The sequence below is a fragment of the Triturus cristatus genome, chromosome 10, assembly GCF_964204655.1.
Source record: "Triturus cristatus chromosome 10, aTriCri1.1, whole genome shotgun sequence".
NCBI lineage: Eukaryota > Metazoa > Chordata > Amphibia > Caudata > Salamandridae > Triturus > Triturus cristatus.
In genome coordinates this window covers 1,213,438,822-1,213,678,103 of record NC_140593.1, presented here as the reverse complement: position 1 = coordinate 1,213,678,103, position 239,282 = coordinate 1,213,438,822, and the positions used below count along the sequence as shown (strand labels likewise).

The window sequence follows — 239,282 nt, the reverse complement described above, 5'->3', positions numbered from 1 at the left end:
ATGAAATGGTAGAGTTGTTCTTGGAAGGGGGATTTCTCCTTGAATGAAATGTACAGTAAAAGTGAGACTTTCTCTTTGAAGATACTTTAAGAGTTACTCTTGGAAGTTAAATATATAATTGTTGATCTTTGAAGACAATGTAGGAATTACTCTTAGAAGTTAAATATGAGAGTTCGTTTTGGGAGGGGAGTCTCTCCTGAAATAAAATGTAAGTCTTGGAAGTTTAAAGTGAGGCTAGCTCTTTGAAGACAGTGTGAGAGTTGATCTTGGAAAGGAGTTTCTCTTGGAAATTAATGTAAGAGTAACTTTTTGAAATGGAAAGTAGGAGTTGGAAGAGTGTAAGATTTTCACTCGTGGAAGTAAAATGTGAGAGCTACCCTTTGAAACCGAAGGTTGATTTATCAGGGAATCAAATATGAGAGTCGCTTTTGGGCATGGAATATAGAAGATGGTCTTGAAAGAGAATGTAAGAGCTATTCTTGGAAATAAAAAGTGAGAATTGATATTTGAAATGGAGTGTAAGAGTTGCTCTGGAAGTCAAATGTAAAAGTAGCTCTTGGAGTGGAATATAAGAGCAGTTCTTTGAAATTGAATGCACGATTTGGTGTTGGTAGGGAATGCATGACTTGCTTTCTGAAGTCCAATGTAAGAGTTACTCTTGGAAGTGGAATATAAGAGTAGATGAAATCAGGGAATGTAAGAGTTGCTATTTGAAGTATAATGCAAGAGTCGCTCTTGGCAGGGAATGTAAGACTCTTTTTGGATGTTGAATGTAAGTGTTACTTTTGGAAGTCCAATGTAAGAGTTACTTTTGGAAGTCCAATGTAAGAGTTACTTTTGGAAGTCCAATGTAAGAGTTACTTTTGGAAGTCCAATGTAAGAGTTACTTTTGGAAGTCCAATGTAAGAGTTACTTTTGGAAGTCGGATGTAAGAGTTACTTTTGGGAGTGTAATGTAAGAGTTACTTTTGTAAGTGAAATATAAAGAGCTACTTTTGAAAGCACAATGTAAGAATTACTCTTGGAAGTGGAATATAGGAGTTGACGAAAGCAGGGAATGTAAGAGTCGCTATTTGAAGTATAATGCAAGAGTCGCTCTTGGCAGGGAATGTAACACTCTCTTTTTGGAAGTCGAATGTAAGAGCTATTTTTGGAAGTTGAATGTAAGAGTTACTTTTGGAAGTGCAATGTAAGAGTTACTTTTGGAAGTGCAATGTAAGAGTTACTTTTGGAAGTGCAATGTAAGAGTTACTTTTGGAAGTGAAATGTAAGAGTTGCCGTTAGCAGGGAATGTAAGACTCTCTTTTGGAAGGTGAATGTATGAGGTGCCTTCTTGGAAAGTCAGACTCACTTTTGGAATTGAATGTAAGAGTGCTCTTGACAGGAAATGTAAGAGTCGCTCTTCTGAGGGAATGTACGAGTCACTACTGGAAGTGGAAGAAAATCGTAGCTCTTGAAAGCAATGCAAGAGTTCTTTTGTAAGGAACTGTAAGACTATTCTGGGAGTGGAATGTAACAATATCTCTTGGAAGGGGAATTTTTCTGTAAAAGTCTGTATTGGGAATTAAATTTGGCCTCATCAGGTGCTCCTGGAACTGGGATAGTCAAGTATTTCGTGCTCTTGAAAGTGGAATAACCCAATAAGTTGATTTTAGAACGTGTCTGGGGACTGTTACATCACCCAGAAATAGTAAAACACTTGATGCCCTCCAGAGCATTCCTCACCTATCACAGACTGGAACACTAAACTGATGAGAGAGAGTGTCCCAGATGTTGTTTGTACGGAGAAAATTCCAAGGAAAAGGAGGAGGCTGGAACAATTCTCCAAAAAGCAATTCACATTTACTGTCCATGTGATAAAACTCATGGCTTAAAAGATTCAAGTCAGTCAGAGAAAATACTTTGATTATACATATGTAACCCCAATAGATGCAATCCATCAAACACATACATTAATATTAAACCTTGTTAATATTGCGTGGTCACACAGCAGATTTTAAAAGAAGACCAGGAGCCTAGATGAGACCAGGGGCAAAGGCTGGCGAGACCTGAGACGGACGAGTCAAAGATCTTGACTTCCACTTCACGTGGAAGAGGTTGGCATCAACATTACAGGCCTATGGCTGGCATTTCCACAAAGGGCCGACTCAATTACAAGGTGGGCCCAAAACACAAAATTTGATTTTGTCTGGGACTCAAGAAGTTCTTGCTCTGGAGCTGGGTTGCTGAAGATCATATCACGCTAATTGGGTGCACTATACCAGCTAAGGAAAGTGGAGAAGACCCTTCAGGGAACTATCTAATCTGATGTGGATGTGAGTCATAGATTAATGTCTAAACTAGGTCAGTAGCCCAACTGAGCCATCCGAGAAGGAACAGGGCAGCGGCAGGACAGATGTGAACTATAACGGTGGAGGAAAGACAGAAACAAATCCAAAATATAGCAATTTGAGCTACGCATGATGCACGAGAGGAACCACATGGAGAGAGTCCAGTCTTCAAGCAAGGTGTTAGACTTAGGCTTATCTATACGCATTCCCTGTATCAAGGCAAGGATTCAACCAATGGCTGCAGGCTTGTGCAGAGTGTTTGCAGGGAAAAGACACCAGGCAAAGACAACCGTGAGGCTGCAAGTGCAGCACTTAGGGCATTTTTGGGAAATAAGTTTGGACACCATTGCAAAGCATGCAGTGGTGTTTAGTAAGGCGTAAATACTCTTGCCACGACGGATGGCGTCAATGTTTTCCATTGACTGTGCCACTACTATGTGCCACACAACACCAGAGTTTTTAGCCTCCTGAGAATTCTGTGCAAGTGTGCTGTCCTGTACTTGCACAGAAGAAACTTGCTCTCCACCATAAGTGCTAGCGCTCAATGACTGATGGGCACTGCGCCTGCACCCGCGTGTTCCCAACAGTCATTACTTACATTCAGTGGATTTGCTGCGCGTTGTTTCTTACAAACTGTGAATGACTTCCTGCTTCGAGTGGTTAGGACTGAAACTGTTACTTGTAGGGCAAGCAAACAATAGAGCATTAAAAATACAACATATAGATATGTATAAATATATAATATGAACAAAAGAAAGAAAATCAATGGACGTATATTACCGGTCCTGAACCAAATGGCAAAAAATATAATCTAACCGTGGTATGATGAGAGGGTCCTCTGTAGCCTTACATCATGTGGTAGACTGCACTCGGACACTGCCATGTCCACTCCTGAAGATTTTTACTTTGATAAGAATAAGTAGTAGTTCCAACCACTAGTTGTGGGACAAATGCACCTAATGTGAATCTGCAACACAACAAGTTGCAAATAGTGGGTCAAAGGTAAGTAACATATTTCCTTTTTAGGTCGAGTATTCGAGACCTGTTGTAATTTCTCATGTTGGCTTAAGGCCATCCCCCTGCTTTTGATTTGCTTGTTTCAGTGTCATTTAGAAATTCTTACTTGTTTATTAAGGCAGCAGGCGGGTTGCCAATAATTCAACTGAAAAAAATATTTCATCTGCATCACTTTATTTTTCCGAAATGTCTTTCCGTTTTTTTGTTTGTGTCTTTCTTTTCATTCCTGACAAAATTTTCATTGGTAATTCCATTCACAACACTTAACTTTCACAAAGGTCTTGACAGGAAAGATTTTTTTATTAATATAATAGTTATTAACATTTAATTTGTTTTCCGCCAATTGTCGCAGCAAAAAAAAACAAATAGACAGTGGAAAAAAAAGGTACAATAAAAATGTGCTCTTATTGTGGAAAATTGTCTGTCTGTCCTTAGCAAGGTAACTCTGTGAACACTGGAGTTGCATGTGTACTTAGATTTAAGAGATTTTGAGGGCTGTTTCTTTAGGATTGCTGCACTGAGTTATGGTTCCCAAGCTGGATCACGTGAAACTCACACCGGGGGGGAGGGGGGCGACACTCCGTCCCAAGACCGGTGGGTGTTATACTAATATTCTAAGTTATATCTTGGGGTTAATTACACCTTGTATACTGGAAATCTGCTCTGTGCTTTGTCCTGTCCTGCCTTTGCCCCCTCTGATTTCTTGGTTTTTGTGTGTTGGCCTCTGCATTGTCCCCAGATGAAAGTGACAAGTGGATGTTGTCCATTTACTGTGTATTTGACCACAATAGTACAAATAAAAACATTGTGGAAAGAATACCACGAGCTTCCATTTGTTGTGTCCACCACATGCTGTGTTTGTCTATCTTCCAAGTTGAAGGCAGAAACAGAGGGATAGTAGTAGGTGAGTGAGGGTAAAGGTGGAGGACTGTATCCATGCCCCATTTTTAGGATAAACATAGATAATCATCGACTATATAAATGATTTACATTCATGCTATGTGAAAATTTGCCGGTGTGGCTGTAGATCAAATGTTATGCATTACCCAGCCATCTTTTGTAGGGTTCTGAATATTCCGATGTGTTTACTCCAAAGACTGAGTATTGCTTTCAGGAATTACCCATGATCTCATACCCACAACTTTATAGCACTAAGAAAGTCAATTATCCTGAACACAACACAATGTGTATCATGAAATCAATGTCCAATCAGTCTTCTTTCCAATTCCGATGATTTTATTCTTGACGTATGATAAAATCTTCTCCAGATCGCACAATAGCCCAGATCGCACAATAGCCAACACGTGTTTCGTCAGATCTGATGCCTCCGCTTGCTGCAAGACGCTGGTGTAACGAGTGGGGAGTACTCTTCGCTGCTCGGGTCAGAAAAGACCTATTATGGTTATTTATTACCTTGGATAGAGGACTTAAGAAGGTCTACGATTTCATATTAATTTATTACAAGTATCTGACAGTTGGAATACAGTGGATTTGACATATGGATTGGGATATATCTCTAAGCCCTGATGAAGTCAGAGATGCGGAGGCATCAGATCTGACGAAACCCGTGTTGGATATTGTGCGTTCTGGGCTATTTTGCGATCTGGAGAAGATTTTATCATACTTCAAGAATAAAATCATCAGAATTGGAAAGAAGACTGATTGGACATTGATTTCATGATACACATTGTGTTGTGCTCAGGATAATTGACTTTGTTGTTGTAGGACCGGTTTTCTGGTCCTTTTTCTGGGGGTATGAGTGGCTGCCCTCTTCCTTTGAACACACAATATAATTAGCTTGCACCTGACACCGGGGACTACTAAAAATGTTTGCGCATAAGAGCCTTGCCACATTGTGTTTTGCTTTCCTTTATAGCACTAAGACTCCAACTTAGATTATTAACATTCTGTAATTGAGCTGGTACCTATATGTTGGTGATGCAGCTTTGAAACTGTATTACAAAAATAAAATCAACATTTTATTAGCTAGAAACAAATTCAGATGGTACCAAACGGCTTTGAGGACCTCGACTACACATCTGGCATGGAATAACACCAACTCGACAAGTGGATACTTTACAAATCCTGCATGCTCATCTTCCAGAGAGCGTGAGAATGACACTTTGGAGTGTGGGGGTGGAAAATACACAATTTTTGATTCCGCCCTCAGTCATTGGAATCCGTGCTTTCCTTGAGATCACGATGAAGAAGGCTGTTCGGCTTGTCAGCATTTGAAGTGTAAATGAACTATGTGTAACTGTTGTGATCACAGGGGGGGCTTACTCTGTCTACAGCGTCGGGGCATAGGAGGATAATGATGTCAACAAGATCTCTTATGGTCCTAGAAGAGCACAAAGAAGCACATTTTTTAAATAAGGTCTCTGAGCCCGAACTGAGACTCGAAAAAGACCACAGAGGCTCCATCGCTGTTTTAAAAAAGCATTGGCAAAGCCAAGAAGTCTCACTTTTTGCATTTGCCAATTCAGACCTATTTGCTGTCTATTTTTTGCCAGTGCTATACCGCAGCAGCAGAAGAAAAAGCAATAAGGCACTGAGACTCTAGTATTATGAGAGTGGTGGCTAAATTGTGCCATGTGGCGCAAAGTATGTGTCACAATAGGAGTAACTTTTACTAAATGTGACTCCATTTGGTTTAAGGATTTTCATGTGTGTGCAATTATTTGAAACTCTTATGTTAAAAGCATGCTGCAAGCACTTTTTACACACAAAATATAAAAACAAACTTTTCTTTGTATGTTGTAATGAGGAAACATGATGCAAACGACTAACAAAGCCACAAAGGATGATTCTGAAAATAAATAATGATCACATTTTGGAAGAATGAAAATGAGGACAGACACTTCATCAATCCCTCCTTGTCCCAACCCTCCTGCACAGCATTCTGGGACAATCCAATATGGCAACTTCAAATTGTCTGTCGAAAGAGCACCCCTGAAAACCTCCGCTCTGAAGCTTGATGACACAGCTGCCTGATCCCTTCCCACAAAAACTACAAATGCAAGCCCCTCCTGTGCTTGCTAAAGAGGTCTGGCCCTCCTTTGTTGCAATGGGCCTGTGCTGCCCCTGTCCAGGTGTAGTGTGACAAGCTAATTAACAGATGCAGATTTCCTCCCCATCCCTTCCTTTCCAAGGAAGTGGGTCACGCACTGTCAATTGTGGGAAGGTCTTTGATCCCTCTGCAGGGAAAAGAGTCATTAACTTGGCCGAGTAGGGGGGAGAAAGGCCAGGAATCTGATTCTGAGCTGAGCCAGGGAAATATGACAAATCTGAAAGTGCCATAAGGTTTGTATGTGAGGTGTTTGGGACTGCACTTTCACACTTGGGGTGAATGTTTATCCTCAGATTGGTACCTCGCTGGACAGTGCAGGCCATAATAGTGCAACACTGTAGGCCAGATTTGATCTTAACTGTGTACACTATGCAAGCACCACAGACCTTCAGTAAGCACTACAGACCTACACTATGAATGCCAACTCACTTTATAAGGCCTACCCTATGTCAGCACCAATCCCTGAAGAGTTCCTTCTGTACGAGCTACCTGTGTGCAGATAATGGGTTGAGCAAGATAGTAGTCTCACATCGCACTGGTGTATGCATTTGTGAAAGCAGGACTGGGACTATTGCCCTATCTGTGCAACATTAGCCTTGTCTTAAAATGCGGACACTGGTGGCTAGCGTACTCAGTCCAATTACCATGAATTTACCATAACTGAGACTCCGGTAGTGAGACTCGCACTAAAAGTCCAAAAAATGGGTAGTTCAAAGAGAAAACTCCTGGGAGACTGAATGGGTGGAACAGATTTACTACATATGGACACTTCCACTTCAGGGTGCAGCCGCCATTCGTGATCTGCCAGGGTCTGCCGGCTACGCTCGTCTGCCCTGGCGTTCAATGATCCCACCAGATGATTTGCGATTAGGGAAATGCTCTGACATTTCAACCACCTCCAGAGGTGTAGAGCCTACTGGTACAAGACCCAGGACCCCAATTCGCTGTGCTTGTTGCAGTGCCTCATGGCAGTGGTATCGTTTTTGTGACTCTGTACCAGCTCCCCTTGATGGACGGTAGCAAGGCTTTCAAGTCAGACGAAGGGCCCGCAACTCCAACAGGCTGATATGGAGCTGGGTTTCTGCTGGAGATCAGAGTCCTCTGATCTTCACCTGTCCCAGATAATCCCCCAAACCCAGCAGTCAATCTGTCACCACTGTCAGCTTTGGGTGGGGAAGAGAGATGAGCTTGCCACTGTTATGTTTTGGTAGAGAAGCCACCACTGCAGATCTTGTGCAGTCTCCTCTGAGACCTGGATGACATCGGACCAGTTTCCTTGCTACTGGGCCCACGGAGACTTCAGGGCCCACTGCAGACCCTGCGTATGCCACCTGTTGGCGTAGACAAGTAGGATGCATGTGGCTAACAGGTATATAAGCCTCAGAGCGGCTCCCACCGAGGCCAGGACCAAAGCTGAAACATCAGAATCATATCCTAAATCTCCAGAACTCTTTGCGATGGAGGGAAGGACCTTCACTGTACTGTGTCCAAGTCAACACGTATAAAAGGAAGCCCCTGAAATGGAGTCACACGTGACTTTGGCTTATTGAGTGAGACGTCCAACAATGTCAGGAGGTGGTCCATCATCTAGATGTGGACTACGACTGACTGTGGCGAGCCCGCCTTCAAGAGCCAGTTGTTGAAGTTGTTGAAATAGGGGAAAACTAGTATTCTCAAAACCTTTGAAGATGGCCAGCTACCGCCACCACCATTTGAATAAACCCCTGAAGGGCACTGGTGATGCCGAATGGGAGCACAACAAACAAAAATAACTCCTAGCCAACCTTGAAATGCGGGTAACGTCTGTGGGGCTGCAGGACAAGCACATGAAAGTATGCGTTCTGCATGTCCATGGCTACCATCCAGTTACCTGGTTGGGGCCACACAGAACCTGGCCATTGTGAGCATTTTCAATATGTCCTTCCGCAGGAAGACATTCAGAGGGTGAAGATCCAAGATAGGATGAATCCTTCATCCTTTTTCGGGATAAGGAAATAGGTGGAATAACAACTGGTCCCTAATTCTGAGTCTAGAACCTTCTCCATTGCCTCTTTGGTCAGTAGAACTTGCACCTCCTTCAGTAAACGGATAGGTGCTCCTCGCAGAGCTGCCATGTTGTGGGAGTATGCTGTGGCTGGGTGGAAAGCAACGGAAGGGCGTAGCCCTGCAGAACGATCTGGAGGACCCATCCGTCAGATGTGATGGATTGCAACCGTGGAAGACCGTGTTGGATCCTGCCTCCCACAGCAGTTGTCGACCGCTAAGTGTGAACTAAAGTGGCTTGGATATGATGCATCAAGGGATGGGGACTGGGAAGATCAATCCCCCTGATGACCTACGCGTTGCCTGCCTTATCCTCGGCCACAAAAGGACTGGGGAAACTGCAGTGGGGGTGGGGATGGTGGGCCCTGGCATTGCCTCTACACCAACCCTCTGGAGTAGTCTAGGAAGGGCCAAAAGTGATAGGAAACTGGCAGGGTTCCGGAGACCGACTTTCCTCAAAGTGTTAGAAGGTAGAGTCAGCTTTTTTGCCAAATAGGCAAGATCCACTGAAAGGCATATCCATGAGGGATGCCTGCACATCTGGAAAACCTACAGCTTGAATCCATGCTAGGTGATGGAGCACCACACTAGGGGTTCCATAGCTCAAACCATGTCGGAGAATTTGAGCTAGTGAAGGCCTACATTTTTTTGTGACTTCTGGCAATACCGTCAAAATGCAAAACAACGCAAATCACAAACAGAATTAGAAAAAAAGAGTAAAAGTTAATAAACAAAATGGCACAAAAATTAAAGAAATCCCACAAGAGGAACCGGATATGTGATTTTTAAGGTAACAATAGCACCAAAAAAGCACAAAGCGCCGATCATAGTCCATGGCCATGGTGCACAGGACCTAGGAGCAATTTGAGGCTCACCGCAAAGAGCGTGCGCCCGGTACTCTGTTGCCCTGACAGTTCCTGGCTGCCAAATTTCGAGATGTCTGCCAGCTCAGCGGACATCTCCAGCAGTAGCAGAACCCAAAGTGTGATTTTGCTTTGGAAAAAAAAAATCAATGCCTCTCTCGCAATGGTATTTTTCTCCCATGAAGTGAGGGCATTTTGCAGTTTTCATTGCCCCTTACCGCCATGTTTTAGCTGGCGGTGATGGACAGTGAAAACTAGCCCTTTGTTCGCCCAGTGGAAGAAAGCTTCCTTTCTACCACTTCTGAAGAAATCTAGTCTGGATCCTAATGACCCTTTAAACTATAGACCCGTCTCTAGGTTGCCCTTCCCGGCAAAAATTATAGGAAGGTTTCTAAATGAAGAATATTCCACCTTCATTTTGGAAGGTGACATCGTGGACCCTTCACAATATGGATTTCGGGCCCATCATAGTACCGAATTGGCGCTAATAACGGCCACAGAAGAGCTTAGGCGGACTCTCGACAGGGGGATGGGAGTGATGCGCTTATCCTTTTAGTCCTGTTTGGGTCTCTCGCTATGATTCGGTCTCCAGGGCTCTCACGCAGCTGCACTGGCTGCCCATCTGCAAACGTATTCAATTCAAAGCATTATGCATGGCTTTTAAATCTAGACATGGTCTTGGTCCGGGGCAACTGTCACAATTCTTCAAATCTTACATTCTAGCCAGACCACGTAGATCATCAGACAGTGGTATTACGATCATCCCCAAGGCCCAGAAAGTAAAATGGGGAGGAAAAAGCTTTGCCGACACTACCACTAGGCTCTGGAATTCCCTTCCTGTATCTCTAAAAAAAAAGAACCCAATTTGCTTAAATTTAGGAAGGGACTGAAAACCTGGCTGTTCGAGGGTGCCTCCATTGTAATGTGTATCATCTGTAAGCTGATTAAGCGCCTAGACAACTCTGGATATACGTAGCGCTTTACAAATTCTTCATTTCCTTTCACTCTAAATCAGGTGGGCAGACCCATGGCCGAAGCTCTGAAGGCCCTTATTCTGTCGGGCCACCGGAGGCTTATGTCAGTGGCAAAGACGGAGCAGCATCGGCCATCTTCACAAGCAGGGTCCACCCAGCTCTAAATGAGGCGAGCGGACCTTCGCTTTGGCAGAGAGGTACTCACTGCACATGTGTTGCTCTCTGTTCAGCTGCCATTGTCAAGCGCTCGCCTTGGTACAGTTGCTGCATGTACTTCTCCTGTTGGGTATCTGGGGCTGCCTGACGGTGCTGAGGGCACATGGAGTTCAGGCCTGACGAGGCTCTATCGGACCATGGCCAGGACGTCACGGGTGGTGCTCTGGGTGCTTGCACTGCTGAGCTCAGAGGTTGCTGGGTTCCTGGTGGGCAACACGCACTTTTAACTCCAAGTCCAGGTCCGGGAGACAATCAGGACCCCTGATGCACAGACATGTGACGGATTGGACCGCGGTAATGCGAGATCCCTGGTGGGAGTCACATCCGGGCTGCCAGGATGAGGACTTAGGAGAGGAAAACATCCTGCACTCTACTAGTGGGAAGAACAAATGTCCACAACCCTCTGTGGCCCTATCACAGTAGACAGGGGGGTCACAACAGGATATCATCCCCACATGAAAAGATAAAGCAAGAGCTGGACTCAGAGACAACTCTCCGTCTGTTACAATGTCATTCCAGACATTAAAATTAATAATTTACCCGGGGCCAGGCTGAGATTTAATTTCTATAGCAACCAAAGTCACCTGGGGCTGTAAAGTCCTAGTGCTAAGTTTTCAGATTGCTGATGTGTAAAATCTCCGTGGGTTCAGTGCACTTATGAGTGACATTGTATTATCTAAATAAGTGACACTTTAAGACACACTTATACTGTGCCTAATTTACATATTCACAGTGCCTTCTCAGATGCAGGTTGGAAAATTGTAACACAATAAATACCTAAGTCGCTCGCTAATCCCCACAGCGCCAACCAGGATTCAATCCTCTCACACAACCAGACATCTGCAGGGGTTTCATTCATCAAATGACATTTCGTAACATAATAGAGTGCATTTGCCATTAATTACTTTAACTAGCACTTATCTTTCATTTAAGGTGCGTGTGTTTTTATAGGCCGTTACCTTCGTGTATCACTGAAAATATATTTTTCGAGCCCTTGTTTTACTCTTTTTTTACTCTAACTCTCTTTGCGGCAGCCCATCTTATAGTGTTGTAATACAATTTTAAATAATGACTTTCATATTCATGGTGCCTTCTCAGTTGTAGAATGGGGCCTTCTAGTACCATAAATACACAAGTGACCATTCCACACTGTGTTAACCAGGATCTAATTCTGTTTGTCTCTGGTTACACACAGACATGTGCAGTGATTACATTAACCAATTGAGGTTTTATAACCTATAGTGAGTTTCTCCCGCTACTTTAACTTGCATTTATCTAAGCTGTGAGCACTATTTTATATGCAGTTATTTGAAAGTGAAAGGACACCATAATAGTTATACAATATTTTGTCATTTTTATCTACGCCTTTGACCTCGACTTCACTGCACACAGGATGAGTTTAGTGTTCTGCTGAGTTCAGCTGTTCCAACCAGAAGTGCCTCCCCGGTGACTGCCAGGCTGAGCCAGAGGGGGTCTTTGAGCTAGGCTGGGGGCCACAAGGCTGCAGACAGAGCTGATTATAAGAAGGTCTGATGGCGATTGGCCTGATCATTGACTGGGGCAGAGAGATCTGAAGAGTATGGGCTGCTTTTGTTTAATTATATCCCGCAGCGCCTCATTGTAGGAACTGTAGTATGTGTGACTAATGCATTTTAGTGGGGAGATGGACACCATCTCTAAAATGCGTTGCACAAATCCCTGATGCATGGTACTTGTATAGCTAAGTTTCCCAGGTCCGTGTGATGTGCTACTCCAGTCCAGGTTGTTGTCTTGTAGCCATGTTTTATAATAGAATAAACAAAAGTATCTTCCCAGAATTCAAAGAAAACAAGAATTTGCAATGCAATAGGTCTTGCATTTATGAGGGTTTGAGCTATTGGCAGTTCGGGCTGGACTGTTCCCATGAGGCACAGGGTCAAGACTGATTTGCATATGGCCATGTCTGAACTGGGGTGGCGTGGTGAGCAAAATAACGATGGAGTAAACCCAGATCTGTGACTGGGGGTGAATGTTTTGCCATTGTGCAACATTCCGTCCATGATCTTGTGTGTTTTGCTGTTCGCCCTATGTGGGAGGGGTATGCCCAGACGTGGGTCCCGTGCTCACTTCGCCACAGGACTCAATCTATCCTGGCTGAAGAGGGGTGAAACCCTGAAACCGGTCCTAGGATGCTTGATTCCGGTTCAGGGAAGACATGGCTTGGCAGTTCGGGCTGGACTGTTCCCATGAGGCACAGGGTCAAGACTGATTTGCATATGGCCATGTCTGAACTGGGGTGGCGTGGTGAGCAAAATAACGATGGATTAAACCCATATCTGTGACTGGGGGTGAATGTTTTGCCAATGTGCAACATTTCGTCCATCATCTTGTGTGTTTTGTATATGACAATGCCAATAGCTTGAACTCTCGCAAATGCAGGACCTTTTGCATTGCAAATGCTATTTTTGAAAAAAATGCCCTAGCCGCGCTTTCACGTTAGTGGAAGGTGTGCCCCTTTCTCTAGACCCGCCTAGTCTAAAGAAAGGGGTGCGACCGCCATTAAAGTGAAAGCACGGTATGGGGCACTTTTACAAAATAAAAAGCATCTGTCAAGTTTCACTTTAATAACGGTCGCATACCTTTCTTTAGACGAGCCGCGTCTAAAGAAAGGGGCGTGGGCGACATTAAAGTGAAAGTGCCGTATGTGGGCGCTCATAAACAAAAAAAGTAAACAAATAGTAAGAAAACAACAAACTGTGTCCCTCAAACATAAGAAATTCTAAAACCAAAAGCAGCTTTGGTGAAACACATGGCAGCTCGTGCAAAGTCTCACAAAGCTACGAAACACCACTTGCGTATTCAAGTATACAAGCACTTCCTGTTGCTCTCTGCTGATCTGCTGCTGCATTGGTGTCCCAGGATACAAGAGGGGTATTGCAGTGAGGGACTGAGGGTGTGCAATGAAACCTGAGCAAGATGCCTGCAGAGACACAGAGCTTCGCAGTCTTGGTCTCATAGACCTGGCGTGCAGCCATCGGAAGCTTCAGCCCAAATACAGTTTAGCTTCATTAGTTGTCTCATGTTTCGCTATTTTCCCTTTCCTGCGTCGACAAGCAAAAGCAGTATATCTGTTTTTACTCCATCTGAGACTTCAGGCGAGTATGCTTACAGAATTGTGCAGCCCGGCATCAACAGGGCGACATTGTGGGCACACAGAAGCATGCCCACCTGGCATTAGTAGATTATTCTAATACCATACTGATGTGAATAAAACGCTGATTGAGATCCACCTGTACAGGTGAGTAACATGTTCATCTAACTCATTCTTGCAAAGTCATAGCAAGGGGCTTTACTTTAAGCACCCCCTCCACCAAGTTGCCTGCCTCCAACGCCTCTCTCTTTCTCTGTCAACCTCCCCCACTCTGCAGGTTTTCTGCTCTCGCTCGTATGACGCCACCACCCACTTCGAGACCACCTGCAACGACATCAAGGACATCTACAAGCGAATGACCGGCACGGACTTTGATTTTGAGAACATGAAGCGCAAACAGAACGACGTCTTTGGGGAAGACGAGCAGTGAGGCAGGAGAGCGGGACCTCCTCCGGCCCCCGCTCTACCACCACCACCCACCTGCCCACCTACTCACCCCGGATCTAGAGCTGCTGCTTCCCATAACTTATGATGACGACGTCTGTAACCCCTTAAACCCCTTTTATCCTCTCTTGGCCTGTCCTTTCTCATTCCAGTCCACATAACCACAGGCTGCTGGAAGGGCCGTATACAAATATTTACGTATATACTGTCTACCACTTACAGAAAATAACCATTCCACTCTGAGCTAACCTACTACTGTTCCTCTTCTTTCTTCTTTGTGTTGCCTTCTCTCCTCCCCATTCACCCTTTCATCCTTCACTTCAGTTTCTATATTTCATGTCATTGGAGGGGAGGGGGGGGTGTCATTTTTTTAACTTGGTAATTATGCTGTATTTATTTCTTTCGTGCAAAAAAATAAATAATTAAAAGAAGGTTCTGCCCAGTGACTCCCATCAAGCATGGGACCAGGTGCTATGTCATTCCCTGGCACAGGTCCTATTAACTGGCCTTTTTCTGCACACCTGTCTCGGTTTGGAATCACTCCTAGGGTCAAAGAGTTTCCTGATGTTGGAGGTGTTGGTGTGTCCCTCTGGCACCGTGTGCTGTGTCCCAGTAGCCACAAAACTGCTGTTCTCCATGTGCCTCGACCAGTTAGCACCTTTGGTAATGGTGGGGTTTGCAGAATGTGTGTTCTGGATTCTCATATGGTGCTGTCTTGTAGTTTTGTGTTTGGAATTTTAGAACCTGTTTTTTTCCATTATTCTTTTGTTTCTTTGTCAGGGTTTGCATTTGCAGTTAGCTCTGCAACTAGCGAGAGAGGAGTAGGAAAGCTCTTTAGAATCTCGTTGCCCACCTACTGCTCTGTCTTGGACTTTCACTTCTACTGCAGGATGGTATACCAGTAGCAGAAGCCACTTAGTGGGGATTGCTTCATGAAAGCAACCATTGGTCCTTAGACAATCCTGTTGCTTGGGTGATGCAATAGATGGGATGGTATTGACCCAACACATTGCCCTCATGACCTACATATTTTGAGGCTATTACAAAGGATGGCTGCCATGCCACTCATGCATTCAAGCTTGCAGAAGCAACTCTCTGTGTAGTGTCTGATCATGAAGCTGTGTCTTGCCTTGCTGCCAACTTCATAAAGTTCAGGCAAGGGATATTTTGAGTGCACAAGAGGCATACTCTGTAATGGCAAAAATAAATATGTAAAAAAACATTTACATATAGCAACTAGAGCTTTGAGGAATGGGCAGGCCTTCCCTTAAATGTGTAACCGTAGTGTTGAGAACGGATTCACTGCTGTCTGAGGACATCGTTGCATGTCTTATGAAATTATCAGGTGTAGCAATTCCACTCTTCTCATTGGTTGAGATGGCACTGGGTAGTGATGGTTCATAAGGTCAGTGCTCCCCATTTCTAAGGGGTGCAGTCTGGATGCTCCCTTCAGCTTCTGGGGGTGCCTTATGGAATGACCATAGGACCTTCAGCAATAAGGCAGGTCTCCTGATATATCCCCTTATAAGAGGTGAGCACCAGACGAAAGAGGAAGAAGGGTTGAGTGGTTCATGACGGAAGTATTGTTGCAAGAGGATCTGATCCTGCTGAAGACCCCGTCCGAGCTCCCTAACGGCAAATATTCAGTGCATTAGTAATACTGTCCAATCTGGAGGTGGGCAGGCCTTCTGAAATCTCGACAAGTGCTTTGACGGTTTGTGCCAAGGGTAGAATACTGTCAAAAAAGTTGCTGTGCTTTGTTTAAGTAGTTTGTGTCATTAAAATCATCATAATTGGTTTTTTTTATAGAGGTAGCGGGTTGTGATAATTGAGCAGGTACTCGTGGCAGGGAACGGGTAGTCTTGTGGAATAACTTTGGATGATTCCTCAAGCACTAACATACTGGTATGGAGTACTTCCACATCTTTTCCGTACTCCTCCAAGAAGGCACATCTCACCAAAAGATACAAAACAAATTTCAGGTTGAACATTGATTGCAATGTGTATGGGAGAATCATCCAAAGCTATGGCCGATTGGAAGTAGAATGCACCATAACATTCGCCATAGGATTCGGAGAGTTTTAGGGATAGTCACTTCTTGAAAAAGGTATATTCCTACGCATCAGTCTTACAAAACCTTTTCCATTGGTTTCTCTTGAAGTGGATAATCAAATTGATTTTTCAGGAAGGGGAATGCTCAGATATTAATTGTTCATAGAAGTGAAAAGTTCCAATGTTGTTCTCTCTTGGAAGGTAATCGAGCTAATATCAGTCATTCTTGCACAGAGATTGATCCCTCAACCGATGCTCTTGTAAAGAAGATCTTGCAAAATGTCACTCTTGGGTAAAGTCTATTCCCAGAAGTTGCTCTCTGTGGACAATATTCTAATTCGCTTTTGGGTGGAAATACACCCATGAGTTTCCCTTGGTTTGAAAATTTTCCCATAAATCTCTCTTGGGTTGAGAATAATTCAGTAAGTTGCTTTTATGCAGAAATAGCCCCAAACGCCAGGAGTGGCTGGAAGAGTTACTATATTGATAACAGAAGTCAATCTAGGGCGGAGAAGGTACCTACACATTGTAATTGGGTGAACAATATTCTAATAACACTCTTGGAAGTGAACATTCTTATACTAATTGCTTCTGGCAGGGATATGCTGTAATAACTGTCCTTTGAAACTAAAATCTTTTCATATGTTGCTCCTAGAAGGCAATATAAGAGTTCCTCGTGGCTTTGAAATGCAAAAGTGGCACTTGGAAGATGAATGTAAGAGTTGCTTCAGTTAGTGGAATGTACAAATTACCATTGTAAGTTAAATTGGAGAGCTTCTCTTTGACGACAATGTATGAGTTACTCTTGTAAGTTAAATGTGAGAGTTGCTTTTGCTTTTTGAAGATAGTGTAAAAGTTACTCTTGGAATTTAAATATGAGCATTACTCTCTGAAGACTATATAAGACTTACTCTTGGAAGTTAAATGTGAGAGATGCTCTCGGGGGGGAGTTTCCCCTGAAATGAGACGTAAGAGTCTTGGACGTTAAAAGTGAGAGAGATGCTCTTTGAAGACAATGTAAGAGTTACTCTTGAAAATGAAATGTGAGAGTTGTTCTTGGAAGGGGGATTTCTCCTTGAATGAAATGTACAGTAAAAGTGAGACTTTCTCTTTGAAGATACTGTAAGAGTTACTCTTGGAAGTTAAATATATAATTGTTGATCTTTGAAGACAATGTAGGAATTACTCTACGAAGTTAAATGTGAGAGTTCGTTTTGGGAGGGGAGTCTCTCCTGAAATAAAATGTAAGTCTTGGAAGTTTAAAGTGAGGCTAGCTCTTTGAAGACAGTGTGAGAGTTGATCTTGGAAAGGAGTTTCTCTTGGGAATGAATGGAAGAGTAACTTTTTGAAATGGAAAGTAAGAGTTGGAAGAGTGTAAGAGTTTCACTCTTGGAAGTAAAATGTGAGAGCTGCCCTTTGAAACCGAAGGTTGATTTATCAGGGACTCTAATATGAGAGTCGCTTTTGGGCATGGAATATAGAAGATGATCTTGAAAGAGAATGTAAGAGCTATTCTTGGAAATAAAAAGTGAGAATTGATATTTGAAATGGAGTGTAAATGTTGCTCTGGAAGTCAAATGTAAAGGTAGCTCTTGGAGTGGAATATAAGAGCAGTTCTTTGAAATTGAATGCACGATTTGGTGTTGGTAGGGAATGCAAGACTTGCTTTCTGAAGTGCAATGTAAGAGTTACTCTTGGAAGTGGAATATAAGAGTAGATGAAATCAGGGAATGTAAGAGTTGCTATTTGAAGTATAATGCAAGATTCGCTCTTGGCAGGGAATGTAAGACTCTTTTTGGATGTTGAATGTAGGAGTTACTTTTGGAAGTCCAATGTAAGAGTTACTTTTGGAATTCCAATGTAAGAGTTACTTTTGGAAGTCCAATGTAAGAGTTACTTTTGGAAGTCCAATGTAAGAGTTACCTTTGGAAGTCCAATGTAAGAGTTACTTTTGGAAGTCGGATGTAAGAGTTACTTTTGGGAGTGTAATGTAAGAGTTACTTTTGGAAGTAAAATATAAGAGCTACTTTTGAAAGTGCAATTTAAGAATTACTCTTGGAAGTGGAATATAGGAGTTGACGAAAGCAGGGAATGTAAGAGTCGCTATTTGAAGTATAATGCAAGAGTCGCTTTTGGCAGGGAATGTAAGACTCTCTTTTTGGAAGTCGAGTAGAGTTGCCGTTTGCAGGGAATGTAAGAGTCGCTATTTGAAGTATAATGCAAGAGTCGCTCTTGGCAGGGAATGTAAGACTCTCTTTTGGAAGGTGAATGTATGAGGTGCCTTCTTGGAAAGTCAGACTCACTTTTGGAATTGAATGTAAGAGTGCTCTTGACAGGAAATGTAAGAGTTGCTCTTCTGAGGGAAAGTACGAGTCACTACTGGAAGTGGAAGAAAATCGTAGCTCTTGAAAGCAATGCAAGAGTTCTTTTGTAAGGAACTGTAAGACTATTCTGGGAGTGGAATGTAACAGTATCTCTTGGAAGGGGAATTTTTCTGTAAAAGTCTGTATTGGGAATTAAATTTGGCCTCATCAGGAGCTCCTGGGACTGGGATAGTCAAGTATTTTGTGCTCTTGAAAGTGGAATAACCCAATAAGTTGATTTTAGAACGTGTCTGGGGACTGTTACATCACCCAGAAATAGTAAAACACTTGATGCCCTCCAGAGCATTCCTCACCTATCACAGACTGGAACACTAAACTGATGAGAGAGAGAGAGAGAGTGTCGCAGAAGTTGTATGTACGGAGAAAATTCCAAGGAAAAGAGGAGGCTGGAACTATTCTCCAAAAAGCAATTCACATTTACTGTCCATGAGATAAAACTCATGGCTTAAAAGATTCAAGTCAGTCAGAGAAAATACTTTGATTATACATATGTAACCCCAATAGATGCAATCCATCAAACACATACATTAATATTAAACCTTGTTAATATTGCGTGGTCACACAGCAGATTTTAAAAGAAGACCAGGAGCCTAGATGAGACCAGGGGCAAAGGCTGGCGAGACCTGAGACGGACGAGTCAAAGATCTTGACTTCCACTTCACGTGGAAGAGGTTGGCATCAACATTACAGGCCTAAGGCTGGCATTTCCACAAAGGGCCGACTAAATTACAAGGTGGGCCCAAAACACAAAATTTGATTTTGTCTGGGACTCAAGAAGTTCTTGCTCTGGAGCTGGGTTGCTGAAGATCATATCACGCTAATTGGGAGCACTGTACCAGCTAAGAAAAGTGGAGAAGACCCTTCAGGGAACTATCTAATCTGATGTGGATGTGAGTCATAGATTAATGTCTAAACTAGGTCAGTAGCCCAACTGAGCCATCCGAGAAGGAACAGGGCAGCGGCAGGACAGATGTGAACTATAACGGTGGAGGAAAGACAGAAACAAATCCCAAATATAGCAATTTGAGCTACGCATGATGCACGAGAGGAACCACATGGAGAGAGTCCAGTCTTCAAGCAAGGTGTTAGACTTAGGCTTATCTATACGCAATCCCTGTATCAAGGCAAGGATTCAACCAATGGCTGCAGGCTTGTGCAGAGTGTTTGCAGGGAAAAGACACCAGGCAAAGACAACCGTGAGGCTGCAAGAGCAGCACTTAGGGCATTTTTGGGAAATAAGTTTGGACACCATTGCAAAGCATGCAATGGTGTTTAGTAAGGCGTAAATACTCTTGCCACGACGGATGGCGTCAATGTTTTCCATTGACTGTGCCACTACTATGTGGCACACAACACCAGAGTTTTTAGCCTCCTGAGAATTCTGTGCAAGTGTGCTGTCCTGTACTTGCACAGAAGAAACTTGCTCTCCACCATAAGTGCTAGTGCTCAATGACTGATGGGCACTGCGCCTGCACCGGCGTGTTCCTAACAGTCATTACTTGCATTCAGTGGATTTGCTGCACGTTGTTTATTACAAACTGTGAATGACTTCCTGCTTCAAGTGGTTAGGACTGAAACTGTTACTTGTAGGGCAAGCAAACAATAGAGCATTAAAAATACAACATATAGATATGTATAAATATATAATATGAACAAAAGAAAGAAAACCAATGGACGTATATTACCGGTCCTGAACCAAATGGCAAAAAATATAATCTAACCTTGGTATGATGAGAGGGGCCTCTGTAGCCTTACATCATCCCATGTCCACTCCTGAAGATTTTTACTTTGATAAGAATAAGTAGTAGTTCCAACCACTAGTTGTGGGAAAAATGCACCTAATGTGAATCTGCAACACAACAAGTTGCAAATAGTGGGTCAAAGGTAAGTAACATATTTCCTTTTTAGGTCGAGTATTCGAGACCTGTTGTAATTTCTCATGTTGGCTTAAGGCCATCCCCCTGCTTTTGATTTGCGTGTTTCAGTGTCATTTAGAAATTCTTACTTGTTTATTAAGGCAGCAGGCGGGTTGCCAATAATTCAACTGAAAAAAATATTTCATCTGCATCACTTTATTTTTCCGAAATGTCTTTCCGTTTTTTTGTTTGTGTCTTTCTTTTCATTTCTGACAAAATTTTCATTGGTAATTCCATTCACAACATTTAACCTTCACAAAGGTCTTGACAGGAAAGATTTTTTTATTAATATAATAGTTAATAACATTTAATTTGTTTTCCGCCAATTGTCGTAGCAAAAAAAAACAAATAGACAGTGGAAAAAAAAGGTACAATAAAAATGTGCTCTTATTGTGGAAAATTGTCTGTCTGTCCTTAGCAAGGTAACTCTGTGAACACTGGAGTTGCATGTGTACTTACATTTGAGAGATTTTGAGGGCTGTTTCTTTAGGATTGCTGCACTGAGTTATGGTTCCCAAGCTGGATCACGTGAAACTCACACCGGGGGGGAGGGGGGCGACACTCCGTCCCAAGACCGGTGGGTGTTATACTAATATTCTAAGTTATATCTTGGGGTTAATTACACCTTGTATACTGGAAATCTGCTCTGTGCTTTGTCCTGTCCTGCCTTTGCCCCCTCTGATTTCTTGGTTTTTGTGTGTTGGCCTCTGCATTGTCCCCAGATGAAAGTGACAAGTGGATGTTGTCCATTTACTGTGTATTTGACCACAATAGTACAAATAAAAACATTGTGGAAAGAATACCACGAGCTTCCATTTGTTGTGTCCACCACATGCTGTGTTTGTCTATCTTCCAAGTTGAAGGCAGAAACAGAGGGATAGTAGTAGGTGAGTGAGGGTAAAGGTGGAGGGCTGTATCCATGCCCCATTTTTAGGATAAACATAGATAATCATCGACTATATAAATGATTTACATTCATGCTATGTGAAAATTTGCCGGTGTGGCTGTAGATCAAATGTTATGCATTACCCAGCCATCTTTTGTAGGGTTCTGAATATTCCGATGTGTTTACTCCAAAGACTGGGTTTTGCTTTCAGGAATTACCCATGATCTCATACCCACAACTTTATAGCACTAAGAAAGTCGATTATCCTGAACACAACACAATGTGTATCATGAAATCAATGTCCAATCAGTCTTCTTTCCAATTCCGATGATTTTATTCTTGACGTATGATAAAATCTTCTCCAGATCGCACAATAGCCCAGATCGCACAATAGCCAACACGTGTTTCGTCAGATCTGATGCCTCCGCTTGCTGCAAGACGCTGGTGTAATGAGTGGGGAGTACTCTTCGCTGCTCGGGTCAGAAAAGACCTATTATGGTTATTTATTACCTTGGATAGAGGACTTAAGAAGGTCTACGATTTCATATTAATTTATTACAAGTATCTGACATTTGGAGTACAGTGGATTTGACATATGGATTGGGATATATCTCTAAGCCCTGATGAAGTCAGAGATGCGGAGGCATCAGATCTGACGAAACACGTGTTGGCTATTGTGCGATCTGGGCTATTGTACGATCTGGAGAAGATTTTATCATACTTCAAGAATAAAATCATCAGAATTGGAAAGAAGACTGATTGGACATTGATTTCATGATACACATTGTGTTGTGCTCAGGATAATTGACTTTGTTGTTGTAGGACCGGTTTTCTGGTCCGTTTTCTGGGGGTATGAGTGGCTGCCCTCTTCCTTTGAACACACAATATAATTAGCTTGCACCTGACACCGGGGACTACTAAAAATGTTTGCGCATAAGAGCCTTGCCACATTGTGTTTTTCTTTCCTTTATAGCACTAAGACTCCAACTTAGATTATTAAAATTCTGCAATTGAGCTGGTACCTATATGTTGGTGATGCAGCTTTGAAACTGTATTACAAAAATAAAATCAACATTTTATTAGCTAGAAACAAATTCAGATGGTACCAAACGGCTTTGAGGACCTCGACTACACATCTGGCATGGAATAACACCAACTCGACAAGTGGATACTTTACAAATCCTGCATGCTCATCTTCCAGAGAGCGTGTGAATGACACTTTGGAGTGTGGGGGTGGAAAATACACCATTTTTGATTCCGCCCTCAGTCATTGGAATCCGTGCTTTCCTTGAGATCACGATGAAGAAGGCTGTTGGGCTTGTCAGCATTTGAAGTGTAAATGAACTATGTGTAACTGTTGTGATCACAGGGGGGCTTACTCTGTCTACAGCGTCGGGGCATATGGGGACAATGATGTCAACAAGATCTCTTATGGTCCTAGTAAAGCACAAAGAAGCACATTTTTTAAATAAGGTCTCTGAGCCCGAACTGAGACTCGAAAAAGACCACAGAGGCTCCATCGCTGTTTAAAAAAAGCATTGGCAAAGCCAAGAAGTCTCACTTTTTGCATTTCCCAATTCAGACCTATTGGCTGTCTATTTTTTTGCCAGTGCTATACCGCAGCAGCAGAAGAAAAAGCAATAAGGCACTGAGACTCTAGTATTATGAGAGTGGTGGCTAAATTGTGCCATGTGGCGCAAAGTATGTGTCACAATAGCAATAACTTTTACTAAATGTGACTCCATTTGGTTTAAGGATTTTCATGTGTGTGCAATTTTTTGAAACTCTTATGTTAAAAGCATGTTCCAAGCACTTTTTACACAAAAAAACAATAAAAACAAACTTTTCTTTGTATGTTGTAATGAGGAAACATGATGCAAACGACTAACAAAGCCACAAAGGATGATTCTGAAAATAAATAATGATCACATTTTGGAAGAATGAAAATGAGGACAGCCACTTCATCAATCCCTCCTTGTCCCAACCCTCCTGCACAGCATTCTGGGACAATCCAATATGGCAACTTCAAATTGTCTGCCGAAAGAGCATCCCTGAGAACCTCCGCTCCAAAGCTTGATGACACAGCTGCCTGATCCCTTCCCACAAAAACTACAAATGCAAGCCCCTCCTGTGCTTGCTAAAGAGGTCTGGCCCTCCTCTGTTGCAATGGGCCTGTGCTGCCCCTGTCCAGGTGTAGTGTGACAAGCTAATTAACAGATGCAGATTTCCTCCCCATCCCTTCCTTTCCAAGGAAGTGGGTCACGCACTGTCAATTGTGGGAAGGTCTTTGATCCCTCTGCAGGGAAAAGAGTCATTAACTTGGCCGAGTAGGGGGGAGAAAGGCCAGGAATCTGATTCTGAGCTGAGCCAGGGAAATATGACAAATCTGAAAGTGCCATAAGGTTTGTATGTGAGGTGTTTGGGACTGCACTTTCACACTTGGGGTGAATGTTTATCCTCAGATTGGTACCTCGCTGGACAGTGCAGGCCATAATAGTGCAACACTGTAGGCCAGATTTGATCTTAACTGTGTACACTATGCAAGCACCACAGACCTTCAGTAAGCACTACAGACCTACACTATGAATGCCAACTCACTTTATAAGGCCTACCCTATGTCAGCACCAATCCCTGAAGAGTTCCTTCTGTACGAGCTACCTGTGTGCAGATAATGGGTTGAGCAAGATAGTAGTCTCACATCGCACTGGTGTATGCATTTGTGAAAGCAGGACTGGGACTATTGCCCTATCTGTGCAACATTAGCCTTGTCTTAAAATGCGGACACTGGTGGCTAGCGTGCTCAGTCCAATTACCATGAATTTACCATAACTGAGACTCCGGTAGTGAGACTCGCACTAAAAGTCCAAAAAATGGGTAGTTCAAAGAGAAAACTCCTGGGAGACTGAATGGGTGGAACAGATTTACTACATATGGACACTTCCACTTCAGGGTGCAGCCGCCATTCGTGATCTGCCAGGGTCTGCCGGCTACGCTCGTCTGCCCTGGCGTTCAATGATCCCACCAGATGATTTGCGATTAGGGAAATGCTCTGACATTTCAACCACCTCCAGAGGTGTAGAGCCTACTGGTACAAGACCCAGGACCCCAATTCACTGTGCTTGTTGCAGTGCCTCATGGCAGTGGTATCGTTTTTGTGACTCTGTACCAGCTCCCCTTGATGGACGGTAGCAAGGCTTTCAAGTCAGACGAAGGGCCCGCAACTCCAACAGGCTGATATGGAGCTGGGTTTCTGCTGGAGATCAGAGTCCTCTGATCTTCACCTGTCCCAGATAATCCCCCAAACCCAGCAGTCAATCTGTCACCACTGTCAGCTTTGGGTGGGGAAGAGAGATGAGCTTGCCACTGTTATGTTTTGGTAGAGAAGCCACCACTGCAGATCTTGTGCAGTCTCCTCTGAGACCTGGATGACATCGGACCAGTTTCCTTGCTACTGGGCCCACGGAGACTTCAGGGCCCACTGCAGACCCTGCGTATGCCACCTGTTGGCGTAGACAAGTAGGATGCATGTGGCTAACAGGTATATAAGCCTCAGAGCGGCTCCCACCGAGGCCAGGACCAAAGCTGAAACATCAGAATCATATCCTAAATCTCCAGAACTCTTTGCGATGGAGGGAAGGACCTTCACTGTACTGTGTCCAAGTCAACACGTATAAAAGGAAGCCCTTGAAATGGAGTCACACGTGACTTTGGCTTATTGAGTGAGACGTCCAACAATGTCAGGAGGTGGTCCATCATCTAGATGTGGACTACGACTGACTGTGGCGAGCCCGCCTTCAAGAGCCAGTTGTTGAAATAGGGGAAAACTAGAATTCTCAAAACCTTTGAAGATGGCCAGCTACCATTTTAATAACCCCCTGAAGGGCACTGGTGATGCCGAAGGGGAGCAGCACAACAAACAAAAAATACTCCTAGCCAACCTTGAAATGCAGGTAACGTCTGTGGGGCTGCAGGACAAGCACGTGAAAGTATGCGTTCTGCATGTCCAAGGCTACCATCCAGTTACCTGGTTCGAGGCCATACAGAAACTGCCCATTGTGTGCATTTTCAATATGTCCTTCCGCAGGAAGACATTCAGAGGGTGAAGATCCATGATAGGATGAATCCTTCATCCTTTTTCGGGATGAGGAAAAAGCTGGAATAACAACTGGTCCCTAATTCTGAGTCTAGAACCTTCTCCATTGCCTCTTTGGTCAGTAGAACTTGCACCTCCTTCAGTAAACGGATAGGTGCTCCTCGCAGAGCTGCCATGTTGTGGGAGTATGCTGTGGCTGGGTGGAAAGCAACGGAAGGGCGTAGCCCTGCAGAACGATCTGGAGGACCCATCCGTCAGATGTGATGGATTGCAACCGTCGAAGACCGTGTTGGATCCTGCCTCCCACAGCACAGTTGTCTACGGCTAAGTGTGAACTAAAGTGGCTTGGATATGATGCATCAAGGGATGGGGACTGGGAAGATCAATCCCCCTGATGACCTATGCCTTGCCTGCCTTATCTTCGGCCACAAAAGGACTGGGGTAACCTCAGTGGGGGTGGGGGTGGTGGGCCCTGGCATTGCCTCTACACCAACCCTCTGGAGTAGACAAGGAAGGGCCAAAAGTGATGGGAAACTGGCAGGGTTCCGGAGACTGACTTTCCTCAAAGTGTTATAAGGCAGAGTCAGCTTTTTTGCCAAATAGGCAAGATCCACTGAAAGGCATATCCATGAGGGATGCCTGCACATCTGGAAAACCTACAACTTGAATCCACGCTAGGTGATAGAGCTCCACACTAGTGGTTCCATAGCTCAAACCATGTCCGAGAATTTGAGCTAGGGAAGGCCTACATTTTTTTGTGGCTTCTGGCAAGATCTTTCCCCAGAGGACATGGATATGTCGGCCTAATAGGCAAACTGCAGTGACCGACCTCAAGGCTAAGCTGGCAGAAGAAAACATTCATTTTCCGACAACCTCAATTCTTTTTTGTAATCCTTGTCTAGGCGGGGTCGTGGGCAATAAATTAGGATTCACCTTTCTGGTAGAAGCTCGGACCACTAAACTGTCAGCAGTAGGATGCTACAGAAGAAGATCAGGGTCACCAGGTGCCAGTCTCTGGCGTCCGGCCATCTGCCGGTTCACCAGTGGGCAAGATCAAGGCTTAGACCAGGTGCCCATCCGTGTGTCAGGACTCTGTTGAACAGAAGTAAGGGCTCGGAGGAAGCAGGCCAGTTTGCAAGGCTTCCTTAAGGAAATTTCTCTTAACTTCAACGCAAGGCAGTTGTAGGTCCTGGGCCTCAGCAGCACAACAAATTACCGAAGCAAAGGAAGAACGCTCTTCCATTAGTGGCTCAAGTGGGGAATTAACCCTGCATCATGGGAAATGTCATGTCCACTGGCCTCCGGCCAATCCATGTAAACACTGTCATCATCATGGGGGGAAGGAGAGAGGTTAGAAATGAACCCATAGGAAATTAGATAATTATTTGGGGTGCGTGACCTCCCACTTCAAGGAACAATCAATCCTGGTCCGGGTGAACCATCAAAGTCCATAAACTAACCTGAGCTCAACCCCCTGGTAGGTACGGTACACAGCAGACCGGCTTAGCTTAGGGCAATGTATAAAGTATTTATGGAGCACCAAAACAGTAATAACGTCAACATGCAAAACAACGCAAATCCCAAACAGAATTAGAAAAAAAGGGTAAAAGTTAATAAATAAAATTACACAAACATTATAGAAATCCTACAAGAGGAACTGGTTATGTGATTTTTAATAGCACCAAAAAAGCACAAAGTGCCAATCATAGTCAATGGCCATGGCCATGGTGCACAGGACCTAGGAGCAATTTGAGGCTGACCGCAAAGAGCGTGCGCCCGGTACTCTGTCACCCTGACAGAGTTCCTGGCTGCCAAATTTCGAGATGTCTGCCAGCTCAGCGGACATCTCTAGCAGTAGCAGAATCCAAAGTGTGATTTTGCTTTGGAAAAAAATATCAATGCCTCTCTCGCAATGGTATTTTTTTCCCATGAAGTGAGGGCATTTTGCAGTTTTCATTGCCCCTTACCGCCATGTTTTATCTGGCGGTGATAGACAGTGAAAACTAGCCATTTGTTCGCCCGGTGGAAGAAAGCTTCCATTCTACCACTTCTGAAGAAATCCAATCTGGATCCTAATGACCCTTTAAACTATAGACCCGTCTCTAGGTTGCCCTTCCCAGCAAAAATAATAGGAAGGTTTCTAACTGAAGAATTTTCCACCTTCATTTTGGAAGGTGACATCGTGGACCCTTCACAATATGGATTTCGGGCCCATCATAGTATCGAATTGGCGCTAATAACGGCCACGGAAGCGCTTAGGCGGACTCTCGACAGGGGGGAGGGGAGTGATGCGCTTATGCTTTAAGTCCTGTTTGGGTCTCTCTCTATGATCGGTCTCCAGGGCTCTCACGCAGCTGCACTGGCTGCCCATCTGCAAACGTATTCAATTCAAAGCATTATGCATAGCTTTTAAATCTAGACATGGTCTTGGTCCGGGCAACTGTCACAATTCTTCAAGTCTTACATTCCAGCCAGACCACGTAGATCATCAGACAGTGGTATTATGACCATCCCCAAGGCCCAGAAAGTAAAATGGGGAGGAAAAAGATTTGCCGACACTACCACTAGGCTCTGGAATTCCCTTCCTGTATCTTTAAAAAAAAGAACCCAATTTGCTTACATTTAGGAAGGGCCTGAAAACCTGGCTGTTCTATGGTGCCTCCGTTGTAATGTGTATCATCTGTAAGCTGATTAAGCGCCTAGACAACGCTGGATATATGTAGCGCTTTACAAATTCTTCATTTCACTCTAAATCAGGTGGGCAGACCCATGGCCGAAGCTCTGAAGGCCCTTATTCTGTCGGGCCACCGGAGGCTTATGTCAGTGGCAAAGACGGAGCAGCATCGGCCATCTTCACAAGCAGGGTCCACCCAGCTCTAAATGAGGCGAGCGGACCTTCGCTTTGGCAGAGAGGTACTCACTGCACATGTGTTGCTCTCTGTTCAGCTGCCATTGTCAAGCGCTCGCCTTGGTACAGTTGCTGCATGTACTTCTCCTGTTGGGTATCTGGGGCTGCCTGACGGTGCTGAGGGCACATGGAGTTCAGGCCTGACGAGGCTCTATGGGACCATGGCCAGGACGTCACGGGTGGTGCTCTGGGTGCTTGCACTGCTGAGCTCAGAGGTTGCTGGGTTCCTGGTGGGCAACACGCACTTTTAACTCCAAGTCCAGGTCCGGGAGACAATCAGGACCCCTGATGCACAGACATGTGACGGATTGGACCGCGGTAATGCGAGATCCCTGGTGGGAGTCACATCCCGGGCTGCCAGGAAGAGGATTTAGGAGAGGAAAACATCCTGCACTCTACTAGTGGGAAGAACAAATGTCCACAACCCTCTGTGGCCCTATCACAGTAGACAGGGGGGTCACAACAGGATATCATCCCCACATGAAAAGATAAAGCAAGAGCTGGACTCAGAGACAACTCTCCGTCTGTTACAATGTCATTCCAGACATTAAAATTAATAATTTACCCGGGGCCAGGCTGAGATTTAATTTCTATAGCAACCAAAGTCACCTTTCCTCAACCAGGTCATTTCTTTTGCTTGGGGCTGTAAAGTCCTAGTGCTAAGTTTTCAGATTGCTGATGTGTAAAATCTCCGTGGGTTCAGTGCACTTATGAGTGACATTGTATTATCTAAATAAGTGACACTTTAAGACACACTTATACTGTGCCTAATTTACATATTCACAGTGCCTTCTCAGATGCAGGTTGGAAAATTGTAACACAATAAATACCTAAGTCGCTCGCTAATCCCCACAGCGCCAACCAGGATTCAATCCTCTCACACAACCAGACATCTGCAGGGGTTTCATTCATCAAATGACATTTCGTAACATAATAGAGTGCATTTGCCATTAATTACTTTAACTAGCACTTATCTTTCATTTAAGGTGCGTGTGTTTTTATAGGCCGTTACCTTCGCGTATCACTGAAAATATATTTTTAAAGCCCTTGTTTTACTCTTTTTTTATGCTAACTCTCTTTGCGGCAGCCCATCTTATAGTGTTGTAATACAATTTTAAATAATGACTTTCATAATCATGGTGCCTTCTCAGTTGTAGAATGGGGCCTTCTAGTACCATTGTGACTATTCCACACTGTGCTGACCAGGATTTAATTCTGTTTGTCTCTGGTTACACACAGACATGTGCAGTGATTACATTAACCAATTGAGGTTTTAAAACCTATAGAGAATTTCTCCCGCTACTTTAACTTGCATTTATCTAAGCTGTGAGCACTATTTTATATGCAGTTATTTGAAAGTGAAAGGACACCATAATAGTTATACAATATTTTGTCATTTTTTTTATCTACGTCTTTGGCCTCGACTTCACTGCACACAGGATGAGTTTAGTGTTCTGCTGAGTTCAGCTGTTCCAACCAGAAGTGCCTCCCCGGTGACTGCCAGGCTGAGCCAGAGAGGGTCTTTGAGCTAGGCTGGGGGCCACAAGGCTGCAGACAGAGCTGATTATAAGAAGGTCTGATGGCGATTGGCCTGATCATTGACTGGGGCAGAGAGATCTGAAGAGTATGGGCTGCTTTTGTTTAATTATATCCCGCAGCGCCTCATTGTAGGAACTGTAGTATGTGTGACTAATGCATTTTAGTGGGGAGATGGACACCATCTCTAAAATGCGTTGCTCAAATCCCTGATGCATGGTACTTGTATAGCTAAGTTTCCCAGGTCCGTGTGATGTGCTACTCCAGTCCAGGTTGTTGTCTTTGAAATCTGGGACTTGTAGCCATGTTTTATACTAGAATAAACAAAACTATCTTCCCAGAATTCAAAGACAACAAGCATTTGCAATGCAATAGGTCTTGCATTTATGAGGGTGTGAGCTATTGGCAGTTCGGGCTGGACTGTTCCCATGAGGCACAGGGTCAAGACTGATTTGCATATGGCCATGTCTGAACTGGGGTGGCGTGGTGAGCAAAATAACGATGGAGTAAACCCAGATCTGTGACTGGGGGTGAATGTTTTGCCATTGTGCAACATTCCGTCCATCATCTTGTGTGTTTTGCTGTTCGCCCTATGTGGGAGGGGTATGCCCAGACGTGGGTCCCATGCTCACTACGCCACTGGAGTCAATCTATCCTGGCTGAAGAGGGGTGAAACCCCGAAACCGGTCCTAGGATGCTTGATTCCGGTTCAGGGAAGACATGGCGTGGCAGTTCGGGCTGGACTGTTCCCATGAGGCACAGGGTCAAGACTGATTTGCATATGGCCATGTCTGAACTGGGGTGGCGTGGTGAGCAAAATAACGATGGATTAAACCCAGATCTGTGACTGGGGGTGAATGTTTTGCCATTGTGCAACATTCCGTCCATCATCTTGTGTGTTTTGTATATGACAATGCCAATAGCTTAAACTCTCGCAAATGCAGGACCTTTTGCATTGCAAATGCTATTTTTGGAAAAAAATTCCTAGCCGCGCTTTCACGTTAGTGGAAGGTGTGCCCCTTTCTCTAGACCCGCCTAGTCTAAAGAAAGGGGTGCGACCGCCATTAAAGTGAAAGCACGGTATGGGGCACTTTTTACAAAATAAAAAGCATCTGTCAAGTTTCACTTTAATAACGGCTGCATACCTTTCTTTAGACGAGCCGCGTCTAAAGAAAGGGGCGTGGGCGACATTAAAGTGAAAGTGCCGTATGTGGGCGCTCGTAAACAAAAAAAGTAAACAAATAGTAAGAAAACAACAAACTAAAGGCACAGCCACCACTATATCAGCGTGGCATGGCATGCTATAAAAAAAAAAGTTGGGGGAGAGCCTGTCCTGCCTGCTCAAAACCATTTAACCAAATAGTGTTCGGAGTCTGTAATTAAAGTCTACCTAGTAACAATACATGTAACTGGAGGTGTCCTGATGGGAGGTTACAAAATGGGACAAGGCGGTACTAAGGAGGGACTACTGAGCCTATTGACCAATAAAAAGCCACAGTTTACAAAGGACAATTACACAAGCCAATTAAAAATATGGGCGGAGCATCAAGTCCATACCTGAATACAGCATGCCTCGCAGTGCATGCTCTGCCCAGGCTCGACCTAAAAACCGTGGATTGGAGCAGCACATCACTCACCCGACTTCATCAGTGACCAATATTCGCAAAGCGACAGACAGATCTTCTTGGGAGACTTCAATCTTCACTGGGGCTCGCTGGAAGATTCCTCTGCTAGTAGGCTTGCCACCTTTCTCGCAGCAAATGATCTTATCCAACACTGCACTGAAATAACACACTCTAAGGGCTCAATTCTGGACCTTGTTATATCTAAAGCAGACATGCTTACTATTGCTATCCGTATTCATGTAGACTGGTCTGACCACTTTCTCATCCCCTTTTCTCTTCACTGTCACACTCTATAACTCTTGGCCAACCTAAAAGGACTACTACCTGGTTCTGTAAAACTAAAAACATTGACCTTGACACTCTCTGTGATTCTGCTATGCTAGCACTTCCAAGGCTAGACCCGAACTTGGATGTCAACAATCTCAACTCCCAATGCCTCTCAGTCCTTGCAGTCGAAATTGATAATGTCGCTCCACTTCAAAGCAAAAGGAAAAGGCCTATTCCTTCAGCACCTTGGTTCAGAAAATCCCTTTAGGAAGAACCTGAGAATCCTGGAGAAACAATGGAGACAATCTCCATCCACCACTAATCTTGCTACTCTACGTTCAGCAAGATCAAATTACCACAAACACATCTTCCATGAAAGAGCATCACACTTCAGAACCCTCCTCGACTCAGCCAAAAACAGACCCAAAAAACTATTTGACCTCATCAAATATGCAAACTGCTTTCCCCCAACCATCAAGCCTGACGATTCTCCAAAGAAAGCAGCAGAATTCGCTATATTCTTTGACGAAAAGTGATTTCATTGGTGGATCAGGTCATGCATCCTACCCCCCTAGAAAAGCACAAATCATTAGTCATTTGGCAGAACTATGATGTCATCTCTGAAGATGCCCTCCTCAAATGCATCCTCGAAACAAAGCCCTCCAACCATTCTTCTGACCCCATCCCCTGTGACATTGCCATTGACTTCTACACTCATACTCTTTCCTTTTGGACCAGTCTGGTTAACCTCTTCCTCAGTCAAGGCTCCCTTCATGTTGCCCTTAAAACAGGACAGGTTACCCCTCTTCTGAAAAAAACCACCGCTAATGCGAACGACCTCAACAACTTCCTCCCCATCACTAGCCTCCCTTTTCTTGCGAAAATCACAGAAAGATGTGTAGCAAAACAACTTTCCCGTCATATTAAGGATAACGATCTACTTGACAATTTTCAGTCTGGTTTCATTCAAAATGCAGCACTGAAACAGCCCTGCTGCGAGTGATCGACGATGCGCTGCATATACTCGATTCAGGGGAGTCTTGTCTTCTGATTCTTCTAGACCTTTCTGCAGCCTTTGACACTGTTAATCACAACATTCTCCTTAACACTCTTCAACAGAGAATGAGTGAGGAAGGCACAGTGCTTAAATGGTTTGCCTCTTTCCTCTCGGACAGATCCCAAATGATCAAAAAGAGAACAGTCTTTCATCTTCATTGGCGGTAGGTCAAGGCGTCCCTTAAGGCTCTATCCTTGCACCCACTTTGTTCAATCTCTATTTGGAACCATTGGGAAATCTCCTAAATAAATCTGGGATCCTCTACCATCTCTATGCGGATGACACTCAAACCTACATTAAGGTGTCTTCCACACACGATATCTCAATCCTCACCTCTACTCTATTCAAAACTGGATGTTAGCTCATCAACTCATTCTGATTCCCTCCAAAACTGAATTCCTCCTCCTCTCTACCTCACTCTCTCCTCCTCCTGTTCAATCTTGAATGGATCAACTGAATCTACTTAACAATAAACCCATTGTTGTCGAAAGCGCAAAATCCCTTGGTGTCTTACTTGATAAAAGGCTCAATCTACTCTCCCACATCAATTCCATTGCAAAGAATGGTCGATACCAACGGGGCCTTCTTTGGGGGATTTGACGCTTCTTTCCGGAGCAAGACCTAAAAACCCTTGTCCAATCGCAGGTTCTTTCTAGATTGGACTATTGCAATTCTCTTCTTACTGGCCTCCCCAAATCCCACCTTTCCCCTCTTAAATCTGTTCTCCATTCAGCGGCTCATTTTATATTTGAGGCCAAAAGAAGTGACCACATCACACCCATTTTGTCTTCCCTCCGTTGGCTTCCCATCGAGGCAAGATCAATCTACAAGACTGCCTGTATCACCCACAAAGCCTTGCACACTTCCTCCCCGCGATGCCTGGCGAATAAACTGAAAATCTCAGAGGCTCTAGACCGTCTCATAATGTGGAAAATGTCATGTTGAGCCCCCCACTTTCAAAAGGGAAAGATCGATGGCTCAATCCTTCTCAGGCAATGAGGTGAGAATCTGGAACTCGCTTCCTTCACTGCTCCATACCACCACCTCTACCCGGGCTTTCAAATCTGACCTCAAATCTCTTCTCTTCCAAAGACACTTCCAGAACTAATACACCCCTTTGCAAGTCCCTCAAGGAAGTTCTTTCTCTATTGTAAATTTGTTTTTTATGCCCGTACAAGCGTCATCCTAGTGTGTTTTTTGTGTTTTTGAGTGACTGCCATCTATTGCTGTATTATACCTCTTCTTGTATCTCTTTTGCTTCTGTAACATGTACATTTGTAACATTCTCCTCATGTAACGTACTTGGTTCTACTGTGAAGCGCTCTGACACCTTTGGGTAAAGTCTGCGCTATATAAAAATGTATAAAATAAATAAATAAATAGATAAAATGGACCTGGGAAATTTGGCAGCACTGAATGGCAAGGCTGTAAGGTGGTCTGGCTACCAGTGCTAACCACCACTTTGCTGCTCCGAGAGCTGTTGCAGTGCTTTGTGAGTCACCATGTATATTAGTGAAGTAGTTAATTATGCATGACAGCATGTCAGTGCGGTAGGGAAAACACTAAAGATACATTTCATGATACTAGCAGACCTTTTCTTTCTTCGAATTGTGGGGCTTGTAGTCTTGTTCATTCATCCTATAAAAGACTACTACAATTCCTAGAATTCAAAGAAAAAACGTGGACTGGAGCAGCATATTACGCATGGTCCTTGTGTAATGTAATTGGTGTTCTGTAAAGTGCTCCAATACCGGGTGGAGTTCACGCTATATAAAAGTGTAAAAAGAAACGAAAGAGAAAAAGAAACACACGTGGCAGCTAGGTACTAACCTGAGATGCGCTGTAAGCGATAAGGCTAAAAACTCATGCACCCCTATTGAGTGCTCAAAGAAAAAAGTAATTTCATGATGTGAGCTGTGGAAAGATGCAAGCGATCCAATGAAAAGGATGGTTAAGAATCTACACTGCAGCAGTGACACAAACAGGACAAACAAGCATTGAAAATGCAATAGGTCTCGCCTTTGATTAAGTTAAAGCCATTTGCTTTGCTAATAGTATTCTATCGCAAAGCAAATGGCTTTAACTTAATCAAAGGTGAGACCATTTGCATTCTCCTTGTGGTTTACCACGTGCTCCACCTGTACTGACCCTTCTTTCCATAAATGTCTGACGTTCTTTTTGCTGTATTGCTGCATTTTACCCTGGGCGCGTGGGGGCAGGGAAGGGGTGATCTGACTGGGGGGTGGGGAAAGAGCACAAAGTCAGGAAGGGCCAGGAATTGGAGGTGTAAATCAGGGTCTGTCACCGAGACAGTGGGGCCACCGGATGCTGGTAACTCAATAGCCATTCACAGCTGCAGCAGATGGCAGCAGAAGAACGGGGGAGGGAGGGTCCAAACACACACCTGTTAGCATTAAGATCAGGGCTAGTTTCGCTGTCTGGAACACTGTTTTGGTGTCCAGTAGGACATTAAACTGCGTTGAAAGGCAATATTCTCCTCTTCGCTTCCCTCCAATGTCGTAAAACATCCTGGTTTCTAAAAAACACACTGTCACGCATGCTTAAACAATGTAAGCAGATTTTATTTTCGTGACATCACAACTAAACTGCCACTCGACGCTATTAGTCTTGCATGCAGCGCTGGTGCAGTTGCTCTATATATAAAGCATTTTAAGACAGCTCTGTAAATAAGTGACCGAGCCCCTGTTCTCGGGGGTATTCTGCGCCGTCGGCCCTGGCACGTGGCCCGGTCGTCACTTTATAATAGCTGGCCGGGGGCAGCGCCAGCCGGCTCTCAGGTTACCAGGCTTAGGTTAGCCCAGGCATTATTGTGTTTACAAGGGTTGCCATGGCTACGGCTCACTCCGCTGCGGCCCCTCGGGAACATTCTGCCGTTGCTACCGCGTCATCCAATGGGAAGCGCCAGCGGGGGTCACGTGATTTAATCAGTATTCAAGTGAGTTGGTGGCGATAAGGCTCCAAGAGGACCTAGGCTTTGCAGGGGAAGTACAGTGTATTGCGCTCAGACCACGAGAGAGGTGCCGTCAGTGGCCTAATTCTGAAAGGTGGGACCGAAGGGCCTTGGAGAAAAAAAACGCAGCGTGATTACCTGTCGCTCAGCAAGGCATTCAGCAGCAATGATCGGTCGCCTTCTCCAAGAGTTTGACGAAGACCCTTTCTTCTTGTGAGTATCGCTAACTGGAAATATTCTGTGGGAAACACCCCATGCCCAGGTTCATTCCTGAATCAGATTGTCTAGTGTACAACACGCTAACTGGAAATATTCTGTGGGAAACACCCCATGCCTAGGTTAATTCCTGAATCAGATTGTCTAGTGTACAACACCAGAAGGGGCGCTAGAAGCTCACACCGAATTAGAAGCAATTTGAAGAGGCACCCACGCCGAAAAATCCAGAATGTAGTTCGTAGTTACATTTACAGGTTTATTTTCTAACTGAGCCATATATTACAATGGAAATACATTTAAAAAACACTATTAGAATCTTATTTTAGCTCTGCATGCTTCCATTCCGACCATCTGAGAAGACAGCGAATTATTTTGAAAGCTGTGCACACTAAAACTATCTCTCTTTATATAGAAAGTCATTTAACTTGCTGCATTCTCAAAAACAAGGCAGAGCAACGCGGTCCCGAAAGTGAAAGAGGACCGCGCTGCAGCCGATCTCTTGTCTTTATGGGGCCATATGTTTGAAACACATGGCCCCATAAAGATAAGAAAAACTTTTACCACAAACGTAAAGCAACCGAGCCAGTCCAACTTGGACAGCTCTAAAAGAGAAAACTGTATGTCACTAGACGCTCTTTTCCAATGGCTGGCCACCGTTTAGCATAAACGGTGACTCCAGCCAATGGAAAAGAGGGGCGGGGCTTAAAGCCCACTAGAGAAATCTACCCTAACTCATTAAATCTCGCCAGCGAGATTGCGCATGTCTGCGCAGTCTACGCCAGGCGAGACCTAAAAATGCATAAGAAGCATGCACATTAAAAATATAAGACCCACCCAGTGATAAGCAACGAGCTGAGAAAAATACACTCTATTATGTTGTGCACAATAAATCGTAGACATGAAGGAGCTAAAAGCTGTCCATAGGCGAGACCAAATAAAATAAATATCTAGTAAGATGGCGCCCAGTCCTGGTCCACTCAGGTAACCTTAGTAAGCACTCTAGCTCTTCTTAGAAAAGTCCTGAGCGCGATTTTCGCACGCCCTCTTGAGGGTGGCAGTGCAACTGCTGAACTAGCCTGCTTCTGATTGGTGGCGTATTTACGTGTCTCCGGAAGCTTTCGGAGTTTTTCCTTGTACCGCTCCAATCTAAAGATGGCTCCCGCGCCTGCGCAGTGGTTCACGGCGTGACGCAGCTGCGCATTAGTGTTGTTGTAGTTGTATCCCGAGCTGTGTGGTTGTACCGGAGCGTTAAGCAGCGGAGACCGGCGGCACCGGCACCGGCACCGGCACCATGGCGCAGTACAAGGGAGCGGCCAGCGAGGCCGGCAGAGCCATGCAGCTCATGAAGAAGCGCGAAAAGCAGCGCGAGCAGATGGAACAGATGAAACAACGCATAGCCGAGGTTAGAGTTGAAGGTGCACGGCAGGGGTCAGAGGTCACGGGGCACAGGTGTCAAATAAGCAATTGCCATGGGGAAGAGCAAGTGGCAGTGTCCCTAGGGCTCTTCGAAAGAGGAGAACCAGGGATAAAAGGGGGTAGAATACTGGTGTTCTGTCAAGGGGCACGAAAGTTAAATGGTTGAAGGGGAATGACTATTGATCACTCTAGGAGCTAGGGGAAGGGTCAAGGGGAATGGTATAGGACCCACACGAGGAGCGTCATGGGTCACGGGGGGGGGGGGGGGGGGATGCTGGATAGCTAGAGTAGGGTCTAAGATGAATTTGAATGAAAAATGTCCTAGTTAACATGAAGTTTCAATTCTATTAGGGACGCGAGGATTATGCATAACTTTCTTCACTTTTTATTAACAGCATGTTCAAAGATAAAGTAAAACAAAACACATCACTGAACTGCAACTCCCATGAACACCAGGAATAACCATGGCCACCAATAGTCCAATCACATAACAGTCCGATAGTCCACATAATACAGTCCATGCCGTAGTCCTTCCTCTTCTTCACTGAAGGAAGTTAAGCCCCCGGACCTCATTCCGGTTTAGAACCCAAACCTAAGAAGACATGGATAGAAGGTTATAAATCTATCACATAATTGATTCCTACCATTGCATCCAACACTCAGGAAAATTTATCAAATACCATGAGAATATCAATAGACATGACAATCATTATCATACTGTATTCTAGGCGTTCCATTACCCACATTAGATACGGACGTACATAACATGTTTGGTTATAGGGTGGAAAACAATGTTTATATTAAACCACAAATGCAAAAAAACAATTGATGGACAGAATGCAGAACAATGTCATACATTCACCCCAGTACATGCAGTACAGAGATCTGGGCCTAAATCCATCGTTTTTTTGCTCGCCATTCCAGTTTGGACCCAGCCATACGTAAATGAGTCTTGACCCTGCGCCCAATGGGAACAGTCCAGCCTGAACTGCCAGGCCAGGTCCTCCCTGGACTGGAACCAAACATCCTGGGACCAGTTTCGGGCTTTCAGCCCTCATCAGCCAGGTTAGCTTGACTCCAGTGGCATGGAGAGCAAGGTACCCACGTCTGGGCATACCCGTCCCACTCGGGGTGACAGATGCAAAAGAACAATTGATGGACAGAATGCAGAACAATGTCATACATTCGCCCCAGTACAGAGATCTGGGCCTAAATCCATTGGTTTTTTTGCTCACCAAGCCATTCCAGTTTGGACCCAGCCATATGCAAACCAGTCTTGACCCTGCGCACAATGGGAAATGTCCAGCCTGACCTGCCAGGCCAGGTCCTCCCTGGACTGGCAACAAACATCCTAGGGCCGGTTTCGGGCTTTCCGCCCTCATCAGCCAGGATAGCTTGACTCCAGTGGCATGGAGAGCACGGGACCCACGTCTGGGCATACCCGTCCCACTCGGGGTGCCAGATGCAAAAGAACAATTGATGTACAGAATGCAGAACAATGTCATACATTCACTCCAGTACAGAGATCTGGGCCTAAATCCATCGTTTTTTTTGCTCACCATGACATTCCAGTTTGGGCCCAGCCATATGCAAATCAGTCTTGACCCTACACCCAATGGGAACAATCCAGCCCGAACTGCCAGGCCCTCCCTGGAAGCAAACATCCCAAGACCGGTTTTGGGCTTTCAGCCCTCATCAGCCAGGATAGCTTGACTCCAGTGACATGGAGAGCACGGGCCCCACGTCTGAAACCGGTCCCAGGATGCTTGTTTCCGGTCCAGGGAGGACCTGGTTTAGCAGTTCAGTCTGGACTGTTCCCATGAGGCACAGGGTCAAGACTTGAAACCGGTCCCAGGATGCTTTTTTCCGGTCCTGGGAGAACCTGGCTTGGCAGTTCAGTCTGGACTGTTCCCATGAGGCACAGGGTCAAGACTGATTTGCATATGGCTGGGTTCAAACTGGGGTGGCGTAGTGGGCAAAAAAACTATGGATTTAACCAAGATCTCTTGACTGGGGGAGAATGTTTGAATCTTACAGCATTCCGTCCATCATTTGTTGCAGTTACACTTTTCGCCCTACGTGGGATGGGTATGCCCAGACATGGGTCCCTTGCTAACTGTGCCACTGGATTCAAGCTAGCCTGGCTGATGAAGGGTGACATACCCTGAAACTGGTCCCAGGATGCTTGTTGCCGGTCCAGGGAGGACCTGGCTTGTTAGTTCGGTCTGGACTGTTCCCATGAGGTACAGGGTCAAGACTGATTTGCATATGGCTGGGTCCAAACTGGAGTTGCGTAGTGGGCAAAAGAACGATGGATTTAACCCCGATCTCTTGACTGGGGGAGAATGGTTGAATCATTCAGCATTCCGTCCATCATTTGTTGCAGTTACACATATTAAACGACAAGCACGACAATATATAAAAAATCATGTAAAATTTCAGTACTTCCCTGATAATCGTGGGATCCCGTTTTCTAACCTGTAGAAGCTATGTAGATCATTGCATAAGTTACCCCCAGGGAGGGTGGCATAGAGATATCATGCCAGGGGGGATAATCCTCGCCTCCGCATTCTTACTAGAATTGAAACTTTCCTTCATGCTAACTAAGAAATTTTTCATTCTATGTCAGGACCAGAGGCGAGGATTATGCATTTTTAAAGCTTACTTTCCACTAGTCATCTGCGCCATGGATTGGTTTAAAGTAAAACTTTTTGAAAGTGGAATCAGAGGACCAATCTGCCGCATTCATGATATCTTCCAATCTGCCCCCTACCTGGAAAGCCTTGGAAACCATACCTCCTCTAGTGGAATGTGCCCCAAATTCACTGGTATCGATGCTGGCCTCTGTCATGACCCATCTCAGCCACCTGGCAATGGTCGGGGAAAACACAGCCTTGAAGGTTTTTTTAATGGCAATCAGCAGTTGCCGCTCCCTTGGAGGCCGCACCTCCAATGTCATGTATTCGTAGGCCTTCAGGCATCTGACCACACACAACTTGGGAGTCTCAGGAAAAGCTTGATAGGATAGAGGTAAAGATTCTAGCAGATCTAATGCCCTCAGATCTGAAGATCTCTCGCATGAGATGAGGCAGAGCAATATTTCCAACTTCACCGATATTTCCTTCCTGGACCGATATTGATTGTCCTGCCAAGTTGACAACAAGTGTAGGACCAAATTCACGTCCTAAAGACACGTGTTGCGGAGTTCGGGGGAGGGCAGGGATGAGAAATTCTGATGCGCGTGAGGAGTTTATTTACCATGGGGTGTCGTCCCCCCCCCCCCCCCCCCGCCCCGTGTATGGCCGGCTGAGATAGACGATCTGAAGGCGTTGATGGTACAATCAGCCAATCCTTCCTGAAAAAGGTCCGTCAAGAAGTTCACTGTCAGTAACACTGGTGCCCACGGTATCCAAGTGTCTCTCCACACACTAACGCACCCATTTCCTCCAGCCATTCTATACCTCTTGGTGGTCCCCGGGGCTCATGCATGTTGGATAAGAAATTCAGCTCCCTGCAAAAGTCTGATGTCCTGCCAGCGTTGCCTGAAATCCTCCATGCCATGAGATGAAGATGGCCCTGGAGAACCAGTGGGTGTGGCTGGCCCAGTGGGTCCAACATGATCTCTTCATATGATGGAAGTCGTACCGGGGCAGCCCTCGCCACTTCCAGGAGAGAGGGGAACCATGCTTGAGATCGCCATGCCAGCGTGACCAGATTAGCGAGGCTCTCTGGCGCCAGTCTTGCGCTGCTACCCGCTGGATGAAGAGAAAAGGAGGGAAGGCATAGACCTGATCCGCCGACCAATCCTGAAGGAAGGCATCTACCGCCTCTGCCTCCAAATCCGGTCTCCAGCTGAAGTAGCAGAACAGCTGAGAGTTCCATCTGGAGGCGAACAGTTCCACCTGGCACGGCCCCCAAAGTGCCATCAGTGCCTGAAATACTTTTGGGTCAAGTCTCCAGTCGCTGGCATTTCTGAGGTACCTGGAGTTCCAGTTCGCAATGGAATTCTGCACTCCCGGAATATACTCCGCTGTTCAGACCCTCCAGGATTTCGCGGTTTGCCGCGAAATCGGCACTTTTGTAAAAATGGCGCTATTTTTATAAAAGTGCCCGCGAAATCGGCACTTTTGTAAAAATGCCGCGATTTTTACATAAGTGCCGGCGAAAATGAAGGAATGCATTACTTTGTACTTCATAGTGAATGTAACAGTTCAAATGTTACCCGCAGGAGTCATTTCACTGGCACAGAATACATAAACCCATTTACAGAACTTCCTGGCATCGACAAACATGACCGTTCAGGCTACACAACTATGTTCTCTATTTCCATTAATTTGCCATGCTATAAATTATTGGGACTAAACTGATACCTGGCAAGGGTCCCAGGACGCGTAGCAGCAGGTACATTTACCCTCCAAACTATAATACTCGTATTGGAGTACTGGCCTGCAGGGTACACACAGATACTTCTGCAGTTGCATTAAAGAGGTATGCTGTATGAGTGAGAATAGACCTGGCAACGTGCAGATTGCAGAAACATCTCTGTTGGAAGTGCATTAACCCATCAATCAATTGTATTGGAAACTCTGACCTGCAGGTTACACGCAAATCTCTCTGGGAGGTGCCAAACCTCTGAGTTATCTTATTGAAGTTTAAGGACTATCTTTCTGTAGGTTGCATGGTTCTGGCAATATGAGTTCACCTCGAGGGGCTATTAATAGTTTATCCAAAGGCCGCAACACTAGGATGTCAATGCACAGTGCCCGGTAATATAAATGAGAACTGTGAGGGTCCTGTACAGCCCAGATTGTCATTTTGATTTCTGCACGAACTCCAGATTATTTAAGGGTCAGAATTCTGAGCCCTGAAGCGTTCTGCACAATTTCCCCCAGGCTAGTTTTGGCATGTTAAACGTGCCACAGGCGGAAAAACGCACAGTGATTACCAAGACATGCGGTATGCAGCGACATCTACATGTTATGCCTCATGCCCAAATAAAATGTTCGAACAGGAGGTATTTCATGACCCCAGTAAAGTCCTCGCGTCAAGGTGACAGTATTTACCGGATCAAGTAAATGACTTAACTGTACACAAGACACTTATAGTTGCTTCTGTGTGTTAGTATTCTAATATAAATGCAGGCAGCATGAACCCGCACTGCAGTGCTTCATTTGTAATAAAAAAAAAAAAAGAATAAGTGTCAGCGCTCTAATCAGCAGGACACTTCCGCTTGCACTGCCCATTTTCACTGTCAATTTCAGAAACAGCATAACTAATAAGTCACTCTCCTACAAGTGTAACAATTCTGATAATTTCAGGACCCCAAAGTTAAAAGAATGGATTTGGCAGCAGGTATTAGTCATTCTTAATGCGCTATCAGAGTGGTAATTGCACACCCGGTAAATACCGACACTGCTGGATGCAGCATTTACAGAGCACGTGATTTCTGCACCATTTCTAATGCGTGGCGCGTGCCCGTTTAAGCTGCAGCAGATTTCACAGGGCAAAAATTATATATGCAAAACCTGCATGGTGAACTGCCTCTAGGGCTGGGTAGTGCAAAACGTGCCATGCCAAGCCACTGGTGACGTTTGGTACTTGCAATTAAGAAAAAAGCACATTTCCTTCACTCAGTGTTCAGAATTACAAGCTGCCCTGGTGGTAACAATGAGGACTCATTTGAAGCGTCACGCCCAGTCACAGGTACAGGAAGAGGGATAAAGTCTTTCAAATGTCTCCCTCTCTCACTCGGTGTGCCGATTACAAGAATGGGCTAAGCAAATTGAGGATTGCATTTCCAAGGGATAGCAGCCTTCACCTGTGGGCTCCTTCCTCTGTTCCATATCCCAGGTTGCCTATTTCCAAGTGGAATACTCTGCGAAAACAGTTTCCATTGTTTTAAAGCTGAAAATGGATGATTATGAGTAAAATATAGAGCCGCAAAAATGCCGCTAAATTTCCATATTTGTGCCGCTAAATTTTCATATTTGTGCCGCTAAATTTGCTAATCCATGCCGCAATATCCTGGGGGGTCTGGCTGTTACAGAAATCTGATGTTGGAGGCAATAATGCCAGAAGTCCATGACAAGATCCGCTAGGGCTCATGCACCACTGTCATGTTGTCCATCCACAGAAGAGCACAGCACGATACTCTGTCCCTTGTAAGGGATCGAATAGCAAACGAGCCTGCTAGAAACTCTAGACAATTCATGTGGAGAGCTAGTTCCTCCTCCGTCCATCTGCCTCCCATCGAGGTCGACCCGCATCTGGCGCCCCAACCTAGGCGACTGGCGTTTGATTAAATCACCAGGTCCGGACGGGATCCGAAGATCGCCCGACCGTTCCATGCCTCCATTTGGTCGATCCACCATCGGAGTTCCGTCCTGGCTTCCTGAGTCAGTCACTAGCTCGGAGTACGTGAGTCTCCTCCGAGGGCTCTGTAGTGTAGCGGTCTAAGGAAGATGGCCTGTATCGAGGAAGATAACAAACCAAAAGTCCTGGCCAGCTGACGCAAAGAGATTGTGTCCCGTCTGAGAACCATCCTCAGTTCCTTCTTGATTTTGGAAATTGGTTAGCTCCGGTAGATTCAGGGTCACTGGCTTGAAATCTATGTGGAAACCCAGGTAAATCATGCTCTGTTGCGGAACCAGGTCCGACTTCTGTTGGTGGATGATGAACCTTAAGCTCTGGAGAAGAGACAGACGGTGGTATTCAGATGAGCCATCAATCGGTCTCGGGACTGATCCATCAGTAAGATGTCGTCCAAGTAAATGATCAACTTGATGCCCAGTGTCCGGAGATGCTCCACAACTGGTTTGAGGAGTTTGGTAAAGCACCAGGGTGCTGATGACAGGCCAAATGGGAGAGTGCGGAATTCAAAGACCTGACCTCGCCACTCAAATTGGATAAACCTGCAATGGGGAGGATATATGCGGACTGACAGGTAGGCATCTTTGAGGTCCAGTCGTCCCGGAGAAGTAGATCTCGGGGTAGGGGAATCCCTTCCATCTTGAAGAGGCGGTAGATAAGCCACTCGTTGAAGGACCTGAGGTTGATGGGGCGGAAGCTCTTGTCCTTCTTTTCCACTAGAAACAGGTTGCTTAGGAAACCCCCAGGGTGTAAAACTGAATGACATATCGCCCCCTTGGCCAGAAGGTCCTGAACTTCCACATAGATAAGGGATGTGTCCTGCGTGGAAAACGGGGACCGGGGTTTTACTGCTTGGACTGGGGTTCTGTAAATTTCTATGTGGTACCCGTGTACGGTCTCCAGAACCCAAGGCTCTGTTGTGATCCCTACCCATTTGTTCAAAAACATTTGCAGTCTCCCTCCCAAACGAAGAGGTGATAACAGAATGGGGCTTACCATTGTATCCATTGTTGCTGTTGTGGGCATGGTTGTTTCTTCCTCTTCTGCCGCGGGAAGGGTAGTAAGTTCCTTGCCAGCCATTGTTCCGTCTGGCTTGGACTCTGTTAGGGGCCTTGATAGTATTGGCGACTGGAAGAGCGACCGCTGCCTCTTCCGGCCCCACCAAAAACCTTCCCAGGGAAGATCTTCTTCATAGACGCCTGGGCCTTGTCAAGGGCTAAGAACGTTGACACAAACTTCCCTAACTCTTTGACAAAAGGGTCGACGAAGACTGTACCCTGGGCTATGGGACCTGCTTCCGAGGACAAAAGTTCCCCCAATTATGGATCTATCTGCAACAGCAGCGAACGACGACGTTCCGCAGAGAGGGCGCAGTTGGCATTGCCGAGGAGACAGGCTGCCCTCTGCGCCCACCCCGCTACATCATCCGAGGGAAGGGGTTGCCCTGAGTCCTTTGCCTGTTCTGCAAGCTCTCTAATCTTCGTCAAGGGTCCCACCACATCCAGAAGCTTGTCCTGGCAAGATCTCCAGGATTGGTCAATCCTCTTTTCGGGATCCTTCATATACTTGCCGAAAAAGGTGCACAGCTTAGTGTAGATGTTGGGGGTTGCTGTGACCTTGTCGGCTAATGACGGTGTGGGACATTCTTCCCTGAGACATGCCCTCAGCTCCTAAGTGGCTGTCTCATTTTACTACCCACGTACTCCGCCACCTTCCTCTCGGGGACCCACTACGCAGAGTGCGTCAGTAAATGCCCTCTGGGTCAAACATATCTGGAGGGGCAGTGTCCCCTTCATAAGGGTCAGAGTTGGATGAGTGTGGGTGCCAAAACCTGCCCAATTCCTAGGTCTCGTCAGAAGAACCCTCTTCGTCTTCCATGTCACCCTCCCCCCCCCCCCCCCCCCCCATGTCGGCAAACCCCTTCTCGGGGTCTAAGTCTGTTGCGTCGTCGTTGCCCATTATCCTGGGAATGTCTTCCTCTCGGTAGGGTGCTTCCTTGGGGATGTGCGTACTCTTATGGAAGACTTCAGCCAGTCTGCTAAAGCCCTCCAGGTGCCGCGCGTCATGCTTGCCATCTTTAAGTGTGGGGACTGGGATCGCCCTACTAGGCCCAGCCCCCCCTTACCCCAGGATCCCCGTGCCCTTGAAGATCCCGGCAGACAGTCTATTGACGCTCTCCTGCAGGGGGGCAAGCGCCTGGGCAATGGCATTCGAGAGGAGCTTGTGCACCCCTGCAGGAAGGTGCCTCGGGGGAGGGGGGGTCCATTCCTCCGAGGCAAGTGAGGGTCCAACTTGTGGTCCTGCTGGGACTGCATCATTGGAGGATGAGAGCACAAAAAAAGCACTGTAGACTTAAAGCGGGCAGCTCCCTCGCCGGCACTCTAAAATACCTTATAAACTATAGTCCTGTCATTAACCAGGCTCATACAACAGTGCTAGGTTTTTATGACATAAATGTATTGATGGGCTAAGTGCTTTGTTTCCTTACCGCAGCGCGGTGTCAGGCGAGGGTTGGGAGGGAGGCAACCACTGAGCGGGAGGCCGCTCAAATACCCTCAGTGCGAAGCTGCCACAGGACCGGGGATGAGCAGCTGTGTGGTGCAAAGCGACGAGCTTGAAAGTGCGAAAGTGCGCCACCTAGCGCACTTTCGCTGGATCAGAAAAGACACACTTGGGCCAAAAAAGCCTACCGCGCTGGCATATGATGCAGATAAGACGCTGCAGCAGGAGCGCTCGCAGAGTGTATCAAGATACTAGCAAAGCATAAGCAAAGGCACAATAAATAGTCAGAAAAAGCCCTAAATCTAACAACCCAATTCAGGAAGAAGGAATGAAGGGACTTAACTAACGAGGCAGTAGTGAAGAAAGAGGAAGGACTACAGCATGGCTGTGATATATGGACTATCGTACTGTTATGTGATTGGACTATTGGTGGCCATGGTTACTCCTGGTGTTCATGGGAGTTGTAGTTCAGTGATGTTTTGTTTTACTTTATCTTTGAACGTGCTGTTAATAAAGAGTGAAGAAAGTTATGCATCATCCTCGCCTCCGGTCCTGACATAGAATTTGGACTTTAAGTCCATTTTCTTCAGGCACCTTCAGGGGGTTGTGGTGCAGGACCTGAATCTGGCAAAGGTAGACTTGATTACTATCGCTTGTTACCAGACTGTGTTCCTTTCTCACTACACCGCTTATAGAAAACCAGTCACTTGTGGGTTCCTCAAAGTTCGAAGTGACTAAGCTTACTTACCCCTCTCCTTTGTGTTCACCCCCTCTTACCTCCTAAAGACGATATCTCTGTATGAACCTTGAATTGGAATCTCTTTCTGAGTAATGGGTAAAGTCTCAGCTGTACCATTGGGGATACAAACCTGTTTTTAGGAGAAGCCCCTTCATATCTAATTCCAGAGCCAATCCTAGATGAACCTGTGAATTTTGTGTTTCTAAGTTGAAAACAGAGGTTGTGACTGTGATATTCAACAGCGGCAGCTTCAACAAGACCATTTGCTCAATAGTGGGAATATCTGCACAGTCTTTTCAAAGGACACCACCTACATGACCCTCCTCACAGACATTGTCAGATCCCACGGCCTCAACATAATTTCCAATGCCGGGGACTCTCAACTTATCCTCTCACTCACCGAAGATGACTCCACCACCAGAACAAACTTCTGTGACACCATGACCAATGTAGCCATCTAGATGAGCCATTGGCCTTAAACTCGACTCCGACAAAACCAGAAGTACTGAAAACCACATCCATATGGGACCACAGCTGGGGGCCAGCAGAACTCGGACCTACACCCACTCCAACAGACCATGCACACAATCTCTGCATCATCCCCTCGTGCTTCTAGGCCCTCTGCACTCTCAGCAGTATCGTCAGCTGGATCCCAGTCAACATCAGAAACACGGTCACTCGGGCCCTCATCACCAGCAGCCTCGACTACGGCAATGCACTCTACGCCAGCATCTTTGCCTCAGAGCTTATGTGACACAGTCACTTTCTATGTTCAAGACCAAACTGAAAGCCCTCCCCTTTGAAAGATATTTCATGTAAACCCTATTCCCTGTACCGCTCACTGATTGCCCTCTGACTGTTTCTATCCAACAATGACACCTCTTTGCTGGGGTCAGCTTTCAGTCTTGAGCCTCTTCTTTCCTTCTTGTCTCCCCCATACTCCTGGCTGCTTCGCCACTTCACTTCAACCTACTGGATGGTGCTGCTTGTTAGAGTGCAGAATTTGAAATTTCATGGCGCCTTGTTTTGCTGCTTACCCATCTCCCTTTATTTTGTAGAGATTTGTACCTGTATCTTGTCACTCAAGTAATGCTTGTGGATTTTCTTATTCTTACGTAATGTGCTTCTTCTTTTGTAAAGCACAATAACACTTTGGTTATTGTCCCTGCTATATAAAATTGCACAAATAAATAAAGCTTATTTGTTCCTTTGGCGTTCGTTCTGGGCCTGTGCTGATGACACATGGCTCATCTTTCGTCTAAGTGGGTGAGTCTCCTAACAGACAATTTGTAGAGACCGGTTTAGATCCATTACCCCTCTGATGAATTCTAGCTTTTGGCGCTTGAACTCAGGCCAAGCTGAAATAGTGTCATTTGGATGCAATAGTGACTGGTGGTCGGGCAATTTGAGGGATTCCCAGAAGGGCCTGCTAACACGGCCTGTAACACAAAGTTTACCTAAAATAATACATGTGTCTTCAGTGAAACATGTACACAAGTTAATTACTCCTTTATTTTGCTTTCCATAATTCCTGCAAGATTAATTAATGGCCCTAGCAGGCATTCCTGCAATGGCTCTGAATGGCCAAATGTGCTACTTTTAAGACCATCTGTGGAGGTCATCGCACTTGTGGTGGAGGCCCTGCATGGATCTAGTTTGTTTAGGAAACCCTGTCCCCTGCAGTCTCTTAGATCTTCTACAGCCAACCTTTTTTCAATTCTACTTTTTCGGGGTGTGTATTGATGGCAAACCATTTTCCTTTCTCATTGCACAAGTGTGCATTGTGCTTCCCATTGCCCTTGGAGCCACTGACAATATGCTGATGACACTCACCTTGACCTTTAAAATCTCCTAAATTCCACCAGTAACATTCAGTAACTCCAAACCTCTGAGCTAAACCAGAAATTAATATCCAGCACCTACCTAAAGCTCAGTTTGACAAAGAGCAAACTCCTTATTTGCCAACTCTTCTAAAGGGTCACATCTTTAATCCTTACTCTCCTGTGGTAGCCTAGAAGACTTCACCACCTCTAAGGGACTCACATGTTTGTTTTGAGCTATGTGACTTCCCAGCTAAATTTGTGTTCTACCCCATTTCGATACATACATAGATACCTACGCTGATACTATCCATGATTAAAAACATCTTGCCTTTATTGCACACATCCTGCTTTTTGTAATTTATTTCTTGATATTATCAATACATAAGTGGTAGTCAATAAAATCGCCTAACAGTGACGACAAACTATTAGGTCTACAACAAATTTAAACAACAATCCCACAGTATAGAGAGACTCAGCTTCGCTATTTTAAAAAACGCCTTATTCCTAGCAGTTTAATTACAGCAGTCAGCTAGAACTTTCCCATATTGTAACATCCACATACTAGGTTAGTCATAATGCAGTATAGTTAACTGTTCTCCAATGAATGTTCTTGGATTCACATTTTTAGACAGGTGAACCTGCAATGGTGCCCAAAAAAACCTTTAGATCTACGCGTGACTGGCAGCAGTTCAGAGTATTTTTCAGCTTAGATGTTATATGGAGCCATTGCCCAACTGTAGGGTAGGGACCTTGCATCCAATAAATAGCTATTTCTCTTTTGGCTGGTGTTTGGAAAATCACAAGTAACATTGGCTAGATAGCCTTGCAGAGTCACAACTGGAGCAGTCTGTATTAAATGATCTCGAGTAGCTCAGAAATTTCCTGCCAGTAGTTTAAAAAAAATATGCATTGCCAAGCGAAGTGAGCAGGGCTCTGCTGGCATTCATGGGGTATTGAACAATCTGTTTTATACAACCTAGCAGGTGTAAAATACAGTAGATACAAAAATGTAAAGTGAAGTAGCCTGTGGTAGTAATTTATTGATATAGCAGCCGTTTGTGTACAGCTGAATTTTAACCATCTAGTGACAAGTCCCCACTCAAATCTGCCTTCTAGTGCTGCATAACCAGGACATATATCTTTGATCTAATTAGTCTAGATAGCCATCCGTCGCAATGTGCGAAATTTCGAACTTCAGTGAGCATCAACATTTCTTGTGGCTCTCTGGGAAAGTCTTTGTACATGGCATGGACAGCATGTCTAATTCTAAAGTGTAGAGAGATGGTAAGCTGCTTGGTATCATCCATCGCCTGTACTGTTCTAGGAGGATAAACCGATTATCTTGATGTAGGTGGTCAGTTGTGGTCAATTTATGTTAACTGAGAGACTTATTAACTGCCATTTCTACAGTAATGAGCGCAACCCGGTCATCTAATAGCGGTGCCATTTGGGAATATGAGATCATGTGTCTGGCTTGTCCAAAAAGCGCATGCCCCGCTCGGACCATCGAGGTCACATGGTCCTGATTGAATGTGGTGATGACGCAAAGTGGCTTGCAGAGTGCCAGTATTGATTCCTTTACTGCAACAATATGGGGCATAAGGGGTGGGGGCAGATGGATGTATATCGCACAGTATGTTTGGCGATCTGGTAATACATTTGAGGATCAGGAACTGAAAAGCCTTCCACTTTAAAGGCAGGGTAAGTATTCTTGCATACTTGTGTGCACTCACTTTGCTATGTGATGTGGAAAAAAGGTTTGGGATTGAGGGAAAGGTAGATTAGGAAATAGATATAGTAACTTGGGCAATATCAAAATTTCTGTCCGTGACATGGGCTGACCCAACCGTCTGTCAGTTTGCGTATTGATATTGTCTAAGACTGCACCATAGTTATCTTTTAAAACCATCTCACGATTAGGATGAATTTGAATAGCAAGGTACCTCACACACTCCTTAACCTCATGAAGCACACACAATCATTATCAAAAAGTTCATTCACAACATAAAATATGAAGAGCATAGAGAGCTTCTTGTCTTGACTCGTGTCATAGTTTTATTTTCAGTTTTGTTAGACCTCCTTTAGCCAACACATGCTTCGTTGTCTCAGGGAAGTATCCCTTTCAACTTCATCAACGTGATTCTGTCTAAGTGTCCTCTGCATTCAAACCTCCTATGTGGTGTGAATAAACCGCACCGGAGGTCGTCGGTTCGTTGTGCCTGTCACAGGCGCTAATGTCATGAGTTGATATCCTCTGATGCAAAAATGTGTGGTTGCGGTATATGGTTGAACATTCTCTCAAGTGTAAGTTTCCAGACAATCTATAGTAAGTGTCTCGTACTGCTTCACTCTGGTATAATAGTGATACCTCTCTTCTTCTTACAGATACATTTGCACCACCACTCTCTGTGAGTATAACTAAAGCCTCGTGGAGATGTAGTCCCTGAACGATTGTATTGTTGTGACGAGTCTGGGCGAGTCTGCACCAAACAAGCTCGTCTCGAGCAGACTTGCCTGGATTCGTCACAGGAATATACTTGATTGAAGCAGTGCGAGACAGGCACAATGAACCGACGACCTCCCTTGCAGTTTATTCACACCACATAGGAGGTTTGAATGCAGAGGACACTTAGACAGAATAGCCTTGATGAAGTTGTAAGGATACTTCCAAGAGACAACGAAACACGTGTTGGCTAAAGGAGGTCTAACGAAACAAGAAAAAATACATAAAATAAAACTACTTCACGAGTCAAGACCCGAATCTCTGTGTTCTCATTATATTTTATGTTTTGAATGAACTTTTTGATAATGATTGCGTGTGCTTTATGAAGGTGTTCAATCCTAGAATTGTAACTAGGGGAGTAGGGTGCATCTTCCCATCATTTGAGAGCACCGCGGGCTAAAACCCTGTTCGTATACAACTGTATGAGATGGTATTATGAGCGCCTCGACCTCACAAACACCTGATTGTTAAAATTAGTACCTCACACAATCGGTGCTCCTTTGCAAGGGGTGATCTAGTTTCATAGGTTTTAAAAAAAATATTTGTGAATGAACTTTTTTTTTTTAAATTTTGTTTGAATGCTTGTTTCTCTATTTTTAATTTTCTTTTTTATTGTATTGTTTTGCAGTTCCAATCATTGAATTTGCTTAGTCTGGGTCCTCGACTTCTGGTAATGACTCTGTGTTCCATAGTGCTTCACAGGGGGTCCCTGGGTTCCAGCTATGATTACATGGGGGTCCTCAGAGGTCAAAAGGTTAAGAACCACTGGTCTGGTGCAGTGGTAATTTTGTTCAGAGTTAGAGGGTTGTTGAGAGTTAACCTATCGTTTCCTCAGCCTACGTCATGGCCACATTCTCCAAGAATTCAATTATTTGGGCCCTGGACGTCTGTTTTTTTTTTTGTATGTGTAGAGCATAAATGTTGAAAGCTGCTGCTATTTGTACATTATTATAATGCGCGTCTCTGATACGAGAAATTTTGTTTTGGAGCGATCTTAAAGTAGGCGTGCAAGGTCCTACTCAGCCCCTCACCCTCTCCATGCGTTCAAGATTTAGTCTCCCTATTCATCAAATCGCATCTGTTTCTGCCACTTGCAGTATTCAGTAAAAACCTCATTGTGCTGTCCAGCATATTTTGCTTCTCCTTGCAGGCTGCCTCTGGTCCAGGTCCTTCAGTTTTGCCTCATGCACCTGAAGTTTTTCTGTTTTTTATTTTAACCGCTTGGCCTACTTTGATATTGTGACCACTAATTACTGCCTTGAATGCTTCCCATACCAGGCAAAGTGTGAAAGGTTGAGCTCCAAATTGTCTGTAATGTCAACTGCAATTTCGCTCATTTTTGCCAAGATCTTAAAGCACAATCTTCAGAGCGAAATCTCAATAGTTTGAACGGCTGATGTTCAGCAGGTAAGGTATGCTGCAGTGTCAGTGAGAAATGCTCCAACTGTGTGAGTTGAGTACGGTATGTTGGTGATCCATGTCAGCATTGGGGTGTCACTAATAAAGCAATCAATACAAGACGTAGTGATGTACTGTAGAGTAGGAGGAGTAAACCGGCCATCTTCCCGTGCCTGACTTCTCGCAGACCCAACATTCTATATTTATTAAACAACTCTTTGGTTGCGATCTGATCTTAGCTGTTTAATTGACGCATATGGCTTTATGGATTTGTCTTTTTCAGAATTTAGTTCTAAATTAAAATGCTTCCCACCAACAATTAATGGCATGCATCATGATGACTGATAGGTTGGCAATCTCCAGGAATGTATTGATGTCCGATGTAATTGGACAATAAATGTTGATTAGTGTCAGCACAGTGTTGTGGAGGAGACCCATGATGAGATACCTGCCCACTGGGTCGTATACGGCGCGTTAATGCATATATTCTAAATGCGTAGTTATTAATATGGCTATATGCATTCGTATATGATCTAGGAGGTAAAATATGAATTGCTTCCCCATCTGTTGGTGGGCTTGGGCAGCCTGCTCGGCTTAAGATGCGTCTTCTGAAGTAGGGCAATATCGATTTTGTGTTGGTTTAAATACGCCTCGGCGCATTTTGGGCGTTTTTCATTCCATGATAAGTCTGTGGTCTTGGTGCACATAGCATCATTTTTAGGGCTAGCCGTGTGGATATTCATGACTTGTTTGCCGTATAGTGCAGGAGTATCAATAAAATCTGTGATCGTGTGAGGGGCACAATAAAAAGGGATACCAATAACCTTGAGCCCATCCCTTCCACAACAAAAATACATTTACATGTACCCAAAATACCATCTCTAAAATGTTATGAATTTGATAGTGTTACACACATTAGGGCGAATGGTAGGCCATGCTACGCCAAAACCCATGAACCTTTGTCTCCAAGAACCCACCTAGCAGTCGAAAAAAGGGGGAGTTAAAAATCGTGTACTGGTACACTGTTTCTATCAAGTGTGCGTTAAGAGCATAATCATTATTATATGTCCGCAATGAGAAAGCGTGACAGTAGTGACCGTATTACCATCCTCCACAATTTCCTCAATTTTTCTTTGCTTCTCGCAATGTGTAGGGCTCTATGAGGTGTTGGGTTCATACAGACTAACTTTCAGAGCCTTTATTTTTTCATTGGCAAATCTATTCACCTACTGGTCTGTTTTATGAACAACTCAAGCTCAGAAGAAGCCGATAAGACTCTCTACATTATACATACGAATCAACAGATTAATTTATGTCCTAGTAAAGAATGATGGTCCACCATTAAGTTTGATTGCATATTAAAATGTTTATCCAGTCTGGTTTTATCCCCTTGGTACTCCTAGTCTGTACATGACCAGCGATTATTCCAAAATAAACATCTTTTGCTTTTAAATTTGAAACCGTTACTTGCGATCCATTAGATACTACATCACCAGAACCATACGTTGAAACAGTTGGGTGGTTCCCCCGGTGATAGTGGTGTTTGGGGGATTATCGATGATCAGCATTCCTCCAGTTGTTAGCACCCAGTATAATAAGAAATTGTGTAAAAGTGAAACTAAGAAAGGTATATGTTCACTTACTGAGAGAGTAAACACTGTAGTAGTAATGCATTTTTGAATCAGAATAGCTCTGCCTCCTAATCACCAGTATCCAATTCATGTGGCAAATCACTGTTGGTTTCCTATTTAGTAGGATGTGTAGCTGTGGTTTAGTTGAACTAACTATGTTGACCTAGCCCAGAAATTCCTCGGATGTTAAGGCAGAACGACAGAAGGGAACTTGTAGCGCACGCAGCACAGAACTTTCAGTGTCCTAGCAGTGTGCCTGTCTGTGATCACAACGCTGCACTGTCAGCTTGCCCTATATATACACACACACACCCACATTTATATATGTTTAATGTGCACATATTAAAAAGTTGAGTTGCAACAGCAGCTCTAGTTATGGTTGGGTACAAGTTTCCATTGGAAAAGCAAGTTTTGTTTTACTTATAACTTTGGTGCCCTACCTCGCTCGCCACTATTGAATCAAATATCGAAACTGGCTAGGTTTTGGCGTGTTAAATTTCGTGCAGACATGTCCAGGATGCGAAAAATGTAGATAGAGGGTCAGAAAATGAGTGCTTTCTATTTTAACTCTCAAAGGAGACTAATCCCTCTGCTACAGTAAAACCAACTGAATGGAACTACACTATGGCCCAGCTTGCAAATATAACTTTTCTCAAAGATGTGCTTGGTTTGTTGTAAATCTATCAGTGGTTCATCAGAAATTAGCATTATAAACATGTGTTCATTGTCCTTTGAAGGATTAAATTATCGAGAGATGTTGCTGGTTAAATAGCAGCTCCTCTGTAGATTTGCAAAACCATGAAGGATCCTCCTATCCCTTACTAAAAAGGTACGTAAAGGGACAAGTGAGCTTTTTCTCCTATTATCAATTGAAGATCTGGAGCTGCTGTCACAGAAAAATGTTTGGCAGTCACCATTACCCAGCACTGTGCGCAGAGTGCCACTTTGGTAAACATTAAACAAGCTACATAAGGGGCAGGTTGGCCCCTAAAGAGACTCATTCCCACAAGAATTAAAAATAATTTGTAAAAATTGATTTATCTATCCAGAACCCTCCCTAAACTACACAGATCCTCCGAGAGGTCTCATAATCCACAAATACTAATTACAACATTTATCAAAACAAAAACCAGTTCTTTCTACCTCAGGTGTCTACGGCCGAAGGCCATGCGTGGCAGGAGTTGCTAGGGCCAACCCGCTTACGCTCCGCATTCAGGGCATTGCTTTTCTAGAAGTTGAATGGAGCACATTGTCACAAAATAAGAACAAAAATTCATAGAAACCAGCACGGATAAAATAACACTATGGTTTGCTTTGGTCATAACGCAGTGTTAAAAAAAACAAATTCACTTTAAACAAGCATTGGCATAGCCAATAGGTCTCGCCTTTGGGACCTTATAAGTGCTTAGCCATGCAACAGTTGCAAAACAAAATACTTATAAGGTCCCAAAAGCGAGACCTATTGGCTATGCCAAGCGGCCGTGCGGCCGCGAAAGTGATCGCGATCAAACATCAAAAGTAACGCGAAAGTAACCTCGGTCAAGCGCGGCACGCGTGCCCGAGCACATGCACTGTAGCTCTAGGCTGGCTTGGTAGCACTTTTTGGAGCCCTCACAAAATGTCTCGCCAGACCAGCGCATGCGCTGGGTCAGGCGAGATCTAAAAACTAATTAAAGTGCAGTAATGGTTACAAAATAAAACTAAAAATTCTTACATTCCCCAGTTAACCCATAGCTTGCACTCCTGTCATACAAACAATAACTGTTAAACCAACTGCAACTATTATGACTTGACAATGGAGCAACAAATAAGAGAACTTTGCACAAATACAAAGAGCCCATGGTCCATCCATCCGTGCCATTTCTATACCTATGCTCTATACCTTTCATTTGTCGAAGTACTGAGCAGCAGGCCAGTCATCCACCACATTGCAGAGAATCTAACCTGTAAGTTGTTAAATTGTTATTGAATATGACCTCTGACAGGTGTTAATGTAAAGAGTAGGGAAGGGGTTGTGAGCGTATGTTCCTCCTTTTCAAAGGTGTGTGTTCCGGTCAGTAGTGTAATTCCTTATTTAAATGCAGCACAATACAAGTTGGTTTGAGTGAGAATAGTTCTTTTTATTCACCAGTTGATTAAATCCATTTCACTCATTATACATTTTTCATAGAATACGTTAAGGAAAGAGAACAGCAGACACGTGTTTCGCCCTGTGTGGCGGGTAGAGCCAGGGCTTTCTCAAGGCTAGTCATATCATTCCAGCAAACATTGTCTTAACGTTTAGTTTGTTCATTTCCAAGATTGTAACGGAACATTATTTTTTAACATCCAAATTTCAAAGTAGATCCAATGATAGTCTCACTTTTGAAAAGGAGGAACATACGCTCACAACCCCTTCCCTACTTGCTTTTTGGAGGCTGAAAAGGTCCAGAGCCTTGAGCAAAGTTCCTCCAGCACTCTAGGGATTCGTATCCGGAATCGGGATCTTTGGGCCATCTCCTTTACCTTAACGTTAAAGTAAAGAGTGCCTGGCGGTGTGTATATATATCGACCTGCCCTGACTGCCCTGGTCACTCATTCAAGATGTTTAATATTTCTGCCCATGAGCTGTGAAAGCATTAATGATACATAGAAACCACTGTGTTAAAACCCACCTGGTCTTTGAGTGGCGGGCTTCAGGGTCAAGGGCTGAGACCAGGTGGCGGAAGAAGGAAGAGAAAGGGTTTTGGATCCAGGGCAGAGTAGAAGGCAGTGGAAGGTACAGGCTCTATGGATCGCAGGGTTTTGGGATCGAGGGGCGATACCAAGTGGCAGGCAATGTTAAGGGCGCTGTGGATTTAGTCCTGAACAGTCTAGTAACATACAATCCTATCCCATACAGGAAAATGATGTCAAGTCCAACATCAACAAGAAGTTTTCTGCACATTACGATGCGGTGGAGGCTGAGCTGAAATCCAGCACAGTGGGTAAGTGCGGAATGACTCTTTAATGGCCCTGTTTTTGTACCCCCTGCCAGCGATCTCCCTTCAGTGCCACTCGTGTGTACCTCCTTCATCAACCAATAGTGTGCTGCTCGGCTGATCGTATGGTATGCAGAGAGTCTACATTTTCCTCTAATGTCCATCCTCCCTCTCCATAAGCCAGGAAAGATGCAGCGTAGTACCACTCCTTCTGCATCTATGATTAGTACTGTGGTAACATTATTGGGTAGGGCTAGTTTATGTAGACGTGCCTGGTTAAATGTGCCTGAAGTCTCTTTTAGCTTGACATCTACAACTTGTTTTGTCTTCAGAATCTCCAGTGTCTTGATTCTATTACCCGCCGGCATGGTGGTGACTTTTACTGGCATGTAAGGAACTTGAGAAAAGGGCTTTGCTGCTGCCTGCCCTGTCCTGAGTATATGTCTTGTTTTGTTTCTCTCCCACCAGGGTTGGTGACCCTGAATGATATGAAAGCCAAGCAGGAGGCTCTGGTGAAGGAAAGAGAGAAACAACTGGCCAAGAAAGAGCAGTACAAAGACCTGCAGCTGTGAGTATACCAGTGACCCCTCCCATTAGTGCTTATCTCTGATGTGTACGACCCCTCCCGTGAGTGCTTATATCTGATGTGTACGTGCCCCTTCCCTTCTTCTCCACTCTGAGTGTGGCAGGGTGCGTCTCCCATACACTGCGCAGCTCCCCACGAGTTCCGATTTGAATGTGGCTTTATCCCACCCTCGTCTCTATATATTTCTCCAGCATGCCTCCATATCTCGGGTGTTAGCGTACCGCTCCCTTTCCATCTCTCCAGCCTTTCTCCTGATTTCAGCTGTGAATGGAATAGTGTTCCACCACTCCGTCTCTTCACTCCTCGTTCTTCAGGCTTCATTATAAGTCAAGTCTCTGTTTTATTTATTTATTTTGAGTTTTATATAGCGCTGGCTAGACCCGTAGGTATCGGAGCGCTTTACATGAGGATCGTTCCGTTACAGATTACAAATTACATACGTTACCAGAGCATAGTAGAACATGGGCAGAAAAACAATGTAACAGTAATTAGACGAAGGGTGAGGGAGAGAGTAGACAACGGCGGGGAGACGTTAAGAACTGTTCCCAATGTCCAGCTGGGTAGTTGATGGCCGAGGTGGTGAGCCAGGGCGGATCTCCTTTATAGCTGTCTAGCAGCTCCACCGGGCATCAGCAATGGTGCTCAGGTTTCAGCGGTCAGGAAAAAGAAAAACAGTTTTTCATGGTTACAATAGTTACAGTTGCAAAGTCCAATACAGAAGAAACAAGTCCCCAGGAGAGGAAAGAGGGAAGGAGGGTGGCGGGGGGGGGGGGGGGGGGGGGGGGCAGGGACCTGAGAAACTGATATGATCTGGCAGATCAGCAGTGGGAGTGAAAAACCTCGTGGGGGCCCAAGAAGGTAGAGTAAACGGGCCCAATGCTTAGATGGGGTCTCATAGTCATTAAGTCCAGAGTCAAGTTGGGTCACCGCGTTAGGTCATCTCAGCAATGTAGGGCTGCCGTGCCGTGTCTTGTTCCGTGTCTCCCTCAGCAGATCCTGTACTTGAGACCGGACCATCATTGCGATAGGGAGAGGTTAAGCAGGCTTCTGTACTATCTGGGACAGAAGTGCGGGGTTGCTGGGTGTACAGTCACCTATGATGTGGAATGTCAAGCTGCCACCAAGCGTGCGCCATCTTATATGCCGGGAGAACAGATTCAATAATGAAGATTGTTATTGTACCCACGGAACACATGGGCAGCTGGCGAGCGGTGAGTTGCGGATCAGGTACGAGTGAGGCAAGGCGTGGGTACAGATGAAAAACAATCTGGAGATGTGCGAGCGTTACAAACTCTGTGCCATTTTAGGGTCAGGCAAAGTTAGGGGATCCATTGTCCCATCGATGATAATAGGTTATTGAAGGTAGGAAATAAAAAGGGTACCTTCAGTAACGATTGGCCTGAGAGTCATTGAGAGGCCTTCTTTCAGTGGAGCAGCCACTCGAGGGAAACCGGAGCTCAGTCAGGCTGCAAGCACTGCAGTCAGACACACCCGGGAATCCACCGCTCAACGAGGACTCATTGGTGGAATTGAAAGTAGAAATCAACACCGCTACTGGCGTGTTTCAAAGGCGGATCAAGAGGATGTCGCTGTATGATCCGGAAGGGGTCCGCAGTAGACTAAGCAAAAGGTCAAGTCCTCGTTGTGGATGTCAAGCGACAGATCTGGAAGGCATCGCGGGGCATTTCTGGAGGGGTCCACAGTGAGTAAAACAAGATGTCGAGTCCTGGAGGGGTTAGGCGGTCGGAGGGGGGGAGACCCGCTAGCTCACATTCCCACAGCAGCGAGGCATCTCTGCCGAGCCAGTGGCCAATATGGCAAAGGCTCCATAGGCGCTCCCTCGGGAAACTCTGAGGTTGTGAAGCAGGCAACCCAGATCATTCCTGGGGTCCGCAGTGAGTAAAGCAAGAGGTAGAGTCCTGGAGGAGGGTGGCGGTCGGAGGGGGGGGGGGGAGAGCCGCTAGCTCACATTCCCACAGCATCGAGGCATCTCCGCCGAGCCAGCGGCCATGATGGCAAAGGCTCCATAGGCGCTCCCTCGGGAAACTCAGAGGGTGTGCAGCAGGCCACCCGGATCATTCCAGGGGGAAAGGAAGGCACCGGAGTGCGGGCATAAGATCCACAGTAGGTGAGGAGGCAGAAGGGGGAGAGAGACCCGGGCCAAATGCCAGAGGCAGTTCCCAGTCGGAGGATCTCCCGGCCGGAGCTCCTCACCCGGCGGCCATCTTGGCAATCAATCCTCTGTTCCTCCTCATAATCTACTGCCTCACCATCTCTTAGGTGGGTGTTGAGGTATCCCAGCCTCCTCAAGATGTAAGCTGCAGCAGTGTTGTGCCTCCCAGCCCTTTCAACCGGAGCCCAAATAGAAAGCAAGGCTGATTTTATTTCATAACTGACTTCACTTGCTCACATGGAAAATCATAGGATTTCAGAATGCAGCCTGAAAAAGACACGTTCACCCACTTAGTACGTCTCGTCTAGTCACTGATGTCATTTTCCCTTATGATCCAAAACAAAAATGGATAACTTAGACAATTGCATCTGCCTTTGGTTCTTAGAGCTTAGAACCCAATTATCGGGACTTTTCATTGATTTAAGGGTCCTGACTGCTGTTGATGTTCAGGAGACTTTGGGGGATTTAAACAGAACGCCCCCACCCCCTTTATTTTTTACTTTTAATTTGTTCCATTAAATTTATTTGTCTCCACAGTAACATTTAGGTCAAAGTTGTTTCTCTCAAACATTTGAGTATCGTACTGTCCTGAACGTGACCATATAAAATTCTTAAACCATGGACCCTTTGCTAAAGGAGGCCACTTGTTGTTTTAGTAAAGGGAGCAAAGCTCAAGAAGGAATCGTTCAGATCTTTACTTTCTCCCTCAGTCGAATCTGATGCTTCGAGGAACGCAGGGCACTCATTGAGTCATATAGAGTGAGCAAACTGAACCTTCTTTATCTAAAATGATACAGCCTGGTTGTCTACCACTAACACTTTGAGGAGAGTGCTCTCAAAGTCCCAATAGCTGCTGGTGATGAAGATTGTTTTTAACATCAGAAATTACCTTTGACCTTGCTCATAGCACCCAGACAGGTTATTTTGAGAGAGGGGAGTTTTCACCCTGGGATTTAGCTTTGCTAAGATATTTGAAATTTCCTGTTGTAGTGCAATATGACTTGGAGAGGCCATAGTTTTGGTTCGAACAAATATGACCGATAACGCCACCCTCTCTTCTTTAATGGGCCTAGGCTTGTTACTAAGTCTTTTATGTCCCTTCGGGTTCTGAGTAAACTGCAGTAGAGCCGTGAAGAGATCAGGAAGAGGCCTGGAGGAACTATTGTTCAACCACATACTGTGTGATCTAGATACAATTTAATTACATCTCTTAGGAAGACTTGCATGCTGGTGGGGGCAGCGGAGGATCTGTAATAAAAGATAAATTGTTAGACATAACATGTGGGCACCATTCTTACTCATCCTGAAATGGGAAAGATTTCCAGTCTTGCTCAAAAAATTATCAATGAAAATATGGTAAACAGGAGATTGCAGTCATCTTACAGAAAAGAGCAAACATTTGAGAGGTGTTACTGACCTTTATTAAGAAGAGAGGCTCTGAAAACTGCAGGAACTGAGTTCATACCTCCTGGGCAAAGCAAGTGAAATACTATCAAAACAGAAAACAAATTTGAATTCCCCTGGGGAGGATTGAGCAGAGTGTGCGCGGCTTCCCTGGATTCATGGGATCCAGCTGGAGCCTGGAAGAACATATGTGACTCAAGCGCAGGAAGGGACCCATCTGAGTAACCACAGCTGGGTTGGAGGGTACTCTTAGGCACTTCCTATTTCCTTGTGGCCCCTCGAGTCGCTGGCACGTAGCCAATCTTGGTCACCCGAGTCGAACTAAGGTGGCTGCTAATTATTGGTGTATGGCTAACAGAGATGGGCAGGAAGACCCTCTTGTTGCTACTGAACTACTGTGAGGATAAGGCAAAACTTTTGAGGTGGCATGCACCTAATAATGCAGACTGTCAAGACCCTGGCACAAGTGAGAATACTCTGGTTGGGGTCCCCCATGTTATCCCTGTTGGCCCCAGAAGTTTGATTCCTCTGTGTCTGCTACACAAAATTAAGCAACAGTCATTTGTTAATTAGAAGGGACCTGGTAGGTACTTGGGGGCATCAAGGCAGGTGGGGTGGGCTTGGAGGTGATGAATGCAAAACATCCAGAGTCCACATGTAAAGTGTAGCCACCGGTTTGGTTGAGAGGGAAGATAATGGTCTAGATTTTGGACTCAATTTATGGTTAGACCGTACAGTAATTTGCAGCCCAAAGACTGAGGGCTATGACTGGGGAGACTGCTAACAGAGGCAGGGTGTAATTTATAGTTCTTGAAGTGATGATGGGGTGTGGACTTGGTCTTTCCCCATCTTCCCCAGTGAAACACCAGAACAAGGGGCCCAGCAAATCAAACTTGAAAAATATGCAAGGCTCGCTCGCCAGACCTCCGCCCTAAAGTCCATTGTGACGGAGATACCAGAAACGGCGACTGCTGCTACTGATGATATCCTGCCAGCTATCCTGGCCTCCAGTGTATCAGTAGAGCACAGCATTGAGAAAGGGGCCACGGATGTTTCTTTACTCCATCAAGTCGTCTGCAATGTGGTGTACCGAGTGACCACAGCAGAGGGTCAGCTAACAGAAGTTGAAAACACCCTCCTCACCCTCAAAACCAAGGTGGCTCATCTAGTGGACTCAACTAAGCACCTGGAAGACTGTGTGGTGAACTCTGAACAGTGTACATGGTGCGAAAATCTAAGGATCGTGTTGAATCCTTGAGGAAGGGAAGGGCTCCCAAGAGCCCTCCTAGCAAGGCTCCGGAACGAAATGGACCAAGACGGCCTACTTGGTGCAGCCCGATAAACTGGTGAGGTCCAAGAGGAGGATGATCTTCCTGGACTACACGAAACCAGTCCAAGAGCATCCAAAAGCCTTTGTTGGCATTACACAGCTACTGAAGTTGATGCAACTGGACAGCACATTACTATTTCCCACTTAACCCTAGGTGATCCTCCATGGCAGATGTCAATTCTTTGACACCCCTGGTGTTGCATGGCATTGGTATAAGGAACTGAAGGTCCTGCATGACCCTTCCCAGGTAGTGAGCAGTAGGGACTGCAGTCTTGTAGAGGCTCGTCCAGAGGGTAAGAGGAACTTTGGACGAAGAGGTGCAGATCTGCGCGAAGGTCCAACCTAAGTAACTGCTGAATTAAATAGTTTATCGAGTGATAAAGGAGAGACTTGAGACACCTATCGGGAATGCTCTTGATTGTAAACTAGACCATTGATGGTGGATCCGGAAACTCATTAAGAGACTTGTTTGTTCTTTTTCAGAACTGTTTTGTTTCTTCTCTGATATCCTGATACTGACTTGCACACATGAGCTACACTCACTCTACCCATCTGTTACACCATTGACTGGCTGACCGTGTCACACGCCGTAAATTGGTACGGGGATGTGTTGACACACTGTTTAAACTGACTGGGTGTGGTAGATGCATCTGGGTTGGGGGAGGAAAGCTACAGATAGTATATCCCTACCCTTCAGCCGCCTCAGCTGCAAGACATGGATGAAAGTCTTCTCCTCTTAGGGATGGTTTGGTTTTATAGTCCTTGCGCTTGTGTTACAATAATAGAAATTAAGATTAGTCACGCTGACTTGAAAGAGTTGGGAGCGAGCGTTGATTCTAATTGAGGCATTTGGCTTGAGAATGGAGGGGTGGGAGACCAAAGAGGGTCTGTGTTACAAATGGGGTTTCTGGGTGGCAGAGTATGCCCCCCTACCAAGCAGGAGCCACAATCTTAGTCAGGGTAAGTCACTACACAACCTAAATTATCCTGTACTCACCCTCTGGCAGCTTGGCACAAAGCGGTCAGTCTTAACTTAAGAGGCAATGTGGTAAAATATTTGTGCAACACTTGAACAGTAAAACAGTGAAAACACCCACAAAAAAGACTCCATAACAGTTTAGAAAAAAAAAGTATAATTTTGTAAATAAAAAAAGACCAAAGCGAAAAAAATACAATATGTAGAAGTTGAGATATTATTATTATTATATATATTTTATTTTTTTATTATTATTTTTTTTAAAAGAGTTTTAGCGCTTTAAAGCAAATAAAATAGCCTTTTAAGGGTTACTTGAGAAATCGCTGGACCGGGCAAAGTCAAAAGTTCAGGCAATCCGCGAGGGAGCGCAGGCCGGCTACAGGACCCATGTGGGCCCGGTAAACAAAATACCTTATCCCGGTCGCATCAAGGAGGTGCAGTTTAGCGATGTGTCAATGTTGATTCCGCAGTGATGGCAATGCGTCGATTCTGCAGACGAGTTGCCGAGCTGCGATACGCCAGGTTTCTCCACGCAGTTGAAGGGATGTGTCTATCTCACCAAGCTGCTGTGGTCGCAAAGCGAGGTTTTGCAGCGTGAATCTTTCTGGATTCACTATGCTGTGCATTATTCCGCGATCTTGTGGTTGGGTCCGGATTCGTAGTCTTCTTTTTTTTTTTTTTTTTTTTGTAGCCCAGGTGGGCGGCGACGACCACCATTTGGTGCACCTTCCGTGACGTCGTCGTGCTTCCTGCGGAAGTCCCACCTTTGGGGCGCCATCTTCAGATTCTTTTTTCCGCCGTTGGGTCTGGATCGTCATCGAGAAGCTCCAGAGTTACAACCGAAGGAAGAAGAAAGAAAAGCGAGTTTCGTCGACAAATACATCGGAGATATCACAGGAAAGGAAGATATTTCATCAGGAGCGCGAAGAAAGGAAGTTCAGCGCCCTTTTCTTCGACGACCTTGGAGAATGCGAACTCAGAGGCCCTGAGCGCAATGGACAAGACGCCATTCAAGTTCTGCCCAAACTGCCACCACAAGTTCGCGCAGAAGGACCTGCATCCGGTCTGCAACCTCTGCCTACCGGTCGAACACCAGAGTAAGGACTGCAACGCCTGCTCAGCCTTCGCGCCGAAGACGCTCAGGGTGAGAGATCGGCAGAGAAGAGCCAACGCCAGCATGGAGGGCAAGGGTAAGGCCCCATCGCTCCACGATCTGGGCCTCTCCACGGACGACGAGGACAACGTCGCCGAGACAGCCGAAAACTTCACGGTCGTAGAGACCGACAAGAAAAAAGAAGACGAGGTAAGAGAATCGTCGAGCGCAAAACAGAAAGTACCTCGAAAACACGAGGTTGACTCGAGAAAATCTGAGTCAAAGTCCACGAAGGGAGCCCCGGCGCCGAAAACTTCGACGACCAAAGGGGGAACCATGGACAAGAGGCCGAGCGGATCCTTAGAGAAGGACTCCCTGGTGCCGAAAGACGCCGAAAGGCAAGGGTCGTCAAAGACAACCCAGGAAACGGGCCGATCGACGCTGAAAGAACGGTCGACGTCGACGCAAGTTTCGACGAAAAGACCCGCGGTCGACGCCGAAAGCATCTCCGAGATGGAGAAAAAGAAGAGGCGGCTCGAGGCCGAAATGGAGAACATCCTTCAAAGGAAGAAGGAGTTCGACGCCAAGATGAAGGAATTCAAGATTCCAACGGTTTCATCGGCGGACGTCGTCGAGGTCGAGGACGAATTCGACACCGAGGGACTGATGAGGGATCTCGAAGAGGAAGACGAGACCTATTATAACGAGGAAGCCGAGGAAGAAGACCAACAGTCGGTCTACGACTCGGCACCATCTACCAGCCACGAGATCGAATGGCAGGATCTCGACACCGAAAACCCGGAGGAGACCGTGGACACGTACCCTTCGAGGCCTTCGCCACCCGACGACATCGGGGTGTACAATATGGTGGTCAGGAGCGCAGCGACAGCCTTCGGCGTCAAACTCGACGAAGAGAAGCCGAAAGCCGATTTTCTCCTCGAGACCCTGCTCCTCATCCAGACGAGGAGCCAGTTCCTCCCCATGCTACAAAGCGTGATGAATCAGGGGAGAGAAGCCTTCAAGGAACCAGCGACCTGCCGGTCGATCACGCCCAGGACTGAGAAGAAGTATAAGCACTCTTCCCTGGACCCCCCTTACATCAAAGGTAGCGTGACCGCCGACTCCATCATAGCTTCCACGGCCAGGAGAAGGGCCAACGTACCAGCAACCTCGGGCCCACCACCTGATAAGAGAGCAGGAGGATAGACCTCACAGGAAGAAAGGTCGAGAGGAACGCCGCTATGCACTGGCGCATGGCGAATTCCAATGCTCTCCTCAATAGACACCAGTACCAGCACTGGGACGAGATGGGGGAGCTAGTAAAGCACCTCCCCGAAGAATACCGCCAGAGAGCCTCACACCTAGTAGATGAAGGCAAAAACCTCGCCAACTCCTGCATAAAGACGGCGTTGGACGGGGCAGAGACTTCAGCAAGACTCATGGCCATAGGGGTCACCGAGAGAAGGCATGCATGGTTAAGAATCTCGGGATTCAAACCGGAGGTGCAGAACAACATCCTTAGCACCCCCTTCAACGGAGAGACATTGTTAGGAGCAACAGTGGACGAGAAGCTCACCCAGCTGAAAAAAGAAAACGAAACGGCGAGGTCCATGGGGGCCCTTCAGCTGAGGGGGATGAGACGAGGCAACCCCTCAAGGAGACCCTACGGTAGGGGAGGAAACCAGCAGGGGCCGTCGCACCAGACGTTCCAGCAGGGTCAGCAGGGTGAAGGTCACGGACAGGGTCAACAGAAGCAAAACTGGCAGTACCAGCCTCGGGGGCCAGTCCTTTCGCGGGAGAGGGAACGGACGTGGCCAGAGAAGGAGAGGGGGGGACCAGCCCTCATCAAAGTGACTCAGCACGCAGGAGGACGCCTACCCTCGACATGCCCCCAGGGGTGAGGCGCGAAACAGTGACATCGAGGGGGAGAGAAGGATCAAAAGCCTACGAGCATACAACACCAGTAGGCGGAAGGCTGAGGTTCCACCTTCACGAGTGGCGGCGTATAACCACAGACAAGTGGATACTGAACATCATGCAGTACGGATACTGCGTAGATTTGGAAAAGAAACCGCCAAACAGGAAGCCAAAGGGAAGGCAAAGATCGGCTCAAGAACTGACCCTACTCAGAGAAGAAACACGGAAGCTTCTAGAAAAGAGAGCCATAGAGCCAGTGCCGTTCAGAGAACGCAACAAGGGGGTCTACTCAAACTACTTCGTGGTTCCGAAGGTAGACGGGAGCCTCAGACCCATCCTGGACCTGCGATACCTAAACAAGTTCATCAGAACGCAAAGGTTCAAGATGACTTCGCTGCAGGAGGTTCTGCCCCAAATAAGACACGGAGACTTCATGGTCACCGTGGACCTCAAGGATGCCTACCTGCACATCCCAATAAACAGAAGACACAAGGGACTTCTAAGGTTCAACATCGACCAGGAACACTACCAGTTCACAACCCTGGCATTCGGATTAAAATCGGCGCCAAGGGTTTTTACAAAATGCCTGTCGGCGGTCGCGGCCCACCTACGAAGGCAGGGGATACACGTCTACCCCTACTTAGACGACTGGCTGGTCAAGGCAAACTCACGCGAAAAGTGCGAGAGGCACGCAAAATTCGTAACAGACACTCTCACGAACCTGGGGTTCTCGATTCACTGGGGGAAGTCGTCGATGGAACCAGAGCAGGTGAAGATTTTCCTAGGGGCAAAAATCAACTCCCTGAACAGTACAGTGGTGCCCAGCGACAGGAGGACAGATGCCCTACTGAAGGAGACGCGGCTCTACCAGAAGGGGCGAGTTCTGACAGTGAGGTCAGTGAGCAAGATGATGGGGATGATGGCGTCGTGTATCCAGCTGGTGCCGAATGTACGCCTGCACATGAGACCATTCCAGGAATGGCTACAACAGCAATGGTCACAAGCAAACGGAAGCTGGGAGGATCTAGTGGTTGTTACGCACGCAGTGCAGGAGGAGATAACTTGGTGGAACAGGGACAACATGACAGCAGGGAGAAGCCTGACACCACCAAACCCAACAATGACCATTACCACGGACGCATCGCAAAAGGGATGGGGAGCGCACATGGACAACCTCAGAGTGAGGGGTCTGTGGGCTCCAGCAGATGCGGTTCGCCATATCAATTACCTCGAGTTGAAGACAATCCTGCTAGCCCTGAAGGCATTCCAGAGGCACCTGTACAACCAGAGGGTGTTGGTTCAAACAGACAACACCACGGCAATGTTCTACATCAACAAACAGGGGGGGACACAGTCGTTCCCTCTCTCCTCTCTGGCTCAGGAGATTTGGAGATGGGCCATACCTCTCAGGATAGATCTACTAGCAATTCACCTACCGGGGAAGGACAGTGTGGAGGCAGACTGGCTAAGCAGGCAGACCTCGGCATCGCACGAGTGGGAGCTCAATGGCCAGGAAACGGAGAAGCTTTTCCGGAGATGGGGAACTCCCACAATAGACCTATTTGCAACACGCCAAAATGCAAAATGCCAAAGCTTCGCGTCCAGGCAACCAGATCAGCAATCCCAGGGAAATGCCCTATGGATAAGCTGGTCGAGGACATTTGCCTACGCCTTTCCACCGATACCCCTGTTGCGCAGAGTGCTCGACAAGTGCAGAACCAGCAACGTGACTCTGATTCTAGTGGCTCTGCAGTGGGCGAGGCAGACATGGTTCTCACAAATTCAAGAAATGGCACAAGGCAATCCGTACAGGTTCGAGAGGAGAAAAGACCTGCTCTCAATGCAAAACGGAGAGGTCCTGCACCCAGAGCCAGAGACCCTCAACCTGGCGGCATGGCTCCTGAAGACCTAGAGTTCGCACACCTAAGATTGCCTCAGAGCACTATGCGAGTGCTACGGGAGGCAAGGAAACCAACTACACGAAAATGCTACAGCGCAAAATGGAAGAGATTCACGGTGTGGTGCAGGAAAAAAGGCCTGCAAAACAGAATGACAAGAGACTCAACAGTGCTGAGGTACCTCACACACCTTCTAAAGAGTAACCTCTGCTCGAGCTCCCTAAGGGTACACCTAGCGGCGATCGTTGCCTACACCAGAGGTGAAAAGGGTGGAAGTTTCTTCACCTCGCAGGTGGTGAAGAGATTCATGGAAGGAGCAAAAAGAATGGCCCCTCCGAAAAGGTTGCCGCCGCCGGCATGGAATCTAAACGTCGTTCTGACGGAGCTCATGAAGGCGCCGTTTGAACCCATTCACAAGGCCACTCTGCAAATATTGACGATGAAAACGGCCTTTTTAGTGGCCATAACCTCACTACGCAGGGTGAGCGAGCTTCAAGCGCTAACGCTACAGGAACCCTACATTCAGATTCACAAAGACAGGGTAGTCCTGAGGACGGACCCACACTTCATGCCCAAGGTGGTGTCGGCGTTCCACATGAATCCGAGTATTCAGATACCAAGTTTCTTCCAAAACCCGACTACAAACGCAGAAAAGGCCTTGCACACCCTCGATGCCAGAAGAGCGGTGATGCACTACATTGAGAGAACCAAGGAACTCAGGAAGTCGAAGCAGCTGTTTGTGTCCTTTGCTACTAGCTTCATGGGTAGGCCAGTGACTAAGGGCACTATCGCTAGGTGGATTGCCCTCACTATACAATTCTGCCACAAACAGGCTGGACAGGAGCTAGCGGAGGGGCCCCAGGCTCACTCCACAAGGAAGAAGGGGGCCACCGTTGCCTTCCTGGCGAACACGCCCATCCAGGACATTTGTCTCGCGGCAACTTGGGCATCTGTGCACACGTTCACGAAACACTACTGCGTGGACATTCAGATGAATAAGGAAGCACAGGTCGGACAGAAGGTGCACTAACACATTTTCAACGACCAACGCTCATCTTCCACCCAGCCACCACAAAATTAGGAAAACCGCTACAAAGTCTATGCACAGCATAGTGAATCCAGAAAGATTCACGCTGCAAAACGAATAGTTTCTTACCTGTCGGTGTAGTTTTGCAGCTTGAAGATCTTTCTGGATTCAGTAGCGAACCCACCCACCTCCGCCAGGAAGATGAGGCTGGAGGAAGAGGGGGTGAAATGGAAAAGATCAAAGAAATGAAAACGTACAGGAAAAATGGACAAGAAGGATTAAGCAATCGCCTAGGGTTTAAAAAAAAAAAAAAAAAAGAGAAAGGGGAAAAAAGAACCCGAAGATGGCGCCCCAAAGGTGGGACTTCCGCAGGAAGCACGATGACGTCACGGAAGGTGCACCAAATGGTGGTCGTCGCCGCCCACCTGGGCTACAAAAAAACAAAAAAAAACAAAAACAAAGAAAAGACTACGAATCCGGACCCAACCGCAAGATCGCGGAATAATACACAGCATAGTGAATCCAGAAAGATCTTCAAGCTGCAAAACTACACCGACTGGTAAGAAACTATTCGTTCCGCTGCATCGGGCTCTCAAATCGAGGCGTTGGTTTCGAGAGTGATGCCCCGATTCTACTTGCACAACCAGATGCATTGATTTCCCTGATGCAAGTGTCTGGGTCCACTTCCAGTAAACCAGGCACGGAGCAGGGGAAGGGGCTTTGATATTCATGAGTCTCAAGAAACAGGCGGCAAGCCAACAAGCCATTGGTGAACAATTGGATGTAAAGGCAGAGTCCAGCTCTCCTTCAATAGACTCTTAGAGGAGCTGGGCAGCACAAGAGAAAAGCTGGTCTTCCAGGTCAGCAGTCCAGCAGTTTTTCTGACAGAGTTTAATTGTAGATCCATAGGTGTCCTTGATTGTAGAGGGTAAGAGACCCAGTCTTCATACCAAGTTGTGCCTTTGAAATGGGGATGACTTCAGAGAATGGTCTTTGAAGTGCACACGGGTCTTATTTTCCCCACCCTGGTTCCAGACTGTCAGTAGGGGGTAATCAGCCCTTTGTGTGGTGTCAGGCCACTAACTGTAGAAGTGTGTCAGCTCTTCCCTCCCTTCCTGCCCAAGAAGAACCATAATGATGCAGATGTATGTAGGTGGGTCCTCAGACACACCCAGCCTTCCTGTGTTTGGGACTGTCTAGAGGAAATGCACAAAGTGTATCAGTCACCCACCCCAGACGTGTATTTGAGGCAAGCTGCAAGGCACACACAGCTAAGAGCAGAGAAATTGCCACTTTCTAAAAGTGGCATTTCTAAAATAGTAATGGTAAATCCAACTTTACCTGTAAAGAGGATTTATCATTACCATTCCAAAGATATAGAACATGATGCAGCTACTTCTTTCTCATCAGGAATTACACCTTTAACGTGTTTTAAGGAATTCCCAATGTTAACCTATGAAAGGAGTAGGCCACTCAGTAGTGAAAGACAAATGTAGCTGTTTGTCACTGCAAACCATGAAAGTACATGTCCTACCTTTTACGTGCACATCTCCCTATCCTTTGGGCTAACTTGGGCCTACCTTAGAGCTGCGTAGGTTGCTGTTGCCAAGGCTTGTTGGTGCTCCTGCCGGACACCGACCCCTCAGCACTTGAGATCCTTCGTGGGCTAGCTCGTATCTGGGCTCCTGGGTGTCCTCGACGTGTCCTGATCCCTGTGGCTGCAGAGTCAAGAACCCCCTCAACACACCTGAAGCACCTGACATCAGTGGGTACCTGTGGATTCCAACGAACACTGTTCTTCCTTCCAGCAGTGGCTCTTCTTCGAAGTCCTCCATTGAGATTGGCGGTTTCCGATGCCACTTCAGACCTATGCACCGGCTCCCCTGAGATAGGTAACTCTGGTACTGCCGTATCCACGGGTGGGGTGGCTCTCCAACCTCCTAACTTCCACAGGGTGTCTTTGAAGTCCACTGGGAAGGGTCCTTAAACTTTAAAACTTCAACCACGACTTCCCCATATAACTGAATGGATCACGCGGTCGTAGTCCCACACTGCTCCTGTCCCCCGTGGGGTCCCTACTTACTCACCTTTGGTGGTTCATTGGGTCCCCAGCGATTCTACGTACTCAAGACACTGTCTTGACTCAAGTCGTGGTTCTTATACCACTATTTTAGTATATGGTCTGGTCTCCCCCTGGAGCCCACTGTGCATTAGTGCTATTTACTATTGTTTCTATGCTACCGTACTGTCTGCTTTGTGATTATCTCCGTGTAGGAGATATTTTGTTGTAATAGTGTTATATTAATAAATACATATTTTTATAACTACTGCGTGGTTCTCCTTTCATTTAACCAATACTATAAGGTTGCATTCTGGTAAAACAAGCTGCTTAACATTCCTTCAATACTAAGCCTGAAGGCTGCTCTCCACAACTACCACTTGGATAGCTTTCTAAGGTTATCTTTGACCTCTTAAAGCACCATAAGGGTTGTTTGGACTGGTGCAAGGTGCCCATTTTAATTAGTGGACAGCATATACTAGGCCAACTTCTCACACTTCCTCTTCACTAGGATGAGTGTCAGTTTGGATTCTTGTGGAGCGCATTAAAATCTATCTTATGCCTCTCTATTGCATGTCTCCGCTGAAGGTATTGTGCCGATCAAAGCACCCAGTTAAGTCTAAAAAGCATTTCATGGGGCTACAGACCTCTTCCACCCAGGATATCCCTATTGCTTCCCGCTGCTTACTGCCAGTACGCCATTCGCTTAAGATAACCAAGTTCCACACTGGAGTAGTCTCGGGTCACATCTCCCCCATCTCCTAAATTAGTTTGTGCATGACTTGTGATCAGAATGTCCTTGTCTGTAAGGGACTTGCCAGCCCAGTCTGGTAATATATTAGCCCCCAATCTGACTGATTCTCTTCCCCATGCTTTTTTCACTTTTATTTTTCGTTCCCTCTTTCTTTCCCCCCAATTTCACTCTTTCTCTCTTTTTGTTCTCTCATATCAAAGGGGAAGGACATAAATAGGTAGATATCCCCCAGCTTAAACTTATTGAACTGTCCGTTTTCTTCAAAAGGACATAAAAGGAGTAAACTTAGTATGAGCTCTGTTGAAGGTTGGGGCTCCTCTGCGGTCCTTGCTGCCTGTCCCAGTGAAATGCTGGTTTATAACTAGGTATTGGTTTGCAGGTGTCCAGCTGTACGCATTTGGATGGCTAGACCACAGTTCAGAAATTAGCAATAGGCCTCTTGACCCCTCCTTCAGGTCTCCGGTGAACTCTTGGTAAGCTCTCCATGGAACAGCTTATTGACTAACAAGAACTTAAAATAGGTGTGGTGTTTCTTTCATGCCCTGGTTCTGATATACACCTTTACGTTTTCTGATTTGATGAAACTCTAACTAAAATTCAAGACTGTCTCTCCAAGGAACAGCAAGCTTTTGCACACGTGCTTCGTGAAGCTGGCGTGTACCACTGATTAGAGCAAGAAAAGTAAATCTGCACAAGTGGAAGTATTCCCCGTTAACTGGAGGTGACAGCCCGCCCCATCAGAAATAGACCAAGATCATGGTCCGTGTAAAGCTGCGCCAGGAGTTTCCAGAAAGGGCACCATACGAACTACCACCGTAGAAATGGGTCCTATAGACAGTGGGAAGTGGTTATGCCGCTTGAGTCCCAAACCCTTTAGATTGTCCTAAAAACTCAAAATGAATGGACAATCCTCTTGCAGCATTGATCCAGGAAGTGCCCGACATGTTGGCAACAGATGTAAGGGAGGTCGCGCCTAAAGAGGCTTGGTTTTGAGGTCACAGCCTGCTGGTCTGCGGTGCGGATGGAGTCTGCAGCTGTGCTCAAGATGCTCTGGTTGTTGAGGTCAGCGATGCTCAGCTCTTGCATGTACCTGTTTTCCTCTCCACTGATTCCATACAACTCTTACCCGGGAGTCGGGTGCTACTCAGGTCTAAGTTGTTCTGGAGGTTTTATTGTGATTTAATTGTGAAGTTGTGTCTCTCTGTTGGGAACGTACTACTTTAATGAAAGTTGCTAGATGAATGTTCATCCAGCCCTCCACTGCTGCCCATTGTTAGGCTTACTTACCCCTCAGAGAGGACCCTCCCTCAGGGTCAGCCGGTCTATGCTGCTCTCCCAATATCTCCATTGTGAACAGGACTTGGTGTGGCTGACCTTTGACCTCTTATCCTAAGTGGCGCTACCCGTACATACAGCACATTATTGCCTGTCCTTTCAGCAACCTAATTTAACTCACACAATATGAATTCACCGATGTTACTTTTACAAATGAGCCAAAAGATTTAGCGTAGTTGCAAGGCGGTTAGGTAGTAAAACCTTGTAATGTGGACACAACTGTTTAAAAACAAACAAAAAAAAACATATAATCTTAAGAAATAGCTTTACATGTTGTCATATTTTGGCTGAACTAGGAAAGGGGACTTGCGGAAGACTGGTAGTGAGTGTCCCCCTCCCCCACACCAAGTAAATATTGTTCTGAAGTTAATCAGTCACCCACTCCTAGAATATATTGTTCTGTTGTTAACCAGTATTTGTACAGAACAAGTTTAGTCTGAAATCATAAACAATTAAATAATTTTGGTGTATTAATTTCTTTTAAACTAGTTTGTCTCGAAATGCACAGGAATCAATCTGCAAAAACATTTCTAGGGAGGAGCCACATTTAGTTATTCTGGAATGTCAGTCAAAAATAGCTGTTCATTGAAATTTTGTATTTAATCATCTTTATGTGAATCACTTCCTTTTATTAATGGAACCTAATTGTATGAAGTTTTAGACAATTTGTATTTTGGGATTGAACAGAGTATCTCCTGTATACTACAGTTTTTAATGTGGGAGATTTCCAATTGCTTTAGTAAGCAAACTTAGACCTCTACTCTACCGGCATAGACTGTGGTCCAGTGATGAGCTGACCCCACATAGGCTTACAGTGATGAGCTGACCCCACATAGACTTACAGTGATGAGCTGACCCCACATAGGCTTCCCCTTGTGGAATGAATACGTCCCAGTGTCTGCTTGAACATTTCTTGGCTAAGGTCTACTAAGGAAATGATCTTTCGGCTCGACTTAGCTGCACTTTGGAACTCTCCTTCTGCTGCCGCCCAAACTTCCAGAGATTTGGTAAAAGACAGACTTAAGGCTTTTTTGTGGGAAGAGGATCTGGGGATATGCAAATCGGGCAGTCTGACAGATTTCTTAATCTCAAAGTGGTTCCATCTTGTGAGCCTTTTTCGGATAAGATCGCTACCCATTAATAGTTTTTGTTTCTGTTGGGGAACCAATTACTGCACTTTTTATGCCCATCTTGCAGCCTAGAGACTGCATCTTTCCTCAGCAATTTCTCACAAGAAGTGGATTACATCAATGAGTCATTCACTAGTTTCAGGTGAATAGAACATGTGTTGAGAATCATGAGATCTGATATGAATATCTTTATTAGTGTCTAAGTTTTTATTCCTCCTTATTGCACTTAAGTTGATTAGTGATCCAATGTGCTAGATTTTTAGCTGTGCCGGAGCTTCTGGAATTTATTTTGCACTTATTGTACCTTTGCACTACATGACCATGTAGGTGCAGTTCATTTGATTGATGATCATTACTTGACTGCTATCTTACATTTTATGACCTTTTATGTGCACATGATTGTTGATTAGGCGTTGCTTATAAATGGTTTTTACTCTCTTTTAATGTGAAACATATTGAAATCTTGTATTTTCCCATCGAGTTGTGATTGCCTTTCTGTGCAGAGGTGATTTGTCTTTTAATTTGAGCTCGAAGGATGCAGTGTTATGTCCTTTTTGTGTCTTGATTTTACCTTGATTGTAATGATCTTTAGGCGATTGCTTTACTGTGATGTATGTTTGTTTTTAAGGAGTTTTGAATCCGAAATAAACTATATTGATTGATGTTGGGACTGTGGTGTTGCAGCTTTATCCCTGTTGAAGGCCTCTGGAAGTGACCGCAGAGTTGTGAAACACGTTGCGGTTTTGTTTCATTTTTTGATAGAAACAATTTTAAATGTGGAATTTGATTCTGATGTTGGGTGAAGAGCTAATTCTCCACAGTGACTAATCTAGCGCATTCTTCATCATAAAAAAATTGATCTGGTGGCCAAAAGCGAAGCTCGCATGATACTGAAGCTCTGCAGGGGTTATTGTTTTTAGGTGACTTGAAAATAGAAAGACTTACAGTAAATCTTTAGTGAACTAAAAATAGGTGTCCTACACTCAACCTTATTATTTATTCCCCTACTGTAAATATCTTCTGGAGCTGTTTACCTTCACTTTTATATTTGCCACCATGCAATGCCCTATCAGTACAGAGGCCTGCCGACTATCCGGAAAATCCCCTGAAACTATAGTACACCAAATCTGCATATGTGAATCAATCTTAGAGGTGTGGAAATATGGATTTTTATGATCAGTTATGTCCCCTATCTTGGACCCCAACGGTTTCATGTATAAGTCACACGTACATGTATGTTCCCTCCAGTTCCAGTTATGAAGACGCAAACACATGTGCGTCCACCGTCAACATGTCCTCTTTCAGATCCGCCATGAATGGGCCGGATATTCTATTCCTAAGTATGAAAGGCCACCGGCTTTATGTGGTTCATTTATCCCATTTTACAGTCCAGGCGAGTAGGCCCTGATTCTGCCATTAAGCCTTTTCCTGCCTTCTGCCGCTGAAAGCCCCAGTCTGAGCTCGCATCTGTATCCATGAACTTTGTCCTACTCCCTGCGCGGCTAACGGTGCCTGACTCGGCCTGTCTGCCTGCCAAAAACTGTATTTCACCTTCAAGATTATCTGCTCTGCTCCGCTCCCCATCCAATGCATTCCTGTCTAGTAGTTTAAGTAAACATTCTTCCAGCTACCGAGCAAAAGGCCCGGTTTCTCTGTCTTTATGCAAGTAATTCATAGCCCTGTTACTATGGAAGATTTCTGCCCTTGCATCTCATGTAGACACTTAGACGCTTGTACACACACTCATAGTCAGTATAGAATAGATTTTGTTCGAGAGACCTTTCCTTTTGGATAACATAGTTCTTTAAACATAGGATGTTAGATATGATTTGGGATTAGGTTGACTTGACCCCCCAGACTTTTGTCTCCACATGTAGAGCTAAATGTCAAGTCCCCTTCACCCCCTAGTTGCACGTCAAATCACACGTCATGCTGCTGCGCGCGCATCTCTGCCAAGTATTTTTGCTGACATTGCGAAATTCTTTCATGGGACCACCCATTTGTGACATCATACCTAATGACGTTCTTTAGTTACGCCTAGTTACACCCATTTTAGTTACGCATGTATGTCTTTATCTCTGTTATCAACTGTTACGCCTCCTGCATCTGTTTCACTGTAATGCCTCTTCTATAAAAATGATTACCTGTCAATAAAGTATTGTCTTTCACTTCCTGAACCTTCGTGGTGATGGAATATGGAACCCACAATTCGAATTGTTGTTGGAATAAAGCCCGTTCCGAATCTCTAATACCACGGATTCTGCCTCTTATTTTACTGAGCTATTCTTATTAATTTTCCGCATCAAATTAAGTACCGGTAATTAAATTATTTACCACATATATGGCGCCCGAATAGGGACACTTTCTCATCTCACGCGCCGGAGGTGCGTTGCAGGCCCGGTCTCCTGCCACAGCTGGACGGACAACAACGCGTACCCACAGGATTTCCTGTATCTCCCTCCTGCCGAGCGGGGGTAACTGAGGCTGCGATCAACACCCAGACGAGGCGGTGAGAAGTGCGAAGTATCCCGACCAGAGCCTAGCTGAGAGAGCAAGATCCGAGGTATACAGAGGCCCACCAGGTTCCGAAGTTCCGAAGTGTCGAGTCGAGTCCAGTCCGGTTCAAGTCCAGTTCAGTTCAGTTCCGAGGCCTTCCGTTCCGAGCTACCCGGTGAGTACCATTGCCGGGGAGGCGTTCTGACGTGCACATAGGTTGTGCCGGTCAAGACGGGTTTGGGTACACAAATCCGGTCTGCACTGTTTCAGCAGTGTATCTGTACTGTTCAGCAGTATATCTAGTATGTCTAGTATATAATTCAGAATTACCTAGTTAGTGCCGAGTATTATGCTTAGTGACTAGTTCCCTAAATGGCCATCATTGTTGTTCATTAAATGTTAAATGTTAAATGTTTTAAATACGTTCTGCATATTGTGGTGTGAATGACTGTTCATTATTGTGTTTTGTTGTATTAAACGTGTTCAAAATTAGGTATCAGATCAGTTCTCAATATGCCGCTCTTTTCGAAATTAAGACAGATCAAAACTAGAAAAGGGGTACTCGAAGAAGCTGTTCCCATTCCTCCTAGGGACACTCCAGGGTACTTCATGTATCATAAACATGGCCTAGACGCCATATTATTTCTTGATTTATGGGTAGACTACACCAAGGAATTACCAGAAAGTCAGAGGTGGCCCGCAGCTGGGACCTGGGATGCAGATTGCATCATGAAAGTAGAGGAAGAATTATGGAAAAAGAAAGCTAGACAATCACAGAAAGATGCCATTGAATTATGGCGTAAAGAATCATATAGACGTACAGAAAAAGCACTCAGACAGGAAGAGAAAAGTAAGGAGAATTCAAATAAAGTCCGAGAAAATCTATTAATTGAAGAAGGTACCCGAGTAAAATCAGAACAAGAGACAGACAAAGAAATGCCCTTATGAATGGTATGTATCCTCTTCTGGCCGAAGGGTTACCTAAGGCTACTCCGGAGATACCAAAAGACTTGCCACCTCCATTGTTTCCGATAAAAGCACATCCCAAAGGGCATCCCAGAACCGCAGAAGATGTTTTCCTTTCCTCTTATTTAGACGACGCAGCTCCCGAGTATGCTAATACTGCACCACATAGACCGCCTGCCGAGGGGGTTCAACGCCAAGACCCTCCTCCGTCTGTACCTCCGCAACAACAAACTCCGACACAAGTTCCGGCAAGCACATCTGTTTCTACAGCTGTATCCACACCTATGGTTGCTATATCACGTTCAACGAATCCTTTCACATCCAGCACCCCAGGCGGTGCTACAGGAGGTACAACAAACATTTTTTCCACGCCACCCAGAGTAAATAAACTTTCCTTTCAAGAATTAGCCCACCAACGTACGCCCAAACTAGTAACTCCCGACATGCTTAAGGAACTTCTAGTAGATTGTAGATATGATCCTGTGCCCGGCAAAGAGGACGAAATGCTGCTGGCATCATTACGTATCCGACGAGCTGCAATATATTTAGGGAGGCTACCAGGAATGATTACACATTTAGAAAATATATATCACTTTGTCCAGTCAGGGCGAGATTCTGAAAGTATTAATAGAGCCATGGAGTACCAGAAAGTGGAGATACAGGGGGAACTGTTACGTTTCCTCATAAATTGTGTGATCTGAAATCAAGACCGACCAGGGGTAAATCCGGAAGAAATGCGAATTCTTACCACATGGAGTCGAAATATATCAGAGGGGAGACATGATAAACTATTAAGTATAGTAGCTATGTGCCGAAAGATCCGCAAAGAAGTAGAACGAATACACGAAGAAAGATTAGCGGTAGACCAGCCTGAACAAAACGAGGAGGAGGAAGAATTGGAACTGCCCACAGGACAGTTAGAAACCATGGCCTATGTAGGTAGAGGAAGATCTTGTAATAATACTAGATGCTTTACTGATCCGATACGTCCGATACGTCCAGATAATAACAGAAATTTCCAAACCCCTATAATAAATATAAGGTCCCCCGAACATTCGTTCCAAGCCGCTGACAAATTACTCCGAGAACGAAGGGGTTATCATATACTCGATTCTATGGACGAACAAGAATTAGCCAGGTCAGCCGTTCACTGGGTTGACAGTCCCGGAAAATATAGTGATGATACACTAGCGCACACGTTTTTGAACCTCACCCCAGATGAACAGCGTTTAGCTGGTATCTATATGATTCAACAACTCCTTATATTATATAAAAGCCAACACTCCGATCCTGGTCCCTTACCTGATATCTTGACTGAATTACTCACGAATAAATGGAGAGGTTCAGGTACTGAGTTAATTAGAGAAATACTAGAATCTAGAAAGCAGTACATTCTTTTTGTATGCCCCGAACATGTCTCACTGCCCATCAAGGAAAGAACGACGTATTACATGGATAGACAGAATCCCTTACGCGAAGTGCACCCGATAAAAGGTGATGACAATCAGTTTAAACGTGTGTTTGTATACACACCCATATCTAAAATAGAACTATTAGAAATGAAGAAAGTGGTACCCAGTCATGACAAAGACCCAGCGGGTTTCCACCGTGAAATTAAAGACATGTTGCTCATGGGAGAGTATACCTATCCCGACATTATGAAAATATTAAAGGTATTAATGCCTGCGGGCATTTACGAAAAACTCAAGGAAAAGGATTGGGAGGTGGGAGACCAAAAGATAGATTGGACAGCATTAGAAAACGAAGAAACAGCTCGAGGTCCAGGTTTAGGGCTTGGGGAAAAGACCAAAACACTACCAGGTTTACTAGTACAGGTACTGCCACGTTTATTAACTACGAAAAAGGAAGACTGGGGTGCAATATCAGCCTGTAAACAAAAGCAAGATGAAGACACTAGTGATTTCTATGCCCGATTCGAAAAATGTTTTGGTATAAATAGTGGAATAAAAGCAAGTAGCGAATCGTATCCACATCTGTTTGTGACAAAATTAGTTGAAAATTCCTTGCCCCAAGTTAAGAATAGAGTATTGAAATTCGAGAGTACCTGGCAAGGTAACACTCCGTCACAAATGTTACAAATGCTACAGTACCATCACAATAGAATTAGAGAGGAACAAGAACATGAACAAAGACGCATGAAAGACACGAAAATGAAAATGCTAGTTTCCCAGACGGTTCCAGCTGACGGTCATAAAAAGGGTATGACACAGTCCAGTGTCTCAGCAGGTCCTGTAAAAGGGACATGCAACTATTGTAAACAGCCAGGTCATTATGTACACGATTGTCCAGTTTTAAAACATAATATCGCCATAGGTAATACAAAAGAAAGACCACGGCCACTTAGACAGGATCAGAACCAACAAGGAGCCCCGCAGCATGCACAGTCCATGCCAGCTCCGCAACAGTCTATGCCAGCTCCACCACCGCAGCCTATTGCTGCCACACAAACAACGACACAACAGATGTACCAGACCGCACAGTATGACTATCCTGATTATCAACGATACTCATGAAACAGCCTAGAGAGGGAAGTTGGCTTACCCCTTATCGAGGTCCCTGTAGATCAAGAAGGACCTTATGTACACAGTGAACTATTAGGCCAAGATAGAAAATTTTTACTTGATACAGGGGCAAGCCGAACAACCATAAAACGTAGTGAAGTTCCAGGGGCACCCCTCTCAGGCTCACAGAATATTTCCCTTGGTTTTTCAGGAAAACCTATCATTAACGAAGTATCACAGCCTCTTCCACTTACGATTGGTCCCTTGACACGAACTACAGATTTATTGCTTACTAAATCATGTCCAGAAAACCTGTTAGGTATAAAAACATTGAAAGCTCTAGGAGCTATAATATGTTGTTCTCCGGAAGGAGTAAGATTGTTTTTACGTGATTTCAAAGGGCACTATGTGTCCCAAGACATGGATCACCGACTGCAGACTTTACCCACACATTTATGGGCACAAGGCCCTACAGATGTTGATTGCATGAACATTACACCATATCGAGTCACACTAAAGACAGGAGTGGTACTACCACGAATGCGACAATACAAGTTACCCCCAGATGCTGTAGTGGCTTTACTGCAAATCATTGACTAGCTTATTACCCAAGGAGTGGTTGTGGAAACCGACTCCAATGTATGCAATTCCCCGATAATTCCGATTCTTAAACGAACTGATCCAAAAGCTCCGCCAGTATATCGATTGGTTATTGATCTGCGCGAATTAAATAAATGCATTGTACCACAATACCCCGTAGTCCCAGACATTTCTTCATTACTGACAGCCATTGATTCCGAAGCAACATTCTTTACTGTAATTGATCTCAAGAATGCCTTTTTCAGCGTCCCAATAGATCCGGAAAGCCAATACTTGTTCGGATTTAGTTTAAATGGACGAAGCTTTAAATTCACACGCGCACCTCAAGGATTCACAGAAAGCCCCAGCATCTATAGCCAAGCACTGAAACGAGAACTTGACAGTATCCACATGCCAGTCAACACTGCTCTGCTTCAATATGTCGATGATCTGCTGATCACCGCTAGAAGCGATCCTGAATGTGAAAAAGCCTCACTGACGGTTTTACATTTTCTGGCCGAAAAGGGGCACAAGGTGTCCCCTTCTAAACTGCAATTCTGTGTCCAGCGAGTTGTTTACCTTGGGCACTCGCTGTCCAAGGAGGGAAGGCAGCTTACACCCGATCGCATCCAGTTAATTGCTAACATGCCAATACCCAAGACACAAAAGGAGGTACGGGCTTTTATAGGCCTCACTTCATATTGTAGGCAGTGGATCCCTCAGTATGCATTTCTAGCAAAACCACTCATTCAGTTGACAACACAGGAGGCAGCCACATCGACTGTCCTCCCTTGGACTCAGGAACATACACAAGCTTTTGAAAGCCTAAAGAAAGCTTTATGTCAAGCACCTGTTTTAGCAACACCATGTTACAATAAACATTTTACGCTCTTTGTTACAGAACGCGAAGGTACTGCCTTGTCAGTACTCACACAGGAAGAAGCAGGATCACACAAACCATGTGCTTATTTTTCTAGTACATTAGATCCCGTAGCTCAGGCTCTGCCTGCGTGCCTGAAATCAGTGGCAGCAACAGCTTTAGCAATCAGACAAAGTGATGCCATAGTGTTAGGACATCCATTGACAGTACAAATACCACACGCAGTAGAGGTTCTCTTGAACCGAACGCAAACACAACACTTGACTATAGCAAGACTCACCGGTTACGAATTAACATTGTTTCAGCCACACATAGAAATCAGACGTTGTAATACGTTAAATCCTGCCACACTTTTGCCAGTAAACGGAACAGACCCACTAGCACATGATTGTATTGAAGTTATTACTATCACGACGAAACCCAGACAAGACTTGACAGACGTCCCATTGTCAGATCCAGACCTGACGTTGTATGTAGATGGTTCATGTATGAGAACAAGTACAGGAGAGCTAGTGGCCGCGTATGCAGTCACAACGGACACTGAAGTCATTGAAACAAATTGCATAAATACCTTGTCAGCTCAAGCAGCAGAGCTCATCGCTCTGACACAAGCCTGTATTCAAGCCACAAATAAGAAAGTCAACATATACACTGATTCACGTTATGCATTCGGAGTTGTACATGACTTCGGCGTGCTGTGGCGAGAGAGAGGTTATTTAACTTCTCACGGTGCCCACATTCAGCACGGACCCCTCATTCATGCCTTATTAGATGCAATACATCTACCCACTGCAATATCAATTATGAAATGTAAAGCTCATACGAAAGTTATTGATATCATTTCCCAAGGCAATGATCTAGCTGACAGAACAGCTAAACAGACTGCTCAAACTCACACATCTGACATGACAAAGACAATAGTTCCGACACCAACACATTGCATGACGGTTAAGGATCCCGCTCTTGACGTAATTGACATACAGACACATGCTACACCAGATGAAATAAAGAAATGGACTGAATTAGGAGGGATCCAAACGGATCAAGGATGGATGACGAAGGAAAAATCTGTATGGTTCCTTCCTGACTCTATGGTTCAAGTTATCATTAATACAATACATAGTCCAGCGCACCTAGGAGAGAAAGCTATGCTAGACAGCATTCAACACATTTGGTTCAACAAACATTTACGAGCAGCAGCTAAACAAAAAGTTCGTACCTGTATGATCTGTTGTCAGTTCAACCCAGGTAAAAGCATTCCCGTAGAACAGGGTGGATTTCAGCCTCCTGATCACCCTTTTGAAGTCCTCCAGATGGATTATATCCAGATGGAACGATGTCGAGGATTCAAATATGTTCTCGTAGTTGTCTGTGCTCTTTCCCGTTGAACAGAAGCATACCCGGTTTCAGATTACACTGCCCCGACTACTGCCAAACAGTTAGTTCGAGAATTCTTCCCACGGTACGGTTTACCACGTGTTGTCTACTCAGATAACGGCCAGCCGTTCTCATCCGAACTAATGAAACACGTTTCACTTTTGTTAGGCTATCAATGGAAATTTCACTGTGTCCGACACCCCGAGGCAGCAGGTCTAGTGGAACGACATAATCAAACTCTGAAAATTAGATTGTCCAAAATATGTAGAGAGAAAGGTGTTGATTGGGTAGTAGCCTTACCAGTTGCACTCTTTTACATGAGAATGGTAGCGCACTCTCGAACAGGGCTATCCCCTTATGAGGTGATCTTTGGCAGACCACCAAATATGTGGGGGACGCCTATACCACGCAAAATAACTGATGTTGACTGTAATATGCTGACAGATTACCTGGCTTCCTTGATGTCTGCACTACAATCTTGTCGTTCACAGGTAGCTGCAGCCTTTCCCGACAACACCGAGGTGAAACCCCATGACGTAGTTCCCGGGGACCTGGTGTTAGTGCGGAATTTTGACCGGAAGACTCAGCTGGATCCTAGGTGGAAATCGCCTCAACTTGTACTGCTCACCACGAGGACAGCCGTGAAGATCGAAGGTCGCAAAGGTTGGATACATTCAAGTCATATCAAGAAATTTCATGGACTACCGTCTGATGTAAACGATACACCTCGCGTGTCTTCACTGATTGACTCAAAGCTTCCTTTGATTGAACAGAGTGATAAGGAACTATACAAACTAAAATTACGGTCTAATAAGTCAGACAATTTGATTGTTTAAGTCCTCTCCAAGGTGAATCGGTCGAATTTGTCTCTGACATGTATCCCCTAGACCTGAATAGAGAAAGAAACCGAAAGATGCAGTTGAAAAAGCATGCGTACTGTAAATCACTGCGTAGTCATTGCACAGTGACGTTATTAATTTTGTTTTTCTTAAGTCTTTTAATAATCGCTGCAAGTATATTGTTGCACATATGTTATCCTATTTCTAAACGTATTTACAATGTTACTGCTGAACATTCTTTTAGTGAATTACCCCCGCATGAGTTGTCCTATAGATTTGCGCTGCGCAATAACACTTTTATTAGTATGTTACATCATTCCCATCAGACTAGCAATGCTACAAATTGTTGGATATGTGGCCGACTCCCTCCCTATCAGAACTATAAGGGAATTCTGCCTCTCTTTCCATATCCGTTCACACACAATGGCTCCTGTGGAGCATGGTTTAGTTTAATTAATTCCTTAGATTCAAATTCAGTAACTTATCAAGACCATTGGGTATGGGGAAACCTAAACCTAGTTTTACTCAGTCTGCTACCCTGACAAGGAGGGACTTCCCAAAAGAACAGGAACTGATCTAGAAAATGAAGTATATGGATTAGGGAATTTCACGCTTAATCTCATGATCCTGAATGTTGAATCCGAAGCTGCACCAATTTTGCCCGCTATGTCAGTATTTCCAGTTAAAGGTGAATTGTGTGTAAGAAAGAATGGTTCCATACATATGGGCCATAGTAGATGCACCACTGTAATAGAATTCAGTGATCAAGGCAAGTCTACGTTTAGAGCTTCTCGCCATTCCTACTTCGTATGTGGTCAGACTGCATATATACGTTTGCCTCTAGATTGGGATGGTACCTGTTACATCGGATTCCTTTTGCCACCTGTTTTCCTAGCCCCTCCTGATTATCACAGAAATACTCATTTAGTACACAATAGAGAACGGAGAGATCTCCCAATTGTCGATTACACTGAGACGGCATGGGAAAAGTATACAGATTTCAATAAAGGTCTCTTTCCCTATATAGGTACAGTTACCAATAGTAAGCTGATACGTAGATTAACTAGGACTCTTGAAGCCGTAGTAAATGAAACTATTTCCGCCTTAGGCAATTTAACAGAAGAGCAGTCTGCTATGCGGATTGTTGTGCTTCAAAATCGTCTTGTCCTTGACGTCATCCTGGCCGATAGGGGCGGAGCTTGTAGGGTCATCGGATCAAGTTGTTGCATTTTCATACCAGAAAATTCGCCGTCAGTATATAAAGCCATAACTCGCCTTCATAAGATTGTAAGCCAGATACACCAGAATCCAGGCACCTGGACTTGGTCCGGTTGGTTTTGGAGTGTATTGTCAGCCTGGGGATGGAGGGTCCTATCCTTCCTAGGTATTGGCTTTCTCATACTATTCAGTTGCTGCTTATGCCTACAATGTGGACCAGCGATTTGTGGTCTGTGTGCCACATCGTGTATTCCACCACCAAGATTTCATTCATCCCGGAAGAAGAAAGAAGAACAAATGATGCTATATGAACAGATCGACGGATTGATGAAGATTGATATCTCTTAAGGGCAAGTAGGGGACAAGGAGGGAATGTGGAAATATGGATTTTTATGATCAGTTATGTCCCCTATCTTGGACCCCAACGGTTTCATGTATAAGTCACACGTACATGTATGTTCCCTCCAGTTCCAGTTATGAAGACGCAAACACATGTGCGTCCACCGTCAACATGTCCTCTTTCAGATCCGCCATGAATGGGCCGGATATTCTATTCCTAAGTATGAAAGGCCACCGGCTTTATGTGGTTCATTTATCCCATTTTACAGTCCAGGCGAGTAGGCCCTGATTCTGCCATTAAGCCTTTTCCTGCCTTCTGCCGCTGAAAGCCCCAGTCTGAGCTCGCATCTGTATCCATGAACTTTGTCCTACTCCCTGCGCGGCTAACGGTGCCTGACTCGGCCTGTCTGCCTGCCAAAAACTGTATTTCACCTTCAAGATTATCTGCTCTGCTCCGCTCCCCATCCAATGCATTCCTGTCTAGTAGTTTAAGTAAACATTCTTCCAGCTACCGAGCAAAAGGCCCGGTTTCTCTGTCTTTATGCAAGTAATTCATAGCCCTGTTACTATGGAAGATTTCTGCCCTTGCATCTCATGTAGACACTTAGACGCTTGTACACACACTCATAGTCAGTATAGAATAGATTTTGTTCGAGAGACCTTTCTTTTTGGATAACATAGTTCTTTAAACATAGGATGTTAGATATGATTTGGGATTAGGTTGACTTGACCCCCCAGACTTTTGTCTCCACATGTAGAGCTAAATGTCAAGTCCCCTTCACCCCCTAGTTGCACGTCAAATCACACGTCATGCTGCTGCGCGCGCATCTCTGCCAAGTATTTTTGCTGACATTGCGAAATTCTTTCATGGGACCACCCATTTGTGACATCATACCTAATGACGTTCTTTAGTTACGCCTAGTTACACCCATTTTAGTTACGCATGTATGTCTTTATCTCTGTTATCAACTGTTACGCCTCCTGCATCTGTTTCACTGTAATGCCTCTTCTATAAAAATGATTACCTGTCAATAAAGTATTGTCTTTCACTTCCTGAACCTTCGTGGTGATGGAATATGGAACCCACAATTCGAATTGTTGTTGGAATAAAGCCCGTTCCGAATCTCTAATACCACGGATTCTGCCTCTTATTTTACTGAGCTATTCTTATTAATTTTCCGCATCAAATTAAGTACCGGTAATTAAATTATTTACCACAGAGGACCGACCGGAAAAGCATATTAAAACCAGCATTTAATGCTAGGGGGCTGCGTCAATGGAGGCAGGCCATCATAGCCTGCTCAATCCCTCAGACATTCAACTTAATTTGCAGACTGGTGAAATACCTGACATGACTAGATCTGAAAATTAATCATCCACAGACGGTAATACATCTGGCTGAATCCGATACCCTGACCCCCTTCGCACAAGACTTTGCTTGCACTGCCACTTTGCTTGCACTGCCACTTTATTGTGAACTGTATTACGGTCCAGCACTGGCACATTGTGCGCTTTATGTGAATTAACAGCTCCCGAATGGTCAGGGGGGCAGCTGTCCCAGGGTTTATCAGCCCGTCTAAACAGTAACTAGGCTTGGAGCTTCATGTTGTGAAATGTTAGTACTGAATTTGCAATAATCAGTCTGTATTTTATTGTTTTTATGCACAGCGTAATATATAATTGCGCAACCTCTATTTTGTACAGTCTGTTTTTTTTTAGTACTTTAATGTTTTTAATGAATATATTTGTTTATTATTTTTAGTGCAAAAGTTTTAACTAAAACACTTAAACTTAAAACATTCAAACTTAAAACATTCACTTGCTGTATTTGAATTTTTAATGCTCTGCTGTCTTACAGAGTATGGATTTTGGGGCCTTTGCTTCTCCCCCACCCACACATATACAGATTATGTATTCTAAATTGCTTTCCTCTCCTTCCCCCCTCGTTCCAGAAAACTAGAAAAACAGAGGGAGAAGGAGCGGAAGAAAGAGCAGAAGCGGAAGATCGCCAGCTTGTCTTTCACCATCGATGATGGTGAAGAGGAGGAGGAGGAGGATGATGACGATGACGACGACGACGAAGATCCGGATGACATTGAGGAAGAGTTGGAAAAGGAGGGTCAGGATTCCAGATGTTTCTTAAAGCCCTTGTTTTTGTCCCTCTTGTGCGTTTTTTGTTTGTTTGTGTAGTAATGAATGTTGCGTGCTCAATAGTGCCTGCTTGATCTTTGTCTGGTATTTGAGCAGTTTATCGGTTGGGGTGGATTCAAGCATCAATCTGTGGAGATGCGTGCCCAGTTAAATGCCCTATATTTTATTATGTGAATGCCCGCGGCACTGTTTAAATCTTCCGTCAAAAGGTTGCTCTTGCCCCGTGCCCTGGGATGAGTCAGCGGTGCGGCACTGGTTGCGATTGTGTGGCGTTTGTTTGATTTCCCTTGTGCTGTTGCTTGGATCTCCTCATTGCCCTCTACTGTCTTTCTCCTGAGCCATCACTTGAATAGCCATTGTACTGTTGCTTAATCTGTTTTGTGTATCTGTTGAATATTGTGTGCTCTTTTTAATTTCCCCTGTGCCATCACTTGAATTTCAGTGTCCAATACCTCTTTGTTTTTCTCAGGAAATTGCTTGAATTTGTCATAGGATTCCTTACACTTTCTATGTGGGCACTTGATTTTCTGTTGTACCTGCCCTTTTGAAAACTGGTTGAGTTTCTTTTGCGTCTTTCCTGTATGCTATCACTGAATTGCCTATGTCCTGTAGCTTGATTTTTCACATACTTTTGCTTGACTTCATTTGTCATTGTTTGAATTTCCTGTGTGCAGGTGTTTGAATTTCCATTCTGCCATACATTGAATTTCCATTCTGCCATGGACTTAATTTCTTCAGTGTCTTGACGTGAATTTCAGTTTTGCATGTTCTTAAATTCCGTTTTTCCCAATGGCTTGTACCAATGCATGATATTCCTTTGTGCAGACACTGATTTTTCCATTGTGCCAGTTATTGAGTTTGTCTTTGTGCCTGTACTCTGTTTTTGTTCTCTTTGTGTTAGTGCTTTACTTTCCTGTCTGTGGTGGCGCTTTGATTTCCTCTTTGTGTCAGCTCTTCTATTTCCCCTTTGTGCCAGTCCTCATTTCCCATTTTGGCCAGTGTGTTTTTTTTTCTTTTTTTCTCCTATGTATCAATGCTTGGTTGTGCTCAGTTTGATTGCTTGAGTTTAGTTTGCTGTAAGTTGGATGAACTTTTTCTTTGACCTTCAGTGATTCCAATGAAGAAGAAAAAGAAAAATCTGGGCAAAAACCCTGATGTAGACACCAGTTTCCTGCCAGACCGAGAGCGAGAGGTGAGTCCTCCTCAACCTCTGTCGAGAGTCTTCATTTCCGAGCCTAGATCTCAATACTGTCGGTCTGCGCGCGATTGGGTGCTGATCTATACCGTCTGGTGCTTTCATTGTGCCCCTAAACCTCTCAGTGCTGTCACCTTCTGCGGCTCCTAGTTAGTCTTCTTTTAACCCCACTTCAGCTCATCACATGCTCACTATGACTACCTTGTTACTATCGGAGCACACAGGTGACTCTAGCACCCGCGCCTTGGTACTCTACTTGGATATTACCTTCATCGCCCTCTGAAGATGAATTTTATCAAAGCCTTTTGCTCATGATTCGCCTTAACCTTGCTTTGCCCTCACCTTCCTAGGAGTTCCTAACATGGCCTTCTTCGCAGGTAAATGTTTAACATTTAAAAAAAACATTTTTTTAAAACTTTTTCTCCTCCATGTTTACAGGAAGAAGAAAACAGATTGCGAGAGGAGCTGCGCCAGGAGTGGGAGGGCAAGCAGGAGAAGATTAAAAGTATGTGAAGCAGCTAGCAGTCTTCTGCTATGCTCCGTGTGTGGTATCGGGTCTCGCTGCCCCTGGACTTTGGCATACGTGATGCCTGTGATGGTACAGGATGGGAAACTGCTTTACAACAAGGTTTTTACCATGTTGTGCCTTTACCACGCATTTTTCACCACACGTTTTTACCACGTATATGCCTTTTACAACGTATACCTTTACCACGCATTTATGGTAAGTTGAGGGGTGTGTGGGGGTGGTCCCCCCAACAAATATAAAAAATAATATATATTGCGCGCACACACAATGCGTGGTAATGGTATGTGTTGTAAAAACATATGCGTTCTAAAAGAAAATGTGTGGTTAAAAAAAAGGTGTAAAGGCTTGCAAAGTATTTCCCTGCGTTGTTCCATCATACAAATGTACAGGACGGACATCACTGTACTTAGTTGCTTCTGCCTAAGAAGTGCTGCAGCATTGGGCGACCAGAGGAGGTGGCAAAGGGTGTTTATTAGACGCACGAAGGGGCAAGCATGGAGAGCTTCCTGGGGCAAGGGTTTGATTATCGTTTTTCTGACATGTTTGTGGCTAACCATGGCTTTGCGTGTCTCTGCAGGTGAGGAGATCGAGATCACCTTCAGTTATTGGGACGGCTCCGGGCACCGCCGGACTGTGAAGGTAGAGCCTGCAATGTCAACGTTTCTTCAGCAGTATGTTCTGGCAAAACCCCCACACATTTTGGGCGCTTGTCCCTGAGTATGCAGACAACACTCCAGTTTATTTCTTTACTTTTCTCAATAATGTACCCCAACAAGTCCATTCTTGCTTTAAAATGTCAGATACCTGACCCTGCCTGGTTATGACCTTCAAAGTATACTTAAAACTGTTTACGGGCCTCAGAGTAGCTTGTACCTTTTTGCATTCAGGGCATATACATCTGAGTATATGTAAAAGTATTTGCTGAATATCTCTAAGTGATGTTAGATTGCGTCTTACTTCTTGAGAATGTACATCAGAGTATACTTCAGTGTGTCCCTGTCCTTTATCTTGACCTGTGCTAGCCATGTGCTTCATTAGTTCACACCCTGCGTATCGACCTGTTTCAAGGAGGCATGTTTAAACGTTCAGCCTACGTTGAGGAGTGGTAGAGCCGTCGCACATTGTCAGATGCACTGACTGCAGGAATGGTTGGATAATCTTGGTTCGGATAATCTTGGTTCGGTAACATGCACTGATGTGCCTTAAAACAACCAATATATTTACGCCAGAGTCCACATAAGAATATTTTAAGATTCTCCGTTTCTGAATATTTGGGGCTATCTACCTGTAACGTGCTGAGAGAGCCAATTGGCAAAAGACGGACATTTCCCCGTAAATTTACAGAATCTGCAACGTTATGCTTAGTGAGCAGTAAATATGCTTGTACCAAATGCCCCTTGGGAAGGGACAGGCAGTGGATTAGAGGGAACCATTCCTTTTACCAGTAGTTGTAGATCCCACATGTTAGGGTGGTAGTCGTTAAGCTAGCTTGGTGAGTTTATGCACTTGCTGCAAAAATATCTGTGAAGCTTTGAATCTTGGCACTGTGCGAGTGTGATTGTTAACCAGTTATATGCGGGCTTAGCGGTTGGTTACGTGCAGAATCAGTGGTTGTATTGAGTTATGTGCAGACTCCCTGGTGTTACCTCCCAGTACTTGTATTAGTTTGTGGAATTTCAACCAAAATGCTGAAGTTGTCCAGCTCCCGCACGCCTGCTGGTGGGATATGAAGGTAAAGTCATGCTCTGCTGTTCACCAGCACTCATGTCCCACATGCAATCCCAGCTTTGTTTCTCTCACGTGTTTGCAGATGAAGAAGGGGAACACCATGCAGCAGTTCCTTCAGAAGGCCCTGGAAATCCTGCGGAAGGACTTCAGTGAACTCAGGTGCACCTTGCTAAACACACAGACTAGCTCTGCTGGTGATTACTTTACAGGGAAATGTTGGGGTGGCGGAATATAATGTACATAAGTGTGAATCAGCATCATTATTGGACTCTGTTCATCAGCCAGCCATATTGGCTTTCCGTAACCAACCTTCCCTTTATCGGCAGAAGAGGGGTTGATGTGACCGGCCTTCCACTGGGCTGTGGTATGAGATCCTGGTGTGGGGTGAGGCTCAGCTTGCTAAGTTGCAGAGGTTTCATGTCCATCACCTCTGAAGACCTGGCTTATGAGGGGGGGTTGATGTGACCGGCCTTCCTCTGGGCTGTGGTAGGAGATCCTGGTGTGGGGTGAGGCTCAGCTTGCTAAGTTGCAGAGGTTTCATGTCCATCACCTCTGAAGACCTGGCTTATGAGGGGGGGTTGATGTGACCGGCCTTCCTCTGGGCTGTGGTAGGAGATCCTGGTGTGGGGTGAGGCTCAGCTTGCTAAGTTGCAGAGGTTTCATGTCCATCACCTCTGAAGACCTGGCTTATGAGGGGGGGTTGATGTGACCGGCCTTCCTCTGGGCTGTGGTAGGAGATCCTGGTGTGGGGTGAGGCTCAGCTTGCTAAGTTGCAGAGGTTTCATGTCCATCACCTCTGAGGACCTGGCTTATGAAGGGGGGTTGATGTGACCGGCCTTCCTCTGGGCTGTGGTAGGAGATCCTGGTGTGGGGTGAGGCTCAGCTTGCTAAGTTGCAGAGGTTTCATGTCCATCACCTCTGAGGACCTGGCTTATGAGGGGGGGTTGATGTGACCGGCCTTCCTCTGGGCTGTGCTGTGAGATCCTGGTGTGGGGTGAGGCTCAGCTTGCTAAGTTGCAGAGGTTTCATGTCCATCACCTCTGAAGACCTGGCTTATGAGGGGGGGTTGATGTGACCGGCCTTCCTCTGGGCTGTGGTAGGTGATCCTGGTGTGGGGTGAGGCTCAGCTTGCTAAGTTGCAGAGGTTTCATGTCCATCACCTCTGAAGACCTGGCTTATGAAGGGGGGTTGGCCAGTTACTGCAGTTAGACTGGATGATGCTGTTTTTGGCCTCTGTGTCGCGACTCTGACACATTTCACTTCCTGTTGTGTAGGTCGGCTGGTGTGGAGCAGCTTATGTACATCAAGGAAGATCTGATTATCCCTCATGTAAGTCCTTCCTCCGCGGTGCAGTGCATACATTCAGATTACGCGTCATGCTTTGTCCATTATCTTGCTCTGTTCTTCTCTTGAAGTTAAAGAGCTGGCCTCTCAATCACTTGTTTTTTCTCATAATATTATTTCTTGAATCTTCAGCACTAATTAAAGTATCTTTTTTGGAGAATAGCCGCGTAGTCTTCGTTTTTTAAATCTTCCTTCACATCATTGCGATTCCCATGCACCTGCTCAGAAGAGCGATGCTGTGAAGGAAGATTCAGAATACCTTTGCTTAGACACCCATAGATATACAAGATGTAATTTTGTGCTCCCGGAACGGGATATCCCCAGCTAAAGGGTGAAGATGATGCATGCAAAATGAATTATAATCCATCAGGTTTAAAAAACAAAACCTTTTTACAATTTATTTTGTTCTTAAGTGTTTGGTAAATTTATCTTTTAATAATCAAGATGTCCTGTTAGATGTTAAGTGACAACCTTTAATGTTATGGTTAAAAAAAACACGACTGAGATTTGATATTAAGGGCCAGGTTTACAAAAACCTTGTATTGGGTGTAGACCATGCAGTTTGTGAAACCGTGGGGTTTGTGACCAAAAGAAATGGATTTTCAATGTAATAAACCCTTTTGTGAAACAGAAAAACTTTCTGAATTGCCAAAGAATTTCTGCAGCTCAGTCCGAATCTCAGTTAGCAGAGGAATCTGAAAAGGGCATCCCTTTCTAATTGCTATTTGCTATGAGATCCATCAGTTACTTTAGATCGAAATTGTGGTTGCAAATCATTAAAAAATACACTGACACCTCAAAGTAGGTGGTATCTCATTGGTAAAGAGAAAGCTGACTTTTTTTGAACACCCTGCACTTTCGAAAATGTGTTGGTAGCCTCAGGGGGGTTAGCAGCCTGGGGGGATAGGTAATGGTCAACAGTAGGGTTGGGCGGAACACGTGGAATTTTACTCTGCGGAATTCCGCCGAGTTACATAAAAACTCCAAGATGCTGCAGAGTTCCACCAACGGGCAGGAATGGGCACGTCGTGCTGGTCGCCCTGTGATTGGCACCAGTAGCGCATTCTCTGCTGAAAAGTCAGCACGCACTGCACTGCATGATTCCCCGTTCTAAGATAGTGCATACCAATATTAGATCTGTAAATTGCACAGAAAGAAATTATGTAAATGTGCCGAAAAGCTAATTTTCAAAAAGATGCAGGCTCCAACAGCAGCCAGGCCTTCCAAAAATAAAATAAAGAGTTTTAAAAATCACAACAGGAGGGGTGGTGAAGCAACAGAGGAGACTTTGGAGAGAATTCAATGGAGGTGGGAAGGTAGCAAAGGGTAGTTGGTGGGCTAGCAATGGAGGAGTTTGAGGCAGAAGGATGAAAAAAAAAAAACAGAGGGAAAGGAGAATCCGTGGACATGTGTAGGGAGTAACACTGACTGTGTGGGGGAGCGTTTGAGAGGAGAAGGAGCACATGAGGTAGAGAGCAAGAAAACTCATGTACTCAAACGTTGTTCCCTAAATGGAAATCCTGTAAGGATACAAGGCATCCAAACGAGGATGGAGAAGAGGATGGAGAAGAGGCTGTTCTCCTGAAGAAGGACAAACAGGAAAGAGAAAGGAAGCAGTTGAATAAGAAGCAAGCAAATTGGATTGACAAGAAAGCAATACAGTTGTAAGCAATGGGTTGGCGCAAAGCCTGCTGACGTTTTGGTATTGTCCAGCTAAAAACTGTCTGTAGGCGAGACCTAACCAACAAAGCCCAAAAACTCACCAACGAACCTCCGCAAAAGGTTCTAACCAACTCCAAAATATTTATTGTCAAAAAATTAGATCAGCAGTCTTGGTGTTGAGATAACAAGACTGCGGTGAGTCTGGTCGTTACTGGAACCTCGGGTGTACGGAGTAGAGTTAAGGAACGAGTCTGACGGTCTTGTAACCAGTGATGTGTGATTGTGAGCTGGATGAAGGGACCTCCAGAAATGTTTCTCGAGATGCCAGCGTCCAGCAGCTGTATATCAGAATTGCCTGTTTGTGGTAACGATTTTCAGTTGGCAGGGCAAGCTGCTGAACACGTAGGCTGCACCAGCAGTGACTTTAAACTGCGATTTAAGGCCCGAAGCCAACTGCGTCATTGAATGCTTATAGCTCTGGAATGGAAAGGGCAGAGGTGACGCAACCATTCTTCAATTGGGGAGAAAGGCTACAGCTAACACTTTAGTTTTTTCCTCTGCACCCTAATCCTTGGAACAGTCCCGCTTTGGCTGGAAACGTGCTCCCTCGCGCAGGTGTGATCCGCTTCCTGTAGTGATGGCGGCTTGCCAGACTCCTAGTCCTTGAGTGTATCCAAGCAGTTTCAGTTGTGTCGGTTTGAAGGGCCTTCATGTCTCGTCTTTTTCTTCTCAAAACCTTCGCTGCAAAGCTTCAGTCAACTGTGCCTTGCTCTGGCCTTCCTGGCTGGTGTCTTTTCACGCCCCAGGCAGTCCAGCTTTGTCAGCTGTGTCACATTAGAAAACGTATACAAAGTCCTTGGGAGGGCGTATGGACGCCTGTAGGCCCTCTGATAGCAGCTATTCTAACAGGATGGGCATAATCCTTTTTATCTGTAACCATGGAGGACAACCAGCAGTCACCAAATCTGGTAAAAGAGGGTAGTTAGCTGTGTTTAGGGCAGGCCCAGTCGTAGGGTTTCTTCTGACTGAGGCGAAAGTGCGCAAAGTCCTCCCACCTGCCTGGCATTTGTTCACATACCCACCAGCAGATTAATTATTTAACGTAGACACTGGACCCTCACGAGGCCCATTTATAATACTATATTGTGAAGGTCCCTGCAGACTAAATAGCTCTACCTGTAAACCTATCGCTGCGGACGTTCTAGTGCCTGTGGGTGTAGCGGGCAGCAGTAACTAAACCAGTGAATGGATGAAGGGACTGCTTAAGGCGCTGCACTCTGCTAATGTCACTTATATTTCAACTCATCGACCTTATACCTGTGACGCATAAAGACGTGTGGCATGGTATATGTGATCATATTATATTTCAATGGTATTCTAAGGCAGAAATCTAGAAAGTAATTTTAGGCAGGCAGAGATGAGCAGCCGCAGCGTGGCATAGGTCTCTTTACCTTGGGAGCACTTTCATTCCTTAGGACTATGAGATTCTGCACTTTTGCTTGGAGTTGCGTACGCTAAAACATGGACAGTCCTTGATAAAAATGTGCCTATCTGCAGGTTCTAGAAATTCATGTGACTTTGATGGTTACATTGCCGACTTTGGACATAAAATACCATGTGTTGTAATCCCCACTTCAATTTTTTTTTTTTAACAAAAATTGTGTGATCCTGGCCAAATTTCACTCCCTCTGCCTCAGTTTCTTAGCTTCCAAAATTGGGCATATGTAAAAGGCGAAAACCAAAACGTACATTAAAAAATGGGGTCGTTCCCTGTGGAGGCTCTATAATCTCTTAAATTTGTGAGGATGCATGTTTCAAGTCTCCTCATAGTCTGCCTTAATTATGGGGTGAAACCCTTGACAACAGGCTACGGGGGTGTGTGTGTGTGTGTGTGTGTGTGTAGCTTGCAGATGATAGTCGCAAATATTACATTTTTAGTCTTTTCATATTGAACTTGGGGACTATAATAACTTTTACATTTTAGAACACGTCATTGATTTGCAAAGTGTAAGAATATACAAATATGACAAGGTACATAACCGGAATTGAAAATGCTCTCAACTAGCTCATCTTAGAAGTCAAAGCGGTCTCATCTTTGCTACCTTGCGCTGTGCTGCCTAAGTTTATTGCAGACATGTTTGTTTGAGAATACAACTTTTTGTGTATGTTATCTATGCCAGATGACCTCCTTGTCACCATGTTGTGTCCTTTTCTCTTCCAGCACCACAGCTTTTATGATTTTATCGTCACTAAAGCTAGAGGCAAAAGTGGTAAGTTAGACCCTGAAAGGAGCTTTTGTGTGTTTGCTGTGTGAGTTTGAGCTTTGCTGAGTTTTCAGCTAGTGAACACTGCTTTCCCAGTCCATGCTAGTCCTGATGACAGCCTGAGTTTCTTGCAGCTACCCTCAGGAAAGCAGTATACCTTCCATTCGTCAATGTTGCTGTTGTCCATGCAGAGGACTGACTGATCTTTCCTTTAGCTGCTTAAGGTCCGCAGTATCGCCCAGTCCCTGTTAGTCGTAACGTAAGGAGTACCTGATCTCTCCTGTGGCTTACCGACGGTCAGCAGTACATCTTTGTCCCTGCTAGTCTGGAGTGAAAGTCTCATCCCTCTGCTGACAGTGAGCAGTACCTCCTGGTCCCTGCTAGTTCAGAGCGAGCGCCTCATCCCTCTGCTGACAGTGAGTGGTACCTCCCAGTCACAGCTAGTCCGTAGTGGGCGCCTCATCACTCTGGTGACAGTGAGCTGTACCTCCCAGTTCCTGCTAGTCTGGAATGAGCGCCTCGTCTCTGCTGACTGTGAGCCGTACCTCCTGGTCCCTCCTAGTCCAGAGGGAGAGTCCCATCTCTCCTATGGCTGTCGATTATGAGTAGTACTAGCCTGTCCCTGCTAGTGCTTAGTCACTGTCTGATCTTCCTGCAGCTACTTGCGATGACCAGTTCCTCCAGTCTGCCCTAATCCGTTGTCTCGGTCTGATCTTTCCTGTGGCTACTTACACTGAGCAGTACTACCTGTTTCCTGCTTGTCTTTAGGCAGTGTCTGACCTCTTTTGTGGCTGCCAACAGTTAGCAGTACCACCATTTTTTTTATTGCCAGACAAGAAGACTTAGATTTTGGAAACTAATCAAGGTACATGCATCCTCCAATTAAAGACCAAAAGGACATAAATGCATGACTTAGAGGGCCAAGTGGCAGTGATTGAAGGGCCTGGCCTGGAAGGGTTGTGATAACTAAGGAAAGAAATTTGAGTAGTCAGACTGTCCGGCTCTCGGTCAACTGGAAGGTTTGTGTCTGTATGAGAACTCTTGAACTTACAAACCAATGTGAGCATTGATGGTGCAGGGGGAAAGGCAAGCACGCCATCCACCAGTTTACCAAAAGCTCATTCCCTTAGGCATCCCTTAGTCATGGATTCATTTGTTGCCATGTTTGCTTTTTGTTGGAGAAATTAGGAATATTTGGTTATGTTTCCTGGGTGATCCCCAGCTTACAGGAAAGGCGGCTCCAGGAGACAGTCGCCAGATTCCTCCATTTCCCCAGACATACTGATCTTACCGGAACCCTGGAAAAGTTCTTGTTCCGAGGCATCCCTGGGAGTCCAAAACCTGTTCCATAATCATCACCATTGAAGTGTTCGAACATTCTTGTCGCCAGGTTTTGGAAAGGGCTGAAGAGTTGGAGGATCTCAGAGTCAATATTATCTGCTTTTTGTGGACATATTTTTAATTGTAGCCCTAATGATTTAGGGATTGCGACACATTCTTATGACCGTTGACCTTAATTGAAAAACCCTAGCCCCTGTAGTAATCTCATTTGTTTTATTGTTGAAGAGCAGCTTGAGTTTATTCTTTCCACCTCTTAAAAGTAGTCCTGAATGTTCTCAATTTAAATAGGTCCCAAAATAATGAAAAAAGCTGCAGAAGTGAAATGAGACAAAGTAATGGATGTTGAAACCTACCCTTTGAAACTTCTTGTAATTCCTTGGTGTAGCATTCTGTTCCATTCCCTCGGTCTTAGAAGTTCTGCATTGTTAAAGAAAGGACCAGGTGTACATCCTCCGCTTAGTCGTGTTTCTATGTAAAGGAGGCATGGCCTTGCTGTTCAGGCTCCACAGCACCTTTTGGGGCTGGGATCATTCTGGATTGCATGTGATTGGTACCCATCTATAACGGCAGAGTCAGCAGTGTGTAACATCTTTCCATCTATGATATCTTTGTTTTCTCAGAAAGTCTCCCTAATTGGAGGAAGGATCTCAAGCATTGCCTTGGCATCCATAAAACTGATGGATTGAAATGATGGCTTGAGGACTTCAATGTACTTAAACGTGGACTCAACATTTCCAACCATCGCTTATGCACTGTTGGTACCCTCGGTCATCTGCATCCAGTTCAGCTTATTGCTTGTTTACAGTCTTTGTTAAATTCCATCATGCAAGCTTCCACGTCTTATTAAAACAAGTACAGATGCATTCGAAGTACACCAATCAGCACAGAAGATTAACCAAATATTCCTTTAAGCCGTATGTTGGCTCCACAATTTTCTAAACAAAGTTTATATGTCAGTTGCTAAAGATCAGTTCATAAATGTACGTAGCCTATTTACCACTGCAGTCCTCTTGCTAGAAGTGCCCCCGGAATTAAAATTACTCTCATGATGTGAATTGCTAAAGTAGCCTCCCACCGTTTTCCTTCTCAGAGTGAGGGTAGTTCATGATTTTCTTAAAAGGATGTTGTTTTCCTTTTTGCGGCCCAGCTCTGGTATATAAACTTCGGTGTAGGGCGATTTATTTGCTGCATATACATTTTCTCCTTAAACGTGGTTTATATTTTGATGTTCAAGAATCCATCTCCGTTCAGTGTAATCCCTCCCTGGGAGCTGCCAGAAGAGTTTTCTTCTGCGATTTACATAAGCTTAAAAGGGATTTTGTTGAATATTGTTTTTCGATTAGGAAAGGCCAGTTCTAAAGCGGCCCATCCAGGTGACTCGTGCCTCGCTTTAAATACTGCAGAATAAACTCCTCATTCATTGGCTACGTTTAAGCCTTTTAAATCATTTTGCAAGCGCTTCAGTCTAGACTCCATCTCGAGCAGACTTTGTTGGTCCAGGTGGCCATCAGAATGTTGTTCTGCCTCCACACCCAAATACCTGTAGTAATTACGCACTACTTTGTAATTCTTTGCCAAGCTGCATATATATTTAGCTGCTTTACAAATCAACCTCCCAGGCAGTGTATATTTGATTAGCAGGGCAGTGCTTTGGCAGCAGTCTGGTTGTATGTAACTTGAAGGCGTGTAGGAACAGATGAGTTTTCAGGGCTTCGGTTAATCTTGGGAAACCTAATTTGAGGTGGGGAGGGACAGAACTCCACAGGAAGATTTCTACCCAAACATTTGAATCTAGCAGGGTGGGTGGAGAGCTGTTTTGGGAAATTTACGTAGAACGTCTTTTCACCTGAGAGCTGTGTTGTTTAGAGGGTAGGATCGTGCACATCGTATGAGAGCCTTCTGTGCAAGGGATAAAATTGTGAATTTATTTAGTCGTTCGGTCCGGTAATCATTGGGGAAACATTAAGAAGGGCGGGCTGTAGGATGTGAGTACTCTCTGTGGGTTGCTCACCATTTTGTCCAGAAAATGTTCATAGTTTTTAACCCAGTGATAGATTCTGGAGCAAGGACAAAGGTGTTCCTTTGAGACGGGAGTAGCAGTGGCAGAGGTCTTTGAAAGGCACATCCTTGGTAAAATGCATTTTTCTCAGTGTTGTTCATCTGGAGGAATAGTGGCAAGTTTGAGCTTAAAATGCCCCCTATGTTCACTTTTAGCGATGGAGCCAGCTGTTGACTCAAGGAATGTGCCCAGTCAAAAGGGAATGCGGCTAGATTGCCACTGACTTGACTTCTCCTAGGTGTGTGGGTTAACCGCCTATATGTCGTGGTAGCCCATGGTATAGTAGTCGATGATCTTGGCTGGGCTAACATTTCCCGGTTGAAGGTGGTTTGAGACGACGTCGACCCTTGTGGGATTTTGTTGCACGTCCATGAAGATGGGAAGGAGAGCAGTTTTAACAGTATGTACCTCTACAGAAAAATCAATGCTTGAGTTTCCTGGTTCTCAGCTTTGATATGTTTGTCCTCCCTTCCTACCAAGTGTACTGCTGGTTACGTATGCACATTGTTGCTCTAATGATGTTGAATGAAGGGAAATAAAGTTGTTAGAAAACCCATTTCTAAAAGCTTTCTTGCAATGTAGATAAACTACAAATGTTCTAAAGCGTTACAACAAACAAATGATGGACGGAATGCTGACAATGCAGACATTACATTCTCCCCCAGTCAAGAGATCTGGGTTAAATCCATCGTTCTTTTGCCCACTACGCCACCCCAGTTTAGACATGGCCATATGCAAATCAGTGTTGACCCTGTGCCTCATGGGAACAGTCCAGCCCGAACTGCCAAGCCATGTCTTCCCTGGACCGGAATCAAGCATCCTAGGACCGGTTTCTGGCTATCAGTCGTCATCAGCCAGGATAGCTTGACTCCAGTGTCGTAGTGAGCACGGGTCCCACGTCTGGGAATACCCATCCCACTTAGGGCGAAAAGCGTTACAACAAACAAATGATGGACGGAATGCTGACAATGCAGACATTACATTCTCCCCCAGTCAAGAGATCTGGGTTAAATCCATCGTTCTTTTGCACATGGCTGGGTTCAAACTGGAATGGCATGGTGAGCAAAAAAACGATGGATTTAGGCCCAGATCTCTGTACTGGGGTGAATGTATGACATTGTTCTGCATTCTGTCCATCAATTGTTGTTTTTGCATTTGTCACCCCGAGTGGGATGGGTATGCTCAGACGTGAGTCCCGTGCTCTCCATGCCACTGGAATCAAGCTACCCTGGCTGACGAGGGCTGAAAGCCCGAAACCGGTCCTAGGATGCTTGTTTCCAGTCCAGGGAGGACCTGGCTTGGCAGTTCGGGCTGGACTGTTCCCATGGGGCACAGGGTCAAGACTGATTTGCATATGGCTGGGTTCAAACTGGAATGGCATGGTGAGCAAAAAAACGATGGATTTAGGCTCAGATCTCTGTACTGGGGTAAATGTATGACATTGTTCTGCATTCTGTCCATGTTGTTATGTTATGTTATTTTCATTTATACAGCGCACAGATACTCGGAAGTGTCCCGGCGCTATAGACCACTGGGGAACCCGTCCTGGCTTTCCCTGTGAGATGGTCCCTTTCTGGGTATCTCCAAGGTGAAACCAGGCATCCCCTGCGTCTGTGGGGGGCCGTTGTAGAGATGAGGCAAGCTTAATGCCCAGAGTTGCCGAGTGTGTTCCTGGTTAGAGTAGGTACCGAGGCGAGAATTATCGAGCCCGTTTTGACCCTGGTCCACGACCCTGCCGCGTCGGGAATTGAACCCTGGTCCCTGGCCGATTCTCTGCTTACGGATCTGCCACCTCTAACCCGTGAGCCACACCTCTCCATCAATTGTTATTTTTGCATTTGTCACCCCCGAGTGGGAAGGGTATGCTCAGACGTGAGTCCCGTGCTCTCCATGCCACTGGAATCAAGCTATCCTGGCTGACGAGGGCTGAAAGCCCGAAACCGGTCTTAGGATGCTTGTTTCCAGTCCAGGGAGGACCTGGCTTGGCAGTTCGGGCTGGACTGTTCCCATGGGGCACAGGGTCAAGACTGATTTGCATATGGCTGGGTTCAAACTGGAATGGCATGGTGAGCAAAAAAACGATGGATTTAGGCCCAGATCTCTGTACTGGGTTGAATGTATGACATTGTTCTACATTCTGTCCATCAATTGTTGTTTTTACAAATGTTCTAAAGGCAGATATTAGCACATGTAACGACAAAGACATTATCCATACTACAGTATCACCGTTACGGGTGAGCAGTGTTTTCAGCTTCCTAAAATGAAGTTGCACGAAGGATGTTACCAGCCTTTATGTGCTCATATACTCCTTCCGCTTTCCCCTCGGGTGGTGTTTACACAGAAGCCTCAAAATGGCTGAATGACCTCATTGGAAGGCTTACATTGTTATCAGCCATGTTGTAAAATGCCGGAAGACCAATTTCCGCTCTTGAATAGATAGTGGTGGGATCTGAAGTTGCTCTTTACTTTATGAGTGAACAAAGTTTCTCCACAGACGTGCCTCAGTGCGCTCAGGCTACAATGGGCTTGCTGACGATGAATCTTATGTTACATGTAGGTTTCAAGCTGGGTGGATCCCTGCTGATTGCTAAGGATGGAACTTTGTATCCGAGGAGCAGAATAGGCAGTTGCACACATGCCTTCTATGGAGTGTCCTCTGAGTCCTCATCAAAGTTAATTAATGTTTGTAACAAAGTCAAATTGGGCCTAAGTGCTTGCTGATGGGAGTCTGGCAGGGGACTGGGGAGAGTATACCTTGTGCAAAGGGGTTGGTTCTTTTTTCTTATCTGATCCTGGTTAATAAAACCCTTGTCTCTCCTCTCTTTCTACAAAGGACCTCTCTTCAACTTTGACGTCCATGAGGATGTCCGGCTTCTGAGTGACGCGACAGTGGAGAAGGATGAGGTAAGGATTGTATTGTACTTTGTTGGGAGCACCGTGGTGGATCGATTAAGTGGCGGCCAGAGAAGGAATGGGGCAGTACTGTTTAATCTGGGCCTGCGCCCAACCTGGTTTCCTGGAAAGAGGGCTTTTACCAACCATTTTTTTTTTTTGTAAACATTTTTATTATATTTGCATTCAAGGCACCAACAAATCAGATATTGTATCCAAACACTTACAAGCATTACATTCTCACTGTTTGAAGTTACAGCACTTGGCGCAGGAGTCTTACATATGTCCCAACCAAGGAAAACCTTCCATATATTACATTTCCAGCTCCCCCCCCGCATTTTCAGTGTCCGAGTCTCCCTCCGCCCTTATGTCTGGTGGTTCACAAATGTATCCCCTGTACTTATTCCAGGCCCCCCAGACGCTGCTCCATTTCCTTGGGCAGCCACGATTGATAAATGCTGCTTTTTCGGCCACCATGGCAGCATCAAGATCCCCACACCATCCAACCCGTTTTAAAAGCGCTCTGCCTGACGCCTCCGTGTGTTCTTCCTGGTGCCAGGGACTGTCCTGTAGTGTCAATGAGCCTCCTTGATTGCTCGTCCCCCATCCTGACGCCATGCGAATGAGGTGGAATTCTGTTTTTTGTTGTTATTTTCCAGTGTAAAGGATCAGCGTACGTTGCTTTAAAGTGCTTCTTTGCTGTCCCATTTGTTGTATGGATCGCATTAAGAGGGTCTGTTTCATACATGTCACTCAGTGTATGCATGTTATAGGTCTTTGTGTCCTAGTCTAGTTGTACATTTTCCACTCATGCGTGGGCCATTGTGAATAGGGGGTCAGGGAGTGAAACCATCTCAAGCCACCTCACAGACCGAATGAATGATTGATTGATTGTTGAATTTCCAAAGTGCATTGTTACCTGAAGGTGTCTTGACGATGGGCTCCAGTCACAAAGGTGTCAAGTGAATGAGCCTAGTGGGTAAAGAGAAAGGGTTTTAATTCTTTGATAAAAGTTGAGTGGTTAGCAGGTAGCTGGATTTTGAGAGTCGGTCATTTTGCGAGGCAGCAGAACAGAGTAGTAGTGACCACCAAGCAGGGTTTTTGCTGGATTGGAAAATGAGAATAAGAACCCTGCGGTGCATCCGGGGAAGCTAGCCGCAGTAGTGCACTGGATTCCGGTTTTGGCTTGGTAGGTTTATATTCACTGTTCTGCAGTTGTTTACGGGACTGTGCTGTCTTGACTCCTAAGCATAGGCGCTCAAGATAAAATTAAAAGCCATAGTTCCACGGCTACACCAAAATCCTAGTGCTAAACATGAAGGTGGAGAAGCTGTAGTGAGTTCAGCACAGAAGACGAATGTCCGCTCGCCTGTCTTGTAATTAGAAAATTCTGAAATTACCTTTAACAATAGTGTCCAAAGGTCTTGCATCTTCCTTCCTGGCCTTAGTAGCAGCCTCCAATGTCTGTGCTGTGTACAGCTCTTGAGGGGAGGTGGGGTACCTTGGGGAGGGGGGGGCGGGTTTGCTGTCTCTTTTGTATGCTGTGGATGGGTGGAAATGTACCTCACAGGACTAAGGTGGAGAATATGTCCGCGTTATTTCCCTCTAGTGAGTGTGTCAATGTAATAATCACTGCCTTCGCTGTTATATGCAAAGGTGATCGCGCTAAATGATGGGGGAAAGTGGTTAATGGCCTGTGGGCAGGAAGGCGTATAGCACCTTCCTGCGTGTACTCGCATACGCAGGCCTATTGTCTCTGGCCACCAAGCAGGCTTCACGCGGCTCGAGAAGGCTTAGTTTGCAGCAGGCTAGAGCCACCGTGTGCGTCCCAACCCCGGCAAGTACCTTCCTGTAAGGGCTGAAACCTGCATACCTTTGGTCTGTGCCCGTCTTGTAAAATGGGTGTCCTCCTAGAACATTGCAGGTCCTGCACTTGGAACCACATGGCTTGAACAGACTTTCTGAAGATAGTGCTGATAATTCCTTCCTCCTCCCATGTGATTTTCTTATTTGTCACTTTTTATCCCATCTTTATCTTGTTCCTGTTTTCATCGCTGTCATTGTGCACTAATGAAAGAGATGTTCCATACTCTAGTAGTTGCTTCGGCAGCCGCTTTATAAACTAGCATTGACAAAGCCTATGGGTCTCGCCTTTGGGTCCTACTGGCTTTGCCAGTGGGTTTAGCCGTGCAGCAGCATGACTAAAGAACTAAAAATAAAAAAATGTTAAAAAGCCTTTGACACGGCTGCAAGTGTCATTTTGTAAGAGGCAGGCACCTAAATTTTAAAACATGCGTTTTTTCTGTGTAGTTACTAATTGGAGTTTGATTGGTAAATAAAGAGGAAACATGCAAAAGCTTTTTTAAATATATATATTTTTTTAATATAACTCTGGTGGGGGAACAACTGGGTGGAAGCAACATGTAGGCTTGCACATGCATACATGCGTGGGGGAAGAGAAGCAATGAGTGACAGCAACGTGGTGCAAACAAGGAGAAGTGTCCTGGTGAACAAACAATGAGGGAGGAGTACGGGGCGGGAAGGAGATACAATGGGTGAGGAGGGTATAGGTAAACAACAAAGCAGTGGGGAGGAGAAGCAACAGGCGAGAGCAACATCGGGCAGGGGAGAAGCACATGGACGAGAAAGCAACGGTGGGAGTTCCAAGAGGACGAGTACAACATGGAGGTAGCGGTGAGAAGCACATTGACGACAGAGCAACACAGGAGAGGGAGAGAAGTATGGAGGGAGACAGCTGTCCAAAAAACAAAAAAAACTTGTGCACTCATGGATTTCTTAACAAAAATAAAAGCAGTGTTTGAAAAGTGGAAGCATAGAAGCCAGCCAATCAAAAGTGATGGTAAAGAGGGCAGTGCTCCATGTGAGGGACGAACACAAGTTTGACCATCTGGACTTGAATTAGAAGGAGGCAAATGAGCGACAGGAAAGCTAGCCAATGGTAAGCAGTGGGCGGGTTTAAAGCTACTGTATGTTCTTGGTAATCACACAATATGTCTTGGCCTAAATATAATTTTGTATTTGAAAATTGCTTGCGAGTAATCAGTGCATCTACTTCCTCTAACAAATAGGCATTACCAGCCCACTCTCAGTTCCTTCCGTAGTCACACACTGGACATGCTTTACAGAGCAGCATTGTGGATTTCTTCTGTTTGCTTCAGGTGCCTTGCTGGCAGCCCCGTCTAAGCCTATAGTAAGCCCTGGGTGCTGTTTCTTTTGTTTGCAGTATGTGTCTTGCTGGCAGCCCTGTCTGAGCCCAGAGTAAGCCGTGGGTGCTGTTTCTTGTGTTTGCAGTATGTGCCTTGTTTGCAGGCCTATCTGAGCCCAGAGTAAACTGTGGGTGCTTTTTCTTCTGTTTGCAATATGTGTCTTGCTGGCAGCCCTTTCTGAGCCCATGGTAAGCCGTGGGTGCTGTTTCTTCTGTTTGCAGTATGTGTCTTGCTGGCTGCCCTATATGAGCCCAGAGTAAGCCGCGGGTGCTGGTTCTTCTGTTTGCAGTATGTGTCTTGCTGGCAGCCCTATATGAGCCCAGAGTAAGCCGCGGGTGCTGTTTCTTCTGTTTGCAGTATGTGTCTTGCTGGCTGCCCTATATGAGCCCAGAGTAAGCCGCGGGTGCTGTTTCTTCTGTTTGCAGTATGTGTCTTGCTGGCTGCCCTATATGAGCCCAGAGTAAGCCGCGGGTGCTGGTTCTTCTGTTTGCAGTATGTGTCTTGCTGGCAGCCCTGTCTGAGCCCAGAGTAAACCGCTGGTGCTGTTTATTCTGTTTGCAGTATGTGTCTTGCTGGCAGCCCTGTATGAGCCCAGAGTAAGCCGCGGGTGCTGTTTCTTCTGTTTGCAGTATGTGCCTTGCTGGCAGCCCTGTCTGAGCCCAGAGTAAACCGCGGGTGCTGTTTCTTCTGTTTGCAGTATGTGCCTTGCTGGCAGCCCTGTCTGAGCCCAGTGTAAACCGCGGGTGCTGTTTCTTCTGTTTGCAGTATGTGCCTTGCTGGCAGCCCTGTCTGAGCCCAGAGTAAACCGTGGGTGCTGTTTCTTCTGTTTGCAGTATGTGTCTTGCTGGCAGCCCTGTCTGAGCCCAGAGTAAACCGCTGGTGCCGTTTCTTCTGTTTGCAGTATGTGCCTTGCTGGCAGCCCTGTCTGAGCCCAGAGTAAACCGCGGGTGCTGTTTCTTCTGTTTGCAGTATGTGCCTTGCTGGCAGCCCTGTCTGAGCCCAGAGTAAACCGCGGGTGCTGTTTCTTCTGTTTGCAGTATGTGCCTTGCTGGCAGCCCTGTCTGAGCCCAGAGTAAGCCGCGGGTGCTGGTTCTTCTGTTTGCAGTATGTGCCTTGCTGGCAGCCCTGTCTGAGCCCAGAGTAAGCCGCGGGTGCTGGTTCTTCTGTTTGCAGTATGTGTCTTGCTGGCAACCCTGTCTGAGCCCAGAGTAAATCGTGGGTGCTTTTTCTTCTGTTTGCAGTATGTGCCTTGCTGGCAGCCCTGTCTGAGCCCAGAGTAAGCCGCGGGTGCTGGTTCTTCTGTTTGCAGTATGTGCCTTGATGGCAGCCCTATCTGGGCCCAGAGAAAGCCTGCAGCAAGTGAATGAGGTTACTGAACCTTAACGTTATTTTGGGAGTGGGAAGGGAGAGGTTTAGTCTCTGCTTTCAACTCAATAAGTGAGTGCCGTCCGCTAACCTCTTCTTTCTCCCTCCCAGTCTCACGCCGGGAAGGTTGTCCTCCGAAGCTGGTATGAGAAGAACAAACACATTTTTCCTGCAAGCCGCTGGGAGCCATATGACCCAGAGAAGAAGTGGGATAAGTACACTGTAAGGACATGCAATAGTTGCCTGCCTGTCAAATGTCTCTTGTACTGTGTTCTTGCCCTGCCTTGTTTTGCGCTGTCCTTCCAGCCACCACTCCTCATCCTGGAGGTACAACGTCTGTGATCCCATCTTTTGTTATCTTCTGTTTCTCTCAGTTTCATTCGAAGCTTGATTTTCAGATTTCAAGCCTCTTCCTTTATAATCCCTCCGCTGCTCCCCCATGTTGCCAAAAGTTTGTCTGCTGTGGGCCACGTTTGCACAGAGCATTGCCGGCGTGCACGGTGTCACCACCATTCCTACTTCTATCTTTTCAAGCCCACAAAACCACTTCTAATGCTTTCCTTTTTTCTCCTATGCACACAGATCCGATGAAAATTGTTCCAACGGGTAACATCAATTTGAGTCCCTTCTAGTGATTTCCCTTTCCAAATGCATTTTGAAACACATCGAAGAGGTCGGACCAGAGCTGCTGCGTAACTCCAAATTGTCAAGAAACGAAGAATGCTCATACCTTGATAATTTTACTTGGACTTCATCGTCCCATGATGCAGTGCTGTGTCTGGATCTACACAGCCGAAGTGAGAACTCCAGTGTCGTTTATGTAGGGTCAACCCACAAGGATTTTTTTTAACTAGAGATAAATTCCTAATGAGAGCTATAATTTCAGTCGTTTGTGGAAGTATCTCTGAAGTATATGGTAGCAGTTACTAGATGAACTATTGCTTACCCTCCATGTATCAGAATGCTGGAAACGGCTAGCACCCTCCCATTTTATTTTATTTTTTTATCGTGACCGTACGATCCGGAGAGGCATAATGCAAAAGTAAATGCAGAAGGAAAGTGAATGTCAAACAGACTATGTTTAAAAAGTATTGAGTGCTTTGTCTGTCTTTTCATTTTTCAACAGACTGAGCTCGATTTAGAGTTTGGCGGACGGGTTAATCGATCCCGCCTGCCATATTCTAAATGTCATGGGATATAATGCACTTGTAACACAGCTGACTGGATGTCCGTCACCTTTGTGATGGAGTAACCCATCTGCCGAACTCCAAATCAGACCCTTAGGCTTCATTTTGTTAGTAGGGGCTTACTTGTACATAACGTAGTGTATTGGTAGAAAAAGGTTTAATGTAGCAGTATTATTTTCTGCTGTGTTGCTCAGTGTTTCTTGTTCGCCTTGTATCCATGTCGAGCGGAATAAATGTTATTTTCTTTAACCTATTGTAAAGTGATTTTTGCTGGAGAGAGCAGTGGAGAGGAATGTGATGTTTCACAGTGCTCTATACATTTCTTGCATTGAAGCAGTGTCCGGCCTAGCCCCTTGTGGTATGGTTTAGTGGTGTTATCACCTGCCCGAACTGAAAGCCTGCTGCGGTCAGTCTAACCAGCTCAGCGTTGATAACTTGACTCCTTTTACACATATCACTTAAGAAATGGATACAAGAAACAAAACCAATCCAAGCTAATGAAATGTGCAAATAATACCAAAAAAGGGCACCACATGACTGTGCAACCTTCTGAACAATGTTGGGAACCTTCACTTGCTGGTGCTGATAACCGTGAACAATGTATTCGTAGCATGTGTTGGCTGTAGATACATATGCTTAGCATACTTCTGCCATCTAGTATTATGCTCGGATGTTTGCAACTTGTTTTTCTTCGAAGAAGTCTTTCGAGTCCTATTCCTTACTGCACCTCCTTCCATGCCCTCTGAGAGCTGCTTGGTCCCCCAGCTCCAGTGTTCTTGTTCTCACAGGTGGATAAATTCCTATATACTCAGGAGCAGAAACCACAGTTTATTTGTGTAAATGACACCAGAAATAGTCCCGAATGGGGAAAAAAAATAATACTCAAATTTGAAATTTTTACTCCCAAATTCTTTTTTAAAGTACAAACATTTGAAAACATTGATTATAAAAATAATGGGTGAGACTTACAAAGAAACTAGTAGAAGCGAGAATTCTCTGAAAAGAAAGATATTTTATTGTGGACTTGAAAAACTGTTACTTCTACATCAAGCATACCAGCATCTTAGGAACTCCTAGTATTCTACCAAAAAGTAGAGCTTCATCAACAGTCTTTGCCTGAAAATCTAGGAGAGACCAGCAGAGGCAACAAAACTTCCCTCCTCCCATCCTGGAACGGCCAATAGCGACGGATAATACGCCAAAAACATGATGCTGTAGGAAGATGGCACATTTCCGTTTTAAGCTCTGTAGGAGTTTGCTTGCCAACACTCGCAGAATGAATTAAATGTCTTGAAGATCTAGCTCTTAGAAGTAACTGCAAGGTTTCACAGAGCTTCACAAAAAGCTATTTAAATAAATCCCAACAAAGGGTGTGCAAAGGTATGCCTCTGCAACGTTTATCATGCGTCTGGGTTTGTGAAAATGTTCTTATCAGAGGTAGTGTTATGTATACAAAAAGATCCCATGATTTGTGTGCGCAACTGTTGAGAATTCCGCCTCTCCTGAAAGTTTTTGAAGATTGCTCATTTGAAATCTCTCAGCAAAGGCATCTCAGGTTTGGATGCCTCCGCTAGGGCAGTCCCCCATTGTCACCCAGCGTACCCAGATTACAAGAAAGCCTCGTCGCCTTCCCTCCGATAGGTATTGTTGGGGTTAGTGTGTGACTGCCGCACCACCCAGACCCTTCCGCCGGTCTATAGGATGAGACCAGGCTGACTTTAGCTTCTATGGGATCTGTCATCCTGGATAAAAGCTCTGATTGTGTCCCTTGTGTGAGCTCATGGCTGGTCTGTGGTGCTGTATCCTGGCCAGCTCTCGGTTCTCTGGCCCGCTGTGTTCCAAAGTTCCCAGAATGGAGCGTTACAGGTGGTAATGGTTACCCTGCTGCGGCAGGGTGGGATCTTGACTGGGCCACCACTCAGAGATCTATCTGGGCAGCAGGCAGGGTCTTGGGTTCCAGGCTCCAGACACTCATCATGGGTGCCCCAAAGTACTCAGAACACACTTCTGTAGGCTCAGCACCAGCTACCCTGCTCTGGCAAAGTGAGAAGCTCTGTCTAGTGTCAGCGCTGCTGCTGGGTCCTCCAAGCAAGGCCTGTGTCACGGGTCCCTGGCCCCAGGTTTTAGGGAACCCAACCCGAGTGCCCCAAAGCACCCAGAACCTACCGCAGGCCCAGCACCAGCTCCCCTGCTCTAGCGTAGCAAGAAACTGTCTTATGTCTTGGTCCCCAGCCAGAGCTCCTTCTGGGCTCCTCCAGCAGAGTCCTATGTCCCGGGCACCAGGCTTAGGGCACCTGACTCTGGTGCCTCAAAGTCCTCAGGACCTGCTTCCGCAGGCCCAGTGTGGGCTTCCGTGCTCCAGCCGGGCAAGGACCTCTGACCAGCGCCACAGTCGGAGCTCCAGAAGACCTCTGTGCCTTGCTGTATCCGGAGCTGCAGCTCGGCTTGTCAGCTGACCTCTACTGCAAGCAGCAGCTCACAATACCAAGATAACTCAAACCTGGGGAAAGACCAATAACAAATGTATGCGCTGAAAGAGTACAGTCACATCACATAACCTTAAAATAACGTCCCGTGGACTATCATTACACATCACTTTAGCAGAATAACACAACAATCACAAGATTGTGAAGTTTTCAAGATTAAAATGTTAAAAGAAACAGTGGAGTTCATTGATAATGTAACTCAGTAATACATTTGGTTTGTGGGGCGACATGTTTGACAATATACACTGAAAAAAGATTCACAAAGAGCAATACTACAATGTGTCCATCTGAACGAGCAAGAGGGCTGCATCGTGCTTTATCAGTTACAATCTTTGCTCCAACAGAGTACAGTATTCGGAGGCCCAGTGGGTATAATTTTTAATAAGTGCAACCATAAGAGAGGAAACTAAATATTTTGTTCATCATGACATCTTTCACCAGTTATCTCCTGGAGCCTGGCAAGGATTTCCCTGAAGGTCCGGTTGCAAAAGGCCTTCACTTTGCAATCAGATCAAAGCAACCACAATGCTGCCTGGCGAAAAATAGTAAGCAGTGGTTTGTAAAACACTCTGCACTCAGACTGACCTTTTGTTTTAAACACAGAGTTAGTGCTGCAACAGGCCTCTTTGTTCTCCTGCTGAACTCACCCCAGCACCAGGTCATCTGGAAGTGCTGTAGCACCTTGCACACCCATAGCTCGAGCACCACTATGTCCACCTAGTCCCCCACAGGCAACACAGGCCTGAGGGTTCGGAATGCAAATGCTGGCCAGGAACAGGCCTGCAGCTCTCACTTCAAGTAGGTGCAGCTATCTGATTGATTCTTCCAGTAGTATGCCTGTCTCAAAGATTGTGCCATGCATGTTTAAATGCACACAGTTGGAATAGTGAACACTGCGAATGACTCATTAAATCAGTTATGGTTCATATGATCATTCAATTTTTTACTTGAATTTCTGGGGTATTATATAACTAATACATGCCGGCCTCTCATGATGCACGCATTCATCAGACTGAGTTGATTCTGTGCTCGCCTGACTGCTTGGGTGACTCTAGATCACCTGCGGCTTAGAGCAAGTTCCTGTGACGGTAAAAATACATTTGGATGTCTGCCCTACAAACTGTCACTGGTTCTTTCTGTGCCTATCATGTTGACTACAGTGTCTCCATTCCAGGGAGAGAGTACGAGAAGTGGCTTCCATTGGATTCAAGCGAGCCTGGCTGATAAGGGCTGTTAGCTCAAAACCGGACCAAGGATGCTTGTTTCCGGGCCAGGGAAGACATGGCTTGGCAGTTCGGGCTGGGCTGTTCCCATGAGGCACAGGGTCAAGACTGATTTGCATATAGCTGTGTCTGACCTGGGGTGGCAAAGTGAGCTAAATGATGATGTATTCAACCCAGATCTGTGAATGGGGGTGTCTGAAAAGTTTCAGTGCTCCGTCCATCATCTCCTTGTGTTTGCTTCATCGAGGAAGGAAGCAGGTTCACAAATTACCCACTCCGGACTCTGGGAGGTAGGTAGTGATGAAAAATACCAAGATAGGACTCTTTTGAGGAGCTTCACTTCAAATCATTTAACTGAGATCCATTTGTTTACAAGGCAACTGTGCTGCTAGCAGCCATGGCAATTCCAGCTCCAGATAGATGGATATTTATTTTTTCAAAGCTAGCTGCTCGCCTGGATACTTAAGGAATAATGGGATAGAACTCATTTCTATTTTGTTGTTTTTCATAACTAGGGCTATTACGAGAACTGGTCGGGAGCATGTGTATTCTAGAGGTGAAATTCTTGGTCCAGGCCGAGGTGAGCCATAGCAGAAGCATTGCCCAAGAATGCTTGCATTAATCAGGAATGACGTTTTGAGGTCCTAAGACAATCCAATACCGTCGTCGTTCAAACCACATACCTTGCCTGCTAGCGATGTGGCAGCGGTTTTCACATAACCTTCAAAGTATACTCTATGAACCCAAAGTCTCTGGGTTCTGGGTGGAGTAGAGTTGCAAAGCTGAAACTTTAGGTAAATGGTCTAAGGGCACCATCTGGAGTAGAACTGTGGCATCATTTGACTCTACATGGGAAACCACGCCTGGACATGGAAAGGATTAATCGATCGATTCAGTGGGTGGTGGCGAATGGACATTCCAAATTGATGGAGCGATTTGTCTGATTAATTCTGAAAACAAAATGACGCTTCCATGCTAAGTGTTGTGACCCCCAACCCCCTCAAAGTGTTGGCATTCTAATTCTTAGAGGGGTAAGTAACATTCATCTACACATCATAGAGCCAAAATAGGTCTGCGATGCCCTTAGATGTCTGGAGCTTTATCCGTTTGCCACATTGAGTGGATCCCTGTTTCTCTCCTTCACAGCAAGGAACCAGCTGAACCCTGCTCATGATTGAGACCAGGGATTGCCATTATTTTGCGTGAACGAGGATTCCTGTTAAATGCGGGTTATAAGTTTGTATTTATTTAGTCCCGGACATTTGTATACATCACTGGTTACTATTACAGTTTAAATGATTTTGTGAAGTCTTCTGATTGGCTCAGCTAAAGTTGTCAACAGCTCTGCAGACCATTTAGATGATGAGCAAGCTTTAGTACCTGGAGGAAGTAAAAATGGTAGCATGGTTTCAATAGGTGAACTTGCAAAAAGATTGATGGTGAAGTGGCCCGAGTGATAGCACAAGTGTAACTGGCTGCTTCCCAGGTAGAACCCAGACACAAGGCCTGGCTCTTCTGTTGCGTGCCATCCTCGAGTGGTCCGCGACCACTTGGATCTGAGGTGGGCTCCTCCTGCATGAACCCTGTCAACCCCCAAAGACCACGGTGTGCGCATCCTGGGTCAATCTTATGGTTACTTTAGGGAAGAGCTTGACGGTGGAAACCCCCATCACTGAGCAGGGCAATAGAAAGCCCTTCCGGGATGGATCCTATGCTTACCCAGCACGCTCCTGAGGAGCCGAAACAGTGCGTCCCTGGGCCACGCTGCTTGATCCCTCTGCACCTGATCCTTGCCCGTTCGGGGTTTGAGCGATCACGGAATATCTCACCCTGGGCGTAAGCGCAGTCTGGATGGGCGCTACAAAGACATTCAAGGCTGCAGCCTACAACTCTAAATGTACTATTCTACTTTCCTGTTTTTAAAGATCTGTTCTCTTTTTATAAATTAAAGCACCGACTGGACATTGACGTTATTGAGTGTTTCCTACTGCGTGACACAGATTCTTAGACCGGCATTACCAGATATATGGGAAGATCAGTACTGTAGTACTAAGTACTGCACATAGAATTACCAATGCTTCAAAGCACATTCATGTCCAATTGGGGTATTTTCCCACATCGAATGAGAAACAACTGCTGGAATCGGTGTTTGCACACAGATTCCAATAGGGTTTCCTCTCATTCAGAGGACTTTACCCTGGGTAAATGCCACCTGGGTTGTTTCACAGGTCAATGGTCCAAATCAAAAGATGCATTTTTTACCACATTTTTTGCAAACTCAATTGTGGTGCAAACATGGTTTTTCTGACACTGTCGGAACTGTCAGTACACTGGTAATGAGTGCCTGAGATGCTGAGTCCCATCTCCTCCTGCAGTGTTTAGTCTGGTCGCCCTTGCTGCACTCTGAGTCCAGTGCATAAATAGATCTCCTTTGTTCCTGCAACACAGTGGTTAATTACAGCTATCACTCAAGGCTCCAGCTCCCAAGGAAAGGTGTCAAATGCGCCAATCCTGCCTCCGCCGGTGCGGTCAGTGCTGCTCTAAACAATATACAAGCAGTCTGCCTGGAAGGAGAAAGGTATGAGTGTTAAAGAAGAATGGACCTAGACTGATGTGGCCAAACCAGTATACCTGCAGGTGATATCTGTGCTTCTAAGTTGAAACCGAAAAGCACAATTCAGATTCCAGAAGAGTGTAACCAATGTTTACCACTCAAACCAAAACCCAGAAACCTGGTGTTTGTCCCCTGGTGGGACAGGCTTCATTCCATGAGGGCCACGGCTGCACCTTCACATGGAAAGGTTCATACTGCTTCAAGGAAGTTCAACCAATTTGAATAAAGAGACTAACCAGAGGTTAATTTCTCCATGAGTTTACTCCGAGACGGATAAGCTCTAAAAACTTTAAAAAATCAAATGAAATAAAGAATTGCATTAATGCCCACAACTAATTGCCTTGGTATTTAGGGACTGTGCCTGGGCATTTGAGTTGTTTGTGCCTTGGATTATGAAGCTGTAATTTGGAACTGGGCATCTAAGATTGCATTTGATATTAGGGCAGCAGTAGCTGGCATACGATTTGTGGTTGTATCTGGCGTATTTAGGCTGCAACTAGGCATAAGATGGCTATAACTGCCATTGGAAGGCTGTAACTTGGCATACAGTGGTATATGGGTAGGTGATGGCTGTAACAGGAGATGTGATGGCTGTAACTAGATATATGATGGTGTCTGGCGTATGATGCTACCTTGCTGTGTGATGGTTGTACACGTGCGAGCACTGGTTGAGGCTAGTATACACTGCCTGTATCTGGCAAATGATGGCCCAATGAGGGCATATTTTGGCTGTAGAAGGCATAAAATAGTGACTGTGTGACGTGATGGCTGTATCAGGCACAATATGATGAGTGCTGTAGTCTAAATTAATCTGACTGTGTCTGGGTTGTGAAGGCTACAACTATGCATGTGATGGCTGAACTGGTGTATGATGGGTGCCTGGCATGCAGTGTCTGCATTTGTCAAATGATCGCTTATTCTGGGGATATGTCTGCTGTATCTCGCACAATATGTTGGTTATATCTGAGATATGATGGGTTTTCCTAGCATATGATCGATGTACCCGATAGTTGCAACTTGCCATAGGATGGTTGGGTGCCATGCTTGGCCTATGAGGACTGTTTCTGATAGTCTTCTAGCTGCAGATTCTGACATTTTGAATATTCCTCAGGCATCAGACTGGATCTGAAAACTTTTTTGGTAGTACCTCTGCTTGCCGGAAGATGGCGCCATGCATCTCCACACTGACACCATTCCATTCGGGAAATTACATGCCGGGCCTATAAAGACGCCACTCCATTCTGCTGACATCATTCCCTTTCTTTCCGCACCACTAGATGCGGATCCGGAGCTTCTCTTGTCTCTCAGACAGTTTTTTGTCAGATATTTTCTCAAAATTTTCAACAGTGTGCAAGGGTGTCACCCCCTAAGAATGCCGGTTTTAAGCCCTGTAAGGACTGTTGCTGACAGATTTTCCACCAGGCTTGCATGCGGTGCGTGACGTTGAGCCACGACTCCAAGACCTGGGGGACTGCGTGTCAATGAACCCAAAGGCCATATGGGACACGAGGTGAAACATTACGCCATTTGAAGAGGTGACCCTGATTGACGTTTCTGTTGCTGACTCGATGGCGGTCTGAATTCAACTGCCGTCCCAACTAAGTCCGACTGAAGGTTCTACTCTCGCCTTACCACCAGGCAGGCAACATTCCCCAAATTCTCTTTTTGGTGCACTCTGACAACGATCCTGATCAGATTGATGAGTGTGTGCAGCCCTATGCCAACAACAGTTGGTATGAGGACTTAAAAGATGCTAGTGGGCTAGCCACTTCCCTAGACTCAGCTCTTTCTCCAACCCTGGCCCGGCAATCAATCAATCGGGGGTTTATAAAGTGCTGCTACTCACCCGTGAGGGTCTCAAGGTGCTCGGGGGGCAGTGCTGGTCCCTCTGGGTGAAGAACCATTCGAAGAGCTGGGTCTTGAGGTCCTTCTTGAATTGGGTCAGCGACGCGGATTGCCTGAGGTGGAGGGGCAGGGTGTTCCAGGTCTTGGCGGCGAGGTAGGAGAATGAACATCCTCAAATTATGGTCTTGTGGTTCCGTGGGACGGAGGCTAGGGGGAGTTGGGTAGAGCGGAGTTGTTGGCTGGTACGTGGGATACGAGGCAGTGGTTCAGGTATGTGGGTCCTTCATTGTGGAGAGCTTTGGAGACATGTGTGAGGAGTTTGAAGGTGAGATAGAAGGATCTGCGTTGTACGCCATTGTTCTGCGCGGGGTGGCTGAGGTCCTTGATCTCCATCGTTCCACTATAGAGGAGAAAACCAACAGCCTGACGGAACTCTTTCAGCCTGGCCAGACTTTCTTCTGAGCCTCTCTTACCTTATGGTAACTGTCTCTGGGTGGAACGGTACCATGGGACAGTTTCACATCAGTACCAGGGGCGTAACACAGGCCCCCGCAGCCCCCGTGGTGCAGGGGGGCCCCAAGCTCCAGGGGGGCCCCCTCAGCAGAGCACTCTGTCCAGAGAGCTCCTGATTGAGCCCGGAAGGGGGCCCCTGCACGTACCTTGCAGGGAGGCCCCCCTCAAGCTTCGTTACGCCAGTGATCAGTACCGTTTATAGCTCATGCATTTGGTAGTGAATTCCATTGATCTGTTATCCCACGCAGATTAAATGTTCAGGTAAAATCGCTGGGAGATGAGCGTTTAAAAGTAACTCTGCCGCATGCGCATAACCTGCTGCCCCTGCAGCGCTGGTTAACAGAGTCTGGTGGAATTATTTTGTTCAAGTGTCCTTCTGCTCCCTGCCTTTGTGTAAAGTGATGCTTCTCACAGCAGGTAGCACTGGGGATTGCTCGAAGCAGGAGAACACACTGAAGTGTGAGATTGCTGGACCTGGCTGTAATTAGCCTTTCTCAAGCAGCAATTAGAAACCGACAAAGGGCAGGCTTGCCTTAGAAACTCCCAAATCCTTGGAACAACAGCAACTCCATTCTACCACTCACCCCTACCATCCACTAAATAGCAATGCTCAGGAAGAAACTATTTCGTTTCTCCTGGCTAACAAAGTTAGACGAATTGCTAAAGTAGCCTCGCATCATTATCTGGGTCTCCACCCTCCAGGCACAGGAATGCAGACAATACACTACCACTGTTAGGGACCGAGGCGTTTTAAGGCATGGGCAAAGTGGGCTCTGGCCCAGGGCCCCCTCCTTTCAGGGGGGCTCCTGATATAGCCTGCTCTGATCTACAAAGAGTCTTGCCCTGATGGCCTTGATTAATTCTTAAACATGTTGTTTTAAATGCCGTTTTCCCTTAATTTGTTTTAATGCGGTGATGTGTGTGAGTCTTTTACAGACATTTTGCAGGGAAATGTTTTGTTCATGATTCATGCAACATCCATAAAGTTTCTTTTATATCAAACCAGGACTTCACATATGAGAAATAGGAGGGTGTCACATAGATTATCTGCAGTAACATTAGTGAGCTGCTGCTGTTACAATATTGAAAACACACATAACTATCCCTGAATATTAACTGTAAACATATTTAGAATTTAGAACAGTGGGCCTGTGCACTTTCAGTGACTTGACCAAAGTGCCATGAAAGAGCTGAAACTGAATCATAAATTCAAAGCTTGTCCGAACAGGGGCCCCCAAAATACATTTGGCCCAGGGCCCCCAAAATCCTTAAGATGTCCCTGGTTAGGGAACCTATCCTCACCCCCAATCCCACAACCGGGAGCTTCCAAAATGGATCCCACTTCACTTTCATAATTAATCCTATGAACCAAACTTTAAGGGTGAACATCAGAAGACATCTGCTCCATTATTTGCAGTTTGCTCTTCAGTGTTTGCATTATTTACACTGTATATACTCTCATGTTGCTGAAACCATGAGGTTACTGCTGTCTTTGAATGCAGCCTAAACCTCTGTATGTCCATATGTATGGGTCCAGCCATTACTTTACGCTTCCAGACCTTGACCTGATCAGCGGTTCTTGCTTCCATGGGATGGAGGGTTTGCCTGGTTCTAGTGCTTCTCAGAAGTACCCACTGTAGCTTTGTCTCACGTGCAAAGAATGTTTCTTTCTACAGCTTTGTATCCTCAGAGTGCACGCTGGTCTCTCCACCATTTCTCCCTCCAACTCCTGCCTGCTCAGGAGATAAACTTAACACAAAATATCTCAATGGACAACCCCGTGCCCTAACCACCTAAGTGAACTAGGATCCTACAAAATGCCATAAAGGGACTTGAAGAGCTGCATCGAGTTGCCGGCTTCCTGAAAACCATATTCAGCGAACACCCCTCTCACACACAAGTCGTCATCCATCAAACTGCTTAGCGCTGCTTTCCATAACACAATAACCTCACCTCGGTGGCCGCCAAGCACAACATTGAAACACTTCCCACATACAATCAAAATAAAGACAACACGCTTCCAACCTTGTGGGCAAGCGCTTCCAGGCCCCACTTAGCAGTAGAAAGCACTATAGAAATTTTACAATATATCAAATATTGACAGCTGGACCACTCCTCATACAATGAAAGCAAGCACATGGGTTTCACCTATGTGAGATCTATTGACTTTGTCAATTTTGTTTTTTGCGCAATGGTGGACAGCAGCTCAGCTGAAAGTAAAAAGGACCAATGACCTCAAAAACATTGACAAAGCCAAAGATCTCTACTGTTTGGCTTTGCTAATTTGTTAAGCCATGTTGTACAGAGGCGCATCTGAAAGTTAAAAAAATAATAATAATGCTATGACGGAGCCATCATTGACCGTGCCATAGCATTTTTTTCCACAAATACTTTCAGACTTCCAGCCATGTTGTTTAAGAGGTCAAGGTAGATTTTGAGACAGTTTGTTTAAAATTAAATAATAATGACCTGGCTTGCCAAAAAACTGGGATGATTCCCATCCGAGTGTTTCCAGAGGAAGGCTGCAACATGCACCCAGGAGGGAAAGTAGAACACTGCAAGGGACAATCTGCGCTACTCTGGACTGATGCCAGGGCTCATCGTGTGTGTATGACATCCAGATGAGTCCTCCAGCTCCTCGTGGGCACAGGGAGTTGACCCTCTAAGTTCAGATGGGGAGTTGCAGATGCCAGGGGTGCTGCTAAAGTTCATGACCATAAGTATATAGGATCAGCTCCAGGCGTCTGTAGGTGCGTCTGGTTTAGTGGTAACATACTGTTCCAGGCATACTAGAGGTAATTCATGGAAAAATGTTGGTGTACTTCTTGGTATGTGGACACCAGTGGCACAATGCTGGTACTCGAACACTGGAGGTCATCCTTGGGATAATGTTGAACAAGCTGGCATATGGGAGGGTGGCAACCATTACAAAATGTTGCCCCTGATATCCTGAGGTAATTTTTGACATAAGGGCTGCCTATGGCATACAATGAAAAATTCAGCATATTTTATGTTATTTTTAATGTACGGGGCACCCATGTAATATGGGTGCACCCATTACGAAATGCTAGCCCTGGCACAATGCAGGTCATTTTTGACATATGTGGGCACCACAGCACTTCGAGAAAAAAAATGGGCTAACTCCTGGAGAACGTCAGGCTTCATTGGCTTGGCACACCATGAAACCATTTGAATATGGATTGGGTGCCCTTTCAGCACCTGTGGCGCTTTAGCAATTGTGCTTTGGAATGCACCATTGCACCTCTTTCTTTTCAGATTTTTCTTAGAGGCAGAAATTCCCATTAAAAGGTCTGGCTTACTCACTTCAGTCGCTCACTACAATTCAGGGCAAGTATTGTGCCCCAGAACCTTCAAGTGTGAAGTCAGCACTATAATGTATGTGGTATCTAAAATAGTCTAAATTAGGGTATAAAGTTCCACATTGACAAGTCAGACGCTCAATTTAGGGTCTGGTAGTAGTGACTGGAAGCGTTTGCTCATAGCTGCAATCCCAGCCTGACGACGAGAAAGCCCGATGGTGAAGCATGCCGCCTTTGGGTGGGTGACGGCACTTGGTCCAATGAGCAAACGCTCCCAGTGCACGCTCATCTGCAGCCTGGACACTTTCCTGCGCAGTGATAACTGTCCCTCCATGGTCCAAGCTGGACCCTGAGACTGCCCTCTGCGGCCTTTTCTGGCTGTTCCCATCAACAGTGCCTTCTTTGAACTCCCCACGAGAGGGCAGCGTCGAACCATACATCAGGATGTTGTTTCTCATTCTGGGGATGGAGACTGGAGAGCCGTTTCTTCCAGTCTCTGAAACACCTGTGCGGAGGCGGACTCTGTCCCCCGACCCTGTTTTCAGGCTCTGCGCTCACCACAGCCCTCTCCCTTCCAGCATCCGGACATTTCACACTTCCGGTGCGTGACGCTCACCTGTCCTCTGTGCTCCGTGCTCCGGTTTTAGTAGAGCCAGGCTCTGCTGACTCCCACCCTCGGCGTCCTCTGGCTGCGGGAGCCCGCGCGGGCGGCGCTTTCCGGACTCCTAGCAGTGAGAGCGCTCACTCACTGAAAACCCAGTGAGATCGGACTTGCAGTGGGTGTACAACCACAGGGGCACCTCGCAGCCCCCCCCCCCCCCAGCAAGTCGCCCTTACTCCCCCACCACACACACACATACACACTCACTTGCCCACACTGATTTGCTGTACGTTGTAGATGACTAACCCCGGCCACAGGGTTAAGGACGAGTTACCTCTCACAAATACTCGCGCAGTCGGAGCGAGGGTGAGGTTCGATCCACACCTCTCCCCTCTTCTATTTCATTGTGGCCCTGGTGACGGCCATGCCTTTCGCTTGAGTCAAATTAACCGAGAGGGAATGAGCGTCACACAGGTCTCTCACAGTCAGCGGTCTCTGGAAACCTATCCATGCTGCTGTTACTAGTACCCGATCATTGTCATGCATTACGCCTCCTAACTTGGCCTTTCCTAGTATCATTTACTAGGCCCCACTGTTGAGGATGTGTTGGCCTCGCCCTCCATCCACTAAACCAAACTCTGAGCTGTAGTCTACGAAGCATGTGTACCGATGTGTCTTATTGTACCTACATTTATGAAACCTGGTTAGATTGATATGATCGAGCATGGAGCGCTGGTTTGGGAACCGGTTAGGGACATGGCATTGGAGAGAGATGGCAGCGGCCGGATAGACGTGGAAGCGGATGAGAGGGGATGCAGAGCGTGGAAAGATGATGCAGTGAATGAACACAGAGGGAGTTTGTCAGTCAAAGATGGCAACATACCAGAGACAGCAGTGTGCATGGGGTGCAGCACTGGATGGACATGCGCTGTAGTTAATTGTTGCTTCCTTTCTAGGGATTTATCCAGTGCTGCATTTTGCCAGAGGGCACAAGCACAAAGAAAGCTGACCAATCACGCTCATGTCTCCAAAAGTAGTGCACATGTAGTGGGACAAGCCCTCAGCCAGACCCTGGGTTTGAATTGACGCTGATGCAAAACTAATTGGCAAATTACCGCACCAGTAAGCACCAAGTCCTGGTGAAGGCCCTGTGCTAAGCCTTTACGGAGGCGAAACATGTCAATGGGCAGCACTGTAGTAGTGTTGTGGACTGTCTAAAAAATTCTGATTGTTGTGTGTCCATGGACACAGATGAGGACGTATGTACTGCTATGTAACCCCACTGGCATTTCTAAATGTATATCAATATGTTTAGCTAAAATAGATTGTTGCCAGGGGATTAGTAAACCTCTTATGCATGAGAGAGAGAGAGGGGGGAGAAAGAGGGGGGGGGGGGAGTCAGAGAGAGTGAGAGAGCGAGAGAGTGGGCGAGAGAGTGGGCGAAGAGAGAGAGTGTGAGGGGACGTGTGAGAGAGGGAGGGAGAGAGGGATGAGAGAGTGAGAGAAAGAGAGAGAGTGTGAGAATGAGAGAGCGCGAGAAAGTGAGGGGGAGTCGGAGAGCGAGAGTGAGGGGGAGAGAGAGAGTGTGAGGGGCGAGACAGAGGGAGAGAGAGAGAAGGGAGAGAGAGAGGAGAGAGAGAGGGGGGAGTGAGAGAGAGAGAGAGAGGGGGAGGGAGGGAGAGAGAAGGGAGAGAGAGGAGGGAGAGAGAGTGAGGAGGGAGGGAGAGAGAGAGGAGGCAGGGAGAGAGAGAGAGAGTGAGAGAGGAGGGAGGGAGAGCGAGAGAGGAGGGAGGGAGGGAGGGAGAGAGGGGGAGTGAGAGAGAGACAGAGAGCGAGAGAGATAGTGTTTGTATGCGTGCGTGTGCATGTACATGTATAACTCACGCTATGTGTGAGTTGGTGCACATGATTGATTTCTCTCTGACAGTCTCCTATATTTCAGTCCACTGAAAACAATGTAATAAGACTAAGATGGGAGCAGACCGGAGACATTCGGCATTCATACTACGCCCTTACTACTTGACTGGAATTATTACTTCTAAAAAATGTGTAGCCTGTACCAGGGATTACTTTATCTTTTTTCAGTGAAGAATTTTTATCGATTGATAGTTTCAACCATAATCGAATGCGCGTAACCTTTGCAGTTCAGTGATTAGAATTAAACGGACATAAGACCATTCTAAACGTGATAACGTTGACCAAAGACAAATTACAGTGTCTTCACGCATGCGCATCCTGCGTCGCCAGGAAGCACTTGAACTTCTGTAAAGGTTGGGCGGTTCCAGGCTCCGCCCCTAGGTGGCGCCGCGCTACCGCGATATTTCTAGCAAGACCGAGACTGTTCGGGGCTCTATTCCCGCGCTTTATTTCTACCGACAGGAAGGGTGCGACCATGGGTGCAGAGATGTTTTAAGTCACGGGAAAGTGGGTAGTGGTCCGGGGCCTTCACCTTCCAGGGCGCCCCCGGGAAAGGGAATCTTCTCCCAATTTGAGCTGTCCATCCTATTTCTCTATCTAAATCCCTTTGCCCACCCTTACCTCTTTAATGTAATGATTTTTGGGGTACTGGGAAAGATATATTCCAACAGTTTTTGTGTAACCATGTTAAAGGTTAGCATTTCATTTAGTAATTTTTTGGCATTTTAAGGGATGAAATTAGCTGTAAATGTGTAGTAAAATTCAATTTTTTTTTCCATACAGGGACTTCTAAATATGTTTTACCCATGGGCGGCCAAAATATTCAAGAGGGCACTGCCTGGGGGTGCATCGCGGAGTTGTGCCACAGTGTGTAAGACTCGTCTAGTGATGTGCCATGTTTGAACGGGAGGCTCGGCCAAACGTGTAAAAGCTACGGGCAGGTCATGTAATACCGCGGACTAAGAATCCGGTGCAAGACACACACCAGGCGCGGCCTCTAGATTAGGACACAGTGTACCAGGGGCGGTCTCTAGACTAGGGCATAATGTGCCAGCCATGGACTCTAGATTAGGACACAGTGTACCAACCGTGGTCTTTAGTTTAGGGCACAAGGTGCCAGCCGTGGCCTCTGATTAGGGCACATGGTGCCAGCTGTGGCCTCTAGAGTAGTGCACAAGGTGCCAGCCGTGGCCTCTGGATTATGGCACATTGTGCCACCAGTGGTCTCTAGATTAGGACACAGTGTACCAAGCGTGGCCTTTAGATTAGGGCACAAATTGCCAGCCGTGGCCTCTAGATTAGAATATAAGGTGCCAATTATGGCCTCTAGATTAGGTGCCACCCGTGGCCTCTAGATTAAGGTACAAGGTGTCAGCCGTGGCCTCTAGATTAAGGCACAAGGTGCCAGCCGTGGCCTCTAGATTAGAGCACAAGGTGCCAGCCGTGCCCTCTAGATTAAGGCACAAGGTGTGAGACGTGGCCTCTAGATTAGGGGACAAGGTGCCAGCTGTGGCCTCTAGGCTAGGGCATAATGTGCCAGCCGTGGTCTCTGGATTAGGCACAAGGTGCCAGCCGTGGCCTCTGGATTAGGGAATAAGGTGCCAGCTGTGGCCTCTAGACTAGGGCATAATGTGCCAGCTGTGGTCTCTGGATTAAGGCACTAGGTGCCAGCCATGGCCTCTGGATTAGGGCACAATGTGCCAGCCGTGGCCTCTAGATTAGGGCACAAGGTACCAGCTGCTGCTGTGTGATATGGACACAATACTTTAGATCTGGCTTTACATGTCACACCATACCCCTGATGGGGCTCTAGTATTGGACACAACACTCATGATTTCGCCTCCATTGCTACCAACGATACACCAGGTGTGGCATCTAAAACCAGACACAATATGCCACGTGAGGCCTTCAGAACTAAACTCAATATTCCAGATTATTACTCCAACACTGACTAGGCACTGTGCTCGTGGTGAGGGCCTCAGAGCGCTGTTTGGATAGTACATTTGTAACATAGCCTCTCATTGCTACTGGTTTCATTATCTCTCCTTCGGCACCCCCTGCTGTCTTGTCATAATATTTACCAACTGATGCTCAGTTTCTCAAAAGGGAGAAGGTGCTGGGCTGTAACTGTTGAGGGAAACTTGCTCTGCTGCACCCACTGTGCAAACGCGGCCTGTTCATGCCTGTGATGTACCTGTTCTGTGCATGTGAGGGAAGCTTGCGCTGCTGCACAGGCTGTGCAAACACGGCCTGTTCATGCCTGTGATGTACCTGTTCTGTGTATGTGAGGGAAGTTTGCGCTGCTGCACAGATTGTGCAAACACAGCCTGTTCATGCCTGCGATGTACCTGTTCTGTGCATGTGAGGGAAGCTTGCGCTGCTGCACAGGCTGTGCAAACACAGCCTGTTCATGCCTGTGATGTACCTGTTCTGTGCATGTGAGGGAAGTTTGCTCTGCTACACAGATTGTGCAAACACAGCCTGTTCATGCCTGCGATGTACCTGTTCTGTGCATGTGAGGGAAGCTTGCGCTGCTGCACAGGCTGTGCAAACACGACCTGTTCATGCCTGCGATGTACCTGTTCTGTGAATGTGAGTGAAGCTTGCGCCGCTGCACTGACTGTGCAAACACAGCCTGGTCATGCCTGCGATGTACTTGTTCTGTGCATGTGAGGGAAGCTTGCGCTGCTGCACCAGTTGTGCAAAAATGATCTTTTCATGCCTGCAATGTACCTGTTCTGTGCATGTGAGGGAAGGTTGCGCTACTAAACAGACTGTGCAAACATGGCTAGTTCATGCCTGCGATGTACCTATTCTGTATATGTGAGGTAAGCTTGATATACTGCAGAGGCTGTGCAAACACAGGATGTTCATGCCTGTGATGTACCTGTTCTGTCTATTTGAGGGAAGCTTGCGCTGCTGCACCAGCTGTGCAAACATGGCCTGTTCATGTCTGTGATGTGCAGAGGCTGTAAAATCATGGCCTGCTCGTGCCTGCGAAGTACCTGTTCTATGCATGAAAGAGACACTTGCTCTGCTGCACAGGCTGTGCAACCACGGGCTGTTCATGCCTGTGATGCACCTGTTCTGTGTATGAAATGGATGAAAGGGAAGCTTGCACCACTGCTGTCTTTCTTAGTGAAGCTTGGTTATCTTCCTCTGCATGCTGGCTTGACTCAGCCTGGTTCACTGGCAGTTTTCCTGCTGTGTAAAGGGCTCCATTTCCCTGTACCAGCCTCTCCACTTACTGAGGCCTGGGCAGCATGCTTCCGAAGGCCGCAGAAGCCACGCCTTTCCTTCAATCAATCAATCAGGGAATTGTAAGTGCGCTACTCACCTGTGAGCGTCTCAAGGCGGGGGGGCAGAATCTGTTTAGCCGAAGAGCCAGGTCTTGAGGGTCTTCCTGAAGGTGTTCAGGGAGGGGGCGCGTCTGATGTCTGCCGGCAGCTCATTCCAGGTCTTGGCTGCAATGTGAGAGAAGACTCTTCCGCCTGCTCTGGCTCTTTGGATGCGCGGGGTTTCGGCCAGTGCGAGGTTGGAAGATCGGAGCTTTCTTTTGGGTACGTGGAAGTTGATTCTGTCGTTGAGGTATTTGGGTCCGTTGTTGTGTAGGCATTTGTAGGCGTGAGTGAGGATTTTGAAAGTGACTCTTTTCTCCAAGGGGAGCCAGTGGAGACTTCGTAGGTGTTGGCTGATGTGTTCGTGTCGGGGATGCCGAGGACAAGTCTGGTGGTGGTGTTTTGTATTGTCTGGAGTTTGCAGAGTAGGGACTTGTTGATGCCGGCGCAGAGTGCATTTCCATAGTCCAGTCTGCTGGTGATGAGTGCGTGGGTGACTGTCTTCCTTGACTCAGGGGGGATCCACTTGAAGGTCTTGCGGAGGATGCCGAGAGTGTTGAAGCAGCTGAAGGTGACAGCGTTGACCTATCTGTTCATGGTGAGTGATGAGTCGAGTACGATGCCGAGGTTCTTGGCGTGGTCTGAGGGCGTAGGTGGGCTTCCGAAGGTGGTCAGCCACCAGGTGCTGTCCCATGCAGGAGGGGTGGTACTGAGGACTTCTGTCTTCTTGGCGTTGAGCTTCAGGCAGCTGTTGGTCATCCAGACTGCAACGTCTTGCATTCCTTTCTGGAAGTTGAGTTTGGCAGCGGTGGGGTCTTTGGTGAGGGAGAGGATGAGCTGGTAGTCGTCGGCGCTGGATACGATGGTGAGGCCGTGTTGTCGGACAATGGCTGTGAGGGGGGCCATGTAGATATTGAAGAGGGTGGGGCTCAGGGATGGACCCTGTGGTTCTCCGCAGGGGATTTTCGTGGGGTCGGAGAGGAATGGTGGGAGTCTGATCCTTTGGCTTCTTCCGGTGAGGAATGATCGGATCCAGTCCAGGGCTGTTCCTTGTATGCCCGCGTCGTGTAGTCTGGCGACTAGTGTACAGTGGGAGACGGTGTCGAAGGCCGCTGATAGGTCGAGTAGGATGAGGGCTGTAGAGTGGCCTTGGTCCAGGAGGGTGCGGATGTCATCTGTGGCGCCGAGTAGGGCGGTCTCTGTGCTGTGGTTGCTTCAAAATCCAAATTGGGACTGGTCGAGGACGGCGTTCTCTTCAATGAATCGTGTCAGTTTCCTGTTGACTGTTTTCTCAGCAACTTTGGCTGTGAAGGAGAGGAGCGAGATGGGCCGATAGTTCTTGAGGTCGGTGGGGTCAGCTGTGGGCTTCTTGAGCAAGGGGTCTGACTTCTGCGCGCTTCCAGTCATCTGGGAAGGTGTCTGTTTTGAAGGGGGTGTTGATGGTGCGTTGTAGTTTGGGTGTGATGGCGGCCGAACTAGATGTGAGGGGGCAGGGGTCAGTGGGGGCCGAGTCGATGCTTTTCATGGTCAAGGCAGTGTCTTCGGCCATGATCTTTGTCCAGTTGGAGATGGAGGGCTGGCTGGTGTTTCTGGTGGGCGGGGCCGTCTGTGGCGCCTGGTGGATGATCGATGAAGTTGTCGTAGAGGTTTTTGATCTTGAGTTGGAAGTAGGTTCCAAGCTTGTCACAGAGGTCATGGGATGGGGTGATGTCTGTGGCTTCACTGCGCGGGTTGGTGAATTCTTGAATGACACTGAAAAGTTCCATGAAGTTGGTGGAGTTGGCCAGGATTTTGTTGTGGATCAAGAGGTAGTGGTGCAACAGGCCAGATCCATTTGACACTATTTTGCTCCTTGTATCGTACAGAATTGTACACACTTTGCTCCAGTGGAAATTACAGAAAGAACTCTGTATCAGGACAGCAAGTAACAAATGGAACAGATTTAGAAGCCATTACTCAATATATTTATACAGCAAATGCATTACCTCTACGTCACTGTGTGTACAATAAGGACTTTAGCAGCGAAATTATAATATGTTAATAACATTTTTGTAAAAATACAGCAACCAAATTTTGCTCTATTTTTACAATGTATTATACATTTGAAAATGGAGTAAACTGATTTTGCCTCAATTGAGCTATTTCTTTTGCAAATAGTTGAAGAAATGTAATGTCTGAATCTGTTAATATAAAAAACAGAATAAAAAGTGTGAGATTAGCATGCTATACTTTTTCCCAATGTGAATACTACTTGCTCCATCCCGTAGTAAACAAACAGCAAAAATGGTGAATGTTCACTCTTTTTAGGTATCGCCTAGGCAGCGTTTGCGCTGTCTCTTTGAGACATGTTGTAATCAGGATATGGGCGTTAAGCTCCTCCCATGTTTTTAATTTACTCCTTTGACTGTCTTTTACAAAAGCTTTTGTTTCTTTGGTTAATCTCTTTTCTAGTCCGTCCTTAGTACCGCCTTGTCTCCTGTTGTACCCTCCCATAAGGACTGCCCCTGTTACATGTGTTGTTACTCGAGATCCATTATTTACCATTTGTGAGCACGATTTTCTTTTTGAAGCACACTGGCATACTGCGTTGGAGCTTCAATAATGGCGGATGTGTGACTTTCTTATAGCGTGGCTTGCCCAAATCCTTTTTTTTTAAATTACATTAATTACATTTTTTTATGAAGCGCATCACACCAAGCTTGGTATTCGTGGCGGCCGCGCATCTTTCTTCTTTTTTACTCTCTTATCTCCGGGGTAGCATGACGCATTTGAGCTCCAAAAATGGCGTCCGATCGACTTCCTTATAGCGCAGATAACCCAAATCCTATTTTGATTAAAAAAATTATATTTGTTTTATGTAGCGCATATGCCAGCTGCGCGACTTTCTTATGGTGTGGCTCGACAAAATCTTTTTTTTTTTTTTATTTATATTTTTATTATAAATTGCGGCACGCCAAGCTTGTTGTGCATTTTTGTTGGCTGTGCTGTTTTATGAGGGCGCCTGCTCCGTCCTCCGTCTCCCAACACCCTTCCGCTTTGCAGCTGAACCCCTCCCTCCACATCTAGAGCTCCAGCAAGACTGCCCAAATAATGCTGTGCCGCTTTCCCCTGTGGTCACAATCACGAAACCTACCTTGCCGGCCAACCCATTGGCAGCTCAATTTGGGGGCAGCAGTTCAACTATTATCATTGACTCACAACAAGATCCTGCCATTTTAACCGTTAACCCTCCCCCGACCAATAAGACTGTCGGAGAGAAGAGGAAAAGGGGTCCCTCGTAACAAACAATAAATAAAAGGAAACAACCCCTACGTAACAAGAGTCAACCCACACCCCAGAGTATGTGCACCAGAGGGAAGCAATTATCAGGGGGCGGTATGGATGGCAATGAGTCCTTGCAACTGGTTGAGGGGAATACAGTTATAATCCCCCGTAAAGGACATGTCTCTGCTTGTACACAGACTGAGCCCATAATTGAAAGCGTCACTCAAAAAAAGTTAAAAGGAAATTTTATTGAGACTATAGTCGACACAATTTTTAAACAAATGAAAAGTCAAATGATCAAACAGTTTAATACAATTTTTAAAAGACTAGATAGATTGGAAAACCTGGTAAAAAAGGAAGATGTAAAAAGAAAAGGGGTAATTAGCCTAGATCTGCTGAGGGGAGAACGATTACTGAAAGATATGGAGGCCGCTAGTAAGGTCGTCCTGGGAGACGGGACAATCATTAACAGTAGCACACCAGTAAATAACACTGCAACCAGGGATGCCTCTGCAGGAAAAAGCTGACCTGCAACACTATTGCAGCATACTCCAGCTGTAGCAGCTGGACCGCCGTGCCCCGCTAGTGCGGCTGCCGGTACATCAAAGGGCGGACCTAGCTCAGCCACCATAAAGTCGGGGAAACAAACTAATATGGGTTCAGACAAGGGTAAATCCGTTGACACTAGGCCCACAAAACATATAGGGCCAGCCCTTCACTTGCCCCCTGATGCCTGCCCTTATGTTTTGATTTTAGAAGGTGTACCATCGCCTAAGGGGGGACAAGGTGAGTCCTGGGTCCCGTTGAACAATAAGTGTATTGACTGGTTGACTAAACATAAAGGGGTTGGGCCAAATATTTCGAGGGAAATCCTGTCAGTCCGCCGAGTGAGTTGGGTTGGTCCCTTATTTAAGAACATTAATGGAGACTGCATCGTAATTAACTTCAGGCACCCCTCAACAGCAAATTTTATACTCAATAGCAATAATATCCACCCCAGTCCCTCTACTGTTGTAACTCTACTACCGTTGAGTTACTTCTATAGGCCCCCCCAGAGATTATTTATCCCAGCTCCACCATCTTTTCCACTGTATAATAGATACAGTGTATTATCTGAGCTTGAGACCCAGGACTGACCATCAGCTATCCCTCCAGCTACAGCAGACAGTGATTACTTGAATGCAACTGACTCCGCGGAAGAATTGATAACTGGCCCCCCTATAGAGGTGTCTAACGGTGAAATTGAGGTAATTCTGCCACTTGATCCTAAAATAACTGCTCATGCCACCGCCACCCCTATATCATCTGACAAATTAACAATTTTGAGTTGGAACATTGCCGGTTTAAATGCGAAAATGAAATTTAGGGATTGGATAGATTGGGTTACTAACTTTGATATCTTAATGTTCCAAGAAACTTGGTGTACTAGTTCTCTGCTTCATGAGGGGTATAGCTGCTACAACCAAATTGTACCCGTTCCGGCTTTGGGACGACCTAGTGGGGGTTTATCTATCTGGGTTAAGATTACTGCAGGAGTTAAAATTGAATCTTTGAAGACCAATGACATGAATTTTCAGGCCTTTATTTACACTAACAGGTTAAAATTATGTTTAATTATTTTTATAATAATGACTTCACAACACATCCAAACACAAATTTTATAAGATTGTTTGATTTTATTGATGGAATTGTCGATGGACAAAAGCATGATATACTTGATGGCATTTGTGTAGGAGGTGATTTTAACGCACACATTTATCCCCAAACCCCTCCCTGTAAAAGAGGGGAAGAATTGCTTGATCATTTAGCCACACGAGACTTAGCTAATATCATGGAGAAGGTAAATACTACCGCAAATAAAGGACCTGTGGCCACTTATGTTGGGCGTGGGAGTTCAACTACAATAGATTATGTATTTATATTTCCCCTGCTTGGGGACTGTCTACTAGAGGCTGAGGTTGTCAGCACTATATATAGTGACCACAACCCTATTCTGTGCAGTTTTAAATCCATCAAAAAACCGGGGAAACGAGAGGAGCCTAGCGCTTGACCAAGATGGCCGCGTGAGCTTAGAGCTCCCGAGACCCTCGTGCCCTCCGTCGACTATCCTGACTCAAATCCTGATGGTATGCATGGCACCGTGTTGCTGAGTTGTCAGGGAGGCGATTGATGCTACCCGCGACCGGATCGCCCACCGGGAACCGGACTTAGGACTGGCGAAAGATTGCGGCCTAACTCCCGGAGATGCCAGGGGCTAGAGTTGGCAGGATGCCCGACTCCTAGTTGATCAACAACGGCCTGGTGAGGTGTGAACTACCGGACGGAGGCCCTCGCTCTTTCACTTTCGGTTTCGTTCCCTTTGTCTGCCCGGACACTGTTGTGCTCTGGGTGGTTCTATAACCCCAGGGACGCTCGGTGGGCTATTTTGGAAGAACAAGGCGGACCTGCTCACTCTTTATACCTCTCTCTGAGAGGGGACGGTCCTCACTGCATTGGACTGCTTGGAGTCCATTATGTCGGGCAAGGCAGAAGGAGATAGGCTGAAGACTAAGTCCACCAGGCGGGGAACGTACTCCCAAGTCAATAGTATGGACCGCTACGCCCTCCTGAAGACATCGCCGAGTGGATCGAGCCAGGCGCCGGATGCCCAGAAGGAGGACTCGCCTGGGACCCCGGAGCTCTCCCTGCAGGATGTCATGGGCGCGCTTGATGGGATGCAGACCTCGATGGGGAGGCAATTCGATGCCCTGGCGCATAAGGTGGATGCCATCCTGGTGGATGTCAACTTGATCCGCTCGGACCTGGGCAAGACAAACGAGCGCGTTAAGGACCTGGACCACAAGACCACGGGCCTCACTGATGAGGTCGCGGACCTGCAGAACGAGGTCCGGAAGCTGAGGGCCGAGAGTGACCTCGCCGCCCGCCGGCTGGAGGACTTCGAGAGCCGGTCCAGGCGCAACAACGTGCGCGTAATCGGGGTCCCGGAGTCCTCGGATGAGGCTTCGGCGGACCTGCTTGTGGAAGATTTGGTCCTCAAGCATCTGAAGCCTAAGGGCCTTGGGAAGTTTTTTGCGGTGGAAAGGCCCATAGGGTGCCTGGCGGACGGCCCAAGGCGGGTGCCCCGCCGCGGTGATTGTCGCCCGGCTCTTTCATTTCCGAGATCGGGACGCTATCCTGCAAGCTTCGAGGGTGACGGGCCCAGTCCCCTTCCAGAATGCGTCGGTGAATTTTTACCCGAACTTTACCCAGCAGGTGCAGAGACAGCGACAGAGCTTCCTGGGGGTGAAGCGAAGGCTTCGGGAGCGGGACCTAAAGTATGCCATGCTTTTCCCCGCCAGACTACGGGTGGTGCATGAAGATCAGACATTCTTTTTTGACTCTCCTGTTATGGCCGATGAATGGCTGGACGCTTTGCCCCGGCGACGGACCGGGGACGACGCAACTGAGCATGGAGACAGTGGCCGGGATGGACAGGGCTGATAACTCAAAGCCGGCCTGTCTTGATTTGACCATATTTGTAGATTTGAATAGAGTGCAGTAACTGTGGAGGGTTGCGGGAGGACGAGGGGTGCTCTTTTCCTCCCTTGGGGTACTTTTTGTAGATTTTTGTTTTTGTAGGGCGACAGGCACACTGCAAGTTGGGGGGGCTTTTTAAGCTGCAGCAGGGGTGCAGGGTGGGGGGAGTTATGGGGAGTTTGAGTTTGTTGTTGGGGGGTTTATTTCTGCAAGGCATGATGATTATCCTCAGGGCTGTTCCATGGTGGCGCCTCGGGTGTGGGGTGGGCCTCTTTCCGTTTGAGGATGGGGGGTAGAGGCCTAAGTGTTATAAGCTGGAATGTTAATGGTTTGGGGGATCGCATTAAGAGGGGGATTGTTTTGCAATTTCTGAAACGCTCAATGCCAGACGTTGTACTGCTGCAGGAGACGCATCTCATAGGCAATACGTGCTATGCCCTGAATAGGAAGGGGTATAAATTCATTGCACACTCGGGATTCTCTTCTGGGTCCAGGGGGGTGGGCATCCTCGTTAGAGCGTCGCTGCCTTTTGAGGTGGACTCCACCATTGTTGACGATAGGGGGAGGTTTGTGGCGGTGGCGGGGCGGTGGGAAGGAAGGACTTTGGTTTTGGTTTCGGTTTATGTCCCGCCGGCCCTGCAGGCCGCCACATTTGCTGAATTGGGCAGGGCTTTGCTGACTCTCCCGGGGGGCATGCTGGTAGTGGGAGGGGATTTCAACGCTGTGGGTTCCGGACTGCTGGATAGATACCCGCCCAGGGACACAGGGGGGGCTCAGAAATGGCTTCCAGACCTCCTAGACACGTTTGGCCTGATAGACTGCTGGAGGCTCCGGCACCCCACACAGAGTCAATACACGTTTCACTCCGGGGCGCATGGTAGCCTCTCCAGGATTGACTATCTGCTCACTTTGGCCGCACATGCCTCGTTGATATCCGAGGCGAGGCACATGGCACGTGGTATCTCTGATCACTCGCCAGTGTGGATCCGGCTGGATCTTGGTCGGGAGGGAGGAGGGAGGGTGGCCCCCATTAACCCTTGGTATTTCCGAGACCCCAAGATGCGCAGCGCCCTGTTAAAGAAGGTAGATAATTACTTTAAGGACAATCTGGGATCCGTGGACTCGGCGATCTCGCTGTGGGAAGCTTTTAAGACCGTGCTTCGGGGGGAGGCCCTCTCCCTGGTGGTGACTGCCAAGAATCGGAGGGATTGCGAAGTGCGGCAAGTAGAGGAGGAGATTGCGGCCCTTGAAGGGGATATGGAGGAGGAGGTCACAGAGTCCTCATTGCATGAGCTTTGCTTGAAGCAGGCGGAGTACAGGGACCTGGTGACGGACGCCGCCAAGACCCTCAGCAGGGAACAACAGGGCCGTCTGTATGATGTTGGAGATAAGGCAGGGAAACTCCTGGCGTGGCTGGACAGGAAGGAACGGGTCAATAGAGTGGTGCCAGAGTTGATTGGAGAGGGGGGAGAGGTGATTGTGGAACCTGAAGGGATTGTGGAGTGTTTCGCGGAGTATTTTCATAGGGTTTATTCCTCTGTGTCGGACAGGCCGCCCGAGGACTCGTCAGATCTCCTTCGTGATATCGAGTTGCCCTGCCTCTCTGACATAGATAGGGACGATTTGGATGGCGACATCACGGTTGACGAGGTGGCGGGGGCGATTCGCGCGTTGAATTCGGGTAAGGCCTCTGGACCGAACGGACTGCCGATCGATCTGTACAAACTGTTCCCGGATAGGGTCACCCCTCACCTGCGCGCCATGTTCTTGGAGGCGCGGGGAGGGGGGATCCTTCCGTTGGATCAGCGGCTGGCGTCGATCGTGGTCATACACAAAGAGGGTAAGCCCCGAGATAGATGCGCCTCCTATCGGCCCATTTCACTCCTCAACGCTGAGCCGAAAATTCTGGCCAAACTCCTGGCAACCCGTCTGATTAGAGTACTTGGAGATCTGGTCCACCCGGATCAATCTGGCTTTATCCCGCACCGAAACACAGCATTGAACCTTAGGCGTCTTCATGGCGTCATCGCCAGGGCGGGCACGCTGCGTGAACCGGCTGTTGTGGCATCTCTCGATGCCACGATGGCCTTTGACATGGTGGAGTGGGCATATTTATGGGCCGTGCTGGCCAAGTTTGGTTTCGGTCGCGGGTTTGTGAGTTGGGTCCGGTTGCTGTACGAGGGGCCACTAGCGAATGTTGTGGTGAATGATCGGGCATCTGCTCCGTTTCAGCTTGGAAGGGGTACTCGGCAGGGCTGCCCCTTGTCGCCTCTGTTGTTCGCCCTCGCCCTTGAACCGTTGGCTGCGTGGATACGTTGGCACCCGGATATACGGGGCCTTCGGTGGTCGCCTGATCACGAGGACCGTATTTCACTTTATGCCGATGATATCCTGCTGTATCTTGCCTCACCTAAGAAGTCACTTATAGTGGTCTGTGACGTACTCGCATCGTTCGGTAGGAACTCGGGGCTTGTGATTAATTGGGGCAAATCGTACTTGTACGTTCTTAGTGGCGAGGTCCCACCGATCCCTAGAACATGTTCGATACAGGTTGCCCAGCAAGGTTTTGTGTATTTGGGGATTTTTATATCCATGGATCCTGCTGTGCGCTATGAGAGGAACCTGCTCCCCCCCTTGGCACGCTTGAGGCGAGATGTAGAGGGTTGGCGGAGGCTGCCGCTCTCCCTTGTTGGGCGTGCGGCCCTGTTCAAAATGATGTCTCTTCCCCGCTTCCTCTACGCCCTCCAGAACACCTTGGACTGGGTACCGGCTAAATACTTTCGGGAGGTCGAAGGCCTCCAAAGGACGTTGCTGTGGGATGGGCGGCCGCGAATAGCTATTTCAAAGTTGACGCTCCCATGGTATGATGGGGGCATTGCGCTCCCAGACATCCGACGATACTACTGGGCCACGCAGTTGAGCGCGATCAACCATGGGTTTTACGGCCCTGCCCTCAGCCCTGGGTATGCCATGGATAGGTGGCTACTGCGCGGCGGCAACTACTACAGGGCGTTGTATTCGCGGTCCCTAGACTCGTCCCTCACGGGGCCCACAGGTGTGGCGGTGCGCGTATGGAAGATGGCGACCGACTCGCTGGGCTGGAAGGACAGGCTAACCCTCGCTACCCCATTGTTTGAATTGGAAAGGTTGGGAAGACTCTGGCATACGAAGGGCTTTGATAAGTGGGATCTGATAGGGATATCCAAGGTGGGGGATGTGCTGCATAAGGGGAGGGTGAAGTCTTTCGAGGAGTTGCAGACTGAGTTTGAGCTAGGGCCTTCAGAGTATTTTAGGTATATCCAGCTGCGTCACGCCCTCCGATCAGTCCTCGTGGAGGGTGAGAAGGTGCCGGAGTCCTCTCCCCTTGAGGACCGAGTCCTTGATGGTCATATGCCCGAGAGCACGATTTCGCTCATATATAAGAAGTTGATAAACGTCCGGGCAGACTTGCTATTGGGGCTGAGAGAACAGTGGACCAGGGATGGCCTCGAGTTGGATAATGAGGACTGGCAGTCAGCGGTTTCTTCGCCTAAGGAGGTTGCGATCCCGTCGCGTCTGAGGCTGGTGCAGCTCAAAATACTGCACCGGGTGTATGTTACGGGGCCACGGCTGGTCCACATGGGATTCTCGCAGGATGGCCTGTGCAGAAGGGGATGTGGTATGGTGGGTACTTTCCTGCACATCATTTGGGAATGTGGGGTCATTGTGGAGTTCTGGAGGAGAGTCCATGCAGTTATGGGGGAGGTAACGGGCACTGTGGTACAGCCGGAGGCGCGGTGTTGCCTCCTGAACGTTTGGGGGCCCACTGATCTCGATGAGGCACAGACCCAATGGGTGACTCTGGGTAACATGGTGGCTAAGAGGGATATCGCGCGATTATGGGGCTCCTCGGGTCCCCCTACACTGACCGCGTGGAAGGAGAACATGGATTGGAGCATGTTTAGGGAGAAGACGGTCTACTGCTCTAGAGGTCGCCCCCGGAAGTGGCACGCCATCTGGGGGCGGTGGAATCAATACAGGGGGGGAATATGTCTTGCCCCGGAACTGGAACCTCCCGAGGAACAGCTTTCCCCCTGACCTACCTTCCAGCACAGTTTGGTTTAGGTACCCGTTCTGGGCCTCTGCTGTTCCCCTTCTTCCTCCACACACAGTCTTATAATTAGTAGATGAGTGGGGTCCTGCCTCCCCTGGGGGCTTTCGCCATGGGATTTCAATGTTCTGCCTTGCTGGGGTTTGTTGTGTGTTTTTCTGTGTTTATTTAAAATTGGACCTTTGCATTACTCTTCGTACTGTATCCGGGACGCATTACTGTATCTAACTTGCAATGCTGCCGAACCTTCGGGCTGTCGGCTGAATAGCTGTGTCCTGAATCTCGAAATAAAGGTTTTCAAAAAAAAAAAAAAAAAAAAAACGGGGAAACATAGAGAAATTGGGGCAAAAAACCTGGTGGCGTCAACGGACAAACTTAGGGTAGTTTGGAAGGGGATAGACAACAAGGTGGTCTTAGCTCGCACAATTAAAATGTACCCTTCGTTAGTGTCTGTCTGTTTATCTAGTGATAATTCTGGACATGACATTATCGAGGCTTTTACAGGGTTGTGTATGGCCATTAAAAAGGAGATTTCTAAACCCGCCCCGGCCAATAATAATAACAAAAACCCTAGGTGGTTTGACACTTCGTGCTCTAAAGCAAACCGTGAATTACGGGCGGCCCTTATAGCTGAACCACGGGATCAGTCCTTGGTGAGGAGACTGAGGTCAAGCTATAAGCACACTGTAAAAATAAGAACAGAAGAGATATTAAAAGATCATTGGGAATCCCTTGCACGCACGGCGGCATTGAGAGATGTTGCTGGTTTCTGGGGCGAGGTCAAGAATTTAAGATGTATTGGATCCAACATTACCCCCATAAACTGTAATATATCAGGGGATTTGTGGGTGAAGCATTTCTCAAGCATTTATGCTGCGCCGCACCTATTAATGGAAACCCCCTACCCCTCTATGGCCGTTAATATCTCAATAACGGAGGTGGAAGATGCTATTTCTCAAAGCGCGAGTAATAAAGCACCTGGTCCCGATGGATTATCCATCAACCAAATTAAATCAGAGCCTGACTTTTGGTCACCTTTATTGTGTAATATTTTTAATAATTTATCTAACACCCCAGTCCTAGCAACTTGGTCAAATAGCATTATCGTGCCAATCTTTAAGAAAGGCGACAGACTAGATCCTGGCTGTTATCGGCCCATATCTTTAATCGATAATACCTTGAAGATCTTAGGAAGGGTCATTTTCAACAAGATCAGGACCTGGGCAGAGGAAAATATGATTTTACACCCGTGCCAGCTAGGCTTTAGAGGCAACGTGGGGACTGGTGAGCAATGCTTAAACCTGAACTTAATATTGGCCAAATACACCATTGCCAAAAAATCCCCATTGTATTTGGGGTTTATGGACTTAAGTTCCGCTTTTGATTTTGTTAACCGCTCCTGCTTATGGTCAGTTTTGTTAAATTATGGTTTAGATGAGTCACTCGTTTATTTTTTGGCCCACCTACATAGTGACTTGAAAGCCCGTGTCCGAATAAATAATGATGGTGAAGTCTCAGGGGACATTATAATTGGCAGAGGGGTCAGACAAGGCTGTGTCTTGGCCCCCCTGCTTTTTATCTTGTATATAAATGAATTAAGTAACTCTTTGTGCAAATTGACTAGTGATGTCCCGAACATTAATGGAAAATTACTTCCCGCACTTCTTTACGCGGATGATGCGGTCCTTATGGGCCGCACACCCAATGCCTTACGTATTCTAATAACAGGTTTTGTTTTATATATGGCTGATCTTGGCCTATGTACCAATTTTAATAAATCCTATATAATGTCATGTGGCCCTAAAAAGCATAAAATTTGTCATATTATGTCAGGGAATAATGTTTTAAAAAGCACTAGCACTATCCCTTACCTCTGCTTGTTGTTTTCCGACTCCGGATCTTGGCAGCCCCATGTTACCAGGGGGAGGAATAAAATGGGCAAAGCCATCAATTCCATAACTAGCCTCCGCCAACACAAACACGCAGAGGTACTAATACCATTGTTACAAATCTACAAAACCCAATGTTTACCAACAGGAACATATGGTGCAGAGGTGTGGGGATACTCGAATTGTACTACCATACAGACCGAAGAGAATAGATTTTTCAGGAAGGTATTGGGGGGGGGGTCATCTCAGCTCCAACTTACGTTTGCCACAGGGAACTGAATCTTTCATACACAGAGGACTTCATAAGATCTAGGCCCGCCCTGTTTTGGCTGAAAATATGGCGGAACTCTGCTGCCTCTTTGACCCGCGAAATTATCATGGATTGTCTGCGAGCGGGCAAATTACATACCCTGGCTCAGGGAAGTAGAAAAAAGCTTAGTAAGTGTGGAGAAGGGGCATTTATTCTCACTACCCCTAACCATTGATTGCACCCATAAGAACCAAGTAAAAAGGGCTTTGTATGTTCTTTACCGAAAAGAGAGGGAAAGGACCGAGCTTGTAAAATCTGCTATTATAAGGTACATTCCCGTTTTGAAAACAAGTGACAGGTCTAACAATTTGCCCCAGGGTTACTTGCGAAAAAAACTAGGCAGATGGAATAGGAGTTTGCTGTTTCGTTTCAGGGACGGGAGCATTAAAAACCTACTTTGCTTCCCATTAGGCTTCCACAAAAATTTGGAAAATTCAAGCTGTCCCTGTAATTTAGGTGGAAAACAAAGCCTTTTACATTTTATGTTTTTCTGTGGCTTTTATGTAAAATATACTAAACATTACCTAATTCCGTATTTTAGAGAGAATGCATTGATGGATTTTAACTTAGCATTTAGAGAATTATCGATGCGAGGCTCTGACGATGTCATCTTCAGAGTTAGTTGTTTTCTTCAATCTGCCGCACGTTCTCGAGCATCAATGATCATGGGGTGATTACTCAGTCTGCACTTTGTACATTTGCATTAGTGGTCGCTCTTTTGCACATGTCATAGCTAATCAGTTGTGTATTGTTTCAGTTGTAACATATGCCAGGCCAAAACATAATGCACGGAGTACTGTAAAATAATGTTATTGTTAAGATACCTGTATCTCACAGGAAGTTTACCTTATAAAATTAACTGTGATATTTTCTTTAAAAAAAAATGTTTTAAACGATTGTTTTATTGTTTTAATTAGGATGAATTGTCGTGACGTACATGTACTTTTATGGATGTTTTTATATCCGAATAAAGATCTTTGACTGACTGACTGACTATTCTGGGCTCACATGCTATTCCTTGTTTTATAACTTTTACAATGCAGAATTTTTACAGAACCATGGGCAAGTGTTTAACTGCAGGGTTTGTGTCTTTGCTACGCTTCTGTCCTGCCTGAGGATAATGTGCACGGGAGAGCGGTGGGCCCAGACTTATGGTACTAAACTAACACAGCAACCATAGCTACCTTATGTGGCTAATAAAGGTCCCTTTACAACTCCACAGGGGCAGCAAGTAACAGCCTGTGGTACTGCACCCTTTTCTTGCTTCATGGATCTTTTTTTATTACTTTTTTGACAACCACAAAATCTAACATTATCATTTTCAATGCTAATAGCTCAAACTTTCACTAATGTGAGACCTATTGCATTGCAAATGCTTGTTGTTGTATGCACAAGTGAATATGTGTAATATAGACCCAGTTTTCTAACAGTGGCCTCAGCGCTTTAAGAGGCTGTGAGATCCTAGTCAAATATCTTTATCTCGCTTCATATGCCTTACCTAACAAAACAATACAAACACATGAAAAGCGCCTAGTGCCAAATAGCAAGCGCTACCTAAACGCTTGAAAGTTATATTCAGAACCATTGTGCCCTAGACTGGCTCCTTGTTCAATAAACTCCTGATCTCTACAGAGATGAGCTTTACTCAACTTGTCGTACTCCTGAGTGCCACGTGGTGACGCTGTGGGGCCGCTTTTCCCTTCTCGACCGCTTGAGCCCGGCTACCCACATTCATTAAGGTGCTTTACAATCCGAGTCTGTCTTATTTAGTTTCCATTATGTCCAAGTAGCAGGAAATACAAATAGAATCCGTCCTATCGGGTCCCCGCGCCGCCCCCGGCGGTGGGGATTTCACCACCGAATCAGGGAGGGCGTATATTTATTTCAAACCAACTAATGACAGGGCCGGCCCAGATGTCAGAATGTGCAACAAATATGTAAATAATCCTCGCTGAAAATCATTATATGTAAATTGTTCTCATACATATTCATGATGGATAGCTGAAAACCTGACGGACTTCACTCTTCGGTGAGGAAACCATCTCTGCCCCGGAATCAATGCAAGATGCACCCAATGTCCCCGCCCCCTCCTCCCTCATAGTCTGAAATGTCAATCGAAAGCGGAGCTGCTTGTCACCGTCTGAATGCAATGTCACTTAACGCAGGGCCAGACGTGCGCCCCCTCCCCCTTCCATCAGAGGCAGGCTGGCCTGCACAGAAATCTGCAATGCACGTGCGGCTGGGGCAGAGTCAGTCCCAAAGCAGAAGCATTCACCGGCTAGTCAGGAAATCAGGAAGTTTCTTTGGAGTCCAGCCCTTCCTCTAAGACCCCTCTAGAAGAGACTTTTAAAATAAAAAAATAGATGTGATGAGAGGCTAAAACTCAAAAGGCTTCATTCACTGTGTCTTGACGCGCGGCAGCGCAGCGAGCCTTCCTCCTGCGTTGCCGTATGTCAAGATAAACGGGCAGGAATGCGCTGTATTTACAAGTTTCCCAGCTTTACGAAACGTTGTAAATCTGGGAATGTGTCGGGTTCCATGGATGTTGCATGGGGCTCATTTACAAGTCCATCTCGCCTCTGGTGCGTCACTGTTTTGACGCAAGAGTGTCCGCATTGGTGCACGGCTGCTGTTTGTGCGCTGGCACACGGGAGAAGGACTGGAATGCTCCGTATCTTATAGATAGATAGATTCCTGCCCTTTTATTTGGACTCATGGCAGCGCAGCAGGAAGGCGTGCTGCGCTGCTGTGCATTAAAATATAGGAAATGAGGCCCATGGAACGCCCCTTTCACGCAGAGTAATGTGTGAAAGGGGTCTATATTTACAAGGGCATGAAAAGTCATGCAGGGTGACTTTACGTGGCCTTGTATGGGCAAGCCCATTGCGCTGCCGGTGCATCAAAACAGTGAAGCACCTGCTGCACAATGGGCTTGTAAATGAGGCCCACAGTTCTTTTCCACAGAAGCGCCGGGTGATAGTGCCTTGGTGGCTGTGGAGGCGCTAGGGTAAAACTGGAGGTTAGCCAGGCCTAGTGGTGATCTGGGTACAGTGGGATGGGACTGCGGTTCTTAGCAGGAGTTATTGGACCGAAGCAAAATAAATAATCTCCTCTCTGAAGCACTGACAGTGGTGGGTGCCTGTCTCCCACACGAATCACGCACCCTGCCAGTATCTCGAGGGCCCAGAGATCCACACCTCTCCATCACTCACTACCCTCTTCGAGTACTGCGTGACTATTACCCCAGGTATTATACAGATCAGAATCACGTGCCGCGCCCACAGGGCTCTCCGTTTCAGTACCAAAGGTCGCGCATGTTCAGTGCTTCATTTGTTTTCAAAAATAACAAAAGAGCAACAACAACAAAGTGCAGCTATCCTCTATTTAAACAAGCATTTGCAATGTAATAGGTCTCGCATTGCTGAAAGTTTGAGCTATTGACGTTGTTAATTATAATGCAACGCCACTAGCTCAAACTTTCAGAAATGCCAGAGAATTGCATTACAAATGGATCGCGGAACTCGTGCTTTAGCTTTAAACATCTTAAGCTAAAGCGCGGGTGCCGCAACTGCTTCTTTAGCTGAAGATGTTTAAGGCTAAAGCGCGATTGTAACAAAAGTAAATAAATAGAAAAAAAAATTACAGCGGCAAACTTTTTTTCTATTTCTTTTCTTTTGTTACAAAGGCAGCACCCGCGTTTAGTCTTTGAACATCTTAAGCTAAAGTACAGGTGCCATGATTGCTTAAAAAGTACAGAAATAGGAATAAAAAATGCACAAAGTGGGCGAGCTACATGTCCATATCCTGAATACAGAAAGTCTCGAAAAGACAGTGCAAGCGCTGCCTAGGCAAGACCTAAAAATAAGTGCTGGGCCTAATGTTGGCCTTAGGAGCACACTGCAGGCACTGCCAAATGTCAGCGTTAACGTCTCGATTCCACCATATGCTTTGTGCCTCTGGGTCACACATGAGTGCCAGAACCAATTACCTGCAAGCACCGCACAAATTAAGCTCTGCATATGCATCAGCAGCACTGTGCAGCCTGCGGTCTCTGTGTCCCAGGCGGTCAATGCTACCACTGTCTCTGGTGAGTGACCCTAGGTGAGATTGTCAATGCTTCCTAGGTTCTTTGGTGAGTGTCCCTATGTGAGGGTCTCAACACTGCCAAGGTCTCTGGTGAGTGACCCTAGATGATTCTCCCAGAGCTGCCCAGTGTCTCTGGTGAGTGACCCTCGGTGAGGCTCTCCATGCTGCTGAGGGCCTCTGGTGAGTGACCCTAGGTGAGGCTCTCATGCTGCCAGGGTCACTGGATTGTGACCCTAGGTGAACCACTCAATGCTCCCAGCGTCTCTGGTAAGTGACCTTAGGTGAGGCTCTCAATGCTACAGAGGGTCTCTGATGAGTTACTCAAGGTGAGGGTCTCAATTCTGCCCCGGGTCTCTGGAGAGCGACCCTAGGTGAGGGTCTCAATGCTACCAGGGTCTTAGGTAAGTGACCCTAAGTGAGCCTCTCAACACTGCCGAGGGTCGCGGGTGAGTAACCCTAGGTGTGGTTCTCAATGTTACCAGGGTCTTTGGTAAGTGACCCTCAGTGAGGCTCTCAACACTGCCGAGGGTCACTGGTGAGTGACCCTAGGTGAGGCTCTCAATGTTACCAGGGTCTTTGGTAAGTGACCCTCAGTGAGGCTCTCAACACTGCCGAGGGTCTCTGGTGAGTGACCCTAGGTGAGGCTCTCAAAGCTGCCCAGGGTCTCTGGTGAATGACCCTAGGCGAGGCTCTCAATGCTGCCAGGGTCTCTGGTGAGTGACCCTAGGTGAAGGTCTCAATGTCCCCAGGGTATTTGGTGAGTGACCCTAGTTGAGCGTCCAAATGCTTCTCAAGGTCTCTGGTGAGTGACCCTAGATGATTCTCTCAGAGCCGCCCAGTGTCTCTGGTGAGTGACCCTAGGTGAGGCTCTCAATGCTGCCAGGGTCTCCGGTAAGTGATCCAAGGTGAGGCTCACAATGCTGCTGAGGGCCTCTGGTGAGTGACCCTAGGTGAGGCTCTCAAGGCTGCCCAGGGTCTCTGGATTGTGACCCTAGGTGAACCACTCAATGCTCCCAGCATCTCTGGTAAGTAACCTTAGGTGAGGCTCACATTGCTACAGATGGTCTCTGATGAGTTACTCAAGGTGAGGGTCTCAATTCTGCCCAGGGTCTCTGGTGAGCGACCCTAGGCGAGGGTCTCAATGCTACCCAGGGTCTCTGGTGAATGACCCTAGGCAAGGCTCTCAATGTTACCAGGGTCTTTGGTAAGTGACCCTCAGTGAGGCTCTCAACACTGCCGAGGGTCTCTGGTGAGTGACCCTAAATGATTCTCTAAGAGCTGCCCAGTGTCTTTGGTGAATGGCCCTAGGTGACACTGTCAATGCTTCCTAGGTTCTTTGGTGAGTGTCCCTGTTGGAAGGCGTTCCCCGGGGAGGCTGCGGAATGCGTTCCCAACCACCCGGAGGCCCACCTTACCCAGAGTTAGGCCGAGCAAGAGCAGGGAGGCCCTTCCTGGAAGGGTCTCGTACCTAGGATCGCACACGCCGCGCTTACTCTCTTCTTTAGATAGAGGGACACCACACAGTAATTCGTTGCAAGATAATATACTTTTATCGGTGGTTGTCAGGGATCTTTATGATCCGGCAGGCAGGTGCAGAATTAATGCCACAAGCGGCAGCGATCTCGTGATGAGGGGAAAGGGGTAGCGGGACAGTCTTTGAATCAGTGTCTCTGCGAGGTATCCGGCGCACAGCTCTCAATCCTCGAGCTGAGGGGATGTTGTTTCTCTCGGCAATCTCTGCCGGTTCTCTTGGAGGAGCGGGCCGCGAGTCACTCAGCAGGCACCGGAGGGTCGTAGTTCAGGGAGCCGTGACGGCGTCAGCAGGGCTCAGATGGTTCAGAGTTCGGGGAGCCGCGACAGCGTCAGCAGGGCTCAGATGGTTCAGAGTTCGGGGAGCCGCGACAGCGTCAGCAGGGCTCAGATGGTTCAGAGTTCGGGGAGCCGCGAAAGCGTCAGCAGGGCTCCGATGGTTCAGAGTTCGGGTAGCGTTCTTCTGTTCGGGGAGCGATCGAGCCGCGACCAAGTCAGCAGGCTCTCGTCAGTCCAGGTCTTCTCTGCTCTCGTCCCGTCAGCACCCCTTGTTATACTCCCCCTCCTCTTTGAAGTCCGGAGTCCTCGCGGAGAGGGGTCTGGTGCCTGGGGGGGCGGTGTGACGGGGTTTCCTGTCGCTCGGCCCTTTGATCTGTTCAGGTGGGTCCGGGAGGGACTCCAGACACCCAGCAGGCGAGGCGCCCGCTCACCGGGGGCCTGGTGGGCGATCGAAACCTCCCTCGGGGGAGAGGCCAGAGGTGTGACAGGGTCGGCGCCTCTCGGTCTGGTTTGGGGGGTTTCGCTCTCCCTCAGCCGGGTATGCGTGTTGGGGATCTGGTCGGCCCTCGGGATGTTGGCCCACGGGAGCCGGAAGGCCGTGTCCACGAGGTTCGGCGTGGTTGTAGGGTAACTTGCTGGTCGGGAGGGCCCACGCCACGAGGCCGGTCTCACACGTGCCCCCCCCAGCTGAAAGGCGGGGAGAACTACCCATCCACTTGGGGGTTCTCCACGCTGAAGCAGAAGAATCGGGACAGGCCGTCCGCGTTGGCGTGGTCCGTCCCCGGGCGATGTTCCACAGTGAAATCCATCCCTTGGAGGGAGATGGACCAGCGTAGCAGCTTGGGGTTTTCCCCTCGCATCTGCATCAACCACCGCAGGGGTCGATGATCTGTTTGTACTCGGAAGTGTGTTCCGAACAGGTAGGGCCGTAGCTTTTTGAGGGCCCAGACTACTGCGAAGGTCTCTCTTTCAATTGTGCTCCACCGCTGTTCCCGGGGCAGCAACCTTCGGCTGATGAAGGCTATGGGCCGATCTATGCCTTTGTCGTCGAACTGGAAGAGGACTGCCCCGATGCCGTGTTCCGAGGCGTCCGTCTGGACCACAAACTCCTGGGCGTAGTCGGGTGCTTTGAGCACTGGAGCCGCGCACATGGCGGCCTTTAGGGTGTCGAACGCCTTCTGGCAGGCGGGAGTCCAGTGTACTTTCTTGGGGTGTTTTTTGGAGGTTAGTTCTGTGAGGGGGCCTGCGATGCTGCCATAGTTCTTAATAAACCTTCGGTAGTAGCCGGTGAGGCCCAGGAAGGCCTGGACTTCCGTTTGGGTTGTGGGGGGTTCCCAGGACAAGATGGCGTCGATCTTCGGCTGGAGGGGGGCGACCTGCCCACTTCCGACCTGGTGCCCCAGATAGGTTACGGAGCCGTGCCCAATTTGACATTTGCTGGCTTTGATGGCGAGGCCGGCCCGGCGCAGAGCCAGCAGGACTTGACGGAGGTGCTGGAGGTGCTCAGTCCATTGGGAGCTGAAGACCGCTATGTCGTCGAGGTATGCTGCGCTGAACCCCTCTAGTCCAGACAGGACCCTGTTCACCAGCCGCTGGAAGGTGGCCGGGGCATTCTTCATTCCAAACGGCATCACCCTAAAGCGGTAGTGCCCATCCGGGGTGGAGAAGGCGGAGTGCTCCTTGGCTCCCTCGGTGAGGGCAATCTGCCAGTATCCACTAGTCAGGTCGAAGGTGCTGAGGTGGCGAGCGGCCCCAAGGCTGTCAATGAGCTCGTCGGCACTGGGGATAGGGTGAGCGTCCGCTCGGGTGACCGCATTGAGTCCTCGATAGTCCACGCAAAACCTCAGCTCGGGGGCAACACCCGGGGTAGTCGCTTTCGGAACCAGAACTACCGGGCTGGCCCAGGGGCTGTCGGAGGGTTCAATCACCCCGAGGTCTAGCATCTTCGCCACCTCGGTCTGGATGCAGGTTCGGACCCGATCAGGAACCCGGTAGGCCCGATGTCTCACTGGGGGGCTGTCGCCGGTGTTCACGTCGTGGACACACCAGTTGGTGACCCCAGGGGTCAGGGAGAAGAGGTCCGCGAACTGCCCTAGTAGCTGGCGGCAGTCGTCGGACTGTTGGGCTGTGAGGGCGGTTGACAGTTTCACTCCCTCCACGGACCCATCGGTCTCTTTCGCCCCCAGGGGGTCTGGAAGGGGCTCGGTGTCTTCTTCGGCCCCATCGTCGGTGGCCAGGAGTAAACTCAATTCGGTCCGTACAAAGTGAGGTTTGAGGCGGTTCACGTGGAGAACCCGGGAGGGGGTTCCGCGGGGACTGCACATCGACGAGATAGGTGACTTGGCTCTTCCGCTCGATCACCTTGAAGGGTCCAGTCCATTTATCTTGGAGAGCGCAGGGTCTCACCGGGGCCATGACCCAGACTTGTTGGCCCGGCTGAAACTCGACCAGCGTAGCATTCTGGTCATACCAGCGCTTCATTTCTTCCTGGCTAGCCTCGAGGTTCGCTTCTGCGAGTTCCCTGAATTTCCGGGTCTGGTTGCGGAGCGCCAAGATGTATCGGAACACATCCGGAGGGGTCCCCCGGGGGGTTGTTTCCCACCCCTCCTTGACCAGGCTCAGGGGTCCTCGGACGGGGTGTCCATATAGTAGTTCGAATGGGCTGAATCCCAGGGATTTTTGGGGAACCTCCCGGTAGGCGAACAGGAGACATGGGAGGAGGACTTCCCACCTCCGGCGTAGGGGTTCCTCGGGGCCCATGATCATTCCTTTCAGTGTTTTGTTAAAGCGCTCGACTAGGCCGTTTCCTTGGGGGTGGTGAATTTGTACGATACTCCGCACTGCTGCCAGAGGGACTTCATATATCGGGAGATAAATTCGTACCCCGGTCACTCACGACTTCGCGGGGGAACCCCATGCGGGAGAAGATCCCCATCAAGGCCCGGCCTACCACGGGGGCCGTCACGGTGCGGAGGGGGATGGCTTCGGGGTAACGGGTGGCATGATCCACCAGGACGAGGATGAACCGGTGGCCCTGGGCAGTCTTGGGGTGCAGCGGTCCCACAATGTCGATTCCTACCCGCTCAAAAGGGGTACTGACGACGGGGAAGGGCTGTAGCGGAGCCTTGCGCTTGCCCCCACTCTTTCCGCTGGCCTGGCACGTGGGGCAGGACTTGCAGTGGGCCTCCACATTTGCTCGCATCTTGGGCCAATAGAAGTGGGTGACGAGTCGTTGGTAGGTCTTATCTTGGCCTAAGTGTCCGGCCAGGGGTACATCATGGGCCAGGCCCAGGAGGAGACTTCGGAAGCGTAGGGGTACCACTAGTACCCAGGCCGATCCCAACTCGGCCGACTTCTGTTCGCTGTACAGGAGGCCGTTCTCCCAGTATACCCAGTGGGTGCCAGTCCGGTCGCCTGCTGCTGGGGCCTCGGCCTATTGTCGGGGTCCAATGAGGGACGGGCAGGTGGATTGTTCCTAGCAGAACTCTTCACGGGAGGGGCCCCCTTCGCAGGGCCACTGGGCCAGTTCTGGCAAGTCCCCGAGTTTGGTCAGGGTTTCGGGGTCGGTAGCCACTGACCCTTCGTCGGGAGCGGTCGGTTCGTCCAGAAGGGGGTCGTTGGCCGCTGGTGGTGGATTCTGGATCTCGGGGATGGTGGCGGTGTTTAGCGGCATGGCCTCTCCCCCCTCGGAGGAAGGCGCCCTGAGAGTCATTGAGCGCGTGGTGGCGCATACCCACTCGGGTAGGCCCATCATCTCGAGGTGGGCTCTTCGTTCCACTTGTTCCCACGGGGAGTTCTCAAGGTCGTTGCCCAGGAGGCAGTCCACGGGCTGGGAGGTTCGGACCGCCACCTTTAACTTGCCGGTGACTCCCCCCCATTCGAAAGGGACTAGGGCCATCCGGCAGAGGCTCTCGGAATTGTCTGATGATATGACGGGGCAAAAGGCGCCGGGCAGGATCTGATCTTCGGAGACCAGGTGACAATGAACCGCCGTGACACTCGCCCCCGTGTCCCGGAGGCCCTCGACGCGGTGACCGTTGACCGTCACCTGCTGTCGGTACTTCTTCGTGTTGGCGGGTAGGGGCGTTCCGGGGACCATCTCCCGGTCCCCCAGGGAGACCAAGGCCATGGCGGCTGGTTCCCATTCTTCGGAGTCTTCCATCTCTTCCCCCAGGGCTACGGAGGCCATTTGTCGAGCCGGCGGGGTGGTTGTTGTGGTTCGCTGGTACATGGGACATTGAGGGTCGCTGGCATAGTGTCCGGTCTGTTGGCAGCGGAAACAGGTGATTCTCACTCGGGGCCCCGGCCTCCCTGGTGGCCCGGTGCTGGCCGGAGGTGGAGCTGGAAAAGGCGGAGATTGTCCTCTGGGAGGGCTGAGCAGGGATCCCCCCGGGAGCTCCCTTTGCCGGCCTTGATTCCCTCCGCCCCTCTGGCGGGGGGGTCCCTGACTGTGGCGACCGTAGTCTCCCACGGGGCCCCGGGAGGCTCGGGTGTTCACCCACCGGTCAGCCTCGACGGCCAGTTTTCGAGGGTCTGTGAGTTTGCTGTCCAGGAGGTGCTGGCGCAGCTCTACGAAGCAATTAGCGGACAAGTGTTCCCATGCGATTAGGTCGAACAGCTCCTCAAAGGTGGAGACCTTGCTGCCCTTGATCCATCCGTCCAAGGCCCGGCTGTAAAAGTTCACGTATTCCACCCAGGTGGTACCGGGTATCTTTTTGCAGTCTCTAAACCGTTGCCGGTACATTTCAGGGGTGAGCCCATATCTGGCTAACAGGGCCTCTTTCATGTGACTGTAGGAGTTCATCACCGTGGAGGGCAGGTCCAGCAGGGTATCTCTCCCCTCGCTCAGGAACCGGCCCCACAGCCCAGCCCCCCAGTCTTTCTGCGGGACTCGGTGGGAGGTCATGGCGACTTCGTAGGCCTTGAACCATTGCTGAATATCTTCGTTCTTATAGTATTCTTTCACCACATCTTTGGGGATGTGGACCTTTGGTTCCACGGTGGAGGAGATGGGTTGGGTTTCCGAGGGTCGGGCCTCCGCCTTCTTAGCCTGGAGCTCGATTTCTTTTAGGCTACGTTCGTGCTCTAGTTGGAGTTTTCTCTCTTCGTGTTCTCTCTGTCGTTTCTTTTCCTCTAGTTCTCCTTGCAGGCGTAACTGTTCCACTGCCAGTTTCTTTTCAGCCAGTTTTAGCTCTCCTTCGATTTTTAATTTTGCTAGTTCTAGTTCGTGGTTGCGACCTCTTTCTCGGTCCGCTAGTTCCTCTGGGGATAGGCCCCCCTCGGGGGCGCCGTTCCTCCCCGGGGTGCTTCGTGGTTCGTTGGGCGGCTCTCCTTCTGTTTGCGTCCGGGGAGTTCCCGCCTCGACCCAGGTTTTTAATGCCCCCTGGAAGTCCTCTTTCGTGCTTAGTCCGGTGGTAGCGATTCCAAAGTCTTTGCAAAATTGTTTCAGTTCTCGGTGCGTATAAGATTCTAACTGGTCCTTTTGGAATACCGTGCTCGGGTTGGTGCCTGCGGCACCTAGGGAAGTTTCTCCTTCCATTTCTTCCTGGTAGTGCGTAAGCCGTCTACTGCGCGATCTCTAGGTGTTGGCTCGGATCCCGTCGCCTGCCACCAAATGTTGGAAGGCGTTCCTCGGGGAGGCTGCGGAATGCGTTCCCGACCACCCGGAGGCCCACCTTACCCAGAGTTAGGCCGAGCAAGAGCAGGGAGGCCCTTCCTGGAAGGGTCTCGTACCTAGGATCGCACACGCCGCGCTTACTCTCTTCTTTAGATAGAGGGACACCACACAGTATTTCGTCGCAAGATAATATACTTTTATCGGTGGTTGTCAGGGATCTTTATTATCCGGCAGGCAGGTGCAGAATTAATGCCACAAGCGGCAGCGATCTCGTGATGAGGGGAAAGGGGTAGCGGGACAGTCTTTGAATCAGTGTCTCTGCGAGGTATCCGGCGCACAGCTGTCAATCCTCGAGCTGAGGGGATGTTGTTTCTCTCGGCAATCTCTGCCGGTTCTCTTGGAGGAGCGGGCCGCGAGTCACTCAGCAGGCACCGGAGGGTCGTAGTTCAGGGAGCCGCGACGGCGTCAGCAGGGCTCAGATGGTTCAGAGTTCGGGGAGCCGCGACAGCGTCAGCAGGGCTCAGATGGTTCAGAGTTCGGGTAGCGTTCTTCTGTTCGGGGAGCGATCGAGCCGCGACCAAGTCAGCAGGCTCTCGTCAGTCCAGGTCTTCTCTGCTCTCGTCCCGTCAGCACCCCTTGTTATACTCCCCCTCCTCTTTGAAGTCCGGAGTCCTCGCGGAGAGGGGTCTGGTGCCTGGGGGGCGGTGTGACGGGGTTTCCTGTCGCTCGGCCCTTTGATCTGTTCAGGTGGGTCCGGGAGGGACTCCAGACACCCAGCAGGCGAGGCGCCCGCTCACCGGGGGCCTGGTGGGCGATCGAAACCTCCCTCGGGGGAGAGGCCAGAGGTGTGACAGGGTCGGCGCCTCTCGGTCTGGTTTGGGGGGTTTCGCTCTCCCTCGGCCGGGCATGCGTGTTGGGGATCTGGTCGGCCCTCGGGATGTTGGCCCACGGGAGCCGGAAGGCCGTGTCCACGAGGTTCGGCGTGGTTGTAGGGTAACTTGCTGGTCGGGAGGGCCCACGCCACGAGGCCGGTCTCACAGTCCCTATGTGAGGATCTCAACACTGCCAAGGTCTCTGGTGAGTGACCCTAGATGATTCTCTCAGAGCTGCCCAGTGTCTCTGGTGAGTGTCCCTAGGTGAGGCTCTCATGCTGCCAGGGTCTCTGGTGAATGACCCTCGGCAAGGCTCTCATGCTGCCAAGGTCTCTGGTGAATGCCCCTAGGCGAGACTCTCATGCTGCCAGGGTCTCTGGTGAATTACCCTAGGTGAGGCGCTCATGCTGCCAGGGTCTCTGGTGAATGCCCCTAGGCGAGACTCTCATGCTGCCAGGGTCTCTGGTGAATGACCCTCGGCAAGGCTCTCATGCTGCCAGGGTCTCTGGTGAATGCCCCTAGGCGAGACTCTCATGCTGCCAGGGTCTCTGGTGAATGACCCTCGGCAAGGCTCTCATGCTGCCAGGGTCTCTGGTGAATGACCCTAGGTGAGGCTCTCATGCTGCCAGGGTCTCTGGTGAATGCCCCTATGCAAGGCTCTCATGCTGCCAGGGTCTCTGGTGAATGATCCTAGGCAAGGCTCTCATGCTGCCAGGGTCTCTGGTGAATGACCCTAGGCAAGGCTCTCTGGTGAATGACCCTAGGCAAGGCTCTCATGCTGCCAGGGTCTCTGGTGAGCGACCCTAGGTGAGGCTCTCAATGCTGCCAGGGTCTCTGGTGAGTGACCCTAGGTGAAGGTCTCAATGCTGCCAGGGTTTCCGGTAAGTGATCCTAGGTGCAGGGACTCTGGTGAATGACCCTAGGTGAGGCTCTCAAGGCTGCCCAGGGTCTCTGGATTGTGACCCTAGGTGAACCACTCAGTGCTCCGAGCTTCTCTGGTAAGTGACCTTAGGTGAGGCTGTCATTGCGCCAGAGGGTCTCTGATGAGTTACTCAAGGTAAGGGTCACAATGCTACCCAGGGTCTCTGGTGAGTGACCCTAGGTGAGGCTCTCAATGTTACCAGGGTCTTTGGTAAGTGACCCTCAGTGAGGCTGTCAACACTGCCGAGGGTCTCTGGTGAGTGACCCTAGGTGAGGCTCTCAAAGCTGCCCAGGGTCTCTGGTGAATGACCCTAGGTGAGGCTCTCAATGCTGCCAGGGTCTCTGGTGAGTGACCCTAGGTGAAGGTCTCAATGTCACCAGGGTATCTGGTGAGTGACCCTAGTTGAGCGTCCGAATGCTTCTCAAGGTCTCTGGTGAGTGACCCTAGATGATTCTCTCAGAGCTGCCCAGTGTCTCTGGTGAGTGACCCTAGGAGAGGCTTTCAATGCTGCCAGGGTCTCCGGTAAGTGATCCTAGGTGAGTCTCACAATGCTGCTGAGGGCCTCTGGTGAGTGACCCTAGGTGAGGCTCTCAGGGCTGCCCAGGGTCTCTGGATTGTGACCCTAGGTGAACCACTCAATGCTCCCAGCGTCTCTGGTAAGTGACCTTAGGTGAGGTTCACATTGCTACAGATGGTCTCTGATGAGTTACTCAAGGTGAGGGTCTCAATTCTGCCCAGGGTCTCTGGTGAGCGACCCTAGGTGAGGGTCTTAATGCTACCCAGGGTCTCTGGTGAATGACCCTAGGCAAGGCTCTCAATGTTACCAGGGTCTTTGGTAAGTGACCCTCGGTGAGGCTCTCAACACTGCCGAGGGTCGCGGGTGAGTGACCCTCGGTGAGGCTCTCAACACTGCCGAGGGTCTCTGGTGAGTGTCCCTAGGTGAGGCTCTCAGCACTCCCAGGGCCTCTGGTGAATGGCCCTAGGTGAGACTGTCAATGCTTCCTAGGTTCTTTGGTGAGTGTCCCTATGCGAGGATCTCAACACTGCCAAGGTCTCTGGTGAGTGACCCTAGATGATTCTCTCAGAGCTGCCCAGTGTCTCTGGTGAGTGTCCCTAGGAGAGGCTCTCATGCTGCCAGGGTCTCTGGTGAATGACCCTCGGCAAGGCTCTCATGCTGCCAGGGTCTCTGGTGGATGCCCCTAGGCGAGGCTCTCATGCTGCCAGGGTCTCTGGTGAATGACCCTAGGTGAGGCTCTCATGCTGCCAGGGTCTCTGGTGAATGCCCCTAGGCAAGGCTCTCATGCTGCCAGGGTCTCTGGTGAATGATCCTAGGCAAGGCTCTCATGCTGCCAGGGTCTCTGGTGAATGACCCTCGGCAAGGCTCTCATGCTGCCAGGGTCTCTGGTGAATGACCCTAGGCAAGGCTCTCATGCTGCCAGGGTCTCTGGTGAATGACCCTAGGCAAGGCTCTCATGCTGCCAGGGTCTCTGGTGAATGACCCTCGGCAAGGCTGTCATGCTGCCAGGGTCTCTGGTAAATGACCCTAGGCAAGGCTCTCATGCTGCCAGGGTCCCTGGTGAGCGACCCTAGGTGAGGCTCTCAATGCTGCCAGGGTCTCTGGTGAGTGATCCTAGGTGCAGGGACTCTGGTGAATGACCCTAGGTGAGACTGTCAACGCTGCCTAGGGTCTTTGGTAAGTGGTGACCCTAGAAGAGGCTCTCAATGCTACCAGGGTCTATAGTGAGTGACCCTAAGGGAGGGTCCTAACGCTGCCCAGTGTCTCTGGTAAGTTGTCCTAGGTGAGTCTCTTACTGCTTCCCAGAGTTTCTGGTAAGTTGCCCTAGTTAAGGCTTTCAATGCTGTCTTGGGCATCTGGTGAGTGACCCAAGGTGAGGGTCGCATACTGCCCAGGTTTGCAGTAGGTGGCCCTAGGTGCTGGGCCTTCCCTCAGATCCGACTGGTAGTAGGTGGCTCTCGGACAGGCTCCTTTGCTGACAGAGAGCGGCTGAGATGGTGGAGGGGTTCTCTGTTGTTAGGGTGGCTGCTGAGATTGTGGAGGGGTTCTCTGTTGTTAGGGTAGCGGCTGAGAATGTGTAGGGGTTCTCTGTTGTGTGGGTGGTGACTGAGACTGTGGAGGGGTTCTCTGTTGTGTGGGTGGTTACTGAGATTATGGAGGGGTTCTCTGTTGTTAGGGTGGCTACTGAGAATATGGAGGGGTTCTCTGTTGTTAGGGTAGCGGCTGAGAATGTGTAGGGGTTCTCTGTTGTGTGGGTGGTGACTGAGACTGTGGAGGGGTTCTCTGTTGTTAGGGTGGTTACTGAGATTATGGAGGGGTTCTCTGTTGTTAGGGTGGTTACTGAGATTATGGAGGGGTTCTCTGTTGTGTGGGTGGTGACTGAGACTGTGGAGGGGTTCTCTGTTGTGTGGGTGGTTACTGAGATTATGGAGGGGTTCTCCGTTGTTAGGGTAGTGGCTGAGAATGTATAGGGGTTCTCTTTTGTGTGGATGGTGACTGAGACTGTGGAGGGGTTCTCTGTTAGGGTGGTTACTGAGATTATGGAGGGGTTCTCTGTTGTTAGGGTAGCGGCTGAGAATGTGTAGGGGTTCTCTGTTGTGTGGGTGGTGACTGAGACTGTGGAGGGGTTGTCTATTGTTAGGGTAGCGGCTGAGAATGTGTAGGGGTTCTCTGTTGTGTGGGTGGTGACTGAGACTGTGTAGGGGTTCTCTGTTGTGTGGGAGGTTACTGAGATTATGGAGGGGTTCTCTATTGTTAGGGTAGCGGCTGAGACTGTGGAGGGGTTCTCTGTTACGGTGGCAGCTGAGGCTGTGGACGGGTTCTTTGTTGTCAGGGTGAGACTATGGATGGGTTCTCTGTTTGGGTGGCGACTGAGATTGTGGAGAGGTTGTCTGTTGTTTGGGTGGCGGCTGAGACTGTGGAGGGGTTGTCTGTTGTTTGGGTGGCGACTGAGATTGTGGAGAGGTTCTCTGTTTTTAGGGGGCAGCTGAGTTTGTTCAGGGGTTCTTTGTTGTTATGGTGGTGGCTGAGATTGTGAAGTGGTTCACTGTTAGTGTAAGAAAGTAGGATCTGCTTCCATGGTTATCCCACTTTTTGCTGGATGTGATGCTGTTCTTGACTAGTCTGACTGGGATCCTGCTAATCAGGACCCCAGTCTATCTGTTTTCTCTCTAAACTGTTATGTTAGTACCTAGGTACAATCCCAGATTGGATACTGGGGTACTAGTATATGGTACCCATGTGCCCAAGGCGCATAGGTACCCCAGAGGTCTCCCATCGGTTGAAGCATGCATTATGCCACCCACGGGAGACCATGCAGAATGAAACTACAGGCCTGCCATTGCAGCCTGTGTACGTTGGTGCTTGCACCACCTACTAAAGATATCGGTTTCATATATCTAAGAGTCACTGCACTTGAAACCTATAAGTCACCCCTATAGCAGGCCTTTGCAATCCCGAAGGCAGGGTGAGTGGTTCTAAGTGAGAGGGTGCCCCTGCATGAGTAGGACACCCCTGCAGCCTACGGAGTCCATTCTCCCGGGTTGTCAGTGAAGCAGCCATATACTATAGAGAGGGGCACCGCGTAATTAAGCGATGACCATCTTGAAAAAGGCTGCAACAAATCCTATCATGTTTGGTATCAAACATGTTGGAATCATACCCCCACTCCGTAAACAGTGTGGGAGTATGATTCCAAGCACTGGAAGAGCACTCCGTTAGGCTCTCAGTGTTCCCAGTGCCAGCCTTCTAGACTTGGACAGCACAAAATGGTTGCTGCTGACCAGAGACACATTTCTGCCCTCCTGCTGCTGAGCCAAGCTCAAGCAGAGGAAGGTGGAACAATAGGCATTTTGCCACAGGGAGGTGTGACCACTTCCCAGACAGGATTTAGTGTATTGGGAAGGGGTGGGTGCGCTTGCCAGAGCCAGAAAGTCTGCATTAGGGGCATATTTGATGTCCCTGTACATAGTCCAGTTCAAACCAGTTCTGGGAGCCGTTGGCTCCCGCTCTGGCACGAAACAGGACAAAGCACATGGGAGTAACCTCCCCCCCTGTCCAGACCCTCCCCTGGGAGGATCCCCCGAATCTTCCCAACACTTTCCCTAGGGTACTTAAGGGCTTACCTGGGTGTAGGTCCCTAGATTCATCGTGAGATAAGATTCAGATCAGACACCACTCCTACTTCTACCATCTGGGCACACTGGACTTCGCTGGACTTTGTTTGGGCCTGACTTTGTCTCCCTTCCAGTCTGCTGCATCATCTGTGCCTGTGCATCATACAGGAACCTCCCAAGGCCTGTGAAGCATCAAAGACACTTGAAGAAATATCCCTTGTAGTGAAGGAGTCACTCTCCTGCATTCGCGGGCACCGCAACTAAGTCGACTGGTCTGCAGATCCTGAGCTCCTCTTGACTCCGTGGGCTCTGCAACACAGGTGGTGGTTTTCCACAGCTCTGGAGGCCTGCCCTGCCCTCTCATCAAGTTTGATGCCAGTATCCCTCGTGGGGGTTGCAATAACTGAAACCCTGTGCACTGCGTCAAACTTGCAGTTGCAAAGGCTTGTTGGCTTCTTTCCAAGAATATCTTCGGGCTCCAAGTAGCCCCAACCTCGAGCACCTCCAGTGACCAGAATCTTCAGCCACACTGCATTGTGTGCTTTATTTCGACATATATCATAAAAGCACAAAATGATACAACAAACTGCATTGTGTGCATCGTGGCCTGCATCTTTTGGTGAGCTGCTTGAGGTCCTCTCGCGGCTCCAGTGCCTCCAGCCTGTGAGTTCATTTGAGGGTCACACTTGTTTGTTTTGGGCTCCCCTGATTACTCAGGGCTGTCCTGACTCCCCTGCTCTTGGTGAGTCCCCTGGACCTTGCTGGTCCCGATGTTGCTCCTTTTTTGATTCCTGCGCTGGTTGCATTTGCCAAGGCTTGTTGGTGCTCCCGCCGGACACCAACCCCTCAGCACTCAACATCCTTCATGGGACAGCTCGTGTATGGCTCCTGGTCCTCCTCAGCATCGCCTGGTCCTCACAGCTGTAGAGTCAAGGTCCTCGCCAACTCTCCTGCAACACCCGACATTGGAGGGCATTCGTCTTCCAAGTCTCCTGGTCACTCCTGAGTGACATAGACTCTGTCCCCTCTGCTGGCAGGTACCTCTAATCAAGAATACATCCTCTGACACTTCTTCCTTCTTCCACAGCGGCACTTTCCTGAAGTCCTCCATTGGGTTCGACTGCGGTTTCCGACACCACTTCACATATATGCTCCTGGCTTTCTTGGTGTAGGTAACGTGGGTACCAAGGTATCCGCGGGTTTGGTGGCTCTCCAACCTTATATCTTCCACAGGGTATCTTCCGGGTCCCTTGGGAAGGGTCCTTAATCTTTAAAAATCCAACCGTGACTTGCACATAGAGTTGTACGGAGCACGCGGTCGTGTTTCCACACTGCACACGCTCTCCGTGGGGTCCCTATCTACTTACCTTGGGTGTTTTTTTTGGGGTTTTAGCACTTCTACGGCCTCTTGACCCTGTCTTGATCTTAGTCATGGTTCCTATACCACTTTCTTAGTATATGGTTTGGTCCCCCCCCCCCCCCCCTAGGGCCCACTGTGTATTTTGTGCTAATTACTGTGCTTCTTTGCTAAAGTATTTTGTGCATTGTGTTTATCTCTGTGTTGGAGATATTGAAACATACTAGAGAGTATTATATATTAAATACATATTTTTATAAATACATGTTGTGGTTCTTTTCACTTAATCTATACTATAAGATTGCATTCGGGTAGAACAAGTTGCTTTACACTCCTCCTGGACTAAGCCTGAAGGCTGCTCTCCACAGCTCCCACTTAGAGAGCTTTCTAAGGTTGTCTAAGACCTCTTAGATCACCACAAGGGTGGTCTGGACTGGTGCAAAGTGCCCACTTACATTAGTGGACATCATCTGCCAGGCCAGCTTCTCACAGTTAGGGTGAGATTGTGGCGAGGTTCTCTGTTGGTAGGGTGGCGGCTGAGATTGTGGAGGGGTCTCTGTTGGTAGGGTGGTGACTGAGACTGGTTCTCTGTTAGGGTGGCAGCTGAGTTCTTTCAGGGGTCCTTTGCTGTTAGGGTGTCGGCTGAGATTGTTAAGGGGTTCTCTGTTGTTAGGGTGTCGGCTGAGATTGTTAAGGGGTCCTTTGCTGTTAGGGTGGCGGCTGAGATTGTGGAGGGGTTCTCTGTTAGGGTGAGATTGTGGAGGGGTTCTCTGTTAGGGTGAGATTGTGGCGAGGTTCTCTGTTGGTAGGGTGGCGGCTGAGATTGTGGAGGGGTCTCTGTTGGTAGGGTGGTGACTGAGACTGGTTCTCTGTTAGGGTGGCAGCTGAGTTCTTTCAGGGGTCCTTTGCTGTTAGGGTGTCGGCTGAGATTGTTAAGGGGTTCTCTGTTGTTAGGGTGTCGGCTGAGATTGTTAAGGGGTCCTTTGCTGTTAGGGTGGCGGCTGAGATTGTGAAGGGGTTCTTTGTTGTTAGGGTGTGATTGTGGAGGGGTTATCTGTTAGGGTGAGATTGTGGAGGGGTTCTCTGTTAGGGTGAGATTGTGAAGGGGTTCTTTGTTGGTAGAGTGGCGGCTGAGATTGTGGAGGGGTCTTTGTTGGTAGGGTGGAGGCTGAGACTGTGGATGGGTTCTCTGTTGTTAGGGTGAGACTATGGATGGGTTCTGTCGTTAGGGTGGGGACTGAGATTGTGGAGGGGTTCCCTGTTGTGAGGGTGGCGGCTGAGATTTTGAAGGGGTTCTCTGTTATGGTGGAGATTGTGGAGGGGTTCCCTGTTGGTAGGGTGGTGGCTGAGATTGTGGAGGGGTCTTTGTTGGTAGGGTGAGAGCTGAGACTGTGGAGGGGTTATCTGTTGCTAGGGTGGCAGCTGAGTTTGTTCAGGGGTTCTTTGTTAGGGTGGCAGCTGAGATTGTGAAGGGGTTCTCTGATGGGGTGAGATTGTGGAGGGGTTCTTTGCTAGGGTGAGATTGTGGAGGTGTTCTCTATTGGTAGGGTGGCAGCTGAGATTGTGGAGGTGTCTTATAAGTAGAGGAAAAGCGTGGCCAGGATACGTAGAGAAAAAGAATGGCCGGGATACGTAGAGGAAAAGTGTGGCCAGGATACATAGAGGAAAAGCACGGGCGGTTCCACAGCGAGGCTTGTATGTGATGGAGGCGTTGTACAAGGTTTCTAGGTCCACCTAAAAGATGGCGTTGCCATAGACCAGTCTGTTTAAGATGAGCCCAAGTGGGCGGGGGTGCTTTGGCAGCAGAGGTAGTATTTTACGGAGTACCCTCAATAGTCCAAAACAAGCCGAGGATAGTTTATTGCCATGAGTGGAGAGAGATCGACCATTATGATATAAGCTCCCAGATTTCGAACGGCCGGCACTGTAATCAAATCTGAGCTACCCTCCAGTGGACCCAAGTTTGCTGCCAAAGTTTAAAAAAAGAAAGTGAAGAACAATTACCTCAGCCTTGTCTCCACTGAACTTCCGGGAGTTAGCTCTAAGCCACTGTGAGACCTCTCACATGGAAAGATGCCTGTTGAAAAACGAGGCAGCATCTGTGAGGCCTGCAGAAATACCATGACTACATTTGTCCTTCACTGGGAACCAAACACCCAATTGTAGCGCCTGACTCTCAGAGGGTAGCGTTGCAGAGCAGTTTGAGGCTTACTCAAGGGAGGTGGTGTGGGCTAGTAATCGCCATTTGCAGGTGCACAAAAATAACACTCAATAATTGATTGTCCAGTCTGTACTTTGCTTTATAAAAGTAAGAGTACATTTATTAAACACACACACTACTCAATACTATGCACCAATTTACAAATATACATAAGCTGTTGGAATTACTTTGTGACATTGCATAACATCTCCACCCCTCCCGCAAGGGGGGGTGGGGTCTAGAACCACCACTCCCATGTATGCACATCAACTTGCCCCCAATGCAGTTAGGAGTACTCTCCATGATGCCTCGCGCATTCCAGAGCAACACGTGCCTTGACAGCCTACCTTCTAATCCTGACGGCGGCTTCCGCATTCTTTACGCTCCCGCGTCATCTCCCTGACTCTTCATGACGCTCGAGCCAGCGATTTTGACAGCGTCATTCTTGCCCTGTCATTCCCATCTCCCAGGTTACAGCCAGTTAGTTGAGACAGCGCCTCGTATTGGCTCCTTCTCTTGCACGCATACATTACCTGTCGCGCGATTGGCCCTCCATCCGCCGGCAGTTTTTCATTTCTTTCGCCTCCGTCCAACCATACGGGACCTTCGGCTGCAGGCTCATTTCAGCCTGGTTCCCCGACGGACAGGTAGGCTTTTTCGCTCTCTGGGTTTCACTTGATTACTTGAATTTGAAGGCGCCTACCCTCGAGCGTTGCCCTTTTTTGCCTCAACTTTGGTTCGCCCCTGTACGGACTTGTATTACCTCACATTACTCTGACTATCTGCTCAGCATTTAGCCACGTTTTAATCTTCACGATGATCTCACCGAGCTCATTTTCGTGTGCAGACACTGCCTCCGGCAGTTCTCCCTCGTTTTCAGTTGATTTTCCCACTTCTTTTACACTTGCTCTTGATATGTAAGCCCCCATCAGCAGCCTTACATTTTCCTTTCAGAGCGGTGTTCCTTCCTGAGCGGTTGCCAGGTGGAGGTCCTCTTACCACCCAGTTTGTACGGGTGAGTGGACCATGCTTCAAGTTTATATTTTTCCTATTAGTCATGACTGAGCATATTAGTTCCACACATTTTTACACTGTCTCCCCTTCTTTTGTTATCTAGGTGCTGTATGTATCTCTGAGGAGACTTGCACTCTACAATCAAGTTGAGGGTGCCCATCATATCCTTTGTCACGTTGTTTTTTCCTTGCAGTAGCTTCAAGGTCCTGATGAAAGCCTAGCCTAGATAGGCGCTATGGCTGAAACATGTCGACCACATTCTCTCACGTTGCTTCATTGATCACACCAGATTAGTGTTGCCCCCTCTTCCTTTTAATCTAATATCGGTACGGCATTGTTTAACAGAAGTCCTCTGGCCGTCCCGTCACTAGTTTTAATACACTCCCCTCTTCACTACTACCAGCACTGCAATCCCCACTCACTTCAGGCTCATTTGTGGATTTATTCCACTTTCTTGGTGCATAATAATCATAGCACAAAGTACTCACGTCTCACACAAGGGCGCTGTCGCCCCTTGAGATTTTGAGATTTTCTTTGGGATGAAAATCCCATGTGATGGGGTTAGTTACCCACGGTGATTGTATGACCATGGTTTTGGAGCTTTCTCCAGTTTCACTACGTACATCAGGTTTTCCCTCCTCACCCTACATACCACCTATTTCTCTTTACCATTAGACCCCAGGATTTCTTTTGTGTTATATGTTAGTTGAACATAACCTGGAGCGAGGGCCCTGCGCACTGGCACCATCGCAGTGGCGACCCACCCCATTACCTCAACAAGCATCAAAAAGGAGTAAACCTGCCTTGGTGTGACACATGACCCTGACGGAGCATCTCTTACTGACCATAAAGTATGCACCTCTATATCTTAAGGGCTAGCAGTCTGGGGACTTCACCTAAGCGCACACTTTAGAATGACAGTACTCATCACCTTGGTTGATAATTTGAATGCATTGCAATTACAGCCCCTAAAGGCATCACAGATGAAATCACAGGATTGCGCATATACAGCCAGACACCCTAGCAGGACTGTCTGGCAACATAGCCCCACTTGGCTTATGACATCTCCTTACACATGTGACTTACAGTCCCTTCAAAAGAAGTACTCCTGGCAACTACACTTCTCCTGCAGTGCGCCTCTTCACTTTAAAAGGAATCACAGGTAAAAGCATGGGATTACGTAAATACAGCCAGACTCCTAGCAGGAAGGTCCAGCAACATAACTCCATTTAGCTTAACATCACCTTACACAGGTACTTCACATTACACATGTGACTTCCAGTCCACCTAAAAAGAAATAACCATTAGTAAAATAATTTCGGTGCAATTACACCACTTCACCTCCAGGGGATGCCCTTCTCCAGACATCCCCAACTCAGCCCTTCACTCCATGATGCACTTCATAGTACACCCTCAGCTGTAGAACATAAGTTCCAGCCTAGAAGGTGTGAAAGGCTGGCTGAGCCCTTGAGGGATTATTCTTTCAGATGCCCCGTGAAACTTATGGGTGGACTGTTCTTCTTTATGCTGGGGGAGACTGCGGTGCTCCTGCAGCCCCCCTGCACCCCTTTTCACACATGAGGGTGACCTCCAGGCACCAAAATGGCAGATTTCTTCGTACTGGGGTGGGGGGAAAGACTGCGCTCCTCCAGCAGCTCCCCCAGCACCTTTTCACAAGTGAGGGTGACCCCCGTCCCCCTCTGGGGGCCACAAAGCACCAAAACGACAGATTTCCAAATGCCTGGCGAGGCATTATGGGGCGCTTCATGCTCTTCTTTACCAGCCCCAGCCACTGGGAACACTCTCCTCCGCCCTCTGGGTCTCTGATTCAGCAGGGTACTGTCTTCATTGGCTCCCTGCGCCAGCCTTTCGCCTGGCTCTCCTCCGTTGCCTCTCTTCTCCCTGCGCAGAGGCCACTGCTCCTGCGCACCGGTCCTGGGCTCTACTTCTGGTGCTGTTAGGGTCCTGGGGGCAGTCAGGGGGTCTCTCCTTCCCACTGCCCATTGCGCCAGGCTCCAGCACCTTCAGCCTCAGCAGACCACACCCCAGAGAGAGCTTCTCTTCCTGTGCAAGCACTTTTTCAAAGTTGAGTAGGGGGCTGGCAGGAAGTCTCTGTTGGTCCTATCAAACAGCGACACATCACGTCCCTGCCCCTGCTCCCTCCTTCTTGTCCAGCCTCTGGGTTTGTAAAAAATGGCGTTGTCCAGTGTCTCTGGCCACATGGCCTCTGAAACCCAACTCCTTCCCTCCTTGGTGCAGCCTGGTACCTAGTGATGGATGAGTCTGTAGCCCCACCCATCATCTCTTCATGGAGAGGAGGCCCTCGCTTGTGGAAGAAAGGTTATCAATCCATCCAGCTGAGGTCAGCCCTCAGCCTGGGTCTGGTCATGGCTGGCTCAGAGAAATATGACAGTTCTGGATGACCCAAAAGCAGTACAAATATGACTTTGGACTCTGCAGAATACTTATTTTCACATTTGCTACATTGGACTTAAGTGCGTGTCTGGAATCTGTAGGCCTAACGGAAGTTAATCTAGCCATGGGCCCCACATGCCCATAGGGGAATAATGAAGTGAAAACACAGTAAAACACACTGACTTTCCCTGGCATGTTTCCTTCCAGCGTATAAAGCCTATTCCATGTCACCACCCAATACTGCATAAGTCCTGCCACACCATTCACTTTGTAGCTGCTCCTGGACTGCGCACGCTAGGAATCTCCCCTGCGCAGCCTGTACACGCGTGCACACGCATGTACACATGTGTCTGCATGTAACCAGCCCGGTGTCCCTTACTCCAGCTGCTGCGCAGTGGCCTGGTCAAGCCAGGGGAACACCAGTAAAATCCCCATGCAGTCTCTTACATCCTGAGTTCACTGTGGGTGAGTCCCAACTTATGAGGCTCCCCCACAGTAAAAGCTCAACAATAAGGTGCTCAAAAAGCGAAAAATCCGGGCGGCCTATAATGTCAGAACCACCTTCTAACAATGCCATTGGAGAATGTGAGGTACCATCCAATGTGAGGACTAGTTGAGTATCGTCAGCATGACTAACAGAGTTTAGGCCATAAGATCTCACCAGCTTAGCCAATGGCCTTAACTATACATTACATAATGTTGGGGTTAGTGATGAGCCCGGGGACACTTCCTGTGTAACTGCTTTAAAGCAGAGCGAAAGAGGGTGAAGGCGGCCATCGCAGAGAATGATTTTCCATTATGTTTTATGTAATTAATGCGACTAGCTCAGGGAAGTTCAATAGCCAATCATTTGTTTCTCCGCAAATAGTAGGGTTCAAGCTTGAAACCCCCTGGGAGGGAACGGAGTGGTACTGTACTCTTCCTTTCTGGGGGAGCGCCGTACCATTCCTTACTGCAGCAGTACGGTACTCTTTCTGTGTGTAGGAGCACTGTACTCTTTCTGTGTGGAGGAACACTGTACTCTTTCTGTGTGGAGGAGCACCGTACTCTTTCTGTGTGGAGGAGCACCGTACTCTTTCTGTGTGGAGGAGCACCGTACTCTTTCTTTGTGGAGAAACACTGTACTCTTTCTGTGTGGAGGAGCACCGTACTCTTTCTTTGTGGACAAACACTGTACTCTTTCTTTGTGGAGGAGCACTGTACTCTTTCTTTGTGGAGGAACACTGTACTCTTTCTTTGTGAAGAAACACTGTACTCTTTCTGTGTAGAGGAGCACCGTACTCTTTCTGTGTGGAGGAGCACCGTACTCTTTCTGTGTGGAGGAGCACTGTACTCTTCCTTTGTGGAGGAGCACTGTACTCTTTCTGTGTGGAGGAGCACCGTACTCTTTCATTGTGGAGGAACACTGTACTCTTTCTGTGTGTAGGAGCACTGTACTCTTTCTTTGTGGAGGAACACTGTACTCTTTCTTTGTGGAGGAACACTGTACTCTTTCTTTGTGGAGGAGCACTGTGCTCTTTCTGTGTGGAGGAGAACCGTACTCTTTCTTTGTGGAGAAACACTGTACTCTTTCTTTGTGGAGGAGCACTGTACTCTTTCTTTGTGGAGGAACACTGTACTCTTTCTTTGTGGAGGAGCACTGTACTCTTTCTTTGTGGAGGAGCACTGTTCTCTTTCTTTGTGGAGGACCACTGTACTCTTCCTTTGTGGAGGAGCACTGTACTCTTTCTGTGTGGAGGAGCACCGTACTCTTTCTTTGTGGAGGAACACTGTACTCTTTCTTTGTGGAGGAGCACTGTACTCTTCCTTTGTGGAGGAGCACTGTACTCTTCCTTTGTGGAGAAGCACTTTACTTTTTCTTTGTGGAGGAGCACTGTACTCTTTCTTTGTGGAGGAGCACTGTACTCTTCCTTTGTGGAGAAGCACTTTACTCTTTCTTTGTGGAGGAACACTGTACTCTTCCTTGGTGGAGGTGCACTTTACTCTTCCTTTGTAGAAGAGCACGGTACTCTTTCTTTGTGGAGGAGCACTTTACTCTTTCTTTGTGGAGGAGCACGGTAATCTTTCTTGGTGGAGGAGCACTGTACTCTTGCTTGGTGGAGAAGCACTTTACTCTTTCTTTGTGGAGAAGCACTGTACTCTTCCTTTGTGGAGGAGCACTGTACTCTTCCTTTGTGGAGGGGCACTTTACTTTTTCTTTGTGGTGAAGCACTGTACTCCTCCTTTGTAGAGGAGCATGGTACTCTTTCTTTGTGGAGGAGCACTGTACTCTTCCTTGGTGGAGAAGCACTTTACTCTTCCTTTGTAGAGGAGCACTTTACTCTTCCTTTGTGGAGAAGCACTTTACTCTTCCTTTGTGGAGGAGCACTGTACTCTTTCTTTGTGGAGAAGCACTGTACTCTTTCTTTGTGGAGAAGCACTGTACTCTTCCTTTGTGGAGAAGCACTGTACTCTTCCTTTGTGGAGGAGCACTTTACTCTTCCTTTTTTGAGGAGCACTGTACTCTTTCTTTGTGGAGAAGCACTTTACTCCTTCTTTGTGGAGGAGCACTGCACTGTTCCTTTTTGGAGAAGCACTTTACTCCTTTGTGGAGGAGCACGGTACTCTTCCTTTGTGGAGGAGCACGGTACTCTTCCTTTGTGGAGGAGCACGGTACTCTTCCTTTGTGGAGGAGCACTGTACTCTTCCTTGGTGGAGAAGCACTTTACTCTTCCTTGGTGGAGAAGCACTTTACTCTTCCTTTGAGCAGAAGAAGCACTTTACTCTTCCTTTGTGGAGGAGCACTGTACTCTTGCTTGGTGGAGAAGCACTTTACTCTTCCTTTGTAGAGGAGCAGTTTACTCTTTGTTTGTAGAGGAGCACAGCACTCTTCCTTTGTGGAGAAGCACTTTACTCTTTCTTTGTGGAGTAGCACTGTACTCTTCCTTTGTGGAGAAGCACTTTACTCTTCCTTTGTAGAGGAGCACAGTACTCTTCCTTTGTGAGGAGTACTGTACTCTTCCTTTGTGAGGAGTACTGTATTTTTCCTTTGTGGAGGAGCACTTTACTCTTTGTTTGTGGAGGAGCACTGGACTCTCCCTTGGTGGAGAAGCACGTTACTCTTCCTTTGTGGAGGAGCACTGTACTCTTCCTTTGTGGAGGAGCACTGTACTCTTCCTTGGTGGAGACGCACTTTACTCTTCCTTTGTAGAGGAGCACTTTACTCTTTCTTTGTGGAGGAGCACTTTACTCTTTCTTTGTGGAGGAGCACTGTACTCTTCCTCTGTGGAAGAGCACGGTAATCTTTCTTGGTGGAGGAGCACTGTACTCTTGCTTGGTGGAGAAGCACTTTACTCTTTCTTTGTGGAGAAGCACTGTACTCTTCCTTTGTGGAGGAGCACTGTACTCTTCCTTTGTGGAGGGGCACTTTACTTTTTCTTTGTGGTGAAGCACTGTACTCCTCCTTTGTAGAGGAGCATGGTACTCTTTCTTTGTGGAGAAGCACTGTACTCTTCCTTTGTGGAGAAGCACTGTACTCTTCCTTTGTGGAGGAGCACTTTACTCTTCCTTTGTGGAGGAGCACTGTACTCTTTCTTTGTGGAGAAGCACTTTACTCCTTCTTTGTGGAGGAGCACTGCACTGTTCCTTTTTGGAGAAGCACTTTACTCCTTTGTGGAGGAGCACGGTACTCTTCCTTTGTGGAGGAGCACGGTACTCTTCCTTTGTGGAGGAGCACGGTACTCTTCCTTTGTGGAGGAGCACTGTACTCTTCCTTGGTGGAGAAGCACTTTACTCTTCCTTGGTGGAGAAGCACTTTACTCTTCCTTTGAGCAGAAGAAGCACTTTACTCTTCCTTTGTGGAGGAGCACTGTACTCTTGCTTGGTGGAGAAGCACTTTACTCTTCCTTTGTAGAGGAGCAGTTTACTCTTTGTTTGTAGAGGAGCACAGTACTCTTCCTTTGTGGAGAAGCACTTTACTCTTTCTTTGTGGAGTAGCACTGTACTCTTCCTTTGTGGAGAAGCACTTTACTCTTCCTTTGTAGAGGAGCACAGTACTCTTCCTTTGTGAGGAGTACTGTACTCTTCCTTTGTGAGGAGTACTGTATTTTTCCTTTGTGGAGGAGCACTTTACTCTTTGTGGAGGAGCACTGGACTCTCCCTTGGTGGAGAAGCACGTTACTCTTCCTTTGTGGAGGAGCACTGTACTCTTCCTTTGTGGAGGAGCACTGTACTCTTCCTTGGTGGAGAAGCACTTTACTCTTCCTTTGTGGAGGAGCACTTTACTCTTTCTTTGTGGAGGAGCACTTTACTCTTTCTTTGTGGAGGAGCACTGTACTCTTCCTCTGTGGAAGAGCACTTTACTCTTTCCTTGAGGAGGAGCACGGTACTCTTCCTTTGTGGAGTAGCACTGAACTCTTCCTTGGTGGAGAAGCACTTTACTCTTCCTTTGTGGAGGACCACTGTACTCTTCCTTTGTGGAGGAGCACTGTACTCTTTCTGTGTGGAGGAGCACCGTACTCTTTCTTTGTGGAGGAACACTGTACTCTTTCTTTGTGGAGGAGCACTGTACTCTTCCTTTGTGGAGGAGCACTGTACTCTTCCTTTGTGGAGAAGCACTTTACTTTTTCTTTGTGGAGGAGCACTGTACTCTTTCTTTGTGGAGGAGCACTGTACTCTTCCTTTGTGGAGAAGCACTTTACTCTTTCTTTGTGGAGGAACACTGTACTCTTCCTTGGTGGAGGTGCACTTTACTCTTCCTTTGTAGAAGAGCACGGTACTCTTTCTTTGTGGAGGAGCACTTTACTCTTTCTTTGTGGAGGAGCACGGTAATCTTTCTTGGTGGAGGAGCACTTTACTCTTGCTTGGTGGAGAAGCACTTTACTCTTTCTTTGTGGAGAAGCACTGTACTCTTCCTTTGTGGAGGAGCACTGTACTCTTCCTTTGTGGAGGGGCACTTTACTTTTTCTTTGTGGTGAAGCACTGTACTCCTCCTTTGTAGAGGAGCATGGTACTCTTTCTTTGTGGAGGAGCACTGTACTCTTCCTTGGTGGAGAAGCACTTTACTCTTCCTTTGTGGAGAAGCACTTTACTCTTCCTTTGTGGAGGAGCACTGTACTCTTTCTTTGTGGAGAAGCACTGTACTCTTTCTTTGTGGAGAAGCACTGTACTCTTCCTTTGTGGAGAAGCACTGTACTCTTCCTTTGTGGAGGAGCACTTTACTCTTCCTTTGTGGAGGAGCACTGTACTCTTTCTTTGTGGAGAAGCACTTTACTCCTTCTTTGTGGAGGAGCACTGCACTGTTCCTTTTTGGAGAAGCACTTTACTCCTTTGTGGAGGAGCACGGTACTCTTCCTTTGTGGAGGAGCACGGTACTCTTCCTTTGTGGAGGAGCACGGTACTCTTCCTTTGTGGAGGAGCACTGTACTCTTCCTTGGTGGAGAAGCACTTTACTCTTCCTTGGTGGAGAAGCACTTTACTCTTCCTTTGAGCAGAAGAAGCACTTTACTCTTCCTTTGTGGAGGAGCACTGTACTCTTGCTTGGTGGAGAAGCACTTTACTCTTCCTTTGTAGAGGAGCAGTTTACTCTTTGTTTGTAGAGGAGCACAGCACTCTTCCTTTGTGGAGAAGCACTTTACTCTTTCTTTGTGGAGTAGCACTGTACTCTTCCTTTGTGGAGAAGCACTTTACTCTTCCTTTGTAGAGGAGCACAGTACTCTTCCTTTGTGAGGAGTACTGTACTCTTCCTTTGTGAGGAGTACTGTATTTTTCCTTTGTGGAGGAGCACTTTACTCTTTGTTTGTGGAGGAGCACTGGACTCTCCCTTGGTGGAGAAGCACGTTACTCTTCCTTTGTGGAGGAGCACTGTACTCTTCCTTTGTGGAGGAGCACTGTACTCTTCCTTGGTGGAGAAGCACTTTACTCTTCCTTTGTAGAGGAGCACTTTACTCTTTCTTTGTGGAGGAGCACTTTACTCTTTCTTTGTGGAGGAGCACTGTACTCTTCCTCTGTGGAAGAGCACGGTAATCTTTCTTGGTGGAGGAGCACTGTACTCTTGCTTGGTGGAGAAGCACTTTACTCTTTCTTTGTGGAGAAGCACTGTACTCTTCCTTTGTGGAGGAGCACTGTACTCTTCCTTTGTGGAGGGGCACTTTACTTTTTCTTTGTGGTGAAGCACTGTACTCCTCCTTTGTAGAGGAGCATGGTACTCTTTCTTTGTGGAGAAGCACTGTACTCTTCCTTTGTGGAGGAGCACTGTACTCTTTCTTTGTGGAGAAGCACTTTACTCCTTCTTTGTGGAGGAGCACTGCACTGTTCCTTTTTGGAGAAGCACTTTACTCCTTTGTGGAGGAGCACGGTACTCTTCCTTTGTGGAGGAGCACGGTACTCTTCCTTTGTGGAGGAGCACGGTACTCTTCCTTTGTGGAGGAGCACTGTACTCTTCCTTGGTGGAGAAGCACTTTACTCTTCCTTGGTGGAGAAGCACTTTACTCTTCCTTTGAGCAGAAGAAGCACTTTACTCTTCCTTTGTGGAGGAGCACTGTACTCTTGCTTGGTGGAGAAGCACTTTACTCTTCCTTTGTAGAGGAGCAGTTTACTCTTTGTTTGTAGAGGAGCACAGTACTCTTCCTTTGTGGAGAAGCACTTTACTCTTTCTTTGTGGAGTAGCACTGTACTCTTCCTTTGTGGAGAAGCACTTTACTCTTCCTTTGTAGAGGAGCACAGTACTCTTCCTTTGTGAGGAGTACTGTACTCTTCCTTTGTGAGGAGTACTGTATTTTTCCTTTGTGGAGGAGCACTTTACTCTTTCTTTGTGGACGAGCACGGTACTTTTTCTTTGTGGACGAGCACGGTACTCTTTCTGTGTGGACGAGCACGGTACTTTTTCTTTGTGGAGGAGCACTGTACTCTTTCTTTGTGGAGAAGCATTTTACTCTTTCTGTGTGGAGGAGCACGGTACGTGTTGTCTTTTTTTGTGGAGAAGCACTTTACTTTTTCTTTGTGGAAGAACACTGTACTCTTCCTTTGTGGAAGAACACTGTACTCTTTCTTTGTGGAGGAGCACAGTACTCTTTCTTTGTGGACGAGCATGGTCCTCTTTCTTTGTGGACGAGCACGGTACTTTTTCTTTGTGGAGGAGCACGGTACTCTTTCTTTGTGGAGGAGCACGGTACTTTTTCTTTGTGGAGGAGCACGGTACTCTTTCTGTGTGGACGAGCATGGTACTTTTTCTTTGTGGAGGAGCATTTTACTCTTTCTGTGTGGAGGAGCACGGTACGTGTTGTCTTTTTTTGTGGAGAAGCACTTTACTTTTTCTTTGTGAAGGAGCACTGTACTCTTTGTGGAGAAGCACTGTACGTGTTGTCTTTTTTGTGGAGAAGCACTTTACTCTTTCTTTGTGGAGGAGCACTGTACTCTTTGTGGAGAAGCACTGTACGTGTTGTCTTTTTTGTGGAGAAGCACTTTACTCTTTCTTTGTGGAGGAGCACTGTACTCTTTCTGTGTGGAGGAGCACTGTACTCTTTCTATGTGGAGAAGCACTTTAGGTTTTGTCTTTTTTGTGGAGAAGCACTTTACTCTTTCTTTGTGGAGGAGCACTGTACTCTTTGTTTGTGGAGAAGCACTGTACGTGTTGTCTTTCTTTGTGGAGAAGTACTTTACTCTTTCTTTGAGGAGGAGCACTGTACTCCTTTGGCAGGGCACTGTGTGCTTCCGTTGTGCCTCTAGGGTTGGACCCGAGTCAGTAGTAGTAATAATGCTCAATGTAGACTGTGTAAGTGTCTCTTTGGTGTACACTCCCGCAGTGCTTGAGAGAGAGGGGCTCACCCCCGCACCCCTTGTTCCTCTTGGTGGTGGCTCGCTGTCCCTCGTCGCCACTGAGAGGTACCTCACATATTAGTACAGCTCGGAGGGGGGGGGGGGGGGGGGGAAGCAAACACAAAAGCTGGACCTTGCGTTGAAAAATTCATAAGGATTGAGTAATAACGGAAATGATGGCGGAGACCTCAAGGCGGCCAAGAAGCTATCGTCTGATTGCTTTATTGGATGCAGAAGGGAAACTCTCGGCTAAACATCTATTGAGATGTCTGTCAGACTGGGCGGCCAAGAACGAAGGAATACAATTCCATCAGTCAGACTTCAGAACTCGGCGCTCAATGCGTGACGACGTCACAGCTCTAAGCTGTAAGGGAAACAAGTCTTTACAATGCAACGAGAAGAGAGTCTCGCCGTGCCTCATCGATTATTCAACAGCGTTTGATAGGGTGACAGAAATATATACTCTGGCGAAACTGTATGGGTGAGGAATTGATCAAACCCTCCTGCTGCTTTTAAAGGAACCTCACAGCCATACCCCGGTACAAATTAAGCCACGTGGAGGAAGAGGCCTGACTCCCAGACTCAAAACAAATAATGCACTAACGAAGGGTTTCGTTTTATTTCCACTTCTGTTTTTACAATATATATATTGCAGATTTGTACGAAGTTTTTGAACAAAGAACAGGAATTCGCCAAAGTGTAGTAGTGTGTCTGTTATCTATCTAGGTTGGCCGGTTGACTTGGTAATTTTATCTATAACACAAAATGCATTATAACCCTTAATTTCATTAGAACAGTATGATAGCCACAATAAAGTTGAAAAAAACCCTAAAATCATATGATTTGGGAATCCTGCAACAAATCATGACTAGCGACTAGACGATGAAAGAATTGATACCGCAGCTAACTAGCCTTATCTTGGAGTTGTAATTCATTTAATTAGTCTCACACATAAAACTATTAATACTGCAGGGGCATTTAAACGTTTTCCAAGAAATATGGCAGCCGAGCCATTGGACAGGCCATCACAGCTATTAGCACAAAATGTATTTTGCTAATATGTCATGGAGAAATAGAAAGGAAGAAACCAGCTCTTGGAAAACTGAATTGTTTAGAAACTGCATCCGAAGAATATTCAATCTAAGATCGCCACATTCCATATTAAGGGAATGGCCCGATGTTCCATTGATGACTGCAACACATTCCACCAATCTTTGGAAAATGTATGCGATTATCTTACTACCGAAGGGAAGACATTTAAATGCCCAATGAGGAAGGAGATCTTGAACCCTTCCGGGAATACGCAAACGTCATCTCTACACCCTTTAAATTCCACCCTGAATGAACCCGGTCTACCAGTGCTCCCAACTCTCGTCGAGGTGAGAACAGAACGCAAGAAGTTAATAAAAAACTCTGAAAAAATGAATCCATTTACAGCAAACGCTGACCAAACAGAGAATCAAAAAACACAAGTTACTTGTTATCTATCCTCTTTCTCCATGACAAGCCGGGGATATCAGGATTTCAGTGTAAAATCGCAAACGAACTAATTCTCTCTAAGGTTTCCTCATCTCTAAATCTCTGTTGCAAATCGAAGGATCGAAACACGTAGGTAAAAAGTAATTATGCCTTTATTACAAAAACTATTAAACACATTTTATGTATATGCCCCAAATTATACGATGCCCGCAAGAAATGTCTGAAACCTATGTTTAATGCAAATGTAGTCCGAGCTGTAGAAAAAGCCTCCGCCCTGTGATTCGAAGGATGGACCAAAGAGTCATCAATTGTAGCTGCAAATCTCTGCCCATAAGAGAGACTATTAAGGTCCCAAAAATGTCTAGAATAATTACCCAGAACATATACCAGAGTATCCTGTCTGTGGCCGAGATCCACAATATAAGAAAACACAACCAAGCCCTCTTGATATGAAGGTGATTTTACACATTTTAAATATGATCTTTCAAATGACATTGGTTTTACAGCTGCTACTATGAATGTTCATTGTAAAGTTCATTTTAAACCACTGTAATTATATTTTTATTATTGTGAAAGGTTTTTAAAAAACGAATACACTAAATCATGTATTTGATCCAAATGTTATCGGGAAGACTCCTTTCTTTCATTGGTCTCAAATGATCAGGTAACAATGCTTGTTTGCTCTGAGGAGTAAGGGCCGTTTCAAGGTGGAAATTTGCTCCTTCAAAGCAAGGCGGAGCCTTGAGCCAGAAAACACCAGAAAACCAAGGCGCGATCCAAACGCTATGGCGCTGTGGATTCCTTTTGGAATGAAACATTCTCCAACATTTGGAATAAGTGAGATCAATTATGTAAGGAAAGAGTTTCCAAGGGTTCCATGCTCTGTACTCCCCTGTGTTTCCCTACCCTGCACTCTCCTGTGATCCATACCCTGCACTCTCCTTTGTTCCCATGCCCTGCAGCTTCCTGCGTTCTCATATGCTGCACTCCCCTGTGTTCCCTTACCCTGCACTTCCCTGTGTTTCCAACCCCTGCATCCCCCTGTGTTACCCTACCCTGCACTCTCCTGTGTTCCCACACCCAGCACTCTCCTGTGTTCCCTCGCCCTGCAGCCTTCTGTGTTCTCATACACTGTGCTCCCCTGTGTTCCCATACCTTGTGCTCCCCTGTGTTCTCATGCCCTTCCCTTTCCAGTCTTCGCATAACTTACTGCCTCATGTATTCCCATGCCCTGCACTCCCCTGTTTCCAAACCCTGAGTCCCGTTGTGTTCCCATACCCTGCAGTCCCCTGTGTTCCCATACCCTGCTCTCCCCTGTGTCTCCATACCATGCGTCCCCCTGTGTTCCCATACCCTGCAGTCCCCTGTGTTCCAGGCCCTGCACTCTCCTTTGTTCTCATGCCCTTCACTTGCCTGTCTTCCCATACCTTACTGCCTCATGTATTCCTATGCCCTGCACGCCCCTGTTTCCAAACCCTGAGTCCCGTTGTGTTCCCATACCCTGCAGTCCCCTGCGTTCCCATACCCTGCACTCCCCTGTGTCTCCATACCATGCGTCCCCCTGTGTTCCCATACCCTGCACTCCCCTGTGTCTCCATACCATGCGTCCCCCTGTGTTCCCCTACCCTGCAGTCCCCTGTGTTCCAGGCCCTGCACTCTCCTTTGTTCTCATGCCCTTCACTGCCCTGTGTCTCCATACCATGCGTTCCCCTGTGTTACCCTACCCTGCAGTACCCTGGGTTCCCATACCCTGCACTCTCCTGTGTTACCATACTCTGCATCCCCCTGTCTTCCCATACACTGCAGTCCACGATGTTACTCTACGCTGCACCCTGTGTTCCCCTACCCTGCAGCCCCTGTGTTCCCCTACCCTGTGCTCCCCTGCGTTACCCTGCCCTGCTGCCTAGTGTATCCTCATGGCCTCCACTCCCACGTGTTTCCACACCCCGTGCTTCCATGTGTTCTCATGCCCTTCACTTCCCTGTCTTCCCATACCCTGCATCCCCTGTCTTCCCATATCCTGCACTCCCATGTTCTCATTCCCTGCACTCTTCTGTGTTTCCATGGCTTGCACTCTCCTGTGTTCTAATACCCTGCAGTCCCCAATGTTCCTCTACCCTACATTCCCCTGTCTTCCCATACCCTGCATCCCCCTGCCTTCCCATATCCTGCACCCCCTGTCTTCCCATGCTCTGCAGTCCCCGGTGTTCCCCTTCATCCCAATTTCTTCTCAAGCTCTGCAGTCCCCGGTGTCCCTATACCCTGCATCACCGTCTTCTCATACTTTACAGTCACAGGTGTTCCTATACCTTGCATCCCCTTCTCTTCCCATACCATACAGTCCTCAGTGTTCCTACACCCTGCAGCCCGTGCCTTCCCGTACCCTGTACTCCACTGTGTGCCCAATCCTGCATTCCTGTCTCCCCATTCCCTGCATCCCTCTGTCTTCCCATACCCTGCATACCCCTGTCTTACCATATTCTGCAGTCCCCAGTGTTACCATACCCTGCATCCCCCTGTCTTCCCATACTCTGCAGTCCCTTGTGATCCCATACCCCGCACCCCCCTGCCTGCCCATACACTGGAGTCCCCTGTGTGTCCATATCCTGCACTCCTGTGTTTCCATACCCTGCATCCCCATCTTCCCATACCTTGCATCCCCAATTCTCCCATACCCTGCATCCCCCTGTCTTCTCATATCCTGCAGTCCCCTGTGTTACCATATCCTGCAGTCCCCTGTGTTACCATATCCTGCACTCTCCTGTGTTCCCAAACCTTGCTGACTCGTGTATCCCATGGCCTGCACTCTGCTGTGTTCCCATTTCCTGCACTCTCCTGTGTTCCCATATCCTGCACTCTCCTGTGTTCCCATATCCTGCAGTCTCCTGTGTTCCCATATCCTACACCCTCCTGTGTTCCCAAACCTTGCTGACTCGTGTATTCCCATGGCCTGCACTCTCCTGTGTTCTCATATCCTGCAGTCCCCGGTGTTCCCATATCCTGCACTCTCCTGTGTTCCCATATTCTGCACTCTCCTGTGTTCCCAAACCTTGCTGACTCGTGTATTCCCATGGCCTGCACTCTGCTGTGTTCCCATTTCCAGCACTCTCCTGTGTTCCCATATCCTGCACTCTCCTGTGTTCCCATATCCTGCACTCTCCTGTGTTCCCAAACCTTGCTGACTCGTGTATTCCCATGGCCTGCACTCTCCTGTGTTCTCATATCCTGCAGTCTCCAGTGTTCCCATATCCTGCACTCTCCTCTGTTCCCATATTCTGCACTCTCCTGTGTTCCCAAACCTTGCTGACTCGTGTATTCCCATGGCCTGCACTCTCCTGTGTTCCCATATCCTGCACTCTCCTGTGTTCCCATATCCTGCAGTCTCCTGTGTTCCCATATCCTGCAGTCTCCTGTGTTCCCATATCCTGCACTCTCCTGTGTTCCCAAACCTTGCTGACTCGTGTATTCCCATGGCCTGCACTCTCCTGTGTACCCATTTCCTGCACTCTCCTGTGTTCCCATATCCTGCACTCTCCTGTGTTCCCATATCCTGCACTCTCCTGTGTTCCCAAACCTTGCTGACTCGTGTATTCCCATGGCCTGCACTCTCCTGTGTTCCCATTTCCTGCACTCTCCTGTGTTCCCATATCCTGCACTCTCCTGTGTTCCCATATCCTGCACTCTCCTGTGTTCCCAAACCTTGCTGACTCGTGTATTCCCATGGCCTGCACTCTCCTGTGTTCCCATTTCCTGCACTCTCCTGTGTTCCCATATCCTGCACTCTCCTGTGTTCCCATATCCTGCACTCTCCTGTGTTCCCAAACCTTGCTGACTCGTGTATTCCCATGGCCTGCACTCTCCTGTGTTCCCATATCCTGCAGTCCCCGGTGTTCCCATATCCTGCACTCTCCTGTGTTCCCATATCCTGCACTCTCCTGTGTTCCCAAACCTTGCTGACTCGTGTATCCCCATGGCCTGCACTCTCCTGTGTTCCCATATCCTGCAGTCCCCGGTGTTCCCATATCCTGCACTCTCCTGTGTTCCCATATCCTGCACCCTCCCGTGTTCCCAAACCTTCCTGACTCGTGTATCCCCATGGCATGCACTCTCCTGTCTGCCCATACCCTGCATTCCCGGGCGTTCCCACACACTGCCGTCCCCTGTGTCGGCCACTTGTGTCCCCATACTCTGCTTGCACCCGCCCTCTCCTGTTAACCCCACGCCGTGGTGCTGCTTCTGCCCCACCCCCTCCACTGCCCTCATCACAGGCATGTCCTGGGGGCAGATAGAGGCAGTGAAGCGATGGCTTCTAATGACATTAGCCAGGGCGGCATGGTTGGGGTATCACTTACCACCAGCTGTTACCCCTCCTCCCCCAACCCAACAGAACCGGGCCATGGCAGACAGCCCCTCCCAACAGGACATCTGCCAGGAGGGGTGAGCAGCCCGGGGTGAAAGGTCGTGTGTGCCTCCAAACCACGCTCCACGCCAAAGAAAACACCAGTGTGTGTTTCCCACCAGTGTGTGCTTCCGAAGGCTGGGGCACAGCTGTGGTCACTGAGTGCTCTCCCTAACCCTGCACGCCCGTGCACCCCCTCCCCTCCAGCCCCCTACCATTCTCTCAGCCACTGCACAGGTACTGGAGTGCAAGCTTCTCTCACACACTGAGCAAGTACAGTAGGAGCAGCAGGGCAAGCTTCACTCACACACTGAGCAAGTAGAGACGTGGAAGCTTCTCACACTGCGCAGGCAGAGCAGGTACAGAAGTGCGAGCATCTCTCACACTGCGCAGGTACAGAAGTGCGAGCTTCTCTCACACTGCGCAGGTACAGAAGTGCGAGCTTCTCTCACACTCTGCGCAGGTACAGAAGTGTTAGCTTCTCTCACACTCTGCACAGGTACAGTCTCTCACACTGCGCAGGCAGAGCAGGTACAGAAGTGCGAGCATCTCTCACACTCTGCGCAGGTACAGAAGGTCAAGCTTCTCTCACACTCTGCACAGGTACAGAAGTGTGAGCCTCTCTCACACTGCGCAGGTACAGAAGGGCAAGCTTCTCTCACACTCTGCACAGGTACAGAAGTGTTAGCTTCTCTCACACTGCGCAGGCAGAGCAGGTACAGAAGTGCGAGCATCTCTCACACTCTGCGCAGGTACAGAAGGTCAAGCTTCTCTCACACTCTGCACAGGTACAGAAGTGTGAGCCTCTCTCACACTGCACAGGTACAGAAGGGCAAGCTTCTCTCACACTCTGAGCAGGTGCAGAAGTGTGAGCTTCTCTCACACTCTGCACAGGTACAGAAGGGCAAGCTTCTCTCACACTCTGAGCAGGTGCAGAAGTGTGAGCTTCTCTCACACTCTGCACAGGTATAGAAGTGTGAGCTTCTCTCACACTGCGCAGGCAGAGCAGGTACAGAAGTGCGAGCATCTCTCACACTCTGCGCAGGTACAGAATGTCAAGCTTCTCTCACACTCTGCACAGGTACAGAAGTGTGAGCCTCTCTCACACTGTGCAGGTACAGAAGGGCAAGCTTCTCTCACACTCTGAGCAGGTGCAGAAGTGTGAGCTTCTCTCACACTCTGCACAGGTACAGAAGGGCAAGCTTCTCTCACACTCTGCACAGGTACAGAAGTGTGAGCTTCTCTCACACTGCGCAGGCAGAGCAGGTACAGAAGTGCGAGCATCTCTCACACTCTGCGCAGGTACAGAAGGGCAAGCATCTCTCACACTCTGCACAGGTACAGAAGTGCGAGCATCTCTCACACTCTGCGCAGGTACAGAAGGGCAAGCGTCTCTCACACTCTGCACAGGTACAAAAGTGTGAGCTTCTCTCACACTGCGCAGGTACAGAAGGGCAAGATCCTCTCACACTGCGCAGGTACAGAAGGGCAAGATTCTCTCACACTACGCAGGTACAGAAGTGTACGTTTATCTCACACTGAGCAGGTGCACAAGTGTAAGCTTCTCTCACACTCTGAGCAGGTGCAGAAGTGCACGTTTATCTCACACTGAGCAGGTGCACAAGTGTAAGCTTCTCTCACTCTGAGCAGGAACAGAAGTGCACGTTTATCTCACACTGAGCAGGTGCACAAGTGTAAGCTTCTCTCACTCTGAGCAGGAACAGAAGTGCAAGTTTATCTCACACTGAGCAGGTGCACGAGAGCAAGCTTCTCAGTCTGAGCAGACACAGACGTGCAAACTTGTCTCACACTGCAGATGCGTACTAACTACAGAAGTGCGAGCTTCTCTCACACATTGAGCTGGTACAGCAGGGGAGGCAATGCAAGCTTTCCTCACAGATCAGGTAGGTCCCAGGCTGTGGCAGTGCACACACTCACATGGGTTGTAGATCCACAATATGAGCGGTAGTGCAAGCCCCACTCACAGCAGCAGCGGCCTCAGCACCAGCAGTAAGTATATATATATATATATATATATATATATATATATATTATCTACTGGCGGTCGCCAGTAGATAGTTATAGTTAGGACCACGTTTCCATAGGAAATCCGCAACATTCTATTTGGAATAACTTTGGCGCCGGTCGACGAATCCTCGCGAAATTTTCAAAATAGGTGGGGCGCTATGCTCCGCTCCTACCCTGAAAGTCTCGGGGGGATTCGTCAAGCGGGGGCTGAGATAAAAGGGGGGTCCCAAAACGCGTTTTTCCCATGCATTTTTCCATAGGACCTTTAGACACAGCTACAGCCCGAACGGCTGAACAGAGTTCCTTGAAATTTGGCAGAGAGGTAGTCTACAGGTCAAGGAAGTGCCTTTTGTAGATTTGGTGTAAATCTGTTCAGTAGATTCTGAGAAAATAGCCTTTAAATCAATATATATATCTGAGCCAGCTTACGGTGCGCTTACGGTGCGCTTACCGTACGCGTACGGTGACGTGCGCGAGCGCGATTCTGATTGGCTGTTAGATCTTAGTAAACATTCGAATCGGTCGAAACCAGGAAGCGGCGGCCGCCATTTTCTATCTCGCACTCTGAGGGGGTGGAAGAAAAACAAAGGCAAAAAACATATAAAGGGGCTGTTTAGACTGCTCCCAACCACCTTAGCTTGATGGAGGTGTCTTCAAAGATCCCCCAAGGGCAAAAATGCAATTTTATTTTTTTTCAAAAAATCGCCGATTACGCTTACGGTACGGTAAAAAAACTTTAAAAAAAAAAAATATCCATATTCTCCATACCCCGTGTGCAAATGGTGCCCGAAGGGCAGCATTTGATGCATGGCATATATTTGTACCATTACACCACAAAAAAACAAACAATACCTTTCACAACGAAGCGCATAATATGTCCTCCATGCGCGCACGGTGCACGAAGCACACCGTGCGTACATGGCCCATCCAGCGTAACGTGGGCACGCAGTGCGCGTAGCGCACCGCGTGCCCACCCTGCGTGCACGGCACTAACTGCGTAAAGTGGGCGCGCGGTGCGCGAAGCGCACCGCGTGCTCACTGTGTGCGCACAGAACGAACTGCGTTAAGTGGGCGCGCACGCCACGAATGGCATAAAGTAACTTAGCATTTAAAAAACCGTACAAATTCACTGAAAAAACCATAGGTTTCACACACGTTATAGTTAGGAATTAGCATTTAAAAAACCTTGCAAATTCACTGAAAAAACCATAGGTTTCACACATGTTATAGTTAGCTGGACATTTTACTGATAAAAAACCAATGAAATTCCCCCGTTATAGTTACTGCAGGCAACTATAACTCACGCGACCGCAATCCTCTGCTGATGACATATGTGTCTTTATGAAAAAAAAATATTTGTAATATATGTATAGCTAAAATTTAATGGAAGAAGACATGGGCAAATAATTGTCTAAATACAGTATTAGCATCAGCAGAGGATTGCGGTCGCGTGAGTTATAGTTGCCTGCACTAACTATAACGGGGGAATTTCATTGGTTTTTTATCAGTAAAATGTCCAGCTAACTATAACATGTGTGAAACCTATGGTTTTTTCAGTGAATATATATATGTATAAAATCTCCCTTCCCCCCCCTTCACAGGCCACACACAACCCATCCGCCATCAGCACCAGCAGTGCACCTCTCTATCTCAGATGAGGTACTTCACAGGCCACACACACACATGCACCCCCCACTAACAGTGCACGTCTCTCTTGGGTGAGGTACTTTACAGGCCACACACATGCACCCCCCCCCTCCCACTAGCAGTGCACGTCTCTCTCGGGTGAGGTACTTCACAGGCTCTGGCAGTGCATGCCCACAGACACTCTCCAGAAGTCCCAGAGGTAACTGGTCAACATTGTCAGCAGCAGTGTGAGCCCCACTCACAGCAGCATGGCCCTGTGGCCTTTCCTACATGGGACTCTCTGGAACAGACCTTACTGTTCCAGAGTCTGAGTGTTTAAACTTGTGTTGAAACATTCTCTGGAAAAAGTGACTTTAAAAAACATGACTCAAAAACATCTACTTCTGAAATCTCAATCATTCAGAAGCGCCTTCCTTCAAAAATCCAGATCTGCATCTAAATGCACTATCAGACTCTTTCCAATGTTTGCTAAACTACTCATCTTTCCAATGTTTGCTAAACTACTTATCTTTCCAATCTTTGCTAAACTTCTGATCTTCCCAAAGTTTGCTAAACTTCTGATGTTCCCAATGTTTGCAGGACTTCCCACCTTCCCAATATTTGTTAGACTTCTCACCTTCCCTATCTTTGCTAAAAGTCTGATCTTCCCAGTGTTTGCTAGAATTCTCACCTTCCCAATGTTTCCTTAACTTTTCACCTTCCCAATGTTTGTTAGACTTCTCACCTTCCCAATATTTGCTAAACTTCAGTGGACTCTCCTTCTACGTACCCAACAGGAAACTCCGCTTTGCAGACCTCTCCCTGGCTACCATCCCACGCATCCGTAGAACCACAGCCGGAGGCAGATCCTTCTCCCACCGCGCCGCCAAGACCTGGAACACCCTCCCCCTCAACCTACGACAAACCGAAAACCATCTAACCTTCAGGAGACGACTCAAGACCTGGCTGTTCGACCAGTAGCAACAGCACCCCCCCACTCCCCACCCTCAGCGCCTTGAAACCCTTAAGGGTAAGTAGTTGGCTTTACAAATTATTTGATTGATTGATTAATTGACCTTCCCACTGTTTGCTTAGCTTCTCACTTTCCCATTGTTTGCTAAACCTCTCATCTCTCCAATGTTTGCTAAACTTCTCACTTTCCCATTGTTTTCTAAACTTCTCATCGATCCAATGTTTTCAAAACTATCTGATCTTCCCAATGTTTGCTAACCTTCTCATCTTCTCAATGTTTGCTAAACTTCTCATCTCTCCAATTTTTCCTAACCTTCTCAATGCTTGCTAGACTTCACACCTACTCAATGTTTGCTAGAATTTTAATCTCCCCAATGTTGACTAACCTTCTCATCTTCCCAGTGTTTGCTAAACTTCTCACCTTCCCAATGTTTCCTTAACTTCTCACCTTCCCAATGTCTGCTAGAATTTTCATCTCCCCAATGTTTGCTAAATCTCTCATCTCTACAATGTTTGCAAAACTTCTGAGCTTCCCAATGTTTGCTAGAATTCTCATCTTCCCAATGTTTGCTGGACTTCTCACCTTCCCAATTTTTGTTAGACTTCTCACCTTCCCAATGCTTTCGAAACCTCTCATCTCTCCAATGTTTTCTAACCTACCCAATGTTTGCTAGAATTCTCATCTTCCCAATGTTTGCTAAACCTCTCATCTCTCCAGTGGGGGCGTGGCCAACTGCATGGCCGGGTATCCGCGTTTCCCGCGAGCTCCGCTGGCCCAGACAATTATCCTGCAATAATCCTGTTCCCCCAGCCGTTACCCCTACTTACTGGTCCCGGAGGTGGCGGTGCAGGCGAGGGTGACTTCGATGACCCATCTGGGCACTCCTCTGTGCCGGGTGGTGGGGCTTTGATCGGCGCGCAGCCTGCAAGATGGCGGCAGGACTGGCTCGATAGGGGAGCCGAACCGGACGTGGAGGTCCTCGGGGGCGGACTTTGTTGCTGGCGTCCCCCCAGCCTGGGTGATAGAAGATATCGACCCACAGGCAGGAGCACTCACCGCTGCTGGAAGCTCCCTGCTGGATGCGCCGAGGAGGGGGATTGGAGAGCGACTATAGCCGCAGTGATTGGGACGACAAAGCCCGCTGGGCCGGACACCACAAACGTGGCCCGCGGGTGGTGTGGGGATTATCCTTGAAGCTGCGGTGAGTGGCGTATCTCGCTGGCGCGCGCTGCCTGGAAGCGCTGGGGGATTGTACCGCGGTGTGCTTCTCCGCTCCCCCGGCATGGCAGCGCGCCTCCTTGACTGCCACCTGGGCGGAGGCGGAGTGGCAGCAATTTGTCAAGCAGGGCGAGGACGGCGCTGTCTGGAAGACCACGGGCATAAAGAGGACGTTGCAGGGAGCCCTCTCCAGATGGAGTGAAGTCTTTGGTGTCCCCCGTTTTCACCTCGATTTCCTGAAGGAACAGAAGACCCTTAAGTCACTTTGATGCCTTTTTCTCCTTCACTACACTGGGATACACATTGGTGATTAAAGAAGCTCGCCCTGCTCCTGAAGCAAACAGCGCACATCAGGGGCCTAGAGGGGGAGAATGCCCTGAATGGTGAGGTTGTGGTCACGGTTACTCCACGCATTGGGCACTGCTGGGCGGTGGCGGCCTGGGTTTCTACCTGAACGCCACATTAAATTCTGCCGTCTGGCCAGCCAAGCTGTTGCGCGGTGGTGCAGAGACGTTGGTGGGCGTGCATCACAGGGCGCCATCATCGGTGCCGTATTGTAGTTCTCCCTGTATCCCGGATTGCTTGCGGAGCTGAACTTGGAAGGCGAGCTGACTGATACTGGTTGTGGCAACGGAGTCCGGACTTCTCTGCACTGCGAGGTGGGGTCCCTGTCGCTGCATTTCCACCTCTGGGGGCCTTGCACGTTTCTCGGCTGCATTGGTTCTCATCCTGGTCCGTCATGATGGCAAAAGATAAGGACTCTAAAGTGGCCAGACAGGGGCAGATGGATCGCTACACGAAGGTCCTCCCGGCTCCCACCGGGGCAGAGGGAGTCCAGGCACCCCGCCCGGTCATGGAAGAGATCCTGCGTGCGATCCGTGCTTCTCGTGAGAGCCTGGAGGGCAAACTGGCCGAGGTGCAGACAGAGGTCTCCTTTCTGCGACAGGACTTGCTCAAGGTCTCTGAACGCGTAACGGAGGTTGAGCAACGGGTCTCAGAGCTTGAAGACACCCCCCGGACCGCGAACAAGGACGTAAGAGATCTTCAGGCTGGAGTGAAGGTTGTACTCTGGAGGGTCGACGATGCAGAAAATAGGCCCCGCCGCAATAACCTGCACTATGTGGGCTCTCCGGAAAATGTGGAGCGTGCAGATCCAGGACAGTTTCTCCTGACTTTCCTCAAAAAAGCCCTACCGGCGGTGCAGTTCTCCTCCTGTTTTGTCATAGAGAGGGCGCATAGGATGCCTGGGGTTAGGCCGCCACCTGGAGCCCCACCCCGGCCGATGATAGCTCGATTCCTGAACTTTCAAGACAGGGACCTGATCCTCATAGAATTGCGAAAAAGAGGTGACATCAAGTATGAAAACGCGAGAGTGATGGTGTTCCCGGATTACTCTCGTGATGTTCAGAAGCAACTGCGCACCTTTGACCCTATCAAAGTAAAACTTAGCGCCCTTGGAATCCAATACATGCTGTTATTTCCAGCCAAACTTAAAGTCATTTTTCAGGATACCATGCACTTTTTTCAGACACCAGAGGATGCATGGACCTGGATTGAGGAATGGCCCCAGCTACGGCAGGGGGCACCCCTTCCTGCCGCTCTGTCTGCCAACACGCAGCCGAGTCGTGGCTGGGAGAGACCCAAGCCGCAAAGAAGGAGGCGAAAGATCCAGCGCTTGACATCGGTTGGGAGTACACCGGGGAGAACATTACGGCCCAGACACCCGATAGCCAACCAATCGGAATCGGACGATGATACAGCCCTGGAATGTGCGTCGAGGACATCCATGAGATCTAGTGCACATGGGGTTTCGGACCAGTCGGAGAACTTTGAACCGCGGACGCCGGACTCAGCACACCCTCTTCTGGAGACTATTAAGCACTTGGGGGCCTTGGTTCACTGCAAAATCCATGTATCGGCGGAGAGGACTGACATACGGGGCCCGGACGCCCTCACAGTAATCCGATTGCACCCCGACATTACGGGATTTAGGAGTATAATGCTCTATTATTCTTGAGACGTTGAAGACACCTGAATCGTCTGCTGTGAAAGAGGGAAGTATACAGCGGGTTGAGTGTGTTTTTCTTTTCCTTTTCATAGTATTTTGTAGTTGAGTGGGTGAGGGGGGAGAGGGGGCTACAGACCTCTGGGTGGTTTACCCGCACCAGTGTTGTCCTGTTGACAAATTAAGGGGTGGTGGGGATACCTGCAGAGTGTGGGGTGGGGGGTATGATGGATGTTGTTTGCTATTTGGGATTTCATGTTTGGGGCAAGGGAGGGTTGTTCGGATTTGAGCATTTCTGCACGCAGTAATGTAGTAGTGAGGTGGCGAAGCGAAGAGGTGACATGCTTTCTGTCATTGCAAACTAGACGGCAGTGGGGAAAGGGCAAAGGGCCCGTGGGTGAGTTAGATACAATGCACCAATACAATGGCTGCATCTAACACAGGAATGTATTCGATTCTCTCCTGGAATGGGATGGGAAGTAAGGTCAAGAGGGGACTGGTGGCCGCATACTTTAAAAGGTTGAAACCTGATGTCATTCTACTACAGGAGACTCACCTGAAAGGCACTCAATGTGGGTTCCTGGGCAAAGGGGGTTATAGAACCATGGCACATGCTGGATTTTCTCAAGGGGCGAGCGGTGTTGCTATACTCATTAGGAAAAACCCGCCCTTTAGAGTAGAACGCACTTGGACAGATCCTGGCGGCACATTTGTAGCGATCAAAGGGGTATGGAACAGAAGACGCGTTATTCTTATTAGTGTGTATGCACCGCTCAAGCTCCAGAGGCAAACGATGGACCAACTCGCAACAATCCTGTTGGAGGAGGGGGCAGACACACATATTATAGGGGGAGACTTTAATGATGTAATGGACTCTGGGAGTGACCGTACGACGGTTCCAAATGGGAATCCCAGAGAGACTCCACTCAAACGGTTTGTGGATATGCTAGCGCTGGAAGACATGTGGCGTAGACAGCACCCTCAGACCAGGGCCTATTCCTTTTATTCTGGGGCACACAAAGCCTTCTCCAGGATAGATTACATGTTTGTTCCAGCAGGGGACATTGGGGAGGTAAATAAGGTAGAATATCTGGCGAAGGGCCTCTCAGATCACTCACCTTTGTGGCTGACAGTAGGTACCCGTACACGTCGACAAAATGGGGAATGGAAACGGAATCCGTGGGTATTCAAGGACCCACAAGTTGCTAAGGAATTGCGGGTGGATAGAGAGTTGTATTTTAGTGAGAATGTGGGGTTGGTGGATTCTGCTATTACACTATGGGAGGCCTACAAGCCGGTGTTAAGGGATAGGGCACAAAACATTATAGCATACAAAAAACGGAAGGAAGAAGAGGTGATCACTGGGTTGGAAGCCCAACTGCTACAGCTGGAGTCGCGGGCGAGTGTGGGTGGGGACCCCTCCCTGTTATGCAGTCTTCATCTTCTCCGACAGGAGTACCTTTCGCTGGCCAAAAAAGACACACAAAATGTGATCCAGGCCATGCATCTGCGCCTATACGATGTAGGTGACAAGACTGGTAGGTTATTGGCATGGCTTAGTAAGAAGGAATTAGACAATAGATGGGGTTCACAGATCCAAACAGAGGATGGTCAGACTCATCTGACCCCTATCGCCATAGCCAACGCCTTTGCAAAATACTATGGGGCCTTTTACACGCAGTGTAGTCTAGCCGAGATGCCCCACATACAATAGTATCTTCAAGGGATACGGCTCCCTAATTTGACTGATGAGGAATCTAAGATACTGGATAATAAAATTACGATGGAAGAAATCACATTAGCTATTGGCCAAATGAAAACTGGGAAGGCACCGGGTCCTAATGGGCTACCCTCAGAATTCTTTAAGCAACATGCAACGCTTTTTGGCCCACACCTCCTCCAATTATATTTGGAGGCGTACACGATGGGTAGCCTTCCTAAAGACTTGCGTACAGCCACGATTGTAGTGCTTCCAAAAGAGGGCAGACCACCGCAGGCATGTAGCTCATATCATCCTATCTCCCTCATAAATGCGGAGACCAAGATATTGGCTAGAATATTGGCAAATAGGCTAGCCGTGGTAATCGGTGGCCTCATTCACAGGGACCAGTCGGATTGTTAAATGGTAGCGGCAGTTTCAGTCGATAACCTTTCAAGTATTTGCCCGGCGGTAATCGCCTCTCATACCACTCGATAATTTACCAATAAAAGAGGCAGGCGCCGGAGACTGGAAGGCAGGAAACAAAGTTTTATTCCGTCGGAGCAGAACACATCAGATCAGACAGCAAGGTATCGTCACGAGGTGCTCTAACTGCATCTCTGAGACCTGGTCTCTTATACACAGGTTTATTGCTTTATTACACATAGTACATTCTTGAGATTCCCTTGATGTATGGGGGAATATCCCCTGAAGCCCCGGTTCAGATCCGATCCCACACATAGATACAGTAGAAGTTCCCACCCCACCCACAGTAGGAGATGGCTATTGCGCAGCAGGGTATTCCGCCAATTCCTGGGGGGTGTGTGTGACCGGTCGGGTCTCAGGGAGTAGGGGCTTTGATCTACTGTAATCCCTTTGATGTGGGGTGTTTCCCTTACAGTAGGGGCAATAAACTGCATCCGCAGGGCTAGGTGATGGCCTGGGACCAGTTCAGACAATGGGGCGCAGAGGAAGGGGGTTATCAAAGGAAAGCCATGACCATGTATGGGATGTCGGTCGGATGTGGTTCCGTAGCAGGGTCGCGCAGAAGGAGAGGGTTTATGGCCTGTATGAGAGAGCGGGGGTGGCCGGCGCGCGGGGGATGCTCGCAGCGCTAGGGAAAAGCGCTGGTGATCGAAAATGAGCGGGGTGAGAGTGGGGTGCCTAAAATGGCGGCCGTGCATTCGCTGTGCGTGGCGCTGGGGAGAGGCAAGATGGCGCAGATAATGTTCAGTTTGCAAGCTAAATTTCCACAGTCCTCCCTTTTAACATATCTCGCCAGCTTGCCTAGTTTGGGTCTATCCCCATAATACCCCGTACCTCCACCTCATTCAGAGCTTTCATTCGCTCTGTTTCAAAGTCCAAAGTCTTAGGGCAGATGCAGTTCATAAAAAGCGAACATAAAGGTGGCAGACACTGAATCCCCAAGCAACATCCACATAGTATCACAATCGGTATTAGGATAAATGAAAACAGCCTCCATCCCCAACTTTTAATAGTGTCCCGAAACCAACTCCCCAGCGACCATTCTTCTTGCTCTTGATGGACCTCTGTGGACAGTCTGTGGAGGTGTTCAATTGCTTTGTAGACTGAGGGTGAGTTATCTGGTACGTAGGTACAACAGCTGGACCCAATGATGCGGCATGCTCCTCCACGATCAGCCAGAACCACATCTAGAACAAGGCGGTTCTGAAGAGCCACCAGGCGGACGGCCTGAAGCTCAGCGGTGTTGTTGGCGAGGGCGCCAGCTGTAATGTTCATTGCTGTTTCGACTGCCTGGGTTAAGTGGCGGATGGCACGGCTGTTTGCCATCGGACCCCAGAGCGGAACAAGACCCTTTACTGCGTCCATGAACTGTGCTCCGGTGGAGTCGGCTTGTACAATGTCTTTGGCACGTTTCTGTCGGTGATGGTTTGCTGGAGCCACATATGTCGGGGGAAGGACGAAGGCGATGTAGCAGGTGCCTCCCCAACCTTTCGGGAGCCAGGTGTAGGCCTTAGTACCACAGACGAAGTACATATTCGGGGAGGCAACAAAGGAGGGTGGGTCAACTGAGTCCAATGTTCGGGTGATGAGGCAGGAGCTGTGGCCCACCAGCTGTGCCCCCAGGCCTTCGAGGCATACAGATCCAGTGATGTTGATGACGGACAGGGCCACTGTTAGGGTGGCGGCCGTCCGTTTTCGGAGGTAAGAGAAGGTGGGTCTGGCTGGATTGTTGAACACTTGCATTTCAACTCGTTCTTTGGCGGGGATGTCCATGTGAAAGGAAGTGTTCGATCTCAGAGGGCAGAAGAGGGCAGAAGTTCTACCAGTTTTGTTCAGCCAGAACCCATGGTAGAAGTGTGACATGGTTCTGCCGGAAGTGGCATTGTCCTTGTAGCTCTCCTGCAGGAGGATCAGCCAGGCGAGGCAGGAACCATGGACAGAAAAAGGTGAAGGGATGAAAGGGATTGAGTGCCCAGTGGCATGGGGTAGCAATCCACAGATCCAGCAGTTAGTGGCGTTGGTGGCAAGATTGTGTTGGTGGAGCAACTGCACAAAAGAGTTATTCCAGAACTCCTTACGCCTTTCTCGGAGTTGGGGTGAAAGTGAGATCAGATGGTGTTCTTTCGTGGTGGTAGGTTGAACGGTGGTCAGCAATGTCTTATGAGCGGGTGTGCTCTCCTCCATGATCCAGAAGGTGACCACGAGGAGAAGGCAAAAGAGAAGGGAAATGAAAAGTGCTATTGTCTTAAAGCTGTGCATTCGGTCAGTCTTTGGGTTTTTGTAGTGGATCTTCGGACGTCCGGTTGCTTCCATCATCTTCATGTCGGGCGCTTCCATCACCTTCAAGAGACTCGGTAGCGGGCAGAACCACAGACTTTGTTTTAGTTTCTCTCCTGGTGGCCTTTGAGGTGACTAGGCTACCGTTCTGAGATTTCCACTTAGCCTGTGGTCTGCTTAGCCGAAGTTCTCTCCTTTCGTCGCAAGTTATACCCTTCTTTGGATGGCACAGTGGGATCGGGATATTCAATCAATTCAAGTGTCTCTGTATCCGGGCAGCGGTTCAGGGATGGTCGGTCTTTGTCCAGAAGTTCCTCTTGGGCGGTGATGTTGTCCGTGGTTGTCAGGGTCGGTGATACCTTCTTGCAGTGGTGTGCATGCAGCCAATTGCGTTTCCCCTCCACTCGAAGAGCTGTTCGGGTGGTGATCAGGACTTGCAGGGGGCCCGTCCACCGGGGCTCCAGACTCTTGGTGCGCTGGAAGTTACGCACTAAGACGAAGTCACCGGGTTGGATGTCGTGTCCGGGGCCCCTGGAAACATCGGGAATGGCGTGCAGCACCTGCTGATGGATAACAGACAACGTCTTAGTTAGGTTATACAAATAGTCAGACATGAGGACGTCCGGGACGTCGTGGATAGATGTTGGTTTTGGTGCAGTCCAAAGGTTCATGGGCCGCCCAAAGACGACCTCGTAGGGGGTTAAGTGGTGCTTGGTGGGGGTGGAACGCATTGATAGCAATGCTAGTGGGAGAGCGTCTGGCCATCTTAGTCCTGTGGTGGCGACTATTTTTGCTATCTTAAGCTTCAATGTGGCATTGTGTCGCTCAACCAGGCCTGCAGATTGAGGGTGGAAGACCGCATGGAATTTCTGTTTTATACCCAACCCTTTTAAGATGAGTTGGATAACTTCGGCTACGAAGTGGGGGCCGTTGTCGCTCCACAAAATTCGACAAAGGCCGTATCGGGGGAAGAATTCCTTCAGTAGTACTTTTGCGGTAGTCATAGCGGTGTTGTCATGGGTTGGGTAGGCTTCCACCCACTTGCTGAAGGCACACACAACGACAAGTACATACTTTAAACCTTGGCACCTTTCTAGCTGGACATAGTCCATTTGTAGGACTTCAAAAGGGTGATTGGGGACCCCAAACCCTCCCCGGGGTACAGCAGTTCCTTTCCCAGGGTTGTGTTGGAGGCATACTAGGCAATGTTGGACCAGACGTTTGGCTGAGTCTGGTATTCTGTCGTTGTGCCAGACTTTGGAGATGAGTTCGATCATGGGGGCAGACCCTATGTGTGCGGGGGAGTGTGCCATGGTCAGCATGGGGATCAGGTATGAGTCGGGTAGCTACCATTTGTTTGAGTCTTTAGTCCGCCAACAACCGTCATCATCCTTCAACCCCACCCGGGCCCATTCAGTTAATTCGTGTGGTGTGCTGGCTAGTTGGATATCCCTAATCGTTTCCCTAGCATCCTTCCATTTCTCAGTTTGTGACCTGGTCACGTACATGCGGGTCGTGGACCTGTTCTCGGCTGTGGTTCGGGCAGTAATGTCAGCTAGTGCATTTCCCTGTCCTATAATGTCTGTCACCTTCTTGTGTGCCTGGCATTTGATCACGGCTAACCGTGTGGGGAGGAGGACTGCTTCGGTCAGGGCAGAGACTAGATCTTCATGCAGGATGGGTGTGCCATGAGAAGTCAAGAATCCCCTCTCTTTCCATAAGAGCCCAAAGTGGTGAACTACCCCAAAGGCATACTGACTGTCTGTGTAAATGTTTGCGGTTGTCCCTGCTGCCAGGATGCAGGCTCGTGTGAGGGCAATTAGTTCCGCCGCCTGTGCGGATCGCTGTGTGATGCGGGCTGTCTCAACAACTGTTCGAGCTGTGGTGACTGCATAGGCAGCTGAGGTGGTGCCATCGGGGAGCTTGATGCATGAGCCATCTACCCACAGTTCTCCGTCCGGGTCCGGGAAGGCAGTATCCCGGAGGTCAACCCTACTCTTGGTTTGTTCGTCGGTGAGGGTCACGCAATCATGTATAGGGGATGCATTGGGGTCAGCGTCAGGGAGAGGTAGTAGAGTAGCTGGGTTCAGAGTGGTGCATCGTTTCAATGTGATGTGGGGTGCAAGCAGAGTCAGTTCATAACCAGTCAGTCGTGCGCTAGTCAGGTGTTGAGTCTTGGTTTGGTTCAGGAGGGTATCAACAGCATGGGGTACCAATACTGTGAGGGGGTTCGAGAGCACGATCCCCTCACTTTGCCGGATAGAGACAGCAGCGGCGGCTACTGCTCGAAGGCAGGCGGGCAAAGCTCTGGCTACGGGGTCAAGAGTGGCAGAGAAGTAGGCACAAGGGCGTTGCTTAGGGCCTATGGACTGGGTTAGGACAGACAACGCACATCCCTCCCTTTCGTGGGTGTAGAGAGAGAAAGGTTTAGTGTAGTCTGGGGTTCCTAGGACTGGGGCCGAGCAGAGGGCATCTCGTAATTCTTTGAAGGAGGATTGACATTCGGGTGTCCAGGGGAGGGGGAAGGGGGTATCTTTAGCCAGCAGGGAAAGCAGAGGTTTTACGATAAGACTGAAATTTGGCAACCACTGTCGACAAAAGGAGGTGAGGCCCACTAGGGACCGCACTTGCTTCTGAGTTTTGGGAACAGGGGTTTCTAGAATGGTTTGAATTCGGTCAGGGGTAAGTTTCCTCCCGTCTTTGGATAGTAGGTGGCCTAGATACGTTACTTGGGGCTGGCAGAATTGCAATTTCTTTCTGGAGACCTTGTGACCGTTCTCCGCAAGGAAGCGGAGGAGGTGAATGGTGGCTGTGACGGCAAGTGGAGTGGTGTCGGCCGCCAAAAGAATGTCATCGACGTACTGTATCAACACCACTCCATCGGGTAGTTGGACTGCATCCATTTGCCTCTTGAGGGCTTGGCTGTAAATACTGGGACTCTCAGTGTAGCCTTGGGGTGCCCTGCAGAATCTGTATGAACGGGCTTTTAAAGTGAATCCGAACAGGTAGCGGCTGTCTGGGTGGATGGGGATGGAAAAGAATGCGTTCTTGAGATCAATAACAGTAAAGATGGTGGCAGTGGATGGAATCAGGGTGAGGATGGTGGTGATGTCTGAGACCACGGGGTACTGGGGTATGACTACTTTGTTAACCTCTCGCAAGTCAACAATGAAACGGTAGGCTTTCTCATCCCCCTCGCCTTGCTTCTTTACAATGGGTAGGATAGGGCTGTTGCAAACATTACTCACTACTTCTTCTACCACTCCTGCCTCGACTAGGGACTCGATGATTTCCACCAATGCCTTCTCGCCTTCGGGTGATATCCGATACTGTGGAAGCTTTGGGAGCACTGCGTCCGGTCGGACGGTTATGTGTACCGGGTCGATCACCATGCGCCCTACATCTGAGTCGGTTTTAGCCCATAGATGTGAAGGTAATGTGTCGAGTAGGGACATGTCAGCATCGGTTATAGAGAGCATACGCCGTGTGTGACAGGGTCTGGACAGATCTGGGTTATCGTGTAGGATGACTCGAACTCCATCTGGGGAGCATCTGATGGTAGCTCGAAAATGTTTTAGCAAATCAAGTCCCATAATAGCATCGGGGGTGTTGGAGGAGAGCAGAAAGGTCGTGTCAGTGGTGTTGTCTTCTAAGTCAAAGGAGATTGGTGCTGATAAGGGGTTAGTGCAGGGCGTCCCATCGAAGCCTATTGAGGTTACATGTGAGCCAGACAAGGGTGCCCTAGGGATCAGTCGTTTGGATAACGCACTACGTGTCGCCCCAGTGTCTACCAGGAATGGAGATTTTGTGCCCAAGACCTTAGCAGTGACGTAAGGGCCTTGCTGGTCAACACGGAGTTCGACTGGATCCCTCCCTTGCCCCTGGCGGTCCTATGCGAAGTCATGGGTGCTTTCATAGTCGGACTGCTGACACTGGTTTTGTCGGGGGCGGTCAAAGGTGTTTGGTTTGCTTGGCCTGGCGTTGGTTGCGTCGTTCGTGTGCCCTCGTCCCTGTCCTCTGTTTCTGGGGTCATATGCTGTGTTTCTGGGATCCCTATTTTTGTTTAGTTCCAGAAGGACCGGGCACTGGGATTTCCAGTGTCCGAACCCTCTACAGAACGCACATTGGTTCCCATCTAAGTCTCTCCGTCCGTTGTAGGGTGCAGGTGTATGGTCTCTAGGGGGTAGCTTTCTAGGGGCGGTTGGGTGGTAATTCTCTTTCGGGGGTTCCCTTCCTATGGTCACCCCTTGCAACTGTGCTATCATTACCCTCTCCTTCAGTTCCTTTTTCTTCTTCTCTGATGCCCTATCGTTCTCGTTTTTCTGATTTTCGTAGTATTGGGCCATCTGGAGAATTGCTGCGGGTTTGGAGGCTGCCCAACTACTCTCGCTGGTCTGTAGTTTCTGGGAAATTTCTTGTGACAGACCCTTCACATAATTCTGGACAAAGAGGTGATGTCCGGTTGCGGTGGTCATGTCTTGGCCACTGTAATCGGAAAACACAGTCTCGAATCGGGAGAAGTATTCAGACACATCCTCCTGGGGTTTCTGGCGGCAAGCCGTTACTATCGACCAGTCTACCTTTCTTTCTGGGATTAGAGTCTTCAGTTTTAGTACAATCTTGTCTGGGAGCTCTAATATGGCTTTTGGGGGTTTCCGTCCTGGTTCTCGCTGCTTATCTATGGTATCGAGTTGTACCCAGGTATATCCGAACGGCTCAGCGTGGTCAACTTTCCGGATTTGTTTCCACACATCAGCCGGCAGACATAGCCCAAAGAACAAGTCGATATCTGCTAAAGTCATAATCGTAGAACCTAAGGCTGTACCCAGTTCAGTGTAGAAGGCAGTCGGGTTCTTTCTCAAGTCGGGTAGAGTTTTTCTAAAGGTCAAAATGTCTTGCCGGTCCCACGGCTGGTAGACCCAGTTATATACAACCCTTCCCTTCGCATCTTGGTGGTTGATGTCGTCATGTGTTCCCAGACCTCGTGGGGGGACCCAGTAGGGGGCAGCTTCTTTAATGGGCATCATGGCATCAGCCCTTCCTTCCTGGGGCTTAGTCGCTATGGGGGTTTCTGCTTTGGTGGTCTGTCCATGTTCTTTAAGGTGTCGGTAGACCTCGAGTGTACGAGTGAAGAGGTTCGTAACGTCGCCCTCTCTTTCCTCTCCGATGTCTACCTTCCTATATAGGGCTGCTAAGCCTTCGGGACCTTTATCGTGGTATCTTTCCTCATACGCATTCAGGGCTTGATAACAGAGCCGTACGACGAAGTGTCGTCTGCGGCTGTCGGCATACGAGTTGTACACGTCTGTTATATACTCCTCACTTTCCTTTCGCTCCACCAGTGTCCCTACTATCTTATCAATTCCTGCTCGTTCATCCTTCGTTAATCGATTCATTCTGGTGGACTCTTTCTTTCTCATCTCTAGGTCGTCTAACGTTATAGCCGACGTTGTGTTCAGCGCAGGAGGCTCGGCCGGCGCGGAGGCCGTGAGGACCGAGGCCCCTGTACTGCTTTCGCTCGTGTTCGGGGGTTGTGGGTGTTGCACTACTGATTGGGAGGGTGCATACGGAGGGGGCATGTAAATGATCGGGGGACCTAACAGTAATTCGTCATTCGTTCGCTGCTTGGAGGACAACTCAGGGTAGAGCAAAGAAGGGGTCCTAACAGCGTACTGTCCTGATGTTTCGGGCTCCTGTCTTAATTTAGTTTCCCTTCTCTCCTTTATTTCTTCTTCTAACTTTCTAGCGGCAAGGTGAGCTGCCTTTCGTAATTCCTTTTCTGCTTTTACTTCTTCCCTCTTTTTCCGTTGCGTTGCTTCTTTGCGCCACATGCCAATACTGTCAAGCATAGTAGGCGTCGTCTTATTGCTACGCAGAGCTACTTCTAGCGCTTCTATCTTATGGTCGTCGAAGGATCCCATCAGTGGCCACTGACTCTCGGGGTCCTTCTTTGTATATTTATGCCATAGCTTGGTATAAGCTACGGCGACTAGTCCAATTTTAGTGAACATGTCCTTATTAGGGGTGCCCTCCAGTGGAGCCGGATGGTTCACCTCTAATAAGCGGTCCGGGCAGAACCAACTACCAATCAGTGGGGAGAAGATAGGCATGACGGGTTTCAACGGGGACAAAAGTCAGCACTACCTATCTTTTCACTGCTTGCAAAGACTAGACAGAATATCTCTATTCTTCGTTATTTGTAAGCAGAGAATACCTCCAAAGAACCAATATCGAACAACTAGTGTTCGGACAATCAATCAATCAATCAATCAATGGGAGATAAAGATAGGCATGACGGGTTTCAACGGGGACAAAAGTCAGCATTACCTACCCTTCACTATTTGCAAAGACTAGACAGAATATTCCTATTCTACGTTATTTGCAAACAGAGAATATCTCAAAAAGCACTATTCTCCAAAACAATCAATGTTCGGACAATCAATCAATGGGGAGATAAAGATAGGCACGACGGGTTTCAACGGGGACAAAAGTCTGCGTTACCTACCCTTCACTATCTGCAAAGGGAGAGAGAGAGAGAGTATTTCTACTCCTCCCCGTTTGTAGACAGCGAATATCTCAAAGAGAACAATCAATGAGCACAATCAATGAGCAATACTAGTATTTCCAAAGCTTTAAACAATCAATCAATTATTTCGCATTTTGTCGTGTATCACGACCTTACCTGGACCGCGTGGACAGTTTCTCGTCTTCCGCCTCCAGCGCCCGATCGTCCTCTACTCTCCGTATTTGCCGCGGCACTCCTGATGGTTCCCAGTCAGGACCGTAGATCACTCGAGAGAGGTCTGCTCGGAACCAGTGAAGTTCGGATGATCGGCTGCCAGACGAGGGTCTATTGGGCAGGAGCTCTCCCGATCGTTGCAGTCGTTCACTCTGTCGTCGGGACCTCTCCCACTGGATCCACGTGTCGCTGATGGGCCCCACGTTTGGGACGCCAATTGTTAAATGGTAGCGGCAGTTTCAGTCGATAACCTTTCAAGTATTTGCCCGGCGGTAATCGCCTCTCATACCACTCGATAATTTACCAATAAAAGAGGCAGGCGCCGGAGACTGGAAGGCAGGAAACAAAGTTTTATTCCGTCGGAGCAGAACACATCCGATCAGACAGCAAGGTATCGTCACGAGGTGCTCTAACTGCATCTCTGAGACCTGGTCTCTTATACACAGGTTTATTGCTTTATTACACATAGTACATTCTTGAGATTCCCTTAATGTATGGGGGAATATCCCCTGAAGCCCCGGTTCAGATCCGATCCCACACATAGATACAGTAGAAGTTCCCACCCACAGTAGGAGATGGCTATTGCGCAGCAGGGTATTCCGCCAATTCCTGGGGGGTGTGTGTGACCGGTCGGGTCTCAGGGAGTAGGGGCTTTGATCTACTGTAATCCCTTTGATGTGGGGTGTTTCCCTTACAGTAGGGGCAATAAACTGCATCCGCAGGGCTAGGTGATGGCCTGGGACCAGTTCAGACAATGGGGCGCAGAGGAAGGGGGTTATCAAAGGAGAGGCATGACCATGTATGGGATGTCGGTCGGATGTGGTTCCGTAGCAGGGTCGCGCAGAAGGAGAGGGTTTATGGCCTGTATGAGAGAGCGGGGGTGGCCGGCGCGCGGGGGATGCTCGCAGCGCTAGGGAAAAGCGCTGGTGATTGAAAATGAGCGGGGAGAGAGTGGGGTGCCTAAAATGGCGGCCGTGCATTCGCTGTGCGTGGCGCTGGGGAGAGGCAAGATGGCGCAGATAATGTTCAGTTTGCAAGCTAAATTTCCACAGGATATACATGCCTAAGAGGTCGACAAGGTTAAACCTGCGAAGGCTGCATAATTGGTTGGAGGTGATTCATGACGGGAGGATCCAAGCTGGTCCTCTCCCTTGATGCTGAAAAAGCATTCGACACTGTCCACTGGCCTTTCTTTATGTCTGTTATGGAGAAATTTGGATTTGGTCCGGTATTCAGGCGATGGATAGCTGTACTTTATGAGACACCCATGGCCAGGGTTAGTCAATGGAGTACTGTCACAGGAATTCCCAATAGGCAGGGGCACCCGACAGGGCTGCCCGCTGTCGCCCTTGCTTTTTGCTCTGGTGTTGGAGCCACTCGCCAGTGTGATCCGATTGCACCCCGACATTACGGGATTTAGGAGTGGTGAAGAAGCAGAGACTGACGAATGCATATCTTTATATGCAGACGATATATTATTGTATGTCACGAACCCGGAGACGACACTTCCCGCAATAATGGGCTGCTGTGAGACATATGGTATGCATGTGGGATACAAAATTAGCAGGGGGAAATCTTATCTGTATCCCGTAGGTGAGGGCAGTGGCCCTGTAGTCTGCCCAAGCCAACTTCAGATAGCACGAGACGGTATAAGATACCTTGGGATACATGCTACAACGAATATGGCGCTGGATCGTAATCTTCACAGGGTGCTTAGGGATTTTCGCGCGTATGTTGAAAGGTGGAAGACTCTGCCACTAACGCTGCTTGGTAGGGCAGCGCTATATAAGATGATAGTGCTCCCAAAATTTTGTATGTGTTTCAAAACACCTACCAACTCATACCGACTGAGGTGTTTAACAAAATTGATGATCTGCTCCGTACATTTCTGTGGGGAGGGAAGCCACCGAGGATAGTGCTGGCGAAGTTGCAACGCAATCAGTACAATGGGGGTATATCCCTGCCTGACCTTAGGGCATACTTCTGGGCAGCGCACTTAGTTGTGAATGAATGGCAACATGTAGAGAGGGATCACCCCACATACTTACTTGAACGTACTCAGTTTACCAAGCGCCCATATACACACTACCTATATGGGGGTAAAGGAGCTGCCCAACTCCTGACTGCGACACGGATTGTAATAGCAGCCTGGAAGCAGGCTGAGAGACAAATGAAATGGGATGGTCGAGTCACTAAGGAAACCCCGCTTTGGGTGGGTAACCGACTCCCGGAAATCGCAAAATTACGAGGTTTCCAGCAATGGGACTTACTAGGTATATCACAACTTAAAGACATATTATACCGTAAAGTGCTGGTTACATTTTTGCATCTTCAGGTCGAATATAATATGAATAAATCTCAATTCTATAAATATATACAGCTGGCCCATGCGTGGCGAGCGCAACATGTAGACACCACTGACATTCCCGAATATGCACCGCTGGAGGGGCGACTCCTGATGGGGGAGCTTGTAGAAAAGGCTGTTTCCTGGACATATAGGACGCTCATTAATAACAAGCCAGACACTTTACAAAAGCTGCGGGATAAATGGGAATCGGAGTTGGGTGAGATAGAGGACCTGGACTGGGAAATGGCGTTGATGCACCCCCGAGAGGTGGCCATCAAATCTAGGCTCCGGCTGATCCAATTTAAATTTCTGCATAGAGCGTACTATGACAGGATACGACGGCACCGCATGGGCAGGGCAGAAACATCAGATTGTCTGCGCTGTAGAGCATCGGCAGGTACATTATTTCACACAGTATGGGAATGCTCTCAGATTCAGAGATATTGGAACATCCTGTTAGAGGAGCTGGGACTTATTCTGGGTGAGATATTACCTCTTAACCCTCAGTTTGTTCTGCTGGGTATATCTACTGAAGTTGATCTCCCCAAACCAAAGTTGACTCTACTTCGATTGGGATTAGTGGTGGCAAAACGCAACTTGGCCAATACGTGGGGGGCAACGGTGATTCCATCTCTGACAGAATGGAAAAACAGCATGGATATGTATATGTTGGGGGGAAAGACGACCTATGAAGTACGGGGTTGCCCCCCAAAAATTTAGAAAATATGGAAGCCATGGCTCGCACGCTATGAGCTTTCACTCTCTGACTCACAATGATCCCCCCAGGGGGGGGTGCACAGGTTGTGCTACCGTATGGGGCCCACAGTAATGTATAAGAGTATGATGCAGCTATCTGATTGTCGATCACTGTTGTTCATGTATTATGCTGCTGCTACATTGAAAATGTTACCATGTTTCGCTGCTCAACAATGTTTTTGTGATGTAATTAAGAAAATGTTAATAAACATATTTATAAAAAAAACAAAAAAACTCTCATCTCTCCAATGTTTGCTAACCTTCACACCTTCCCAATGTTTGCTAAACTTCTCATCTCTCCAATGTTTGCTAACCTGCTCAATGTTTGCTGTTCTTCTCACCTTCCCAATGTTTGCTAAACATCTCATCTCTCCAATGTTTGCTAACCTGCTAAATGTTTGCTAGACTTCACACCTTCCCAATGTTTGCGAAACTTCTCAACTTCCCAATGTTTTTCTGGATATCTCATCTTCCCAATGTCTGCTAACTTCTCATCTTTCGAATGTATGCTAGACTTCTGATCTTCCCAATGTTTGCTAAACCTCTCATCTCTCCAATGTTTGCAAAACTTCTGATCTTCCCAATGTTTGCTAGAATTCTCATCTTCCCAATGTTTGCTAACCTTCTCATCTTCCCGATGTTTGCTAAACTTCTCATCTTCCCAATGTTGTTAGACTTCTCACCTTCCCAATGCTTTCTAAACTTCTCATCTCTCCAATGTTTGCTAACCATTTGCATCTATTGATCCAACCTCGTTTTGAAGCAGACTTATAGGACCTGATGTCCTCTTGCGAACACCTAGTCACTGAAATTCGGCACAAGCGCAAGATTGTGTGTGTGCTTCACTGGATCTATCATCCCCCAGGGGATAACCTACTTTTCGTAGAACAATTGATGGAATCCATCTCTACCAGCTCAGCCCACTACCCTTACCATATCTTCCCTGGTGACTTCAACCTTCACTGGAATGACGCTAATGATCCACTAGTTTGCTCTTTTAAGACTTTTCTCTCTGTCCTCAACTATATACAGGCCTGCAACGGACCCACCCACTGCAAGGGCGCCACCCCTGACCTCATCATTGCTAGAGATCACATCATTCAATTGGATGCCATAGTACCATGTGATTGGTCGGATCATCACCAAATCCCCTTTCACATTCAAGAAATGGTATCACTTAGACAAGGTCAACCGCTCAAAATCAATCAACTGAGTCATAATCTGAGAGACATCAACATCGCTAACCTATCCAACATGAGCAAGAATCTTCTGGAACCTCCCACTAGCATGAATCATTTGGAAGAGCTGACGGATCATTACTTCAGCACCATGTCAAATATTCTCGACTCTGCAGCCCCGAAGCAACTCAAAAGGATTCCTTGCAAACAATCCTAACCTTGGTTCAGTGGTGCCCTTAATGACGCACGTCGCAAACTGAGGCTCTCTGAGAGACTTTGGAGAGATACCCCCTCCACCTCTAGTCTCAAACAGTTAAGGAAGATGAGAAGCTCTTATAATAAATGCATTCGCAGTGCTAAATCAGAACATTTCAGAGATCAGCTTGACAGTGCTAAAAACCGTCCCAAGAAGCTGTTTGATATCATCAAACAACAGGCCAATCCTATTCCAGCAATCAAAACCCCTGGACCCAGTGAGGAGGATTTCTCTGTGCACTTTTCTGAAAAGGCTAGGAATATTGAGCGAGAGCTACAACGTGCCGCTGCTAACCTGTTGCCTATGAGCTCCTTGGGTTTGTCTGTGCCTAGAGCAGTGTGTGCTATGCTTTACCCCACAAAGTACACACCCAAAAACAATGGCTGCTGGAATACCTTCCGACTTCCGGATTTGGAGGAGGTGTCTCACTCCTTGGCATCTCTTAAACCATCCAACCATTTCAGCGATCCACTCCCCGCCAAGTTGCTCAAAGACCTCAATGTGGCCATTCTATCTCTCTGGTCTAGGATCATCCAACAATCTCTCTTACAGGGGAGGATTCCTGACTGCCTTAAAAGGGGGCAAGCAACACCCATCCCCAAGAAGCCCAATGCAGACCTACCAGATCCCAATAACTTCCGGCCGATTACCAACATCATGTCTTTCGCGAAATTGCTCAAGAAATGCGTTCACACACAACTATGCAACCACATCGAGAAATTTCTGCCCCTAGACCAACATCAATCAGGCTTTAGATCAGGTCATAGTACGGAGACTGCTCTAACTCACATTGTCGATGACGCCTTGAGAACTCTTGACCAAGATACGCCTTGTCTCCTAATTCTTCTGGACGTGTCATCTGCTTTTGACACTATCAGACATGATAACTTGGTTGGACTTCTTCAATATAGGATGGGGTTATATGGCCCTGTCCTAAATTGGTTCTCATCTTTCCTGCATAATCGAACACAAAGAATGAAAGTCAACCAATCTTTGGCTGCCAGCACCACGGTCTCTATTGGGGTACCTCAAGGATCTGCACTCTTGCCCACGCTCTTCAATCTATTCATGCAACCCCTAACTGCCATTCTGAACGATTCAAACATTCAGTACCACATGTACGTGGATGACACTCAACTATATTTGAAGATTTTTTCTCCAGATGACATAAAAACTCTTAATGGAGCGCTTCAAAAAACTCAAGAATGGTTAACTCATAACCATTTTTTTACTTAATGCTCTCAAAACAGAATTTTTCATGATTACCCCCCGCAACCACAAGGCCCCCACGCAAAACTGGATCAAAGAAATCTCCGCCCTCACCTGCACCCCGGAAATGGTGGACTCTGCTTGCTCTTTAGGGGTCACCCTGGACAACTTTCTAAACATGAAAGGTCACATCAGTGCCACCATTAGGAGTGCCAATCATCAGCTCAACACTCTTAGGAAAATCGAACCTTTCCTACCTCCCGAGGACATAGAATCAGCAGTCCAATCCTTAGATATCCCACGACTAGAATATGGCTTGGTGACCCTAGCTGGGCTTCCTAAATCTAGGTTAGCTCCGCTGAGAGCTATTCTGAACACCTGTGCCAGACTAATCACAGGTACCAGATAGCATGATCATATTACACCTGACTTAATCCAGCTTAGCTGGCTTCCCATTGAAGCAAGGATCCGCTTCAAAATAGCCTGTCTGACTCATAAAGCTGTACACTTCAATAGCCCCGTTTACCTGGCAAAAAAACTTGTGCTTTCCAGAGCCAGGCGAAACTTAAGAAGCTCAAATACCCTCCTTCTGAAACCACCGAAATTCAACAAAAAAAGAACTTACAATCGCACCTTCTCAGGGCTGACTCCAAGAATCTGGAATGCCCTTCCAACGGAGATCAGAGCCAACCCCTCGACTGCTCCATTCAAAAAACAGGTCAAATGGCTACTCCTGGAAGAACTTCATCAGCAATAGCTCCTATGTCATTTGCTAGACTGTGCTTTTTCGTGCTTGCCAATCACTTTAACTTTGTGTGTTGAAATGTATGCGCGACAATTATGTGTTTGATATATGTACTTGACAATCATTTTTACTTGGGGCTTAAAATGTATTACATTGTTATTTGGAAATAGTTCGATGCTATTTGGAAAAAGTCTGATGCTAAAACTGCTCGGCCCCATCTACTTTTTACCTGTTTGCTCAATTGCTACCTCTTCTTCCCTTGCATCCACATTTAATTTCATGTGTCAGGTTTCCAAAATGTTGCTTGATCGTATTGTAATTATACTGTTTTCATCATGTCAATGTTAGTTTTCCTCTTTGTACAGCGCTCTGATACCTGCCTGGGTCTTGTTCGCGCTTTATAAAACTTTTCAAATAAATTAATAACTTTCTCAATGTTTGCTGGACTTCTCACCTTCCCAATGTTTGCTAAACTTCTCATCTTCCCAGTGTTTGCTAAACTTTTCACCTTCCCAAAGGTTGCTAAACTTCTAATCTTCCCAATGTTTGCTAAACTTCTCATCTTCCTAATGTTTGCCAAACTTTTCACTTTCCCAATGTTTGCTAACATTCTCACCTTCCCAAAGTTTGCTAAACTTCTTATCTTCCCAATGTTTGCTAAACTTCTCATCTCTCCAATGTTTGCTAACCTGCTCAATGTTTGCTGAACTTCTCACCTTCCCAATGTTTGCTAAACTTCTCTTCCCAATGGCTGCTAACTTCTCACCTTCCCAAAGGTTGCTAAACTTCTCATCTTCCCAACGTTTGCTAAACTTCTCATCTTCCTAATGTTTGCCAAACTTTTCACTTTCCCAATGTTTGCTAACATTCTCACCTTCCCAAAGTTTGCTAAACTTCTTATCTTCCCAGTGTTTGCTAAACTTCTCATCTTCCCAATGTTTGCTAAACTTGTCACCTTCCCAATGTTTGCTAAAATTCTCACCTTCCCAAAGTTTGCTAAACTTCTCATCTTCCCAATGTTTGCTACACGTCTCATCTTCCCAATGTTTGCTTGACTTCTCACCTTCCCAATGTTTGCTAAACTGCTCATCTTCCCAATGTTTGCTAACCTTCTCATCTTCCCAATGTCTGCTACACTTCTCATCTTCCCAATGTTTGCTAAACTTCTCACCTTCCCAATGTTGTTAAACTTCTCACCTTCACAGTGTTTGCTGAATTTCTCATCTCTCCAATGTTTGCAAAACTTCTGATCTTCCCAATGTTTGCTAACCTTCTCACCTTCCCAATGGTTGCTAAACTTCTCATCTTCCCAATGTTTGCTAAACTTCTCATCTTCCCAATGTTTGCTAAAATTCTCACCTTCCCAAAGTTTGCTAAACTTCTCATCTTCCCAGTGTTTGCTAAACTTCTCATCTTCCCAATGTTTGCTAAACTTTTCACCTTCCCAATGTTTGCTAAAATTCTCACCTTCCCAAAGTTTGCTAAACTTCTCATCTTCCCAATGTTTGCTGGACTTCTCACCTTCCCAATGTTTGCTTAACTTTTCACCTTCCCAATGTTTGCTGGACTTCTCCTCTCTCCAATGTTTGCAAACCTTCTCATCTTCCCAATGTTTGCTAGAATTCTTATCTTCCCAATATTTGCTAACCTTCTCATCTTCCCAATGTTTGCTAAACTTCTCACCTTCCCAATGTTTGCTAAACTTCTCACCTTCCCAATGTTTGCTAAACTTCTCACCTTCCCAATGTTTGCTAAACTTTTCACCTTCCCAATGTTTGCTTAACTTCTCACCTTCCCAATGTTTGCTAACCTTCTCATTTTCCCAATGTCTGCTAAACTTCTCACCTTCTCAATGTTTGCTAAACTTCTCATCTTACCAACGATTGCTAGTCCTCTCACGGTCTGATAATGACTATGACAAGGACATGTGTGGCTAACTCTGGGCTCTCAGAGAGGCAGCAAATATACATGTTGTTCATGTTTGATGGGCCACCGTGCAAAGAGGCTCATGTGGAGTGGCAGTCTGTCAGGTGGGCTCACTAAGTGTTGGTCGAGACGCACTGTATCAGTGATGCTGCCTGGGCCGAAGCAGGGCACCCCTGGTACACTTCTTGCCAACCATCATCTCCGTAGAGATGGCAGGAGCTGGGCAGGCCCCTAGGATACAACTTATCAAAGGATGTCAACAACAGCTGCTGAAGTTCAATAAGAGAAGGACCAAGGACACTCTGAAGAACGTCAAACGACAGCCACGTAGGTCATAGCAGAGCAGGATCGTGAGCAGTACGGTGAAGAAGGTCAGATGAAAGCCACCAAGGCTCAAAAATAGCAGGACCAAGAATGTGTTGAAGAAATGCTCCTGGAAAAGGCACGATGCATCAGATGTGCGACCACCTGAGCAAACTCTTTAGATTTGGCATCGGAATGCCCTGACATTCAGCGATATTGGGATGCGTTTATGGAGGCTATAGATGAGATGACGGGGCTCAGATTAGATCGCACACCACTCGTCGCCCTGCTAGGATATGTAAAGGAGGCCCCTTGGAGCTTTGCAACCATTCCGAACAATATCACAGCCTTATTCTTAGTATCCTCAACTGAGGCGCGCACGCGCATACACGTTCTTTCATAGGTTGAGTTGTAGAATGCTAAAATACATGAGGCGTTGTCTATGGGCAGAAACTAGGCGTTGTCGTGCTCCGCTCTCTCCAAATAGGCACGTGTTCAGGAAGCTGGGCGGGCAGTGTCAGTCACTTTCTTTTCTTTGTTTTCTTTTCTTCTGAGCCTTTCTTCTTTCTCATATTCTTCTGTCACCTTGTGAACACCAACTGACAGATTGGCCCGCCGAAAATCGTATATGCTGCAACTGTAAGTAAATGTATTGGGCAGTGAGATGTGTTTATCTGGATCTATCAGGTGTACTAGTGGCAAAGGTTTATTTCTGTACTCTCTATGCGGATTCTGTCTCTTTTTGTTGAAATTATAATAGATTGCAACAAAAAACAAGCATTTACAATGCAATAGGTCTCGCATTATTAAAGTTTGAGCTATTGGCATTGCAAATAATGCAACACCAATAGCTCAAACTTTAATGTGAGACCTATTGCATTGCAAATGCTTGTTTTTCCTCGGGTTGATGTATTCTTAGTGTCCTGATGATGACCTTCTATTTATCTAAATGTCGTTGACTACTTCTATGGAGCCAATTTGATAGTACATAACATAGGAATAAAATGGTCCATGTTGTTACTTGATACACACTTTTAGTCTTGTCACATGTGTGAATCACTTGTATGAGAGCATCAAGCATATTTCTCACCACACACCCACTGTGCTGTCACATTGCTTTAAATGTTTTTTTTATATGAGATTGAATAAATTGACCATTTGATATATTTGCAATTTTTTTTATATCCATGGTCTTGGACCCACCGTTATTTATTTACTTTGCACCATGTTGCACTGCGGCCCTAATGACTTCTCGGGCTGTTATTGCTGAGGGGGCAAGGGGGACTGCTCTGGGAAAGCGCCTCAGACCACAATGGCACCCATGTGTGAGATGCAGGCAGCACTAAGAAGGATAATAAAGAAAGCAGGGACATCAGCAAAGACTGTCTGCTTCATGAGCCGAAAGTGCTAGACTCACTGGCATACACACCACACACTCACAGATACCACCCAACTGCAATGAATTATATTACAACAGATACACATACCTATCACATACGAGTAACCAGGAATATGCATATATAACCAGTTTCCACTAATCACTTACTACACACATATACCACTTTTCTCAAACACATTACACACAGGCACACACATTGCTCCATCAAACAAGAATCACACGTCTATAAAAATGAATGTGCCCTTGTCTAATGTAACTGGTGCTCATGTAAAGCGCTCCAATACGTTTGAGTTGAGTTGCACTATATGAAACTGCAGAAAAATTAATCCAAAGGAAGAGTATGACAGAGAGTTTATACTTAGCACGACATATTAATTAACACACACATCACATATAGACATCTTGACATATCACACACAAAAGCACACACAGATGATAAAGCGATGGTGTCAAAAAATACACATTTCAAAGGCAAAAAGCATAGCCAAGCACATCACATACAAATAAAACACATATGCAGTAATCTCACAAATTACACACGCTTTTGTGCATAAGTCCCAATCCTCAAAAAATGAGTGCTGGTGACCACTTTCTGCAACTACGCAAAAATAAATCACTGAATACACATTGTAATGACATGGAGGGTTCCACTGTAACAAACCTTAAAGATAGCTACACTCAGCAGGAAAAGATGCGAGAGGCACCATCGTCCACTCTGAGGAGGAAAGTGTCCTGCGCAACAGATCTGTTTCTTCACCCCAGGTAAACCAGAAAATAGACTGCAGGTCTCGTAAAACATATTTTTCTTCAACAGACAGCTGCGGCTACAAGTATGTTGCGTGAAACTGTGCCAACACTACGTAATGCTTTTTTCCAAAACATCCAACCTACTTTGCAAGGAATTTCCGATTTTATATTACAAAAAAACCAAGCATTGGCCGCACGGGCGCCTCGCGCTTAAAGTTTAAAAAAAAAAACAATCCCGGCGGAGCATGGCACGCGCGCGCTTGGGGACAGGGGAGCGCATTCCAGGCATGGGAGCGGAGCCTTTGAAGTGCTCCCAAAAAGCAGATTGCATGGCGGCACGATGCGCGTGATTGTGCGCATGCTAGCCATGCAATCCGCTTTTTGGGAGCACTTTTAAAACCCCCTTACAATAGTCTCGCTTTGCGATCGCTTACGCGATAGCAAGGCGAGACCTTAAAAAGGTCAAAGGCCACGCAGAGAGCGCCAAGAAGAGCGGGCTGAGGATGTGAACCGCTGCACTGGTTGGAGGGGAATGTACTCCGACATTTTCAGTTACAAATCACTGTGGGGAAGATTTACAAGAAACTGACGCATCTGTAGAGATACGTCAATTTCCCTGCAGCAGCCTGCGATCCCCTTGCGCCACCATGAGTCGTATTTACAATACGGCGCACCATTGTGCAAGGATTGACAAATGCGTCAGAAATTCTGATGCATCTGTTGGCGCAAAATTCACGCATTGCTGGAGTCGTGTCACAAGCACAACCCAACTCCAGCAATGCATGGGGAGGCCTATCGTCATTGTGCTGCGTCACTTCTTACGCCTGCTTCAAGCAGGCATAAGGTTTTGATGCAGCGGCATCCTAGAATCTTGTAGATTTCAGTGCATCCCTTCTACGAGGCTTTCCTGCGTGGGAACGCCTACCCTGCATACATTATGCCTGACGCAGGTATAATGTGTTGCAGGGCTTTACAACGTTACACATCTCCCTAGATGCGTCACGTTGTAAATTGGCCGCATTGTTTACGCCGCCGCTGAGTCACAAAAGTGACGCAACAGCGACGCAAAAGTTTTGCAAGGGGCTTGTAAATCTTCCCCTCAATTCTTCTATTTATCGTACCATCCAATCAGAATCGAGGAGTGGAGGGTCTGGCCTGTCATATGCTGTCTTTCATAGGCAGTATTATCTTGCAGAAAATGCTTTGATAACGCTCATTGGTGCCCAGTCACGGGTCTCCCTCCCTGCCCTGGTGTTTTTGTGCACCCCTTCCGGTGGTCGGGTGTCTTAGATTCCATTTTGCTATTGCCCTACCACTTTCACCTCCAAAGCCTACAGCATTCAACTGGCCAAAAGGGAAGCCTGATAACCAAGCCACAGGTAGTACCACAAATAGCTCACCTCTACAGTGGTGGTGGAAGGGGGCGGTGACGGTCTCACCCGACTCGGGGGTTACTTTCAGGCCCCTGGTACAGCAGATTTAGGGTTACCGACTCGGGGAGTATGGGACCATGTATAAGTGGGATCCACAAAGAGTAATCACTCCCCGACCAAAGATGGCCGCCACCTTGAACCTCAGTGTTCTATCCAGAGGGCAGGGTGCTTCAATGGGATTGCACCCCCTACCATCTGCGCCCCTCTTGAGAGGGGGCCAGACAGAAAGTGCACCCTCTATCCCCGATCCGGTCTGATTTCCTCAGGGGGATGGACGGAGATGCGAGGGGTGGAGCCCCTAATCCAATCTTGCTACTACACAGCTGGGGGGAGCAGGATGGGGGCTAAACACGTCATATTTATTAAGTAAAACATAGGAGTCCAATAAAAATGTTTATCCCTTCACAGTGCGTGAATTGGTCGAAGAAGGCCCGTGTAGCCGGGGGTTTGAGGCGCTGCAGGGCCGCCTGAGGCATGCAGCAGGAAGGGTGCGGTCTCCTCGCAGCCCCTACGAACCTTGGCACCACTGCTGGAAGCGCACAGGTGGCCACAGCCTTCTTGGGAGGCGCAGCCTGAACCAGGGCAGGAGTACCGCGGCTCCTCCGCGCCAGGCCACGCGGAGGCGGGAGATCCCCTGCGGTGAGAGCATCCGGCCGCCATCTTCAACAGCATGACACGTATTTATAGCGCTTGGCCGAAGCTCAAGGGCGTCTGCAGGCCACGTGGTGGTCTGCTCTGGCCACAAACATCCACCCTCAGTCTATGGTTGGCGCGAGGAAGGTCCGGTGCCATTCTGGGACTTGGGCAGCATGCCCACACCCGTCTGACGATCTTCCCTCTGCGACCCTCTACATGGCCAGGCTGATGCAAGGTCAGGAGGGTGGCCAAGACTTAACAGCCACCGACCAACAACCCCTGCCCCCCTATAGACGGGGATGAGGTCTAGGACAAAGCGCGAGCTGTGAGTGGTGCCCCGCTGTGACTGTAAGCAGCAAACATGGCCAATTGCCAGGGAACAGGGTGGCAGGGTTTCCCTCCAGGGTGGCATCCTAAAACTGCTGCCCTGCCACAGCCAAGGTACCCTTCGGGCTGTGGCATTTCACACGCGCAGCCTGTCCGTACCATACATGCCGTGTTTTTTATCACCCTGCAAGCCCAAGGGTGTGCTGCCCTTAACGGGAATGACACTGTCCCAGCCCTTCTGGCCCTTCCGCGGCATCTGCTAGTCACAGGGGCTCCCCTTATCCAACAGCCTGGACCACCAGCCCTGTGTAATAGGTGGGGTGCCGAAAAGCTATAAAAAGATGTCCGTATACGTGGCGTCTTTTTTGTGCAGGATGGAATGTGTCTATCCCCTGCTGGGAAGCCGGGAGGCGCGTCTAATGCAGGTATGTGCCCGCGTCTATATATACAGCTGGCATGGTCACGGATGGGCGGCCAGCTCGCCCACATCAAGGCAGCTCACGAGGGCACCTCCCCCGGGCCCAGCTAGGCTCTTCTGTCCAAAAGCCCTCACCAGGCAACCATGCCCAACTGAAGGGGTGCTGAATAGGTATGCAATGGGGGAGGGGGCGGGGGTGAAATTCACACCAGAGGCGAGGCAGGTACCCCAGAACAAGGTGCAGCCCATAGAGGGGGCGGTACAGCTGGCAGAGACTTGCTGGTCTGCGGCAAATTGCACGAGAATGTACAACAAACAGTTACTGACTTCGCTCCAGTCTTACTCGCCATCCATAGGCACTGCTAACCCAGTGCATTGTGGGGCCTGTAGTCTGAAGAAGCCATCCTACAACAGATTTACAGTCAACAGGTTGCAGTCGGATATGGAACTTGGCAGAACATTTCACATTCACCCCTAGTGATGTTGAATTTGTTGGCATCACTGGCAAAGCCAAAAGGTTTGGCCTATGCAAGAGCAATTGGCTTTGCCAATATGTTTTAGCCATGTTGTGCACCAGCGTGGCTGCTGTGCAGCATGGCATAACGCTAGTGGGGTAATGGAGAGTGGAGTGTCGTAAAGTGGAGTAGAGTGGAGTGTTGTGGAGTGGCGTAGAGAGGTGTAGAGTAGAACTGAGTGTTGTGGAGTGGAATGGTGTAGAGTGTTGTGCAGTGTCATGGAGGGGGTAGAATATTGTAGACTATCGTAGAGTTGAGTGGTGTAGTGTGGAGTGACATAGAGTGTCGTGGAGTGATGTAGAACAGAGTGGAGTGGTGTGGAGGGTGTTGCGTAGAGTAGAGCAGAGTAAATTGTCACAGAGTGGAGTGGCATAGAGTGGAGTAATGTAGGAGAGGGGGGTGGCATAGAGTGGAGTAGAGTCAAGTGGCGTGCAGTGAGATACAGTGCAGTGGAGCATAGTTGAGTAGTGTGTCGTAGAATACGGTGGAGTAAAGTGGCATTGAGTGGCATAGAGGGAGTTGCCTAGAGGGTCGCAGAGTGGAGTAGTGTCGTAGAGTGGAGTAAATATATTCTTGTAGAGTGAAGTGGTGTAGAGTGAAGCAGAGTTTAATGGAGCAGAGCATCATAGAGTGTAGTGTCCTAGAGTGGCTTAGAGTGAAGTGACGTAGAATACAGTGGTGCAGAGTAGATTAGTGTCGAGTGCAGTGAAGTAGAGTGCATTGGCTTTGTGTAAAGTAGTTCAGACTGCATTGGCATAGAGTGCAGTGGTGTAGAGTAGAGTGGCGCAGAGTAGATTGAAGTGGCGTAGAGTGGAGTTGCGGAGAGGGGAATTGAGTGCCATGGAGCACAGTGGTGTAGAGTGCAATGGCGTAGAGTAGATTGTTTCAGAGTAGAGTTAAGTGGAATACAGTAGTGTGACATAGGGTAGAGTGGGGTGGTGTAAGGTAGAGTGCTGAGGTGTAGAGTAGACTAACATAGAGTTCAATGGCATAGAGAGGTGTGGAATGCAGTGGTGCAGAATAGGTTAGAGAGGTGTGGCGAAAGGACTAAATAGTGCATTGGTATAGAGTGGTGCAGAGTAGAGTGCAGTGTGGTAGTGGCATAGAGTGCAGCAGAGTAAAGTGGCACAGAGTAAAGTGGCACAGAGTAGAGTGACTCAGAGTGCAGTGGCACAGCATGTAGTAGGGTAGAATTCAGTGGCATAGAGTAGAGTCTAGCGACGTAGAGTGCATTGGTTTCGGGTAAAGTGGTGGAAAGTGCTTTGGCGTAGAGCGAAGTGGTGTAGAGCAGAGGGGTGTAGAGTGGCGCAGCATAGAGTGCAGTGGCATGGAGTGTAGTGGCGTACAGTGGAGTGGCACAGAGTAAATAGTTTCAGAGTGGAGTGAAGTGGCGTAGAGTGGAATGGTGCAGGTTAGAGTGCAGTGGCATAGAGTAGTGGTGTAAAGCGCATTAGCATAGAGTGAAGTGGTACAGAGTGCAGCGTGGCACAGTAGAGTGGTATACAGTGAAGTGATGCAGAGTGGAGTTGTGAAAAGGAGATTCGCGTGGTCTAGAATGGAGTGGAGTAGAGTGCAGTGGCGAAGGATGCAGTGGTGTATAGTAGGGTGGGGTTGAGTGCACTGGCATAGAGTAGAGTGGTGCAGAGAAGAGTGGAGAGGCGTAGAGGGGATTTGCATAGAGTGTAGTTGCATAGGGTATATGACATAGAGTGTTTTGGCGGTAGAGTGCATTGGCGTACAGTGCAGCAGAGTGGCGTAGAGTACAGCGGTGCAGAGTAGAGTGGTGCAGTGTAAAGTGAGGTGGCATAGAGTGCAGTGGCATTGAGTGCAGGGGCGCACACTAGAGTGGTGCTGATTAGAATGGCATAGAGTTCAGTGGCGGAGAGTGCAGTGTTTCAGAGTAGAGTGTCAGAGTGCAGTAGTGTAGAGTAGAGTGGTGCAGAGTGCATGGGCATAGAGTGCAGTGGCGTAGAGTGCAGCGAAGTAGAATAGAGTGGCATGGAGTGGAATGGTGCAGGGTGGAATAGAGTGGCATAGAGTGCAGTGGCATAGAGTAGAGTGTTGTAGAGTACAATGGTGCAGAGTAGATTACACTGGCTTAGAGAGCAATGTGTAGTGGAATATGTGCATTGGCGCAGAGTGCCTTAAAGTGGCGTAGAGTTGTGCAGCGTAGAGTGCAGTGGTACAGAGTAGAGTAGCGTAACGTTCAGTGGTAGAGAGTGCAGTATTGCAGAGTATGGTGGCATAGAGTGGAGTGGTGTAGAGTAGAGTGGAGTGGTGCAGGGTAGAGTGCAGTGATGTAGAATGTAGTGATGCAGAGTAGAGTGGCATAGAGTGTAGTGGCATAGAGTGGGGCACAGTAGAGTGCAATAGAATGGTGCAGAGCATCGTGGAGTGGTGCAGGGCAGAATGCAGTGGTGCAGGGCAGAATGCAGTGGTGTACAGTGGAGTGATGCAGAGTAGAGTGGTGTAGAGTGTAATGGCATAGAGTGTATAGCATAGAGTGGGGCATAGTAGAGTGCAATGGAATGGTGCAGAGCAGCGTGGAGTGGTGCAGGGCAGAATGCAGTGGTGCAGGGCAGAATGCAGTGGTGCAGGGCAGAATGCAGTGGTGAAGAGTGGAGTGATGCAGAGTAGAGTGGCGTAGAGTATAGTGGCATAGAGTGTGTTGGCATAGAGTGGGGCACAGTAGAGTGCAATGGAGTGGTACAGAGCAGAGTGGAGTGGTGCAGGGCAGAATACAGTGGTGCAGGGCAGAATGCAGTGGTGTAGAGTGGAGTGATGCAGAATAGAGTGGCGTAGAGTGTACTGGCATAGAATGTATTGGTATAGAGTGGCATAGAGGGGGCATAGTAGAGTGCAATGCCTTACAGTGCAGTGGTGTAGAGTAAATTCTCGCAAAGTAGAGTGGAGTGGTGCATACTAGAGCATTGAGTAGAGTGGCATAGAGGGCTGTGGTACAGAGTAGATTAGAGTGGCATACAGTGCACTGGCATACAGTGGAGTTGTACAGAGTATTGTGCATTGGGGTAGAGTGGAGTGACATAGGGTAGAGGCATAGAATGCATTCGCGTAGAGTGCAGTGTTTCGGAGTAGAGTGGCATACAGTGGGGTGGTGCAGAGTGGAGATGTGCAGAGTAGAGTGAAGTGGCCTTGACTGGAGTGGTGTAGAGTGCAGTGGCGAAGAGTGCAGTAATGCATAGTAGAGTGGGGTGGAGTGCACTGGCATAAAGTAGAGTATAAAAAGAAGACCTAAAGTTTCCAAAAATCAGTTGGAGACTTGAGAGGCCAGCAGGACAGACGTCTACAGGAAATTATCTTCCCTTTCGCAAGTAAGTTCTAGAGTGAGCCTAGGCTCCCCACTATATTTTTTGAAGGTATATTTAAAAAAATGGGAACCTTTTGGTAATAAAGTTATGTTTTGTTTCCTTAGTTAATGATCTGACAAGACTTAGATGAGACACCCCATTTTAAAAAGGATAAAAAGGGTGGTAAAGAGGAAAAGGCAAGAACCATCTCCACGAAGGTAACACAAAGCCAAAAAAGGGACCATGCCAAAAAATCCTTTTTTTTTATAAAAAGAAAAAAAATACTATCTGGTAAAACAAGATGTGTTAGTTCATATAGAGAGGAACCTAACTAAGTAGAGTCCGTCCCACATATATTCCTCAGAAATGAATAAGATAAGGGGTGAATAATGAAGCCTGGAATAACTAGAATAGGATATAAAATTGAACGATGTATTAGGTGGCGCTGACTAATAGAAATAAACAATTTTTTCGGCAGATAACAGACTTCCTTGAATGAAGTTAGAAACAAGAAGTTTGAAGTAAATTGAGATAGCGAGATATAAAACGCACTCTAGACAACAAGGTACCTAGATCTATATACCCTTGATATCAAATGTTAAATGAATAACTTAGAGATGCAATAAAATTGGATGGTGAGAATAGATCTTAATTTTCCTATTATATGTAAATCCTCTCTGTCAGTTAAACAGAATCCAATAACATTAGAAGACAGCCATACACGGTGAAAATACTGAGTGAGGATACAGAGAAACTTATGAATAAGAGGCAACTAAAAGGTCTTTTTTCCTCAACACGACAATTAAGAAGCCTGATGATTAAGTTTTATTAATATAAGTCATAAAAACATTTAGAGATGACTAAGTTACCAGCCCCTCTTTCTCTTTGTAGCACCATTCTATCTCTTATCCGAAAGTACTGAAGGATTGCAATAATATCTTTTGCCGATTGATTGAGGCTTCAAAACAGTACGAAATTCAGGTATGCAACAAAACGTACAGTCTTTCAGGGATAGAAATAACAGTTAAAAGAAAAACCCTCTCCCAAGGAGAGTGATCGACATGATACTGTCTACAGGTTACCAAATATTAGAATGATTATTTGTAAATATATATCCAACAGTGTTGATGATGTTCTTCTCCATGGTATAGAGATGTTTTAATGTAAAGTAAGTTATACAATTGTGGTAGAACAACTTTGGTCTAATGAAAGGGGTTAGACCCTAAATGAATTAAGGAGCCGTTCTTAAGATAAAGTGGGGATAAATAGATGGTTGTATGAATATACAATGTCAAAAGAAAAGTTTGTTAGATTGTTGCATGTATTTTCTGAAAACGAGCAAAGTAATATAACCATAAGAATACCAGTTTTTTCTTTACAATAATTCAATGTTCATGTTTTTGTCTAGATGTTTTTATAATTGGAAATTGTTGTCCTGAAGAAGGTGATGATATTTTAGAACACCGAAACGCCGCGTCGACAGTCTTTTTTCAAAATATCTTTGTTTTATTATTATGTATTGTATATTTGTTTTAATAAATAACATGGAAAAGTGTTTTAACTGATATGGATGAATAATGAAGAACGCACTGGTTAATAAAATAGGTAAACATCTTATTCCTTTGCATCTGTGTAGTTGTTTCGTTTGACTGTGTAATCACAAAGCATTGAATTACTCTATTGTAAATTTGGTAACCTGCATAAGACTCTATCGCACTCTTAGTCCCATTTTCTCACGTTGAGAAAAGAGAGGCCCAGGAGGAGATAATCTCTTCCTAACCACATCAACAGGAGAAGGGAACTTTTGTTTTTTTGAGTCCATATACCCATCCCTTTTCCAAAGAAGGGTACCTCCCACATTACCTTTAGATCATAAAGTAGAGTAGAGTAGAGTAGAGCGTAGAGTGCAGTGTCATAGAGTGCAGTGGTGCACAGTAGATTAGAGTGGCGTTGAGTGGATTGGCATAGAGTATAGGGGTGCAGAATGTATAACATAGAGTGTTTTAGTGGTACAGTGCATTGGTGTAGAGTGTAGTAGAGGTGCTTATAGTAGAGTGATGTAGAATAAAGTGAGGTGGCATAGAGTGCAGTGGTGCAAAGTAGAGTGGTGCTGATCAGAATGGTGCAGAATAGAGTGGCATAGAGTTCTGTGGCAGAGAGTGCAATGTTGTAGAGTGCATTAGTATATAGTAGAGTGGCATAGAGTGCATTAGTGTAAAGTAGAGTGGCATTGACTGCAGTGGTGTAGAGTGCATTGGGTTTTGAGTAAAGTGGTCTAGAGTGCAGTGGTGTAGAATAGAGTAGGGTGGAGTCGCGCAGGGTAGATTGCAGTGACGTAGAGTGGAGTAGCATCAAGTGGAATGGTGCAGAGTGGAATAGAGTGGTGTAGGGTTTAGTGGCATAGAGTAGAGTGTCATAGAGTAAAGTGATGCAGAATAGATTAGAATGGCTTTGAGTGGATTGGCATTGAGTGCAGTGGCATAGAGTGGAGCGATGTAGGGTGTAGTTGTGTACAGTGCATTCGAGTAGAGTGCAGTAGAGTAGCACAGAGTAGAGTGCAGTGGTGCAGAGTAGAGTGGTGTAGAGTTCAGTGGTGGAAAGTGCAGTTTTACAGAGTAGAGTGGCATAGAGTGAAGCGGTGTAGGGTAGAGTGCAGTGGCGTAGAGTGGTGTAGAGTGTAGTTGCATAGAGTGCATTGCCATAGCGGGGCATAAGTGGGGCAGAGTAGAGTGCAGTGGTGTGAAGTAAATTGGGTCAGAGTTGAATGGTGCATGTTAGAGTACAGTGGTGTAAAGAATAGTGGCCTAGTGGTGCAGAGTAGATTAGAGTGGTGTAGAGTAGATTAGAGTGGTGTAGAGTGGATTGGCACAGAGTGCACTGGCGTAGAGTGGAGTGGTATAGAGTAGAATGCATTGCTGTAGAGTGTAGTGGCATAGAGTGCTTTGTTGCAGAGTGGAGTGGAACAGAGTGGAGTGGTGTATAGTGCAGTGGCAAAGAGTGCACTGGTACATAGTAGAGTAGTGTGGAGTAGAGTGCATTGGCGTAGAGTAGAATGGCGGAGAGTGGAGTGGTGCAGAGTAGAGTGGTGCAGAGTGGTGTAGAGTGGCACATCGTAGAGTACATTGGCAGAGATTAGTGTGGTGTAGAGGAGAGAGGCATAGAGTGGAGTGGCGTAGATTAGAGTGGAGTAGGGTAAAGTGGAATTTGCATGGTGCGGTACTGTACTGCCATTACAGACAACACATCTTCAGTTGAAATGACCATTACATTTGCACAGACATGCTGTTTTATTGACAAAAGTATACAGCACACAAATGATAATGTGTGGACATGGGCTCACCTAGTGTATTGATTTGTTATGATTGTATTTAAATATTTGTTTCCACCACTCTTGAGACGTACTAAGAAATGTGCTTCATTTGCAGACATTTACATTTTGTTGTGTGTTAGAAAAACAATTACATCATTCAGCACAACCCCAGTACTCAGCATGATTGTTACATAAATCCTCTCAATTTGAAGTCAGAGAAAGAAAAGTAAACACCAAGGTCCCTGGAAGACATAGCCTGACATTTGACCTCTGTCTTTGAATGCACTGCAAATGTGACAAGATAAGAACAAGATTTGAAGGCCAGTTCACAGAAATTCTGTACTGGTGAAAGAATACAGTAAATAGGGTTTGGGCAAGGGAAGGGACAAACATGAACTGGAGAGCCTTAAACAAATAAAGCCAGCAAATAGAAAGCAAGCAACTGTGAATCACAAAACACACAGCCAATGGTGAGCCATGGGCGGAATGCACTCCCAGGGAAGCTTTCAGAATGTCCCCAAGATGTCTTTAGCAAACCAGACAGCGCGACAGCTGTGCTGTCTGGTAGGCTTCGACCTAAGAAGGGTGGAGGGCACAGTCTTTGCAACATCTGCCATCTGGGCCATAAACCCTTTCAACCCAAGGCGCTGGTTTAGTTTACAGGAAGATGTTTGTTTCAAAAAGAGGCGTCCCCCGTGGCCTGAGAAGAGGCGCCCTGTAGTAGTGAGCGGGACGTGGGTAGCACCTTGCCTGCTGCCCGGCTGGCACTCAGACCCTCCCCTCAGCAGGCATAAGGATGAGATGGTGCAAAACCACGTTGGCATCCAAACAAAGAACAGGCTGGAGGCACGAGGAGTATTTACAGATGAACACAAAATATGCGCCGGCGGGTCTTAGTGTAGGGTCTCCCGGGACTTTGGTACAGGGAGGGTCTTGGAGCCTGATTGGAGAGAGAGTAGAAACCCTGCCAGCTTGTTGTGGGCGTGTGGATGCTTGGCACAAGCCTGGCCAAGCCCTCCTCGCACCAGCTTCTATTTTACACATCCTTCAGTTGCATCAAGGGAATATTTACTGTCTTTTGCGTAAGGAGAACAGTGCTGGTGCCCACCCCCCACCCCCCCAACACCACCACCACCACCATACTGCGGGAAGGTACAGTTTGGATCAGAGAGCTTTAAGGAATGGGTAAAGTGGGCTCCGGCCCTGGGCCCAGCCTTTCAGGGGTCTCTGATAGAACCAGCTCTGTTCTGCAGAGTCTTGCCCTGATGACCTTAAGTGATTCTTAAATAGCTTGTTTCAAATACCTTTTTGCTTTAATTTATTTTTAATGTAGGTGAAGAGTGAGTGTATTACAGTCATTTTGCAGAGAAATTTGTATTTATATTTCATGCAACATACATAAAAAAGTTTATTTAAATCAAGACAGGACCTCACATATGAGAAATGGGAGGGTGTCACAGAGATTATTTGCAGTGATATTAGTGAGCTTCTGCTGCCTTGCAATATTGAAATCACACACCACTATCCCCGAATATTAGATGTGAACACATTTGGAATGTGGACGAGTGTGTCTGTGCACTGTCCGTGACCTGGCCAAAGAGGGCATGAAAGCGCTGAAAATGGTAAAATGGCTCTAATTTAAAAGAAGGGGCCCCCAAAATACGTTTGACTCAGGGCCCCCCAAATCCTTAAAATGTCCCTGGTTTGGACACTAGTGCACACCCCAGTTCCAGAACCCCGTAGGTAATTCCTCAGAAGGCTACTGACAGATACCCTCTGACCGCGAGGGCCACAGATTCCTTAAGGAGAAGGAGGCATGGAGCCCCCCCCTCCCCCTTGAGGGCTGGAGGCAGAGACAGCATAGGCGCAGCTATCAAAAGTGCAGCAGGTGCAGTGACACCGGGGCCAGGGTGCACCTCGTGGTGGACTTATGGCTCCTCCATGTGCCTGCTGGTCCTCTCTGTCCGTTACAACAAACAAATGATGGACGGAATGCTGACAATGCATACATTCTCCCCCAGTCTAGCGATCTGGGTTAAATCCATCGTTCTTTTGCCCACTACACCACCCCAGTTTAGACATGGCCATATGCAAATCAGTCTTGACCCTGTGCCTCATGGGAACAGTCCAGCCCGAACTGCCAAGCCATGTCTTCCCTGGACCGGAATCAAGCATCCTAGGACCGGTTTCTGACTATCAGCCGTCATCAGCCAGGATAGCTTGACTCCAGTGGCGTAGTGAGCACGGGTCCCACGTCTGGGAATACCCATCCCACTTACGGCGAAAAGCGTTACAACAAACAAATGATGGACGGAATGCTGACAATGCATACATTCTCCCCCAGTCTAGCGATCTGGGTTAAATCCATCGTTCTTTTGCCCACTACACCACCCCAGTTTAGACATGGCCATATGCAAATCAGTCTTGACCCTGTGCCTCATGGGAACAGTCCAGCCCGAACTGCCAAGCCATGTCTTCCCTGGACCGGAATCAAGCATCCTAGGACCGGTTTCTGGCTATCAGCCGTCATCAGCCAGGATAGCTTGACTCCAGTGGCGTAGTGAGCACGGGTCCCACGTCTGGGAATACCCATCCCACTTAGGGCGAAAAGCGTTACAACAAACAAATGATGGACGGAATGCTGACAATGCATACATTCTCCCCCAGTCTAGCGATCTGGGTTAAATCCATCGTTCTTTTGCCCACTACACCACCCCAGTTTAGACATGGCCATATGCAAATCAGTCTTGACCCTGTGCCTCATGGGAACAGTCCAGCCCGAACTGCCAAGCCATGTCTTCCCTGGACCGGAATCAAGCATCCTACGACCGGTTTCTGGCTATCAGCCGTCATCAGCCAGGATAGCTTGACTCCAGTGGCGTAGTGAGCACGGGTCCCACGTCTGGGAATACCCATCCCACTTAGGGCGAAAAGCGTTACAACAAACAAATGATGGACGGAATGCTGACAATGCATACATTCTCCCCCAGTCTAGCGATCTGGGTTAAATCCATTGTTCTTTTGCCCACTACACCACCCCAGTTTAGACATGGCCATATGCAAATCAGTCTTGACCCTGTGCCTCATGGGAACAGTCCAGCCCGAACTGCCAAGCCATGTCTTCCCTGGACCGGAATCAAGCATCCTAGGACCGGTTTCTGGCTATCAGCCGTCATCAGCCAGGATAGCTTGACTCCAGTGGCGTAGTGAGCACGGGTCCCACGTCTGGGAATACCCATCCCACTTAGGGCGAAAAGCGTTACAACAAACAAATGATGGACGGAATGCTGACAATGCATACATTCTCCCCCAGTCTAGCGATCTGGGTTAAATCCATTGTTCTTTTGCCCACTACACCACCCCAGTTTAGACATGGCCATATGCAAATCAGTCTTGACCCTGTGCCTCATGGGAACAGTCCAGCCCGAACTGCCAAGCCATGTCTTCCCTGGACCGGAATCAAGCATCCTAGGACCGGTTTCTGGCTATCAGCCGTCATCAGCCAGGATAGCTTGACTCCAGTGGCGTAGTGAGCACGGGTCCCACGTCTGGGAATACCCATCCCACTTAGGGCGAAAAGCGTTACAACAAACAAATGATGGACGGAATGCTGACAATGCATACATTCTCCCCCAGTCTAGCGATCTGGGTTAAATCCATCGTTCTTTTGCCCACTACACCACCCCAGTTTAGACATGGCCATATGCAAATCAGTCTTGACCCTGTGCCTCATGGGAACAGTCCAGCCCGAACTGCCAAGCCATGTCTTCCCTGGACCGGAATCAAGCATCCTAGGACCGGTTTCTGGGTATCATCCGTCATCAGCCAGGATAGCTTGACTCCAGTGGCGTAGTGAGCACGGGTCCCACGTCTGGGAATACCCATCCCACTTAGGGCGAAAAGCGTTACAACAAACAAATGATGGATGGAATGCTGACAATGCATACATTCTCCCCCAGTCTAGCGATCTGGGTTAAATCCATCGTTCTTTTGCCCACTACACCACCCCAGTTTAGACATGGCCATATGCAAATCAGTCTTGACCCTGTGCCTCATGGAACAGTCCAGCCCCAACTGCCAAGCCATGTCTTCCCTGGACCGGAATCAAGCATCCTACGACCGGTTTCTGGCTATCAGCCGTCATCAGCCAGGATAGCTTGACTCCAGTGGCGTAGTGAGCACGGGTCCCACGTCTGGGAATACCCATCCCACTTAGGGCGAAAAGCGTTACAACAAACAAATGATGGACGGAATGCTGACAATGCATACATTCTCCCCCAGTCTAGCGATCTGGGTTAAATCCATCGTTCTTTTGCCCACTACACCACCCCAGTTTAGACATGGCCATATGCAAATCAGTCTTGACCCTGTGCCTCATGGGAACAGTCCAGCCCGAACTGCCAAGCCATGTCTTCCCTGGACCGGAATCAAGCATCCTACGACCGGTTTCTGGCTATCAGCCGTCATCAGCCAGGATAGCTTGACTCCAGTGGCGTAGTGAGCACGGGTCCCACGTCTGGGAATACCCATCCCACTTAGGGCGAAAAGCGTTACAACAAACAAATGATGGACGGAATGCTGACAATGCATACATTCTCCCCCAGTCTAGCGATCTGGGTTAAATCCATTGTTCTTTTGCCCACTACACCACCCCAGTTTAGACATGGCCATATGCAAATCAGTCTTGACCCTGTGCCTCATGGGAACAGTCCAGCCCGAACTGCCAAGCCATGTCTTCCCTGGACCGGAATCAAGCATCCTAGGACCGGTTTCTGGCTATCAGCCGTCATCAGCCAGGATAGCTTGACTCCAGTGGCGTAGTGAGCACGGGTCCCACGTCTGGGAATACCCATCCCACTTAGGGCGAAAAGCGTTACAACAAACAAATGATGGACGGAATGCTGACAATGCATACATTCTCCCCCAGTCTAGCGATCTGGGTTAAATCCATTGTTCTTTTGCCCACTACACCACCCCAGTTTAGACATGGCCATATGCAAATCAGTCTTGACCCTGTGCCTCATGGGAACAGTCCAGCCCGAACTGCCAAGCCATGTCTTCCCTGGACCGGAATCAAGCATCCTAGGACCGGTTTCTGGCTATCAGCCGTCATCAGCCAGGATAGCTTGACTCCAGTGGCGTAGTGAGCACGGGTCCCACGTCTGGGAATACCCATCCCACTTAGGGCGAAAAGCGTTACAACAAACAAATGATGGACGGAATGCTGACAATGCATACATTCTCCCCCAGTCTAGCGATCTGGGTTAAATCCATCGTTCTTTTGCCCACTACACCACCCCAGTTTAGACATGGCCATATGCAAATCAGTCTTGACCCTGTGCCTCATGGGAACAGTCCAGCCCGAACTGCCAAGCCATGTCTTCCCTGGACCGGAATCAAGCATCCTAGGACCGGTTTCTGGGTATCATCCGTCATCAGCCAGGATAGCTTGACTCCAGTGGCGTAGTGAGCACGGGTCCCACGTCTGGGAATACCCATCCCACTTAGGGCGAAAAGCGTTACAACAAACAAATGATGGATGGAATGCTGACAATGCATACATTCTCCCCCAGTCTAGCGATCTGGGTTAAATCCATCGTTCTTTTGCCCACTACACCACCCCAGTTTAGACATGGCCATATGCAAATCAGTCTTGACCCTGTGCCTCATGGAACAGTCCAGCCCCAACTGCCAAGCCATGTCTTCCCTGGACCGGAATCAAGCATCCTACGACCGGTTTCTGGCTATCAGCCGTCATCAGCCAGGATAGCTTGACTCCAGTGGCGTAGTGAGCACGGGTCCCACGTCTGGGAATACCCATCCCACTTAGGGCGAAAAGCGTTACAACAAACAAATGATGGACGGAATGCTGACAATGCATACATTCTCCCCCAGTCTAGCGATCTGGGTTAAATCCATTGTTCTTTTGCCCACTACACCACCCCAGTTTAGACATGGCCATATGCAAATCAGTCTTGACCCTGTGCCTCATGGGAACAGTCCAGCCCGAACTGCCAAGCCATGTCTTCCCTGGACCGGAATCAAGCATCCTAGGACCGGTTTCTGGCTATCAGCCGTCATCAGCCAGGATAGCTTGACTCCAGTGGCGTAGTGAGCACGGGTCCCACGTCTGGGAATACCCATCCCACTTAGGGCGAAAAGCGTTACAACAAACAAATGATGGACGGAATGCTGACAATGCATACATTCTCCCCCAGTCTAGCGATCTGGGTTAAATCCATCGTTCTTTTGCCCACTACACCACCCCAGTTTAGACATGGCCATATGCAAATCAGTCTTGACCCTGTGCCTCATGGGAACAGTCCAGCCCGAACTGCCAAGCCATGTCTTCCCTGGACCGGAATCAAGCATCCTAGGACCGGTTTCTGGCTATCAGCCGTCATCAGCCAGGATAGCTTGACTCCAGTGGCGTAGTGAGCACGGGTCCCACGTCTGCGAATACCCATCCCACTTAGGGCGAAAAGCGTTACAACAAACAAATGATGGACGGAATGCTGACAATGCATACATTCTCCCCCAGTCTAGCGATCTGGGTTAAATCCATCGTTCTTTTGCCCACTACACCACCCCAGTTTAGACATGGCCATATGCAAATCAGTCTTGACCCTGTGCCTCATGGGAACAGTCCAGCCCGAACTGCCAAGCCATGTCTTCCCTGGACCGGAATCAAGCATCCTAGGACCGGTTTCTGGCTATCAGCCGTCATCAGCCAGGATAGCTTGACTCCAGTGGCGTAGTGAGCACGGGTCCCACGTCTGGGAATACCCATCCCACTTAGGGCGAAAAGCGTTACAACAAACAAATGATGGACGGAATACTGACAATGCATACATTCTCCCCCAGTCTAGCGATCTGGGTTAAATCCATCGTTCTTTTGCCCACTACACCACCCCAGTTTAGACATGGCCATATGCAAATCAGTCTTGACCCTGTGCCTCATGGGAACAGTCCAGCCCGAACTGCCACCCCGAGTGGGAAGGGTATGCTCAGACGTGAGTCCCTTGCTCTCCATGCCACTGGAATCAGGCTATCCTGGCTGACGAGGGCTGAAAGCCCGAAACCGGTCCTAGGATGCTTGTTTCCAGTCCAGGGAGGACCTGGCTTGGCAGTTCGGGCTGGACTGTTCCCATGGGGCACAGGGTCAAGACTGATTTGCATATGGCTGGGTTCAAACTGGAATGGCATGGTGAGCAAAAAAACGATGGATTTAGGCCCAGATCTCTGTACTGGGGTGAATGTATGACATTGTTCTGCATTCTGTCCATCAATTGTTGTTTTTGCATTTGTCACCCCGAGTGGGAAGGGTATGCTCAGACGTGAGTCCCTTGCTCTCCATGCCACTGGAATCAGGCTATCCTGGCTGACGAGGGCTGAAAGCCCGAAACCGGTCCTAGGATGCTTGTTTCCAGTCCAGGGAGGACCTGGCTTGGCAGTTCGGGCTGGACTGTTCCCATGGGGCACAGGGTCAAGACTGATTTACATATGGCTGGGTTCAAACTGGAATGGCATGGTGAGCAAAAAAACGATGGATTTAGGCCCAGATCTCTGTACTGGGGTGAATGTATGACATTGTTCTGCATTCTGTCCATCAATTGTTGTTTTTGCATTTGTCACCCCGAGTGGAAGGGTATGCTCAGACGTGAGTCCCTTGCTCTCCATGCCACTGGAATCAGGCTATCCTGGCTGACGAGGGCTGAAAGCCCGAAACCGGTCCTAGGATGCTTGTTTCCAGTCCAGGGAGGACCTGGCTTGGCAGTTCGGGCTGGACTGTTCCCATGGGGCACAGGGTCAAGACTGATTTGCATATGGCTGGGTTCAAACTGGAATGGCATGGTGAGCAAAAAAACGATGGATTTAGGCCCAGATCTCTGTACTGGGGTGAATGTATGACATTGTTCTGCATTCTGTCCATCAATTGTTGTTTTTGCATTTGTCACCCCGAGTGGGAAGGGTATGCTCAGACGTGAGTCCCTTGCTCTCCATGCCACTGGAATCAGGCTATCCTGGCTGACGAGGGCTGAAAGCCCGAAACCGGTCCTAGGATGCTTGTTTCCAGTCCAGGGAGGACCTGGCTTGGCAGTTCGGGCTGGACTGTTCCCATGGGGCACAGGGTCAAGACTGATTTGCATATGGCTGGGTTCAAACTGGAATGGCATGGTGAGCAAAAAAACGATGGATTTAGGCCCAGATCTCTGTACTGGGGTGAATGTATGACATTGTTCTGCATTTTGTCCATCAATTGTTGTTTTTGCATTTGTCACCCCGAGTGGGAAGGGTATGCTCAGACGTGAGTCCCTTGCTCTCCATGCCACTGGAATCAGGCTATCCTGGCTGACGAGGGCTGAAAGCCCGAAACCGGTCCTAGGATGCTTGTTTCCAGTCCAGGGAGGACCTGGCTTGGCAGTTCGGGCTGGACTGTTCCCATGGGGCACAGGGTCAAGACTGATTTGCATATGGCTGGGTTCAAACTGGAATGGCATGGTGAGCAAAAAAACGATGGATTTAGGCCCAGATCTCTGTACTGGGGTGAATGTATGACATTGTTCTGCATTCTGTCCATCAATTGTTGTTTTTGCATTTGTCACCCCGAGTGGGAAGGGTATGCTCAGACGTGAGTCCCTTGCTCTCCATGCCACTGGAATCAGGCTATCCTGGCTGACGAGGGCTGAAAGCCCGAAACCGGTCCTAGGATGCTTGTTTCCAGTCCAGAGAGGACCTGGCTTGGCAGTTCGCGCTGGACTGTTCCCATGGGGCACAGGGTCAAGACTGATTTGCATATGGCTGGGTTCAAACTGGAATGGCATGGTGAGCAAAAAAACGATGGATTTAGGCCCAGATCTCTGTACTGGGGTGAATGTATGACATTGTTCTGCATTCTGTCCATCAATTGTTGTTTTTGCATTTGTCACCCCGAGTGGGAAGGGTATGCTCAGACGTGAGTCCCTTGCTCTCCATGCCACTGGAATCAGGCTATCCTGGCTGACGAGGGCTGAAAGCCCGAAACCGGTCCTAGGATGCTTGTTTCCAGTCCAGGGAGGACCTGGCTTGGCAGTTCGGGCTGGACTGTTCCCATGGGGCACAGGGTCAAGACTGATTTGCATATGGCTGGGCTCAAACTGGAATGGCATGGTGAGCAAAAAAACGATGGATTTAGGCCCAGATCTCTGTACTGGGGTGAATGTATGACATTGTTCTGCATTCTGTCCATCAATTGTTGTTTTTGCATTTGTCACCCCGAGTGGGAAGGGTATGCTCAGACGTGAGTCCCTTGCTCTCCATGCCACTGGAATCAGGCTATCCTGGCTGACGAGGGCTGAAAGCCCGAAACCGGTCCTAGGATGCTTGTTTCCAGTCCAGGGAGGACCTGGCTTGGCAGTTCGGGCTGGACTGTTCCCATGGGGCACAGGGTCAAGACTGATTTGCATATGGCTGGGTTCAAACTGGAATGGCATGGTGAGCAAAAAAACGATGGATTTAGGCCCAGATCTCTGTACTGGGTTGAATGTATGACATTGTTCTGCATTCTGTCCATCAATTGTTGTTTTTGCATTTGTCACCCCGAGTGGGAAGGGTATGCTCAGACGTGAGTCCCTTGCTCTCCATGCCACTGGAATCAGGCTATCCTGGCTGACGAGGGCTGAAAGCCCGAAACCGGTCCTAGGATGCTTGTTTCCAGTCCAGGGAGGACCTGGTTTGGCAGTTCGGGCTGGACTGTTCCCATGGGGCACAGGGTCAAGACTGATTTGCATATGGCTGGGTTGAAACTGGAATGGCATGGTGAGCAAAAAAACGATGGATTTAGGCCCAGATCTCTGTACTGGGGTGAATGTATGACATTGTTCTGCATTCTGTCCATCAATTGTTGTTTTTGCATTTGTCACCCCGAGTGGGAAGGGTATGCTCAGACGTGAGTCCCTTGCTCTCCATGCCACTGGAATCAGGCTATCCTGGCTGACGAGGGCTGAAAGCCCGAAACCGGTCCTAGGATGCTTGTTTCCAGTCCAGGGAGGACCTGGCTTGGCAGTTCGGGCTGGACTGTTCCCATGGGGCACAGGGTCAAGACTGATTTGCATATGGCTGGGTTCAAACTGGAATGGCATGGTGAGCAAAAAAACGATGGATTTAGGCCCAGATCTCTGTACTGGGGTGAATGTATGACATTGTTCTGCATTCTGTCCATCAATTGTTGTTTTTGCATTGGTCCTCTCTGTCCAGCCTGTGCACCTCATGGTGGTCTCATGACTGCACCGGTGTCTGCTGGTCCTGTGTGCCCAGCCAGTGCACCTCATGGTGGACTCATGGCTGCAGTGGTGTCTGCTGGTCCCATGTGTACAGCTGGTGTACCTCATGGTGGACTCATGGCTGCAGTGGTGTCTGCTGGTTCCATGTGTCCAGCTGGTGTACCTCATGGTGGACTCATGGCTGCACCGGAGCCTGCTCTGCCCGTGTGCCCAGCCGGTGCACCTCACGGTGGACTCATGACTGCACCGGTGTCTGCTGGGCCCTTGTGCCCAGCCTGTGCACCTCACGGTGGACTCATGACTGCACCGGTGTCTGCTGGTCCTGCGTGCCCTGCCAGTATACCTCATGGTGGACTCATGGCTACACGGATGTCTACTGGGCCGTGTGCCCAGCCGGTGCACTCATGACTGCACCGGTGCCTGCTGGTCCCATGTGTCCAGCCGGTGCACCTCATGGTGGACTCATGACTGCACCGGTGTCTGCCTGTCCTGTGTGCCCAGCCAGTGCACCTCATGGTGGACTCATGGCTGCAGTGGTGTCTGCTGGTCCAGTGTGCCCAGCCAGTGCACCTCATGGTGGACTCATGGCTGCAGTGGTGTCTGCTGGTCCCATGTGTCCAGCTGGTGCACCTCATGGTGGACTCATGGCTGCAGTGGTGTCTGCTGGTCCCCTGTGCCCAGCCTGTGCACCTCATGGTGGACTCATGACTGCACCGGTGTCTGCTGGGCCCTTGTGCCCAGCCTGTGCACCTCATGGTGGACTCATGGCTGCACCGGTGTCTGCTGGTCCAGTGTGCCCAGCCAGTGCACCTCATGGTGGACTCATGGCTGCAGTGGTGTCTGCTGGTGCCCTGTGTCCAGCCGGTGCACCTCACGGTGGACTCATGACTGCACCGGTGCCTGCTGGGCCCGTGTGTCCAGCCGGTGCACCTCATGGTGGACTCATGACTGCACCGGTGTCTGCTGGTCCTGTGTGCCCAGCCAGTGCACCTCACGGTGGACTCATGACTGCACCGGTGTCTGCTGGTCCTGCGTGCCCAGCCAGTGCACCTCATCAAAAGAGATTTTATTATAATTTTATCATTTTTTTATTCAACAGTTCTGATTTTTGCATAAATGTAATAAAATGATACACATTCCAGACCACACATACTCATCACATCAAGCATTCAAATTCATGACCATACATACACATACATCCATTCGAGTCAGACATACCATACTACAAAAAGCAATAGACAAGTAGGCGTGGACAAATCTCCCAGAGAGAGCAATTGCTCAAATGGTGTTATCCTCTTACTGAAACAATAGTCACTGTAGTTGATAAAAAGATTAAAGCAGTGATTCAATGATAATCAATGACAAGGTCATACAGTAATAGATCAGATTAGTGTCAACGACATCATGAAACAAATCGGGGGGACAACACAGAATGTAATCAAAAACGGTCCACGCCATAATTTCAGCGCCGACGCACGTTTCGGTGTTAGACCCCGCCGTGGGTCTCACCTTCCTCAGGGTGCATGAACCAAGAGACAGTAGTGGTGGGACGTGCCTACAACAAACAGTGAATACCAATCAATATATTTACATATTTGTGAAAGTAAATGTCATAAAACATAATACAAACATATAGGTCAAAATAACATGATATGCGCATTAAAATATATTGGTCACATAACATGGTCACAAACGCACGGGTTGATAGTTGTAATAAACTGATATAAAAACGATATTTGAATACATGTGCGCATGCAGTAAAGGACAGAAAATGCACAAAAACACATTCTTTTCATAAAAAGAGTACATATAATGTTGCCGAGGCAGAAATAGATACTTCAGAGGTATATACCGACTCTGTAGAAACTGACATAGAACACAGAGACGTGAAACTTCAACAACATTGGCAGATATATGACAAAATACGATATATAGGTCCCATGTGTCCAGCCGGTGCATCTCACCGTGGACTCATGGCTGCACCGGTGCCTGCTGGTCCCATGTGTCCAGTCGGTGCATCTCACGGTGCACTCATGGCTGCACCGGTGCTTGCTGGTCCCATGTGTCTAGCCGGTGCATCTCATGGTGAATTCATGGCTGCACCGGTGCCTTCTGGTTCCGTGTGTCCAGCCGGTGCACCTCACGGTGGACTCATGACTGCACCGGTGTCTGCTGGGCCCTTGTGCCCAGCCGGTGCACCTCACGGTGGACTCATGGCTGCACCGGTGCCTGATGGGCCTGTGTGCCAAGCCGGTGCACCTAACCTGACTCCTGCCGGCGACGTGATTTACTCCCGGACACCCAGCGGATCTTCGATATCCTGCCTACAGATCTTCGGAAGCATTCTTGTATCTCCGATTCTGTATTCAACTAGTTCCATGAGGACTCCTTTAACCAACATTCCTAGATTATCCTCTTATTGGTTATCTCAACACTGCAACCTTATTAAATACGTAACCTGGTCCTGATGATGGCCTAACACCTCTACAGGCCGAAACGTCTTCGACTTCCACAGCGGAACTCTTGGCGCCCCTATTTATGGATAGCCTATTCAACTGAAATTTATATTACTGTACCATTAACTGTTGCGGTATCCCAAATATGTAAACTTGTGTGGTTTTATTTTCACTTATTTCTTGTTGCGCCCACTGCCTTCGCTGTACATACCACGTCAAGTGTCACTTGCGCCGTCACTACCCTTCACGAGCACTTGTTCACAGTATTTTGTTGGTTACATGTCATTTAATGTAACGCAGTGCTACTGACCCATGTGCTTGTACATATGAAGTTTATTATGTCCAACATGTTTGTCCACTGAAATATACTTTACATTTACTTGAATATGTCTTCCTGTTTTTTTCTCCCCATTTGGATCTAATCCGTTGCAATTAATTGTGCCACATATAATTGACCTGCGAATGATAGCCTTGAGACGTTGTTTGTTACAGATTATTACCCTGGTCTCTTTAGGGTTTATGGGCTGCCTCCTGTAGTCTTTTACTGGGCCCGTGTGCCCAACCGGTGCACCTCACGGTGGACTCATGGCTGCACCGGTGCCCGCTGGGCCCGTGTGCCCAGCCGGTGCACCTCTCGGTGGACTCATGGCTGCACCGGTGCCCGCTGGGCCCGTGTGCCCAACCGGTGCACCTCACGGTGGACTCATGGCTGCACCGCCGGTGCACCTCACGGTGGACTCATGGCTGCACCGGTGCCCAGCCGGTGCATCTCATGGTGGACTGATGACTTCACCACTGCCTGTCGGTGCCGCACGCCTAGATGGAGCTCCTTGGGGGCTCCTGGCTGCACCTCTGCCTGCCTCTCCTACGTGCCCAGATGGAGCGCCTAAGGGTTGATCATGGAAGGACCTCTGCCACTCCCTCCCGAGTGCCCAACCGGAGCTCCCTCAGGGGGCTCGTGGCTGCACCGCTGCCTGTTAACCCTTCGTTGTGCCCTTCCACTCGACCCGAAGCTGGTCTTCGCTGCAGCGGTACGAGGCCGCCGAGGTGCTATGGCGCCTACAAAACACGGACGCGTCTTTGAGCTATCTCAGCGGGATAATACACCTGCTCTACAGTCTGTAGGCATTACACACACTGGACATGAGCTTAGCTGGCACATGTGCCCTCCAAGGTGTTGCAGTCCGGATGCTGCAGGGCGCCACGCCTGCTGTTGCATTGCTGTGATTCTCCAAGAGACCGGTTGGCATTACCAGCTGTGCCATGCTGGGCGTGGCATTGCCGGGTTCTCGCCCCTGGTGCGGTATTGGTTTAATTCAAGTCCTGATGGCCTGGCTTCGTGTTGCATTGCTCTGATTTCCTTCTCTTGGCACAGGCCCCGTGCCCTGCTGAGCGTGGCATTACCCGTGTCCTCACCCACCTATGCTTGGTCTCGCGTTGCATTGCTCGGATTCCCTCCTCCTGGCACAGGCCCCGTGCCCTGCTGAGCGTGGCATTATCCGGGGCACCCCCCCTTGAAGCCAGGCCTAGTGTTGCATTGCTCTAATTCCCTCCTCCTGGCAGCAGTCCCGATGCCCTGCTGGGCGTGGCATTCCCCTGCTTCTCGCCCACCTGTGCCTGGTCTCGCGTTGCATTGCTCGGATTCCCTTCTCCTGGCACAGGCCCCGTGCCCTGCTGAGAGTGGCATTACCAGGATTCCTGCTAATCCGGGCCTCGTGTGGGGCACGCGCCTCCCCTGTAAACTGGAGGAAGTTATTTCTCGATGGCGCGCGACAAAGGCGGATTCTGCCACACTTTATAAAACATGGAACAGCTGCACCGGGCTTTTACCCCCCTTCCCCAGCCCACTCCCTCCTCGAGGCGTGTGATGCCATCTGGTCCCAGTGTGAAGCAGTGGTAAACGGAAGTGCAGGAGGTCGCGTCTGTGCGGGGCGAGGGTGGCCCAGAGCCCCCAGATGCCAGCGGGTCTGGCCCCAGGGCCAGGCAAGCGCAGGCGAGGGGTCACCCACTATGGGCCGACAGTAAGAAGGTGGGCTCAAGGCTGCCTGGCAATCCAGGGATGGCTAGTGGAAGCTGAGAGTGGCCATGGGGACCGCTGTGAGCGACGAGCCATCTAATGCCCTCTGCTGCCCCCTGGTGCTGCGTAAGAGCGCTCAGTGTTGCTTCGCCGTGAGGCTTGTGAGCCCGGGGTCTCCCAGTGCAAGAAGAGCGCCCCCAGGGGTCCCACGAGAGAGGAGATAGCCACCCAAGCCCCCGTTCACTACAGAGGCCTCTGACGCAGCTTTGAGCTGTGACTCCAGAGTGACAGGACAGAGCCCGGGGCAGGCCCGGCTCCAGGATTCAGGATCTGGGAGGGCCATGACGAAGCATGGGAGGGGCATGAAGAAGCACGGGTGGGCCGTGACGAAGCATGGCTGGAGTATGTAGAAGCATGGGTGGGCCATGCAGAGGCATAGATGGGCTATGAAAAAGCATGTGTGAGTCATGAAGAAGCATGAGAGGGCCATGAAGAAGTATTGTTGGGCATGAAGCTTGGTTGGGCCACGAAGAAGCATGGATGGTCCATGAAGAATCATGGAGGGCCACAAATAAAGCATGGGATAGCCATGAGAGGGCCTTGAAGAAGTATGGGTGTTCCATGAAGAGGCACAGGATGGCCATGAAGAAGCATGGGTGGGTCTTAAAGAAGCATGGGAAGGCATGAAGAAGAATTGGTAGGCCATGAAGCTTGGTAGGGTCATGATGAAGCATGGGTGGGCCATGAAGAAGCATGGAGGGCCATAAAAAAGCATGGGATAGCCATGAGAGGGCTATGAAGAAGCATGGGTGGGCCATGAAGAAGGACGGGAGGGCCATGAAGAAGCATGGGAAGGCATGAAGAAGAATTGGTGGGCCATGAAGCTTGGTAGGGTCATGATGAAGCATGGGTGGGCCATGAAGAAGCATGGAGGGCCATAAAAAAGCATGGGATAGCCATGAGAGGGCTATGAAGAAGCAGGGGTGGGCCATGAAGAAGGACGGAAGGGCCATCACGAAACATGGGTGGGTCGTGAAGAAGCATAGGTGGGCTGTGAAGAAACATGCATGGGGCATGAAGAAACACAGGAGGGCCATGAAGAAGCACAGGTGGGCCATGAAGAAGCATGGGTGGGCAATGAAGAAGCATGGGTGGGCCACGAAGAAACATGGGAGGGCCACAAAGAAGTATGGGATAGCCACGAGAGGGTCATGAAGAAGCATGGGGCAGGAAGAAGCATGCATTGGCATGAAGAAGCATTGGTGGGCCATGAAGCAGAACGGGTATGCCATGAAGAAGCACGGGTGGTTCGTGAAAAAGCATGGGTGGGATGTGAAGAAGCACAGGTAGGGCATGAAGTAGCACAGGTGAGCCATGAAGAAGCATGGGAGGTCCACGAAGAAGCATGGAAGGAACATAAAGAAGCATGGATGGGTCATGAAGCCACATGAGAGGACCATGAAGAAAGATAGGAGGGCTATGAAGAAGCATGGGTGGGCCCTGAAGAAGCATGGGTGGGCCGTGAAGAAGCATGCGTGGAGCATGAAGAAGCATGGGCAGGCCATGAAGAAGCATGGTTGGGGCATGCAGAAGCATGGATGGGCCATGAAAAAGCATAAGTGAGCTATGAAGAAGCATTGGTGGGCCATGTGGAAGCATGGATGGGTCATGAAGACACATGGAAGGACCATGAAGAAGCATGAATAGGTCATGAAGAGATGCATGGGGGGACCATGAAGAAGCATGGGCTGGCCATAAAGAAGCACAGGAGGGCCATGAAGCATAGATGGGCCGTGAAGAGGCACAGGTGGGCCATGAAGAAGCATTGGTGGGCCATGAAGAAACTTGGGAGGGCCATGAAGAAGTATGGGTAGGCTATGAAGATGAAGAAGCATGAGTGGGCCATGAAGAAGCATGGAGGGACATGAAAAAGCATGGAAGGGCCATGAAGAAGCATGGATGGGCCTTGAAGAAGCATGGGAGGGCCATGAAGAAGCACATAAGGGCCATGAAGAAGCATGGGATGGCCATGAAGAAACAATGGTGGTGAGCCATGAAGAAGCACAGGAGGACCATGAAGAAGCATGGGATGGCCATGAAGAAGCAATGGTGGGCCATGAAGAAGCATGGGAGGGCCATGAAGAAGCATTGGTGGGCCATGAAGAAACATGGTTTTCCATGAAGATGCATGGGTGGGCCTAGAAGAAGCATGGGAGGGCCACGAAGAAGTATGGGTGGGCCAAGAAGAAGCAAGGGTGGGCCATGACGAAGCATGGGTGGGCCATAAAGAAGAAAGGGTGGGCAATGAAAAAGCATGGGATGCCCATGAAGAAGCATGGGTGGGCCATGAAAAAGCATGTGTGGGCCACAAAGAAGATCAGGTGGGCCATGAAGAAGCATGGGTGGTCCATGAAGAAGCACAGGTGGGCCATGAAGAAGCATGGGCGGGCCATGAGGAAGCATGGGTGGGCCATGAAGAAGCATGGGCGGGCCATGAAGAAGTAAGGGTGGGCTATGAACATTAAGAATCATGGGAGCATCATGAAGAAGCATGCAAGGGCCATGAAGAAGCATGGGCGGGCCATGAGGAAGCATGGGTGGGCCATGATGATGCATGGATTTGTGTCGCATCTCTGGGGTGTCTGAGCCCTGGGTGTGGGCATGCTGGAAGGTCTTCTAGGGGGATGAGCTGCATATTCTGCCTGCTGTGGGGGTTGTGCTCACTAGATTTACCTCTATTTCTAAGTGTTTGTTTTGTACCTAAGTTCTTTATCTCTTTTTCTCTCTCAGTGTCACTCTCCTTTCTCTCTGTTTCATCCTCCTTTCTCAGCACCTCAGCCTCCTCTGCCTCCACCTCTCCTTGCTCCCCTCACCCTCTGCATCCTCCTTCCTCACTGTTGTCTCTCTTCACCTCACCCTCCTCTTTCTCCGCCTCACCCATCCCATTCTCCTGTGTCCCTGCAATGGCCCCCTCTTTCTCTCCCTCCGCTGCACCCTGATCTCTTTGTCCCCTCACCCTCCTATTTTTCTGCCTCAATTTCCTCTCTCTCTTTACCTCTCTATCCTCTCACCGTGCTTCCTCCTCCACCTTCTTCTTCTGTCTCCACTTCATTCTTCTCCCTCTCTTCACCTTTCTTTCTCTGCCATGCCTTTCTCTCATTCTCTCCCTCACTCGCCTCCTTCTCTTCAGTCTCCGGCCTCACTCTCTCTTCCTCAGCGTCCTTCCTTTCTTTGCCTCACCCTGCTCTCTCTCTCACACACTCCTACCTACCTCCCTCTCTCAGCTTCAACATCCCCTCTTGAAACACAACCTCCTCTCTCTCCATCTCAACCTTGACTCCCTCCTCCTCACCCTCTTCTGTCAGCCTTGACTCCCTCCTCCTCACCCTCTTCTGTCAGCCTTGCCTTCATTGCTGCTCCCTCCTCCTCACCCTCTTCTGTCAGCCTTGACTCCCTCCTCCTCACCCTCTTCTGTCAGCCTTGCCTTCATTGCTGCTCCCTCCTCCTCACCCTCTTCTGTCAGCCTTGACTCCCTCCTCCTCACCCTCTTCTGTCAGCCTTGCCTTCATTGCTGCTTCCTCCTCCTCACCCTCTTCTGTCAGCCTTGCCTTCATTGCTGCTCCCTCCTCGTCACCCTCGTCTGTCAGCCTTGCCTTCATTGCTGCTCCCTCCTCGCCACCCTCGTCTGTCAGCCTTGCCTTCATTGCTGCTCCCTCCTCCTCACCCTCTTCTGTCAGCCTTGCCTTCATTGCTGTTCCCTCCTCGTCACCCTCTTCTGTCAGCCTTGCCTTCATTGCTGCTCCCCCCTCCTCACCCTCTTCTGTCAGCCTTGCCTTCATTGCTGCTCCCTCCTCCTCACCCACTTCTGTCAGCCTTGCCTTCATTGCTGCTCCCTCCTCGTCACCCTCTTCTCTCAGCCTTGCCTTCATTGCTTCTCCCTCCTCCTCACCCTCTTCTGTCAGCCTTGCCTTCATTGCTGCTCCCTCCTCCTCACCCTCGTCTGTCAGCCTTGCCTTCATTGCTGCTCCCTCCTCCTCACCCTCGTCTGTCAGCCTTGCCTTCATTGCTGCTCCCTCCTCCTCACCCTCGTCTGTCAGCCTTGCCTTCATTGCTGCTCCCTCCTCCTCACCCTCTTCTGTCAGCCTTGCCTTCATTGCTGCTCCCTCCTCGTCACCCTCGTCTGTCAGCCTCGCCTTCATTGCTGCGCCCTCCTCCTCACCCTCTTCTGTCAGCCTCGCCTTCATTGCTGCTCTCTCCTCCTCACCCTCGTCTGTCAGCCTCGCCTTCATTGCTGCTCCCTCCTCCTCACCCTCTTCTGTCAGCCTTGCCTTCATTGCTGCTCCCTCCTCCTCACCCTCTTCTGTCAGCCTTGCCTTCATTGCTGCTCTCTCCTCCTCACCCTCTTCTGTCAGCCTTGCCTTCATTGCTGCTCCCTCCTCGTCACCCTCTTCTGTCAGACTTGCCTTCATTGCTGCTCCCTCCTCGTCTCCCTCTTCTGTCAGCCTTGCCTTCAATGCTGCTCCCTCCTCCTCACCCTCTTCTGTCAGCCTTGCCTTCATTGCTGCTCCCTCCTCCTCACCCTCTTCTGTCAGCCTTGCCTTCATTGCTGCTCTCTCCTCCTCACCCTCTTCTGTCAGCCTTGCCTTCATTGCTGCTCCCTCCTCGTCACCCTCTTCTGTCAGCCTTGCCTTCGTTGCTGCTCCCTCCTCGTCACCCTCTTCTGTCAGCCTTGCCTTCATTGCTGCTCCCTCCTCACCCTCTTCTGTCAGCCTTGCCTCCATTGCTGCTCCCTCCTCGTCACCCTCTTCTGTCAGCCTTGCCTTCATTGCTGCTCCCTCCTCCTCACCCTCTTCTGTCAGCCTTGCCTTCATTGCTGCTCCCTCCTCCTCACCCTCTTCTGTCAGCCTTGCCTTCATTGCTGCTCCCTCCTCGTCACCCTCGTCTGTCAGCCTTGCCTTCATTGCTGCTCCCTCCTCGTCACCCTCGTCTGTCAGCCTTGCCTTCATTGCTGCTCCCTCCTCCTCACCCTCTTCTGTCAGCCTTGCCTTCATTGCTGTTCCCTCCTCGTCACCCTCTTCTGTCAGCCTTGCCTTCATTGCTGCTCCCTCCTCCTCACCCTCTTCTGTCAGCCTTGCCTTCATTGCTGCTCCCTCCTCCTCACCCTCTTCTGTCAGCCTTGCCTTCATTGCTGCTCCCTCCTCGTCACCCTCTTCTCTCAGCCTTGCCTTCATTGCTTCTCCCTCCTCCTCACCCTCGTCTGTCAGCCTTGCCTTCATTGCTGCTCCCTCCTCCTCACCCTCGTCTGTCAGCCTTGCCTTCATTGCTGCTCCCTCCTCCTCACCCTCTTCTGTCAGCCTTGCCTTCATTGCTGCTCCCTCCTCGTCACCCTCGTCTGTCAGCCTTGCCTTCAATGCTGCGCCCTCCTCCTCACCCTCTTCTGTCAGCCTCGCCTTCATTGCTGCTCTCTCCTCCTCACCCTCGTCTGTCAGCCTCGCCTTCATTGCTGCTCCCTCCTCCTCACCCTCTTCTGTCAGCCTTGCCTTCATTGCTGCTCCCTCCTCCTCACCCTCTTCTGTCAGCCTTGCCTTCATTGCTGCTCTCTCCTCCTCACCCTCTTCTGTCAGCCTTGCCTTCATTGCTGCTCCCTCCTCGTCACCCTCTTCTGTCAGACTTGCCTTCATTGCTGCTCCCTCCTCGTCTCCCTCTTCTGTCAGCCTTGCCTTCAATGCTGCTCCCTCCTCCTCACCCTCTTCTGTCAGCCTTGCCTTCATTGCTGCTCCCTCCTCCTCACCCTCTTCTGTCAGCCTTGCCTTCATTGCTGCTCTCTCCTCCTCACCCTCTTCTGTCAGCCTTGCCTTCATTGCTGCTCCCTCCTCGTCACCCTCTTCTGTCAGCCTTGCCTTCGTTGCTGCTCCCTCCTCGTCACCCTCTTCTGTCAGCCTTGCCTTCATTGCTGCTCCCTCCTCACCCTCTTCTGTCAGCCTTGCCTTCATTGCTGCTCCCTCCTCGTCACCCTCTTCTGTCAGCCTTGCCTTCATTGCTGCTCCCTCCTCCTCACCCTCTTCTGTCAGCCTTGCCTTCATTGCTGCTCCCTCCTCCTCACCCTCTTCTGTCAGCCTTGCCTTCATTGCTGCTCTCTCCTCCTCACCCTCTTCTGTCAGCCTTGCCTTCATTGCTTCTCCCTCCTCCTCACCCTCGTCTGTCAGCCTTGCCTTCATTGCTGCTCCCTCCTCACCCTCTTCTGTCAGCCTTGCCTTCATTGCTTCTCCCTCCTCCTCACCTTCGTCTGTCAGCCTTGCCTTCATTGCTGCTCCCTCCTCCTCACCCTCTTCTGTCAGCCTTGCCTTCATTGCAGCTCTCTCCTCCTCACCCTCTTATGTCAGCCTTGCCTTCATTGCTGCTCCCTCCTCACCCTCTTCTGTCAGCCTTGCCTTCATTGCTGCTCCCTCCTCGTCACCCTCTTCTGTCAGCCTTGCCTTCAT

General features: G+C 47.9%; 1 protein-coding gene across 2 annotated transcripts; it reads left to right on the top strand.

The window, feature by feature from the left end:
- Positions 1 to 37,160: 37,160 nt before the first annotated feature.
- Positions 37,161 to 216,371, top strand: FAM50A (family with sequence similarity 50 member A). 2 transcript variants are annotated; one of them, XR_014969681.1, is made up of 13 exons: positions 37,161 to 37,399; positions 57,260 to 57,344; positions 57,807 to 57,906; positions 88,189 to 88,355; positions 89,497 to 89,579; positions 90,021 to 90,087; positions 90,689 to 90,750; positions 91,922 to 91,998; positions 93,114 to 93,168; positions 97,067 to 97,115; positions 103,343 to 103,413; positions 182,653 to 182,885; positions 216,164 to 216,371. XR_014969681.1 is itself a non-coding variant. In XM_085629712.1 (13 exons), the coding sequence occupies exons 1-13, from the start codon at positions 37,289 to 37,291 to the stop codon at positions 108,582 to 108,584; spliced, it is 1,047 nt and encodes a 348-aa protein (XP_085485838.1). In that variant the 5' UTR covers positions 37,163 to 37,288; the 3' UTR covers positions 108,585 to 109,429. The 2 variants fall into 2 exon arrangements, 1 of the variants encoding a protein (XP_085485838.1); XM_085629712.1 differs by lacking the exons at positions 182,653 to 182,885; positions 216,164 to 216,371 and adding exons at positions 108,105 to 108,215; positions 108,576 to 109,429 and having other exon boundaries at positions 37,163 to 37,399.
- The last annotated feature ends 22,911 nt before the right edge of the window (positions 216,372 to 239,282 follow it).

Bases quoted from the DNA above. Each gene is read 5' to 3' on its own strand.
- FAM50A (XM_085629712.1), top strand. From the start codon at position 37,289: ATGGCGCAGTACAAGGGAGCGGCCAGCGAGGCCGGCAGAGCCATGCAG. The intron at 90,088-90,688 runs GTATGTGAAGCA...GTGTCTCTGCAG, and splicing joins CAAGCAGGAGAAGATTAAAA to GTGAGGAGATCGAGATCACC. The intron at 103,414-108,104 runs GTAAGGATTGTA...TCTCCCTCCCAG, and splicing joins CGACAGTGGAGAAGGATGAG to TCTCACGCCGGGAAGGTTGT.